Source organism: Megalobrama amblycephala, linkage group LG5 (genome assembly GCF_018812025.1).
Source record: "Megalobrama amblycephala isolate DHTTF-2021 linkage group LG5, ASM1881202v1, whole genome shotgun sequence".
NCBI lineage: Eukaryota > Metazoa > Chordata > Actinopteri > Cypriniformes > Xenocyprididae > Megalobrama > Megalobrama amblycephala.
The window spans coordinates 33,184,948-33,473,305 of NC_063048.1; the positions used below are offsets into that span (position 1 = coordinate 33,184,948).

A 288,358-nucleotide genomic window follows, 5' to 3' on the forward strand; every position below is an offset into this window, starting at 1 on the left:
TTTTTTTGCTTGAGAAACCTTCCCTTTATTAATATAATATTAAGGCTTTGTTGATTGCTCTTCAAAATGAAGATGAATACAACTTAAGTCAGTCAACATATAAAGCATGTTTTTCATTCTGAAGCTTCACTCAGTGGGATGAAAATGGTCTAAAAAACACTTTTTATTTGTGCAGTTGCAATGCATTTCAAAGGAGTAAAAAAATTTAGGATGAGGACAAAAAAAAAAAAAAAAAAAAAAAAAAAAATCACATTAATACATTGTGCTTAGGTTGTGTTTACAAAACATTTCCCCATAGAAAAACTATAAATAAAAAGAAAATTAAATTTCACTTATCCTAAATATCTCATACAGTGAGGACACTGCCTTTAGTCTCCATGGCAACAAGACCCAAGCAGTTCCTACAAGGGTTAGTATATTTGCCCACTTAGATGCTGTGAAAGCAAACAGTCAGCAGCCCCTCCAGACACAATCTCACCGCCGCCTCTGCAGGTCAAACGACCTTCAAAAACTCCATATGACCCGTTACATATGAAGTCTGATGGCTGAATGGAGGAGCAGAGTCGAGATCAGATGCACTAAAGAATACTGGGCAAGATGGACATTAATTTGCTCTGACATAGGAGCGTGATAACTTAAGTCACGCTAAAACAATACATTCGATTCGGCAGTACATGCACTGATTCCTGAGGCTCGCCAGGTTATTACTGGACATTATTTAATGTTCAGAGCCTATTCAAGGGAGAGAGAGAGAGAGAGAGAGAGAGAGAGTGGGAAAAAGGGTCAAATACTTCCAGTTATTGTTGGGTTTTGTAACAAAGTTATGAGCTTTAACTCTACATAGATCTAAATCCCAATTACATCCAGTTCTACAGAAAGCAGCGTTTTTTCCCCCAAACAAAACAAAAAGGAAACACCAGTAGCACCAATAAACTGCGTGAACAGTGAGGCAGACAAGGCATGGCAGCACGCGCTTGGGAAGATTTCTACAGCGACAAAGATGAGAGTGCAGGAGCGGAGTGAAGGACGGACTGCCTCGTGCACATTTACCTGTTAGACTGCGTGGAAGTGAGAGTGTGTGTGTGTGTGTGTGTGTGTGTGTGTGTGTGTGTGTGTGTGTGTGTGTGTGTGTGTGTGTGTGTGTGTGTGTGTGTGTGTGTGTGTGTGTGGTGTAAATGTGTATGGACCTCTGAAAAATGCATTTGAGTGAATGCGTGTGTGTGTGCGTGCGTATCTGTGAGAAATTGTGAGGGTGTTCACACACCAGATTTAATCGTGTTAGTCCGTGAACCAGACCAAGGTAGTAGATTCATTAAACTTGTTAAAAAAAGAACACAACACAAAACAATATCAGCAAGTTAGTAAAATTCTTACTAAGAATGTTTTATTAAAATAAATGCCAAGGAGGTTAATAAGAAAAAAATAACAGCATACACCATAAAAACTAAATGCAAGCATGTAAAAATACCTATGACAAGAGGAACTAATAAGTTGCTAATGAGTTAAACAAGCTAAAGAATCAGCAAGAAAACAAAAACTGTAGGAAAAGGCAACGCTCCCAATGAGAGAGACAGATCTGAGTAAAGAGTGGGCGGGGAGGGAGGGCAGAGGAGGAGAGAGGACATGGGGAAAAAAAAAAAAAAAAAAAAAAAAAAAGGTGTAGTGGGTTTCATCACAAAAGGAGATCAGAAAAAATGACTTGTACATAGAAAATGAAGTTAGAAAAATACATTAGAAACCTGTAACAATGGCTGTAATTTACATTATTACACATGTAGTAGGCAGGCAGGAAGAGATTTCTCCATACACCTGATAGACAAACCCAACTCCAAAACATTAACAGCACGTAGTAACATGGCAGAGGGGATTCGTTTAATACTGTCCATTTCTCTGTAGTCGTCTCTTCTCCTCTCTAATATTGCATTTCATTATTTCAATGATTAAAAAACATGTATTTAACACTGAGAAAAGAGGGGGAAAAAAAAGACATTGACCTTTTTCGTGTAACAAAAGTGAAGAACAAGACTAAACCAGAGCCTGCCAGGGTTACAAGACACAAAGTTGAACGTGATCTTAATAAATCTGACCAACACCTCCAGTTGTTTCAACGATTGAAAACTGCTCGGGGGAGATTTGATCTTTAGATCGTGATTTGATACCGCGGCTCTTGTGTGACTGTTCGGGTTTGGCACTGACGGACATTCTTGTGACCTTCCTCTCAATAATACTTTTAATAAATTGCTATAGTTTCTCTCCCCTTGCATTATTTGTTCTTCTCAGATCAGTGCACTGTAAAGCTACATATATCGGTTGTGAAACACAACACCAAAAAGGCCTTTCCCAAAGAGAGCTAACTACTACTTTTCCTTCTGCCCCCTTCTCTCTCCCGGTCTTCGAAAACAAAATGCAAAAAAAAAAAAAAAAAAAAAAAAAAAAATCACTTCCTTGGCATAAAAATAAGTACGTTTTGGCAAACATGATTGTGAAAATGATCGAAAGTTTCCAGTTTGCAAGTCTTGAAACAAGAGGAGGTTTCAGGTGAAGTCCAATTAAATGATTTCTTTCAGAAATCTCCATTCTAAAACACCTGGCAGACTTCCACATAATGATTGGCAGTTGTTCTTAAAAATCACAGTAAGTAACCAAATACATAGACAGCATTGCTGATTTTGTCCTCATAATATAAGAATAATAATGCAATAAAATAAAGAGAAAACAAAACACTTTGTTCAAATAGGGATTAAAGGAAAAAACAACAAAAAAAAACAAAACAACAAGACTTCAACTTAATTTTGGGAAGACGAATCATGGCACATATTTAGCTGGTCAAATGACTGCTATTCCTTTGCATAGAATAGATTCAGTGGCACAACACTGCAACAGCCTTGTGGTTTAACTCTTGGGGTGTTTCCTCTTCACAAACCCTCCCTCGCTCTGCGCTCTCACTAGTTGGTGCTGGATATTATTGAACAGAATGCAACACTCGGAAAAAGAAACGACCATCTGTAAGGCACTTATCTCTCTAACTGTACTCTTCTCCTCTCACGTCATGCAATTCCTCCAACATTCCAAGGTTTGACTATTTTGGTCTGCTTTTTTTCCCCCTGGCCAATAGTATCCAAAGTCACGCAACATTTCTTTACCACCTTTTGCTGTACTACTCTACAAATGTTTTTATATATATTTTTTTTGTATTACGTTTCATATTTTGTAACTGCAAGTTAAGTATAAAAAGCTAAAATTGCCAAAAATATATATTTCTTCTCCAGCACCCTGTAAAAGTATCTAATTTTGATCTTTCTGTATTATAATATGCAATGACATATCTACATTTGTATACATTTTATATATATATCATGTATGTATAAAGCAATTCGAACAGGCAGACATGGCTTTCACATCCTATGTTTTCTTGAGAGGGTGTATAGAAATGAGAGAGTGGGCTCAGTAGCTGGGGGTGTGCAGGACACATTGTGGATGGGCTATCTGATTCGGGTGTTTGAAACAAATCGAAATAACTCACTCGTGGATTTAAGTTCATAAAGGCATTTACAAGAACACCTGCATCTTGTTTCAGCTCAGCTGACTAATTTTTGAAAGGTGGGTAGGGGGAAAGATTTTTTTTTTTCTTTTTTTTTTTTTAGATAAATCAGCAGAAACAAAAGAAAGAAAAGTGTATACATACAGCAGTGAGGTTATGCCCTCCCCCGTTCTGTCTACCTCATTCATCTTCCTTAGTGTTCTTTATTTTTTGTACATCCAAGGAAATTAGCGTCTTGTGGGACAATAACACCATTTCATCCATTTTTGATTCACTATTATAACAAACAGAGAGGCATGACATCAAACCTTTTCAAACTCTAGACTAAAATGACAGAACCCTTGGCGGTTAGATACATACTCATATATATATGAAATTCATTAAATGGAAACCCTTTGGCTAAATGCACACACATAATACTTCGTTATTTTTTTTTTTTTTTTGTCTTTTTATCTTATCTCACAGCTCATTCAAAGAAAAAAAAAAATTGTAGAAAGTTCAGGCACTGTATGTGGGGAGGGGTTGAGAGTTTTTGGGATGGCATAGTTCGGTAAACTGATTCCGGTTCATATCCCAGCTGTCCAACCCTGAATATCCTAGATTTAAAGACTCCAAAAACACTTCACCCCAAACTCTCCTGCTATTGCCCTGCCTGACTCTGCCTACTGCCCCCTAATGAGCTGGCACAGATACTGCAACGAGCAGCACGTATAAATCTCCAAGTATTGCCAAACGCTAATAAGATACATGGAAACATAAGCAATTAAATAGGGAGAAGTAACAGAACAAAGAAATCAAAACAAGCTTTTTGCAATCTGTCATTGTAGCCATGCTCTAAGTCAGCTGGACAGGCACACCCAGAATGTGTCAGCACAGTAAAACTCATCAACTGAAAAACACAGGATTACATCAGAGAAGGACAGGAAATACACAAGTTGGTGTGAGTGCAGATTTCTTTCCTTCTTTTTCTTTTGTCGATTCATAATGACAGTTTAAATGGGTGGGGTAGCGTATAGACATAATCTGGATCCTGATGCCCCGTTTAGCGTTATGACTGATAAAACTGGGGTCATCATTTATTTATTTATTTTTTATGTTTTTGTTTTTTTTTTTACTGGAGATTTGCAAGTATAAATGCATTTAAGGGCTGAATTAGCAGAAGACTCGTCTTTATTGCTTTTAAACTTCAGTGCAGATTTTTGGGTAACGCAACATCACTGTTAACATCCACCCATTCATTTGAGGTTTAAAAAGAAAAAGAAAGAAATAATAAAAAACAACATAAAATAATAGAGTATCATCGTTGTTATCGCTACACAACGTGTTGGTATGGAGGGTTGGTGTGTTTTATGTTGGTTTGTGTTAGGATCACTGCTCGGACAGGTGCCTCTCTCTCTGCGTCCACCAGGCTAGCAAAAGGCAATTACCAGTTAATCTGATCAGCAGGCAGGCTTGGGCGGCTCATCATTGGGTGAAGAGTTCAGAGTTCAGAGGTCATTTGTTAGTTGCCGGTGGCGGCTAGGTGGTTAGGAACAAAAAAAAAAAAAAAAAAAAAAAAAAAAAGGTAGAAAAGATATTAGTTAGCAAGAAGAGACCGGAATGACATCATTTTAACAGCAAAATGAATGCAATCTTTGTTTAAACCCCCTTAATTCCATGGCCAAGAGACAAACACAGGCTAAACCTCGTTATGATCATGACACACTAACATCATGATCAGAGTTCAATCAGAACGTTATTACATGTAATTAAAGCGCTAAAATGCCCCATGTTCCCACAAACAAAAGCAGAGAGGTATCACGTAGACAAACGAGAAACACATACAAACAAACTAGTAACATTTTAGTGTCGAGTCGAAATGCGTGTTACGAACAGTGTAATTAGTTGTGAGGGGGAATCAGAGAGCTAGTGCTATGTTACGCAAATAAACAGATAAAGGTCGCAAAATATCACTTGGGATTTTTATTTTTATTTTCAGTGAATGTATACACAGGATTCAAAAATACATCTGCTATAAAAAAAAAAATAAAAAAAAAATAGTACCTTCAGTAAAACTAAAAGATAACTAGGTGTGAAGTACATTTTACACTTAGAGATGAACAAACAAAATCCGAACCTGAGACATAAAAAAAAATAGTGAGGTAATAACTTAAGCATTTAGCCAATGGCTTTGCTGGCAATGGAAACTTATTCCAGTCCCTTCTTTGTATTTTAAAACGATTTAAACAAATCAGAAAAACAAAGCAACACAAAACAGAGTACAATCTATTTTTTGGATCTAGACGCAAGTAAGGAATGCACTGATATATAAAGCTATTAAACAAACGGAATTTAATTCAGTTACAGTCATGTGTTTCCGTAAACCTGAGTGTTTTCAGAGGCATTTGATATGTAAACATTTCAACAGTAAATATATGCAGTGTATATAAACATGTACGATACCCCGTTCAGAGATGATGCAATACAAAGATAAAAAAGGTAGAAGTATCTTTTCTAACTAACCTCTGTCTGTGGTCACTATCCTTTGGTAAGGATGGACCCGTGAATCATGTCTCCGCACTTTAGTAGCCATTGCACCTAGATTACAACAGGTCCATAAGGTTAGAAATGTTTCAGCCCAGGCAAAAAAAAACACATGTAAAGCCTGTGGAGCACAGCTACAAACACTGCAGCAGAATTGTACAAACCAGAAATACAGAGCATTTTGACCTTTTATTTAAGAGATCCATTTAAAATGAGGCTCAATTTGAGCAGGCTAGCTGTGAAACAGGCTTTACATGAATTCTCCTCTATATGTTTAAATTTAAATTGTTTCTATATAGAATACATATTCACAATATCAACACATTGGGTAGAAAATTCATAAAAAATACAAGCGTAATAAATGCATACAAAACCCCCCCAGAATTTAATAAATGTATAACTTACAACTTAAAATTACATAGTAATTTGTTTGACTCAAAAGATAATAAAATTGTTTGAGACGGGCGGGCAAGGAATCATGGGTTAAAAAAAATGTGTTTTAGGAAAAAATAAATGACTACAGTGGAGGCAGCGTCATTTGATAGCAAATTGTAAATCGAGTTTTGACACCCTGTGATTACTGTACGACAGCACCTGGCTTATGCTTTCTACATCTCAGCAAACCGGCTAAAATACAAACTCTCTCTGCTCACAAGAATACATAAGTAAAAAGACAAGATGGCAAAAGTGAAAATCAAAATAGATTGTTGATGATACAATTAATTAATTTACATTATCTCCTTGGCCAATCTCAAAGGTAACGCACAGAACTAATTGATCTGAAAACACTGTCAGGAAAAAAAAAAAAAAGGTATGGTACTTGTCACTGGGGCAGTACCCTCAGGTACAAAAGTGAAAATGTACTAATATGTACCTTTTAAGGTACTAATATATACCATTTAGGGGTAAATAAGGTAGAAAGATATACCTTTTCACTTTTGTACCTTAGGGTACTGCCCCAGTGACAGTGCCATACTTTTTTTCTGAGAGTGTAGCTGTTGATAGAGTAGTAACTGCTTCCATGGTGAAGGTCTATTCAATGCCAAGAGCAAAAATGAGTGAAAATGTATATGCAGACATGAATGAACAGTCGTTTTTCTTTTATGCCATGTTAATTGCTCTCTATAATCAATCAGTAAAATATATATTTTTTTAATCTTGTGCCTGGAATGGAATGCCAGATAGATAGAGAGTGGAGCTGGCATTTGTTAATATTGTTGGTCTCAGATTGAAAAGAACAAACAAATAGCGATAACAGAAAAGATGTACATATCAATGCACAAAACTGAATGAGGCTTGCATTATCACTTGTATTATCTGTATTATCAGATTTTAGAATGCAACCCAACTGATAAAACAAATTTCACTTTCACTCAGATTCAAAGGGTTGTATTTTTCATTTAAGCAAGAGAATTTTGTATAATCAGATGAGTTGATGTAACATTAAATTGCCACAGTTATGTTTTGTTTTGCTCTTGGCATGCACAGACTTTGAGACAGATTGGTGAAGGAAGCCTTTTCAGTCTTACAATTATTGAGTGAGACCAGGAGAGGAATGAGTCTGAATCTTCATTATTGATTTAAGCATTAGCAAATGACTCTGTGGAGCTCCATGAGGTGTGACGACTATCAAATCACAATGACATCACAGAATAGTTGCGAAGGACAAATATTTTTACTGCAAAAGTGATTTTTATTACAAAATTCTGGATTCGCTAACCTTTCCCTTTATATGTGTGTGTGCGCGTGTATACGCCCACATGCTATGCTGCAACAGCAGATGTCCAGCAAATCACTTCTGATCGCACAGAAGCCCAGCGAGTGAAAGAGAGAGAGAGAGAGAGAGAGTGTGAGAGAGAACATGGTCTGGTCTGGGGGTGGTTTGATGTTGGATCGATACTATAAGTAAATAAAAGGCTGCTAAGCTTGTGAGTGTTTAAGTTTAAAAGTGGAAACCCAGCACTGTCAGAACAGCAGAAGACCCAAATGTGCCAACTGTACAAGATTCAGTTAACTGAACTCAGAAAGCCCTCCATCGAATCAAAGATTGAAGTTTGAAGCTTTTCAAGCGAAATATTAGGCTGCTGGCACATGTGACTTCATCATGCTATTGATTGCCATGTCCACTTAAACAATTGATTTGTAAATGTTTGCATTGCTTTGATGAAAAGTGTCGAGTCTGTAAAAGAGGTTGTGATGTCGTAGTTATTATCCATCTTTGCGAGTGCTTGCAGAAGCCCCTCGCTAGGCAGGGGAGTATGGGTAATTCTCTCTGAATAGGGTCGAGCACTCAAGTTCACAAGGGTAAAAATAAGACAATTGGATACAGTGAGAATAGTGGAAGAATTTAATGAACATCCCCAACGGGACTCTGGGCTCTTTCTCTCTCTCTGCCGCTCGGCACCGGTACCGAGGCCTGCTACAGCAGGGAAGAGAGAAATGATTTCAAAAGCCAGGAGAAATCCAAGGGGATCCACCAGTAGCCTGCCTGACAAAGCCTCCGGCAAGAAAGAGAGAGACGGGGAAAAAAAGAAAAGAAAAAGATGTGTGCAAGCAAGCATGTCGCCACTGTCTGCGAGAGCGAATGTGTGTGCGTCCTGAGAAAAGACTTCTTACGCAGCAGCAAAAAAAATAAACTTTAGAAAGACTAATATACCTCGTTTTAGACACAGTTAAGTGGTCCCTTTCCCAGCCCGTCTCAGTGGCATAAAACGTTTCTTTTTGTGCCTATGTAGCTATGTCTTTAATCACCTGAATTACCCAGCCCGCTAGCATGAGCTAGTCATTACATATTTACCTTTCATTGAGTCCTGAACGGGGCCGGGTGACGCCCCATCGAACATTCCCCCGTAAAACACCCCAGCAAAGCCCTCTTGCGGGGCACCAAAGGGTGAAGTGCCAAGCCCCCACGCCCGCTTACCTAGGACTCCGCTGTGCTCGATGGGATATTCCAGCAGAGACGTGGGTGCCAAGGCATAAGGGTAATCGTAGGGTGTGGTGTAGATAATGCCCCCGTCAGGTGTCGGGGGCACCAAGGTAGGGGTGCCGTTGGGTAGCACAGTGGCCATCTGAGTGGGCCGGATGATGTTCATGATAGGGGTCCCTGCCGGAGTGGGGGGCCTGAGGGCAGCCGGGGGGAGGACCTGACCCGCAGGGGCTGCGATCAAACGCGGGCCTTGAGCAGCCGCTGCCGCTGCTGCAAGAGAGAACGCAAGGGTGGCTGCCGTAAAACGAAAGAGTGAAAGATAGAAAGAGTGAAAGGGAGAGAAAGAGACAGGATGACACGGAGAGAAAAGTAATGGAAGAGATAGAGCCATAGGAGGAGGTTGGGTGTGTGAACGTGTGTAAAATTTTTAGAGCAGAAGGGGGAAAATAGAAATGGACAGAAGGCACAAAAACAGATGTGAGAAAAGCACAGGCAGGGAAAGGAAAACAGAAGTACATGAAAAGAGGAAAAAAGAGGGTGGGGGGAAAAATAAAGGAAAATTAGTCCATGCGATGGTCAATGAACCACAAAAAAAAGTTACATTCTAAAGCAAACTAAAACAAACCCCACAACCAAAATCATTACAAAAAATTAAATCAAAACTAAAACACAAGGAGAAACTGATGATTGATCATACCAGGGCAAACCGATCATCAAAACACAGGCACTAATACACAACATAGAGTAACTGATTCAAAGCAGCACATCTGATTTTAATGTCCTGTGGCATTTAGAGGACGCACAACTTCACTGGTTTGTGTGCTAAAACATGATGTTATTTCTTATTGTTGTACAATGGACTTTCTAGAATAGATTCAACTAACTTGCCATAAGCTTTCCCACATGAATCAAAACCTCTACATGCCACTGGGACATTTAGTGGAGATGTGGAGAGGAAAGAACCACAACAGGGCTGAAAATTAAAATGCTTGTAAACATTCTGCACTGAAGCGAACAGAATCAGATGTGCTTCTTCCAAAGAAATATCCCCGTCATATATATCCAAATATGCATGCACACAATCATAAATCCATACACTCATATGTATACAATCATGCAAATGTTACATTACAGAGCAGTATACAAGAGCCCAAATCACTCTATGTCAATGTGGATATGCATTGCAGTAATGAATATGTATGACATGGGTGGAGTTGTATGCAAATACCTTTGAGCAATAATACACATTTATGACCTGAAGACAACCTAAAAATCACACAATCATGCAGTAAAATGATTCTGTGTGCCACACCAAGATTACGCAAGCTGTGATTGCATTTGGAACAGCTTTGAAAGGAAGTGGGAGAAAGAGAGAGGGAGAAAGAGAAAAAGAGAGGGAGGGATAAAGAGAGACAGAAATACTAGACTGTGGGCAGATGATTAGATGTTTTCATGAGGAGTCTGCAGTGAAAAGGATTCCTTCTAGAATTAACATGAGCATCTTATGTCTGATGACTCTTAAGTGCTCTGCTTTTTTTAATCGCTCATTTATGGTCAGAAAAAAATGTGTTCTATGTGTCACTGCGTGTGTGTGTGTGTGTGCATTTACACATGGATTAAGGATGGATATAAGATGGATTATGGTTGGTTTTGATTTTATATTTTTGTGCAAACTCTGCACATATGGGTGTGATTGTGTGTGTGCAAGCATTTAAACAAATGTCTTTAGTCACTGTGAACACAATCACAGCTGAACTCATTCTTTAATGGTTGTCTTGTGGGTGTGCTGTCATTTCATTCTGGAGTGTGTGTTTATATAAAGTTCTTAAGTGTCTAGCTGTCGGTGTGTGAATGTCTCCTTACGCGTTTTGATGTTGGTGTCTCTGTATGTTCCGTTCAGAATGGCCAGCTCCATCAGCTGCATCTTTTTTAGATTATCTTCTCCTTCAGCCTAAGAAAAGAAACCGACAAATCAGAGGGACTCTCATTACTTGCACAAACAATCACCAACTGGTAGAAAATGTAGAAATGAGGACAATCTGGTTAAAAAAAAAAAAAGTTTAATAAAATCAACAAATCAAAAAAGGGAATGCAAGTAAAGCATGTAAAAACACATGCAATAAGGTAAAAATAAAGTTTTTCCTCTTTTTAAATGTAAAATCAGATTAGAGAAAATTATTCATAAAAGAACATTACTTTAACAATGAACATTACTTTAACATACTAAGTTTTGGAGTAGAATGCAGTAAACACATTTACTCTCAGCAGGAACTAAAAGTCTAGTGCTTCTAGACAGAGAAAGATGCACACTTTTGATTACTAAGAAAGAGTAAAGAGTAAACCAAACATGAGATCTCTCAACGCAGAGCAGCTAAAATGCAAAAAAAAAAAAATGCAAAGGTACTCGTACTTCCAACTGCAGAGAGGAGGAGGAGAGAGAGAGACAGAGATTTACACATCAAGCAACAGACACACTGGAGGACTGGGGTACCTTTAACTTTTCATGGTGTTTCAGAGTTAACTTGGGAGAGCACACATCAAAGGCTAAACTACTTTGACAGACACCATATTTGAGTGGTATTGTGAGAGTTGCCCTTAAGGGACTTGACTGCAGAATTAATGCTGCTCTAGATGCGTACAAATCTACACATCCACATGATTCAAAGCTGAGCGAGACCCCAAGTAATTTCCTCAATCAGAGAGAGAGGAGAAAAAAAAAAAAAAAAAAAGATTAAAAACTGTGCACTAAAGCTACGGAATGCCCCCGCATGAATGACTCACCCATTCCTAAGCACTTCAGTAATTCAATAGAGACACAAAAACATTCTCTTCTAGAAAGCAAAGCTTTTGTTTGGACCCTTCACATTCAAGGAGCTCATGGAGAGCCAATGAAGATGCATCTATGAGCTTGTTACAATAACGCTACTCATGTGAAGACAGAACAAAGCAAGCAGACTCAGGTTAAACCGAACGCAGCACAGAAAGAGAAAAAAAAAATAAAAAATCTTAAATTGTCCATTTAACTTCTTCTGAGCCTGACAGGTGAAGAGAGTTTCCAGTGCCGTCCTTAACGCGTTTCACCTAGGATTAGTCCTGTGAATTTTAAGACCAGATCAAATCCTCTACCACTAGCCTATCATAAACAGTGAAACTGAACAGACATGCACCCATTGAAAGTTTCCAATGACCGAGCAGCATTCCTGTCACACATCCTTCCTCCGCCTTACAAATGATGTCTGTTCACTCTTATACTGGCCAGCAGATCTCAGTTCCGGCACAGCTGCTCTAATACCGTCTGAACTGACAATGAGTCGGCCATTCAACAAGTGCAAAGATTTTCTCCAGGGTTTCCTGCTCAAGCAAATACACTGGACCTTAGCCAGTAAGGGTGAACCACCACTACAGAGCCACACCGATACAATAAGCCCAAAAGTGTGTCATTTACTTACCCTCATGTCATTCTAGGCCCATGTGATTGGCAGAATATCTTGCCTACTCTTTTTCCAAAATCACAATTTCTGCTTCAAGCTGACTTTAAAGGTGCCCTCGAATGAAAAATTGAATTTATCTTGGCATAGTTAAATAACAAGAGTTCAGTACATGGAAATGACATACAGTGAGTCTTAAACTTCATTGTTTCCTCCTTGTGTAAATCTCATTTGTTTAAAAGACCTCCGAAGAACAGGCGAATCTCAACATAACACCAACTATTACGTAACAGTCGGGCTCATTAATATGTACGCCCCCACTATTTGCATATGCCAGCCCATGTTCAAGGCATTACACAAGGGCAGCCAGTATTAACGTCTGGATCTGTGCACAGCTGAATCATCAGACTAGGTAAGCAAACAAGAACAATAGCGAAAAATGGCAGATGGACCAATAATAACTGACATGATCCATGATTACATGATATTTTTAGTTATATTTGTGAATTGTCTTTCTAAATGTTTCGTTAGCATGTTGTTAAATGTACTGTTAAATGTGGTTAAAGTTACCATCGTTTCTTACTGATTTCACGGAGACAAGAGCCGTTGTTATTTTCATTATTAAACACTCGCAGTCTGTATAATTCATAAACACAACTTCATTCTTTATAAATCTCTCTAACAGTGTGTAATGTTAGCTTTAGCCATGGAGCACTATCAAACTCATTCAGAATCAAATGTAAACATCCAAACGAACATTGTACTTACGCGATTAGACATGCTGCATGACGAACACTTTGTAAATATCCATTTTGAGGGTTATATTAGCTGTGTGAACTTTGTTTATATGCTGTTTAAGGCAAGCGAGAGCTCCGGGTGAGGAGAGCACGAGATTTAAAGGGGCCGCGCAGCCTGAATCGGCGCATATTTAATGATGCCCCAAAATAGGCAATTAAAAAAATGAATAAAAAAAAATCTATGGGGTATTTTGAGCTGAAACTTCACAGACACATTCAGGGGACATGTGACTTATATTACATCTTTTGAAAAGACGTTCTACGGCACATTTAATGAGAAACAAATACGTAAATCACCACATACATCATTATATAAACTTATTATGGAAAAAAACAAAACAAAACTATTACTAAAAACAACTCATACCAAAAAATAGGTAACTCATTATATTATAGCAGATTAAAGCAATGTGGCAGTGCAAGGAGGGAAATCAGAGGCAGGGGCAGCCGGGCCTATTTATCCCTCTAAGAGAGGTGAGGAAGAGGATAAACGAGTCGAAAAAGCCCCAAAACACCATAAACAATCACGCTCTTATTTCTGCTGAAGCAGGACTTTGTGTGGTTGGCTCAGCTCTAAATCCAAATAACAACATCTCAGTGCTGACCGTAAAAGCAGATGGAGTCGATTTTCTCTCGTCCCACAAACTAAGACTGTGTTTCTGGCTCATTCTGCAGGGTATTTAATGAGGCTGCAGTGCCTTTGGTCGGTAAGAGTAACTCCCCACTGGTCTATGATGACACGGGGGTTAGTGGAGCACAGACTTCCTTCGAGTCACTGTAGAGTGGACATTTTCTGTTTGAGGTCAGATTTTTTTCCTTCATTCCTTTTATAACGCCCTCTTTCTTTGATTCTTCCTCTCGAGAGGAGGCATTGTCAGGATGTTTGTAAAAAATTTAGAGATTATTCCAAGTGAGAGAGGAAGGGAGGGAAGAAGTAAAATAAAGAAAGTGTGTGTTTCAGAGAGCTGTGTGTCATCAGATGGTAAGAGGCTCTGGGGCGACATCCCTCTGATTTAAGCAACAAAAGCTGACACAGAGAGAACGTTTCCACACATACTTCTGGGTGTGACACATCAGGAAAGGCTGCTCAATAATCCTGCTCTATCCACAGGAATCAGATTCAATCAGTGGGGTCTATTTGTAAGGGCAACGGAGTGAAGCGGCTCTCATTGGCCGTGGGGGAGGACAGGGGATGGTAGACTGTGAAAGCAAAGCTTTTGAGCACATCAATTTTGTTACACGCACAGAAATACAGCATTTCCTCTACATATTAAAACGTTTACAGCCATTTCTGAGTCCATTTCCTTTTTCAGTGTAGCTCTGTGGGACGGCTGGTGTCCTTCATCAGGTGTCCAGAAGAGAAAATTGCAGGCTTTATCTGAAGACCATTGGAATTAAGTATTACCATACACAGAGCCAAGTCAGCTTTTTATGAGTTTAAATTATAATTGAAGATCATCTTTTACTAAAACACAGACCACCAGATAAGAAAAAAAAAAGTTTTTTTGTAGTGTTTTTGTTCACACTACAAAAAAAAAAAAAAAAAAAAAAGTAGAGAGAAAGCTCTATTTGACATCAGGCAATTTTTCTAGGCTTATGACAGTTACCTTTATCACTTCCAGCACTTCCAAGTTCCCCTTTAATACAAAAATATCTTTCAACTCCACCCTCACCAGCAAATCTCCAACAATCTACATGATTCAGACAGTTTTAGCTCAGAAATGATGTCAAAAACCTTGACTGTGTTGTGAAAGCTTCCGCATGAACTTCAGCAGTCACCCAGTCAGCGGAGAGAGATTACTGTGCATGACAAGCAGTTACACCACCCTTCTTGCTGTCAACTACATGGAGGTAATGCCCTGTATACACTCAGACAGTTGACTTGAGTGGAACTAAACCTGAGCTCAAGACATTTTCAGAGTAAAACTAATGTTATTACTGCTAATGTTTTTTTTCTATTCAGTTTGTGGATGGAACACAGGGTTTCAAGTTTGGTAGAGTAAAGCACAGATGTGTTGCTGGTTTGTAATGGTAATTAAATGGACCTAGTTGGGAAATTTCACCAAAAAGCAGCCTGCAAACAAAGGCATCAATATCCTCAATGTAGTGACAAAAAATAAAATAAATGTATAATTTTTTTGTAAATATATACAGTACAGTCCAAAAGTTTGGAACCACTAAGATTTTTTATGTTTTTAAAAGAAGTTTCGTCTGCTCACCAAGGCTACATTTATTTAATTAAAAATACAGTAAAAAACAGTAATATTGTGAAATATTATTACAATTTAAAATAACTGTTTTCTATTTGAATATATTTCACAAAGTAATTTATTCCTGTGATGGCAAAGCTGAATTTTCAGCATCATTACTCCAGTCTTCAGTGTCACATGATCCTTCAGAAATCATTCTAATATGCTGATCTGCTGCTCAAGAAACATTTAATGTGTACAATTGTACAAAATATTTGTGTACAATATTTTGTTTCAGGATTATTTGATGAATAGAAAGTTCAAAAGAACAGTGTTTATCTGAAATCTAATCTTTTGTAACATTATAAATGTCTTTACTGCCACTTTTGATTGATTTAATGCATCCTTGCTGAATAAAAGTATTCATTTCTTTAATTTCTTTTCAAAAAAATAAAAATAAAAATTCTTACTGACCCCAAACTTTTGAACGGTAGTGTATAATGCTACAGAAGCTTTGTATTTTAGATAAATGCTGTTCTTTTGAACTTTCTATTCATCAAGGAATCCTGAAAAAAAAGTACACAACTGTTTTCAACATTGAAAATAATCATAAATGTTTATTGAGCAGCAAATCAGCATATTAGAATGATTTCTGAAGGATCATGTGACACTGAAGACTGGAGTAACGATGCTGAAAATTCAGCTTTGCATCACAGGAATAAATTACTTTGTCAAATATATTTAAATAGTACACAGTTATTTTAAATTGTAATAATATTTCACAATATTACTGTTTTTTACTGTATTTTTAATTAAATAAATGTAGCCTTGGTGAGCAGACCAAACGTCTTTTAAAAACATAAAAAATCTTAGTGGTTCCAAACTTTTGGACTGTACTGTATATATATATATATATATATAAAAAAAAAAAAAGACCTTTAATTTTTTAACTTTTATGAAGTGACAAATAATGCCTTGCAAATAACTCAGATCCACACATAAAAGTAATAGATGGTGATTAAAATGAGATTACACGCATCAAGCAAGCATTCTCACAGTGAACCTAATTTTACTACATATAGTGACATTCAGGCAGTTACATCTCTAGGCTAAAAATGCAAAAGGTTGCAAATTTGATTTATGAGCGGTCTTTTTCTAAGGCAAGATGCACAATGCGTCATGTACAGTGCTTTGGATAAAAAGATCTGCGAAATGATCACCATATAATATGTAGGCCAGGTTGGAGTGTGATAGCTGTATTTAAAATGCTGCACAGATGTTTACATGCACTGGACAAAGGCACCCGTACGGGATTACGCTGGATTTCACCAAAGCAGGCTGTGAGGACAGAGATCAGAGTGAGCGAACAAACAAAATAAAGCACAACAGAAGATGAGGGAGGGAGGGGTGCAGAAACAGAGGGAACATTAAAGTGATCCATGATTTCCATTGGTGCAACACATTGTAAAACCTTCAGCTGACTCGCCCTCTTCTTTCTCTCTCTTTTTCTAATTTTCCCTCCTCTCTTCCTCTTTCTCTCTCTCTCTCTCTCACAGCCAGACGATGTTTTGTTCTGCTCCTATGATCCTTTAATGCCACCCAATCGAGCCGAGAATATCTTGAAAGGATTTGGGAAGGCTGATCTGGAGGTTTAAATACTGCCGGATTTGCATCAGATTCTGAGATTTGAGAGTCAAAGCTGATCCGCGTGCTCTCTGTGCCGCCTGGGCTGTCAGCTCTGGACTGTGACCCAACCTTGCCCGGTTTACAACCCCCTTAACCCTGTGTTCATCTGGGGCAAATGAGAGGAATGAATCAGCTGGGGAAAAAAGGCCTGAATAAATAAATCTGCAAATCCCAATAAAAGCAGCACTGCCCCTTGAACATGCAGTGGGGACTGATAGACCATATTGAGGCTAATTTGAAAACAGTGCTTCCCCAACAGCCTAGACGTGGTTACTTCACAGTCAAGGATAGCAGCTGCAAAGCAAATACACAAAATGAAAAGTGTTGGCCAGTGCAGTCAAGGTCTCTACTGTGATAGCCAAACTGCTCTGTGGGTCAGGGCCAATATATTAGCAAGCAGAAGGCACAGAGCCTAATATACCAATGCATGCTGCGCGAAAAGATGTTTTGCTTGAGCAAAATTGGAAAACATATTGAATTTGAAAGAGTCCACACACAATCTTGATGACGTGTTCAGTTCTGCTGACTTCAGGAGACACTGTGCACTGGCAATGGGAGATCACAAATGAAGAGTAACGGAGATGTATTGGGCCAAATTGCAACCAAAAACTCCTGGAGAAGGTCAGGATAAACGCATTTAAATTAAATTGGAATAAAAAAAAATTAAAAAAAAATCTTAAATTAGGCTTCTTGGACATTTGTTGCCTATGGACTCTGCTAACTATGGCCTAAGATAGGAGGGATAAAATGCTCTACATGCAAGCAAATTTTGGTATTGTCTACAACTGCTAACGTATGACCTATCAATCTTTTTCTGCCCTCGAAAACAGTGCGAGAAGATGAAAGGAATCATTCCTGGCTCTCTCCGTGAGATTGGTTCGAGAGGATTCTCTAGATGCCAGGACTGATCCTTAGTGGTCCCTGTCCTCATCTGACTCTGAATGAGTGGATAATTAGCCCAGACACCATGTAACAGGGGTGGGAGTGCAGAAAGCCAAAGGGGGGCACAAAAACATCCCTGTAACTAGGCTAGAGTGCAAACACTAGCGTTTCAGTCTGCAGCAATTCTCCCCAAAGTAAAAGGATTAGTAGCCTGTTCAAAGGAAATGCAGTTGGACTGATGTCCGCAGGGGGTCTTTTATTGGAACCAGAAGAGATTGCAGCCAACTGTTTTCAGAAGAGTCAGGGGCTGGACTAACCTCTAGAGGTGGACTGCAAACTAAGAGGTTTATGTTATTTACCCAGATAGCTTGTTACAGGAAGGAGAGCTTGGGGATGGACTCTTTAACTTTTCAAAGTCACAAGTTGACTTTGGGGCTCTTTCTGGAACAAGTTATGGATGTAACCAATACCCAATTCAGAGTCTTTGTCCAGGGCCATCTTAAGATGTCATCTCAGCAGCCAACTTAATAAAATGCAGATGTCATCAAACCTACAGACTGTTATTGCTGAAATATCATCCTTCACTGTCAAAGATCTGTCACACTGTATGTAAATGATAACTTGAAAAAGGTAAGGAAAAAAAAAAAAAAAAAAAAAAAAAAAAAAAAAATATATATATATATATATATATATATATATATATATATATATATATATATATATATATATATATATATATATATATATATATATATATATATATATATATATATATATATATATATGCTGATAACTGATAAATGGTTGATATTAAAATTCTATACTATTTTGTATAAATAAAATTAAAACAGACAAAAAAAAAAAGTATAATCAATGGTGATTTTAGGTATCAAAACGTACATTTGACAGTTATAAATCTGAATGTAAAAGGAAATGAGCATGCACAATTTAATATACAATATATATTAATGCTAGTTAACAAATACGGTACAGATTAATTGAGCATCCCTATTTCAGATCATCACAGAGCCCTGATAATTTTGCAGTGAGTCTTTTTAACATTACAGATTTACTTTCCACCACTCTCTCTGGCAGAAGCATTCCCAGATTTCCAATAAGGGGTCAAGGATTGGAAGGGATTGGAAATTAAAGCAGCTCCATCTCTTTTTATGAAGATTCATCCTTGAGTTTCTGCATAGTTGAATAAATATCATTTTTCCAAAAGCTTTCTGTTGGCAGTTCAGCACAGCTAGAGTCAGAAAAGGAAACTGCAGTAGAAAAATGTTTGCATCACCTTTCACAAAGGGTTGTACAAATAAAATTTCAATTATCAGCATTTCTGCCTTTGCTCTCGCTTTATTCTCTAGGGCCTAACGTTGATATTTTCTGGGTAGTGGGAAGGGTACAGATAATTTGGGCTGACATAAGTGCAGGCTAAACGATGGGGTCACACTAGCTAAAACGGAGTTATTTGGTTCAGCTTATTTGCTTTGATGCAAATAGACTGATCTATTCATTTGAATCTACATTTCTTGCTTAACTAAACCTGGGACAACACTGAAAAGTGTAGCACCACTTCTGTCTCAGCTGAATTATGCTGTTGCACACTGCTATGCAGCACAGTGTACTCTGAAATGTGTAGTTAGCCGATAACTGGAAGGCCCTCAGGGTCACTGTTGGAGCACTTTACAGGGCCACAGCAGTCTGTGAAGAGTGGGCAATTGAAATCCCAGAGAGAACAACAACTTAACGAGACCGCATGTTCACTAGCTGAGATGAGTGGCATTAACCCAAAAGCACAAAATGTTGCCTGTCTTTGTAAATTATGCATCAGTATCATAAAAAGATGGTCTAATAGAACAGTAAAAAAAAACAGTTTACTAAAACGCTCCCTACAGCATCAGTTTATCATTTCCACTTCAGAAAGGCGCTTAACATTAGACCGCAGACAAGAGCATCTAAAATAATGTGATGCGAAATGTGATTTTTAGACAGTAAATAAACACCAGTCTTCTTTCTATGAAACTACTTTCTCATTTGTAGTGACACTTGTTAAGCCAGGAAAATCACTTTAAAGCTGAAAATTAAAAGACAAATCCCACTGCACTGTGTGAAGTGGTACGCTTCGCACATCGCTGCTCGAATTTGTGCCTTAAAAATGGCAGGTGCTCAGGTGAAAATAGGCACACAGTAAATCCCAGTCTATTTTGGGTCTGCTCTTTCCATTCTGTTCAGAGAGTCTGACGAACTGCCAGTCCAATGGAGCGTTTGAAGCAGCTGCCAGCAAAGGACGGATTAGCATACAGACCCCAAGAGAAGCTTTTTCCTGTTGCGGTTCTGGTGGTCAGTAAGCCTGGGGTGCAAACCATGGCTCCAACCAAGAAGACCACGAAAAGTAAAAGAGGACAGCTGCTTTAGGGAAGAAGATAAAGATGGAGAGCATACTATAATGCAGGACATAGCACAGAAGGATAACAATCTCAACCTATTGGGCCTATCAGATGGCCAATGCTTCAAGAAATTGGTAAAGATTACATTTAACAGTGTTAAATCAAATTATTAGTGTTTCTAAACATTACTTTTAAGTGACTGTTAGATGACCCACCTGCAATCTGAATGTGAAAAATAGCTAAATCGGCATACACAAATAAATATCCAATATTGACCAATACAATATTGACTACAACAATAAAATTTAAATTTCTAATATCAGATAACAATTACATAAACATATTCAGTGAATTTCATAGTAACCTTCTAAACAACTTCTCTACATATGCAGAACACAACACTGTGCTTCAAGTATGTCTACAGTATCAAGTCCCTTGACCCTTTCTTCTGCTTGTACCAACACTTATGCAAGGAGGAGAAATGAGCGTTGATGTCTCTCCAGCTATCTACGAGCCACGTCACAGAGGCAGTGCACAGGGCTTTTACAAGCTCACGGCTGAGGATGTTCCCATTACCCATGATCCTATGCTCTAGACCCTGCAGCTGGGGCTTGAGTCTGATCGGATGCGACACATGCTCTGAAAACAGGGACACAAAAGCACTCTCGGACGGGTTGCACTGACCTGCAGGGCAACTTGCATGCATTTCAGGAGGCTGTCGTCACAGGTGGTTGCATTCACCATGATTTTTTTTTCCTCGTCTTTTGTCCTCCAAGATCTCCAATGATCTCAGCCAGTGAAACTCAAGCCGCACTGAATTTGTCCCGTACAATACTGTTACATTCCAGCCATTTTAAAGATAAATGCAGCTGCATGCTTAAAGAGACAGTTCTCTCTCTCAAAAAAAAAAAAAATAAAAAATTAAAAAAATATATATTATATTATAATATATTATATTATATGCTCTCGTGCCCACTGTTGGTGCTTTCAGCGGTGGACAGGGGTCAGCATGGGCACCCTGACTGGTCTGTAGCTATGCTGCCCCATACACAAAAAAAAAAAAAACTGCGATGTACTGTGTATTCTGACACCTTTCTATCAGAACCAGCATTAACTTCTTGAGCAATTTGAGCTACAGTAGCTCGTCTGTTGGATCAGACCAACCGGGCCAGCCGTCGCTCCACACGTGCATCAATGAACCTTGGCCGGCCATGACCCACTGTTCCTTCCTTGGACCACTTTTGATAGATACTGACCACTGCAGACCGGGAACACCCCACAAGAGCTACAGTCTTGGAGATGCTCTGACCCAGTCGTCTAGCCATCACAATTTGGCCCTTGTCAAACTCGCTTAAATCCTTACGCTTCTTTTTTTCTGCTTCTAACACATCAACTTTGAGGACAAAACAGTTCACTTGCTGCCTAATATATCCCACCCACTAACAGGTGCCGTGATGAAGAGATAAGTGTTATCAGTGTTATTCATTTCATCTGTCAGTGGTCAATGTTATGCCTGATGGGTATAATATGGACAGGCATTCTCATACCAAAGCAGCAACTAGATTGCATTTTGTACTTGTTTGTTACATGGGTCTGAAAGGAGGTGAGAGTGATTATGTATGTTCAAGTAAAGGTGTTTATTGATCACGATGAGCTGGCTGCCCAGAACAGTCTTCATTTCAGACAGCGTACTACAAGATACACAGCCCGCGAGCTGACGGCAAGAATTTGGCTGACGAGGACGTTACGCCCCACAGACCATGACGCCTGTCGTATATTATACACCATCTGTCTCTCCCTCGCCTTTCCTCTGAGCCCAAGAGTGAGTGAGAGGTCTATAACCAGGTGTATGGTGTGAAATTAACTGCATTCCTGAATTGGGAAAAGATTACAAATGCAAAGCACCCATGACAACTCAGAGAGGCTTGAAACCTCTCCAGATCGGGGACTCATTGTGCTTGGCACAGGCGCTGAATGTGATGGTTATTGGAGTACACGGGATAAAAGATGTGCCAAGAGAGACCGTGTGAGAGAGAGTGGGTGTGTGTGTGTGTGAGAAAGGAAGAGACAAGAGAAAGGAACAGGGCTCCAGGCTACAGTGCAAACACTGCTAACCCAGTCACTTTGTTACAGGCAAGGACAAGCCCATTCACAGAGATGCTGGGAGCGTTGTGTGAGCAAAGCTCCCCATTCCTCCTCTTCTCTCTCACCTCCCTCCCCCTTCTTTTGTGGCTTTTAAGATATTGGAAGCATCATGGAGGACACAGGGAGCAGCAAGTTGGTTCTCTAGTCGATTTCTGCCTACAAGCACAAGCGGAGCTGAAACAAAATTCAGAAAAAAGGAAAGCCATAAGAAAGGAAGGAATAAAGGAAAGGGCCAGACTGAAGAACTGAGCTCTGGAGGCATAACTGTTACTACAGATGTCACAATCTAGCAGGAAGTTCCTCCCTGACAAACATCGAACAAAAAGAGATGCTACATGCTCCTAATAGCCAGGGGCATCCACAAAAGAAAGTATTAGTAGTACTGAATATAAATAAGTTCTGTCCACCATTATGAATTCAAACCTTTGCTCGCTCCTGTCGACCCAGCACACTAAAATAACCCAGAAAAATATTTTGACATGCCACTTTAATTAGCCGAGGTAAAGGGAATGGACACATAGTGGCCTAGATTCTTAATGAGATGTCATAGGTGTGAGCTTCTATTTCCCATCATTCCCTAGTGCACCAATACCAACTGGGAGCAGACATGCTAAAGAACGTTTGTGTAGATATAGTGCACCGTTCGCAGCGAAGGGGTATTTAGGGTGGATATCTCAGGCTAGCATTTTCCCAGAAGGTCTTTCACTGGGCCTCTGAGAATGTTGGGACACCAGGATTAACACTGACCTCAAATACCAACACAGCTATTGTCAATGATAATAAGTGACTTTCTGCTGTCTGTTAGACAGATTCTCTCTCTCTCAAACACACACCTTGAGGGGAAATGTGCAATGTCACCTTGTAGCACAGAATCACTCATGGCAACTTTGACACATTGCATCTTGTAAAAATCTAAATCCACAACACCCATCACAGGCGGCAGCTCTCCTGGGTTTAGCACCCCTAACGAGAAAACCAATTTGTCAGGTTTTTAACACATTTGAGAGGCTAATTACTTTGTTGGAAGGAATCGTACTGTTTTATTCTCTCTGATCATCTCCAAATAGGTTGGAGTATAAACCAGTAAATTAAATTAACAGGGATCTGATATGTAGACGTGTCCCTGGACTTCAGCGCATCTCTGTTTGTGGCGTCTGCTTGTCATCCAATCTGCTGGAAATTAGAGCTGCTTCGTAAGCGCGCTTGCTATGATCCATGCAGCTTTCTCCGTCTTCAAAAACTGGGCCTCGGCTTTGAGAAACTGGGAAAGCAAGCACCCAAGTCCGCAAATTCAGAGACAAATGATTACAGGACAAATTGGCATACAGGATGGAGTGATGTTGCCTAATCTTGTTGGATACAAGTGCATTAAAAGTACACACATGACTAGATCTACTCAACACAATACAATCAACCCACATCAATGGAAATGAGCAAATGCTGTTTCAGAGATAAGATCACCAATTAGTTTTTAATCAATGCCATTCTTATTCACTGGTGGATTCAGCAAAAACAAGGAGTCTGCACGTTCTAACAGAAAATTATTATTTTTAACACTTCATAATACAGACGTAAGTCATAGTTAATGCATGACCATAAGGATGAGCAAACTATATTTTTACAATTGATTTTAATTTTTAACTTTTCAAAAATAGTTGGACAGAGAACAATGTAAAGGAACAAAACATGATTTCAAAGATGCAATTTATCTGAAGGTTTTACCCTACTAAATACAATCAGTGCTTAATCTGTCCACACTCCACACCTGAATTTGTCTCCAACTTCCTCTATTTCTGTTAAGCAGTAGGGTATTAGCATCACAGCTTACAGAGAGCGATTTGTTCCACAATTCTCACAACATAATACATTTTAACTGTCATCTTAGAAAGATTCATCAGCCCCCCCCCCATGCCTTGTGCTCCCACTGAGTGAACCGCTTGACTTCTAAAGTTACTGATCATTTGCTGAGCTTGAAATGTACAAAACCGGGTAAAACATAATATGACGGTGGGCCAGGGTGTGAAGCTCTGAATCTGAATTTTAACTCAAAAAGATTTAGATTTGTAGACCTGTGTTGCTCAGTGTTTTGTAGGTCACAGTTTTATACATCACCGTGTGTGTCAGCACTTTCACGAACAAAGACAGGATGTCCCTGCAGTGAAGTGGCACACAGAGGACAGGGGTATGGGAAATTGAGAGGGAGAGAAAAACTGTTTGACCAGCATCTGGTAACCCTTTTCCACCTAAATGATGCTGATGCTCATGCCGGGAAAGTTTTGCAAGCATATTTAAATAACCAAAAGTAACTTAATTCCATAACAAGCTGCTTTTGATGCAACAGACATAGATATTTAAATAAATAATAAATGATAGAAATCAATGTACACAAATAATAAGAGATATTCCAATTCTGACAAAAAGTTTAAACACTAACATTTAGGGGCGTAACGGTACACAAAACTCACGGTTCGGTACGTACCTCGGTTTTGAAGTCACGGTTCGGTACAGTTTTCGGTACAGCAGGTGGAGAGAAAACTAAGCATAAAATTGCTTTTTTTTATTATTAAACAGAGGTTTACTGAACAAATTGTGTTTTTGTCTTTAAATATATTAAATTAAATTAAAACTAAAAGTTTCTTAAGGATAAAAAAAATGATCTCTGCTAATGCTATAAACTATGTAGGGAGCCCTTGAAAGAAGCCCAAACTATTAGCCTAAATTCAATTGCTTTTTATTTTTAGATAAAATAATCAACACACAAATAACAAATTGTATGCAAACCTGTAAGCTGCACCTAAGGCAGTTTTTGCATTAACTTCTAAATGTTTTTACTCCAATTCGTTGTTGAAATATAATCATTTCTACACAGTGGCTGTTATTTTAACATCAGATTTATTTAAACATACATTAAATAGCCTAATCAGGATATCACTAAAAGGTTAAGTAAAATAATGAATATATTGGCTAATACAGTGCATATATTAAGCGAAAGAGTTCATTTCTCTAGTGAACTAACAAGCTGTGAACACTGAATGGCTTTTCTGAGGTAAATGCATCATGACATATTGTTGAATACGGAAGCTTTCATTGATGTCTTTCCACCGTTGAAACACTGAATGAGCGATTACATGAGATATGACCGTTTCAGTAAGTTGTACTGAATCTTGCAACATACCTTCAGATGTTCTTTCATGTTTATTCTGTAACTAGTATTAAGGAGGAAGAGATGAACACATTCACTTGCGCTCCGCGCTCGCGCTGCCGGTTGAACTGAGGCGCCTGTACAGTGATCTGTCACCCCACATCAAAGCACGTCAAAATGGCATTTTCTGTTTAAACTTCATGATTTCGTGGACAGAATTTGAAGGATGACACTTTGTTTCTTATCGAAAGTAACAAAACGCAGAGCTTATTGCGGTTATTGGTGGTGAATATTGGTTGCAATGTAATGCTTCGGTACACACGTGCACCGTACCGAAAGCCCTGTACCAAAACGGTTCGGTACAAATACGTGTACCGTTACACCCCTACTAACATTAAATAAATAATTTTAAATGTTGACGATGTAGATATAAAAACAACTCCAACAAAAAAGAAATATCGTACATTTACTGATGTGGACACCAATATGTTATATAAATAATAATAAAAAAAAAAATTATTAAAAAAGCTACTATACGAAATTATATTAGTACCGGTACTTTAAGAATGACTGCATTTCTTAATTTGCGTCGATGTGTGACACCAGAAGTCAGGACGTGTGTGCAGAGCACTGCTTCCTCTCCCTGCAGGGACTAAAATATATTTGTGCAGCGCATTACAAAAAAAGAAACAAAGAAACGTGCATGAATGAGAAAAGGCACGGGACACTCGTAGCCTACCTGAAAAAAGTAAAGCACTGTATCTTTCTTATTTAGAATGTGTCATTGTTTGACTGCATCTTTGCTTATTTTTTTGTAACCAAGATAAAAAAAAAATTAAATAACTATATTGTGATTATTAAATGATAATTAAAAAACAAACATTAAATTACTCATATAATGAAATAAGACTTTGGTCATAATTTTGTTATCATGACAACACTAAGCAGCACTTAGTCAGTGCACGAGGGAAGTAATTTGGTGGGTATCTGAATGACAGCAGAAAGGCTGTGCGCGATACTATGGGTAAGTGAAAAGACAAGTGAGACCGGAGCGGAAGAACTGTGGGAAGCAATCCGCATATAAAAGTGTGGCTCGATCCTTATCTTTTTCCTTCCATTACGTTACTGCCTTAATCCTCTCACTCGCTACTACCTTCATTACCAGCCCACCTTCGACTCAAATCTCTCTGTGTGTCTCTCCCTTCCTCTGTCTCTCGCTGGGAGTTGAAAAGTTCACAGGGCCTTTGAGCCGAATCTCTCAATCACCCCCTTCTACCCTTGGCCTCTGAGGCTGTGTGTGCACATACCCACCGTTCATGCACTCTCTCAGAGTCTGACGATCATTCAAATGCTGTGTGTGGAACTGATTCCTTGAGCAAGGCTGAAAATTTCAATTTGGTCTCTGCGAGCAGGAACCGTTCGGCTGTGGCAACTCTTCAGGGCCCAAGCCAGGATTACAGATTCATGCGGTAATGTGCTAGCTGCCTCTCAAGTTAGGTAAAAATCAATATCGCAGATGTTTATAAAACAGAGAGCTTCTCTCCGAGAGCTCTGAAACGCTACTGCCCTCTTTTTTTTGCTCTACCCAATCAAATCCTTTCTAAAATGACAAAACCAAGAGTCGAGGGGAAACAGACTGTGACCCAGTCTGTTTTATGATGTATTTAATAAGACAATTTCATGCCTCTAAATGAGCCAAAGATATCCTTCATTAAGACTGCATGGGCTGCGATGGACGATTTGTCATTTAATCCAGTTTAGCTTGGCATGATAAAGGGCATTAGAGTCAATCTGCCACACACAGAATTAGCTGAAAAAGCATGTTTAAGAAGAACTTTATCTGTATGGATGGACAGATCAACCAAAAATGAAAGTTCTACTATCATTTACTTAAATTTATTCAATGATCACAGTTGTAACTATTGCAAATCACGGTCATAATGCCACCAACTGGCAGCGGGAAGTGTGTGTCACTTACAAAGGCTTTGAAATCATCCTCTAACATTTACGCAAACTGCTTTAAGCAAACTTGTTAAGAAACGGCTGATATAAAATTGGAAAAAGTATTCTTGATATCATAAATAGTAGGGGTGTAACGATGCGCTCAGGTCACGACACGGTACGGTACGTTTCTCGATACTGAGTTCACGATATGATACATTTCACGATATTTTGAATAAAATGAAACTGAAATTCAAATAAGATTTATTTAAAAAACATTAACAAATTTCAATAATTTTCCTTGTACATAAAAGATCACATTTCAAGGTTTAATAAAAACCTTCTCCATTCAAATTATCAGCTGAATAGGTCTGTCTGTCACTGGAAAAAAAAAAAATGGTGAATTTAACATGAACTTAGAATTAAGAATCCTAAGGGGCGGTTCATATAATCGCGCCTAAAAACGCGTGGAAGGCGCTGCCGCACCGCTTCTCCTTTCCAAAGCACTTGCGCTCCCGTGGCGTCGGCCGTTGCTATGCAACCATGAACTGAGCTCTCCAAGAGGAGTACGCAGTTTCAGCAAAGGATAAATTGATTTCTAGCCCTTGCATTACTTTTACTACTAGATATATTTATGGAGATAAGATATAAAAACCACCCTGTACAGCTATGATCAGCTGTTCGGCTGAGATTTTGATGTTTTGTTACGGAAAGGCCATAGCTGATCGGTTGGTTCTTGTCACATGGCCTGCGGTGCACTTGCAGCATTCTGAAAAGTTGAGAATTTTTCATCTCGATGTGCCTGGAAAACGCACCGCTGCCATTATTCCATTGTGGTGTTTCCATTATGAGCGCGCCTGCCGTGTGGCTACATTTGAAATAACTTGCACACGGAAAAGACGCAATATGTGAACGGCCCCACAGAACTTCTTAAAGCAAAGCATCGCAAGCATCTTTTGCTTTTCTGTGAGCACAGCTGTTGCCACGACTTTTCTCACGCGACCAAGCAAGAGACTGACGCGAGAAAAGTTTAAACCTACTTGCAAGATTCGATGTGTGGGTGAAACACTTACTGAACTAGAGAGCTGATTGAGACACACCCTTAATATGCGGTGACAACCCGGCTTGTCTCACTGCCACCTCCATGTTGCAGAGTAGGTCACGTCAACCAATAAGATTAGACTGCCATCATATCGTAAAAGTATCGCCATCACTCTACGATACATATCGTAACATTTTTGCATCGCGAAATATCGTACTGCGATATATCGTTACACCCCTAATAAATAGTGTTACTAAAGGTAACACCAAGGCTTAATACTCTTTTTGCACATTTGAGGCTTTTAGCATGCTTAGAATTAATTAAAATTCAGCACACACATATTCATACAAAAGATGATATTTAGAATAATGGTTCAAATGGACAAAAACATTTGTGTCCACAAAATGAAAGTCAGCGGGGTCCAAAACAAGACTGAACCACATTGATTGTCATTATGTGGTCAAAAAACTTCAATATTTCTTCTCTTGTGTTCCACCGAAGGAAAAAATTCATACAGGGTTAGAACCACATGAGGCTGAGCAATGATGACAGCTCTCAGTTTTGGTTATACTATCCCTTTAAACAAATTAAAAGATGAGATACAAATATGTACAGTATGTTGGATCTATGCTATAAAAACAATCTGTTCTGAATTTTTTTAGTTTTTAGTTTTGTATAAAATACCAAAAGTGTTGTGTAACATTGAATGAAATACACGAGTAGAGCAAATACAGGCCACCAGAGACCCTAAGCATTTTTTGTGTGTGTGTTTATGGCAATGGAGGGATATACACAGTGAAGATGACTTTGATCTCAGGGGTTCATAGGGTCGGTGCGAAAATTTGGAGAGCATGTAGCCATTTACTCATCTTCCACCCACACACAGTACAGAATGACTCACACACTCTCAGCCGGCCGTGTATGTTTGTTTTCTTTCTGACTAGCGTGTGTGTGTGTGTGTGTGTGTACTCATGTGCATGTGTGTGGAAGGTTTAAGGCCTCCCTGCTCAAATGGAACAAAAGAGAATTGAGCATAAAGGAGGGGGAAAAAAACAATTCCCAAACAAGAGGCAAACTGTGGGATTTCTGGCCAAGAGAGAGATGGGGAAAAAAACCTACAAAAAGAAACAGGAGAAAGCAAGTGCCTGAGAGCAGTCAGAGAACGCCCAGGACACTGTGTCCCGCTCTGAAATGAAGTGAGAGGCACATGGCTGGGCGGAACGGCTGCTTCTGGCCGCGTTTCAGCAGGTCGAAGCCTTTCCACCATGTTGCCTGATAGGGAACAGGCTCTTGCAGCTGTCCAGCCATTCTGTTCGCTGCAGGCAAAACAGCCTGGAGCCAGAGACCCTGACATAAGCGCCCCCACCCCCTGCAGAAACCGACGGAAGAGCGGAGAATAGAAAGGTGGAATGGGGCGGAAATACGTGGGAAGCAGGTTGCAGAGCGCCATTTGTTCTCTGTTGGGAGCCTGAGGTAAAAATATCAAATCTAGCAGAAGACTGAAGCCAGGGGTCAAGGGTGGGATTAAAATCCACCCCATATGCACAAAGGCATCACACCCAGAAAAGGAAGCATGATAGAGAGTTTTACCAAATTCAACACTGTTGCCTTACATCAAAATCACAAGCCTTGGGCAAGTCTGTGGAGATGATCTCAGAGGTCAAAACATTTGTAACATATCACTTTCACTACCACAAGTACGTTCAGGAAGTATAAATGTGTTCGCAACTTACTGCAGGCACCAGTAGCTTCTTGACCTCTTCGACAGCTCTTCTCATCTTGATCTCGGCACGTGTCTGTGTGTCCTCCACTGTGATCAGCACATGCAGGTCTTCATTTAGGTGCTCCCAGTTTGGCTTCCCTCTGTTCTGCTCCTCCTGAGAAACAGAGAGAGAGAGAGAGAGAGAGAGAGAGAGAGAGAGAGAGAGAGAGAGAGAAAGAGAGAGCGAGAGTGAGAGAGAGATGTTAGTAGCAGCAGTGACAGGATTTTTTTTTTTTTTAACAGGGCATCAAACTTTGAGTCAGTGTGAGAGAGTGTGACACTTTCTTGCCATAGATGACAGCCAGCACTATGATGTAGACTCAGTGAGTTAAAGACTGCTGCTCTTCAAACAGCAACAGCAGCTATTACCACAGAACACATTAACACAAGCTGGGAATCTGAGTAGAATATTTACCACCATATTCACAATTAGTCAGTTAGCTGCTGCATGCAATCACACCAACAAAAAAAAAAAAAAAAAAAAAAAAAAAAAAAAGACTAAAAATGTAATAAAAAAAAACCAAAAACAAATTTACTTACATTTATTTATTTATTCCCACAAATTTATTATAATCATGTTGTTTAGAACACACTAAAGTTTCATGGAGCAGCAATACAAGCAAATCAAATAAATAATGAAATCTCACAAAAAAAGGGAAAATGAAAAAACTATTAATTAAAACCTCTGCATATTAGCCAAATGCAAATTGACAGGTTAAAAATAAAAGGCTGCAGTTTATTTGATCAGTGTAAGTCCAATGCATTCTAACACACTGATCGAAGAGGAGGCCAAAAATATTTCAATTTTAAGCAGAACGGGCAAAGCAACAAGCACAATTCTCCTGGTGATCATTTAAAATGCCCTGCAGTTGGTGTGCATGACCGTTTGATTGGCCTGGGTTAACAGCGGGCCATTATGCTACAGTAGAGCTGTCTGAACAGTTGGAGGTGCTAAACTGTAGAAAAAAGAAAAAAAAAAAAAAAAAACGATAAAGGTTTTTCACTCTTGAGGGTGGGCCTTTTCTAAAGCCAACAATTACCCACCACCCAAGCTTTCAACACCTCTCAAGAGCCTGTCAGTTCAGTTCATCCTCACTTGCACTATTTTTTAACCTGCTCAAAAAGATAAGCCCTCTTTGGAGGATTATTGAGAGAAACTGAGTAATATGGGACACCAAGCTCTGGTATACATTTCAATCTTCATCACAAGCAAAGCTACAGTAAGATTCTGTAGGGAGCAATTAATGCTAAAACATTTTATTTTAAAGGCATATCCACTTCCCATCGCACACCTCTTATGCATGAAATGATCAGTAACACAAAGACAGGATTCCAAGGGAAGTCATTTAAAGACCACTTGACCGGCCCTAAACGTTTCTTGTTCACATTGATTACAAGTACATCGTCAGCATCTGTCCCTCCCCCAATGATTCCAGTGATGCTTTCAGATCATTGCTCAGTCAGACACCTCAATTAGCATGCCGCTTCACAAACGAGCACAGAGTGGTGGATCTCAGCGGGAAGGAGGAGAAAGGTCCACCTGACACGCTTACTAATACACTGACTGAGACCCAGTCGAGTGCCTATCACACCGCTTTCCACGCCACTGCCATGGATACTGTTGCTATGACAATGATCAAAGTACAATACACTGTGAATGTGTGCATTAGGGCTGTCACAATATCAGATTTTTACTATACAATTATTATTGCCAAAAGAATTCACGATAAAGATATCATTGTGATATTTTGAAAGAAAAAAAATAATGCTATCAAATTCACCAGTTTTGTGTTGGCAACCAGCATTAAGGTGCAATACCCACTATGCTGGAGTGTCAACCAGATAAAACAATTACAATATTAATCACACATGTAATATTACAATAGTATTACAAAACAATTTCACTTTTTAAAATATAGTGATCGTCAATACCGTGACATAATGTGACATCACTAACATAGGGAATCACAAGAATAATGTACAGATTATCCACACGTTTTAATTCAGCTTCATGTCAACTGACCAGTCAGAAGCTCTCAAACTGTGCACTGATGATCCCATTCATCCTTTATGAATAGAAACACAGGAAAGGATACTTGGATCTGCCAAAAGTACCAATTAGCCTTACCTTTTAAAAACAGACAAACATGGTAACAGTTTATGGCAACACAAATGTTCAGTCCATTTGTAACATTAAGGTTAATAAATGCTGTAGAAGAATTGTTCATTGCTAAATCATGTTCATTTAAACATTTAGGCCTAATAAATTAAAATTTAAATCTCTTATCATTATTTAATGTAGTGTGAACTAACATGAATGATCATGGTATAATTAATTTATTAATATTTATACATTTAATTAAAAATTACAGTACATTTTCATGGTCCAGTACAGGTTTTATATTTTTTATTTATTTATTTAGTAATGAAGTTCAGCACTATTTTACTTGAAATTTTATGTTTGTTTTCATTCAGTATCCATTTTTAAAAAATTATCGGTTGATTAATTGGTTATCTGCCAGTGAGGTCTAACCTAGTTATTGTTATTGGTAAATTCCACTATGGGTCAACCTCTAAACTGTACATAGTACTTTTAAAAGCAAAAGTTACTGCATTATTCTCAAGGTGAACACAAAAAGCTTTGGGATCCATGTATGGAGAGAGGCCTTCAGCTGAGAGCAGAGCAAAGACATGGACTGTAAACACACACCCACCCACCCCTGCCCATCAAGGAGCAAGGTCATTCCATGTCCTCTAAAGGTGGGTGAGGGGCGGGTAGCGCCTGGAAGGGAGAACAACCTGAAAGCCTCTGAAGAGGGCAAAGATTCTGTTTACCGACATACGAAACCAGCGGAGGGGCGACCCGCATGTGACAGGAGACATGTGATGACAGACCTATAAAAGTACAAGAATGAATCCAAAAGCAGCTCGTCAGGAGATGTGATTGGGTCTGTGAACCTTTAGCATGTGCATATGGTCCGAACTGTCACTCTGACTGTATGTGCACCAAAAGCAACAGAGCAAAATAAACCATGCAAAGTTTTCACCCTGCACCGGTTCGATTCCACTGGCAGTCGGCCTGGCTGGAAATAATCCCAGGACCCTATAAATAATGTTCATATCAACCAGAGCAGACTGAACTCAAGCTACATTCTTGAACAGCTGTGCCGGGTGGAGTAGTTTACAGGCACCTGTTTAGCAGGAGTGGAAAATTGACTGGAAAAAAAAAAGCTCAAAATACCAACATGGGCAAGAGAGTGGTTCAAGGAGGCTCTTTTGAATGAACATGAGGAAGATTCTAACATTGTTCACATTCATATTCTTGGCACATACCTACGAAACAACTAAACTAGCACAAGATATTCCTAAGAAGTGGCTCTTCAGACAAATGCGCACACTAAAAGAAAATGGTAATAGCCAAGTTTCAATCTGAGATTTTTTTTTTTTTTTTTTGCAAATAAAAGGTTTAGCACATCAAATGTTAAAGGTGCCCTAGAATCAAAAATTGAATTTACCTTGGCATAGTTGAATAACAAGAGTTCAGTACATGGAAATGACATACAGTGAGTCTCAAAAACCATTGCTTCCTCCTTCTTGTGTAAATCTAATTTGTTTAAAAGACCTCCAAAAAACAGGCGAATCTCAACATAACACCGACTGTTACGTAACAGCCACGTAACAGCCACAGAGCACTATCAAACTCATTCAGAATCAAATGTAAACATCCAAATAAATACTATACTCACATGACCCGACGCATGCATACAGCATGCATGATGAACATCTTGTAAAGATCCATTTGAGGGTTATATTAACTGTGTGAACTTTGTAAATGCACTTATTATAGTCGAGAGCTCGGGGGGCAGGGAGCACGCGATTTAAAGGGGCCACAGCCTGAATCGGTGCATAGTTAATGATGCCCCAAAATAGGCAGTTAAAAAAATTAATTTTAAAAAAATCTATGGGGTATTTTGAGCTGAAACTTCACAGACACATTCAGGGGACACCTTAGACTTATATTACATCTTGTAAAAACTGGCTCTAGGGCACCTTTAATTAATTTAATTAAAGTGTTTTCATTTAACTTTAATCACATGAATGTCAATGCTTTAACTGTCACCATCCCACTAGTGGGATGCTTGGCGCGGTTTATTTATTGCCTTTGTTTGCATCACATTTTTTAGTAATCGTAAATCATAAATTAGGTATCATTCGAAAGCTCAAACTCAAAATTCATCCTGTGAAAACCGTTTTGAAATCGGACACTACATTACCATGGAAACAGTACTTTAAATCTTTAAGCGGGCTCCTCTCCTTAGTGAATGTTGTCGGGTTTCATATTACAAAATTTATTTTAATACTTTATAGTCAAAACTTTTCTAATCTTGACAAAACATTGTCGGAAAGGTCTGAATCTCAAGCTTCCATATTTGGGGGCTGTTTTGTGATAGAAGTGATATTTGGACAAAAATGTATTAATTTGTTACAGGAGAATGCATCAAAAACGTTCAATGGAACATGGATGGCATGTGGCAGACATTTTTGGAACAAAGATGTAAACGTCAATTTTTGTAATATCAACTTTGGAACACTACTTGGTTAGATATGACTTTGATTTTATATCAATTTTAGAGTAAAAATTATTTTGTAAAATACATATTTTATATAAAATAAATTTAGTACAGTACAATTGATTCACAGTCAATTTAACCAGTAAAAATTCTTTTTCATACTTTCATTTTTTAAAATAGCTTAAAAAGGACCAAACTTGTCATTTTTTATTAAAATTTCTCCAAACATTTAGTTCGCATAAATCCCACCGATTCCATACAGTTGACTGCAAACTCGCATTCGCATTTAGTTTGCATAAATCCCACCGATTCCATACAGTTGACTGCAAACTCTCATTCAGATCTGCCTCTATCCAATCAACAATCATTGGATAGACCCACCCTACATCTTTTTTGATAAACCGTTTAACACGGATGCAAGTCAATATGAAAAAATTTTACTATTTCCACAAATGTCACAACACTGCGAATTTAAGGAACTTATTTCCTATTGTGATCTGAGCAGTAATGCAGGTGTAAAGAAAAAAAGGAAGGAGACTCAATTTAACCAAGAACAAAGAGTAAAAACTAAAAAGAGAGGAAGGACAGAAGAGAAAAAAGCTTTAGAGAGACTACTGTGCGTCTCTGGAGAGGTTCTGTGATGCTCCGGTGAGGGTGGCCGTCTGTTACATTTGATCTATGCTGAGAGGTTTCTGAGAGTCCTCAATTTGAACAGTGTTTGATCAGAGGACAAGGCTACACAGAGGGACAGGTTATTATCCAGAGTTTGTCTGTCCTGTCCTCACCCATTACGTCTGCTTGAGATCGGCTTCAGTACGCACACACACACAACAACGTGAGGACGTAGTGTCTCTTGAGGCTGTGTGAACTGGTGTGTATGCAGTTCTTGAGAGGTTAAATGGGGTTAAACCACCTTTAGGGAGCTGTTAAATAAAATGTCAGTCTGATTTAACGAAGAATTTTCGCCTGAGGCTTCAGGTGATCCACGCCTTTACCTTTCATAGCAAACATTTAACACATCACTAACAAACAACTCCTTTTACCGTTGCATCCCTACAAATGACTTGGAACCAAACCTTGTATTACGAGAAAGACTCCCACTGCACCTCGTCTCTAAGTCACTCTTTTCTCTTTCCCTCCATTTCTCTCCATCTCCATTGCTCTCTCAGTCCCCAGAGGCAGCAGCACTTAAATTATTTAGAGGACAAAAACAGCTTTTCTAATGGACGCTAAATAAACAACCCCCTCAGCCCCTCAGCCCTTCTCCTTCTCAAGTCTCTCTATTTAGATAGGTCTAACCATAATCACAACTGTCAGTTTCGGTGTGCGTATCTCTCGTTCACTACTGAAACGTTAAGACACAACAGCATTTTTCTCTTCACCATCAAGGTTTATTAGACAAAAATCACCGTCTGTTATAATTATTCAGCCTCTAAACTGCAAAAGGTCGTCGAATTAAAGTCATGATGGATTGAAGCAGCGACAGATCTTTTCTGTATTGTGATCTACATCTTAGTGAAACAAATTATCAAAAAATAAATGCAGGTAAGGGTTTTTCTATTGGTTCCATTGGTTGATGATTGTATGGAGGCAGATCTGAATGAGATGAATGAGAGCTTGCAGTTGACTGTAAGGAAAGGGCAGGGTTTAGGCAGACCAAATGATTGGAGGAGATTCACAGGTACCCCAGCCAAGGATCAGCCATACTTCGGTGGAAAAGGATATGACAGAGTCAGTCAGGAGAATATTCTGAGAAACTCTGTGAGGAAGCAGGAGAGATCAATCTCTGTGTTGAAGAGTATTATAGCAAGTAAAAGATTAGTCATCCAGACAGTGTATGTTTTGCATTCAGCAGGGCAACTGAAGACATAACCACAAAATACTATATTTCAGGAAAAAAACAAAAAACAAAAATTAAACCATTTCTGCATCAAGCCCTTCAGTTCACACATATGGCTTCTCCAGAGAGAAGCACAGCTGGGGCCCAGGTGTGTGTGTTAATGCTAATGCACAGTGATGGGGATTTCCTGATAAAATAGCTCCACTGGGATGCTGACAGAGATACGAAGAGAAAGACTAGACCAGACAAATGTTGCTGATTCCTGGCAAAAAGGTCTCTGTGGGTTGTTTAAGACTTTAGAATTAAATCAGCTCAGTTGCTTACTACAGAATCAGCCATTTCTTCTGATTTTTCAGCATGTAGTGCTGAGCAGATACACGTACAAATGTCATTTCTCCCAACCCTCCAGAAAGTCTCTGCTAGAGCTGACGGGGCAGTACTGTTATGTCTCTGTGCTACATAACTCACACCTGAAGCCATAATTTCCCATCATTCAGGCTTTAGCTCTTCCTCTGCTGATCATACAGTGGGTCTCTTCTGAGACTGTAAGGGAAGATCTGAGTCCTACTTTCCAGTGCGTCTACCATGTGCTTTTGTTCTCTCTGACACCCACACCACCACAGCCAGGCCTGAAATAGAACTGGGCCTCAGCCGGAGTGCTGCAAGCTAACTGTGAGTGTGCTGAAGAGAGAAAAAAAGACATTGGACAGAACAAATGAGTGAATTGGCTCATTAAGGACAAACTGGTTCCAAATGGCTAACGTCAGCAGAACGCTGTCTGTGAAGGAGGAAGAGGGGTTTGAGGAAGATCCAAATTGTGACTAAGTGGTCACATTTGTCCAAGCTGGTTCGACACATCCTACTGCTGTGTCAATTTTTGTCGTGCTGGTGCCCCATTTTTTTATTATGTGGTGCCATTTTTTCACAAAATGAACCATGCAGACAATGGCCCAATGGACAGTGCAGATCAGAACAACATGCAACAGACCAATTTAAACATTGCTTAAGTAAATTCAGTATTGCTTCATTCCATTGTAAAAATCAGTAGTTATTAGTTTAGTTAATTTATCTATATACAAGCACTGGAGAAAACAGTGATGTCATCGTCCAGCTCAGTTCCGTTCACATACAATATTGCCAATGCAGGCAGATCAAAAACTTTGTTGAATATCAAGTGTCAAGTGTCCCCAACTAAGCAAGCCAAAGGCGACGGCGGCAAGGAACCCAAACTCCAACAGGTTACATCAGGTAACAAACAGGTGATAAAAATGGAGAAAAAAAAAACCTTGGGAGTTCTCTTCTGGCAAACAGCAGACAGTGCTTGATTATGAATCAGGCAGCTTTCATAAGTCCGACTGGGATTGCAACAGTCAAAATATTTAATCCAGTTCCATCTAACTGTGCCGTGTTTGAAGCACGGCTCTGTCCACTTAAATTTGGGCACAGTACTCTATTTAAATTGTCCCTGTATAAATTAGGTGTTAGTTAACTTTACAGATGTTATTGTTGTTAATATCAGTAAATGTAAATCTTTATCATCTCAAAATCAAATGTTTCTGTGTATCTCACCTTCTTTCTGTCTCTCATGGAGCTCCTCCCTCTCACCATGATCTTGCAGCCAGTCTCCGCCTCCAGTTGCTTTGCCGTGAGTCCACGAGGGCCAAGTATTCTCCCGACAAAATTATACTGGAAAAACAAGAGTAAAGGAGAGAGATTAGAATGCATTCAGAAACTATGGATTTTTTTTTTTTTTAAGAAAACAGGATGTTGCATATACACAAATATTGCTGCTAAAGTCACTAAGAGGTTCACACTTGAACTTGAAAATAGTTCATCTATGAATAAATTTATCATTTAATCACCTTTCTGTAGTTTCAAATCTGTATAACTTTAATTGAAAAATATTTAATTGCAACTATTCTATACAATGAAAGTAAATGGCGACAGACTGTCATCCTGCCTAATGTCTCCTTTTGCCATACAGGTTAGGAACGACATGATGGTGGATAAATGATGACAATTTTCATTTTTGGGTGAACTATTCATTTAAGATGCATTTGATGAGTTATATATAATATTTTGACTCCGCAGCAGTCCTGACCACACACACACCACCCAGAATAATTTGAGAGGTGGCATCAAGAATCAGGGAGTACAGATAGCTGTATGTACTGGAATGAAGTTGGGTGAAAGAAGAAAAAAAAAAAAAAAAAAAAAAGACGATATTTTAATTAGCTGCACAATAAAATCTGACACTGAACACAGTGTGCAATTGTGTATTTCAAGAAATAAGCCAAAAAAGGCTCCTCTCTCTCCCACACTAATAATTTAATTAACTCCAATGAAGATTTCTGACCAGTAAACGCCGAGACGCTTTCATTTGTGGGGACTTTCAAATTAAATAAATAAAAAACAACAACAACAACAACAACAACAACAAAACAAAACAAAACAAAAATCAAATGACGCAAATACCACAACTGACCAGGCAGCTAATCACTCCTCCTCCTCTGGCAGCCGCTTATGAGCTATGGCCTCAGCAAATCAGGAAGCCGGATAGAAAAATGAGAGCTTGAAAACATCTTCAAGCTCATGTTTGCCAAACAGAATGCTAAGAAGCGCTGCAAAGCCTCTTTCTTGCTTTTCCTCCTTCCTGCTCTTCATTTTTTATGTGCTTCATAATTCTTTCTTTTGGTTATCGTGCTCCGAGGGATGGAAAAGGGAAAAGCCGGCTGTACGTAATGTAAATAAGAAATGAAACAACGGGAGAGAATTAAAGTAGGGGAGGGGTCTTATCGTGGCCCTTGTCCCTGACGCTGTGCTTCAGGGCTTTGTCTGAGAGCACGCTTTATTTACCTCCGTAATCCTCCCAGCTTTACTGCGCCTCTCGACAGCACAGCTCCAAATAAAAATAATAAAATAAAATCCACTCTTTTTCACTCTTTATCTCTATCAGTTCACTTCTCTGGCTCAGGGTAAAGACAGAAAGTCAGTCGTCTTGTAAGTGCTTAATCCTGTCCTGTACGGATACAGGCCACATACACACTGCAGCTTAATTCGGTTGTCACTCCTCTTCTGAGTGCTTAATCCAGTTCTGCACCCACACAGTTTGGTTATTTTAGTTTGAGAACTAAAACAATTTTCTTACTCCTAAACAGTTCAGGCAGTGACAACCCAAATCTGCAGTGTGCAATACAGAACTCTTATACAGAACTTATACAGAAGTTACTCTTGGCGCAAGTCAGCTTGCGTAGGCCGTCTACCGGAAGCTAGTTATTTTAGTTTATAAAGTTTTAAAACCCATTGCTTCACTTCAGAAGGCCTTTATTAACCACTGGAGTCATTTGGATTTCTTTTATGATTGATGGGTGCACTTTTTTTTTACTTCAAAATCAGGAGACCCATTCATTACCATTAAAAAGCTTGGAAGAGCAATATAAACCTAGGATGGCTTAAAAGGTGAGTAAATCATGGGATAATTTTCATTTTTTTGTAAACTATCCCTTTAAATGAACAACTTATTAATTTCTTTATTTCAACTAAATGTACCAATAATTTAAAAAAAAATCTGCAATTTTATAATAGGACTCAATAACGTACTTAAAAACGGGGGTTAGCCGTGTGAGCATGAGCCGGAATAATATTATGAATTAAATAAAAACAGATGTTTTAAACATTATATGTACAATATGTGGTAGATCTACACTACTGTTGAAAAGTGTGCAGTATGTAAGATTTTTTATTGTGAAAAAAAAAAAAAAAAAAAATTATGCTCACCAAAGCTGCATTTACTTAATCAAAAATACAGTAAAAAAAAAAATACTAATATTGTGAAATATGATTACAATTTAAAATGAATGCTTTCTATTTTAACATATTTTAAAACAATTTATTCCTGTGATGGCAAAGCTGAATTTTCAGTAGCCATTAACAGTCGTCAGTGTCACATGGTTGTTCAGAAGTAATTCTAATATGTTGATTTGGTGCTCAATAAATATTTCTTCTTATCACCAATGTTGAAAATGGTTGTGTTTTTCCTCATATTTGTGGAAACCGTCAGAAACCTGAACAAAGTTTAATTTTTTTTTTTTTTTATTATAAAAGGTCTTCACTGTCACTTTTGATCAATTTAATTCTTCCTTGTTGCATGAAAGAATAATAATAATAATAATAATAATAATAATAATAATATTAAAAAAAGCACTAATCCCAGACTTTTGAATGGTATCTGCATTATGAGAGGCTTTACATGAATGTTTTGTGGAGCTTTGAGCAAAAATTAACCTGCTCTGGTCATGTGAACATTTTTAATTGGCTTATGTAAAGAAAACATTAACAACTAGCCCCCTCAAACTAAACACTAAATTTCATTCACAAAAGTAACCCATGGGATTAAATGGGTTTTAAAGAACAAAAACAAACAAAACTGGACAATTTGTCACCAGTTGTTGCTGTTATCTTGGTAATCTGACAGCTAAAAGGTTAAACTTTTGCCATGTTTCTTTTAACATGGCCATAGATGCCAAAATGTCAACCATCAGGAGTGACTCCTCCACGCCGTACAGGATTCAATACCCACAATTAATCACAGTTGTCACTCCTACAATTTTGCAGAGTGCATTATAAGCCAACAGAAAGAAAACTCAAAAGACAGACTCATGATTAGTCAAACCCAAAGAACAGGCAGCATGACCTGCCTGAATAAATAGATAAACAATGCTGTTTCTCTCTTACGGCTTATTGTTCAAACACAGATGACGCAGCGTAATCCGACAGCTCCGACTGTGTAGGTGGATCAGATCCGCTGGAGTTCTTCACATACATTCCAAAATGCTCTCTCATGAGACGCTGAGCAGGATACACGTGTAAAAATATGTACTAAAGCAGCAGTGCCGCACACCACATCACATTACATCATCTTCATGAGACAGCCAGAAGTGACAAAGCCTTAGGTGAACATGTGCGGTGACTGTCCCTCTCATCACAGTCACGCAATTGTAAACAAACAAGACGGTGATAAAACCGCAGCAAAAATACTTATGCAACAACGCCGCACACACAGAGCAACATCAGGATGATCAGATTTCATCAGAAGTTCATCACTCCCTCTCTTCCACAGGAGCGCACCTGCACGATCCCTCTCTCCATGCAGATGAGAGAGGATTCTCCTCTGTGCGTATGTGTGTTGATGTTGATTGGACATGGCAGAGAGCAGCGGCCTGATGCGGTGAGGGAAATTGCTCACTTTGAATACTGGAACCAGACAGTAATTACAGCCTGGAGGAGATGCCACCATTTTACTTCCTGTAGAGGGAGGAATGGAGGCATGAGGGGAATGATAGAGGAGAAATAGAGAAATACTATAGTTGTTAGACGACAGGATAAGGGAATGTTTTGACTGTGTGGTGGCATGTCATGTTTTTGAGAGAGTCTGAGAGGGGCAGAGAGCAACCGCAAAAAAGCCTGGAAAATTCCACCCTACTGCCACACAAACATCTGCCACAGATAAAAACAGGGTTCTGGGTCACACATCGGCTCATTTAGTGATCTCACCAACAAGGAAAATCAAATAAAATCTAGACACCAGACAGACTGAAAACAACAATTTGACCGCTTATTTATACAAGTTAAAAAATAACCCACAGCAACCAATCCACATATGATCACTCAATTCAAACATTTTATTTCAGAAAGACAAAAGGAAGAATAGCTGACAAGGATAGCTCTACAACCTCAAAAAATAAAGTGCTAAAAGACACTGATAAACCAATACTATTATTATTAAGAGGTCATGACATAAGAAATCAAATTTGCCTTGATCTTTTATAAGAGGTCTTTGTACCATTTAAACATCCTGCCAGTTTCAAAGCTTAAAATGTCCACCTCATTATAAACAAAGCATTTATTTAATTCAAGCTCCACAAACAGCTTGTTTAGATATTGGAGGACTTGTGACGTCACACGTGCTAAGACATTTGCATATGACTGCCTCCTGAGCAAGACATTGACGAATACTTTCACATCGTCGCACCATAGGCCCTGCCACTGGCGTTCAGTCGTTAATGGCTGATACTTGCCTACACCAGAGCGTCGTGTCAAAAGCAAATAGAAACCATGATGATCACCGATGCCGTCTACACTGCATACCTTACATAAATGCATGTTCACTTTACTCAAAACGCTTGAGTCTGCAAACAAGAGGACAAACGGAAAAGTAAACAGAAGCATAAAGAAAAATTTGCTTTGACACATCCCGTTTAAACAACTTTTTTGCATCTCTCTACAGACTTCAGAATGATACCAGTGTCAGAAACAAGTGGATGGTTTATTTTTAATGGTGTCCTGGATCGCGTTGCAGGATATGTTTGTTCAGAGAATTTGACTGCAGATTGTTTGGTAAATGAGGCACAGTGTAATGGAAAGTTTGCAAGGAAACTTTTGACAGATGAAGCAGTCAGCTGTATTGGATCTGACAGCAGCTGCATCACAAACCGCAAGTAAACGATTTCATAATGCTTTGTCTGTAAATGACGGCTTTATAATGTTTTCAAAACACTTGCTCATGTGCAATAGCGAGTGGGCATTAATAATGTTTCCTATGCAATGACGTTAGCCACTCATATCATTGGCATTTTACTGACAAGCCTTAAAGGAGCCACCCCTTAAAAACAGATCATTTCAGATAGAGGGTCAGAATGAGGTTTGAAAATAATTGTTTTAAACATTTGTGTGTGTGTGTGTGTTTGTGTGTGTGTGTGTGTGTGTGCGCAAAAAAAAAAAAAGCTTTATTTACATTATAAGTGAACCTCAGGGAACATTAAAATTTTAGAAAATCCATGTCATGACCTCTTTAATATTAATAATAAATTATTATTTATAACAGAACGTAATTAGTTGCAATTAATAACCTCCATTAAATTAGAGTAATTTATCATAATTATTAAATAATATTGGCTAATCTGTTATTTTTAGCATAATAAACAATAAATAAGGTAACACTTTACAATATGGTTCATTAGTTAACATTAGTTCATGTATTAACTAACAAACTAACCACGAGCAATACATTTGTTACTATATTTATTAATCTTTGTTAATGTTAGTTAATAAAAAAATATAGCTGTTCATAGGTTGTTCATGTTACTTCACAGTGCATTAACTAATGTTAAATACAATTTTAATAATGTATTAGTAAATGTTGAAATTAACATTAACAAAGATTAATAAATGATGTAGAAGTGCAGTTCATTATTAGTTTGTTAATGTACCTTATTGTAAAGTGTTACAATAAATAATAATAACATTTATTTTTTATTATGGGTAGTGAAAACACTGATTAGCCAATATTATTATTATTATTAATAATAATCACTAATTAGCCATTATTATTATTATTTATTATTAACATCATAAAACTTTAGTACCCACCATCATATCTGACAACACTAATTCGAATGATCCTCAATGACTATGAATGATTTGATGAACAGGGGTCCTAATAGAGGGTAAAGAGAATCAATGCCTTTCTGTTGCCATTTCGTTACGTCACCGTGAACCCTGGTAACACGTCTGCATAACTGAAAAATCTATATGCCGTGCACGAGTGTGTGTGTGCGAGGATGTCAGTGTTAAGCTGTAGGGATGTATAACAGAACAGCCTAAATGTGAGAGCAAGTGGAGAGTTGAGCAGTTCAGGGACGCAGCCAAGGGACCTGACAGAGACAAACGAGCAGCAACAATAATGCAACATTATACCTCCTGCCCACCCGCTCCCTTCTCTCTCCTCCTACCTCGCTATCCTCCATCACAATCACTCCACCCTGCTCCTAAGGTCACGCTCCTTTATTGCTGAACATTTAACACACACCGGTAACGGCATCACCAAGAACACACAGAAATTGCGGAGAAAAAAAAAAAATGACGAGGAAAACGGGATTATCAGAAAGTCTGTCACTCATCTGGGATGGAAAAAGCATGGTGTGAGGGAGGGATAGAGGCGAAACTATAACATTAAGATGTGTGAAGGTCAAAGTTTAAAAGCTCAAGTGCTGAAGATCACAGAGGGGGCATCCAGAATAAAATGTGCACCTGCGATCAGTTTGCCTAGTGTAACCATAGGCTGTGCCTCGTCTGGAGTCAGTGTTTCTAAATAAGGCCATGTCTTTTGATAGGGTGCATTCAGACACACTCTCAGCTTCTCCACAGCCAATCAAAATGCAGCAGTCAGCATTCATGCCAATCAGACTGCACCTGTCAGCATTTATTCAAATCAACCAGTAGATGTTGACATGACAAATCAACACACAAGGCCAAAAGGTCAAACAACGCAGCAAATAAGCTTACATGTATAGTCTTAGATGTTAAGCTCCATGCTGACTACTAATAAACATTTCATCTTAGAAGTCCAAAAAAGAAAAATGAGCCACTGATTTGACCCACACACAAACTGAGGGGGCTACAGAGGCATTAAAATGAAATGGAAATTTACACTGTTTTCAAAATGCATATTATAAGATCGTATTGTAAATGATTCATCCATGCATGTTTTATTTATATATTAAAAAAAAGAAAAAAAAGTAATGTCAGACCAAAAATGGCAGACGATATATGTGATATAGTGATATATGCCAGACTTTTCCAATCATTTCGTCCACGTAAACCACATCTCTTTCTTACATTTAACTGCAAGCTCACATTCAAATCAACAAACAATGGAAAGGAACAAGTTCTCACACCACACTTTTTTTTCTTTTCAATAATTTGTTTATAAAGGCTGGGTATCAGTATACATTTTTTTTATTTGATTTGTTTAATTTGATTTCAATTTCAGTATAATTTACAACCTTCTAAATTGGTTAATTACAAAAACATTAATTTAAAAATCTGACAACAGAGATCAAACCATGCAGAAGAGTAAGTAAATCAGAAAATCAGCCCTATTTGCTTAAATACATTTATCAGCTGAGGGCAGAAAGAAAGAAAACAAGTGAGTAAAGTACAGTACTGCATTAAACATACTAGTGGAGGTCCTGATCAGTTGTGGACAGCACAAGAGAAACAGAGGAGGGAGCTCATGTGTAGAGCAGAGCAATAGTGCTGAAAACGGCTAATCCAGAGAGTTGGAAAAGAAAATCTGAGGTAATGCATCCAACTGTGACCTCCCAGTGGAGTGATACAAGACACGCTTTTCACACACACACCGAAATAACAATCTGCTCACCACAGTGTAAGCACATCTGTCACTGGAGTTGTGAAGAAAAGCGTCAGAAAACAGTCTTCTCTCTCACCACATCACTTCTGTATTCTGCCCTGTCCTTTGTTTTTTCAGTTCGTTCTGTAAACAGGTGTCGCACACAGCATCACCTCTGCCTCAACTCCATCCTCCTCTACAGCTTTACACATCCTCTATTCAGCACTTCATTTCTTACCTTAGTCATCCCAGTACACATCTCTCTCTCTGCCCCATATTTGCATTATGTCTTGCTCTCTGCATCACATTTAGTTCAATCCTCCAGAGGGAAAAAGGAAAACATTACAACCCATGATCATTCTGCTGCCATCTCTGCAGTGTCTGCTTGGTTTTCTGTATTATTTTATCATAAAAATGAAATCTCAAAAGTTTCAGCATATAATTAAATTAATCTATATGCCATATATCTAAGAGAGAAATCGAGATAGAGAAACCGAGTGTAAGAGAGTGAGGGAGGGAGAGAGAAGCAGAGATAACCTATTGGATGCCCTTGCTAATTACTAATTAACCTGTGTCAAGCAAGCGTGTGGTGTGGCAGAGCTGAGAAACAGTTTAATCTCCAATGGCAGCTGTGGATCTGAGTCGGGTTAGGAATCGAGATCCAGTTCTTGTTCAGAACTTTTTCTCAGAATTCTTCCACCAATGCAGATGGAAATCTATACTGAAATACAGGGTTTTCTATGTTACTACTGAATCTAGTTGGAGTTGTGAGTTTGCAGTCTGAACTGAATGTGATGATAATACTAGGGTTGCACGATCCGATATTCAGATCAGGTATTGGCTCCGATACTGCCATTTTTATCGGATCGGGTATCAGCAGGACGGGACTGATCCAAATCCGATACTGTGCGTGTCCTATTGTGTGTTATTGTTAAGCTCCACAAAAGGCACAAAAACATTAAAAAGCACCATAAAGGTTCTGTGCACTATATTCCAAGTGTTCTGAAGACATTCCATAGTTTAATTTGAGGTACAGATGAACATTTAAGTCGTTAAATTAAAGTTCACGTAAATGCCTCCCTCCGCGGCGGCTGTCAGTCATTCGGTTACGACAGTCAACACAATGAAACTCTCTCCAAGATGAATCAATGTTTCTATTATTATACTTCATCTGTAGACAACGATACCGATAATACAATACGCATCAATATCTCTTCACTTTGTGCTCTGAACTTTTCACTGCGGAGCGCTGTGACTCCATGATGCTTCAAGCGCATCATTCTGCACATGGGATGCGCATAAGCGCTTTGTGCCGCTCTGTATGGGAGCCGTTCATATTAATACTTTTGCGCAAATTTTTCAAGCATTTTTTTGTTCTATCTTTCATATGTTGCTGCATCATTTTAATTTTAATATTTTAATGATAAGACATTTAATAGCTTGATTTGGTCCACATTTTCATATTTATTCAAAAACTTATAGGATAAACAAAAAGGCCTAGGCTATGCATTTATTTATATTATGAAAAGAAAGTATTATGAAAAAAAAAAAAAGTTAAAAACTGAAAAGTGACGCAGACTTCATCTTGAACGCTTTTTGAGGATCGTGAGTGAACGCGATCATCAATTCCTCTTTACTACTTTACAAAAGAAAATAAACATGAATGAAAATCAAAAAATATGTTGAAAGTTGCAGTAGCTTACCGAAATCTGTATAACGTCAGTTCAATCAGTGTTGTAAAAAATATCACGTATATATACCTCAGAAAAGCCATTCGTTGACCATAAACTTAAAGTCAACAGCAAGAAAAATAAAACAAACTATTTAAAACAAAACGAAATTGGATTAGAAACTGAATTAAGTATTATAATATATAATAAAATGGACAAACTTGGTGCGTGTAATCAAACGCATCGTTTTCATTTTATTCTGGAGACTGAACTCGCTCTGCTGCCACACTGGAGCACACTTACCACCAACTGGACAGGGGTGAGAATTACAGTTACAAGCAAATTCAGCCTCAGTAATGTGTCAAAATGACGGACAGGCTGCAGATTTTTTCCGTCACTGCTAAAAAAAAATTCCATCAATGATGGAAAATTCTCAGTTAATGCGACCTTCGAGATTATATATATTATATACATGCCACACTACCGCCGGTGACACATCACGACCGCGGTGGCGCGGTTGTCATGCCGACCGTTGTCATGCCCGTGAGGCATACAGTTTATTAGGTAATTTAGCACTTTTCTTATTACTTGAATATCGGATCGGTATCGGCCGATACTGAATCCCGGGTATCAGAATCGGTATCGGAAGCAAAAAAGGCGGATCGGTGCATCCCTAAATAATACAAAGGCAATAAATAGACAACATATCTTACGAACTAGTTGTCCTCACTGGCTGCCCACAACAAACATGCAAACTCATAAGTTAAGGCTGGAAGACACTACTTGACTTGTACATGTGGTAAATTTTGTAAATATACTGATGTATTCTCCTGTGTTGGCGTAGGTTTATAAATGATTTACCTTACAAATCTGATGAAATGGTGCACATTGCGTTACCTGATGAATGTTATAAGCAACCCAAACTCACAGCATATGCAGAGATGGAGTTTGAGACACGCTCCATGCAAATAAATGATAAGAGTTCATGTGGAGTAGCATTTACAGTGAACGGAGCCGCTCTGAGATGCACGTAACCTACACGCTTGGAAATAAAGCGCACATATATTAAACCTGTAGGGCATATATTTAATTAAATTGCAGCCTTTGTGAATTCATAATATACCTATGCTAAAGTATGGTTTTTAAATGATTTTAATACATTGTGCAGCCTTAGAAAACAGTATGTGGAATGCACCACTTCCGGTATTTTGAGTACTCCAAATTCAAGTACGAAATTGAGTAATAAAATATATAAGTACTGACTGACAGCTCATATGACAACATAATACTAAACAACAAAAACACTAAAATAATGGAACCATTCCATTTGATTTAATTGTAGCCAGTAATGATTTCTGCCAAACACACAATAACACACCATCATATAGGATGGTTTTATGCATACTGCACACAAACATTTGGCAGTATCTGGCAGGAAAAAAAATAAAATAAAAAATTCTAATCTAATATGGCCTTTCACACACACACACAAAAAAAATGAGGCTACAGCAGTGTTACAGATTAGAGTTTTCTTGGAGATTTCTGTTGAGTTCAACAATCAAATGAGCTATCAAGGGTCAGTTGAGAGTTTCGCTCCTTACACATTTATACACACCAAAAGAAATGCACACTCAAATTCCAAATGATCTCATCCAAACTGAACAACACATAAAACTCGCAAACGACAGTCCTCCAGTCCAAACCTTGAGTAGTTGGTCCAAATTAGACTTCTATTCTCCACTCTTCTATATCCCTCACTCTCCTCTATGTGTGTGTGTGTATGTGTAATAATTTGGAGGGCAGAAAATCCAATCTGAAACATTATGACACAAGTCCTTTGAGAGCAAAGTAATTACTCTCTCTAAAGAGAAAGAGAGATGGATGGATGAGAGAGAGAGAGAGAGAGAGAGAGAGAGAGAGAGAGAGAGAGAGAAAGAGAGAGAGAGAGAGAGTGTAGAGAGAGGCAGCCTGTTATCCCTAATATAAATCATCTTTTTTCATCTAGTTACCTCTCGTTCTCTCTTGTTTAATCCTTTCTAAACACCAGGAGCAAAATCAATCTTTGTAAGCTCCCAGCATTTAGTCCTGACACACAATAACAAAATATAAGCAAACAAAAGCCACATGAGCACAGAGGTGATGTGGTAAACAGGTGGTTTAACAGATGACTAGTGTTACTAAAAGCTACGGTTCCATTAACATTTAATCACTTAGCAGATACTTTTATCCAAAGCGACTTACAAATGAGGAAAAGCATAAGCAATTTATCATTCGAGAGTCAGCAATATTAGTAGTACTGCAATATTGAATATCAAGAGCAAGTACAAACAAACATTACAAAACAGAGCAGAAGTTTAACTGTGGAAAAAGTACCTTTTTTTTTTTTATTAAATGCTAAATACAAACAATTTACATGTATAATATCCAGACAAGGAACAACATATTACTAAAACAGAGGTGAATAGTACTGTTATTATTAAGACAAAGTTACGGACACTGATTTGAGAAGAACTAGTGGATGAAACCTGCATCACTTCTTGCTTTGCCTGTCAGTTCTGCCCTCTTTCTCTCTGAGCCAAATGTAATTTGTGTCTGAATTAACACGAGCATGCTGAACAGGGCAAAGGAGGCAGCGAGGATGTAATCTCTCCCTCTCTCTCTCCGAGTCAGCCTACTGCACTGGACACACACACACACACACACACACACACAAATTTCATATGCATCCCTGAAGATGCTGTTGGCTTCTAGTCCACCTGCCAAGACTGTCTGCAGAGGCCCCCAATTACAGTCTCTGAAATTCATCAGCCACACACAGTGGCTTAGTTTCAAAAACACAGCAAGTTGCCTACATTGACAGTGTTTTTGGGCATCACAGGCATGTCGGAACACACCCATGGCGGGCAAACGTGCCATCTTGGTACAAGACAAGGCAACTAGTCATCCAATAATTTGGTAGGTTGAATACTAATGATTTTTTCGTAGTTTCGTAGTGTCTTTATTATATCCCTACTATGTAGAAAACTCATTAGATTTAAAATGCAGTTTGAGGCCTAAACTGTGCCATGACCATGTGGCTTTTCTGACAATTACAGAACGTTTTCCTCGAGTTCTGCAGGACAACCGACATTAAAAATGTTCCAAATGAGCAGCGCTGCTACAATTTTTAAACTGCACTTCTGAGAGCATGCAGAAAATATGAAACATCTGCATGTACAAATGGCAATTAAGAACGAATGTCAGGGAAATGAAAAGGCGCGCATCTACAGAAAAGCATAAGTGGCAATGAGGGGTCTGTGTGTGCAGGCGGGCCTCCTCTGATGAATCTGTGAGCTTTTCAGAAATGGCTCGATGTCATTTGCGAGGCTCGATTGGAGTCCTTTGGCTTCAAAAGCCCCAGTAATAACCTGCAAATTAAAACTGGAGGCTTTAGTCTGATCTCCAACCTACCAAACCTTAATATTGCCTCACATAAACAGCTTTCCATCCCCCAATAGGCCCACCACCCTGCTTTCCCATCAGACAGGGAAGAAAATCACTTTGAAAACCCTTCAATAACAATCCTAGCATTAGACACCCATAAGTTCTCAGTTCAAGGATGACTCTATTAATAGCATGTTGCTTCGGTGAGCTGATTGCAGCCGAACAGCCGCGTTGCTGCCGTTAAGTGAGCCAGAACCCAGAGGTGACCACTTCCTGAATCTCAGAGAAGAGATCAGATGGTTCAACTGCACACATGTGGCCTGAATAATGCCGTTATGCACCCAAGAGAGAATTTAGCTGGAAAAGAACTGCCAGATCCCAGCACAAATGATATGTTCTTATGCAGATGTGTCTGTGTACAGTCGTACAGGTGTTTGTAGGGCATGTGAACAAAATTACAATATATAACCAGCTAAATGAATCAGAATTTACATAGTCCTGTGCCCATTAGGGGTGGGACAAAATATAGATATGGCAATATATCATCGTCCTTCTCTGTGCAATACAAGAATCGATACGCTGCGGTAAATATCGATATTTTAATTAATAAAATAAGGCGCAATAAATAGATTTCTCTGCTCACAGTGTCGCCACTTCAAGGCGGCGCTCAATATATGAATGAGGGAAACGTGAACATAAGTTAAACAGCCTTAAGCCTTGTACACACCGGATGAATATCGCACGCGCTTATCGCCAGCGTTTTGAGATGTTTTCCGTGTTCCTACCCAAGCGATTTTCACTGGCAATGCGTCAAGTGAACGTGCAAATTCACTCCCTGACAGTATATGGCGCTTGTGCTGAACAGTAGTGCAATTAAAAATGTAAAAATAAAAACGGAATCGCGGAATCCATTCATAAAAACGGAATTTACTATATAACACGGAATGTCACGGAATTTGTCAAATTTTTGATTAATGAATTAAAAGCAGGTCAGTACACTTAAATTAAATCGCGATATAGACTAGTGTCTGTGAATATTAAACCGCAAAAAGACTATTTAAACATGAATCCTGCATGCCTGTGTGACTGAAATGAATGATGCAGAAGCGCGGTTTCATTTACCTCACACCGCCTCACACAGACTTGCGCGGGGGCGCACGCACGCTGAAGCACATGCGACGCTCGCGGTGTTTTCGTCCTCTGTCGCCTCACTATATGAACTCACAAATTCATCTCCAGAGCTGCTCTGAAAGTCACTTCATCAGCATTTAACCGCTTCATTTGAGAAAACTAGTCATAAACAGGGAAACTCAAAGCTCTAGGCAAACCGTCAAAATAAAAGTTTGATTTAACTTGACAGAAACATGTAATATGTTTCTGTCAAGTTAAATCACTGTAATTGTACAGTAGAATTTAGATAAATTAATTTAACAATAAATTATTAAAATATATTTTTAAACAATAATCTCAGTGTTTCTTCCATGTTTTTTTGCCAGAAAAATTTAAATACACAACAGAAATTCTGAAAAAATAATAAAAAAAAAACATAAAAATGTATTTTTTAATTAATAAATATTGTTGTTTTTAAGAATTAAATTAATTAGACATGCTTTTTGATTATTAAAATGGAATTAAACCATTAAAATGGAATCCAGAAAACAGAATTTGGTAAAAAATAAAATTTGAGGGGAAAGAATAAAACGTTTATCATAGCGCCCTAAAAAAAAAAAAAAAAGAAAAAGAAAAAAAGATTTTTTTTTTTTTTTTTTAACTTTTATTAAATTGTTGGTAAATTGGACAAGAAAAAATAAATAAAATGGAAAAAAACGGAATCCAGAAAAATTAAAACGGAAAAAACGGAATTTGGGAAAAAATAAAACTGATTTCATAGGGCCCTATATATGGCATATACATGACATGAGGAGATGGTAGTCAGAAACGGTAGTGCAAATAAGTAAAAATGAGAGTAGTGCAAGTGAACGGTAGTGCAAATAAACAGCCTATTTATGAAACAGACATTCTCAATTATATTTCTTGAATGTAAAAGAAAACAAAAAAAACAATAAAAGTACAGAAATAAAATGGCATATAAATACACATCTATTGGTATTAGTTTGTAGGGGTCTTCCTCGTCTGCTTACTTCCTCTCCGTCGTCTTGGTATCAATGTGTGCTCGGCAAGACCAAGTCCACCAAGTCGTGTTTTACTGTAACTTCAGCAGCAATCAGTTCACAATCAGTGAACAAAAGCGCCAATGTCATTGGTCGGCCAGTTTTTAACGCTGCGCTTCAAACTGAAAAAAAGAACCCCAGGAGTTTTTTTTTTTTTTTTTTAAATGACGCTTTTACGCCTGCTGTTTTTCGCGTCGGGGTGCACACTCACATTGGCGCCCTTTGTTTAGTCACGAGGCGTTAAACGGCAGCGATAATCGCACGCGATATTCATCCCGGTGTGTACAGGCCTTAAGAAAAAGAGGTTTTTAACAGGATGGCATACAGCAGTGTGAGTAAAACAGATGCCCCAGCCACGTTTAAGTTCAAAGTCTTGACACACTTTTATACCATTGATGTGACAAACGTAGACATCTTTGACGTTCTTCACTGAGCGCTTAGATATACACGGGAGCGTTTTAAAGCATATATTAGGGATCCGCTGATAGACACCTGCTTTCGAACGCTCCCGTGTATATCTGTGTAAGCGTTTTGTGAGGAACGTCATAGGGTCTTGTTTGCACCTGGTCACTGTTTAGCAATATATCGATTATACACTAAACCACAGACATCTTCATAACACTGTGTTTGGCCTGCAACACACACAGAGACTGCAATGTTACAGCAGAAAGCAGTTTGCAGAAGACAGGTGATGTAATAGGATTTTGTCCAAGGAGAGAGAGCACTAAACGTCTTGCTGAAACTCACTGGCAGCACTAGAGGAAAGACAAAGATAGAGCGAGAGAGAGGGGGAGGAAAAGTGTCACTTCCAGATAGACCTGGTCTGTCAGCCATCTTTTTTCTTCCCAGACGTACAAGTCAGACTATTCCATCTGAAAAGCTCAGGAGAAAGAGACTGTTACTGTATATAGACAGAGGTTTATAAACAGGGCAGCTACCAGTGCGTTCAGAGATGTTTTGAAGGTTGTGGTTCGACCCCAGTGTTTGGTCTAAGGTTAGATTCTTTGGCTTGGCTGCACAACTGAGCACAAACTCACAGATACAAACACTTGTAAACCAATGGTCACATTCACAGGACAGGCTATTTTTATGAAATGGACACTCTGTGCTAAAGACAGAGGAACAAAGACCTAATTACCCATGAGTGAGAGTTAGATTCCAGTTGATATATATATATATATATATATACACAATGCGAGTAAATCACTGGCATATGCAACTAAATCTTCACTCTGGGTAACTAAATAATGTCTATAATTAGTCATGGGCTAATAAATTCTTAGATTTTACTCACCTGTGTGTGTGTTAGAGGCTAAGTATAAGCTTAGCATAGATATATTTTTACTCACTGAACACTTCTGCTCTCCATCAAGCGATCTGTACCATTTCAATTCAGCTCAATGGATGCACAGCGTATCTGACGTACCACAAACTCTAGTGTGAGGACTAGGACTCGCCGTCGCTTTCTCACATACACGCAAAGACAGAAGGCGAGAACTCTTGCATATCATGCAGAATCGATGCGCTACATGTAAACGATATTCTTTGTTATATCTTCCTGTCAAAATAACAGTTCATTTGGAATTATACAGCTTTTTAGAACAAGCAGAAGATATGCTGGTTTCTCCGATAGTGGGCGAAACTAATATGCAAACGGCAATTTCTATTTCAGTTCCTGTTTTGATTTCAGCAAATCAGTTTGAGCGAAAAAAAGCTATCGTGATTAATATTCATGAACCCAGCAGCTCATCAATCCTTAGTGCGTTATATATTGTTATTAGTAGTAGTATTAGTACCAAGTTTTATTTCTAATTACTAAAGTTCTATCATTAAATAGTGCTTAATTATCATAATATAATGCTTGATTGACTAGTGAGGACATTGCATAAGTTAATGATATTTTCTCATGATATCGCCTAACCCAACCTCTACCCCTAAACCTACCAATCATGTGTGCAAAGCACTAGATTTCAATAAAAACATGTTTTTGCCAATTAATAAGCCTTTTTAACTAGTGAGGACCAGTAAAATGTCCTCACTAGTTGGTTGTCATAATATTTCGCTACATAAGTGAGGACATTTGGACATAGCCAAATCTGTACACACACACACACCCACCCACCCAGAAAAGACCAGGACTCTTAGAGCAGAGTCTGTTTTCTGTTTATCCTCAAAGCAATAAAGCGCGATCAGACGTTTAGTCTGGAATGAGGGGTCTGACCTAGGCGGATGAGCCAACGTGCAGCGCGCTTTTACCTTTTCACTCAACACTTTAAAAAAGACCTCTCTCCTCCATTAGACTTCACTTTAAAATAACCTTTTACAATATAAGTGATAGAATTGTGAATTGAGCTCAAAATATAAAGCAAACTCCCTTTCTTTCTGAGCTGTAACTAGATCAGGTGTCAAACCTCTGTGCGTTTAATATACAGCAAGTTTTAGGGCTGTGACGATATAACCGCATTGCTGCATCACCACGGTAATGAGATGCCTAACGTGGTGTTGAGGTAATCACCGTCATCACTGCACTTTTTTTTTTTGTATTTTATTTATTTATATATTTATTTTTGCTGGTGAAAGTTACAGGAGTGCATATGGTGTGTGATATGGTCTTCTGTTCTATGTTCAAGTGCTTTTGGAGAAATAAACAGCTTCGTGGGAGGGAAGGGACAGTCCAAACATGGGGGATTTATTTTGTGCATGTGTCTGATTATTATTAAATAACTGCTAGGTTCCAGGACTTGTGATTTCTACAGATAATGTTAAACTAAAATATATTGTTAGACCAACAATATCTTATCAATTAATTATGACGTTCACACCCGACGTTCTTGGTTTTCTTCTTATTTATTAAATCCAGGAAATTGGTTGATAAAACATTAATTAAAATTAAGATACAATTTATACAAAACTAAATTCACTTTAAAGAAAGGCTTACTATAAAACAAAACTTAATGAAGCGGTCAAAATCATGTCTGACCCACTGCATGTCTCCCGACATATTGCGCATCTTATTAGCCTATCTTAGTCATGCTGTTCACTTTTCATAATCAACATCAATGAAACTTAAAAACTAATATTAGGCTATAGTCTAATATTCAAACATAAATATTACACAAAAATTCCTCAAAGTACTATTGTATAAACGTAATTTGGGGGTGGGACGTGTCCCCACAACCCTACCACTTTTTGCAACATCTCGCGGCACACACAGATATACCTAAAAGAAAGAAACTCTATACTCTATATCTCAATTCGATATAGCCTAAGAAATTCATTGGTCTGTGTTAAATAAGAGGCGATCTCTCACTGGAATGAGTTGTTTTTGCTCGTTGCCGCTGTTATCAGTTCTTTTGGCGCTCTGTGTACAATGCACAGTCTTTACACAGACGATCAAGCGCTTCGTTCTGGTAAAAGCACACAACAAAATGCAGACAAGCATGTCCTTGTTCTTGATATACAATCACTGATGAAAACCTTTGGTTTTAATGAGAAACCGCCAAACCACGGGATTTGTTGCTTCATCACCGCGGTAAGAAAAAAAACCCATACCGTCGCAGCCCTAGCAAGTTTACATTATAAAACGGCAATAAAATTATTTCCATCTAACTGAGAGGAAACTGAGAAAGAATTATTTAAATATCAACACCTCTGAATCAACAATCATGGACACTTTATCCTCAAATCAAGCTGCAGAATAGATGACCAAGTCAAACTCCTGCCTGAAAAAGCAAATCAGAGAGACCGTGACTGAAGTGAATGCTAGCATTCCCCTGCTCAATAACAAACCAGTAACGGCTACAATTATTCTTCCTTTTTCTGTGTGTTTGGAACATTAGGGTGGAAACGTCTATGTGTGTGTGTTTTGAAACAGTGACTCATGCTAACCACCAGGGGGAAGAATAATGAGGAGAGACATGCAGGGAACACAGTGAGAGAGAAACAGTTTTGAGGGGGTCAGCTGGGGATTCTTTGTACACTTGTGTGTGTGACACTGGAATTACGACATAAACATGAAATATGAGGACATTTCATGAGTCCTCGCATTTAAAATAGGTTTAAAAACATACTAAATGTTTTATTAAAAATGCAGAATGTTTTCTGTGATGGGTAGGTTTAGGGGTAGTGTAAGGGGATAGAATGTACTGTACAGTATAAAAAACATTACGCCTATGGAATGACCTTACTAAGATAGCAAAACAAACCTGCATATATATGTGTGTGTGTGTGTGTGTGTCCTCCCACTTGCATTTGCTCAAACACACAAACAGTTACTCTATATTTTCCATGGCATGACGGAGCTGTGGTGTTCATTCTATATTGGTCAGCCATGTTTCCCAGTAGTTGTTCCTGCTATTCTGAGATGGAAGGTCACATGAACACACTCTTAGACATCTTGTGCATAAGATTCAGGGCACGAATTTTGGGACGGGATTGTGGGTATTGCGCATAATTTTACTCATTCCTGCAGGTTTCGCGCTAATAAAGGCAAGAAATTCCCGCAAAAAGTTATTCAATTAGCTTGTTGGTTGAATAAGCAAATTAACCCACACAGATTATCAGATCAAATCAGTAATTTGAAAACTTTCGGAGAGACATAATTTCACAAACAGCGCGAGTGATTCAGCGCTACCGTGTCTTCTCATCGTCTGTACAATCGAGCTGCACGCTGCGATTCAAGACTTTCTCTTGCACTTCGGGACAGAATTTTAACTTGCCCAGGTGGGCCAGTGTTGCATTGTTACTAAAGTTTATCATAAAGATTAAGATTCCTATTTCAAATAAAATGCTGTTCTTTCGAACTTTTAATTCAAAGAATCCTGAAAAAAAAAAAGGGTACAAATGATTTCCACAAAATTAAGCAGTTATGTTTTCAACATTGATATTAGAATGATTTCTGAAGGGCTGTGTGACACTGAAGAACTGGAGTAAATGCTGTTGAAAATTTAGCTTTGACATAAGGATAAATAGAAAAAAGTTATTTTAAACTTTAATAATATTTCACAATATCATTATTGTACTGTATTTTTAATCAAATAACTGCAGCCTTGGTGAGAGCAAGATACTTCTTTCACTGACCCAAACATACCCCTGCTCAAATTTGGGTATTGTTGACACCTTTATCCATAGTAAAATTACACAGAGCGTTCCAGGTCATACAGAGGTGAATATATTTATCAAGTAAAGCAGCACTCATTACAGGAAGTGCTTAAAAGTAAAAGCCAGTTTAAAAAAGTAACATTCTGCAAAAAATAAAGATAAGCAGAGCAGCAGCCACTAAAATAATTATCTCTGCTTCAAACTAAGAGAAACCTGGGGTTATATGTGTGTGTGTGTGTGTGTGTGTGTGTGTGTGTGTGTGTGTGTGTGTGTGTGTGTGTGTGTGTGTGTGTGCGTGTGTGTGTGGGGTGGACCGCTGGGACAGATGGGGTGGCCTTTATCAGGGCCGTCAGAGGGAAAACGCATTTCATGCTCTGCTGACCCCCTTTTTCTCTCTCCTCCCCTCTTCCTTGTCCACCCAGCAGAAGAATTAGGCAGCAAAATTGCTCCCTGTGTGACATGGCCACCGATGTGTGTGTGTTTGTGTCTGAGAATATGAGAGAAATGTCAAACAAGAGCATCTAAACGTCAAGCTACATTACGTGCACTGGAGGAAACACTTCTCTTAAACTTCTCAAACGCACAACAGACGTTAAAAAGATCCTACTCTACTACTAGAACATGGCCTGTGGCATTCCGGCACTTTCCCAGCTCCCTACAGGGGACTGATACTGGAAAAACTACTATTGCTGAACTAGCTTTTGACAGGGAGTCCTTATTTACTCCCAAACGTCATGTTTTCACCAGGAGTAAACCTTCTCACTCTTGATTTCATCAGACAATATAACTGTCAATCACCTGTCACTATAGCAACAGTCAATCACTGTGATTGATTCTAAAAGAACAGGTAATATCATAAAACAGAAAAATGCACAAAGTGAGTAAAACTCACATCTGGGTACTCTTTGACCGGTACAAAGAGTTTCTCCTGCAGATGTACAATGGGTCCCACTGCCTCGGGTAACTCCAGCGGGTGCTTGTCCACCAGACCGTTCACTGTGTCGTTATACATGTCTTTCCTCACTCTGGTTATCTCTGCAGGTAGACAAAAAAAGACAAACAGATCAGAAATGGCTGAGTGAGAGAGAGAGAGAAAAAACAAAAAAACAAAAAAGGTATCAAATGCAACACTCCTTTTATTAACATGAGATTCTAGAGCAATTTTTTTTTTTACCTAAATTCAGTTGCCAAATCATTTGAGAAAAATCAACAAATACATATTTTTCACAGTAACAGGAACTTGCATACACACATTGAGATCTTTTAAACAGACTTTTTCAAAGCTGGCAGCCCCAGATTGAGGTTAAACTGCTGCTGCCAAAATATGATTAAGCTCAGGATGTCCATTCCTGCCATGCTTACACACACACACACACACACACACACACACACACACACACACACACACACACACACACACACACACACACACACACACACACACACACACGACCTCCCCCTTATGATCATTCCCTTCATCACACACAGAGGCTGTGTTTTAAAAACTAGTGAGCTAAATGAGCTGATAGTTAAGGATTGAAAACCAGATGGTGCAGCAAACACACACCTGCCGGATATCTAGATAAAGAACGATTGCTAAAGACGCACCAATCTGGTATCTGGAAAAGTGGTAGAATGAGAGTGTGACCGTTTGAATTGGATTGAGTATCAGGCATGCAAATCTAATACTAGGTTTAGTCATGGTTGTACAAAAACGTAAAATGAATAGTGTGCTATATTCCTAGTGTTCTGGAGTTATATGATAACCTTGATTGATGAGCATGCAGGAATTCAAGTCTGCTGCTCTCAAATGTCATTCACTTCTTAATCTAAAATACAGTAATATTGCCAAATATAATCATTTAAAATAACTGTTTTCTATTTGTAATTTAATTCTTCAGTCTTCAGCATTACATGGTCCTTCAGAGATGATTCTAACACCAAGGAACATTTCTTAATAATTAGGGATGCACCGATATGATATTTTTGGGGCCGATTTTAACAAACAATTATTGGCCGATACCGATATTTATTATTTGAAATTGTCATCAAAATAGATTTTGATCATGTTTTAAATAAGCAAAGATCAAAAACATGCATTAAAATATACTAGCAGGTTCATTGCTGCATCAAATGATTTTTAATGAACATGGATTGGATCCATTTAACATTCAGCAGGCCTACATAAATACAACTGAACAAAGATATATATGAAATAAACAGTGCTTTTTAGGCCGGTTTAAAAGTTTTCAGGTGCAGAAATAAAGTAAATGTAAAATATTTTGCAGATTTAAAGTTTGTCCGTTTAGTTACAAAAGTTATTTAGTCAAGAATAGTGTGCGATCTTTTGTTATTTGATTAATATTAAAGCACAGACAACAGCGCTAGGATTATGCAACAGTCATTATACAGCTCAATGCCTTCACGCAGTTAATTTATAAACCATCGGTTTGTTATATCGGCCTTTTTCCTGCTTCAGCCGATATGCCGATGGTTGTAAATTGAGCAAAAATCGGCTGATAAATATCGGCAGCCGATACATCGGTGCATCCCTAATAATAATGTTGAAAACAGTTGTGCTACTGACTAAATTATTTGTGGAAACCGTGCTAAATTTTTTTCAGGATTCAGGTTTGAAAGATCAGTATATTAGCAAAAATATAGGAACAACTGAAACCACACATATGCAAAAGCCTTATATAATTGTGTTAAGTTCTCTCATCTAATCACATCTATAATTATATTACAAAATTATATCATGAATTAATAAATTCAATTTAATTTCAACTTAAATATTTCATCATATAGTCTAGTGTGAAAGAAAAAAAAAAGAATTTATAGCTTTTATAGCTAGAGTTATAGCTTCAGCTGCTAGGTTTCTCTGAATAAAGCAGCAGATAGACATGTATGTACAGCTGGCTAATCAGAGGTCTGTAATCTGGGCCTGTATAAAATGTGTTTGAACTGGTTTTAAGAATGGATCACAGCATTACTAGTGCTTACACACACTGACAAGACTGTTCGAAAGCTAGGAAAGTGTAAGATCCATAAAATCAAGCAGAAATCCAGCAAATTGGATTTCCTAAAAGACAACTGGAAACTCCCTGAAATTCTCATTGGTCGATGGATGCCTACACCTAAGAGTGTGTTCAAATTTTTGGTCACATGTTTACTGACGCAAACCCTTGCATTTTTACCTTTACGGCAATCCTTATTTAATTCAATGGATTTGCAGCATTCTCTGATGAAGTGCAAATTAGTGCGTGTAGGTGCCCTGAAGGGGACCGTGGAGAACTGACTCTAAGGAAGCCTATAACACTGACACCATGTGTCGTGTGTGCATGTTTTTTCATGGGGCCCCGGAATCCTGGGAGGGGTTGAAGGGTGACGCAACACCCAGATCCGAACAACAGCAGCTCATGGGCCATGTAAGGATGAAACCTTTAACACAACGTATCTTCACTCACACATGCAATGAGTCCCAGAGGAGGTGACACAACCACTGCAAGTATATTAGTCACATTTACAGAATTCAATCCATCTTCTCTCTCATGACCCGAGAGCAACCTCGTATTCCTCCACCCTCGGTCTCACCATTTCTCTCCCTCCACCTTTCTCACACTAGAGCAAAGGGGTGGGTATCGTTAAGGATTTAACGGTTTTACTACTTTTACCGATACTGCTTATTGATCCGGTACTTAGACGGTATTCTTATCAGTTCTTTTTGTTATATTTTTTATTTAAAAATAAATAAAGAATTAACAGCAATTTATATTCTGAAAAGTAAAAAAATATCTCTAGCAAAAGAAACAGCAATGTTTGAACAAAAATGATTATAAAATATTGATTTGTAAATGCACCAGTTTGCAGGCATAATGGCCCAGTTTCACAGAAAGGGCTTAGACTAAGCCAGGATTAGGTCTTAGTTCAATTAGGGCATTTAAGTAGCTTTTATAAACATTCACTAGAAAAAAAAAAAGCCATTACTGGTGTGCATCTTGAGACAAAACAGTGGCAATGACATATTTTAAGATGCAAAAGTACAAGTTACTTTCAGTTAAAACAGCTCAAACATGCATTTTAGTCTAGGACTAGCTTAAGCCTCGTCTGTGAAACTGGGGGTTTATGTGTTTTATATGCATAAAAACAAGAACAAAGAAACAAAGTGTAAACAAATGGACAAATAAATACAATATAACAAATATAGAAATTAAATGAAGAGAGCTTTAATTTTTTTCAGGAAGGTCTATTAACATTACTGTTCAGGGCAGCGTTTCCCAAAAGCATCGTAAGCTTAAGTTGATCGTAGCTCCATTGAAACCAATGGAGCTACGATCAACTTAGGCTTACGATGCTTTTGGGAAACGCTGCCCAGGTAAGTAGATATAGCTAACAACAACAACAAAAAAAAAATTAAAATACTGCATAGTTTTCACTGCATGAATTGAAAGAGTAATGCTTATTATAGCTAAAGTTATTCAGTCAAGAGCACTAGAGCAGTGAGTGATTTTCTTTGTCTTTTGTTGTTTGATTAACATTAATGGCGGAATCAGCAGCCAAGGTTTATTGGACTATTTATTAAACTGTATCAGTATATAAACTGTATACAGCAAATAATATTTTCTCTCAACAGTTTACCTCGACATAAACGACTGCATTTAAGTGAATACTCCCCAAGCTGGTCATTTTGATGTATATGTGTGTATTTGATCGTTTAGACGTACACCTGAAGCCCAAAGTATAATTTATTTGCGGCCCGTTTCAAAGCGTGCACAAAGAAAGCCACATCGGGAAAGAATCTCTTGCACAGATTATTGTGTTTTTAATAACTTATTATCAAAAACTTCCTGTAATTTGGCAACATTAGACTGCATGCTACAAAAAAAAAAACACCAATTTTGCTGATTCTGACATTAATTTTGGGCTTTTAGGGAGGTACAAATGCGCACCGCTATAAAGGACATTAAAGGAATGTGCACTAGATGGAATGCCGCTAGTTTTAAATAGTTTTACCTCAAATATCTTCTTTTCATAATTCTTGGAAGCCAAAATCAAAATAAAATTAGATAAAATTATACGTTTAGTTCAATGTATAGGTTCCTTCATCATCACTCACTAAGCAGGGGCTTTCGTGGTGTGTGCGTCATAGCTCCGCAAGACAGATCTGTCTTCTGGATTGTGAATATCAAAAAATGCATCATAGACAATTGTCTTAACATTATTGTATAAAGAAATGGCTGGCAAGATAGATTTTGCAAGATAACACCTATATAGCAATAGCAAATATTAAGTGTATTTTCTTAATATCTCCAGTACTGACAGCAGAACCCATAACAGAGTTTATCGATACCGCGGCCTTTCATAATTTAGCCCCGGGACTCACTTAATACCAGGTTTCGGTACCCATCCTTATTAGAGCAGGAAGGATTTATCTCTGGTTCTCGGGAGAAAAAGTGCTGCATGTCTGCATGTTTAATATTCTTGGACTGCAAGAGAGTAGTTAAAGTAAAAGCAGGAATTAAAAAATTTAAATATCCTCGACTGAACAAGAAATGGGTCATGAACAAGAACAAGAACGTGTTCATTTAATCTTCTCCCAGACTACCACAGTATACATCCCTGACCATGTGACCTTTCAATATACATCTGAAATTAACGTCAGTGTAAATGATAATCTACAGTGCACATTACTTCATTTGTAACATTTTATTTTTTATCTTTGTCACACACGCACACACTCTCAACCCTCCCTTTTAAAAGCACTTTTAGTGTGCACTTAAAAAAAAAAAAGAGCCAATGAAAAATAGAAACTAAAGTGTTTCTGTCCTTTGGCTGAAGGAGAGAGGCACAGTGAAATGCCACATTACCATAAAGTAGCAGCAAGAGAGCGAGCAAGCGATAGAGCACATGCCATTAACAGGCACAAACTAAGAGGTGAGTCCTAATTTCAATGTCCAGGCCACTGGTAGTCTAATAGTTAAGTACCTTGTTTGCCAGCACAAAGGTCGCAGTTTAAACTCAACTAAGGGGTGAGGCAGGAATGTGGAGAAGTGGTGACATCAGATCCGGGTCTATTAAGCAGGACAGAGAGACCTACAATCGCTCAGTGTTCAGGCTGCTGGTCTGGGGGTGCAACGGTTTACTTATCTGATCATTAATTTACTCATTTACTTGTTTATTTACTGATTTAATAATTTATTTTGTTTTATTATCACAGGAAATGAGAATCGTTTCTTTTATTTTGCAAGCAAAGATGGAGTTGGTGATGAAGAAAAATGTCACGTCGCATAGAAATATTTCACCCAAAAGGAGAGCCCGTGGATATCACACATGTAATTTGCAAACTTTGCACAAGAGTTATGCCGGTGAAGGACTCTCAAACCACAGTCAATTATTCACTGAAAGTAGTGTTGCCAAGAGTACCGACTTCAATACCAAGTCGTTACTGAAATTTAAAAATGTGACGCTTTGAGCGCTGTTGAGCGGATTCATAATTCCTCTGATTGGCCACTGTGTTCACGCGCACATCAACGCACGGGACAGTTTGAATTTGAGAGCGTTTTGAAAGTCAAGCTGGAGCGTTTGAAAGCATGTGTCTGTCAGTGCCGGTCCACTGATAGATGCCTGCTTTCAAATGCTCTCGTGTGTTTCTGTGTAAGCGCTCAGTGAGGAGTGTCATTGATGTCTATTTACACCATGTTTTTGAAGTGTTGATCATAGTAGCCAATCACAAACATATCTGATGAGCACGTGAACACAATGACCAAACAGAGGTGTTTACGAATCCGCTCAACAGCACTCAAAGCATCACATTTTTAATTTCAGTACTTGGTATCGAAGCTGGTACTTTTGACAACACTACCTGAAATTGAAAGCAAAAACTGACTTTTGGAATCTCACTATTAATTCTCTCAGACACAAGAGCTGAATCTACCTCAATGCTACAGTATAACAACCATCTTATTTTATTGGCTTAATATTTCTCTTTTGGTCCATACATTAATCATAGTGAAAAAAAATGAGAAGATTCAATATTTCTTGTTAAACAAGTTTGGAAAATGAGCATATTATCGTAATATATTGAAATAAGTAACTTATTGAAATATCTTTTTTTAAACAATGAAAGTCTTTACAGTCACTTTTGATAAATTTAATGCATCCTTGTTGAACAAAACAAAAAAACAAATTTTGAACAGTAATGTACGAAGGGCAACCCAGGGTGAAAGTTTTAAGAAACATGAAGGAGGAGAAACTGCATGTAAGAACGAAAGAGAACATTTGCTGATCTAACACTGCACAATATTGGAAAGCAAGGAGGACAGACACACTTAAAAAAAAAAAAAAAAAAAATCCACAAAACTTTTTCGTAGGTAAACAAGGTTAAACATCCTGAGACCCTGAAAAGGAGGAATATCAGAACAGGCTATTCTCTTTTTCTCTCCGGCCCTTTCACTGCCAACCCATCCATCAAAAGAACTATCCTGTCCTTACGTTTGCTAATATAAGCAACATTATCTATAACCATATAAAATGGTTTCTATAAAATGTATATAAATGCTATCCAATGGCATACAAAGACCCGGCTCTCACGTTAGAATCAAATCTGAACAGGTAAACGCTGACAGGATAATGCTGCTTTCAGCACTTCAGCAATCATCAGCATCCATCTGTCTGAGGACTAGTTAGTTGGGAGCCATTAAGCAGATATTTAAAGTAATTAAGCAGAAGTGAAAGGGAGCAACAGTCACAACTTGCTTATGATCAATTAAAGTAATTGTTCACCCAGAAATGAAAATTCTGTCATTTTTTAGGCCTACTTACCCTCACATAATTTCAAACCACTTCAGAAGAACGATATTTTTTTTTTTTAAATATAGGAAAAAAAAAAAAAAAACAGCTGACGTTCTCTTAATGGGAACCTCTTATGCTTTTCTTTAGTGTGTTATGTTCCTTTTTGAGCATGGAAAATGTTAAACCACAAAATCTACTACAAAGGAAGCTATTCTCTATATCCCTGAAACGCCTCGAGTTTTCTTCCAAGAATGTACATGTCACAATATTCCTCATTTAAATGATTTAAATGCCAATCACAACACATTGGTACAGCTAACCAATCAGAGCATATTGCGCGTTTGAAAGGAGGGGTTTCACAGAGACCACAATAATGTAAAATGTGTGAAAAATAGTTTTTTGGACATTCAAACAATAAAACCTATTATAGTAGACCTCAAAAATAAATTCAAGGCTTTGTGAAAAGGCATAATATGGATTCTCTAATATTCCAAAATATTCCCTGCATTATGAAGAAAGGGAAAATGAACCAGAGCGAGCAGCGAGAGTTTAAAGAAACTGATTTCACTGGTACTTTAGTAGATGCTATACAAAAGGATGGAGAGTGCTCAAAGCTCTTTAAGATTAAAATAAAAGAGATAGGTGCTTGAGATGAAAGTCTGCTGATGTACAAGTTTTTCCACTTTGAAGCTATGCACTTTAGCTATCATAAAGCACAGCTAGCCTCTGCAGCCACACGATTCCTGCTTAATGCATTCGCTGCTTTATTCAACCTGTAAACGACTTTATCTCAACAGACAATATAATTCTGCACTTAAAGATTCTGCACCAAAAAGAGAAACAAGAGGATTCTTTTGGGGGAAAATAAAACAGTATGCTCGAGATAGGGCCTTCAGAGAGTGTGTATGTTTCTCAGTCTTATCAAATGCCCACACCTTTTTTTTTTTTTCTAAGTGTAAAATCCTCTGCAATTCAGTATATTTCATTGCTGACAACCAGCAACTAAAACTTCGTTCAGAAAGCTTTGGTTCATGCATGAATTCTGTGAACTCAGCACTGCATTTCATGTATTTTCCCGCAGCATTATTATGGCTCTTCCAGAGAAATATGCTGCAGAGTTTAAACGAGATGCAACAGCTTGTCAAAAACAGGTGATGGGAGCTTGTTTACGCACCTACAACATGCAAGAGATTCTGAATTTTCTTGAAGCAGTCCAAGTTTCCCATGTCATAAATAAAGAATTAAACACTTGACACCGCAAAAAAATCATTACGGAAATATGCTATACAAAATTTGGAGGGTGAATAAGAATATAGTATATATATATAAACAAGGTTCTGTATGTATGTGTCCATCCCTACTAGGAAAAAACTGGAGGGGAAAAAAAAAAAAAAAAACTGTATAGAGAATAATATCCATTCTAATGTTTATTGCAGCTTCTTTGCTTCAAATGATTAGAGTAGAGGCCTAAAGTAAAAACTACTCTGAATCATTTTCAGACTGTCTTCTGTAAATATTAGAGCTGAATTTCATAAATAAACATTCATTATTTTGGGCAGTGGCTCAGCTCCCTGTCAGAAGGAAAAAAAGAAAAAAAATTCTGCTTCTGAGAAAGAGGAAAGGAGTGGTGAATAAGTCAAACAGAGAAGAAAAAAATCTCTGTGTCTCTCTCATTCAGAGCTTACATGGTTGGTGCCGCCACGCACCAAGTCAAATGTAATCAGTTACCAGAGACCGAACTACAACACTCCCACTGAATCCTACAACATCCAGAAAGGAATTTATTGAAAGGAATTTAACAATTCTGGTTCCAGTTCCACTATGATTTATTTCATATTTTTCACTTATTCAAATCGATAACTCATGAGTTTGAAAATGATTGCAATAAATCTTAGAGTTAAGAGTTCACACAAAAATGGAATTTCCGTTATATTCTGCCCTAATACTGTATCAGACCCTTCTATGGAACACAAAAGGAGATATTTTGAAAAATGTTGGTAATGTTTTGTTTGCCTTTGACCAAAAAAACAAAAAAACACAAAAAAACAACAACACACACACACACGACTCAAAATATCTTTTTTTACATTCAACAGAAGAGAGAGATCTGGAATGATGTAAGGTTGATTTTGGGTGAACCGTCCCTTTAAGTATTTATATTAAAGGGATAGTTCACCCAAAAATGAAAATTTGATGTTTATCTGCTTACCCCCAACGCATCCAAGATGTAGGTGACTTTGTTTCTTCAGTAGAACACAAATGATGATTTTTAACTCCAACCATTGCCGTCTGTCAGTCAAATAATGCGAGCGAATGGGAACTCTATCAATAAAAGTCGAAAAAAACTTGTATAGACAAATCCAAATTAAACCCTGCGGCTCGTGACGACACACTGATGTCCTAAGACACGAAACGATCAGTTTGTACGAGAAACCGAACAGTATTTCTATTATTTTTTACCTCTAAAACACCACTATGTCCAACTGCGCTCAGCACTCGGTTAGTGAGGTCTGATCGCGCTCTGACAGAGGCAGTAATGTCTAGCGCTCATTGAAGTATAAGCGCGAGACATCACTTCAGTTGTCAGAGCGCGATCAGACCTCACTAAGCGAATGTCACCTACATCTTGGATGTGCTGGGGGTAAGCAGATAAACATAAAATTTTCATTTTTGGGTGAACTATCCCTTTAAGTGAACCGAACATCATCAGTTAGGTGCAGTGCCGTTGTTGTTTCAAACACTGAAGATGATCCAGTTCTGAATTCCCAACCCTAATGTGACCCCTAGCAGCCAGTACCCGATCTGGTCACATTGCAGGCTATGCAAAGTGTCACATTGTAATTGTTCAGCTCAATTCAGTGGAAGTGCAGGCTGATTCTGAGAGATCCCCCGGATGAGCACCAGCATCGGTTCAGTGTAAAAGGGTAAGTGAAGGCAGTGGTGGGGGCTCTCAAAAAGCACACACACACACACACACACACACACACACACACACACACACACACACACACACACACACACACACACACACACACACACACACTCACACACACACACACACACACACACACACACACACACACACACACACACACACACACACACTCTTCACTAAGTAATAGACCCTTGAACCCTTAAGATTCAAAAGCAGACACACTACAAAACTCAAACAAGTCCCAGAGTCGCAATATGATGGGGAAATGGAGCATTTCAGTTTAGGCCAGATACTGCATGGAACAAAAGATGGTGCGTCCAAGTGTGTCTGCCGTCTTCACAAGCTATGAGGAAACACATCAACTCTATTAGAAACTGCAACACGTCATCAGATGGAGAAGAAGGAGGGAAAAAAAGACATTCCAGAGGGAGAGGATAATTTCAGAGAGCACCAACATGTCCAACAACCAACAGGTCACAAAGATTATTCATGTAGCGATCCCTGCCAACAAAAACAGGTGTTTCTCAGTTATATGATATCAGAAAGACTGAGGATTAAAAGATTAGAATGCTGGACATTTGTACTAGAATGAACCTGATCCCTGACCAACACACACTCCAATCTCTCTATCTTCACCCTGCGCATTCCCAGATTGTCCTGCTGCAGTCCGGGTTTCCGCAGAGCCATTATGAGGAGCTAAATTTAGCAGGGAGGCTTGTCACACTTGATGATATGGTGCAGGGTTATAGAGTAGAGCTGTTAGGGAGGGGGTGGGTTTGGGTTATCATTCAGGACGAGAGCACAACAGTTACTGCGGTGGTTTAATGGCTGCCCAGCAGGGCACAGGGTCTAACCACAGCCTGTAGATTACTCTTACACCCAACCCATGTGCTATACAGGGAACCCAACAGCGTCAAGAAGCCTCTAGTCACAAGAAGAGGCTGGTCACAGCTGGTCTGTTCAGAGGCAGGTGAGTATGGGACACTGGGGAACAAAAGAACCGACACAGCCCAGACGATCCAGCCAAATACACATGAATGCACGAGTGTTTCCTGCATCGCCATTCAGCTACGGTGCTGCTGTTAAATCACCATTGTAAAAAAATTTTTTTATACAGCGATGAGAGATTCTAGACTGAACCGAATGTGATTAAATAGACTGGATGCCATGAAATAATACCAAAAATATAAATAAACATTCATTGTTTATCGATTATATGAACATTGTAGTCTGATTTATGAACAAATAACTCTTATGGGTTTCTTTGAATCTGTGGAAAAAAATTAAAAATAAATAAATAAATAATTACTCAAAAAATAAATAAATAAATATGTGCTCTTGAGGGCTTTTCAGCAGTTTCAAAATTAAAGCCAGTTTGATAAAATTCCAAATAATGGCAAATATATCACCTATGATAATATATTGGTCGACCAATACAAAATAGTAAGGCTGGGACAATAAATCTTTGAATCACAAATCGAGAAAAATGATTCTGGATCGATTCTGAGAATTTCCGAATGCATTGCGATTATCTCGAATCAATTCTGAGCTTAGTTTTTAACAGAAGATGGCACTGTGTGCTACAAAAACAGCTATACTTGAACTTGATACACACCACTTGAACCCTCTATAAAATAATAATTTATAAAGTTCAAAAAGGTTGAAGTGGGTGCTCAACGGTGTTCGCAGTGGGCTGTTTACAATAATCTCATGTCATAAAAGCATTCTGAGGTGCAAGTACTTAGCCGGTCTTCGTCAGCATTTGAGCGTACGGTTAAAAACTAGCCTAGTGCGCCATCTGCTGTTTAAAAACTAAGTTCAGTATCAATTCAAGAGAGAATCATAATGAATTCGGAAAATCTTGATGAATCAATATATTGTCCCAGACCTACAAATTAGTATCATTTTGTTTAGCATATCAGTGCTTCCCACACATAGACTTTACTTGGGCGGGCCGCCCACGTATAATAACGGCCGCCCAAGTATATTATTATTTTTATCCTCTTATACTTTTATATCCGCGCAAGATAATGAAACCATCCGCGATCGATAAACTAGTCGTTTCATACCTGCTCGTTATGTGTGCGTCGGAACTGTTTACTCCCGCTGACATTCCCACAGGCGCTGCATTTTGCAAAGTCACAAGGGGGCGCTGTTGTGCATTCTACAAGCTCGCGCAAAACATCGCTTCAGACTACTTCAAAGTGATTCTCAATCAATGAAAAGCGCAGATTTATGCCAAGCGATTGCTAATGAACTCAAGTTGATGAATTATTACAAAGTCTAATTTATGGCCTTTATATAAAATGTTTTAGACGATTGTAAGAATCTGAAGGATCAGCCTGCAATAGTACAGACATTTCAAAATAAGAGTACCTGTGTATTTCGGACTTGTTTATAATTAAAAGTCACACGCTAAGTTTTTTCTTTTGGGCATTATTGGTATTTTGGTTACACAAATTGTATTTAATTTTATTTCCATTTAATTCATAGTAAATTATTGTAGTCTCCCCCATAGGAAGAAAAGAACATTATTTGACACATAATTATTCATTTTATAAATTTTACTAGTAAAATCTGTGTCCCATTCACTGAGAAAGACACTATATGACAGCAAGGAGAACATAGGAAAATGTGAACCATTTAAATGCTGTAATTTTGCATAATTTACAATGCATAATAATGCATAATATTAGTATGTAATTAAATGTAATATGTTATTTAATTAAAATTAATATCAATAAATAAAAATACTGTTAATAATCACACATTATTTGTTTGTCACATGTAGTAGACCATTTTTGTGCCATGGGTAATAGCAGGATTTTTCGCCCGGCTACCACCGCAAGTATATTTCAAACCTGTGGGAAGCACTGCATATAGTTGAGAATAAACATGCAAGTAGTGTAAAAACAGTAGGAAACCTTAGTGCAGGAAAACGCAGATTTCAACAAAATTGGCAACAACTACAACCAACCTACTAAATTACAACAACTTAACTCTCCAAGAACTGCAAGTAAACCTCGGCCAGCAGGCGGACCGAGACGCTTCAATATCTCTCTCTCTCTCGCGCTCACACAAAGGCAGAGCAGATGTTTCTGGAATTAAACAGGTTGTACTAGTGAGATAAGAAAAACTGATTATACCATTTACAAATTTACAGATAATTCACTCCATTTGCCAAATGACTTGTTGACTGTACTCCATCTGTGCACACACACAAACCAACACATGCATAATCACACAACGACACTTCAGCAGGATGAGGATCGGAGGAATAACAGGAAGTAAACGGAGGATTCTGAACTTGTGCAGAAAGGAAAGCCATCGATGTTTCCACAGACCATCAGTGTGCAAGACTTCCTGAGAGCATGTGACTGCTCAGAAAAGAGGATCCTGTGACATTAGTATGAGATACATGAACCATCTCAGATCAGACATGGGTTACATGCAAAAAAAAAAAAAAAAAAAAAAAAAAACTCAAGGTGAAAATCTACTTGTGATTACTTTGGGCATCTAATTATTTATTCATTTCTGAGAAATGCTTTCACTGACCACACACACACGCGCGCACAGAAAATGCAGTGAACTTGCTGAACAATGACAGGAAGAACTGAATGCTCAAGCAGGAAGGAAGGAACCAGTCAGTAAATGTGCTAAGAGCAGATAACTAAACACCTCCTTCCTCCTGGACAGGACACCCCCCCTTATCCTCCTGAAACATGGTAACAAACTTGCTTAGAATGACAAACCAAAAACAAACAAGAACAAACTGAGCTTCTTTGTTCCCCTTTCCATTCAAAAACAAACTAATTCAAAGCCTCTCTTTAAATAACTTGCTGTGGTGTCAAAAACACCAATATTAGCACTAATCACCAGTGGTGTAAAGGAGGGCAGAACTAATCTGATTTTGTGGTTTCGTCTCTGATGTCATGGTCAAAAGCTAGCACTGGCAAAAACCGCCAGCTTGTACTCTTCCTTTTCATCATCCCTTCTTTTTTCCTGTCCTCTATTAGCAGGAGATGGAGTGGCAGAGCTGCGTTCCTCTGCTTTTAATTAGCAGGAAATGAGGGCAGCCAATGACAAGGACCATTTACACCAGTGAACGAGAGAGAAGAGAGAGTGAGTGAGATCTCAAGGTGCTAGTTTTACTATGTAACCGATCTCATAAGAGATGCCTGGGGACACAGGATGGCAGACAACACAAAGTGTCACCCTTCACGGGAGTAGTAATGACAGCAAAGCACTCTGGGTAACAGCACCACAACAACAGACAAGCCTGAGCACAACCGTGTACGACACGAAGGAGACTGTCTGCCAGTCTTGAAGACACGTTACACCAATTTTATTAAAGAGTCATAGAGGAGTATATTATAGAACTGATTTCTCAATCCGTCACTCTGACAGTTCATTCTAATGTTTAGGTATCCTGGGCCACCCATGTCACAAGACAAAACCTGTAATAAGAGCGATAAGGTAGATATTTATCAAGGAACTTTCCAGTCATGCAGCGCAGATCAGCAGATGTGTAAAACCAGTTCATTGGCATTCTGAAGAGAAACCGATACAAAATCCAAGGACCAATCAAAGAGCAGAGTTACCTGGAGGTTCAGTAATTAAAATTAAGCTGCCTACGGCAACTAAGATAAAAAACAAATATTTACAGAAATACTGTGAATGTGTGTGAGTGAGGGGAAATGTGAACTGATTGAAACTCCAGCATTAGATGGACAACAGTAAGATGCGATTTTGCTCTCCACACACATTCATATATGAAGAAAAACGAAGCGCACAAAAAAAAAAAAACAGATTCGCAATTTCATGACTTAGCAGCCGTCACAATGAGTTTTGTCCACCATGAGCTTTCAGCTGATGGTCTTAAAGACAGGAACAGAAAGATGCAGGGAGAATGGAAAGATAGTGTAACATACTAAAAGCAGCATCCGCATAGGACTCTTGACTAATGCAAACAGACAGACTGTGTTATAGTCTTTAAATGTGAGCAAAAGTCTTTAAAGAGAAGAAATGCAGCCCTCTGGCACAGAAACTGAGAAAACAGGGAGGGAGAAAGAGATAGAAAATGTTTTTGAAACGTCTCGTGCTCAATAAGGCTACATTTATTTGATCAAAAATGCATTAAAAATTACTATAATTTACAATAAGCGTTGTCTATTATAATCCAAATTTAAAATGTCTTAAATGTGGTTTATTACTGTGAGGAAAATTACTTCAGTCTTCAGTGTCACATGATCCTTCAGAAATATATCATATGTTGATTTGGTTCTCATGAAACATTATTAAATGAAAAATGTTGTACTGCTTAATATTTTGTGTGGAAACAGTGATGCTTTTTTTTTTTTATGATTTTTTTGATTAATAGAAAGTTCAGAAGAACAGCATTTATTTGAAGCAGAAATCTATCTTTACATTATAAATGTCATTGCTGTCACATTTGATGCATCCTAGCATTTCTTTAAAAAAGTCATAACCCTAATTTTTTGAACGATAGTGTACTACATGGCAATATCAATAATATTATATTAATCAATTTAATTTTATCATATTAATTTTTGTTTGTGTAATTACTGTGTTCAGACACTTTACATTCAGTGTGAAACCTGGATCCTGAAACAAAACCATTTTGCAAGATGCACTTTTAGGAAACGATCAACAGTTTAAACCAGAGGTTTTAAACATTTTTGAATGCCAAGGACAACCAAATATGATGACCCCTTTGTGAGGGAAGCCCTTCCTAAATATAAAGGCAGCCACATAATTATGCACACAGGCCCATTTACATTGAATATAAAGAGTGAATGTTAATTTACATTCTCAAACCTACCCCCCCGGGCCCAAGTCTGAAAACCCTACCAACAACAACACTTTAAAGAAAATCTTGCAGAGTTACACCGTGTCTACATCAGACGCGACCGTGCCACAACAGCTAGAAGCCGTCTACACTGGACAAAGTGATCGTCGCAAATTAATTTGTCCTTCCTATAGCGAGTGCATGGAGTATGTCATAAATAGAACGAGCTACTAGGGATTTCATGTCGTGTCATGCCACATTCAGTATAGACAACATCACTGATTGTAATGCGTTCTATTGTCTTTTGCCACTTCGCATCGCACCGTTCACATCCGGTGTAGACACAATGTTAGTTAGCTAAACTGAAGCAGTGTTTTTTGTTAGCTACCTGAATAACATCCATTTATTTGTACAGACATCTGAAGGTCTGTGCTTTGTTGCCTCTACATTAATGAAAAAACGCATGTTAACTATATCAGGATGGCACAGAACGCTTTCGTGTCCGTATACACGTTAAATGCGTTTAAGGCTTCCTTTTACTGCAACAAGCTTATCTAAACCACTTCAGTCATAAATCCAAATTAATTTATAGTATCTATCAATGCTTTGTGTGGCTTCTGTTGTGAGGCTTTCTGCACATTGAATGAGAGAAAGAATGCAATGACACAATCAGTCACTGTGACCAGTGCTGGTTATACCGGTGGTGCAAAAAAGACCCAACAAACAGGAAACTGTAACCAAGGTCACGTCCCGTATGCCGAAGCAGTGATTTCATGTGTGTGTGAGAGAGTTGTCGAACATATAATGCTTCATTGTTCGAGTGTAGACGTGTCTGTGAAGCCCCACAGACACTGGCCCACCCCCCTCTATGCAGGCTGACCGCATTTCACAACACATACTATTTGTCTTTCCATGTCTCTTTCTAGCTGTTTTCTGCCACCCGGCTCTGTTCGACCCTGCCATCTCTCTCTCTGTGCACACAATCAATCTGTTTGACCCCACTAGCGCACTAAACCTTCTCACAAAAGCACAGTCATGACATAGTCTTCCTCTCCCATGATGCTCTTTTGTTTTTGACACATTTAAGAGCTAATTGAGTACAAATGCAGCAGTGTAAAGAGGAGCTTGCAGACAAAGAAAAGGCTTTGTGCAGCACGAAGGGACGGCAATGGCTTCTCTGTTGTGTTTGACAGCGGAATTGATGGAGGCCGATATAACATCCACAGTGAAACAGAAATCTCCCTCTCTCTCTCTCTCTCTCTCTCATACACACACACACACACAGTTGGCTGTAGTGGAATGTTAAAATTACAACAGGTGACTAAGCTTCAGTTTAGCCTTTAGAACACACACACAGACAAAACCACAAAGGCTTACACACAAACACACACAGTCATCTGCCCAGAGTAAAACAGCTGTTCATATCTGTTGTTAAGTGCTCTAGAAATAGTCAATGGTTTGTTCTAGACTGTTGGTCTTGGTTTCACAATTGTTCTTTCTCAACATACAAAAGGTTAAAAATTAGGGACGTCGCAGTGAAAGGAATATCCCTTTGCGGTGATTTCGAGTGTCTCAACATTGCGATACATAAGGCAATCCTTAAAAATATTTTGGTTTGCAGTAACAGTAAAAAAAAAAAAAAAAAAAAAAAAAAAAAAAAAAAGGGTCGGTAGGTCGGTCTATATATTTTTTTTCAAGTTTCAATGTAAAAAAAAAAAAGTACAATTTTGGTGATGGTGATTACGTAGGTATGAATTTAAACAAATTAGCATATCGTGACGTCACTGACTGGGTCTTTCAACCCGTGCCTTCGGGCGCAGCCGTGTTTCCACTGTCGGGCCTAAAGTGGGCGTGCTAGTGCGTGCCAGGGCCAGTCGCGTTTCCACTGTCACTTCCGGGGCTTGATCGTGCCTCATCGGGGCTTCCTCGGGGCCAACGGCCCGGGTTTTTCGGCCCGCCGAATACCTTGGTCCAAAGCGGGCCAGCTCGGGCTTGAGGAGGGAGTGGTTACGAACAAAGGCAGAGTTTATCTGTGTGTGGAGACGGAGGCGCCGATGATTACATGTAGGTTACCAGCTAACACCAGCATTAAAGACTTTTAAAATCATTTTAGCTCAAAACTCACTTTCAGACAGCAGCAAGTGTTTTAAATAACTTATGTTTGTGATCCGATGTGGATTCTGATCACCAAGACTATGCCCGCTATTACCACTGTAAACATGGTAAATACGACGGCTTGAAGAAATCAGACAAATATACGTAGGCTATCACAATCATGTAATTATTTTATCTGTCAGCACGTCTCGTCTCTCAACGGGTTGAGACGAAGCGAACGCACCGGCCATAGTGTGACATCCGTTAACCAATAGTGTAAACATAGATGACGGTTTTTATTTAAAAGAAAGAACGTAGCCTTCGTTTGTATGTAGGCCTATGCTATTTATATATTTACAATACTTACTAAAATATAATTAATATTATTTTATTGCTTTTGTATTAGTTGTTTGAAGAGTAAAAAAAAAAAATTGGTCGGTCTTAACGCAAATTTACAACCGGCAAGTCGTCCGGACTTAAAGCAAAAAAAATAAAAATTTGAGTCGGTCCTAAATTGACAGGGTCGGTCGGGTTACGGCAAACAAGAATATTTTTAAGGAAGGCCTAATATCTTTTTTTTTTTTTTGCTATATAAATAAGTGTTATGATGTAGTCAGCAGGCACAAAGATGTGTTTGAAAAAACTGGCTTTATAAATAATCCAAACAAGTGACCAAAAACAACTGAAACAAGAGCTATATAAACAGAGGAAGAACAAAGAAAAGCAAACTAGACATATGTGATACTTATATGTAACTATTGCAACAAACGAGGCCATAATCAGTAACCAAAACTAAACAGAGCAGGGAAACAGGAACTAAAGGAAACAGAACATGTCAAAAATAAGGGTCCACATAACAGAACACCAACCTGAAAATAAGCTTGTTGGGCAACTAAAATATGTTTAACAAGCTGTTTCAATTACCCTTTAACCCTTTCACATGCAAGTTTAAAATATTCTGGCTGAGCCCCCAATGTGAATTTTTCAAGATGAACGTTATTTAGAAAGTATCACTTTGTTTCCATGGTGACGCATCATCGCTTGTCACGTAACACACCACAGCGCTGTATTACTGATGATCTGCTTTTATTCAATTTCTCCTTTTTTATTCAAAATATTGACAACTTTGTTAACTATAGTATGAAATATCTGATATTCCGATTGTCAAATATGTGCAAGTGGATGCGTTTTACTGTTTAAACACCTTTAATGATCACATTAGTTGAGCTATATGCGCGATGGGTGCCGCCATGTTAGTTTGCACCGCGCAGAGAATCGGATCTGTTGGATTTACAACACGCAAATTCATCCACTTTTCCCCAAATACATGAAAGTGAGTCGGTGAACTGGGAGAAGAATAGAGTAAACTTTGAAGTTACTTACACAATGTGTATCTGATATGAATAAAACGTGTCGTCTAATTATAATGGAAAGTATTGTTATTGCCGCTTCTATAGATATCAGTGTATTTTACAGACTCTAAATGTGTTGTTTTGTTAGTAGTCATGTGTATTTAAATGTCTGAAATCTAAAATAAACATTGTAATTGAAAACACTGCATATGTGTGATATAAAAAAAAAAAAAAACGCTGAGCTCGTCTGGCTCTGGCTCAGTGCCAGCCAAAGCGCGTAAGCACATTTGAATTTGGCAGATGATCACATGATGCGCTGAACGTTCTAATCACACCGGTGTGATCCTATTCGTCAAAGGGTTAAATTGCGCAAATTGAAATTGCGAATTGAAAATATGCCCAATGGAAACATGCAAATATCGCAAAAACTCCCATATATTGCAAAAAAGGTTTTTACACTCACGTGAGATGGTTTTTTGGGTAATATGAAAAAGGAATATTTTGCAAAACTACAATAGAAATGTTTTTTTTTTTTTTCGATCATTCTTTAATGATGGCGTGGTATGTTTGGACAGAAGACGAGACAGTTCTTTATTAAACTCATAAAAAGACAAAATAATTACGAGAATAGTGGATTCTAAACAACAAAGAAATGCCACAATTTGTCAAGCCCTCGAAGCAGATAGTTGGGAGAAATGCTCAGAAACACCTCATACATCCCAAGTATAAGGGGCTTTCCTTGCCACTAATGCTTGGAAAACACGCCTATGTCTCCTTTGATTAAAAATAATGGCTAGTGCGGTGGCTGCTTAAACCTACTAACATCCGCTGCCATTAGTTTTGGAACGACTTATCAGGAGAGAGAAGAAAAAAAGCTTTAGTCACATAACATCGGTTAATGTAAATGCAGTCATTTCACAATAGTTTTTTTAATCGACATTTCAAAATTTCACAAGTTTTGTGCAAATCTGTAATGGAAACCCGGCTACAGGTAGTTCTGATCCTCGAATCTGACTAGTCAAGAGTCTTTCTAAGAGTAATGATATTTCCCAATAGTTTCCAGCATCAGCACTGCTTGTCTCTGGCATTCTAGACAGGCTCTCAGTCAGTGCATGTTACATTGTTAAGCCACTAGGTGGGTTACATTGTTAAGCCACTTCTGGAATGCTACTGTGTGTTCAAAGGAATGACGCTGCCCTAACCATGCACAACAAGATTCCAACGGCAGGCAGTTTATCCATCCGCAATGAACCTGAATATGCTGCGTGACGAGACACAATCACACCTGCAATGCACTGTGTAAAACACATATTTCGAATTGTATTACTGCAGAGATGAGGCATACACTACAGTTTAAATGTTTGGGGTCAGTTTTTTGTTGTTGTTGTTGAAAGAAATTAATACTAAATTGATTAAAAGTGACAGTAAAGGCAGTGTGTTTGTGTAATCTGTGTACGTGTGTGTGTGAGAGTGCAAAATATTCTATAAGCAAGTGAGAATTATAACAAAATGGCAACTACAGATGATGTGAACTGAATCAGTCTGATATCATTTACTGTAGAAAAGACAGACAAATAACCCACTTATTTCACAATGACATCTGTGCCCTCCCATGAGGCCTGGTGCGTGGTATGCTCTGATTGGTCCTCTATTAGGCAACACTCAAAACAGACAGAAACACATTTGGTTTGGAGACACCTATTTCTACAGAAAAATAAAAACTGCAGTGATGCCTATCTGCTGCTGAGAGCGAATAGGAGGTGAAGAGTTGAAATCACAGGGTGAGACAGTCAAACAGAACCACCACCGGCCGAGGCTGAGGCCGAGGTCCACGTGGATCAATTGAAGGACCATTTTCCAGCTCAAACAAAATAAGAGCAATCATAATTACGCCTAATTAAAGCATTTAAGGAGACAGAACAAACATTAGATGGATTCAATTGCTTAATGAATGTGTAGATGAGCGCTAAGGAATACTGCCGTCTGATTTAGCCAAACAATTCCTCTGTTGCTCAATTAGTGAGAGCAAGAACTCGAGGAAAAAACAAAGACAAACACGTTGTCTCCAAGCTGCTGGTTTTAAAACAGAGAAAAACAGCACAGAAATGGCATGAAAGAGGAGTGTGAAGGGGTGTGGAGATATTTCAGGCAGCTGTGGAATGTAAAAGGGTGAGGCCCTTCCCCCCACTCTGGAGTGAGGGGATAAACACCAACCGCTCCTGGACAGATTCTCCCGACCACATTAGAACTACTCACAGTAAAACTACAGACACACATGATGCCTCATGCTATAAAAGCATGACTTTTAGTTGAGAAACTTTTTTTTTGGTTCTTATGAAAAGGACTCCTCCACTTCCAAAACCACTGAATCAGCCTCTTCCTGTGTAAGCTGGCCCATGAAAGCCCTGCTGTTCTCCTACAGGAAGCACATGAGCATGAGTGTAGGAATTTAGTGACCGTGTCTGAATCATTGCATCGGCTTTAGCCTATCAGGCTCCCAGCTACGGCGGCCGGAATAGAAGTTAGAATCTGGCTCAACGAGAACAAAAATGTTGCAGCTGTACCATCTAAATAAATTCTTCACTGTACCTGGGTGGAAAAGTTGTTGAAGGGTGTGTGCCAGTATCTGTGCATCAGGCAGACATTGGAGCTGGCAGGGCCGAGTCTGATAAGAAACCCCTGCACTCGTAAGGGAGACCCCCTGATAACGGGGCACAGCCTAACGCACACAGACATGACTTTATCAGGGGCCACACAAGGGCCAAGTCAGGGGCCAGTCCACACACACACACCGCCACTAGGGGGGAAGGGAGAGAGAAAATGAGCGAGACTCCTCTGTTCCCAGCGCTAACCCTGTCAACCTCTTCCTGCTATCCAATTTATCACCGCCCAGCAGGACATAGAAAAAGAGAGAAACAAAGATAGAGAGAATAAAATTATCTGCACACTCACTCTACTGAACCCTGGCTCGAGCCGAGTACCTGAGCTAATGGATCCAGATAGCTAATTAAACTAGATGCTGTAAAGGGGTCCCACGGGTCCCAGCCTATAAGAATCACTTCCTGTTAGCACCTGGAATGACCTCAAACACGAATGTTGCATCTAAAGTACTGTATTTTCAGAGTACTGAATCTAATGAAGAAATGACTTCCTGATCACTAATGAAGTGGAAAATTCTACCTCAGGACATTGAAGATGGTGACACACCAACAAGTGACATTTCATCGGAAGATTTCCAGCTGGCTTATATTATTGTGGAAGTCCTTAAGAATGTTTCGTGCATATGGTAAATTCTCACTGTTAAGATTAAAAGATGTATAATAGGGTTTTGCAGAATAAGGCATTAACATGTGCTTTATAAGTATTAATAAACAGCCAATACACTAGTAATATGCATGCTAATAGGCAACTAGTTAATAGTGAGAACTGGACCCTAAACCAAAGTGTTACCGAAAACAGAGTTATTTTAAAATTACAATAATTTCATAATATTACTTTTTAAAAATGTACTGTATTTTTAATCAAATGAATACAGCCTTGGTGAGCATAAGAGACTTTTCAAAAACACTTATGACCCAGAGACACAAACCACTTCATGACAGGATAATTTCCTAACAACCTGTGTGACCATGAGAAATCAAGATCTTTAACCTTGACTCGTTCCCTCCATCACCGAACACTCCTGCATTGAGCTCTGGCACTGGACGCAGCTGCCACTGCCTTATCAAAGACAGCTCTAAAAACACCCGCAGGGTCACCTCTGAAGATCACAAGCATGCTGCAAACCTGTCTTTCTCTCGTCAGCCTGACACACACTTGCGCAGTGCAGGGAGAGGGAGGGAGAGCAGTTGTCTTGTGTGGGGAACAGAGAGGGTGACGAGGGAGACGTAAGGGTGTTGGTTTTCCTTTGCCATGACAACAGCTGCAAACACACACAATCCATTCGAGTTATGAGCGTTTGTGCGCAGCTGTCACCAGAACTCTTACAAGGAGACAACTCAAGAGAGCGTTCCCACATTTCACCTCCAAACCCCCACACGCCGTCTCTTTCATCCAGCAGGAAAGTGTGAAGCTGCAATGAAATGTTTTAAGTCTATTTACACATTAAACACCCCACAATAACAACAGCAATGCTTAATGAAATACTTAAGATACTATCATCTGTCTAACCTTCTCAGATCAATTTCTGCTGGAAACAACACAACAACCTACGCCTTTAACAACTGATCTGCAACAGACCTCATCCTCTAACAGCACAGATCTAGAGTGAAACATGATCTTGAATCAGTGCAATACAGTCAAGATGAAGCACAAATCCTCCCTAAAACTCGTGACAGACCAACACTTCAGCCAATTTGTCCATTTTGCGATTATTCACATCAATAACTGTGTCTGATTAACAGAAGTAATCATTTCGTCTGGTTTCAGCTCCATAATCTACCGCCAGCTTTGCCAATCAATATTGCACATTCATTTTCTTCAAATATCTTTTTTTTTTTTTGGTTTTAATAAATGTTGTTTACTTAATATGCTATATCACCCTGCTGTCTAGACACCAGTATCAGTCATTTAAAAACCCGTATTGGCTTGATGTAAAGCAGAGGTCACGAGAGATAGCAGACGCTGTGTGTAGCGGTACAAATTTTCCTCCCTACGCATTAAGTCTGAGTATTTACCGTTACAAATACATGACTGGCCCACATCACCCTGAGCTGCTCATTTGCATAGGCAAATCAGTATGCAAATTCAGCAGAGCGCAGCAGAGATTTTACACCTAGTCCAATCCATGTGTGTGTTCAAAGAAATGTGTGTCATAGGGGGGGGAAAAAAACGAAGGATGAAGTTGTCCTCAGCGGTTTTTAGCATTTTTGAGTGGATTGAGGAGAACTGATTACAGCAAGAGAGGAGCAAAGTTCAGGTAAACAGAGCAGAATGAATGCAGATACACAAACATGAGGCTGTATCACTGCAGGAGAAACTAACACCTCGCTGTTTGGTGTCAGAGCACACAGCTTCATGAGAAATCTCTCATGGAGACACTAAGGGACAAAGTGGAAGGCTTCTTACGAAAACACATCTGTGCCATTTACGTAGAGAGAGAGAGAGAAGAAGAAAAAGTCCTGCTGTAGATGTAAAAAGTTTAGTAGTTTGATAGCTCACTGTCCACATACTAAAACATTAAGATATTAAAGAGACAGTACACCTAAAAAAGAAAATGCCGTTTTCTCACTTATATCATTCTAAACCTATTCAAGATTTACTTCTGTGAAAGATAAAAGATGATATTTTGAAAAATGTGTTTTTTTTTTTTTTTTTTTTTTTTTTGGTCCATATATAACGGAAGTCAATGGGCTCTAAAAATGTTTGGTTGCCAACGTTCTTCAAAATATATTCTTGATTGAGTAAATTGACAGATTTTATTTTGGAGAACTTTCCCTTTAAAGCACGTTTACACCTACAATAAAACAAACAAACAAAAAAATCTGAACATTTAAATCTCTGACGACAAGTTCCGTCATGAACTTGGCAGTTAGCACAAGCAGAAAGTTTAGCGGTGCGACTGAATGTCAAAATCAAACAACCAATCCAAAGTGCGGTTTCTGGGGTTGTGTGTCGGTATGTGGAGTTGTGATCCGTCAAACCAAACTAGTTTATCCAGTGACGCACAGGGTGATTTTGCAACACGCCGAGAGAATACTAGCGCAAACAAAGCTGATATTGGATAACATTGCGGCAGATTTTGCGGCGGCTCGTTCCTCTTTGTTACTAGACAAACAGAGCCGCGTGTTTGTATGTCAATAGCGCGAGCATTTGTGCACTTCATGAAACTAATTCCGACGGATACTGTGTGTGTGTGTGAGTTCAAACCTCTCCGTATCGGAACAGAAGGAGATTAAAGCCTGACTATAAACTACATGCATTTCAGACACAAACAGCGCGTGTAAATAAACCAAGAACATGTGTGAAAGTGAATGAGTGACGGTGCAGATATACAAGCTGCAATGAGAGAAACCTGCTGCATATCACAGTCAGGAACAGTCTTTCACCCTTTGCATGGTAAAAATAAAAAGCTTTACAAGCCATGTCTATGTCTAGAATAAACAGTAGTTTATGCTGTGCTATTGACACAGATGTGTCTAAGCATTTAGGCATGCCGCACAGTGCCCCTCTCTCTCTCTCTAGGGCGCATTCATGCAAAACTCAACTGAATGCCTCAGGGAGAAATCTTAATCTGCAAACAAACAGCTAATTGTTCTGATTAAATCCTTTGTGTTCAGTACAGATATTAATATTTCAGTATACCTGGGTAAATACACAGATTTATAGTAAATAATAAGTTTCTTGTGTGCAGCTACCAACTTCGGCTAACCTCACTCACACCCTAAAATAAGTTAGGAACCGTTCAAACGCTTGGTGATGTGCAATTTACAACACGAGACAAACACTTAGAAGAAGACTAAACTCTTAAAGATCTTAAAAATATGATAAAGAAGTGAAAGTTAGCAAATATGACGACGTGAAAGTTTGTTGATTTAGCAGACTGCTAACAGCGCTAGCGACCCACACACGAAATGACGGGGTGGAACTAACGTTACTTTTCAAATTCTAACTGTTAAAAACTGTCAAGAGCGGTTTAAACGTTTCAAACGAGACACAAAATGGTAAGCCTACTTAAAACAGAAACCCCAACCATCGGTTTGAGTCTCTTTCGCTGAAGACGAATAGTTTGTGAAGTTGTGAAACACCACATACACACTCGTGGTTCAAGTTTACACACACGTACCTTCGTCCAAGAGTCTCTCCAGGTGTGTGAAGATGCCGCACAGGTTCGGTAAACTCGTCATGAGCTTCTTCTCGTTTAATAACTGCATGAGATAGTCGGGACTCGGCCTCGGTCTCTCCTTCACCTCCATCTCCCCGACCATCATCTTTGCACACAAACGCTCACAATCCTTCCCCCAGAAAAGAAAAAAAAAAGAAAACACAAAAGAAAAAAATAACGGTGCTGATCAAATCCCTCGTTCCCCCTCCAGGCTGTGGTGACGCTCTCCAGGTATAATGGCTGATTTTAAGGTGCAGTCTTTCTCTCTCTTTCTTTCTTTCCTTTCGATAGAGTCGCGCGATGTAGACTCGTTGGGTCCTCTTCGTTGTACTGAGCTAGCGCTGCCGCTCCGGACTGCCACCAGTACGCGTTCGCTGAGGAACCTCCGAGAGAGCCCGACCCGCCTCGCGCGCATTGCTGTGGCCAATCAGCGCATAGTTTTTGAGAGGCGGGACTAGTGCCTTAACCACATGAATCAGTGCCTGAGATGATGGACAGAGATCAGAGCCAATAGCACACAGGCTCGTGAATGCCAGGAGTAACCAGCGGGGATGATGTATTGTGAAACGTTGTGACAACATGTCTGGGACAACAAGTGTTTTTATTGGGTTTGGCATTACGTGTTGTTTTGCTTTTTTAATTATATCGTTTTTTTTGTGTGTCTTTAATATGCACAGTCAGTTTTGCCATGGAATGTGTGATAAACTGTGTTTAAGCCAGGAACGTACGTTGCTCTACAAAATGTGTCGGCGCGCGACTCATAAACGAACGCGTAAAGTATGTTTCTGGCCTTAAAATGTGGTTTGGTGTTATTCCATACATTATGAAGATACGATGAAATCAGTGGTGTAGTCTACTTTTTTGTAGTGAGTATACTGTGATTTTCTCCACCCAGCCGCATACTCACTCATACTCACCCATCCCAGAGCAAATCCCCATAAGCACCACCACATTCACTAATGCATAATGCATCTACATGTAACAGAACATTCTGAAGAACTTATGTTATCAACATGGCAATTTATTATAAGCATCATTAACATTTAACATGAGAAAAATCTTTTTTTTTTAATTATTATTATTATGCAAACAAAGTATTTACAGGTGAAAAATCAAATACAAAATAACAGAGACCAACAAAACATACATAACAGCCAATATCATTTGTATGTGTGTGTTAGTGGATGCATGTAAATAAAGGAACATGTAGAGAAGTCAGAAATAACAATAGTATATATATATATATATAAAGATCTGAGACAAATAATAATAATTATTATTATAGTAGTAGTACTATAGTAGTAGTAGTAGTACTAATAGCAGTAATAACAACAACAATAATAGTAATAATAATAGTAGTAGTAATAATAGTAGTAGTAGTAGTAATAACAATAATAATAGTAGTAGTAATAGTAGTAGTAATAACAACAACAATAATAGTAATAATAATAGTAATAATAATAGTAGTAGTAATAGTAGTAGTAGTAGTAACAATGATAATAGTAGTAGTAATAACAACAATAATAATAGTAATAGTAGTAGTAATAACAACAACAATAATAGTAATAATAATAGTAGTAGTAATAACAACAACAATAATAGTAATAATAATAGAAATAGTAGTAATAACAACAACAATAATAGTAATAATAATAGTAGTAGTAATAGTAGTAATAACAACAACTATAATAGTAATAATAGTAGTAATAGTAGTAGTAGTAATAGTAAATAGTAATATTAATACAGCTATTGATTATAAGGTATTATAAGGCTGCCTCTAAACCCTCCACTGCCACAGCATAAGTTAGACCCCCACCAACGTCATGCTGCAATGGGCCATCAAGGAGGGGTGCTGCGGGGCACAGGGCCTAGGGCCCAAAGACCCACCCCCCGCCGCCACACACACAACATGCAAGAGCTTCATTTAGCCTTAGATGTTATATGAATATGGTCCCCGTAGCACAGATTTCACCCAAAAATGAAATTCAGTCATTTACTCACCCAAAAGTCATTCCAAACCTGTATGAGTTTCTAACATAAATGAAGATATTTTGAAGAATGTTTGAAAACAAGCAGATATGGGGCAACATTCTCTTCCAAAGGGGAAAAAATAGTGCTATGGAAGTAAATGGGCCCAGATCTGTTTGGATACAAACATTCTTCAAAATATCTTCTTTTGTGTTCAGCAGAACTAAGAAACTCATACAGGTTTAGAACAGCTCAAAGGTGAATAAATGATGACTGAATTTTCATTTTTGGGTGAACTATCCCTTTAAATGTGCATTGAAAATTGCCAGCTGATAAAATCTGTGCCACAGGGACCATATTCATATAACATAAGGCTAAATGACAAATATCCTTTTAAGAGTACAAGTTGCAACTATTAACAACAATAATAGAAAAAATTGGCTTATCAGTAGCACTATTAACAATGAACAGTTGTGCATTTTTTCACCAACAGTCATTCATTACAGAATATTATTGACTGAATTATGAGGACACAAAAAGTTGTCTGGTCCTTATCTTTTCAAGCACACTTATCTTTCAAAACCGTTTTTAGGCAATGCACTGTACCAGCATAAATGCAAAAGTATCCAGGAACTTCTACAAGGCAAATAAGCTTCAAATTAGAAAAAAAATAAACAATTAATACAAACTTCAACTAAATAAATTAAGGCTGAAAAGGGCAAAGGAATAGTTCACCTAAATTGTTCATAATTTACTCAACCTCAAGTTGTTCCAAACCTATATGAATTTCTTAGTTCTGCTGAACACAAAGTAAGATATTTTAAAGAATGTTTGTAACCAAGCAGATATGGGGCACCATTCACTTCCATAGCAGGAAAAAAAAAAATATTATGAAAGTGAATGGTGCCCCATATCTGATTGGTTACAAACATTCTTTAAAATATCTTACTTTGTGTTCAGCAGAACTAAGAAATTTCTACAGGTTTGAAACAACTTGAGGACAAGTAAATGACAGATGACTGAACTGGGTCAACTATCCCTTTAACATTGTCAAAGTACCCATACTGGGTTCCTGGAGTCCACAGGTCCTGGAAAAAAAGACTGGAACACATACAGAAAGCCAAGCTCCTGTTCCATTTAGATTGCTAGCAGTGTCCTTGGAGTGGGGTAAGAAGGGGAGGAGTGGGGTCACTAAGTCACTATGGGGGGTAGGCAGTCTATAATGCTTTCCAAATATGCTTATACTCTGGCAGCTGATGTGTGCACTGCCTCCTTGCCTGTGTGGCAGAGCGATGGCTTTTTAGCCATATTGTGACATACTTTCTTGGTTCAAAAAGTCTTACTGGGGGCCCATTGATGCTGATCATCATTAAATTACTTATGGTGGACAACAACAGTGTAGATCTTTTGTCAGTGCATATATTGTTCATGACACTGAAGCCCCTTTCACACTCAGCAGTGCTGCAAGGGATGGTCTGCATGCATCGTATGAGCGGTTTTAAGCTTTCAGGCTCACTTTCTGGGTGCTCAAGGAAATCTCTCATACCATTAACTGCTTGCTCTTCACAAAGATTGAACCGCCTGCACAATCGTTTCACTTGTGCCTCACCATGCCGTATGCCAGGTGTTGATGGCCAGTTGCCTGTATCCAGAATACTGAGGTCATGAAGCATTTCACCTTCAAATGAGAGGCGCTTCTCCATGTTGTTAATCAGACTTTGCAGGAACTGCTTTGTGTTGATTGGTATGAGCTTTGCATTTGACTCCAGATGAACTGATCCTAAATGTCCCAAAGCTTGTGCTGTCAGTGCCTCCTCTAATTTCTCTCCTGGGGTGTCTTTGAATGATGCCAGCACTCTGAGGGTGCGCTTCAGAAGCTGCTCTGCTCTCAAGAGTGTGACTGAATGGGCCTGGAGTTGCTGAGACAGATTTGAAAGTTCAGACAGTGCATCGTACATTAGTCCTAGGTCACACAGGAATTCCTTGCTTTGCATACGACGTGCCAAGCCTCTGTACGTTTGTCTCTCTTTGCTGCTTCTTGTTTGGTCTCCTGCAGCATTTTCAAAGTGTCTGTTGAGTGCTTCATACGACCTCCACACAGCCTTTACAGAACGGAAGCTGCTGGCCACCCATCGTGTATTTAAAACCCTGCCAATTTTCAGGACTTGTGAGCCCACTTCTTGCGCTGCTTCCAGAAGCTCCCGTGAATTTTTATTTGACTGACTGTAGAGATTGTGGATCTTCTCCATGAACGCTCTGAAGTGGTTGACTGCCTGAACCTCATCCACAGCATCAGATACAGCCAGTTCCAAACGATGGTTCATGCAGTGCCATGTGAAGAGGTTAGGGTATCTTGCCATCAGCCTGGTTGCAACACCAGTGTTCTTGCCCAACATGACACTGGCTCCATCAGAAACAAATGAAACCCAGTTCTTTTGAAGCCAATCTTCACTGAAGCCTGCAGTGTATAAACAGTCAAGGAGAGCTTCTTCTATATCCTCTGCCTTTTGGCTTTCCAGCTCAACCAGCTCCAGAAACACAAATTCAGGAGTAGCTCCATCTACTGAGGCTTTCAAGTTGACAATCATGGCAGATTTGTGGCTGAGAGATGTTGCCTCATCAATGAGAACAGACAACTTGCTTGAAGACGACACAATACTGTGAACTATTTTTTTCTGCATCTCTTTTGCTATGTGTTCCACAATTTTTGTGGAACTGTACCTTGAGTGCAGACTAGTGCCCATGTTGACACCATTTTTTTCCTGAAGATCAACGAGATTGTCATGGTCAGTGAAAGGTCGGTTCATCTTCGCAAGATAGTATGCTGTTCTGAATACAGCATCTGTCTCAGCCAACACAGTCTCGGAGATGGTTCTCACCATATTTCCAAGTACATTCTGCCCACCCTTTTCAGTGAGCTCCTGGGCTATTTCGTGTGCCCTGGATGTCTCATGTCGGTGTATTTTGTTCCTCAAAGAGGTCAGAGCTGTTGATCGGTTTGTGTTTGAGGCCTGGATCTTAAAGTACACCCACTCCTCGGACATTGACACTCTTTTTTCTGTGAGGATTCCTGTTGATTTTGTTGCGCTGCAAACAGCACAACCTGGAAGTAAATAAAACAATGACTAATTAGCATCATCTTACAAGTTTTGTATCTATATCAGCAATAACATCTGCTAAACAGGGACAAAATTTACTCAAAAGTATTTAATAAACCAGTCTTCATACCATGGCTAACAAATGCATGAAAAGCAGGAGAAAATGTTCCACTTTTTCAATAACTAACTATAGTAATTTAATGGTGTAATGTTTTAAATTAATGCACATGTAAGATGACCATGAATTTACTCTCATTTGCATAATCAATGACATTATGAATGTCAGTTGTCTATCAGCTTTGCATGTGTGCTGATATCTACCTAACTTTCTGTCCCTCCATTCTAACCAAGGATGCCTGTTTTTAAATTCCCTAGCCTGACTTTCAGTCCACAATGCTGGCCAGGAGTTCTCATCCCTCTCATCATCTGAAACAAGGAGATATAAACATTTTGTTTATTCCATGTACTACTGCGCACACACACACAGAGAGACACACACACACACACACACACACGCGCGCGCACGCAGACATACACACGCGCGCGCACGCACGCACACACACACACACACACACGCGGTTTACAGGGACTCTCCATAGAAAAAACATGTTTACGTTGTAATACCCATGTTATTATTGTGTCCTCATAACCCATATATACAAGAACACACACACCGCGCGCGCGCGCGCGCACACACACACACACACACACTATCCAAGGTATGCCTCCTTCTCCCGCATTAATTATCAACCACACTAATGTAATTAAGTTCTAGATACAATTCAATATACCAACAATCCCCTGCTGTTACAGTTATGTAAATGTTAACAGAGACTTTTACTTACCAGGTAACGTTGCGATAACATCGGGCTCTTCTGCACCGCGAAGGACAGAAACGGTCTCTTTTTCTGTCGTTTCTTTCAAATTAACGTCTTCTGCGGCGTCACCCGAAGAAGCGGCAGTAGCTTCAGAGGCAGGCTTACGAAAACACTGAAAGAGTGTCATTTGATTTTGTTTTCGTTTCATGTTTTTCGTTTCGTTTTATAGTATAGGTATTCCATTCATAATTTTCTAACTTGCGCGCCGAAAATGACCGCCAATCAATGAAGGTGACGTCAGACCCAGGTGACGTGCCACGGCAGCGGCGCCCCAATGGCAACATAGACGGGGTGAATTTATGAATGAATGGAATTTATGAATGAATGTGTGAAAGTTCTGTCACAAAACGATGTCGTTACGTATCCTCGCGCTTTTTTAAGTGGGTATACGGAAATCCTTGAACATTCCTAGTGGGTATACGGCGTATACCTGCGTATCACGTAGACTACACCACTGGATGAAATAGCCTACTGCACTAAAGAACACATAGACATGTCAAGTTATCTATAAAAAAAAAGACCACATATCATTCTAGACCAGTGGTTCTCCCAAAAATGAAAAGTTGTCATTGTTTACTCACCTTCATGCTATTCCAACCCTACATGATTTTATTTTCTTCCGTGAAAGACTAAAGTAAATATAATCAGTGAATAATGGCACAGAATTTCACGTTTTCCTCACTAGGTATGGATTTATTTATTTATTTTTGGTGTTTTTTGTTCATTAAAGGATTAGTTCACTTTCAAATAAAATTTTCCTGATAATGTCATCCAAGATGTTCATGTCTTTCTTTCTTCAGTCGAAAAGAAATTAAGGTTTTTGATGAAAACATTCCAGGATTTTTCTCCATATAGTGGACTTCAATGGCCTCCAGATGGTTGAAGGTCAAAATTACAGTTTCAGTGCAGCTTCAAAGGGCATTAAACGATAACAGATGAGGAATAAGAGTCTTATCTAGCGAAACGATCGGTCATTTTCGAAAAAAATATAAATGTATATGCTTTATAAACACAAATGATCGCCGTGCAAGTTCATCCGCTTTCCGTATTCTTCGAAAAGCTTACACTCTACGTCCTACGGCTTCCTTATTCAAGTTACGGAACGAACGCGGCACCAGTTCAGTTTTTTTCCGTAAGTAGAAAAGGGAAGGCGTAGGACATATAGCATAAGCTTTTTGAAGAATACAGAAAGCGGAAGCACGTGCAAGGCGATAATTTGTGTTTATAAAGCATATACATTTATATTTTTTTCGAAAATGGCCGATCGTTTCGCTAAATAAGACTCTTATTCCTCGTCTGGTATCGTTTAAAGCCCTTTGAAGCTGCACTGAAACTGAAATTTTGACCTTCAACCGTCTGGAGGCCATTGAAGTCCACTGTAAGGAGAATAATCCTCAAAAACCTTAATTTCTTTTCGACTGAAGAAAGAAAGACATAAACATCTTGGATGACATTGGGTTGAGAAAATTATCAGGAAAATTTTATTTGAAAGTGGACTAATCCTTTAAGTAGATAAAGGTCATTTTGTATGGAAATAAACCTTCAGCAGTTGTTTAGACAGTAGCTTGGTTCTTTTAAACAATCTTCACCATTTATTAAGCATCTGAAAGAAAAAAAAAAAGGATCATCAGTAAGTGAGACATAGGCTATGTGAACAGATGCTATATCAGGTTGTGACTTCATTCTTAGCTGACCTTCTCCAGATGCTCTGTTATCCACATAGTAGATAACAGGACACATTCCTTCAACTAGTGACAACACAGCAGCCAATAATATCATATATTTACCATCAGAAAAGGACATATCATGATGTCCTTTTCCTGTAGTTCCAGAGAGACATGGCTCCATATAATGTATATAACTGGATGCAAATGAGCAAAAAAATAGGTTGCATTTTGAGATGAATGGAAATGATCCACATTATAGACCTTCTCATTTGTTGCCGCAAACAAACATATCCATAGGTGCGTCCCAATTCGCATACTTATGCACTATTCTATGACGTTTTTAAGTATAAATAGTGCGAGTAGTGCGTTCACACTGAAAGTTCCAAAAAGAAAAAGTGCACTTTAAATACCCGGATGATGCACTAAATTAACGGAAAAAACTAAGTGTGGAATGTTGGACACTTCATGCACTCAACTGTCGCAGCTTTAATTACGTAGTGGAGGGGAAGGGAGGATCGGACTCCGTTGTTAAATGACAAAATAACCTTATACAATTCACGCACTACATGGATGAGTGCATAGTGCACAAGCACATAGTGTATAGTGCGTCATTTGGGATGCAACTCATATGATTCACTATGCATCCTCCTATTCACTTGACTCATCATCCTTTCTTCATTGAATCTAATTTTTCAGTTCAGTCACCTTCTTAGTATAACAGACTGAAAAAAAAAAAATCACCAATTTCTCAAGGCAGCACAAAAGATTTAGCATTTATCTCAGTCTGAGATAAGAATCCTTTGCTCTTATCAACACTGCCACATACATTTTCATTTGACTAGGCACCACGTCTAAGACAGGCCACATGTGTCTGCGTGGTGCTAGCGCTGAGTGTGTGTTTTGTAGTGTGAGATATTAATCCCCACCTAAACCCTGTATTTTCCTCCTCTGTTAATAACACGGGTTTCATTCTACAATTAATCCAATTAACGACACTTTAGATAAAAACTGAATGCGAAATCAAATGGTTGTAAAGCAGCAGGGAGCGGAGAGAGAGGAGGGAGAGGGGCTTCAGAAGGGGGCATCAGTCATGATCCTGTGGTCAGCGCCGGCAGCTGATTAGAAAAGCAGTAGGTGGCATGAATGTGTCTGGAATATAACGTGAGCTCCCTCAAAGCACACACACTTGTTATTTTGTCTGAAGAAAGCATTGAGTATGAAAATAAACAATACAAAAGTATAAAACGAGAGAGATTACGTGTGGGTGCAGGAACACCAGAGAGTGAAATCTGGGTCAATTGTGATATCTGAAGAGAGAAATCACACACTGTTGAGGTGAAGAGTGGCACATTCTCACTTCTGCATGAGTGTCATTGAGTATTTATGGGAGACAGAGAGTAAAAGCATGTATAAACTTAAACTAAAAGAAATCAAGAAATAGCTTTCTCTTTCTGTGTAGTATGTGGTCAGATGTTGGGCGCTGACAGCACTGATGGATCCTGTTCTCTCCACCCAGTGCAGTATAATCTCACCGTGGGCTGCCAAGTCATTCATGGCCCTACCGATCCCCAGGGGTCTGCAGCGAAGATTACAGCAAACACACCGTCCTTCATCATTCACTCGAGGACCATGGCCTTTACGCCACACGTGACGACACACAATTTCTTCAAGACATAGCTCAATGAATGCTCACAATTAAAACAAAAGAAAACAAAAAATTACTCTTTTGTATTCATGTTGATTTTATTAAGTTTTGAAAATAATTTTATACCATTTTCAAGAAAAGTTTATATAAAAATAATAAAAATGCCATGTGGCGAACCATTAAGTAAAAGTAAATCATAATTTTTAAAAATGTTTTAAACTATATTTTCAAGATAAATTATTTTGTTTTACAAAAGTCATACATGGGCCATCTACAGAAGTGGTTCAAGTCAGAGTTGGAAACATCTTGAAAAAGATGTTTTTTGTATGTATGCAAATTGTAAAATAAGTACACATTTCTAGTAATTGTGCAGTTAATTCTCTTATTGTATTTTCAAAAAGTTTCGGAATATTTTTTCTCTCCCCAAATTTGTCACTACCAAAACATAATAACAAATTTAATAAGGGTTACCTATTAAGATTTTGTTGACATCTACCTTGTAAATATATTTTTTGCTATTTTATAAAAAAAAAACTTTTCACAGGTAAATCAATAACAATTACAATTTTAATTAAAGCTGCAAGCAGCATTTACCGGGGTTCAAGCATTTAAGACCTTTAAGCACATAAAAAGTTATTACATCTTATTCAGCAAGCATGTACACATTTAGATCATAGACGGAAAAGACCATTTACAGCCAATACAGGCAATTCAGTAAGGAAAAACATGTTTTTTAAAGGTTTTTTGACAGTTATAGCGCCATCTGTTGCCCGATCTCCACCACTTTTTTGGGGTGTCCTCAGAGTGTGCCCATACATATGTGTGCCAAATTTGGTAAAAATATCTCATTTCGTTTTGAAGTTATAGACACATATATATAAGAGAGCATAAAAAATGACCCATGAAAGACTTTGATTGGATTTTTTTGCCACTTCCTATCAAAATTTTGACATTTGGGCTTTAACATATTGTAAAGCAACTTAAGTTCCGTGTTTCCTATGGTGGTTTCGTCTCGATCGGACTAACGGTTTCGAAGATATTCGCAAAAGTTTTTTAAGCGTTAAATTGCAATGTAGCACAAACCATAAGGTGAAACCTACCATATTTGGTATCGTTGGACTCGGCAAGGATTCAGGAGTCTAAGGACATGACTCCCGTGAAAATATGTTAACCACATCCAAAGTTATATATATTTTCATCTAAAACCATTAGAAACATATGTTTTTTTTAAGTTTTTTCACAATTATAGTGCCACCTATTGTCCGATTTACACGAAAATTGGCATGCTTCTTTAGAGTCATATGCTGCATGTGTTCACCTATTTTCGTGAAGTTCTGAGTTTTTGTTTAGGTTTTATAGGCTTTTGGGTATATTTAGCCACCCCCATTTTCTAATGACCCAGTTATAGTGACCCAAAGGGCAAAGTTCAACTTTTTTTTGATAATTATTGATCTAGAGAGTCCATAGAATTGTCCTACACAGGTTTCGTTCCGATCGGGCAAAAAACCTAGGACTAGTTCGCAAAAGTAGGTTTTTCACATATTTGCGAATAATTAATGAACGATTTGATTGACAGCATTGGTTCTTGAGGCAAAGTTGTTCAGAATGAGGAGATCTATCAAATTATATGCATATTATGTGGTTTTATGAAACACCACGTGATTACTGAGGCGTAAAACTCGTTAGCGCCAACTTGTGGCCGATTTCTTTCAAAATTCTTACAGACCTCTAGGTCCATGAGTCGAACATGCCCATCAAGTTTCGTTCCGATCGGCCTCTGTTAACCTTGTCTAATAGGTGCTCAAATTTCATTGGCCGATGGCGGCCATGTTTTTTGAGATACGCCAGTGTCCTCATAGACTATCATGCCTCCTTGGACCAAGACACTGCATGCCAAATTTCAAGTCAATCGGACCAACAGTTGCTTAGTTACAGCCGTTTTTATGTTTTTTTTTTCAAGTTATAGCGCCACCTAGTGTCCAGTCGACTCGATTTTTTTATCGTGACCAAAAATTTAGCCCATACATATACGTACCAAGTTTGGTGCAAATATGTCATTTTGTTCTGGAGTTATAGCCATTTTAGTAAAAGTGGCTCCGCCCTTAACGTACGTTTTGGCGCCTCTTAGCGACCGTGAATCAAAATTTCAACTTTTTTTTGATAATTATTGATATTCATTCTCCAGAGAACATTTCTGCACTGGTTTGGTTCTGATCGGGCGAAAAACCTAGGACTAGTTCGCAAAAGTAGGTTTTTTTACAAAATTCAAAATGGCGGAAAAATTTTCCAGGCGGAAATGAAATCGGAGATATACGTTTTGTCCGGATTGAGCCAAGGATTACAATGATATAAGACACTTGATTCTAGGACAAATGGTATAGGAGTTATTGGCGATTTTCTACTTTTGATCGCTGTAGCGCCACCTATTGGCCGATTTGGGTCATACTTTGTCAACCTCTCCTCGATTTTTGTACTATCATCTGACAAAGTTTCAAGTCTCTAGCACTTACGGTTTGGGCTGCACGATCAGTTTTACGGCACCAGAAAAATAATAAAAATCTGGGCAATTACAATAGGGTTTCAGCACTTTGTGCTTGAACCCCTAACAATATTTTAAGTGTAATTTATTAGATTTGTGGTATTTTGAATCAAATCTTTCTTTGTATAAGGCATAAAGCTAATCATACTGACTTCAAAGTTAAGGATTCATTAGTATGAATATACATTGAACCAAACACTATCATAACATCTTAGTTGATAATTCAATATACTTTATTTTTGACAAAACATCCCATGTTTCAGTCGTGACTGCACATTTTCGGTAGCGACAATAACGTTTTGGTAGCGACCACATCACATTACAGAATTTTAACTCACTTACTAAACACTACTTAAACATACTAAAATACGAATGATTTGTATAACTGTACTTAAAAAAAAAAAATATTTCCCCCAAATAAAGGATTGTTTTCCCTTTTGTCACTACCAAAACAATGACATGTTTCAGTCGTGACTGTTTCGGTAGTGACAATTTTAGATACTTTTGAGCCTAGCTCAAAGATGCTAATCAGCACATGGTTAGCTAGCACAGTTCTGAACAGTTGTACACACATATTAACTAAATTTTATGGAATAACACCCAAAAAGTCTGCTTAATTGCAGAAAAAAGGTTTGGTAGTGATGTTCCTTAAAGTTAGACACAGATTTTCAGACTTTTGAACACATGGGACCTATCTACTCACCATTTAGCTATGAGAAAGAGGGACACAGGAATATTTGTACTTTGCTGTGTATGTTGATGACAATGCAAGGGGGAGAGAGAGTTTATGGATAATATTTTAATACACACTTGCACTGTGTTTTATTAAGCTCTTACAGTGATTTTCTAGAGTGAAAACGGACACTTCATCTTTTGTGTGAAGTACAATAAACATCATAAAACTCAGCTGTAAAATTTTTATATGTAAGCTTTATATAGAATAACAGTACTCGAAAATGAGACCTCAACATTTATTTTGATGCAGAATTGTAATTTAAGTTTAAGGAAATGATTACGTAATAAAATGGAATTAAATTCAAAGGAATTCATAGAAGTGCTGTACAGGAAGTTTTTAAATTTCCAGGTGAATGTGTATGTTTATGGGTGTGTGATTGGTTCTCACGGTGGTCCAAAGGATAAGGATAGTGGTTGTACAGGCATTTGTGTGTGTGTGCAGAGCAACAGCAGATGTGTTTGAGTCTGATAAGAGTGTCTGGCTGAGGAGGAGGAGGAGCGAGGATCAGACAGCAGAACCCCACCGATCTGGAGCACGAGAGAGAAGAAGATCTCTCCAGCCTCCTGCTGAAAAACCATCGGCCTCCTGTGAGCCTTGTTCAAAACACACCACGCGCTCACACTCTACAAACCGGCACTGCTTTAAAGAGACTCTGTTTTCAAAGAGTCCAATATTAGAAAAGACTGCTCAATGAAACAGCTCAATTCTGCTGCTTGGAGAAAGACAAGATGTTTAGACAGAACTTCAGAATTGCTAAAATCCACTGACATAAAGTTAAAACGGAATATGCAACCCATTTTACTGCAATAATCTGATGTATGTCTGAGTAATACAGGATTTTAAATGAAAAAAAAAGTGTGGGACTCCATTTAGTCCAGTGGGAATTGATTTGAGTGTGATTGGATTGTGAAAAGTGGGCGTTATGTACAAGAATGGATCCAGGTGGTTGTTTTGTTTCAAGGGCGGAGGAAGTTATTACATTTTAATAAAATACAACTTTTTATAACATGTGCACAACAAGACCAGGAATGCTATGTTCTTTTAGAGCCGTAGTCAGTATGAAATGGAAGGTGCAATTGTATTTTATACCCTATATTGAGAGGTATATTCGACTGAAACGGGTAATATATGGGTCAAAGACGAGACGTCTAAATTTGGTGTCCAAAGGCCATTAATTAGATAAATATAAAGATAAATATGTGTAAATATAATATTAAATCACTTAAAGGAACACTCCACTTTTTTTGAAAATAAGCTCATTTTCCAACTCCCTTAAAGTTAAACAGTTGAGTTTTACCGTTTTCGAATCCATTCAGCTGATCTCCGGGTCTGGCGGTACCACTTTTAGCATAGCTTAGCATAGTTCATTGAATCTGATTAGACCGTTAGCATCTCGCTCAAAAATGACCAAAGAGTTAAAACTTATTTAAAATTTTACTCTTCTGTAGGTACATCGTGTACTAAGACCGACGGAAAATGAAAAGTTGCGATTTTCTAGGCCGATATGGCTAGGATCTATACTCTCATTCCGGCATAATAATCAAGGAACTTTGCGCAGCGGCTCTCACAAATGTCTCCATGGTTGCAAGGCACGCTCCCTGTATATCATTGCATAATATCATTGCACCTTGTGTGTGTGTGCAGAGCAACAGCAGATGTGTTTGAGTACACGATGTAACTACAGAGTCAAGTTTTAAATAGGAAAAATATTGAAACTTTTTGGTCATTTTTGAGCGAGATGCTAACGGTCTCATCAGATTCAATGAACTACGCTAAGCTATGCTAAAAGTGGTACCACCAGACCCGGAGATCGGCTGAATGGATTCAAAAAACGGTAAAACTCAACTGTTTAACTCTAGGGGAGTTGGAAAATGAGCCTATTTTCAAAAAAAGTGGAGTGTTCCTTTAACTCTTACCCTTCTTTTGACCCAGAAATATTTGTGTTGCAAACTATTAAAGTGAGTTATTGAGCTCTAAAGTGTCAAAATGTCATTCAGTGTAACTGTCCAGATTAAAATTCTAATGACAAAAGTGTTTTTAAAATGTAGAAATTCATCCTAAAAATATAAATGAACACCCATTACATAACTGTGCTAGTGTCTGTAGTAATATATACAACACAACAACACACTGCTAAAAAATATTTTAAAACTTGAATAATATTTATCCAGACTTTTGTGCTTCATGAATGTCATTCAGTATAACAAAGATAAAAAAAAAAAACATTTTAAAGCATATTACATGATGGTAATGTGTGAAATCACAAAGAGGACCCATTGAAGACCCTCTATCTATGGGATAAGGTGAGTAAATCTCTCTGAAATATTTGATGGTTTCACTTTTTCACTCTCTAGTAACCTTTGTAACTAGAGCACATGTCCTTCGATACAACACAGAAAAGATAGTTATAATGTTATTACTTTATAAAAAGCTATATTAAATAGCTATATTAAATATGAGGATAATCTTTATAGGTAAAGGCCATTCCTTTATATAGGTGGCAAAGAAACAGTCTGTTAAATATGTCCATGTATGAAATCTGTCCTTCAGTATGACGCTTTTGTCCTTCAGCACAACAAAAGTTTCATGTTATACCACAACGTCACCCGTTATGCTGAATGTCTGTTACAGTGGCTTTGTTACCCCCATTTTCAGTAGTTTACAACATTTAAATCATGCAATTCATATTTACTTGCTGTATGAAGTATGAATATTATCATATTAAATTATTTTGTGGCATTTTAAGGTATTTCAAGGTACATTATCTTTATACTGTAGATGCCATTGTTTAATAAGGAGAGGACTGCATGGCACTGAAAAAAAAAAAAAAAAAAAAAAAAAAAAAAATCAATGCAGATCCAGCTGCCAGGGAAGAAAGACTAGCCAGAAGAAATGCAAGGTATTGTTTTCATGGTTTCATGGTATATAAATATATAATATATAAAGCTAGGTGGATAACACTTAACATTAATGTGCACTATTGTTTTATTGCACTGCAGTTAAGGTATAACTGATGGATTATATTAGTTAATATAATATTGATATTACTTTGCGAAAGATATCCAATGTTTTGTGATGATTAAGGAAGGGGTTTTTTTTTTGCACAATGTTTCTGAAAATGTTTTGTAATGAATAGCTTTGTTTGAAATGTTTAATGCTGATTTAATCCTACATGAATGAAATTGTACCTCTTGCTTCAGATAAAGTATGTTGCATAATAAAATCCATGTTCTTTATGTGTGTGGCATATGGATCATCTCTCTCACATTTTTAAACATCTCCAGTTTTTTTTTTTTACACAGTTTTAGAACTTAGAAAATATATATATATATACTATTGCTGCTGCTAATATCAGTAATGAAGGACTCACATTTAATCAATATATTTAGGCCGTAGTACGTGTCATTCAGGTTAACAAAATATTGTCATACAACACCAGTATTTTATATTAAAATACAATCATTTTGTTTTATTCTCTCAGAGAGATGAAAATACATCTCAAAGGATGAAGTGAAAGATACTTTTAATAGATTTTAGCTTTTTTTTTTCGTGTAAAGCAGGAAATATTTGTAAAAGAAACTACAAATTTGACGCATCAAATATGTGGTATTCAAAATAAAATAATGTCATTTTTTCTGGGTAGCTATATTTCTACAAGTCTCAGTGTGCAAATGCCTTAAGCATGGACATTTAACCTTGTCATTAAGTGTATTTTTAAAAATAATAATTTTATGCCCATTTTCCATAGTGTTATACCGAATGACATTTTACTAGGATACATTCATATCAGTCACAATAAAAATTAATTATTGGCTTTATTCTTGAATTTAACTAATATAAGGGCATAAGTGACACTCCAATTAACATAAAAAAAAACCTTTTAGGGAATTGTAATTGCTGTTTTATTTTTTGTTATTTTGAAAACCTTATACGTCTTTGAACCATATATATTACCTCCCTCAGAGTCCAAATCAATAACATTTTTAAGTGAAATTTTGGAATAAACATCAGAGCTCTTGTCCGTTCTATGGAGAGGTGGTCTGGGGTTTTGAGGTGTGGGTGACACCTGAAGCATGAAGTCACTCTGAAATAAATCTCCATTGAGCTCAGGGCTTTGCACATGCTTACTGGATGGCGTTGGGTTTCGTGCTGCCCCTGGCAGATGCGCTGAACAAGAAGAATAGGTCCCAGAGGGCTATTTATTCCTGCTGCTACCTTGGTTTCCCTCCCTCCCCTCTGCACTGTTGCTCCTAACAATCTGGCATTCTTACAGTCTAATGTTTTTCCTTCCCTCAGCTCTCACATCAACATCTCCATCCTTGTTTATACTGAACATGCCTGGATTTTTATTCAATTGACTGAATTAAAATACAGAGGAGCCAAATCAGGCAAACGAGAACAGTCATAAAGGAATAGTTCACCCAAAAATTCTGTCATCATTTATTCACTCTCATGCCACTCCAAATCTGCATGACTTTCTTTCTTCTGAGAAACAAGAATGACTGAGTGTATTTTGTCCATTCAATGAAAGTTGTTTTGGACAGCACTGACTTTCACTGTACAGGCAAAAACTGTTAAAAAACTGTGTTCCACAGAAGAAAGTAAGTCATACAAGTGTAAGAATAAAAATTGAGTAAATGATTACTGAAGCTATTCCTCGCACCATCACAGTTTCTAGGACTGAAGCTGGGACTCTCTTTATTGACTCCGATTGTTGCAGTAAAACTGATTTGAGGGCAAAAACCACCTCAATTCCCCCATGTGTGTGTACAGAGCTATAATTTACAGGTGTTGTGATAAAGTCTAGATTGAACCAAGTTCAAATGTTCCAGAAATCTCAGCTCACTGTAAACCTCGGCTCATGGGACTCACATTTAAAAATACAGACCAGCACGGTTTTTGTCCTTGTAGCTGCCAAAGGAAATACTTTGGCAAAACACTGCACATCCTTCCCGCTTTGGTATGTTCATATGACGGCATAATACATCAGTCAGAAAGTAATATACATGTGGTGATTATGGGGGCCTGGTGTCCATAATTCCACAGATTCGTCTGATTATAAAGGCATAAACTAAGAAGACTCTGAGAACATTATATGCTAGAAAATCACTATTCGGTGATAAAAACGAAACTAACACACACTTGAGGCGTCTGATTTCACAGGTAAGAAAAAATAGAAGCTGTTAAGCATGAGGGAAGCCCCCGACTGTGTGTGCGCGTATGTGTATAAATACCCAAAACAAAGAGCTGACCTGAAGAGATGGAAACAAAGAAAATGAAAAAGAAGATAAAGAAAGCAGGAAGCTGGGTTGAAATAATCTGTTAGTAGAAATCATAAGTGGGAAGGCATATTAAAACGCTAAAAAGCCTTTAAAAATGCCTAGTTGCCACGGATACAGATACCATTTGAAAGCATGATAACTACTTCCCAATAATGTCAGTCACTAGTGTGTTTGCCAATAAGGATTGGTATTGTTGTCTCTGAATATAAAACTGCATATTTTTAACCAATATGACTTTTCTTTCTAGTAGGTTCACTTTCTGTCAGTGGCTCAACGCATAAACCATGGTTTATGAATATTATTTAAAGGTTAGTTCACACAAAAATGAAATTTCTGTCATTAATTACTTACCCTCATGTCATTCCACACCCGTGAGACCTTTGTTCATCTTCGGAACACAAATTAAGATATTTTTTGATGAAATCCGAGAGGTTTTTCTTATCCCCCATAGAAAGCAAAGTAAATACCAATTGCACTGTCTATACAATGTAAGCAGCATAGGAGAATGACAGGGTAGAGAAGAAATTAAGTAAGTCTATTTTTGTTTTATTTTTGCGCACAAAAAGTATTCTCGCCACATTAAGTTTGAACCACTGTAGTCATGTTGACTATTTTAAAGGTGCCATCGAATGTTTTTTTACAAGATGTAATATAAGTCTAAGGTGTCCCCTGAATGTGTCTGTGAAGTTTCAGCTCAAAATACCCCATAGATTTTTTTTAATTCATTTTTTTAACTGCCTATTTTGGGGCATAATTAGAAATGCGCCGATTCAGGTTGCGGTCCCTTTAAATCGCGCGCTCTCCGTCCCCGGAGCTCGCGCTTGCCCTAAACAGTGCATAAACAAAGTTTACACAGCTAATATAACCCTCAAAATGGATCTTTACAAAGTGTTCGTCATGCATACTGCATGTATGCGTCAGATTATGTGAGTATTTTTATACTGTTATATTGTTTACATTTGATTCTGAATGAGTTTGAGGCTGTGATCCGTGGCTAACGGCTAATGCTACACTGTTGGAGAGATTTATAAAGAATGAAGTTGTGTTTATGCATTATACAGACTGCAAGTGTTTAATAATGAAAATAGCGATGGCTCTTGTCTCCGAGAATACAGTAAGAAACGATGGTAACTTTAACCACATTTAACAGTACATTAGCAATATGCTAACGAAACATTTAGAAAGACAGTTTACAAATATCACTAAAAATATCATGTTATCATGGATCATGTCAGTTATTATTGCTCCATCTGCCATTTTTCGCTGTTTTCATTGCTTGCTTACCTAGTTTGATGATTCAGCTGTGCACATCCAGGCGTCCTGCCCTTGTGTAATGCCTCGATCATGGGCTGGCATATGCAAATATTGGGGGCGTACATATTAATGATCTCGACTGTTACGTAACAGTCGGTGTTATGTTGAGATTCGCCTGTTCTTCGGAGGTCTTTTAAACAAATTAGATTTATATAAGAAGGAGGAAACAATGGAGTTTGAGACTCACTGTATGTCATTTCCATGTACTGAACTCTTGTTATTTGACTATGCCAAGATAAATTCAATTTTGAATTCTAGGGCACCTTTAACATTGTCTTTACTATTTTTCTGGACCTTGAATGATGGGTTACATTGCTTTCTATGGGGGATTAAAAAAAAAAGCAGCCAAACCAGCCAGGGAGGAAATATGCACTATATGCACTACAAAGCAGTCAGGAGTTAGAAGATTAACCTTGGTGGAGTTAAACTTGAAAAATTGTGTATATTGACGTCTTTCCACGTTTGAAACAACATTCATTCTCATGTTCATTCATGTTTATTTGATGTTATAAATGGACTAGTAGGAAGAGATGATCGGTTTACGAGCCTCTTGAGCTGAGGCGCTACAGCAATCTGTCATGACCACGGTCACGACACATTAAAGAGCCACAAAACGTTTTTTATTGTTTGAATTTCTTAAAAAACTACACAGTTTGAAAGCTGGGACTTTGTTTAATATCCTAAGTAACCTGGGTTGTCTTGTCTGTCGACGTGTTGTCAGTGTCCTCTTTGCTCTGCAATGTATTTTTCACTCTGTGTGGCGTGACAGCGCCACGGCTTGTCGGACAAAGCAACAGTAACTAAGTGGGGCGGGTCTTTGTGAAGGGTCACTTACAATAGGTGGGAATAAACTGGTAGAAAAGAAATATACAGTGGTGTGAATAAGTGTTTGCCCCCTTCCTGATTTTTTATTTTTTTGCATGTTTGTCACACTTTAATGTTTCAGATCATCAAACAAATTTAAATATTAATCAAAGATAACACAAGTAAACACAGCATGCAGTTTTTAAATGAAGGTTTTTATTATGAAAAGAAAACAAAATCCAAACACACATGGACCTGTGTGAAAAAGTGCTTGCCCCCTAAACCCAATAACTGGTTGGGCTACCCTTAGCAGCAACAACTGCAATCAAGTGTTTCCGAAAACTTGCAATAAGTCTGTTACAGTGCTGTGGAGGAATTTTGGCCCACTCATCTTTGCAGAATTGTTGTAATTCAGCCACATTGGAGGGTTTTCGAGCATGAGCCGCCTTTTTAAGGTCATGCCACAGCATCTCAATAGGATTGAGGTCAGGACTTTGACTAGGCCACTCCAAAGTCTTCATTTTGTTTTTCTTCAGCCATTCAGAGGTGGACTTGCTGGTGTGTTTTGGATCATTGTCATGCTGCAGAAACCAAGTTCGCTTCAGCTTGAGGTCACGAACAGATGGCCAGACATTGTCCTTCAGGATTTTTTGGTAGACAGCAGAATTCATGGTTCCATTTATCAAAGCAAGTCTTCCAGGTCCTGAAGCAGCAAAACAGCCCCAGACCATCACACTACCACCACCATATTTTACTGTTGGTATGATGTTCTTTTTCTGAAATGCTGTGTTACTTTTACGCCAGACGTAATGGGACACACACCTTCCAAAAAGTTCAACTTTTGTCTCGTCAGTCCACAGAGTATTTTCCCAAAAGTCTTGGGGATCATCCAGATGTTTTCTGGCAAAACTGAGACAAGCCTTTATGTTCTTTTTGCTCAGCAAAAAGTTTTCGCCTTGGAACTTTACCATGCAGGCCATTTTTGCCCAGTCTCTTACTTATTGTTGGAGTCATGAACACTGACCTTAACTGAAGCAAGTGAGGCCTGCAGTTCTTTGGATGTTGTTGTGGGGTCTTTTGTGACCTCTTGGATGAGTCATCGCTGCGCTCTTGGGGCAATTCTGGTCGGCTGGCCACTCCTGGGAAGGTTCACCACTGTTCCATGTTTTCGTCATTTGTGGATAATGGCTCTCACTGTGGTTCGCTGGAGTCCCAAAGCTTTAGAAATGGCTTTATAACCTTTTCCAGACTGATAGATCTCAATTACTTTCTTTCTCATTTGTTCCTGAATTTCTTTGGATCTCAACATGATGTGTAGCTTTTGAGGATCTTTTGGTCTACTTCACTTTGTCAAGCAGGTCCTATTTAAGTGATTTCTTGATTGCGAACAGGTGTGGCAGTAATCAGGCCTGGGTGTGGTTTTTCACACAGGGCCATGTGGGTTTGGATTTTGTTTTCCCTTCATAATAAAAACCTTAATTTAAAAACTGCATGTTGTGTTTATTTGTGTTATCTTTGTTTTTGTTTGATGATCTGAAAAATAAAAGTGTGACAAACATGCAAAAAAATAAAAAAAACAGGAAGAGGGCAAACACTTTTTCACACCACTTCATGTTAATGTAAGAAGAGAGAGTTGGAAGGTGAAGAGCCAGAGGGAGAGTCTCACTATTTCTTTGTTTACATATACACATGTATATGTAATGATCTTTTTCTTTAATTTTGAGCATCATATTTTATTTTTTTAGAATTTAAGAAGACTGATTTAAGCAAAATTTAAATAAATAATTAAGCAAAAATAAATTATTCTCATACTAATATTAATTCTCCAAGACTGATCAATCAAGTAAAATAACTTCAATTTTGTTACGTTGTTTCCTGTACCTGTGGCCAGCTTGTTTTGGATGTGCATACATTTTCTACATTTCTCTTTGTGTAATTCCCTACAGAATGAAAATTAAATGCAGGTTAGTTGCCACTGAGAGATTTATTGACCCATGCGCTCCTTGTGTCTGTTCATCTTCACAGGAAGCTATGCGTGTGTATGAGTGTTTTCTCCGATACAAACAGCCGTGTCGCACAGACTCATTTCATCTTCAATAAAGTCAGAAATTAGGAATGTAACATAAGGTGTGTGTGTTTACATGTTTGAATAAGAATGCGTATGTCTGTGTGTGTGTTTGCGAGTGAGTTCTCCGCTCTTTTTAGTTGAGGAGGCAGGACTCGTAGGTGGGCACCATGTATTTGATGTTGATGAAGGCATCCTCGCCCCCATAGCGTTCAAACACCTCAAGCGTTTCCTGGATCAGGTCTCCAATGTTCTCCCTCTTCTGCTGACTGTAGTCAATACCGTCACCGGAGTTTTCTGCACACAAGACACACATTGCATTTAATTAGCATACTTTGTCATGTTTAAAAGTTTAAAAGCCCTAATAAAGACACACATATGCACACACTTATATTCTGAATGAAACTGCTCTGATGACTGTTAAAGATGCTCAGAAGGAGTGTGTATACCTCAGATACACTGAATAAATCTGTAATGTTTTATTAGGAGGATGTTCATGTGCATATCTCTGCTGCTCTCTGATATAACATTAGAGAAACCCATCAATCACTGGGTAACCTATTGCACACACACACACACACACACAGAGAAATCAATACATTCACACTTCTCCACCATCACACATACACACATACTCCTCATAAACACACAAGCCCACACGCTACCTACCAAACAAACTTTCTTCTGAGGTCACAGGCCCAATTACACCTGCACAAGAAGTATGAACACACACACACATGCTCCTCTCTGTCTCTCCTGCCTGCTCATTAAAGGGAAGGATGACAGACAGATGAAAAGAGAGAAGTTAAGTAGGGAGTCTCTCTCTTCTAGCGTGTGCGAGCGATTGTTGTCTGACTAAAGTAATTGTATGTCTTCATCTGCTTTTCTTATTTACTGACTTGTGGATGTTCTCTGTACATCAACTCCTCACACACAGGTCTCAAAACCCACAGCCGTCAATAAAATATTAGTACAAAGAAAGTCTTGAGGTGTGTAAATATGCTCATCTGTGTCCTGTTTAAGCAGCTCTGTGTCCATAGTTATATCCGCGGGCAGATGCCCAGCTAACAGGGAACGTTCTGGCTAATGCTCTGGCAAGGTTATGAACAAACATTCTTCCAATAGCTGTATAAAATGGAATGTTCCCTTAATGTTCACACAACCAAGAAAAAAAACAAAAAACATCTTAAAACATTTTTTAAAAAACTGGATGTTTTGAATGTTCAGAAAACTTTCAGAATTACTTTTTCATGAACATTCATGTTCTTTGAACATATTTTTTGTTAGCTGGTTGTTTACCAGGTTGAATGGGAAAAAATGAAATCACCACATATGTGAAAGCTATAAAATCTGACTGGAATGAAATAATATAATTGATTTTATAATTAGCTTTTTAGCTAAAATCAGATAAAAACACAAAAGCAGTAATAATGTAAAATATATTATAATTAAAAACATTTTGTATTTTAATCTATTTTAAAATGTAATTTATTCCTGTGATGGCAAGGCTTAATTTTCAGCATCATTACTCCAGTCTTTAAAGTCACATGATCCTTCAGAAATCATTCTGATATGCTGATTTGGTGCTCAAGAAACATTTATTATTTATTAAAATTCATTATTTATTGTTATTATAAATGTTTAAAACAGCTGTGATGTTTAATGTCTTTGTGGAAACATTATACTTTTTTTTTTATACGTGATACACATTTATTTAAAATAGAAATCTTCTGCAACATTATATCTTTATCATTTTAATGTGTTCTTGATGAATAAAAGACCCCAAACCATTTAATGGGAGTATATTCATAACTAGGTATGTTGGAAGTTACAAATTAAAGGCTGTGTAGACTGTCACACCAAGCGTTTTTGAGTCGGTCTAGTTTTTTTGGTGTGTTCCGCACTGCTGGCTCTAGGTTTTTTTGTTTGTTTGTTTGTTTGTTTGTTTTGGGGGGGATTCAGCATGTTGAATCGGCATCTGGCTGTCGGTGATTGGCTGTTCAGCATAGTGAACGAGTCAGTGCATGAGAATAAAAGCAAAACTGATGAAAGCAAGCAAAGAAGTCAAGACGGTAAAGACAGAAGGTTGTTATAATTTTACGTCATCTTACCTGAACATTCGGATGCAGGAATATTTTCATAATAACATGAGCTGACTGAAATTAAGAAAGTGATCAGTGTGATTGATATTTAAGTCCTAGGGCCCTATCATACACCTGGTGCAATGCGACACAAGTGTTTTTTTTTTTTTTTGCTAGTTTCAGCCCAAGTTATCATTTTCACATCCAGCACCCACGTTGTTTAAATAGCAAATGAACTCGCACCCATCTGTTCGCCCATGGGCGTGCTGGTCTGAAAACTTGGTGTGTTCAGGTGCATTGTTGGCGTGTTGCTATTTTGAGGCTACTGCAAACGACTGCGCCATCGACCAACAAAAACCTAGTCTAAAGTCATTGGCGTAGCATTTTTTTCCCCGTTATTTAAAGGGCGCGTTAGTAATATGCGCCTATAGGCGGGTGCACAACGCACGTACATTCTGCTTGTTACACACACAGGGATGCGCAGCAGCACACAAACCTGCCAAATATTAAAAATAAAAGAATTACAATGCATTAACCTCGCGCACAAGCAGATCTGTTTCCTCTATGGAGAAGTGTTCAGCCTTTCTGCTTGCAAATTCCACCATGTAAATAGCAATCTGCCATGGTTCAATCTTTTAAAGCGAATGGGAGATGACACTCTCATTGGTTTATTGCACGTTACGCCCAGAATATGACTCATTATGAGACTAGGTACAACTATTTTGAACCATTTTTTCCTTCATTAAACTAGCAAAAGTCGATTCAGACATAAGTGCACCTGCGTCATGTGCTTCAAAGCATGAGCTTAGATCATTAAAATAGGGCCCCTAGTTTCAGTTTCCCTTTTTGAATACTTAAAATAGACTGCCGATTTCTGCTGATTTAGACAGATATTTACTTTCACGCAGACACAGAATGCACATGCTATTTGACAGTCACCTTTAGTCCTTTTGGTGCGTTCAAGCGCAGCTTTTTGGCCGAGACGCACCCAACGAGAGGCGACAACACAGTCAGTTTTTGTCGCCACTAGTTCTTTGACGTCAGCTTGGTGTGTTCCGGGCTTAAGGCTTCATGTGGTCCACCTGTTGTCTAGATATTCTCTATATAGTCAACCTGGATCCAAGAATAGATACAATAGATCACTTTACGCTGTCTGGACCACAGACACTTATTTCGATGGTGTGACCAACTGTCTGTTGTGTATCTGTACAGTTGTCTCCAACAAGCTGCACGTATCCCTGTACTAACATGCTCAAGGAACTCGGCTCATGGGCCACACCAGAGAAAACTGCCAATCACACTGCAGGCCCTGCTTCATACACACATCGGTACAGCTCTCAAACACAGGAAAATAAAATCAACTCCCTGCGCTAATCCAGCCTTCAGGCTTCCTTCACTTTCTTTTTCTCATTCAGCATCTTTACACCAGAACAGGAGGAGAGAGAGAGAGAGAGAGAGAGCAAGTAGGGGGTTAGAATGGACAGAGGGTTTAAAAAAAAAAAAAAAAAACTCTTAAAGAAAGAACTCTTTAAAGAAAAGAGGTATATGGAGAATGCTTTGAAGAGGTAGGAGAGCTTCATTTGCCATGTGTGCATGAACCACACAGATATGCTTCTGTTTGGAATCATGTGGAGTCCAGGCTCTGATCTGAGGGGTTTGGGGGTAGTGGGAAGTTCAAGCAGGAAGAAGGATTCAGCAGCTTTCAGAAACAGAAATCATACCAATAACCGCCCGGATAGAGGAAAACACACAAATAAATAAATACACACCTACTACAGTATTTCTGTATCGGTTAAGATTATTCTCAGCCTCAGATGACACATCCACATACATGGATTGCTCAATAACCATCTGATATAGATTTAACACAAAAATGGCAAAAGCTTTCTGAAAATAATTACAATCTGATTCATGCGATTTCTGGGAATCAGAGTGCATAGATTTTTATCCGTCTGCCAGGAACCAAAGCTGTGTTTACAAGCTCCCATACAGTGAGGATCTCTGAAAAATAATTAGTTACTGAAATTGAATTTTACAAGGTTCATGGCATCCAAAAATTTGTCTTTTTTTGTTTCCTCCACAAGATATCCACAATTCATCTTCTGCATATTCCATTTTGCTCTTAGTGTTATATCACATTTTCTTGGAAGCTCTTTCCTGTTTAAAGATTAAAAATAAATACCATTCAAAAGAGTGGGGTTCGTAAGACCTTGTTTTTGAAGGTTCTTAGGGCCTGTTCACTTCATGAGTTTTTACAAATCAGATAGATATCTGATTTATCAAAATGATTCCATTTATACTTGGCCACATAAATGCGTTTCAGCAAACAGATCTTCCGATTTAATGGAGTTCACGTCACCAAAAGCAAGAAATATAAGATGCAATTACAAAATCAAAGACCGCAATAGGAGAGAACGCAGCAACAGCACTAGTAAGATCATGCAGTCTTATAACTTTTAATGAATATGATTGTGTTTTGAGCATCTGAGACATACTTTTTCATTTGCGGCAGTTTGTGTGTCAGCTTGATGAAGAGATACTCAGCTGTGGCGATGCGTGATGCAGTAGCACCGTCATATCTGGCAATAACATGTTATTTAGCCTATAACACACTCTTACATGTTTATTTTTTGCATTTTTGGAACGAGAAAAATTTCCATATGTCATTTCAACAACTAGATGCATTTGGACTTCAATTTTGACTGGAATGCATCTCAGACCACCTTCTGAAGTGGTTTGAGTGATCAGATTTAAATCCATCTCAAATGCATTTCGGAGGGCATTTACACCTGGTCTTTTCACGATCGGATAGCTATCCGATCAGAGAAAATGCATGAAGTGACCAGATGTAAAACAGGCCCTTATGCTCACCAAGGCTGCATTTATTTGACAAAAAAATACAGTTAAAAACAGCAATATGGTGAAATATTACTGTTTTTTTTCCTCCATTTCCTTCTATTCATTCTTTGATGAATAGAAAGTTAAGTTTAGGTTTCGTTTTCACTATGTTCTGTTCCTATTTTGCCTGCCTGAGTTCCTAGTTAGTTTCCTCGGTTGTTAATTAGTTCTACGCACCTGTTTCTGTTCAGTTCATTATATCTTCCTGTTTCCTCAGTTTTTTGTTTAGTCTAGTTAATGTGTAGTGGTTATGTTCCCCTGTATTTCTCTGTAATCTCCTGAGTGTTAATAAAAGTTTTCTGTTTAATTCATCATGCGATCACTGCAGCCCCTCATGACAATAAATGTCTTTACTGTCTCTTTTAATGTGATCAATTTAATGTGTCCTTGCTGCATTTCTTACTGACTCCAAAGTTCTGAATGGCAATGTATTGAAAAAGGAATGAATTGTGGGATAAAGATTAAAATAACAGCTGAAGTCACACTGTGTGATATAGAATTGAAATAGAGCCTCAAGTGTAGGAAAGTTGAAATTGTGAGAAAAAAACTCATACTGTGAAATATCACAATTATATTTTAATGTTCTTTTTCCTTCTGAGGTGGAAACAAGCTTCTATACATTTTATATTTACTCACCTAAACATAAAAAAAAAACAACTTGGCTTAATCACATTAAATGGTCAGACAGTCGCTTCCTGTGTAAGTGGGCCGTTCTTGGCCAGATTAAGTTGCAATATGTACCAAACATTAGTCACAACCTGGCAACGCAACTACATTCAAATTATGAATCTGTGTGAGAACAGAGGATGTTATTTTGTCTTGAACAAATGTCTCTCTTTGAATTATTCTGTAAAACGTCAATCATAAGGAAACCCATCTTTGTGAGTATATCGGTACTCTCTCATCTCTTCATTGTAAGTGTGAGATGAGTTTCAACAGCTGTGTCTTTTTTATCCCCCCTCTTCGACTCTTTTCCACACCTCTATTCTCACCCCTTGCTCCATTCTTTCTCTCTTACTCTTTCCTCTTCAAATCTAGGCAGACAGGTTGGCGTCAAGAGGGTTGTCATGCCAGAGCAACTAATCCTTCTCTCTTTCTCAGTCTCTCTCTGGACATGTTCAGGGCTGGACGTCTGCTTTGGGGCAGCAGCTGGAGAACTGATGGTTCTTGTGTTTGGATTTAAACTGGCCTGATCCACACACAGAATGTTGATATTGGATTACACTCCCGCTAACGGCCGACAGGGTATAAAGAGAGTTGTACAAACAGCAAGACATTTGCTAAAGGACTAAGTAAATCTGTCAAAATAAACACATGATTCAGATGACTGCTCGTCACATAAACAAAAGAAAAAACAAACAAACTGTACTACTAAAAAGAAAAATAGTGCTACTCTGAGTTCACTTGTTGACACTGATCGATATTAGAATATCATATTAATAAATGCTGGATGGCTTGTGTTGATAAATGGCATGCAATTAATTTTAAAACATATTGTATGTCAGTGAAAATGCTGTATTACTGTTACTAAAAATAAAGCTGCATCTGATTATGCTATGTTAGCCACTTGACAAAATAGGCATGGTGAAAACATCCAACCGTGGAAAATCAAGAAAACGAGATTCAAACAATAAGACTAAACGTGTTCAGCTATATAACAATAATTAGTTTTCTGTCTATAATGTAACCAAACAGTTGTTCCCTTGTCTAATAAAACATGTAATATATTAAAGGGTTAGTTCACCCAAAAATGAAAATAATGTCATTTATTACTCACCCTCATGTCGTTCTACACCTGTAAAACCTTTGTTCATCTTCGGAACACAAATTAAGATATTTTTCATCAAATCCAATGGCTCAGCGAGGCCTGCATAGACAGCACCTCCTCTCTCAAGATCCATAAAGGTACTAAAAACATATTTAAATCAGCTCATGTGAGTTCAGTGGTGCTACCTTAATATTAGAAAGTGACGAGAATATTTTTTGTGTGCCATAATAAAACCGCAAATCGAGGGTAACAGGGGTATGATGTCACTGTCCTGGTTAAAATTGCTTATTTCTCTGGATTCAAACATTCTTGGAAACATCTGGGATAGAGTACACAAGTCAACAAAATATATAACACTGTTCTAGTACATATCGTACATATTGTGCCTTTAAATTAAACGAGCTGCCGAGAGAAAGTGTGTCGTACATATGTACGCCTCAACATCACTACCTCAGCACTGCATCATCTCTGTCATCATTGTCACCTTATTAACAGATTATGTATGTAGCTCACACATACAGTTGCAAGAAAAATTATGTGAACCACTTGCAGAATCTGTGAAAATGTAAATAATTTTAACAAAATAAAGGAGATAATACAAAATGCATGTTATTTTGTATTTAGTACTGTCCTGAGTAAGATACTTTACATAAAAGATGTTTACATATAATCCACAAGACAAAAAAAAAAGCTGAATTTATTAAAATAACCCCATTCATAAGTATGTGAACCATTGATTCTCAATACTGTGTGTGGTTACCTGATGATCTATGACTGTTTTATTCTTTTGTGATGTTTATTGTATGTTCATGAGTCTCTTGTTTGTTCTGAGCAGTTAAACTGAGCTCTATTCTTCAGAAAAATCCTCCAGCTTCTGCAGATTCTTCAGTTTTCCAGCTTTTTTTGCATATTTGAACCCTTTCCAGCAGTGACTGTAGGATTTTGAGATCCGTCTTTTCACACTGAGGACAACTGAGGGACTCAAACTCAACTATTAAAAAAGGTTCAAACATTCACTGATGCTCCAGAAGGAAACATGATGCATTAAGAGCCGAAGGATGAAAACATTTGGAATTTGAAGATCAAGGTAAACTGTATTTAATCTGTCTTCCGGGAAACATTAAAGTATCTTCTGTTGCTTCCGAAGGGCAGTACTAAATGAAAAACAATGATATTTAAACAAAATAAGAAAAATTGTGACATCTTCATCCTGTTCAAAAGTTTTCACCCCCCGACTCTTAATGCATCGTGTTTCCTTCTGGAGCATCAGTGAATGTTTGAACCTTTTTTTGATAGTTGTGTTTGAGTCCCTCAATTGTCCTCAGTGTGAAAAGATGGATGTCAAAATCATTCAGTCACTGCTGGAAAGGATTCAAATATGCAAAAATGCTTGAAAACTGATGAATCTACAGGAGCTGGAGACTTTTTCTGAAGAACAGAGCTCAGTTTAACTGCTCAGAAGAAACAAGGAACTCATGAACAACCATCACAAAACAAAAAACAGTGGTAGATCATCAGCTAACCACACACAGTATTGAGAATCAATGGTTCACATACTTATGAATGGGGTTATTTTAATAAATTCAGCTATTTTTTGTCTTGTGGATTATATGCAAACATCTTTTATGTAAAATATCTTACTCAGGACAGTACTAAATAAAAAATAACATGCATTTTGTATTATCTCCTTTATTTTGTTAAAATTATTCACATTTTCACAGATTCTGCAAGTGGTTCACATACTTTTTCTTGCAACTGTACATACATTCTAATAAAAACTTTTTGTCCTGTACATACACTTAAACCCACTACACATGCTTAAAAGTACAGACACGTACACTATAGCTAACTCTGATGGACACATCGCAAACCGCTAAACCTTCCTGTAATTCTCATTCCTCATTCATTCATTCACACACACACACACACTCCAGGTGAGAACAAAGATGTCAAATTAGCAGTTACTCTAAATAATACATAAAAATGTCCTTAATTTTTTCAAACGTTCTCAGCATTTCCTCTCACAGGTCCTGACCTTGTGTGAGCTCTGCTAATGGTGGTAGCATTAATATTCATGTCTAACAGCTTGATGAAATGTACCTTTGCACCGTGAACAGGTGTGCATGTGTGAATAGCTCATTTACACCTCATAATGGTTGTGGGCAATTGTTCATGCAGTAACAGCACAAGATAACAACTTTTTTAATATCATTTATATTATTTTTTTTCTTCAAAACAAAAGATGTGATTCATCTCAGAACTGGTTGGTTTGGTTCATGGCTTTGCATTCTTTGTGTGAAGAATTTGGTAACACTTTACAATAATGTTTAATTTGTTAAAATTAGTTACCTACATCAATTAAGATGAACTAACAATGAACAATATTTTACAGCATCTGTTAATAATCTGTTAATGTTAATTTCTACATTTACTAATAAATTTTTTCAAATTAAAAGTTGACATATGTTGATATATATGTTGACATTACTCAATGCACTCTGAGAAAAGGGGGTTGTGTAACGATGGCATCTGAGTAATCAGTGGTGTTAAGCTCCCCAGAAAAAGAGGCGTTAAGCTGAAATACACAGACACACATACAGACAGAAATGGGGAAATGTTCTGCATGTAACATGAGTGCTGAGTGCTGAGCTGCTGTTTGTGAAAGATGAGCTGGGGGCCCAAGACAGCTGGGAATGAGATGAAGAGTTTTTACACCCAGACTTGACCCATCACACTGACGTATATGTAACGTGTTGGGGAGAAAGGAAGGTTATTTCAGTGTTAGTTTAGTCATTTGCCCTGGCTATAGCTTTAGTAGCTGATACTTCAGTCAAGATCTTAGGGCATTTTCACACCTAGTTTGTTTAAGCACTCCAGGCGGTCTCAGGGCAATATAACATATGTGAACACCTCAAATGATCTCACACCCCTTTTCCACCAGAATGGTTTGCATTCTGGAGCCAGAGCCTGTCCTTGGCCAGGTGAACTGGAACCTGTCGCAAACCGAGGAATGAACGGTGACATAGCGCTATTATGCTTGTTTACATGACTATAACCAGACTAAAAACACATTGCACATCCCGGTGTTTGTGCAGGTAGTTGTCGCTGTTCACATTACCGAGATTGATTCTAGCAAACCGGCAGCTCGCGGGAGTAACTGCCGGTATTCTAATCTGTTGTTTTTGGAGATAAATTAACATTAGCTATGTAACATTAGCCCCAGAGCATGCAGACAAAACGCAATAAACTCTGTCATGTTATCTTGCATTCAGATGCCTGGTGTTTGGGGACGCAATTGTGTGAGGCGCTTCTGGCAGGGAATTATACCGAACCACTTTAACAACTTTGATCAGGCATTACAGGATGACCAAAACAGCATTTCAGATGCTGTGCATTGAGATCTGTCCACTGGTTGATCCAGTTATGACATCCCATTGCAAAGTCACATGTCTTTTTTGATACGCACCAAGGAATTTATTTGGTGAAAGTGTTTCCATCATTGTTTCGTAGCGCATAAAAGTGTATCCGACTCAGTTGAGACCATAAGTTTTTTATGTGCTTTTTTAGAATGTATGTGCATCTTGGCGTTTACTGGCTTGGCTTGGGATATACGCAATATCCCAAAATGCACATAAAAATAGGTGGACGGAAACCATTGAAACTATGGAAACTATTGAAACTGTTATAGCTAATGAAACCGCTGATTCACTTGCTCTCTCACACACTGGGTTTCTCTCGAGCACATAGTTTTATATATTTAGATATAAAGAACATTGCAGTACAACGTCATTACATTGCTCAACGAGACAGCGTCAGCATTTCTCGACCCCCTGCTCTGTTCAAAACCTGCTTTTTTAGGGCCAGAGTTGAACCAATCTTTCTAGCCTGGAACCCCCTTTTCTGCAGTTGAAATGTACGGACACAGACCGGGAACCCGCACCAGTAACATGTTGGTGGAAAAGGGGTATCAGACACTTGCAGCTGGTTCACACGGCTTGGTTAATTTAAAGTGTACTATATGTAAAAAAAAAAAAAAACATTCCTGCTGGTGAATTTCTAACTTAACAGTTCGAAGCCACAGAAAGTGACAAAATACACCATACATTTAAGATGTGGGGGCAAAAATGCCCTTTTTGTAGTGTCTCTTTTTTAAAAATGTTTTTTACTATTCTAATAATATTATATTTAGGTTGTAGTGACCAGTTGCAGTCAGATATGCAAATTATAGTAATGTGGTGGTGCCAATGGTATAGTGATGTGAAACACATTTTAACAGAGTGTTTATTGTGATTTTTTCTCGGTAACATCCATAATTGTAAAGACGGCAAGTTTATTTAAAATAATAAATGAAATTGAAGCATTTTAGATAACTGCATGACATGTTGTATGCTATTTGGTTAGAAAAAAAATGCCTTCAAACGGCAAAATCCTCAAAAAAGGAATCAAATATATTCCCTAAAAATATATTTCAAACACTGCTGCCAACATTCATATATCAGCATTTGTTCAGTGTATCTTGGTCTATCCTAATAATTGATGGCATTACCAATGTGGGTTAGCCAATCATAAAAGAAGGTAGTCACATATACTAGTTTTAAGAGTAGAGCAGCAAAACCAGCCTGAGAAAAGATCAGAGAGAGAGAGAAAAAGGTCATATAAAATGAGATTACGACACTAAGACTCACATTACAACTGAGATTTAGATAAAAATAAGTTAAAAGTGTAGAAAATGGGCCCTTTAAGCCCATTAAGCACTTTCCTATTTTATTGTATCATTTTGCTGAGATGTAATAAACACTAAAATGTCCATCTTTTATTGTCCCTGTGTTTGCTGTGATTGGTATTTCCTTACAGTGATCAGTCAGCTGCATGTCACACTAATGAATTAATGGTCTGTAGCACTTATGAACCTCTCCTCGTGTGTCCATGAGTTAAAATGCTCTCTGCTCCCTCCATTAGTGGGATGAAGAGCCTTTAGACGGAGCGTCTGATCCGTCTCTCCACTCCTTTACCTCCCCTATGGGGCCTATTAGCATTCCAATCCATTCCACTCCAGGGGTTTTCATTGGTGGAGGTTATTCATTTCTTTAATATGATTGGCTGTGGGGGAAAAGGGGAGGCGGGAAAGGAAACCATGGCCTGTCAGTGTGATTAAATGCATAGCCCAACCATGACACCAGAGCTCTGATAAGCTCTCACTTTCTTTCATTCCCTCTTACCAAAATCCAAAGCTATGTGACACAAAACATTCAGAGGGTTTGTGTTCTCTGTCTCTCACTATTACGAGAAGAGGTACAGCTCTCCAGTAAATGAGTGTTTTATGGGTCTTCAGGCAGGAGCTCAGTGTTTATGGACAACACACCTCCTTAACTAGCAGAGTTTAAGAGAGCTACTTACATAAAGCCCAGTGTGTGTGTGTGTGTGGTTCGTGTATAAATGATAATTAGTGTTCTGTAAAAAAAAGTATGGGGAGCAGCAGCTTTCCAGAACCACATAGGAAATCAGAGGAATGAGGTAGCTTCTGAGAGCAAAACAACATACTGTATGACTCAAAGTCAAAACAAACCTGTTACACTGACAGATGCCGTATCACTTGACAGATCAGAGATAAGATGTTTTCGTTCTCATTCAGGCAGACCAGATTCACGAAACCATCAGGCTAAATTCCCAAAGCAAAAACTGCTAAAACAAACATCTTTCGTTCTGTGTGAGCATGTTAGAGAGTTAGTGAACCATGTCAGAGTCTTAAGCGCATATGTTGGTTTATCGCTAGCAGATGTCCTTTATTTAAAAGGAAGAGGAAATTGAGGTTACTCACATTGTGGTTTTCTATAAGCTAAAGTAGTACCAAGTCTTTACAGTCATCATAAATTTAGAACAAGTAAAGTTCATGTCATCATGTCTTTCCAAATCTATATGACTTTCTTCTGTGGAACACAAAAGTAGGTGTTCACGTATGTTCTTATATACATTTTAAAAGAATGTTCATATATACATTTTAAAAATGATAAATATATATATATATATATATATATATATATATATATATATATATATATATATATATTAAAAAATATTATATTATATTATATTATATTATATTATATTATATTATATTATATTATATTATATTATATTATATTATATTATATTATATTATTCCCACTTCATAAACCACTGCAGTCACGTCGACTGTTTTAACAACGTCTTTAGTATCTTTCTGGACCTTGTTAAATTGCTGTCTATGTACAAAATATTTGTGTACAATATTTTTTATCAGGATTCTTTGATGAGAAAGTTCAAAAGAACAGCATTTATTTGAAATATAATCTTTTGTTACATTTTAAATGTCTTTACTGTCACTTTTGATTGATTTAATGCATCCTTGCTGAAAAAAAAAATATAAACATTTCTTTAAATTCTTCTCAAAAAAATATAAATAAAAATTCGTACTGACCCCAAACTTTTGAACGGCACATGAACGGTAATGTTACAAAAGCTTTGTATTTCAGATAAATGCTGTTCTTTTGAACTTTCTATTCATCAAGGAATCCTGAAAAAAACCTGTTTTTAACATTGATAATAATAATAAATGTTTCTTGAGCAGCAAATCATCATATTAAAATGATTTCTGAAGGATCATGTGACACTGAAGACTGGAGAAATGATGCTGAAAATTCAGCTTTTCCAACACAGAAATAAATTACATTTTATATTATATTCCAACAGAAAACAGTTATTTTAAATTGTAATAATATTTCACAATATTACTGTTTTTACTGTATTTTTAATTAAATAAATGCAATCTTGGTGAGCAGACAAAACTTCTTTTAAAAATATTAAAAATCTTACCGATCCCAAACTTTTGAACGGTAGTGTATACCTCACAGATTTAATCAAAAATACCTTAATTTGTGTTCTGAAGATGAACAAAGGTCTTACGGGTGTGGAACGACATGTGGGTGAGTAATTAATGACTAACTTTTAACTAACTTTTTAATTTAAATCATTATTCAATGAATAATAGCTATAACTCTCCAACCTTATTTGTGCTGGCACAACATAAACAGTTCCGAGTCGTGTTCGATGTCAGTGATGTCAAATCTTGCATCGCTGACATAATTTTTAAACTAAAACACAGATTTTCAGTGCTTATTTGACAGTGTGACAGAAAACTCTATTCTCTTGAGCCCAGAAAGAACATTGTGTTGAACCAATACTGTTCACTTTTCAACTCAGTTGAACATCATTACATGCACATTAAATGAGTTCCTTTGCTGAAATATTGCAAAACAAGCGTTATAAATAAATATAGAGAGTGAAAGAGACCACTAGTAAGAAGTAAAAAGGAATTACAGTAAGACAAAGAGAGCTAGAAATACAGGAAGGGAGAGAAAGACCTGCAGCGGGATGTGTTTTTTCACTTCGTCCCACATGACTACCCTCCTCATCAGTGGTGTAGTGGTAAAGGAATAGCCTCTCGCTGCTCACCTCATTACCGTCTGTATACATGACACAGACTCACTTCTTCCTCTCTCTTCTCCCTCAGGGTGGATGCTTAAATGACAGCTATTAGCCAAACACAGGGCTATTTGTTTTCATATTTCCTGGCCCCGTGCTATCTGACATGATTCTATTTGTGCCTGCAGTGTTACACCGTGTGTGTGATGACTGATGGGGCGCCAGGCAGAGCTGGTTTTGCTTGGCTGCTAAACTGGGGCATTCGCGGAGGTGGAGGGGCACAGGACACTGATATAACTCATTCATCATATGGAGAGATGGCCAGAGAGACAATTTATACATTCCATTTTTAGGAAATAGTGTGATTTGCATAGTCAAACTAATAAAACTCTTTGATTTGATTTTGACCCTAAAAGAGAAAGAGATGCATCATATAGCACCAAAAGGGAGCTATAACCATGGTAGACATCGACATCCTTCCAAATATTCAGATAAGTAGTCTAATGATATGAAACAGTATTTTCATTAAAATATCATTAAATATGTTTATACTACAATTCAAAAGTTTGACTTAAGTATGTTTTTTTTTTTTTTTATTCAGCAAAAGTTATTAAACTGATCAAAAATGACCAGGAAAAATATATTTTAAATAAATGTTCTTTTTAACTTTCTATTTATCAAAGAATCCTGAAAAAAATGTGTATTATGGTGTGGAAAATTCAGTTTTTGAATAAAAAAAAAAAAAAAAAAAAAAAAAAAAAAAAAAATAATAATAATAATAATAATAATAATAATAATAATAATAATAATATATATATATATATATATATATATATATATATATATATATATATATATATATATATATATATATATATATACACATATATATATAGCCTCTTTAAAATAAAAGGAATGCAGTGAAATTATATTACAATATGATAATAATGAAATAAAGTGCATCATTACATATTATTTTACTATTTTTATTAGCTTAATGTAATGTCTTAAAGGATTAGTCCACTTTCAAATAAAATTTTCCTGAAATACAAATACAAATGTATATGGTTTATAAACACAAATAAATGCCTTGCACGTGCTTCCGTTTTCCGTATACTTCTAAAAGCTTACGCTGTATGTCCTACACCTTCTCTATTCAACTTACGGAACGAACGCAGCGCTAGTTCCGTTTTTTTTTCCTTAAGTAGAATAGGACATACAGCGTAAGCTTTTTGAAGAATATGGAAAGTGGAAGTACGTGCAAGGCGATCATTTGTGTTTATAAAGCATATACAGTTGTATTTTTGTAGAAAATGACCGATCGTTTCGCTATCGTCTGGTATCGTTTAAAGCCCTTTGAAGCTGCACTGAAACTGTCATTTTGACCTTCAACCATTTGGAGGCCATTGAAGTCCACTATAAGGAGAATAATCCTGGAATGTTTTCATCAAAAACCTTCATTTCTTTTCGACCGAAAAAAGAAAGACATGAACATTTTGGATGACATGGGGGTGAGTAAATTATCAGAAAAATTTTATTTGAAAGTGAACTAATCCTTTAAAGCAAGGAATTTATATTATGTATAAATAACTTCAAAGTTACTGGCCACTGGATTTATTTCCTCACCAAAGCCCCTTTTTAATCACAAACTGCACTTGGCAAGTGTTCATTTTGGCCTCTGTAATTGAGGCACTGCATTCACACTTCACACAGGAACAAAACACACACGTTTAAACTTGAATGCATGTGTTTATGAACATGTTCAGTAAAATGATCTAGTGTTCAGTAAACAGCAGAGCTTCCCTGAGTGAATGCCAGACCTCTGTAACTCTCTTAGGGGGTCACATGACAAATGTTACCTGTCATTTCATGCTTTCTAAACTCAAATATTTTTTTCCCCCTGTATGTTCCTTATGAGAGTAATCAGAGCTGCAACATTAAACAGAAGCCTGAATAAGGAGCAGTCAAGTTTATTACATCAGTGAAAGAATGAGAGTGAGAGAGACAGATGGGCCACCAGAGGCTACCACACGCTTCCTCTCTCTATCTATCTATCTTCAATTACTCACCTCTCTTACTCACACCGTTTATGCCTTTTCTCTTAGATCACATTCCTGCTTTGTCATGTAAGTGTGTGAGAGCAAGTAGTAGTGTGCGCTGGGTAATGTGTAGCATGTTGGTGTTTCTTTAACTATATAGGCACTTTTATGTCACATGGGTTGGTTTTCAAGAAAACTTACAGATTTAGCCCTTTTATTTATTTATTAATTTTGCATATGAAAGTTACATTAAAATGGTCCTGGAATTTTTTTTAGCATAAAACAAATTACAACAGTACCGCAATTGTGGCATCATCTCCACAAGTGAAAAGTTATTGTGTTAAACATGATGTCCTGGCTGAAAAATCCATTGTTGGCTGGATTTTTCAGCAGGAATGTGAAGAAAAAGAAAAATTACAGAAAATATCACCTGTCAGCTGAATCTCAGGCTAAAAGTATAACATTATGCAAAATTGTGAGAATGTTATTTGAATGTGTACTTAAGATACATTAAGTATTAGCGAATTAGCCTCAGCAAGATTAATGAATGTGACATTTTATTACGAAAATGTTTAAATGTCATTATCATTGCTAGTGAATGTAATACAGAATGGAAAGCACTGATGTCTTTGAAAACGAAAAATGAATAATGAAAATAAAGATAATAAAAAGATGAAACTTCACGCTGTTCATAAAATGATCCTGTCCATCAACGCCACTAGACAAGTAAAGTGAAAAAATAGCAGAGGATGCAAGAGACAAAGAATGAAAAACTGTATTGACAGAAAACGAGAGGAACAGAGGGAGGGCCGAAGAAAAGCAATGTTCTTGTGAGTAAACTACACACAATCAAACACTATGACACAACATGCTCTACCAAACACACTTTAAGGGTTAGTTCTCCCAAAAATGAAAATTCTGTCATTAATTACTCACCCTCATGTCGTTCCACACCCGTAAGACCTTCGTTCATCTTCGGAACACAAATTAAGGTATTTTTGATAAAATCCGATGGCTCAGTGAGGCCTCTATTGAGAGCAAGATAATTAACACTTTCAGATGCCCAGAAAGACATATTTAAAACAGTTCATGTGACTACAATGGTTCAACCTGAATGTTATGAAGCAACAAGAATACTTTTTGCGTGCCAAAAAAAAAAAGTAAAAGTACTCACTGCATCAACTGTGTAGGAGACTGACAGGGAAGAGGAAAAACTGTTGAATAAAGTTGCTATTTTTGTTTTGTTTTTGCACACAAAGAGTATTCTCGTCACTTCATAACATTAAGGTTGAACCACTGTATTCACGTTGACTATTTTAATGATGTCTTTACTACATCTCTGGACCTTGAATGTGGTAATTTCATTGCTTTCTATGGGAGATAAAAAAAAAAAAATCTTAATTAAAGATTAAAAATATCTTAAGTTGTGTTCCGAAGATGAATGAAGGTCTTACGGGTTTGGAACAACATGAGGGTGTCCAATGAGTGGCGCTAAAAGCAGTTTTATCTGAAACAAAAATAAATATAAAACATTTTATTAAGTTGGTTGTTATATGTATCGCAGCAGTTTGGAAGTGAAATGTCATGCGAGTATCGCTAAAAGGTTTATCGAGTTTGAACCGCGCACTGAAACCTACCCTATCCCTAACCATTAATGTTAACAAAATCAAAGGAGAGATAAAAACGCATTTGTTGAAAATGCCATGCCATTTCAGCTTGCATCTACAAGTCTTTGGAGCGGTTTTATCGAGGCCCATGTTTCACGGGACTTCAGGGTTTGTCTGGCTATCACCAGACCAAGCTCAATTTAAAATTGAACATTGGTCTGGGGAGTCTGTATGTATTTTCTACTGCACAGGAGGCGTGATCAACGAGCATTATTCACGCAATTGGTTAGTCCTTCAACCAATCAGATCAATGATCCGGGTGACGTACTTTTGCAGAGCGATGCGAAAACTCCAGACAGGCTTAGTTTGTATTGGTTTGTAGCATTGATCAGCGGTTTGCAGAAGCAGCAATCGCATCGAGCGATTTTTGCAGGTTGTGCAAAAAAACATGAAAGTGAGTGGTATTTACACCCAGTCAAGCGATTTGTTTGCTAAACTAAATAAGTCATTTAGCATCATTGAGAGGTTAAAAGGAATTGGATCGACGGTCGTGCGAGAGACGTCATCGTGTTATACCCGCCCAGAGCCATAGAAAGAGCTCTGTACCCGCCAATAGCGAGCAAGGTGGATAAGCCAGTCTGTGATTGGTTCCCGCAAAAGTGTAACAGATGCAGCAGAAATGAATGTATGGGTTTCCAGACTGAGTTGCCGGGCGAAATCAGGCTGGGTTTACCCAGTCTAGGTATCGGTATCCTACCCAGGTGCTCCACATCCCAAGTGTTGTTTGTGTTTTACTGCCCCAGTGTTTATTTCAGCTGGAAACTGCAGTGAATTGTAGGTATAGGTACGTTTTTTGGAGTTTTTGCAAAAATGATTGCATGTTTTTCCAAAGAGCCTAGGTTGCAGATCTTCCTAAAATCGGTGTTGTGAGACATCAAAGCTCTCTGTGAGCTCAGAATGCTTTTATTTATCCATTTAGAAGAATCTGAGGTGCTCTTTACCTGTCAGTCATTTTGTGTTTGTGTTTGGTTTTGAGAGAGGAAGTTAGCGAAATGGCTAACACCACTAAAAGCACCTGCAAGCAAGACGACAGAAGGTCAAAACATGTTTGTACATGTGAGCATGTGACTGTGCCAACTAATCGTGTAAAACAGCCTAAACTGACATACACAGGTGTAAAACAAGAATTTTTGAGTTCATTTCACTGGGTGTAAAACAAGACATTTGACTCGACATGATCATGAACACAACTGAAATTCAGTTTCATCAACCGTAAAACCTGTTTGAGAAGCTCATGAAATCTGTGCCAGTCTACATGTTCACACATGCACACAATTGATGGGGAATGTTGATTAAAGAGCAAAGATAAACACACACTCACTACTCATGCTTCAGAGTCATTAGTATTCAGCTCTAACCATCTACTCCCCAGTGTATGTCTCAGCAATGGCTGCAGGTAACAGTTTTATGAAAGCGAAGGACGAGAGAGGCAGAGAGGGAGGGAGGGAGGTAGAGAGGGAAATGCTTGCCTCTTTTTCTCCAAGAGAGAGAGAACAGATTAATCCTGTGATTTCAGCTGCCTGTATCTGCTCAATAGGGGAAATTACGGCTGGCACAAGGCTCCATTTTCATTAGAGTCCAGACTACATATATATTCAGGCTCTAATTGAGGCCAGGGCCCTCCTGCTCTATAATCGGGCCCTCCATAACTGTCTGTTTAGTTCTTTCTGCTCCTTTCCCTGCGTTTTAATGATTTCTGTGTGTAGCGGCCCATGGCTGTTTAACGGATCACTTCCTGCTCGGTTTGCCTGTTCGTTCCAAACAAAGTTCAGCGGAATGGAGACGATTCATCACTTCTGGGTTCGTCTTTGAGAGACTGAAAAAAGAAAATGCGGATAGCTTGCACATCCTCCGTATGCCAGATTTAATGAGTAATGTTTAGCGGAATGGGAGAGATGCATGCTGGGAAAATTTTCAAAAGGCATGTTTTTGTGCTTCCAAGACCGAGTGTGGATGTCAAAATGATTAGTTCTAGTTAAGCTAAAAACTCAACATACACTAAAATCACACATCACATATACACACTGTACGGAAATAACAAGGAAAGAGCTGAAAACGAACTGAAGCTGTGCATAGACAGCTCAGGAACTCAAGTGAGGAAGTGTATGTGTCTTTGTTAAATGTGTACATGAGTGTAGGTCTAAGTGCAGTGGTCATAGTTTGAGCTGTGTGTTCAGAGCTTGGGGGTTTGGGTAGGAGTAGGCTGTACCACCAAAACCTCTGTGTTTTATTACCACATACTGAGTATACACAACTGTTCAAAAGATCGGTGAGGCTCTTATGCTCACCAAGGCTGCATTTATTTGTTTAAAAATACAGTAAAAACAGTAATACTGTGAAATACTATTACAATTGAAAAGAAATGTTTTCTTTTGTCTATTTAACTGTAATTTAAATGGAATTTAGTTCTGTGATGGCCATTAGTAAACAGCCATCACAATCCTTTAGAAATAATACTAATATGCTGATTTGGTTTTATAGTGTTGTCTAGCTGATAAAGTGTTCACAGGCTTTGCTTGATGTATTTTCCCGGCATCGAAATCAGGTACATATAAATGTCAGGAAACCCTATTCCTGGCCTCATGTTAATGTCCATAGGCCACTAGTTCTTTGGCAAGTTGTAAAGAACAATTCAACTGCCTTTAATTTAAGAAGACAATTGCTTGTTTTACTCCCATTTTCAGTTTCCCCTATTAAATCTAGTCATATTGCAGGATGTTTTGCCACTTAGTCCAAAAGTGACGTCAATGCATACCCTCTATACTAGCAACAGCACATGTTAGCATGCTAAATATGACTTTTTGTTACATGTAGATAAAGCAAGAAGAGACTGGACTGGCATGGTCTAACTAATATTAACTCTCACAAAATAGACCCATACAAAACATGCTGGGAACTAGAAACCCACTGTCCATTTTTTAGTTTGTCAGACAAAATTATTAAAGTGCCCCTTTATGCTATTTTAAAGGTTCCTACAATAGGTTTGTATGCATCCAAGGTCAAAAACACTTTAATTTTCTCATAATATACACTGCAGCATCACCTCTTTTATCACAGTGGCTGAAACGCCTTGATAAAGGATTTTCCTTTAAAGGTCTCCCTTTAAACCCCTCCTTTCTGAGAGCCTACCCTGCTCTGATTGGTCAGCCGGCCCACTGTGTTGTGATTGCCATTCCGCTTACAGCACATGTCGGAAACGAAACAGCTATTCCCATATATGAATTTCACCAGTGTTGGGCACGTTACTTATTAGTTTTAGTTACTAGTTACTTCTCACAAATAGTAACTGAGTTACATCATTATAAAAGTAACTAATTACCAGGGAAAGTAACTAGTGTGTTACTTTAAAAAAATCAAATATGTCAAATAACTTGGATGCCCCCAATATTAAATATAAGTCTAAAAATAAATTATTCTTGAACCGACTCGTAACTCATGATCTGCTCTTGCTCACGACATGAAATTTCTCTGTACTGTACTACGTGTTGTAGCCATTAAGGAAAACATAGTTTCATATTTATGTTTAAATAGGCCGATGTTATGTTTTAAATTCATCTATTTGATTATGAAAAGTGAACAGCATGAGTAAAATACATCATAAGATGCGCAATATATCGGGAGACATGGAGTGAGTCAGACATGATTTTGACCACTTCATAATTTTTTTGTAGAAAGTGAATTTCGTTTTGTAAAAATTGTATCTTAATTTGAATCAATGTTTCATCAACCAATTGCCTGGATTTAATAAATAAGAAGCAAATATAGCAGACAATATAATCATGACAGGGAAGCGCTGGCACGATCACTTGCACGTGAACTGGAGTGCGTCTTATAGGCTAAATGACCCGAAACTCAGTGTATAGGCTGCTTGCCTCGTAGACATAAGAAATATATCTACAGAAAGCTCGAAATGTCTACTTTTAAATGAAATAATTCAAAACGAAAAGAAACAGGCTACTCTGATTATGTAATCCGAATGAAATGTGCGAGGCGCGTCCATGCGGAGATGAGTCAGCAATGTCAACTTCATCTTTGCAGCCAACACTGATTCAGAAAACATTACTTTATTAATAAACAATTAAAATGTCCCCTTGCTGTCACATTTATAATCATTACTTTTGCAGGTTCTTTATGGCAAGCTTTATGCGTGCAATTGAGTGCTACATCTAGCCTATATTACATAAACGCTCATTTTTATGGTTTATTCTCTCCAGTATTTAAGAAATTAAATGAATATAAATGTGATTAAGCTGATTAATAATGCTCCGAAGCTTCCTGAAGCAGCGTTTTGAAATCGGCCATCACTATATAAGTTGTTATTTTGTTTTTTTTGGCGCACCAAAAATATTTTCGTCGTTTTATAATATTAATATTGAACCACTGTACTCACACGAACTGATTTAGATGTGTTTTTAGTACCTTTATGGATCTTGAGAGAGGAAGTGTCATTGCTGGCTATGCAGGCCTCACTGAGCCATCGGATTTCAACAAAAATATCTTAATTTGCGTTTCGAAGATTAACAAAGGTCTTACGGGTGTGGAATGACATGAGGGTGAGTAATAAATGACAGAATTTTCATTTTTGGGTGAACTAACCCTTTAAGTACACTTAAAATGACAAATTTAAGTGGATTGACCGTGATGAAATTAAGTTGTAATAAAATGTAGTTTTAGCTAATTTTAATTAAGCAAACTGTACTAGCAGTGGGCTATTAATTTTTTGGTGCATTGTAAAACCACAGAGAACCCATAAGAGGACTGTGGGAGATGTAGTTTTTGGGCTTAAGTGATGCGAGTGCTGAGCTGAAACAGAATGGAAGAGAAAAGAACAGTAGCGTCTGCAGAGGAAAACAGAAGAGGAGAAAATGTGTCACAAATTGTTCGAGGCTCTAACAAGTCCAGTCTGGCCAAAGATGCAAACCATACACCACCCTGTTCACAGTAGGGTGCAGCTTCACGAGTGTGTGTGTGTTTGTGTGCGTGTGCGTGTGCATGTGCGTGCAGACGAGAGGCTGAGGGATTGGTTGCCACGGAGATTCTGACACATTGGACCCCACTCCCTGCTGCCCTCAGTTTAGCCTTGACAAGGCAGAGAAAATGCTTGGAGGCGGGTAGGCTAATTTACCATCCCTTTCTCCCTTTTTTTCTCCATCTCTCTTTTTCCCCTGCCTTTCTCGTTTCGTTCTCTCTTTCTCTCGCTCTTGCTGTGAGGTCTCGTTACAGAGTTAGAGGGTACTTGAGTAATTAATGTGGAATTCAAATGAGCTTATCAGGTCAAAAGCAGCTTTGCTCCTTTAGGATACTCTCCACTCATGAAAAACAGCTCTGACAAGCTTACAGTACAATACCACATTGTGAATACTGATGACAGCCCCAGATTCATTACAAAACAAAACTTACACACATTCTTTCTTCTTCTCAGGGAAAAGGGGATTAGCCAGCTTAACTTTATAGTGTAACAAAAATGCATTATTAACTGACACGGGAAGAACAACAGCTGAAAATAACACTCGAGGACTCTCGCACAAGCCTCTGGGACAACTTCAGGTTCATCATTTTATCGTGTTTGTTCCTTTGAAAGATTTATGGTATGACAGCAGGGATGGGCAAAATTCTCTTTCAATTCATGAGCTGGAATTTGAATCGGCTACATTACACAGGATTCTGAATTGGAATGAATGGAAGAATTTACTGAATTGCCACTTACAGACATTCGACACAAGTAACAAATCAGAGGTATTTGATAAGCGCAACACAAGCTGCAACAAAGCACTGATGAATGCACATATTGACTGATTAGCTAATTGATTCACTGAACATTTTTTTCTGTTATTGCAGATATTTACATTACAATTCAAATGTTCGGAAAGGGTTGGAAAGATTTGAATACTTTTATGCTCACAAAGGCAAAACTGTGATAACAAATGTTAAGTTTGTGAAATATTATTACAATTTAAAAGAACTCTTTTTTATTTTAATACATTTTAAAATGTAACTGAGTTTTCAGAAGCCATTACTACAGTCTTCAGTGTCACATGATCCTTCAGAAGTTTGGTTAATATGCTTGTGGAAACCTTTAAGGATTTTTTGTTGAACAGAAAGTTCAAATGAACTGCATTTATTTGAGGCAGTAATCTCTTGTAATATTATAAATGTGTTTACTGTCAATTTTGATAACTGAATGCATCACTGCTGAATTGAAGCATTCATTTCTTTTAAAAACAAACTTTTAAACAGTACTGTATATTGAAACATTTATATATTTGAGGAAATGAAACAGACACATATATACTTAATATGTCAATAATTAACACATTAACATAGACATCTATTTACATTTTTCCATACAGCACTGCAAAATGTCCACCACATTATTTCCATGTAACTTTATCCCCCGGTTTCACAGACAAGGCTTTAGCTAGTCCTAGACTAAAATGCATGTTTGAGCTGTTTTAACTAAAAGCAACTTGTATTGACATATCTTAAAATATGTCAGTGCCATTGTTTTGTCTCAAGATGCACACCAGTAATGTTTTTTTTCTAAGGCATGTTTATAAAAGCTACTTAAATGCCCTAATTGAACTAAGGCTTCATCCTGACTTAGGCTAAGCCCTGTCTATGAAACTGGGCCTATATATATTTCAAATATTGAATACATTCTTAAACCATAAGAATCCCCCATTTGTTAACTCAATTCAAATTATAAACTGAATCTGAATTCAAAAGGCATTCTAAATTAAATTCTGCATGGTACACAACCCAAAGCCAGTGAAGGAGATGGTAGAGGAGATGGTACAGACAAGGCCTCTATACTGTTTATCACACTAACTCTTGACAAAACTATTGGTTCTTCCATTCTGGGGAAGCTCAGGCTGTCCAGAAAATGCAACAGCTGCAGAAATAGGATATTTCATTACAGCATGAGAATGTGTGTAATAGTGGAAACCGGTGATGGGATAAGAGAGGAAAATGGGAGTTGTGAAGGAGGCAGAAAATGAGAGAATGACAGAGAGGGTGGGAGACAGACCCCCTCAAACCCTCTGCTGCATGCATTTCATGTTTCATTGAGGCTTTCCATCTGTTTCACTGCTTCATTTGAAAAGCCGTCAAATAACTTGATTTAAATCCAATCGGTTAGAGTGGCCTCAGTGTGTGTGTTGTGCTTTCCTAAACAAAATACATTTACCGTCATTCACAGATCCCAAGAAAAACTGGAAGCCAATATTCCTTACAGTGAGATGACACACACAAACACAAGCAGATGTTTTATAAATGAGGACCTATTTTAATATAAAGCCTATTATAATCACTATATAAATCTAAATACAAATCCTAAAACATCAATTATATTTTTCAAATAAGGACATTCTTGGATGTCCCTAAAAAGGAATGATTTGGGACAAATTTGTAAACAAACAACACACATACATGTTGGATTTTCATGTTTAATGGGGAATTTCCATAGACATAATGATTTTTATATTGTACAAACTGTATATTCTATCCCCCGACCCTAACCCTAAAACTAAACCTACCCATCACAGAAAACTTTCTGCATTTTTACATTTTCAAAAAAACATCACTTGTTTGTTGTATGATTTATAAGCTGTTTTCCTCATGGGGACCAAAAATGTCCCCACAAGGACAAGGATTTCTGATGCTGCTATCTTTCTGGGGACATTTTGTCTGACTAACGTAGGGTTTACCAGGACCACACACACACAGAAACATTCCTCAAGGCAAACACATACATGGCACCTTTTACAGAAAAATAAAGTTTGCAAAACAGAAAGTCAGCCATACCCATCTTGGCATGGAATTGTGGGACTTGTATTCTTTCTCTTCTGACTGTATTGCATTTTCTCATTTCAGCTCTCATTAACTGCTGGTGTCATATCAGATGAGATCTGTTTACTCTAATCGGAGCTGAGGTTCAGCCCTATTACTCACCGAAATCAAATCAGCCTGTAAACACATCAGTACAGTACCTCACAAATGGCAGTGTGTTTAATTACGTTACTTTGTTTGTGAACGTACAGATGCTGTCTCAACTTTCATGCAGGCACATATGGCATTGATTAATTAATCTCTCCCTCTCCCGTTCTCTGTAATTTCCTCATTCTTCCTGTGCTTAACACCTGTCAAAATAATCTGAACCCTCATCTGACAACTTCAATACAAGATGGCACACGGACACGGATGGCATCCTCAGCGAGCGCGGGCAAAGTTGGGCACGCACGCAAACAAACACACCGTATGCTCGCGCTCCCTGCCAGAACCAGATTTTCTGTAGTTCCCCTTCGAAGTTTGAGTGCAGAAATGCAGAATACCCAAAACTACAACAGATGTCCAGCAAAAGGAAAGACGGCCAGAACGGACCGTCTTTGTAATTGATCCATTTATCATGAAAATGATCAGTTCAGTGGAAAGCTCAGATGGAAGTTGTCGGTGGAGCGCACGCACCAGAGAGCCTAAGGGGGTGCGGCCGTTTGGCTGGTTATTGAGAGTCATTAGAGTGTCTGAGACAGCAGGAGTTCCCCCTCCCTCGCTCCTCTCCCTACAAGGGTTTCCCGTCAAACTGGGATTGTGAGCCAGAGGAGTTTAACCAAATCTCCATTCATGTCCACATCTGGAATCATGAGTAGTTCTGCATTTCATTTTCTCAGTCTCACCCCTAAAAAGTCTAATCTTGTTCTCTCTTATATTACCCGACGCAAAACTCTCCATTTTCTCCATTTTTGGTAACTTTTAAAAATTCATATGATTTTCGTTTGGCAATAAAAGTCCCATGGACTTACTTTAAAATGAGGCCTAGTTCATATCTTGAGATCATAATAGCAGAGTGACTTGGAAGTGGTCTCTTTCCTATTGGGCCAGCAAGCAACCACCTGGCAACCTCATAGCAAACTCAACACTTCGCACACCTTAGCAACCACGAACACCCTGACAACCTTACTTTACAGACAGGACTTAACAGCAAGGATTGGTCAGGCCAGTAGTTTAGATTTCTATTTACCCTGCCAATGGTTTCAATGGTCTCAACATATTTTTTAAAAAATGTTATTTTTTCATATTTTTTATGAATTTTAAATTCATAATGTTACATTTATAATTTTAAATACACTGTTTTTTAATATTTATAATATACTTTAAAAATCTTATGCTCACCAAGGCTGCATTTATCTTTATCAAAAATACAGTAAAACCAATAATATTGTACAATATTATTACAATTTAACATTTTTGTTTGTTTGTTTTTTTCAGTATTTTTAAAATGCAATTTATTCAATTTATTTTCAAAGCAGCCATTACTCAAGTCTTCACTGTCATATGATCCTTCTGATATCACCTGATTTAGTTATTTTGAACAGTACTGAATTTTTTTAAATTATTTCAAAAATATACTATGCTTAAAAATGTATTAGACCACCTGTCATAATAAAGAGAAGACACAAATATTTTAGGAATCTGTCAAAAACTTGTTTAAAACTAAAATTTTTGTCATTTACTAGGCAAACTGAAACAACTAAATAGTCTTTATTCACAGTGGGTACGGAAAGTATTCAGACCCCCTTAAATTTTTCACTCTTTGTTATATTGCAGCCATTTGCTAACATCATTTAAGTTCATTTTTTTCCTCATTAATGTACACACAGCACCCCATATTGACAGAAAAACACAGAATTGTTGACATTTTTGCAGATTTATTAAAAAAGAAAAACTGAAATATCACATGGTCCTAAGTATTCAGACCCTTTGCTCAGTATTTAGTAGAAGCACCCTTTTGATCTAATACAGCCATGAGTCTTTTTGGGAAAGATGCAACAAGTTTTTCACACCTGGATTTGGGGATCCTCTGCCATTCCTCCTTGCAGATCCTCTCCAGTTCTGTTAGGTTGGATGGTAAACGTTGGTGGACAGCCATTTTTAGGTCTCTCCAGAGATGCTCAATTGGGTTTAAGTCAGGGCTCTGGCTGGGCCATTCAAGAACAGTCACAGAGTTGTTGTGAAGCCACTCCTTCATTTTAGCTGTGTGCTTAGGGTCATTGTCTTGTTGGAAGGTAAACCTTCGGCCCAGTCTGAGGTCCTGAGCACTCTGGAGAAGGTTTTCATGCAGGATATCCCTGTACTTGGCCGCATTCATCTTTCCCTCGATTGCAGCCAGTCGTCCTGTCCCTGCAGCTGAAAAACACCCCCACAGCATGATCCTGCTACCACCATGTTTCACTGTTGGGACTGTATTGGACAGGTGATGAGCAGTGCCTGGTTTTTTCCACACATACCGCTTAGAATTAAGGCCAAAAAGTTCTATCTTGGTCTCATCAGACCAGAGAATCTTATTTCTCACCATCTTATCAAACTTCATGCGGGCTTTCATGTGTCTTGCACTGAGGAGAGGCTTCCATCGGGCCACTCTGCCATAAAGCCCCGACTGGTGGAGGGCTGCAGTGATGGTTGACTTTCTACAACTTTCTCCCATCTCCCTACTGCATCTCTGGAACTCAGTCACAGTGATCTTTGGGTTTTTCTTTACCTCTCTCACCAAGGCTCTTCTCCCCCGATAGCTCAGTTTGGCCGGACGGCCAGCTCTAGGAAGGGTTCTGGTCGTCCCAAACGTCTTCCATTTAAGGATTATGGAGGCCACTGTGCTCTTAGGAACCTTAAGTGCAGCAGAATTTTTTTTGTAACCTTGGCCAGATCTGTGCCTTGCCACAATTCTGTCTCTGAGCTCTTCAGGCAGTTCCTTTGACCTCATGATTCTCATTTGCTCTGACATGCACTGTGAGCTGTAAGGTCTTATATAGACAGGTGTGTGGCTTTCCTAATCAAGTACATTTAGTATAATCAAACACAGATGGACTCAAATGAAGGTGTAGAACCATCTCAAGGATGATCAGAAGAAATGGACAGCACCTGAGTTAAATATATGAGTGTCACAGCAAAGGGTCTGAATACTTAGGACCATGTGATATTTCAGTTGAGGAAAAAAAACTTAAACTTAAACTTAAATGATTTTAGCAAATGGCTGCAATATAACAAAGAGTGAAAAATTTAAGGGGGTCTGAATACTTTCCGTACCCACTGTGTGTGTATGTGTGTGTGTGTATATATATATATACTTGCAAATAGTTTCTAATTGTTCCAAAAGACTTGTTTTTGATGAAACTTTTGTGCAATCTATCTTTGATCTATCCATAAAATCCCAACAATAATTATATTTTAGCATTAAAAAGACTACTGTGACTATATACTGGTGTGGATTAACCATTACATAAACATAAAAAATGTCATTCTTGCTATTTGAAAAAAGTTCAACTGTTAGCCAGTTAGATCATTTTAGCTGACAAGTTAAAAAAGTTGACAAGCAGAATTCACAATAGTTCTGTCAAGGTATAGCATAGGTAGGAGATATTTGTCACCCTCTGTTACTCAAAACAGCATAGTTACCTGCTGATAATATTTACAGTAAAGCCATAAATATCTCACAGTGCATCATAACTGCACACCAGTTCGCTACACCTTATTTCAGCAAAAGTGTCTGTACATTAAAAATAAACGCTCTCCCTCTCTCTTTCACAATTTGTCATAATCCAGATACATTTAATAAGCTCACATTAGTTTCTGATTACAAACGTCTCCCGCATGTTCAAACCTCAGTCATGCACTGTAGAGAGAAAAAGAGTGTGTGTGATGACTTAATTTTTAATAGAATCATGATTGAAGAAATATCAAGTGAAAAAAAAAAATCAATGGTGATATTCCCTGAAAGATGTGAGGCGGAGTGGGAAAATGTCACAGGCGACAGCTAATGAAGGGAAATAAGTTAGATAAATTATTTAAAGGTTGTCATTAAAAAATGTCCAGAAAGAACAGAGGGTTGATACTGGAAAGGTCAGAACGATGAAGAAGAGATTCATTAACCTCAGTCCACCTGAACCATGCAATTATCACTGCGACTGATCTCTCTCTCTCCTTTTCTCTTTCTATATATGGTGTTAAAGCAAAAAAATGCAGCTCAGATTGCTTCTCAAAGAGAAACCTCAGCTACATGGTTTCTTCATGACATCAGAAACAAACCAGTCCTGACCATTCCATATTGGTCTTTTAAGCAGTGAGGTCCTCCATCCTGAGGTCCTTCATCAAAACTAGCTAGTTTAGAATGAGAAAATGGGATGAGAGTCTTTTATTTGCCCTTTAACCTGCTTTCTCTCATTTTCTTTACTCTCTGAGTTAGTCTTGCATGCATGTAAGAGTGTTTTATGTCTGGATCAAATTGGAAAGCTTTAGGAAGGCGTTCCCACTGAAGGAATGTTCTCTGGCATTCACGCTCAGCCCATGGATTTTGGGCTGTAATTGCCAGGCCGTTCTGCTAATTCTTCATTTGTGGGTCATGGGCCAACTGTTGGCCTCAGGGCTCTGAGCTCCGGTCAGCTCTCACCAGGCCAGACGCACAGTCTGAGGAAATTCTTGTTTTTATTATATTCTTTTTCTTTGCCCAGTCTCTCTTTCACTCTTTCTCTCTCTCTCTTTCTCAGAGAAAACAGGAAATGAAAGTGAAACACAGGATGGGTGGGCAGTGGTACACGTTTGAGTCATGTTTGTATTGTTTTTGTTAAAATAGGATCCAGTCTCAACAAACATTACCAGAAACATTTTTTTTCCTGCATCTTCCCTTAAAATCATTCATTCATTCTTTCTCTCTCAATTGGCAAAGCACAAACAAAAGTACATAAATAAATAAAGAAACAAAAAAGAACAAAAAAACTGCAATGTGTAAACCTGGCTTAAAGTTAGTAACAGAGACACAGACATGGCAAATGTCTTTCTCTCCACTTCGTATATGAAGGAAGATTAATACTCAACCACAAACCTAATTTGCCTCGTTTTTCTGCTTTTATGCCACGTGAGTCAGAACTCTTGATACAAACCTCACTGCTGTGTGACAGATGAAGGATCCATGCTGATATCAAATGAGATCTTACACGACTCCACCAGAGGTCTGGTCATCAAAGCACACTCTGAGACTCAGCCTTTTGAAGACTATCCTTACTATACACTCAGATTAAAAACTCATCTTGATATATTTAGGTCAGATTCCTGTGGGAGTGGCACAAAGGTGGGAGATTAATTGGCTGTAATCTGTGTGATTGAGGATACAAGATGAGAACAAGAACTCTGGAGTGAAGCGGTGCTTTAGAACATTAAACTGCTCTAGTATAATCTCCTCTGTTCCAAAACCTGTGCTGCCTACAAAGGCAGGATTTTAAGGCATTCCTGACATCAAGGCTGTTCCTGACACAGAGACAGCTTAATTTTGCTGCCCCTTAAAGGGTTAGTTCACACAGAAATGAAATTTCTGTCATTAATTGCTCACCCTCATATCGCTCCAAAGCCATAAGAACTTCATCTTCAGAACACAAATTAAGATATTTTTGATGAAATCAGAGAGGTTTCTGATCTCCCTACACAGCAATGTCATAACAAATTTCAAGGCCCAGAATGGTAGTAAAGACATCGTTAAAATAGTCCATGTGACTACAGAGAACACTTTTGTGCGCAAAAAACAAAACAAAAATAATGACTTTATTTAACCATTTATTCTCTTCCCTGTCAGACTCCAACGCTGTTCATGTTGAAAACACAGTGCAGCACCTCTGGGCTTATGCTAGAACGTGGCTCAGTATTGGCCGAAGCTGTACACGTGAGCACCACAACGCATGTGTGTGCTGCAGACAGCCGGCATTCTGACATAGAACCCAGGCTGAGGCTCTGCCTTCACTCGCATGGAGCGCGTCTCTGACTCATTTGATCTGTAGAGTTTGTTGAGGTAAGAGCTTCACGGGTGAAAACATGAACAGACTAGATAGCTGCTTTATAGTACAAAATGAAGTTGTGCTTGTAAAAAAAATGAGGCACTAACACTGTTTTTCATGTTTGATACTGTAAAGCTGCTTGATTTTAAGCAATCCATTGAATAAAGTGCTTTATGAAGACGTGACGTGACTGGAGTGCTACTTTTGCAGAGCTCGTGCTAACATACCCATGTTGTTATGATCAGACGCTTTTCTTATGCTTTCTATAATAAATGCTTATTGTTTTCTCATTTTTGTTGTGTTTATTTTGTTACTGAGAAGAAAGTCCACGGCACATATTTACATATTCATCTAAACGTCGCTCTTAGCAGTGTGGGCGGCGTCAGATGTTCGTTTACAGTATATCGCTGGTCACACATTTCGAACTTCGTTTTACCCCTAAACGGAGAACGAAAAAGAAGTTCATTTGAAGTATACCGGAGCCTTTAGTTGACTAAAATTTTATTAGTCTCTCAGTCCACAGGAAAATCCACAGGAAATGGCAAAGTCACTCGGTCTGTGGCAGACAGATCGTTAACAACTGGTCTATGTGGTAATTACAGTACATCAGGTAGGACATCCGAACACTCTAATGTCATTCATCAACCTCAAATATGGCTTATCATCTGAAACATGTTAGTAGCAACTTTACATTGCTGCTCAAGGTGCCCTAGATCCTGTTTTTAAAAGATGTAATATAAGTCTAAGGTGTCCCCTGAATGTGTCTGTGAAGTTTCAGCTCAAAATACCCCATAGATTTTTTTTAATGAATTTTTTTAACTGCCTATTTTGGGGCATCATTATAAACGCGCCGATTTATGCTGCGGCCCCTTTAAATCCCATGCTCTCTGCCCACAGAGCTCGCGCTTGCCTTAAACAGTGCCATAACAAAGTTTACACAGCTAATATAACCCTGAAAATGGATCTTTACAAAGTGTTCGTCATGCATGCAGCATGCATGCGTCGGATTATGTGAGTATTGCATACTGTTATATTCAGAGATGTATAGTAACGAAGTAGAACTACTTCACTACTGTACTTAAGTACTAAAAGGCGGTATCTGTACTTTACTAGAGTATTATTTTTTTCTCCTACTTCCACTTTTACTTCAGTACATATTTTCAAAGAGTTTAATACTTTTACTCCGATATTTTTTTATGTGCTGCATCGTTACTCGTTACTATTTTAAAAATGTTACGAATCATTCCATTCCAAATCCACATTACCACTGCCAGAACGGTGGATGGCAGGTTTGATGAAGCTGGCACATCATTGAGCGAATGAAGCGATTAAGAAGACTGCGCGTGCTCCCGTTCTGCCTTTTGATCAGCGAAAAAGATGGACGAACCAAAAACACCACCTTCATCCCATCAGTAAGTTAAGCCCTTTTGCTAACTAGCGACATGCTGCGGTGTTCACTTAACGTTAACTAGCTGGCTATCATAAAGGCTGTCACGCAGCGCGTTGAATGGTATTTTTGACCCATCACTAATGTCAACTTTCTCTTATTTTATGAGAGCCTACTGTTGCCAAAAATAAATCGTAGAGCATGTCTCCTTTGGTGCTGCTTAATCACACGCCCGTTTTTATAGTGTAGTAGTGTTTTATAGGTTAATAGTAGTATAGATTTACACTGACATAACTAATGCAGGAGTTTTCCTGCACCTGCGGCTGCCAAAGCCTTATTTGTTTGGTGAGTGATGTAGAATAGAATGCACTTGTCAGGGCGCATATAAGAACGAGCAGCGAGAGAGAGAGCGCCCCGGCCGCGCGCGCGCATTCACCGTCTTAAAACAACACGAGCGCTGTCTTGCTCTCAAAATGCTCTCTATTTGTTTACATAGTTAATGTGCACTGTGAAGTAACATATACAAACAATGAACAGCTGTATTTTTATTAACTAAGATTAACAAAGATTAATAAATACAGTAACGAATGTATTGACCATGGTTAGTTCATGTTGGTTATTAGTCTAATACATTAACTACTGTAATGTTAACAAATCAAACCATATTTTAAAGTGTTACAAACAAAACATTTACTCAGAACACCTCTTGAAATGAGAATATAAGTGTGCTTACCCCATTTTTTTAGTAAGAGTGGTTAGTAAGATTTAATCTTAATGAATTACAGTATTTTCAGGTTATTTATATGACAATGTGTAGAAAAATTACCTAAAAAAATAATTTAGCCTAGTTTAGACTGGAGTGAGGTGAAAACAGAAAAAAAGTGCAAAGCAAGTTGTTGTTAGCTAGCTGTTAATTTTATTCAATTGTATATGGTAGAAAATTACACTATTAGTCAAAATAAACATTTTGGTAATGAAATCAAAGTGCTGACAACAAACAAAGCATCTCAACTTGTCTGCATCTCAAGTGGTACTTAATCACACTTAATCTGTTTGTTTACAAAAAGTTACAGCCAAAGGAATTGTGATTGTCCTTTAGGTTTATCATTTGAAATAATAAAAACAATATTGATGTTCAAACTTTTGACTACTTTCTTTAATAACTACATAACACAATACTTGTACTTTTACTTTCAGTACTTGAGTAGTAAATTTTAAAATAAACTACTTGCAATACTTAAGTACAAAAAATGTTGAATACTTTAGTACTTCTACTTAAGTGTGGTGCTTAAAGAGCACTTCAACTTCTACTCAAGTCACTTTTTTGATAGAGCACTTGTACTTTTACTCAAGTCTCAGTCTCTAGTACTTTATACATCTCTGGTTATATTGTTTACATTGATTCTGAATGAGTTTGAGGCTATGCTGCATGGCTAAAGCTAACATTACACACTGTTGGAGAGATTTATAAAGATTGAAGTTGTGTTTATGAATTATACAGACTGCAAGTGTTTAATAATGAAAATAGCGACGGCTCTCTTGTCTCCGTGAATACATTAAGAAACTATGGTAACTTTAACCACATTTAACAGTACATTAGCAACATGCTAACGAAACATTTAGAAAGACAATTTACAAATATCACTAAAAATATCATGATATCATGGATCATGTCAGCATTATTGCTCCATCTGCCATTTTTCGCTATTGTTCTTGCTTGCTTACCTAGTCTGTTGATTCAGCTGTGCACATCCAGACGTTCTGCCCTTGTCTAATGCCTTACATAATGATAATGTTGGGAACGTGGGCTGGCATATGCAAATATTGGGGGCGTACACCCCGACTGTTACGTAACAGTCGGTGTTATGTTGAGATTCGCCTGTTTTCCGGAGGTCTTTTAAACAAATGAGATTTATATAAGAAGGAGGAAACAATGGAGTTTGAGACTCACTGTGTGTCATTTCCATGTACTGAACTCTTATTTAACTATGCCAAGATAAATTCAACTTTTCATTCGAGGGCACCTTTAAAATACTCTGTCATTTTTTGTCATACAGATAAGAGTAATACATCTTTTGAATCTGTGAAGAGTCTACTTTTATCTGTGTGCACTCACAATAACAACAAAATGTGACTCTGTAAAATACTGAAAGCAAACAGGGTGCACTTTCTACTGCCTCTCTGTGAACTTGAGCGTGCCAAATAGAAAAAGAAAAAGAAAAAAAAAGAACTGAAACTCCATGTAAACTTGCCTCATAGACATGAAAAATATATCTATAGGAAGCAAAATGTCTACTTTAAAAAAACAAAACAAAAAAAAACAATTCAAATAGAAAACCTATATTCTCAGGTTACGTAATCCGTATAGGTGCATCCACTACTGCGGAGATGACGAGTCAGCATTGTCAACATCATCACTGCAGCTAAAAATACAGAAAATGCTAGTTTATCAATTAATTATTAAAATGTTAAAGCAGTCCCCAACACATTCATAATCATTACTACTGTTGGAGTGCTGTGGCAAGCTTTATGTGTGCGCTTGAACGCTGATTAGGCTATGTAGGCGTTAAAGGCTCTATTGTGATTTATATGGTTTATTAATTAACAAACTTAAAATGAACGACTATTAGTCAACCAGAAAAATCTTTAGTTGAGGGCAGCCCTTGTAAACAGTGTAGGAGACTGGCAGGGAAGAGAAGAAATTGTTGAATAAAGTCATTATTTATATTTTGTTTTTGTGTTCAAAAAAGTATAGATAGAGCATAGATAAAAATAAATAAATAAATAGGTTTTAAAACAGAGATATGTATTGTGAAAAGTGACATACAGAAAACATGAAAATACAGTGATGTCATAAGAGATGTACTGTACGTACTCTCACTGTTACCATTTATTCAAGGAATATTTGAAAACATACAGTTCCTACTGGCACTCTAAAGCAAAAGATATGCATAAGTATCTTAAAGCAAATGGTAGTAACATTTTCTTTAAGGATCAAATATGCCTAAGACTTTTGCACAGTACTAAATACACCAGGTTTAAACAGTGATCTGTCTTGGCTGTCCATTTGCTATGGGATATACAGGGCCTATCTTCTCCAGTCATTTTTGCAGAGTCAAGCTCAGCTCTCAGTGAGAGTGTTTTGCTTTCAGCAGGACTGGCGAGAGATCGGTAGTCTATTAAACCAAATTTTGCTCAACTCAGAAACAGAAACCACAGCATGAAGAAGTCAATCCAGCCGATTAACAGAGTCCCTGCTGCAGAGTACGGCTAGACGGAAAACTCACAAATCTAATCTAGAGACCTCAGCCCTGTGGATGAGATGCTATTTGCATTGAAATAGAAACATCTTCAGCTGCCTGGTGTCAGGGGTGTGTGTGTATACGTCTGAATGTGTGTGTCTGGGTCTCAGGTGGCAGGAAGCATTCGACTGGAGGGCTAAAACTGAATTAAGGATACACACAGGTGCTGTAGAGTGGAAATGGAGTCTGGATAGTAGCAGCACAGATTTAAGAGTTTTGTCACACAAGCCACAGTGTGTGTGTGTGTGTGTGTGTGTGTGTGTGTGTGTGTGTGTGTGTGTGTGTGTGTGTGTGTGTGTGTGTGTGTGTGTATGTGTGTATGTGTGTGTGTGTGTATGTGTGCACGTGTGTGTGGTTTGTGTGATTGTGTACGAATGATAGCATAGGCACAGATGGAGTTGTCAGTGGTGACCGATGAGTTCACTAGCTAAGCACAAGTACAGCAGTCATCTATCATGAAGTATATGTTTTTGTCTGGTTGTGTGTGTTTCTCTAGTGTGCTCATGCATATGCTGCATCATGAGACTTAACATAACTCTTTAGTAAAGACACTATAGGCATTTACCCTACACCCTAAACACTGCACATTAACTACTGCACCAGCCAGGAAGGAAATACTCATGTAAGTAAATCATGTGACAATGCCATTTGATGATTTATATGGGGTTTTGTTTGTTTGAAAAAAAAAAAATATATATGAAGAGTTTGGTTCCAAAACGCAATAACTCCATTTTGATTATTTTGAGTAAAAAGGTGTTTTCTTTTCCAAAACATTGGCAAGATTAAAACCACTATTTTCTGTTTCAAACTTTCACATAGCATCTTTTGGATATAAAAACATAAAAAAATTCAAATCTACATTTTGATTTTAAAAAGTTTATTATAAAAACATATTATTTTTTCCCCAAAATGCAATAAATCCATGACACTTTTTTTTTCAAAATGCAATTAATCCATCAATATAAAAGTTATTTTTCAAATTGAAAATACACAACAAAGTAAGTTGATTCACATGTATGACAGAGTCTAAACTTTGCCAATATTTATCTTATATTCAGCCAATTTACTAAAAATACATTCAGCTGTCGCTCCAATGGTCATCTTGTTAATGTTATGAATTATTTGTCATTACCGATTAAAGAGTATCTGGCGCCAACGCACGGTTAAATAAACACATTTGCCGAGTACATTGGTATTAAAAACGGCTTTTAAAAAAGCCTTTAATGTTTACAGTGTGTGGAATGGTGCGCTGTGATTGGTGGAGAGCGGATATATCGCGTTCTGCAGAAAAAGGAGACTGGTGTTTGTCGCGTTTTGGGAAGAAATGGAGAAAACATGACAGAATAACACGACGGATATCGCATTTTGCGCAAAATTAATACATGACTTTTCAATACCGACCAGATACAATACTGATTTTGGCGGAAACTCATTTTTTTTTAAATGGCGTTTATCGCGTTTTGGAACCAAACTCTTCATATGTTCATGAAAACATGACAAACATGATTTAAACTCAAAAGATGTCTATTTCTGAAGGATCATGTGACACCGAAGACTGGAGTAATGACAGCTGAAAATTCAGCATTGTCATCACAAGAATAAATTACATTTTACAGTTACTTTATATTGTATTAATATTTTACAATAGTACTGTTTTTTGTGTGTGTGTGTATATTTGGATCAAATAAATGGAGTCGAGCAGAATAATAAAAACTTTACCGACCCACAACTTTTGCATGGTAGTGTAAATTCAAAGAGTTTATATGCATACAGGCATATTGAGTCAGTTCAGGTGTGGAACATTTGCCCTCTAGAACAGATGGTTTTAGTTCTGACCACATACTGTATGGGAGGCAGGTCTGGTCAGGCGTCTGTTCTCTCTCTCTCTTTCTCAGTAAGAGTGTGATGGTGTGATTAGCTGTTCTGGGTCACAAAAGAACTCATTGTTTTACTGTGTCTGCATCAGTGAATATAAACTGCTGCCATCCTACCTCTCCCTCACTCATGGAAAAATCTTTCACAAACATTCACGCAGTTGTTTTTGTATTATCATGGGAATTTTGCATCGATATAGTATGTGTGTGGGTCAGTCACTGATATATATGGGTCATTGACGAATAAGGTTTTTAAAAGTGTAAAAAATATAATTAATTTTGAAGTTTTATTGTTAACAATGAGATTATGTGGTTTTTATAATCAGTTAACACTGTTTTTGTCATTTTTTACAAAATTTGTCACCAAAAAAGTCATTCGGTTTAACCAAAATTTTGGTTTTACCGAATGACACTTTTGGTTATACCGAATGACAATATTTTCAAACAATGCTAACAGGTTGATATATAACTAGCGAGCTAGTTAGATTGCTAGCTAGCTAGCAAAAAGACAATCAAACATTTTATATTTAGTACAAGTTTTTAAAATATTACAACATTTTCCATGTTTTACAGCAGTTGTTCCGAATGACCTGATGTTTCGGGACATGCGTATGAGCAACTGAAAACATGAATTTTTCAAATAGTTAAGAAAGAGTTAGTTACTTTGCTTCACAACCATATGGTCGTTTGCAGGTGTCTGAATGATGTCACATCCTGTCACATGATATTGAACGCATGACTTGATACAAAATGGTCCCTTTATATTGGTTACTCTGAGCAACAACTTCTACACATAATTTTAATACCATTTTGCACTATGTTGATATATGATGTAATAAAATCATGCCAGAATAAAAAATATATACATTTATTACATTTTAAGATATTTTAATCACAAATGAAATGACTGTATTGGCCTTTGGACGGTTAAACTGAATGAACTTTTGACACTTCAAAATCTTTAAAATAACTTTATATGTAGCAAAATATAATTAAAACCTTTTGGATTCAATAAATGAGATCTAGTTGTACTACCTTGCATACTTTGGATGTCATATAATTGTTTTTTATTATTATTAAGGCCTTTGGACAAAAAAATGACCCTTCACGTCATTGTCCTATATATAAATGAATGGATTGCTCATGACATCATAAAAAGTGAAGCCAACACACCGCCATATTAGTATTCCCTCACATTATTTTGAAATGATAGAAAATCATCTGAAAATTAATGAGAAAACATTGCCTAATAAGTCAGCGTTTTAATATCTGAAGTCTCCCTGTACATTCTTCTCTCTCTCTCTCTCGCTCTTTATTTCAAAAAGAAAAAAAGAAGAAAATCCCAAGATTACAGAGATAAATAAGGCTTTAAATAATAGTAGTGCATGGCCTCTGTGGGCCTCGATATGTGCCATTATGAACTAAGTCTTTGTACTGTTCTAGGATGTGGACTTTATCTTGCAAATTAATCAGCCCTATTTCCACACTAGATTTCTCACAGCCTCTGCTCCATGCTGAAAATCAATGGACATGCAGATAGTCTACAGTTAAAATACTTGCTGTTCATTTCACTCTAATTCATGAAAGCACTAGCTATTTCCCCACATATGTTTAAGTCTGAATGGGAGCAACATCAGAAGTATGCGGTCATGCATAGGCGTAGCTTAGATGGAACGCAAGATGTAGATATGAGTAAAATGGAAAAAAAAGAAAAGAAAGAAAAGCTTTTTGAATTATCTGTGAGAAGATCAGATGATGGCATAAACAGCAGTGTTGGTCTACTGAACAAGGAAGCCCAGCTCAAGAGAAGCCTGAAAAAAAGAGCTGCATTAACATAGTTACAAACATTAGGGTTAAAGCACAACAGATGAAGGCAGCTCACTGTTTCTACTGATTAATACACAGACAGATCACAAGTCATAAAGACTGGAGAGATCAATAGAGAGAGCGAGAGAAAGTGAATTAGGCCATCTGTCATTTCAAAGACAGCAGAATGTCTAATACAGAGTATGGTTAATGCATACTCTCAGACTTGTAACTAATTGTCCAGATCCATACATAATTCCTGTCAGAGCATCGGACAACTGAGAGCCCTAAAGTTCAACACTCAAGAACAATTGTAGAATATTGACTAGATGAATTTAACTTAGGCTAGCACAGCTAACTTAGAGAGAGCAATTAGCACCAGGCATTAACACAGTTCTAATGATGCAGAGATATTAAAATTCAGGCCATTAGCTAATTCATTTCTTATTATGGCCAATATTAAAATGACATACTATCAAAGTAAAAAAATTCCAGTCGATATATATCATGATAACATGATACGATAAATATATATATATGTATAAATCAATAATTAAAAAAAAAAAGTATTAGTCACATGCCAAAAAAACACACACTTAAAGGAACACTCCACTTTTTTAAAAAAAAATAGGCTCATTTTCCAACTCCCTTAGAGTTAAACAGTTGAGTTTTACCGTTTTCTAATCCATTCAGCCACTCTCCGGGTCTGGCGGTACCACTTTTAGCATAGCTTAGCATAGTTCATTGAATCTGATTAGACCGTTAGCATCTCGCTCAAAAACGACCAAAGAGTTGAAATATTTTTAATATCAAGGAATAATCAAGACACTTTGCTGCCATACCATGGGTGCAGCAGGCGCAAAGATATTTTTGAGCGAGATGCTAACGGTCTAATCAGATTCAATGAACTATGCTAAGCTATGCTAAAAGTGGTACCGCCAGACTTGGAGATCGGCTGAATGGATTCGAAAACGGTAAAACTCAACTGTTTAACTCTATGGGAGTTGGAAAATGAGCCTATTTTAAAAAACAGTGGAGTGTTCCTTTAAGATTACTATGACCACTAGTGTGACTTCTACTGTACCTTTGCTGTCCTATGAAAAACACTTTCTGCAAAGGCTTTCATGGACAATGGCTTACAAAAGAGTGAGAAAAAAAAAAAAAAAAAATTAATTAAATTCAGAGAGACCATGCAGAGACTAAAAGGATAGTCTGGAGGAGAGAGAGAAATAAAGATAGAAATACAGGTGCACAAGGTTATGTGTGTGTATGCGAGTGATAGCCAGACGTATGGAGAGACAGGCAGGTGGGAGAATGTTTTAGGGTATTCATGAGTCTGGGCCGTTATCAGTTGACCTTTAAATTGGAGCCGCTGCTCGGCAGGAAACCCGAGGGGCCCGTCTCAAATTTGACTGCCTCTGAGCCCCCAACCTGCTAAATGATAAACACTGCGGCAGCCGGCGGGCAAATCCACACCGTATGCTTCTATGGATACATACATATGCATATATATACACACACACATACACACACACAATAGAATATATAAACTGTCTGTCTGTGAAAGCAGCGTCATTAAGGGCTATGAAGCATGTTGAGATGGGACGGGAGGAGGCAAAGAGAGCCGTATGTACGAGGGTGGGCTTGGCAGAGCTGTTCTCTTCTCTCTGGGGGCAACAGTGGCTGAGGTGATGACTGCTTTAAGAGTCCTGCAGGAGGCCAGATTGGCTCAAATCCCCCATGAGAGTAAGACATGTGACATCAACAGGAAAATGACGTGCCCACTGGGAACAGGGTATGAAACTTACATTGCATTGTATTGTGTTTGTGCGAGCATGTTCTTATGAATATACTTTTACAAGAGAAGAGGGTCTTGTATCAGCAGTGATCAACCAAATTTATTAAGAAATCTCTCAAAAACATGGACTAGCACTAGATACGGTAGAAATGTGTTCTCCAGTATATCCATACACACAAGCGAGTCAACGTAATAGAAGGTAAAATTTTCCAGATAATATTTCACAGATATTTATAAGTATAAATGGCTCTTAATACAGGAAATTATACACTTCCAAATTATTATGCAGTGGGATTTCAGTAAAATAAAATTCAGATTGTAGTTTTTCAAAGAAAATATTTATTTGTTTTATTTCTCATATCTTTTCAGATAACTGGTCTCGATATCTGACAGGTTTGTTAAACAGTTTGTCAGGTCTTCTTAGGTAAATGGAAAACTTAATTAAAGAGGTTGTACATTATTAACCAAGTCACAGTTCTCATGCAATACGGGGAGGAAGAAAGATCTTTCTGAAGATGAAAAGCATGACATGGTGCAATGTTATGCAAAAGGTATAAAAACTAATATTTAATATAGTATTAAATATATAATACTAAAACTGAATGGAGATTTTTGAACTATCATAAGATTTGTGAGTGATTTAGAGCATAGCAGAAATCAGTCTGATAAAGGCTTATTAAGGAAAGTTTCTGTCAAACAAGTTAATTGTTTTAAAAGGGCAGCTATAAAAAAAAAAAAAAACTAATTGTTGAGCAGCAGACAGTTATTTGAAGCTACTAGTGTCTCTGGAATCTCAAAAACCTCTCCATGCAGGCTAACAGTTGTCTATAAAGTTGGATTTCAGCCACTTCTAACAGCTATACAGTGAGTCTGTGGCATTAAAAACCCCTGGTCTACTGTATAAAAATTGAAGCCATGGCAGTTTAAGCGACATTATCCATACACATCCCGTTCTACACTTCCCTGGTCCCTTTTGTGCTTGTTTTTTAAATGTTTTGACTAATTTGAATACACTATTAGTTCACAAGAAAAAAGTATTACACACTCAATTGCATTTAACATATTTTACCATGTTTAAATCCAGTTCCCACAGGTCCACAGATTATGTCTGGACCTTCTAATCACTTATGAATATGTGAGTATTTGCCACATTCACACAGCAGTAGAATAGGGTTGTCTGTCCTGTATTTGAGTCCTTAATACGGTTACGTTCACACACAGTACAGTTATTTACGAGAGTAACAACCGCATTCTATAACCCAGTGGTTCCCAAACTGGGGGTACATGAGATGACACAAGGGGTATGCGAACAAAATGCTGTTCATTTAATTCTACCCTACCTTAAAATAACATTAAAGGGATAGTTCACCCAAAAATGAAAATCATTTACTCACCCTCAAGTAGTTCCAAACCTGTATGAATTTATTTGTTCTGCTGAACACAAAGGAAGATTGACTACCCCCCCATTGACTACCATAATATTTATGATAGTCAATGGGGGGTGAGATCTGTTTGGATACTGACATTCTTCCAAATATCTTCCTTTGTGTTCAGCAGAACAAAGAAATTCATCAAGTTTGGAACTAATTCAGGGTGAGTAAATGATGACGACAGAGTTTTCATTTTTGGGCAAACTATCCCTTTAAAACCAAGCATGTATTTCTAACTGGCAAAATGCTGTAAATACATGACATCCAATCAAAGTACCTCAACATAAAAAAAAACATACCCTGTCTGTGTGAGTTCTTATATTTAATGTTGATAACGAGCAAAAATGCAATTATTCCCAAATATCCACATAATTGCAAACGTGACATTGATTATTATACAACAGGTCAACAAACAAAATGTGCATTTTAAACACAGTACTGTCAGTATTTACTTTAGTATTTGCAACGAAATAATAGTTCAAATGAAAGCCACAGCAGAGCATCAGAATTGCAGCCACAGCAGAATTGTTTTGTGAACAATTCTACAGCTTTGAACGAATCATGTGTCAATCAGTAAATCATAAATACAGTAGTTGCTTCATCACTGAATTAAAGGGTTAGTTCACCCAAAAATGAAAATTCTGTCATTTATTACTTACCCTCATGCCGTTCCACACCCGTAAGACCTTTGTTAATCTTCAGAACACAAATTAAGATATTTTAGTTGAAATCCGATAGCTCCGTGAGGCCTCCATAGGGAGCAATGGACACTTCCTCTCTCAAAATCCATAAAGGTACTAAAAACATATTTAAATCGGTTCATGTGAGTACAGTGGTTCAATATTAATATTATAAAGCGACGAGAATATTTTTGGATTGACAAAAAAATAACGACTTATTTAGTGATGGCCGATTTCAAAACACTGCTTCAGGAAGCATCGGAGCACAGATGAATCAGTGTGTCGAATCTGCTGTTTGGAGCGCCAAAGTCACGTGATTTCAGCAGTTTGGCAGTTTGACGCGCGATCTGAATCATGATTCGATACACTGATTCATTTATGCGCCGATGCTTCCTGAAGCAGTGTTTTGAAATCGGCCATCACTTTATAAGTCGTTATTTTGTTTTTTTGGCGTTCCAAAAATATTCTCGTCGCTTTATAATATTAATATTGAACCACTGTACTCACATGAACCAATTTAAATATGCTTTTAGTAACTTTATGGATCTTGAGAGAGGAAATATCCATTGCTCCCTATGGAGGCCTCACGGAGCCATCGGATTTCAACTAAAATATCTTAATTTGTGTTCTGAAGATTAACGAAGGTCTTACGGATGTGGAACAGCATGAGGGTGAGTAATAAATGACAGAATTTTCATTTTTGGGTGAACTAACCCTTTAATAGTGACTCGCTCATTAAGACAGTGACTTACCACCACCTACTTGCGGTTTTAGTTTAATATTTAAAAACTTATCATTGCATATTTTTTCTATTGAACAATTTTTTATTTAAAACATTATTTATTTTATAAAGTTATTCATAGGGGTACAAAAAAATACACTGGAAAATCTATTTAGGGGGCAAATATTGTACTTTAATGGAAAAGGTATGACTGCAGTCTAAGTAGAAGAGGGGCGTACGCAGAAGGATGGTAAACCCCTTGGGGGTATGCCTCGCTAAAAAATTTTGGGAACCACTGCTATAACCAAACTCACATCCATACATTTTCAGGACTCACAACTGGACAACTAGTTGTCTGTCATGTCGTATGATGTGGGTTTTTATGTGCAGTATCGGTAAGTAACAGCAATGGAGATAAGAGCTGTGTGTCATCTGAAGGTTTCAGATCCAGTTCTGCTCTCCACCAGATATAAAAGCTGCTATCAGTTAATGAAGATTTGACGGATGAACTCAAGGCTCGATTGAACAAAAGTGTCAAAAGTGGTATTATTTTGGTCTTTGATTTTACTTTAGTCATTGTCGCTATGGTTTGAATATGGGCCTGACTCCCACTGCACAGTATTCAAGATGCTAGTGTCATTGTCTAGTGTTATCAAGATTGCCTAGGGTCATTGTTGCCCTACAGAGCCAATCTCACAACAGGAGGAGGTCGCTAAGTGGAGGTTCAAAGCACTACTGGCAACGTGTGATAAGGAACACCTGAGGCTAATAGCACCTCTGCCATGGACACACAATGAACAACATAGCCAGATCGCCACCAAGACAATCACCTGACCTTGCACCTCTGGAACTACCACCCTATGGACACAAATAGTACTTTTGTTTCAAATAAAATGCTTAAAATTTTCTCCATCTGCCTCGGGTATATATGTTTCTGTGTGTGTGTTAGCGCTTATCAGACTTGTCGGATTTCCCATCAGGAAGATTCATAGGACCAAAAGGAGTGTATCACAGCAGGTCGGTGCAGATTAATGTGGAAAGCAGACTAACAGCAGAAAGATAATGCAGGCCAATAAAAAGACTCATAGACGCACGCAGAGCACAGGAGTGAAGCAGAGGCTAACGGCAGAACAGCTCGGGGTCGTTAAGCATCATTAGGGGGACATTTGTTCACACACATTTGTCAGAAAGCGTCCTGCTAAGCGAGGAGTGTTTTCTCCTCAAGGACTGTGTACTGGACAGAGGCAAGCAGGCAGGAAATGAAGTTACTGCCATGCATGTGTAATCTACTGCATGATGGAGCAGATCTGTACCTCGTAAGAGATGTCACCGTGTTTGATTAACAACAGGACTCATCCCAGTCGGAAAACAAGAGAAGCGTGTAAACTGCATCTGTGATTCGCATGCATTTACAGTTCCAGCATATTCAGTAGTTTCAAGTATAGCAGCACACAAACACACACTCACACAAGTGTTCACACAAGCGAAATTGCAGCATGGCTACAATCCGGAAAAAGTTTTTTTGAAGCTCAAGTGACCACAAAAAACTTCCAGACTCTTAATGCTTTAAACAGACTGAAATAACATGCACACAGAAACAGTTCATTTATGACTAACCAGGGGTTAAAGAGTTCTGCCTAGAACACATTTACCACATTTTTTTTTTTTTTAAAGAAATAGTCTATCCAAAAATAGTAAGGTTTGTGTGGCTCACAATGCCATTATAATTGGTTTGATTCCCAGGGAACATAAAATGATACAATGTATACTTTAAAGGGGACATGACATGAGGAATCAAATTTTCCTTGGCATATAAGAGGTTTTTTATTCATTATTACATCCCTGCAAGTTCCATAATTTAAAACGTCCCCATCATTAATAAAAAAGCATTTATGTATACCAATAGTATCTAGCTTTAGGGACCAAGGCATTGAGATTTTCTCGTCTTTACACAATAGCTTTAAAAAAAATTCAAGGTATATATAACCATATAGCTATGGACTTTACTTATTGGTCAGTGCTACCATTATCTCTTCAAGCCTGTATCTCTACAATCAAAACGGATGTTGATACAGTATATAGCAATGTGGATATATTTGCACCAGCTCTGCAATTCACCGGCATCATTTCTATAGATGAGATAATTAAAATTACACTGTTATGATAGTTTGATTATAGTATAATTTGAGACTACAGACTATATAGATCTGATAATGTGAGACTATACAGTTTGAATTAAACCCTTTTCTTAGCATACACACAGTGTAGTTCTTTGGGCATTATTCTGATCATTGTATAAGCATTCATTTCATGTGTCATTGAACAGAGGCTCTCATCCTTTTTGATTTTCCTGGCAAAAACATGGCCTTCACACAAAAATGAGTCTAGAGGCGTTCATAGACAACCTAGGAAATTAAGAAAGGTCTCATTTTTAAGTTTCATTACAAGCTGTTCACACATTGGCAGGCAAAAAGTGAGTAATACAATTCTTGCACATAGCTTCTTTAAGAAACATTTCTTCTTCTTATGTTTCAGGATTCATTGATGAATAGAAAGTTCAAAAGAAAAGCATTTATTTGAAACAGAATTTGTTTGTAAGAATATCAAAGTTCTTACTGTCAGTTTTGATCAATTTAATGCATCCCAGCTGAATAAATATAAATGTATTAAAAAATTAAATAAATAAATGTATTTAAAAAAGGAAGAAAACTTACTGCCCCCAAACTTTTAAACAGTATATTAAATATTTAACAGCACTATAATCACTTTACTTGTTGGCAGTGAACAAAATATACAAACGATCCAAATTACACACAACAGCCCTCTTTGCTTGTGTAATTGCTTAATTCATGCAAAAGTGCTGGACAAATGTGACAAATGTGGAAAAAAAAAAAGTTTTGAAAAGCACAGAAAGCAGGACAACACACACGGACACACAACACCACAGTGCCAACAGCTGCATCCTGGGGAACAAAAGACCATTATGTAGACACAATTTCCCTCGGCCACACTGCCACAAGGCATGAAAATACACACACACATACACATTCTCACATAGTGGCCCATGACATACTCTAAGAGTGATCCGGTTTAGCACATCCAGGATATTCACAACCACCATCTACCCCCAGAGGAATCCAAAGGAGAAAGGCAGATTTGGTTTAGCTCAACGTCAGTTATCTACAAGTCTCCAAACATCTCTCTTTCTCTCTCTCTCTTTACTTAACTATGCCTTAACTATGCAGACTAAAATAGCAGCTGCTCATTTCTCAAGCTGACAAGATGCACAGTGATGTCTGATAGGCAAAGAAAACTGATATTTGGATCTAACCAGTCCTGATCTAGGCTTGTAAACCAGGCATTAAACACTTAAGAGTCTTTACCTACTGGTAATTCACAGAGGAGATTAGCATGGGGCCTGGAGCTAATGAGAGAAGCTTTTTTCTGTTCCTCCAGTGCTCCTTCTTTTGCTCAAACAAAACATTAGCAGATAATGTAACGGAATTAAGAAGACAAAAGATTCAAATTGGATATTGATCAGAGGAGTGAGGTGGCAGCATTTCGGCTGGTTAAGCCTGTGATGAGGTGATTGATCCACAATGCTTGTCCTCACGTCTGAAGATGTCTGGCAGGCCTATAGTCTGCCTGACAAAGGCAGAGAATGGAACCATGAAGTGGTCTGACTCCAGGACACAATGAATACAGAACGCTCAGGTCAGTACGCAGAACCATGTTTGAAAGAACGGCAGACATCAGATGAAAAAGAGACACAAATAAAACTACACAATCAATGCAAATACCGGCATCAGTAGACTTGTATTGGCATGTAGAAAGTCGGCATAAGCATTCAGTAATGATGTAGAATGTTCAATAAGAGTGACCCAGAGCAGTGCTGATCTCTAGCAAGACAAGGGCCTCAGAGATCAATGTAAAATCAATGTTAAGGATCAGTGTTTTTCTATATGGCCAAAAAACAGTAAAACATGTAAAACCAAAGCAGCAGAAAAAAGTATAGAATGTAGTCAATAATAAACATAATTTGCAATGGACATGAGATTGGATGAGTCATGTTCACAACTGCCAATACACATACCTGTAACCGCAAAGCTGAAATCTATACCACACAATCTATATCACTGTGCATTCAAGTCATGTTGGAATTATCTTAGTTTTGACTTTCAGACTTGTAAAAACATTTACATCAGAAAGATCTGTTGTGAAATCATGTGAAAATAAATTATTTTCTTTCAAAAGTTTGGGGTCAGTAAGTTTTAAAAAAATTTTTTATTAAAAGTAGGGGTGTGACGAGATTTCTCGTCAAGGCGAAAAGTAGTCTCCTGATGCTGCCATGACAAAGTGTTAGGATGATTAGGAAAGAATATGCCACCGCGCTACGTTTACATTACGCCTCCACTGTCGTTTTGCTTTGTATTCAAATAAAAAACATTTAATTCAGTTGGATAAAGGTCGCCGCCGCTCCATATTTACAGAGTTTTACACGCGATCGTGAAAGTGAAAGTAAACGCGAGCGCGCATTCAAACGCGATTTCAATACTCCGCATTTTGAAAGCGGCTCCCTGATGAATGCAAATATCTCTCAATATGAAAGCTATTTTAGGCTGGGCAGTGTAGTTGTAACCATCTCTTAGCTCTGTATCAAAGAAAAATTTGGTCTTATTTGCACTTTGAATATTGAGAGAGTGGGTTGCACTTATTGTAAAGTGTTGCCATAAAAAATGAATAACAGTTTTCTCTTAATCTTACTAAGCACAAACAGTAAGGTTTCATTTATTAACATTAGTTAATGCACTGTGAACTATCATGAACTAACAATGAATGACTATTTGTATTAACTAACATAAACAAAGATTAATAAATACTGTAGCAAATATATTGCTCATTGTTGATGTTGGTTAATACATTAATGATAATAAATGAGAACTTATTGTAAAGTGTTACCATGTTTATTTATACTGTTTTTATTTCTATGATCTGTTTGTGGAAAGGAGTTCAGTTAGGAGGTCAAAAGTTGTAGAAGCTCATAAATCATGTACAGTAAGGTCTGAAGAGACTGAAATCATACAGAAGAGAAGTCAGTCAGTGGCAAAACCTTTTACAGTGCTTGAGTATTGTTGTCTTTTACTGCATATGATAATTCATACTCAGAAAGTAGAACTGAAATAACATTCATTACAAGATGATTAGTTAAAACATTTCAAATACACCTGCAGAATATTTTTCTAGTCATGTATTTCGCCATTGAGGATTTCTTAAAAATAGTGTGTAAAAATCTTGTCTCGTCTCGTTCTCGTGAACTCAATCTCAAGTCTCGTCCCGTCTCGCGAGATACCCGTCTCGTCACACCCCTAATTAAAAGTCACCAAGGCTGTGATTATTTGATCAAAAATACAGTAAAATCAGTAATATTGGGAAATATTATTACAATTTTTTTTAAGGTTTTTTAAGGTTTCTATTTGAATGCTTTAAATGTAATTAGTTACTGTAATGGTAAAGCTATATTTCCAGCAGTCTTCATAATGGCACAACTTAATGTGAAATATTTGTGATATTTGACCTTTTTTCTGGGTTATATAATTAAAAGGAAATTCAAAAGAACAGCATTTATTTAAAATTGAAATCTTTTGGAACTTTATGTATGTCTTCACTCTCACTTTTGATCAACATCAGTGCAATCTTGCTAAATAAAAGTATTCATTTCTTTAAAAAAAAAAAAAAAAAAAAAAATCTTACAGACCCCAAACTAGAATGGTGTACATATTTTATTTATATGTTTTATAACAACCCAAAGTTGTTTTAGATGTGTATGAATTGCTTACTGTTCATGTTCTTGAAGATGTTTAGGATGGGGAGGATCTGTCTGTAGTATGGGACCAGCGCCTCACCCACCATATCTGCTGATACAACCAGGTGCTGCAGAACCTTCAGCGTGGTGCAGATGACCTGCCTGTTCCTCGTGTTGAGGGCGTCTGTAGACAAACACAGACAGATGTAGAGACCAAAAACACTTTGAGGTCATGAATATTTTGACAATGTGTGAAAAATGTTGCTATTTGTTATAACCCTTACTGAGGTGTTATATTTGCACATGTCCAAAACCTAAAAAAATGCTTCCTTCACAGGATCTATATAGAAGATATCAATTCAGTTCTTCTAAAAAGCCTTTAATTGCATCTTGCATGATATCCCACAATCCTGTGGTTCAGTGGTTAGTGGAAAGAATAACAAAGTATTGAATTTAAAGGGGTCATGAATTGAGAAATCAAATTTTCCTTGATCTTTTGACATATTCGCTTCATTTTACTGCTGATTTGTTTTTAAAAAAGACACAGTTCGACACAGGCCTTTTAGAGAGACTGAAAATAAACATTAATGCAGTGCCAACTATATTGGATCCGACAGTAATGTCGCAACACACAAGTGTAAGTAACAGTGTTTTTACCATGTCTCACTATTGCTTTGTCTGTTACAGATCATTTGATATTTACTTAGTATTTACACTGTAGCACTGCAGTCAAACTGTGAATAGTTGTGGTTTGCTATTCTTTCCTTTGCTTCAAAATTTATGTGATTAATGCGTTGGATTATAGGATAGAAAGAAGAAAGCACGTATTGTTTTGATTTAGCCCATTCACTGAAATCTGGAATAAAAGCTTCAGTGAGCGACATTTTCTATTTTGTAATCAGTAAGACATTACAACATGTTTCATTTTATTTAAAAAACGACACTGCAAATGACTATATATATATATATATATATATATATATATATATATATACACACGTTTTTCACTTTATCAAAAAGAATGAACTTTTAATAGCCTTTAAGAATGACAGTGCAACAAATGATGGTAGGTTCATTCATAATTGTTTTTACACTAAACATCATAGTCATCTTTTGTCAATTATAACTGTGGTAACTCTAAGTATTTAAACTTTATTTTTTCCACAACCAAAACTTATAAAGCATAATACGTATAAATGTTTCAGACTGTTGGCAAATGTTTCAACTATACAACAAGATATTTTTCAAAAACGGAAGTTTTCAAAATATAATGGAGCGGCAGTTGAAAACTATTTTACTCAAACAGCAGTGGGCCTTTACTTTCAAGTCTTGAATGCAACACATCCATCAAAAACAGTGTGCTTCAAAGAGAGGGTCAAAAACAGGATAGAAAATAGCCTATTACATCTAAATTAGGATGTTTTTAGATGTAAAAACCTTGATAACGTTATAAGTGGACCACAGAGAACATTATAAAATAAAAGAAAATTGCAGTTAATGACCCCTTTAATTCATAATTATACTTTTTTCAATGTATGATTTGATTTCTACAGAGAAATAAGCTTTTGTAGTTATTAAATCTATTTTTGGTTATGTCTTGAATTAACTTACATGAATTTGTTCAAGATCATTAGACATGATGTTATGATGTATCTCAAGCCTTTCTGAACAAGGTTTTTAGGAGGTACTTTCATATAAAAAAAAAAAACTGGGACACTTCACCCAAAAATGAATTCATTTACACTCGTTCACATCATATCAAGCCTGTGCGACTTTCTTTCTTCTGTGGAACATAAAAGAAGATATTCTGAAAACATGTCTCAGTTTTTTTCCCCATTGAATGAAATGGGCACCAAAACTATTTACTTACCAACATTCTTTGAAAAAAAAAAAAACTTTGCAGAAGAAAGACATTTATTTTGAGTGGCAGCTGTGCGCTGTACTTTAACAATCATTTCCATTTACTTCCTGCTCTCCTATATCTGAACAGCACACTATGAAATTCTAATTACCAAACAAACACAGCAAACTGTTTTCCTGCCGTGTGACATTTGCACCGAAGGAGTGTTCAATAATTCATGGTGTGTGACGCGTCTGGAGGAGTGAAGATCTGTTTCTAAATCTCTCTAAATAAGGGAACCATTAATTCCTTCCTCATATTAGGCTCTAAAAATGAACGACCTCATATACCTTTTCCTTCTCTAAATACCACAGGAGCATGACATTTAGACACTTCAGTAATTGCGTTAGTTTAACTCCTGATACAAACGTATCTGCAGCCGTTCCTGAGAGAGAGGGAAGAAGTTGTTCTATCTATCTATCTATCTATCTTGTCTGTCTGTCTATCTATCTTGTTCAAACTGCAATCAAGCAGGAGGAGGATTGTTTTATTTAATCATCCCACAGAAGCTCATTTATTCTTGATTCTGGGCTTTGATTGGACCAGTGCAGAACACCGACCTTCTGGTTTTCACTCTCTTCAGTGTGACCTTTGCTGTGTGTGTAAGGTCAGTTTTTTTCTCTCTCTCTCTCTTTTTTTTTGGAAATTAGCTTAATCCTTTCCTTTTTTTATCCATGATTTTCTAGTGTCTCCAAAGTCACAGTCTCATCCAAAGAAAAGCTTATTTTGTCTTATTTTGTTGTGCTGACAATAGGGCTAGTTGTGCTCTTAAATGCATTATATAATAATACCATTTATTAAGCAATACCATTTATGAACAGGAAGACAAGCAAAAATTAACCAAAAAAATTGATATTGTAAAAAATAATTAAATAGAATTAATAGTAAGTTATACTATAATTTAAACAGCTTCACAACAACCCCTGGCTAACAATAAAGCATTAATGGCCAATATTGCTCTCACCACACTGGATTCTTCTTTAAAATTGTTGAAACCTTCACATGGCCTTGGCCAAACTCCAGCTGTGACGTGCATTTTCAGCATTTCATTTAATTTCATTTGCTTCTAACCACCATAAACCAGATTTATGTTAATATATGATAATATATATATATTTCTTGCTTTGGAATGCTTCTTATATTCTTCCTCCAAGCTGTTTGGTTTCATGTACCCTATGCAGATGAAGTGCATACTACTGTATGTACCAGGGACAGATTGACCATAACTTTTGTGACTTACAAAAAAAGAATTAGTTACTTTGGACAGAAATAAGCAGAAAGTAAGAGGTGAAGGGAGCAGAACTCATCTTAATGCCACTCACTCTTGATTGGTATGATGAGCTGTGGAATAACAGGCAGGACCTTGCTGCCACCGTGCTCCAGCATGTCATGGATGCCCTGTCGAGCGAAGAACTCATAGGGGTGAACTGTCTCGCACAGACCATCAAAGAACAGGGGGAGGTAGTGATGGTAGTCCAGTTTTTCAATCTCCACCTGTTTAAAACACACACACGCACACAGGGTATGTGTTATTCTAAGTGTGTCTGTTAACCATGGAAGGCCAAAGGGTTTGTGTGTTTTTAAATAACCCTTTTGCTTCCGTCCTTAAACAGTCACAAGCTTCAAGCCACATAAAGACCAGCCCCCGTTTTAGTGCCCCCAAGCATACCAGCACACATTCTGGAGGGGAGACTGGGGGGACAGCTGTTCAGGGGCTTTAGAACACTCAAACATGTGACTTCCTGTTGGATCACACGTTCGCACCTGTTCTCCTTGGGATATGAGCATGGAAACACACGTGAATAGACAAGCCTTGTTTCCTGTACTGGAGTATTTGACATACAGTCACACACACTGCTGTCTTTTTCAATCTTTTCTTCTTTCGGTCACAAGTCTCAGTCAATAGGTTTCATGATGTTGTGTTCACGCTCAAACTAAATTTTAAATCAGTACTTTTTTTTCTAGTAAAATACCTGAGAACTCCTAAAAAAATAATTTCTCTTTATGTATTATATTAGAGAAGTATATATTAAAGATGCATATCTATTACATATATTTTAAACAAATTCTTAATAGCATACATTTTTAAAAATTTCAAATATTTTTATTGGGTAAAAATATATATTAAGAACCTAACGCATGTATATTTTTTTCAATGCATTTTTCCTCCTTCTTCTGTTGGTTGATTTTATAATGGGGTAGTTGGTTGAAGTGTGCGTGTGTCATATGACTCCTTTACAACTGTTCTTTGTAGTCGCAGTGTCACTGATACCTGGAGCTGTGAGCTTGAAAGTGCCCAGACCTCATCAAACCCCTCCTCAGACATGAAAGAACACACACAAACACACACACACACACACACACACACACACAGAGAGAGAGAGAGAGCATCATAAGCTTAGCAAGAGGGCTGATTGCTTAGAGCCAATTTACTGGCTAACCTTGACCTTTTCTGACTTGGTCAAGATCATCTTGGTGAGTCATACAGCAAAACTCAAGTACAAAAGCAAATATGTGCAGTTCGCTGGTAGAGAGATGATACTCACACAAACACACACACAGAGAGAGAGAGAGAGAGAGAGAGAGAGAGAGAGAGAGAGAGAGGTATTCAGAACATGAAGAGCAAGAGGAGACACATGCAGCTAACCACAGACAGATGTCTCGCATCACTGGGGTGATGTCTGTGGGACACAATCTCTGCCTGTAGCATTAATCACTGGAACACTGTGAGTGAATGTGTGGGTGGATAACCCAACATGGATATTAAAACACCAACATTGTGGGGACCAGCAGGGCCTGACATTAACACCCACCAAATGCGAGTAGATTTCAGCAATGGTGTGTAACACAGTCACTCCTACTAGCCACTTTGGCGGGTTGAATTGTATATATAATATACATTTTTCAATTGTAGTTTTTTACAACTGCATCTGAAATAATAAACTAAGTGCAATGTAGTGTTGTTAAAAATATACATTTTTCGATACATATCGATACTGAAATATCCGAAACGCTTCCAATACTCATTTTCCGCAGAATAGATACACAATACCAGCTGCGCTTTCTCACTCTCTCATCTCTCCAACAGCGAGTTGATACACAAACCTGCCTCGCTTCACTCACTTGTTTCATTTGCTACGGATGAATATTGTTGGTTTTACAGTGCTTGAATTTCGATGTGGGATTGTGCATATTGTGCATAATTTAACTTTTATTATTTTACTCATTCCTGCAGATTTTGTGCTCACACCCAAAGGTTTGAGGGTTAGGTTTAAGTTTAGGGCATATAATTAACTCAGTATGAAAACAATAGCAGTCATTAATAAAAAGTCCCTGCCATGATAGAAAAACAAACATGTATTTTTGAGCAGATCTCCAATTAAGTTTAAAAGGTCATGTTGAACATGAATGCACATACACCTGGTGTGGGTCCTGAAGGGATATTATTATTAGTTATTGTGAATTCAGTGCCAACACATATAGCCCGGGGTGCCGAGTCGCCTTTACAAAACTCATACCCCTGCAGAGAAAGACCGACGTACAACACTGCTATAGAATACATTTTATGTGTCCAGTAGTGTCACTTGAAACTCAGATTTTTTTAATACAGACGGCAGAGTGTGTAAAATATTAAAGGGTTAGTTCTCCCAAAAATGAAAATAATGTCATTTATTACTCACCCTCATGCCGTTCCACACCCGTAAGACCTTCGTTCATCTTCAGAACACAAATTAAGATATTTTGTTGAAATCCGATGGCTCAGTGAGGCCTCCATAGCCAGCAATGACATTTCCTCTCTCAAGATCCATTAATGTACTAAAAACATATTTAAATCAGTTCATGTGAGTACAGTGGTTCAATTTTAATATTATAAAGCGATGAGAATATGTCATTGCAATGTCATTGCTATGCAGGCCTCACTGAACCATCGCATTTCAACAAAAATATCTTAATTTGCGTTCCGAACTTTAACAAAGGTCTTACAGGTGTGGAATGGCATGAGGGTGAGTAATAAATGACATTATTTTCATTTTTGGGTGAACTAACCCTTTAAGCCACGATTGCAAAGATGTACCTTAATTTAAATAATTTTATTTTATCACCATTTCAATTTCATGATTACATTAAACATTATATATATATATATATATATATATATATATATATATATATATATATATATATATATATATATATAGTACACTACTGTTCAAAATTTGGGTGTTGGTCTCAAATGCTCACTAAGGCTGCACTTATTATACAGTAAAAAAAGTATTATTGTGAAATATTATTTAAATTTAAAATAAATGTTTTAGATTTTAATATATTTTGAAATGTAATTTATTGCTGTGATGACAGCTGTGTTTTCAGCAGCCATGACTCCAGTCTTCAGTGTAACAAATCATTTTAATATTGTAATTTGGAGATAAGAAACATTTCTTGTTATTAAATTATTAATTTCTTTATTTAAAAAAAATCAAATGGTAGTGTATGACTAAATTTCCAAGCCAAAATTGCAAAAGTTGTACCTTAAATTTTAATTGTTTTATTTTTTCATCTTTTAATTAAATATGTCTGTATAATATTTAAATTTTTGAAAAAGTAATGCATAAAGTTATAAAAATAGAATCTTTGTGTTATGTCAGGGACTATATCTTCCAGCAGAACATACTTAATAAATTTGCCTAATAAAATAAAGTTTTATTAAAATAATATATGTTTTCTTATTATGTAATATGTCTAAACATTTTATAAAATGAATAATGCACTGAAGGCCAACATATTCTGTGTATGCATCCCTAACAATAACCTTCAGGCTTGTTTCACAACACACACAATAGTAGTGTGTTTTCATTTCACCAAACATATACATTTAAAAAAAAAAAATTACAGAATTCACACAACCTGTGTTCACTAATCCAACAAATTCCACTTGCTGTCATTCATTTTGCATTCCAATATCCTGTGGGGTGTGGTGAATTGAATTCATATTCCTATTTGTTAAGTAAAAGAGAGCCAATTCTAAAATTATGAATTCGCTCACTCCTGGTGTGTGAGTGCTTATCTTTTAGACGAATTTTGATAGCTCTCACGTCTGTCAAACTATTTGTGCAAAATATTGATTTAGGGCTGCCGGAGATGTTAAAGGGAAGACAAATGATTTGTCACCAGTGCAAAAACAAAGAAATATGAGAAGTGTCATAAGTGTACATGCTGCGTCTGTGACATACATAAACCACAGAAGGATACTTAACGGCAGAATGCCTCAGAAGAGACACCGTTGTGCGTTTCGAATGCAACGTAAGATTTATTTCTGACCCGTTCTTTACTATTTACACATTATTTAATTTGCTGTCTGTTCAACAGACATGAGTAAAATGTCAAGTGGGATTTGAAGAAAGTGAGTCTGATCATAATGGGTCAGTCAGACAGAGGCCAGGGTCATCCCATAGCAGTCGCTATGACGACAGCAATGATTTCAGTGGCAAATAAGTGAGCGCTGAAAGTACAGGTGCAGGGAAAAAAATATGGGAGTCAGTGAAACATGTAAAGTGCTGGTCTCTCTGAAAGAGTTTCTGTTGAATGGTTGCAATTATGATCCTTTTGGAAGCCATTAAAACTGTATCTGCCCATGAGCAGGGCTGTTGAAAGCTCTTAATGCTTGACAGATTGGGCAGAAAGACAGGCAGGTGCGGTTTGAGCTTGTATAGCAGCAGTGGAACGGATGAGGCAGAGCCGAAACTAACTGTCAGCGGTCCAGATTCGCTCTGGCATTGAGGTGAGACATAAGGCTTGATGTGAGCGCCAGCAGCACATTTCTCCCAGCGTGCCGAGCACAAAGACACCTGTAGGGGAAAATGGCCAACCCGTGGTGACTATCATGAAGATGAATGACCAAACTGGCCACTTGATTTTATACCATCACATGAAGAGGAAGAAGCACTCACTGTAGAACTCAAGGACACTTTCTGAGTACCCTATACCACAGGCGACGAGTGAGATTGTATTAAATGCAATACAGACATGTTCTCAACAAATACTACAGGAATTTCAAGTTGGACAGCCAGCCTGACACACATTATGACAGTTTGAAATTTGCCCTCCATGTGTGAGAGGAGGTACATGCTCAAAGCAATGTCCTGGCTATGAGAGTGTGACCTGTGCAAGTGAAATATGTCATTGCATTTCAGAGAGAGGAAAATAACTTGGCATTTTCTCTTTCCCAGACTGTGGCTGTAAGATAGAGGAGTGTTTTTTTTAGAGGCTTATTCTGAAAGGAAATCATTCTGTTTTTCTGAGATGGTTGTGATGAAATCACCAGCTGACATGCAGAAGCACATGTGACACTGGAAGGGCTATCAAGTCACCTTTATATTTATAGCGCTTTAGACAATACAGATAATTTCAAAGCAGCTCTAAAAAAGCTGTGTCAGTCAGTCAAGATGTTCGTATTTCTCACACCAGTGCTGTTTACTATAAATGTCATGTACAGGGCTTGACATTACCACCCGCCAACCCACCAAATGTGGGTGGATCTTAGCAGTGGCGTATAACGCAGTTAATCCTACAAGCCACTTTGGCAGGCTAAATTTTATACATCATATATACATTTTTAAGAAGTCTTTTGAAACAGCATCTGAAACAATATACTAAGTGCAATGTAGTGTTGTCAAAAATATAGATTTTTGATACACATCTACTGAAATATCTGAAACGTTTCCAATACTCACTTTCCGAAAAATAGACAATACCAACTGTGCTTTCACGCTCTCTCATCTCTTCGACAGCGAGTTGACACACAACAACCTGCCTCCTCTCACTCAGTCGTTTCATTTGCTACGGATAACTCTACGGGCATGGGATTGTGTGTATTGCGCATAATTTTGCATTCTAAAAGTTAACTTCTTCTTGAGTCTTTCCATCAGTGACGACTCCGGTTTGAACAATGTAAGGCTGAACACCGTTACTGACGATCTTCATTTTGGCTGAGTGAGATTCTCCATTTTTGTTGTTGTTGAGGAACCGAAGCACGAGCTATTAAAGCTCCGCCCTCTTCTGGAAAGATGGCCGGGAGCAGCAGCTCATTTGCATTTAAAGGGACACACACAAAAATGGTGTGTTTTTTCTCACACCCAAATAGGGGCAAATTTGACAAGCTATAATAAATTATCTGTCAGGTATTTTGAGCTGAAACTTCACATTCTGGGGACACCAGAGACTTATTTTACATCTTGTAAAATAGGTCTCCTTTAAATCAATCAAAACATCAACAAAATAATAATTCAATTTAATAATTCATTTAAAAAAAAAAAAAAACATCATCTGAAAGCTGAATAAATAAGGTTTCCACTGATGTATGGTTTGTTAGGATAGGACAATATTTAGAAAATTTGGAATCGCCTTTAAAGTTGTTCAAATAAAGTCCTTAGCAATGCATATTACTTACAAAAATAAATTTTTGATATATTTACATTAGGACATTTACAAAATATTTTCATGGAACATGATCTTTACTTAATATCCTAATTATTTTTGGCATAAATGAAAATTTTGACCCATACAATGTATTGTTGGCTATTGCTACAAATATACCCACGTAATTTATGACTGGTTTTGTGGTCCAGGGTCACACATAACAAAAGGTTTCTCTACATTACTACTGAAGCTATCTGCTCTGAGCACACATGAGCAGGACAAGGACTAGGACATAAAAGAAAAAGAAAATCGTAAACAGAAGAGGCAAGCCTTTCTGTTTCTCCAGTCACCTAAGATAAAGGAATCCAAAGCCTGTGATAATGTGCGTATTGTACAGTTGGCCTGGATAACTGTAATACTGTGTGACTCACTCCCAGCTTTCCATCACCAAACAAAAACATGTCTTCATGCACTTAAGCTAATGTCAAGAGAGACCATCGGCACACATCAGCTCTAATGCCAGCAGTCCTGAAGAGCTCTAGGATGGTGACGGCTTGTAACGGCAGCGCTCCAGAGCAGACAGGCTGGAGCTGCAGCCATGAGGCTGTGAGAGGTGGGAGAGAGCTGACAGGTATTGTCAGGAAACTCAGTCAGTGGCCAGCAGACAGAGACGAGTTTGTCTCTGACGGGTTTACTGAAAAAGCTGCGGGCAAAAACAGCTTGAGCCAACACGACTCTACAACACACACACACACAATACATAGATGTTCTTATTTCTCATTCTGTTTCTAAGAGTCTCTTTTTTTCCTCTCATTTCTTCAGGCACTAAATACATTGAGCAGGAGGAAGATCACACGTACACAGAGAGAGAGAGAGAGAGAGAAAGAGAGAGAAATATATATATATATATATATATATATATATATATATATATATATATATATATATATATATATATATATATATATATTAAAAAAAAAACTGTAAATATTAAAGAAATTTAAATACTGACTGAGCTATGTGGTCTAGTGGTTAGTAGTGCTCCAACATATTGAACTGGTCAGTATAAAGGGCTTGAGTCACATTGTGTCCTAAATCAGACATTAGGTACTCTGATAAAAAACTGGCATAGAGAAACTATTTTCATTAAGAAATTGCTTATAATTTTCACAAATATTATAAAGAATCGGTAAGTAACAATGCATTAAAGTGAAATTTTGAAGTAGAAATACTGAAATGGTCCAGTATTTGTACTCCAGTATTTGTATGATTTACAACTTCGATTAATATTTTTTTAAAATGTGTATCCCCCACCTAGAAGAAACAATTACCTATGACCTGTACACCTAAAACAAAACAAAAAGACTAAATGAAATGAATTTTGAAAAATAAAATATAAACAAAAATAAGAATTCAAGTTTCAAACATGGAGTAATACAATTAAATACAATTACATTCATTTATAAACATAAAAAGTGTCACTAATAAAAATCTTGAGCTCAAATCTGAGGAATATACTTTTTAATAAAGCAAGGAAAAAAATCTCAACTTTCAACCAGAGGGGCAGGCAGAACGGAGAGCATAAAACTGCTGCGGATGAGCGATAGGGAAGTGAAGTGCATGCTTGAGAGCTGTGTGCGAAACACTTCTGCCCTAGGCAACTGCCAATATTACCTATGCCAGGATCCAGCTCTTGAACTAGTACTCATAAGGGCCATGTGAGTTTGAATATGGCTCAACATTTTTTCAGCCCCGTTCCTCCTCTTTCTCCATCATTTCCAGTCACTTCTTTGTGTCTGTCCTCATAAGTGGAGCTTCTCTAGCTGAAATTTTCACTGAAACATGGTTAGCAATGATTGGTAAAACCAAAACCCAAACTTTTTCTCTTCTAGTAACTCAGAACAGTGCCAATCCTATCTACAGTCAGGAGGAAGATGAAGAGAATAAGAAGGGTGCGGAGAGAGGTGGAAGTGGAATTCACTTTTGGGCTTTGCTAATCACTTTTGGGCTTAGGGAAAGATTGGCAGAAATGGAAAAGGAGTGAGTTAATGAGAAAATATGAGGATTCTTGTGAGGCCTTTGAATGAAATATGGCTGATATTCTCTCTGTGTGTGGTGGAGACAGGGCTGTCTGTCATTAGCACGCTGAGGGCAGAGAATCTAGGCTAAGTGTTCAGGCCATTTCTGTTGCCTTTCCAACCGACTGCGTAGATATGAGGATTTCACAGCCTATTACACATGATAATTGGAGAACATATTGAATTGGAGGCAATTTTCTCTTCTTCTTTGTATGCATAAATGTTTACAGTATTCACAGTAAAGCCTTTTCTGGAAGCATGTGACAGAGCATGCTAGATGACGGATCCAGTCACGTATCCAATATTTGTTTCTATAAATGCGCTTGGCACTCTGTCAAATAATAAATAATAAAAAACCCTAGCATAATAGAGAAGGCTATTTAAATGATGAATGTTTTGTTTACACGGTTTATTAGTAATTCCCGGCACGTAGGGCTATTCAATAACAGCACTTTACTAAAAGCGTACCTTTATCTCATTTCATTGTTGTAACTTCTCCGAAATCAATCAACAGAGTGAAAAAGAATGAGTGAAAGAGAAAAGTTATCCCTGGACAATAATTAGAGAGTATGCTTGCATTAGCTGACATAAAAGTGTGGTTACATTAGTGAAATTTTGCAGGAAATTTAAGGTCTATTGTCAATAGTGTGTTGATGTATGAAGCACAGCTCACAAAGAAGTCAATTCAAAAGCAAGCAGCTTTCTCTTGGTCAACGCAGCGATTCCGCATAACAAATCTGAGGAAATCTTTCATTCTCGTCGTAAAATTCCCAATCGCATGGATACCTATTGAAATGACTGCCCGTCAAAATTCACAGAACAACGGTAAATGTTAAGACATTTAACTAGACTTTCTGAACATCTAGTTCTAAGTTTAACGCTGCTCTGTGCTGAACATGGTACATCACTCGGTTTAAAGGCTCTAAATCAGTGTCCGGTGCAGACGGGGGACATTGATCCCTGGCTGAGGTGGCAAAGTCATAAAACAGAAGAAATAAAAAGAAAGATGGGAAGACATGAAAGTGTTTATAAAATATTAAGTGCTGACTAAATGTCATCATCACATCCATATGTCATTATAATCAGACGTAATCATAGTTGTCAGTCTGCTGACACACACATCCGTACAACTGACAGCACTCTGATCACTTCTAAGAAGTCTTGATATGAGAGAGACAGAGAGATAGGCTGCATTTACACTGCAAGTCTTAATGCACAGATCCGATCTTTTGACCATATCCGATTTTTTGGCCAGTGTATTTACATTCACTTTAGACGTTACTGTATCGGATATCTGTGTTTACATTAATTCCCGCCCAAAATGATTGTCATTGATTGTCTTTGCATGCACATGGTAGACCCTCGGGTTTTGAACGGCCGTGCTATTAAAATTATTTATATATTTCAAGTCGGGTGGTCATGATTACCTGCCAGAATGGATAAGTTAACAGCTGTCAGTGTCATGGATGTTTTGCAGCGCAAATTCTGACTGAATGAATATAGACTGAAAAATAAAGGTAATTTGCATTTGTTATTTTATCTACAGTCGTTAAATCTAGAATTCTGAAGGGAAATAAAGTAGCAGGTAAGATTACATTCATTTGAATGAATGATAACGAGAGAGCGAGTGAAGGAGAGAGCGCACACGAAAGAGAGAGTAGCCTACCCGGTGAAGCTTTTGGTTTTTAAAATTTAAAAAAACACACTGCGGTCTCTTTTAAATTAACCGGGCAGAGGTTGAAATTTAGCTGCTGAATGTGTGTGTGCGTGTGCGCAATTTCTTCCAAGGAAAAAATAGATAGACGTATAACGTTTCAACCTCAATAATTAAGCTGCAAATTTTTAGTGTGAGTGCATACAGGCACGCCTGCTTCATAAAACAACATTAAAGCTACCTTTTAGTAAGCAAACGTGTCGCCTTCGCCTTGTGGTGGTTTGGAATTCCAATGGGAATCGGATATGCGTGTTTAGACATAGGTCGCATGTCCAGAGATTGGATATGTATCTGATTTAAAACCATATTTGGAAGTGGCTCAGATCGGATGTGAAAAAATTGGATGTCGTGCGGATTTTTGCATTTACACGTGTGCAACAAATTCCGATCTGTGTCCGATGTGAGCAAAAATCTGATTTTTTGTGCCAGTGTAAACGCAGCCATAGAGACAGTCAGGGAGATCAAAGAGACATAAACCTGGTTACCAAAAGATTTAAAGCACTGAGATTTCACCAGCACAAAAGCTATATCTTCTTTAACATGACTTGTATAGTGAACTAACTGCTAATGTAACTCATATAAACAAATTATGATGGTTATAATGCTGCATATATAGGCAGCAGGTTTACTAGGTTTTAAAATAGTTATTTGTTTGTATGAGTTACATTAGCAATCTAGCAATCGTCTGCCATCTAGAATTTGAAACAAATATATGCTCTTTTAGTTGCCATGGTTGCCAAAGCAAGCAACTGCCCCATGTATAAATGTAAATGCAATTATCACTTTCTTCCTGATTAGGTCTGAGTTCATTAGCAACACTCTCTTTAACAAAAAATAGCTTTTGCCTGAGCATTAGCAATGAGGAGCATTAAGACGTCTAGACTTGATTCCCTCAGTGGCTGGTTTAACGCTTAAAGGCAAATAGGTATACTGAGTTATCAGTTCTGTTCTCTCCCAGTGAGGATGTTCTTAATAAGTCCCGGACCAGGAGGGCCTGGAGACTCTAGCCAAACCCATTACACATGCTGATCTGATTGCCTTCATTCATTATTAAATCAAAATGCTGTGTGGCCTTCATGTTGGCCACTTTATGAGACTTTAAAATTTAAACACTTGGAAACTGACGGGTAATTTTGACTAAACCATCCAGTAAAAGGAGCAGTAAGTGCTACACCCATTCCACTCCCAGATGCTATTGGTGATGCTAATGCTTCAAACACAAACTGCTCGCGTCAATGATAGCTCAGAGACTAATTAAACTGAGCATGATGCTGACCAATTATACACAAAACAAGCTCGTTAGAGCACTGTAAGCCTGTTTTATTAATAACCCCATTTATTTATGTAATCAGCTCACTTTTATCTGTAAACATCAAAGAAATAAAACTGACATCTCTAATAGATTATGATTTCCTACATTTATTTTTATCCACATTATATATACATATATATATATATATGTATATTATATATACATACACTCCTGCAGATAGACAAGTGGATGGATGGATGGATGGATGGATGGATGGATGGATGGATGGATGGATGGATGGATGGATGGATGGATGGATGGATGGGACACACCTGCAGATAGACAGGTGGATGGATGGATGGATGGATGGATGGATGGATGGATGGATGGATGGAACACTCCTGCAGATAGACAGATGGATGGATGGATGGATGGATGGATGGATGGATGGATGGATGGATGGATGGATGGATGGATGGATGGATGGATGGATGGATGGATGGGACACACCTGCAGATAGACAGGCGGATGGATGGATGGATGGATGGATGGAACACTCCTGCAGATAGACAGATGGATGGATGGATGGATGGATGGATGGATGGATGGATGGATGGATGGATGGATGGATGGATGGAACACGCCTGCAGATAGACAGGCGGATGGATGGATGGATGGATGGAACATGCCTGCAGATAGACAGGTGGATGGATGGATGGATGGATGGATGGTGGATGGATGGATGGATGGATGGATGGATGGATGGGACACACCTGCAGATAGACAGGTGGATGGATGGATGGATGGATGGATGGATGGATGGATGGATGGATGGATGGATGGATGGATGGATGGGACACGCCTGCAGATAGACAGGCGGATGGATGGATGGATGGATGGATGGATGGATGGATGGATGGGACACGCCTGCAGATAGACAGGAGGATGGATGGATGGATGGATGGATGGGACACTCCTGCAGATAGGCAGATGGATGGATGGATGGATGGATGGATGGATATAGTATTATGTACATAAAAAATGCAATACATGCCATCCTGGACAAGGTTTATCTCACAGGAGACAGATCGCATGTGCTCCACATAGTTTAATTTTTCGTAACTTTGTTTACACGGCCACATTGCATCTGCAGCTCTCACTCTAAATGAATGACTTCTGATTGCTTCATCACTGCAAATGGCTATCAGTGTGACCACCTTCTTAGTCTGACCACTTTAAATAGGCCTCAATTATGTGTAGCAGTTTTAATGAGCAGATGAGTGAGAGTGCAGCTGCAGGCAGAGCCTCAGAGAGACCTGCTCTCCACCACCCCAGATTGGCCAGACGGTGGCTGGCAGCAGCCGGGTGACCACTGCTGTGCCCGGGGCCCAATCTGCACACTCAGCTGCTCTTAATACCCCTTTATTAGATGCTCCATTTTTGTCTGTCTGTCTCTATCCCTCCTCCTAATCTCTCCAGGCTCTTTTGCAAGGTTTTAATTAAATCATAATCAGAGGAGAAGTTTTCTGACAGATGTTTGTTTGTGCTAATGTGTAAGAAGAGCTCTCTGAGGTTGCGCACTGAGGTCACACCTCAGCTGTTCGCAGATCATACAGACACAAACAAACAAGAAATCTTCTAAAAAACATCTAATATCCTAAAACAAATACATCCTACAAGCACAACGGTTTCTCAATATGAATGATTCAAAGAATATCTAATTCTGCAGAAAAATATGGCATACATAATTTTTGTATTATGAGAGCTATTCTTTTTATAATGCTATATAAAAACTGAAATGACAGCATGGAGAGCAACATTGTGCCTTTTTTCACAGTCTGTGGATCCACTGATGTCATTACCTTTTTTCCCTCTTTCTATGTTTTTCTCAGTTTTTTTTTTTTTTTATTGCACATGTAAAACAAAGCAAAGAGAATTAAGGTGATAGGATGTGAATCAGGTTTATATACTGTACTGTCATATATCAGATGTGTAAAGGAGACCAGAGGACTTTTATTTATTTATTTATTTTTACATTTTCCTTCATAACTCACAGGCTACTACAAAGCTACCCAATATCATTTGGTATATGAAATGTATGTGTGACCAGTCAATATTTACATTAGGAAAGACTAGAAAATAATAATGTATTATAATACAATCACCCACTTACAAAAGAATGATACAATTGCTTTTATAATCATTAAAATGCAAGTTTGATACAGTATGGTTGTTTTGGCTGTAAGGAATATTTATGCATTTAAAGCAAAAGCAATCCATTTTACTAACATATATTGATCAGCTGAGCTGAAAACTCTTTATTTTGATGATTACGATCTCACTGAAGATTACGAAGGCACACTAATCGAAAAAAAAAATTATGTGCAGGGATAAATCGTTATTATACTACAGGGCTGTTGAATGCTTGAATCTGATTGGTTGACGAACGTTCTAAGGTGTGCAATTATTTTCAGGGAAATGGATGACTAAAGTAGGTCTTAAAGTAGGTACAGGCAGGTCTTGAACGCATTGCAGTTCCATATCACTTTGCCAAATGATTTCAGTTATTTCAAAAGGTCCTTCCAGCCTACAATAGCAAAAGAACCAACACCAGACGCGACTTTTTTCACGTTGCGTCGCACCGCGCCGCAACAGCTAAAAGCTGTCTACAATGAACGCGACAAACCAACCGTTGCAAAGCACTTGGACTACGTCAAAAATAGAACGGGGAATCCGTTTACTGTCGGAAATTGTCGCCGCATCCAGTGTAGACAATATCACTGATTATAATGGGTTCTATTATCTTTTGACGCATAGCGCCGCTCACGTTTGGTGTAGACACGGTGTTACAGTTTGTCATCTGCTGCTTTAAATGTTCATGCTCTTTAAAGTCGGGTGGATTCTGATTGGCTGTCAAGGTTTTTATTGTTTATCAGCTGTAAAAATAAATAAATAAAGTTCTATGAACAAGCTTTTACATTTCGGATGCATCAGAAGCTCAATTCAAAATGAAGACTGTGGCCCATACAAAAAGAACAATATTACAAGTCAGACATGCCATACATGCATTCATTTATTATCTCTGGTTCACCGACAGTTTATTCTCTGACATGTGGACAGGGGACACTGAACACACATGAACGAGCCGTGATGGATCCAAATATCTCTACAGCACAAGACATGAAGATCATTCCTCATAAAATCGCTGTCTTGCGCTCACAATGTGTGTCTATGTGTGTGTATGCTCCAGTGATCCATAGATGGCTGTGATTGTAAAAGACTACCATTCCGCACACTGTCAGTTTACTAATAGCTGCCACAACCTTGATTCATTATTATCAAAGATCTGTTTCCAGAGTGCTGGTAGGGGAAAAATTATCACTTAAAAGTGCAAACAAATGCAAAAGCCGAGAGAACATGAGCGACATCTGGGAGACAAAGGCATCAACACGAATAAAACAACAGCTATGGATGTGTGAAATTATTAGTAACTTTATGCAAATCGGGAGAATGTGAAGGATAAATGCACAGTTTGAGATGCCACACGCGGTACTGCCAAGAAAGAGCAATAACTAAGCAACACTGCCTACATCACACGCGTGCTAAAGTGCCGGCGTGTAAAAAACACCCAACAGGGAGCAATTCCTGCGTCTTCAACCATAAAATGGTGGTTTTGATAAGCTGCATGGTCAGGCAAGCTTTGATGATTTGGTCATTTGGATATGATTAGTCCACTATCAGCAATAAACAAGCTAAAACCACACAGCTGACGGCAGCAGAGCCGTAAAAACAACTTGACGGGAAGACTTTACGATCTAAATGCTTTTGTATCCTCGTAAATCTGAGCCTGTTCAATCCAGAGCATAGGACGTACATAAAACATGGACCTGCATATTGCGCACACATACTGCAGACTTCTATTGTTTTAAGTAAAGCTATCTACATGTACACAGGAGTCTTAAATGGATAGTTTACCCAAAAACAAAAATGGTATCATCATTTACTCACCATCATGTCATTCTAAACATGTATGGCTTTCTTTCTACTGTGGAAAACAGTATGTCAACAGATTGGTATGGCCGAATACATAGTATTCGAAAAACAGTAGGCGAAAAGTAACTGGAAGACATTCGATGGAGATGTGAATGGTGGTGAAGTGACGCCAACATGACAGTGACAACATGACGGATGTAGTCTGTTCACATTTCGCACTGCACAACTTCAGAACATACTGTTTTAACGGCTGCGGAATAAATTTCAAACCATATGTATACCTATACAGTATGTGATTTCCAACGCAATGACTGAAACATTTTCCAAAATATCTTCAATTGTGTTCCACATAAGAACCAAAGCCATAGGGTTTGGAACAATGAGGGTAAATAAATGATCACAGAAATTTCATTTTTGGATGCTACCTTGCTTTCCACAGTAGGCATACTGCCTATAGAGACAGCATCCTAACTAAAATGGCAGATTTGGGGCGCACTACATTGGCAGTAACTTGTGTATCATATAAATACCACCTCAACTCACAATCAATTCCAGAGTTTACAGTTAGAATGTTGTTAAGCTAAAAACACTGTACTCTTTTTAGCTTAATTCATAGCACACATAAATTGGGTAAAACTGTCCAACTATAATATTTAACTACTTTTATTGACACTTTCTGGAATTCAATGAATTATGAGCTTACTTATAATCAACATTTCTCCCACATTGTCCATCATCTTTTTTAATGAGCTCTTTGACATGCATTATAGCATTGTCTTTTCCACAAAAGATACAACGGCCGATATACAGCCTTAAAGATGCCTTAATATGCTGACTACATCAGCTCACTACATTTTGGAATGGAGCCACTGTTGTGGCTTGGGAGCTAGTAGTCTTTTTGTAGTGACACACTCCTCAAGGCCTTTGGCTAGGAGGCACTGTATGTTGTGGCAGCCATTTCTCAGGCCCGTGGTTGGAAGGATAACGCAGATAGCGCTTTAGCACACAGATAGACAAAAAAAAATAAAAAAAAAATTGAAGAGAAAGACCCAAATCAGCAGTTTAAAATCAGTATTTGTATGGGAAGTAAGAGGAAGGTCTAATAAGTTTGCATCTCACTCCAGGTGAAGCTCATCTTCTCTCATGTACAGCTTTCACATGAAAGTATTAGCAGGTAGCCTGAGGCCATACATGCCGGCTCTGAAACCTTAATGTACCCCAAACGCCTCTCCTACAGCTTCCTTATCTTCATTTTCTTGCATACCCTCTCTCTCTCTCTCTGAGACATACAGAGACTTCTCTTTGTACTGATCTGTAATGGTACTGCTATATTGCTCACAGGGAGTCATACACATTTGAAGTTATTACGGCTGCTGATGATATATGTGTGTGTGTGTGTGTGTGTGTGTGTGTGTGTGTGTGTGTGTGTGTGTGTGTGTGTGTGTGTGTGTGTGTGTGTGTGTGTGTGTGTGTGTGTTTGTGAGAGAATGCCCACACCTCATTTCACAGGAGAGCTTGACTCTTTCACCCCTCCAGCAGATATGAGGCGTGTCATGTTCTGTTTGAGACTGTTTGAGGACATAGAGTGGTTTGTATCGTTGAGATTCAACCCTGTGTTTCATTATACTGCACTCTATCTCACACACATACTTGTTAAACTGATCTTACACATGTAATCGGTTCTGTTCTGTTTCATCTTTCATACAACACAATGAGAGCAAGTACTTGTTCACTACAAAAGTACAAATTTTCTCTTATTCTCACATGGCTGTATTTATTCAATCAAAAATGCAGTAAATGAGTAATATAATGAAATATTATTACAATGTACAATAACTGTTTTCTATTTAATTACCCTCATGTCATGCCAAACCCATAAGATTACATCGTCGGAACGCAAATGAAGATCTTTTTGATGAAATCTGTGAGCATTTTGTCCGTCCATAGACAGCCTACATAATTGCAGCTTTGACGCTTCAAAGAGTTCATAAAGAAATCGGGAAAAAAAATCCATATGAATCGAGTGGTTTAGTCCAAATTTTCACGACAACAAACCTCTTCCGGAAGCTCAAACATGCAGCTTCCGCAAGACATTTGATCTCATGCGTCATTCAGGTTTGGTTGAGCTTCTGTTTATGTTCGCTGATCAATGTTTATGTGCTAGTAAAAGCAATTAAATCTGTTCATCATAAAAGCGATCAAGTCTCTTCAGAAAATTTGAAATAAACCACTCAATTCATATGGATTAATGAAAAATGAACAAAAGTCTTACGGGTTTCAAACGACAAGAGGGTGAGTAATTAATGATAGAATTTTCATTTTTGGGTCAACTAACTCTTTAATATTTTTATGGAAACTGTGATACATTTTTTTCTTCAGGTTTCTTTGATGAATAGAAAGTTGACAAGAAAAGCATATTTGAAATAGAAATATTTTTTTACATTATAAATGTCCGAAAAATCTGCCAGATTTACTTTGAAAAAGGAACCCAATGCATATCATGGCATATGGCATTTAAGCCAATAAGAAACCACCTAAAACACCCTTTCAATTTCTTAGCAAAACCTAAAAATCACACAGAACACCTTAGCAACTGCATAGTAACACCTTGCTAACCATCTACAATAGGACTGTGGTGAGAAGTGCCACAAAAACTCTAATTTGGCTTGCAAATCTTGCTATAATGACAGCTTTGCATAATCATTGCATAATTTACACCAATCTCTGTCTTTCTCTCTCAAGAGCGTTCTGTGGCCAGACAGCTATCTATGTTCAGTGGTCAATGTGGTGCGTGTGTTTGTGATGCCCCTTACTGCATTCCGAGACCCAGTGACAGTACTACGCTCGTTTGCATTAGTACTAACTGTCGTTTGAGGACTTAAAAGTGGCAGAAAAGATTACAGCCATTTGTGGAGCCCTGATGGTGTGTGGAGAGGGGTGAAGTTTAGTTTAGTTAAAAAGCTTTTCAGTAGGAAACAGGGCTGGCAGACCAAAAGCATGAAATTAAAAATGTCCTCAGCAATAACAAACACAGCTTATGAGCAGACTCAGAGTTCGCAGTTTACAGTAAAAAAGCATCGAAAAAGAACAGCACACATGAATATTTATGAAGCGTTTTCAATGCCGAGCCTTGACTCTTTACCCTCAGACATGTGCATGAGAAATACAGAAATGATTATCTCGCCAGGCTGTGTTAAACTGTCAGAAGCGTACAGACAGACAAACAATAGCAATAAGAACAGCAATAAAGACACCAATAACACTAACGGTCTGTATTCGGGGGAATCGCTGGAAGGGTTAATAAACCACCTGGATAAAGGGTTCAAAAATTGGGAGGTTTTGCAAAAAGTTAATTTTGGACCCTGCCTGGGTGTATTCATCCAGAAATGTGTCTGAAAGCACTAAAGGTCGTCTAATCCAGCTCTGGGATTCCTGATTTCCGTAAGTACATTCCTCTCATGCAGGCTGCTGCCTCAGAGGGAAAGGTTATCCTCGTTAGCCAGATTAAACCTTTAAATGCCCTGTCATGGGCTTAATCGATGGGCCACTTCATTGCTGTGCTGTATCGATCCATGTCGTCAGGGGGTCGGCCTCAGCACGGGGTTATAACACAGCAGGCAGGGATGCTGTCAGGCCCCTCTGGAGACCAAACACCCACACATCTACACAGGACGCAGGATCTGTCTGAGCTATCCAGCCAAGGGAGAGAGGCCGAGAATGTAAAGAGAAGAGAAAACCAAACTCAGCAGAAACCTCTCACCTTTGGCCAGAATGTTGGATGCTGAGATCTCTGCCAGTGTAGCTGATGAAGCACAGAAACAAACTACCTTAAAGCAGAGACAGTACTGTAGATAGGGATTCAGACTGTCTTATATGTTTTAAACACAAGAAAAATCCAATAATACAGTTTGTAATCTAAAACAGCATTTGTCAAAGAGATCAGCATCCCAGCGGGGGCCTGTACACACCGTTTTCTCTCTGCTGCAAGAGATCTGAAAGATCAAGAAAAACTTTCTCGATTCTTATTCACTGACATAGCTTAACTACAGTAGTCAACATTTGAAGTGGGTCAAAAAAGTTAATCAAAGTTGTCCTAAGAACTACAGGTGCTGGTCAAATGATTAGAATATCGTGAAAAAGTTCATTTTTTTATTGTAAATTATTTTAAAAAATGAAACTTTCATATATTCTAGATTCCCTACATGTAAAGTAAAACATTTCAAATGTTTTTTTTTTTTTTAATTTGTTGATTAGAGCGTTCAGCTAATGAAAGTCCAAATTCCAGTATCTCAAAATTTTAGAATATTTACATTTGAGTTTCGTTAAATGACCACCCCTACAGTATAAATTCCGGGTATCTCTTGTTCTTTGAAACCACACTAATGGGGAAGACTGCTGACTTGACAATGGTCCAGGAGACAATCATTGACACCCTCCACAAAGAGCGTAAGTCACAGAAGGTCATTACTAATGGGGTGGTTGTTTACAGAGTGATGTATCAAAGCATATTAAATGCAAAGTTGACTGGAAGGAAGAAATTGGGTAGGCAAAGGTGCACAAGCAACAGAGATGACCGCAAGCTTGAGAATACTGTCAAGTAAAGCCGATTCAAACACTTGGGAGAGCTTCACAATGAGTCGAATGAAGCCGGAGTCAGCGCATCAAGAGCCACCACACTCAGACATCTTCAGGAAAAGGACTACCAAGCCACTTCTGAAACAGAAACAACGTCAGAAGCATCTTACCTGGACTAAGGAGAAAAAGAACTGGACAGTGAACAGTGGTCAAAAGTCCTCTTTTCAGATAAAAGTAAATTTTGCATTTCATGTTGAAATCATGGTCCCAGAGTCTGAAGGAACACTGGAGAGGCACAGAATCCAAGCTGCTTGAAGTCTAGTGGGAAGTTTCTGAAGTCAGTAATGATTTGGGGGGCCGTGACATCTGCTGGTGTTGGTCCATTGTGTTTTATCAAGTGCAAAGTCAATGCAGCCATCTTCCAGTAGATTTTGGAGCACTTTATGCTTCCATCTTTTGACAAGCTTTACGGAGATGCTGATTTCCTTTTCCAGCAGGACTTTAGCACCTGCCCACAGTGCAAAAACCACTTCCAAGTGGTTTGCTGACCATGATATTACTGTGTTTTATTGGCCAGCCAACATGCCTGACCCCTGAATCTATGGGATATTTTCAAGAGAAAGATGAGAAACAGTCGATCCAACAATATACAGATGATCAGAAGGCTCAATAGTGCCTCAGCAGTGCCACAGGCTGATCACTTCCATGCCACACTTCAGTGATGCTGTAATTTGTGCTAGGAGCAAGTAATTTGCTGTAATATGCGCTACCGACCAAGTATTGAGTGTACAAATGAACATACTTTAAAGAACTTGAACTTTTCTGTTTTGAAAATCCATTTTTTGATTGATCTTAGGAAATATTCTAATATTTTGAGATACTGGATTTTGGACTTTCATGAGCTGTACGCTCTAATCATCAAAATTAAAAAAAAAAAAAAAAAAACTTTTGAAATGTTTTACTTTACATGTAGGGAATCTAGAATATATGAAAGTTTCATTTTTAAAAATAATTTACAATAAAAAAATGAACTTTTCACGATATTCTAATTATATGACCAGCACCTGTATATTGTCCTAAGAAGAAGGTTTTAGGACAACTTTGATGAAAGGTTTTGATCCAACTACAGACTACTGTAGTTACCTACTGCTGTCATGATCACCAGTGAGAGTGCCCTATCAGCCACTAGAGGGCACTCCATCTTGGACTCTTGTTTTCACCCCTTGGACTACAATACCCATACTCACTCTTGGACTCATTATCCCACTCATTGCACTCAGCTGTTTTGTGTTTGTTATCAGTGTCTGTCTATTTAGTCTCAGTTGTTTCTGTCCTTGGTTGTGGTTTGTTGTATTTTGTTACGTGCACTTTGTTTCTCTGGCTTTTTGTATTGGACTGTTTTTGTGGAGTTTAACCTTTGCCTGTGTTCTGGATTACATGCTTGGAGTCTCCTGTAATAAACATCGCTGCACTTGGATCTTACCATCTTGTTCTTGTGTGCACCGTGACAGAACAAACCACCGCTATGCAAGGATCCAGCAGCAGGAGACTCCGGTCATCCGTGGGGCTGAGGAGGCTCAGGCCCTTTTGGCAACTCTCCGCCAGAGGAGAATGGGAGTGCGGGCATTCGTCCAGAAGTTCTGGTCACGGGCGGAGGGGTATGGTCTCTCTGATACGGTCCTCAAAGACACAATTAATAACTGTCTGGATAAACCTCTGCCGCAGTGGGAGATGGAGCTGGTAAGGGGGTTAAACTTTTGGAATTTCTCCAATTACCTGCATCTGCGTGGGAATGGGCCGCTTCGACTACCTCCAGCACCCGCTCCAGCCCGTGTGCCCGCTCCAGCCCGTGTGTCCTTTCCAAGGCCTGCTCCAGCCCATGAGTGCGTCCCAGCCCGTGAATCCGCTTCAGAGGCCTCAGAGGAGGTTGGCACTGAGTCTCCGCTTCCCACATCTAAAAGGAGGAAGAGGAGGAGGAAAGCTTCCATCCCCCAAGACCCGGAGGCCTCTCCAGAGCTCGCTCCAGTCAGTGAATCCACTCCAGAGCCCGCTTCAGTTAGTGAGTCCACTCCAGAGCCTGCTCCAGTCAGTGAGTCCGCTCCAGTCAGTGAGTCCGCTCCAGTCAGTGAGTCCGCTCCAGTCAAGGAGTCCGCTCCAGTCAGTGAGGCCGCTCCAGTCAGTGAGTCTACTACAGAGCTCGCTCCAGCCAGTGAGTCAACTACAGAGCCCGCTCCAGTCAGTGAGTCCGCTCCAGCCAGTGAGTCCCCTACAGAGCCCGCTCCAGCCAGTGAGCCCACTACAGAGCCCGCTCCAGCCAGTGAGTCCACTACAGAGCCCGCTCCAGCCTGTGAGCCCGTTCCAGCCAGTGAGTCCACTCCAGAGCCCGCTCCAGCCAGTGAGTCCGCTCCGGCCGGTGGGTCCGCTCCAGCCGGTGAGTCCACTCCAGAGCCCGCTCTAGCCAGTGAGTCCACTCCAGAGCCCGCTCCAGCCAGTGAGCCCACTACAGAGCCCGCTCCAGCCAGTGAGTCCACTACAGAGCCCGCTCCAGCCTGTGAGCCCGTTCCGGCCAGTGAGTCCACTCCAGAGCCCGCTCCAGCCAGTGAGTCCGCTCCAGCCAGTGGGTCCGCTCCAGCCGGTGAGTCCACTCCAGAGCCCGCTCTAGCCAGTGAGTCCACTCCAGAGCCCGCTCCAGCCAGTGAGTCCACTCCAGAGCCCGCTCCGGCCAGTGAGTCCGCTCCGGAGCCCGCTCCAGCCGGTGGGTCCACTCCAGAGCCCGCTCTAGCCAGTGAGTCCACTCCAGTCCCGCATGCTCTCCCTGTCAGTCCCGTGATGGCCAGGAGGTCTGTCTTCACTTTTTATATTTTGGCTGTCTTACGTGCCTGGAGGATGCACTCAGAACAGCCCGAGCCCGCTCCAGCCAGTGAGTCCGCTCCGGGGCCCGCTCCAGCCGGTGAGTCCACTCCAGAGCCCGCTCCAGCCAGTGAGTCCGTTCCAGAGCCCGCTCCAGCCAGTGAGTCCACTCCAGAGCCCGCTCCAGTCAGTGAATCCACTCCAGAGCCCGCTTCAGTTAGTGAGTCCACTCCAGAGCCTGCTTCAGTCAGTGAGTCCGCTCCAGTCAGTGAGTCCGCTCCAGTCAGTGAGTCCGCTCCAGTCAGTGAGTCCGCTCCAGTCAGTGAGCCCGCTCCGGCCAGTGAGCCCGCTCCGGCCAGTGAGCCCGCTCCGGCCAGTGAGCCCGCTCCGGCCAGTGAGTCCGCTCCGGCCAGTGAGTCCGCTCCGGCCAGTGAGTCCGCTCCAGTACGGCATGCTCTCCCTATCAGTCCGGTGATGGCTAAGAGGGCTGTCCTCACGTTCTATGTTTTGGCGGTCTTGCGTGCCTGGAGGATGCTCTCAGAGCAGCCCCAGCCTGAGCACGCTGCCGTCCCAGAGCAGCCCCAGCCTGAGCACGCTGCCGTCCCAGAGCAGCCCCAGCCTGAGCACGCTGCCGTCCCAGAGCAGCCCCAGCCTGAGCACGCTGCCGTCCCAGAGCAGCCCCAGCCTGAGCATGCTGCCGTCCCAGAGCAGCCCCAGCCTGAGCACGCTGCCGTCCCAGAGCAGCCCCAGCCTGAGCACGCTGCCGTCCCAGAGCAGCCCCAGTCTGAGCACGTTGCCGTCCCTGAGCAGTTCCAGTCTGAACTTGTTGCCGTCCCAGAGCAGTTCCAGTCTGAGCCCGCTGCCGTCCTTGAGTCCTCCGCTCTCCCTGATACGGCCACGGAGGCCGTCATCGAGCTGTCCGCTCTCCCTGATACGGCCACGGAGGCCGTCACCGAGCTGCCCGCTCTCCCTGATATGGCCACGAAGCACCCTTGGCCAGCCCTGCCGCCGCCGTCCAAGCCTACTGCCCTGCCGCCGTCCAAGCCTTCTGCCCTGCCGCCACCGCCCAGATCTTCTGTCCTGCCGCCGTCATCCAAGCCCTCTGCCCTACCGCCGCCGCCCAGGCTTTCTGCCCTGCCGCCACTGCCCAGGCCGTCTGAACCGTTGGAACCAGCCTGGTCAGTTCCTCCAGCGCCACCCTGGCAATCAGCCAGGATTCCAGACCCTCTGGAACCAGCCTGGTCAGTTCCTCCAGCGCCACCCTGGCAATCAGCCAGGATTCCAGACCCTCTGGAACCAGCCTGGTCAGTTCCTCCAGCGCCACCCTGGCACTCAGCCAGGACTCCAGAACCACTGGAACCAGCCTGGTCAGTTCCTCCAGCACCACCCTGGCTATCAGTTGGGCACCCTGGAGCTGGCCCACCATCCCTCCCCCTGATCCTCCTCCTGTCCACCTCCCTCCTGAGTTTTTGTTTTGTCTGGTGGAGCGTCTGGTAGCCGCTCCTTTGAGGGGGGGTAATGTCATGATCACCAGTGAGAGTGCCCTATCAGCCACTAGAGGGCACTCCATCTTGGACTCTTGTTTTCACCCCTTGGACTACAATACCCATACTCACTCTTGGACTCATTATCCCACTCATTGCACTCAGCTGTTTTGTGTTTGTTATCAGTGTCTGTCTATTTAGTCTCAGTTGTTTCTGTCCTTGGTTGTGGTTTGTTGTATTTTGTTACGTGCACTTTGTTTCTCTGGCTTTTTGTATTGGACTGTTTTTGTGGAGTTTAACCTTTGCCTGTGTTCTGGATTACATGCTTGGAGTCTCCTGTAATAAACATCGCTGCACTTGGATCTTACCATCTTGTTCTTGTGTGCACCGTGACAACTGCATCCTCCATAAACAGTACCTGTCAAAAGTTTGGCAACATTATAACTTTACATTTATTTGGAAGAATTCTCTTATGCTCATGCTCACCAAGGCTGCATTTATTTGATCAAACAGTAATTGTTTCATGTTTGGTTTATTTGTTCAGGTTTAGAGTTTATTTTGTCATCTGTTTCTCTGTTCAGTTCTGGTCCTAGAGTTTCTTAAGTCGGGTGCACACTGTGCAATTTTAACCACGATTCGGTCGTCTGAGACAAATTTTGAGAATCCTAAAAGATTCCTGTAAACCTAGACTAAAATCTGTAGTCTTTGAACGCTAATTTGACAGGTTCACCAACAGACGATTAATGATTGTTGCGATCAAATTTTTCCTCCAACGAAATTCTGGCAGTGTCAGAAGATTTGGCGCACAGTCCTGCAGTGTGACTTCTCCTACAACAAATGTCAAGTTGTCTTCGTTTTTCAAAACAAGCCGTAATTAAAATTAATCCTAGAGATGTCTTTGTTAGCCACCATTTCAGTCTCGTGTGTAATGCAGCTCACAGTCACTGAACTTGTGTGGGCTGATGATATAAAACTCCGGATGAGTTTTCATACGTGCGTCCGTTTTTAACGCGTCTTGACTGTCGTACAGTCTGACATAAATGATGGCTGAGATCCCACAGTGTGACATGAGGATCATGTTCGCACAGTTTGACAAGCAACAATCGTAAAGGACTGTTATAAATCGCACAGTGTGCACCCGGCTTTAGTTAATCTTCTAGTTTGTTAATTAGTTCAGTCACCCTCTGTTCCCTGCCTGTTTGTCTCCCTAGTAACAGTTTGATTAGAGTCCTTGTTTCAGGTGTTTGCCATGTATACAGTATATACCCTTTGTTCTCCCTCAGTCTTGGTCGGTTCTCGTATATTGTACATGTGGTTTTCTTCTATGTTATTCCTGGTTCCTGAGTATTTTGTCATTAAAGTCTGCCTTCCAGTATTCTTCCTTGAGGTGAGAGTTTATATAACACATTACGTTACAGAAGAACCGAGCGAACAATGATCCTGGCTGAGGACTCTCTTTGGAGCCTGCGGCGAAATGGTCGGCCATTGGAGAGGTATGTGGAGGATTTTCTCAAGCTTTCCCCACAGGTGAGCTGGACTGACGCCTCCCTCAGTGTTTTCGGATGGAACTGGATGAGGATACAATTCATTATAGTGAGCCAGCTTGTTATTTCTCTTTAGTCGAGTCGATAAATATTGTTCTCTATTTAAATGGTTCAAATTTTGAAAAGGAGTGTCTTCCTCATCCAGCCCCCTCTGAAACACACTTGGCCTCACCAGCTCACCCAACGCCGGTGCCCTCTACATACCGCTCCAATGGTTCCATCCATTCCTGCTCTCCTGTGTTTCCCTGTATCCAAAAAGGAGCTAAAGTCCACCTCCCTTCCTCCGTCTACAGCTCCTAAGGCCATCCCAGTCCTCAGTCCAGTGAAAACGCAAGCCGCAGTATTGTCATTAAAGTCTACCTTCCAGTATTCCTTGTCGTGAGAGTTTATATACCATGTTGCGTTACTGTGATCATTCAGAAATAATTCTAATATGCTGATTTGCTGCTCAAGAAATCAATGTTGAAAACAGGTTTTGCTGCTTAACATTTTTATGGAAACCATGATACCATTCAAACATTTGTGGTAAGTTTAAAAAAGAGAGAGAAACTTGAACTTTCTTTGAACTTTCATCAAAGAATCCTGAAAAAAGTATCACCATTACCTCAAAAATGTTAAGCAGCTCAACTGTTTTCAACACTGATAAAAATAATAAATGTTTCTTGAGCACCAAATCAGCATATTAGAATGGTTTCTGAAGATGCTTTGGAGGGGAAAAATGAGTTTCTCCAAAAGTGTAGCTAATATAAATATAGATTTTGGGGGAAAAAAAATCAGGAGTACTTGACATAAATGGACAATATTGTATGTATATAACAGAGGTGCCCAATCCTATTCCCAGAGATCAAAGCTTCAACCCTGATCAAACACTAATGAAGCAGCTAATTAAGATCTTCAGGAGCACTTGATAATTACATACAGGTGTGTTGGATCAGCGTTAAATCTGAACTCTGCAGGTAGGTAGATCTCCAGGAACAGGATTGGGCACCCCTGGTATATACATTTTTTTTAATTTGCTGTTCTTTTTTTCTACACTCTAAAAAATTCTGGGTTGTTTCAGCCCAAATTTGTGTCAAATACGGACAAATTGAACTGTTGGGTTAAAAATGTATTCAAAAAATTTAACCCATCCATTAAGTTTGTCCACTTTGGACCCAAATCTGGGTTTAAACAACCCAACATTTTTTAGAGTGTATTCATCAATAAATCCTGAAAAAATAGTATCACATACTGTATTCTACAAATTGTTAACTAGCACAACGTTAATAATAATAATAAGAGTAATGGAGTAATGGCTGTTGAAAATTCTGCATTTTTTATGTATATTTTTATGCATGTACAAAAATGTGCCAAAATCAATCAATTTCAGGGGCAATAACACACACAAAGCTCAGATCATTGAACAAATGCATTTCCTCTAGACCGCATCTAACTGCAGCAGAGCTCTTTACACAGCCAAACCCAGACTAGAGGGGCAGTGCAGTGAAGAGGAACCAGGCGGTGAAGAAAAAAATTTCACTGATGTGTCATTTTGCTCTTAATCAGAATATAAATGAGGAGGAGGAAGAAAAGGCTCCTGTGTGTGTCTGCTCCAGTCCAGACACCTGCTCGGCTCTTCAGGAGAAAGGGATTGTGGAGGAAGTGTAAAGGAATGTGAGCACATTAAATGATGTGAATGGAGCACTTTTCCTCCCTGAATAGACTAAAAAGCTCACTTGTGCTCTTTTCCCCTCTCTCTCTATCACTCATTCAACATTTCTCTCACCTCTGATGAAAGAACTGCAATATCATAGAACTAATGCAGGCATTCATTTACAAAGCTCTGAAATTTGACCTTATGTATACAGATATTTCTAGCAGTTCCCAGCATAGCATTTAGTTTACTTTAATATCAACCTTTCTTGCTTTAGGAGAATGAACAGCAATCACACACGCACACACACACACAAGGTGTACATGTCCTTGCGCTCCAGAAAGAAAAATCACAAAATCACTGATCTCACGAAAAGTGACATAATATAAGTAATCTGATCTGATTTGATCACTATCACATTACACACAAATACAGGAGAAAAACAAAATGATTTTGACTTTAAGGAATGGCTCAAAACGTATAACTTTCTCATTGTTCCAAACACGTATGCAGACACTTATGAAACAAAGGAAGAATATTTACGCAGTTCTTTTCCATACAACAAAAAATTGCTTAGATTAAAACATTTAAAGATATAATATAAAAACATGAAAGCGCTCCATACTAAAAAAAAAAAAAATCCTGCATAAATATTCTGCAAAAAAATCTCCTTTTGTGTTCCAAAAAAAAAATTAAATAAAAAAAAATTAAACACACAAAGGTAAGGTAAATAATGACAGAACTGATGTGCAAGCTATCACATTAATCATACAAAAGAAATGTCCTTGTCATTTCAAGGTACTGTGTAGAAAAACAGCCATGTTAAAGTGCATTTGACCTAACTGCTAGCAACAAATAAAAACATCTCAACGTGTAGAGATTTACAGAAGTCAGGACAAAATTTATCAGGAACTGTGACTGATTTGACTGAAGCTGATATGTTCAGTCTATTTGTGGGACACTGGTTTGAACTTTTCTCTGGAATTCCACCTTTTCTTTATTACTTCCATTTGCATTTGTCCTCGTCCTGCCCTCTGACGGTAAATGAGCTGAGCCATGTCCTCAGCCCCAGTGCCTTTAATAAAATCACATCTGCATGAAAACATGAGGAGGGGACGGCAGACACGACCGTCAGGTGGACGGGCTGTCAGAGTCGGGCGTAAGAAGGGTCAACCTGTCTTCATTTAGCACGCGACTCAAAATAATACAGCACTTCATCTCACCTCCAACTGTCAGGGGAGAGAATGGGAAAAAGATGCTAAGCAGTATGGCGGAACAGCCATGGCTCAGGACCAGAACATTTCTGTCCACTTAAGAAGTGATTTAGCGTTGCTTGAGCACTGGAGCTGCTGCAGACCCGGCCTTTGGGGAGGATGGGTAACAACAAGCGTCCTAACGTGAGACTCAAACCCTGCAATGCGTACTCTTGTCTGGGCCAAGGGTCATTTATTGTGAAAGCCATTACGGTTATTAAAGTGCTCAGACAGGAAGATAAAAGGGCTGCTTGTGACTCAGAGGTGGCACAGGAGATGCTGGACTATGGCACTGACGTTCATTGAAACAAAGCAGTAGACTATAAGATGGTAAACACACTCAATCCTCTACCAACCAATCAAATGCAGCTCTGATTGCCCACCACTTCCAATAAACATCTTAATAAAGCCCTACTCAATTCCATCCTACTTTGATTCTCTCTGAAATGAACCATTTGGCTCCAGCTTAATTTCATTAAAGCTCAAATTTACTCATAGGTTGTTTTATTGTTATTATTTCGAGACGGAAAGCAATGCTACAATGTTTCTCCTAATGGAGTCTCCCTTAGTGTGCCCATTTCTTATAAACGCCATCACCCCCCAGACTGACAGATTGCACTGAATTTTGTCATAAATAAAAGCCCTGACAAAGAGCCATTATGAAAGGTCATTAAGATTGTGGAAAATGGAGGCCATTTCTCCAAGCGGGGGAGAAGGCGGGCCGGCTCTGTGGACTGAATGAACACTTTGCTTCTAATTTTCTTCGAACAAATTCGAGCTCCAGGGTTTCCTGTCATCCCATCTGTGAAAAATGATTTCGTCTATAGGCTCTGAAGCCGTTGCGCATCTGAAAAGTAAACCGAATCAGGTGTGACATCAAGTAACTGCTCTTTAACTAGTCACCCCTGCTCTAAAGGACCTGATCAAAGATGAAGAAATCGAGGATGACCAACGGATGCATTTGAGCACTTCAAAGTCTCGGATGCAACATCAAAGTGCGTGCTTCACCAAGATACACAATTTTACATAAATACTGTGTCACACAGAGAGTCTAACTAAAAAATGCTGAGAGTTCACAGCAGGGGGTTGTAGATTCAAATAAAAAGTTGAAAAATGAAAAAGAGAAAATGTGGAGTGCAGAATGGTTAATAAAGTAAAGCTTAACTATGGTGTGTGAAGCCTTGCGGGTTGTCGGATGCCACAAGGCCCCCTTGAACGAGACCGTGACAGCGAGCCGGTGGAAAACATTTGCAGTGCTGATGAACTGAAGTCAGAAAAAGCATCAAGTATGTTCAGTCATCGAAAAAGGCCATTTAATATGGATCAATCTAACATTTCGCTTCACAAATGGTTTACAATAGCTGCACATTCACAAAAGCACAAAATATCTCTGTGTCTTTGTAGAGATACTTCAGATATCTGAAATAATCAGACATCTGAATGGACGGTACTGGTGTTCACTGTGAATTAGGGTTGAGCCGATAAACAATGCCATTGTCCTTCGCCGATGGTTGACAGACACCACGATGTTGAGCCGGCATCGTGATTCCGGGTAATGATATTTCGCTATATCCTCTAGTAGCTTTATCTAAAGCCAAACGTGCTTTATTCAAGCCCTTTCATTCTCTCTTTCTCCAGATGCACGCTACATTAATAGTGCGTGCCCACTGGCATGGGGCAGAGCGAGCGTTTTTAATTCATTCCAATGGAAGTTGAGCTTATCGATCAAGTGCAAACTCCTCGTTGCCATCGTAATGTTTCACTGTAGACATTGTCTGATGCGAATTTGGTAGACATCGCGCAACCTACTGCGAATATGGATTGACAGATTGTTGTGTGAACAGTTCTCAGAGCTGCCCAGCACTAGAGAAAAAACAGACCGCCTGCACAGAGCCTAATTGTCCCTTATTAGGGCCGAACCGTGCTTTGTTTAACACCATGCAGAAACACATGCTACACCTTTTTTATTTCTAAAAAGGCTCCCTTTCTCCCTATCATTTAGCCTTATAATGGTTGTTAAAACATACCATCCCCAAAATTAAGGTTTGCCATTTGTGTACACATCCAGCAGACTAAAGGGGCAAATCATACTAGACTTTTCTATTCATACACATGCAAATTCGGCAGACCAGAAACAATATCATGCAAAGAAGCTTTGCATTTCGCTGCGTTCTAAAGTTCCAAGTTTTGTGAACTCTGCCCAAAACATAGTTTATTCGTCCGCCATGACACTCACTGTGAGAAATGCTGCAAGCGGAATGATACAAAACTGTGAAACGGTTCCCGTGGTGATACTGGTAGAATATCACATGGCTGGAAAAGGCTCTCAGCCAATCAGAATCGAGAACCAGAATGAACTGTTGCATAAAAAACTTCAATGTAATGAAAAATTAATCAATTTACCCAATATGTGTGTGCTGTACATTTTAAAGTTTATGCAAACGCTATTAAAGGGTTATTTCACCCAAAAAACAATCTCAGCAATCATTAGTCATTAAAGGTGCTCTAAGTGATGTCATGCATTTTTAGGCCAAAACATTTTTTGTCACATACAGCAAACATCTCCTCACTATCCGCTAGCTGCCTGTCCCCTGAACACATTGTAAAAAAACGCAGTCTCTGTAGTCGCCACAAGCTCCAAAAACGGCAATAAAAACAAACTGGTGCAGCCTGGACCACGAAACATAATAAACATGCTCCAGCCAATAACCGACAAGAATGATTTTAAATGCGCGTTCATGACTGTTTCAGGACGCACGGAGGGGAGGGGGAGGAGGAGGAGGAGGAGGAGGAGGAGGGAGGGTCTAGCTAGCCTCTGTTTTGTTTGACAACACTTCGAACGTCAACAGGAAGTTACTCGTCCCAGGATCGCTTAGAGCACCTTTAATTACTCACCCTCATGTCGTTCCACACCTTAAAGGGATAGTTCACCCAAAAATGAAAATTTGATGTTTATCTACTTACCCCCAGCGCATCCAAGATGTAGGTGTCTTTGTTTCTTCAGTAGAACACAAATGATGATTTTTAACTGCAACCGCTGCCGTCTGTCAGTGGTATAATGCAAGTCAGCGGGAACTTGGAATATAAGAGTAAATAAAACACGTCAGACAAATCCAAATTAAACCCTGCGGCTCGTGACGACACATTGATGTCTTAAGAAACGAAACGATCGGTTTGTGTGAGAAACCGAACAGTATTTACATCATTTTTTACCTCTAATACACCACTATGTCCAACTGCATTCATCACTCGATTCGTTTGGTCTGATCGCGCTCTGACAGCGGCAGTGATGTCTCGCGCATATACTTCAATGAGAGCGAGACATCACTGCCGTTGTCAGAGCGCGATCAGACCAAACGAATCGAGTGATGAATGCCGTTGGACATAGTGGTGTATCAGAGGTAAAAAATGATATAAATACTGTTCGGTTTCTCGCACAAACCGATCGTTTCTTGTCTTAGGACATCAATGTGTCGTCACGAGCTGCAGGGTTTAATTTGGACTTGTCTAAGCAAGTTTTATTTACTGTTATTGTAGAAGTTCCCATCCACTAGCATTATTTGACTGACAGACAGCAACGGTTGGAGTTAAAAATCATAATTTGTGTTCTACTGAAGAAACAAAGACACCTACATCTTGGATGCTCTGGGGGTAAGCAGATAAACATCAAATTTTCATTTTTGGGTGAACTATCCCTTTAATACCTGTATGCTTTACTAGATTACCATTGCACCAAAACATACAGATAAAAAGCCTCAGTCATCAGGGCTAAAGTACAGAGAACAAAGATGCAGTTAGGAAGTTTTATTCATCCACATTCTGCACAACTTCCTATTCTTGTCTCCTCTTATCGCTTGTAAAGCAGTAAAGACTTGCATCGCTTCTCTTGTGGCTCATCGACTGAAAATTACAACCAAAAGCTGCACAATGTGGCATCGTATATTACATTCCGAGTTGTGTTGCGTTAAAAATAGCAATAGGGCAGTGTCAGTAGAGCAGTGAGTGCAACCATTTGTAGTCACCGACAGAATGCAAACAAAATGGCATCGCCCATTGTCCAAATCGGTCCAAATGTGTCATGGATTTTTTTAAATAACGTAAATCTTTCATGGGTTTTCTACTACATATTTCAGTAAGAGACATCATTTACGTTATATTAAGCCATACAAGTCTTAACAACAGGGATTCCCTTTAACAATGTCTTTAGTACCTTTCTGGACCTTGAAAGTGGTGTTTAAATTGCTGTATATTGAGGAGTCAGAGAACAAAAATATCTTAATTTGTGTTCAGAAGATGAACGAAGGTCTTACGGGTGTGCAGTAATTAATGCCAGAATTTTAATTTCTGGGTGAACTAACCGTCTAAATTAACTGCGTTTTTCTGAGTTCCTGCCTATGTAGAGCATTTCATATCAGTCACTAATGAGTTTCCATTTCAGTTATGATGCTGCCTATGTAATGTAGGTAGTAGCCAACAAGGCAGTTCACTCGGTTTGGAAAAGAGCTTGGTACTTGGTGCAGAAATAATGGAAACCCAAACAGAGCCTGTTCAAACCTCCTGTGAACAGGTCTGTGGGGGGTCTGAGTCTCTCACACATGCCGTAAGCAGTGTTGAGGGGGTCTTACACAGACACACATGCACACTGTAAACAGTGTGTGTGTGTGTGTAGGGGGAGGGGGGGTCTGTGTCTCAGAGGACCTCTGTGACAAAGAGAAAAATATGCTGATTTGTGGAATTTAAGGGAGGAGACAAATACAACAGCTCAGCACTTTCAGGAACCTGCCTACTTCTCTGCCTCATGCTAGTGACAACAAAACACACACACACCTACATTATGAGACACAAAACAAACACTTACTGTACAGCCACACATTGTGATACAAACTCACACATACGCTGGCCATAGTCGGAGGTGCTCTGGGGCTGTAATAAGATTTAGTCACAGTGCTGGGTCAGTTCTTAGCCATATTGGGGTCAGAGATGTGGTTGTCACCTTGGCCCCTCATAAATAATTCAACGTTTTAATATAGCGCCACCTCCTCTGCCCCTCTCTTGCGGGCTTACAAGCCACCATTCACGTCTCTCCCTCAACCTTGCTTTCCTTTTGTTTTGCCCTTTTTTCTGTGACACAGACTGACAGTAGCTGTCCGTTTGTTGAGAGCAGTTGGTGTGAAAGGAGGTGTTTGATACAGCCGGCAGGACGTCACGTCATTCTGTGGCCTACCCAGTCGTTCTGCCTTTTATGTGCGACGAGAACAAAGCAAGGTGACACTTTGACAGTATCCCTCGCTCGTCTCCTCCATCACTCTCACATTATCACAAAAGAAAGGAATGGAAAGACGAACGCAGTCAGCAACTCCTCCCCTCTCTCTTCTATCCCCTCTCTATATCCATCTCTATTTCTCCTCTATCCTGCATGTTTGTGTGTGTTAGGTGGGGAGATAAGGACTCAGGGGCAGGATCATCAGTTCTGATGTAATGACTGAGAGCCACATCCATCAGGACACAAAGGCCGTCAGACCCCATAATGGAAGATAGCATGACAAATTCACTAATGAGCTTTACAATGTGACCTAGACAGAAATTCAGTAGCATCCACTCAGGATGAGACAGATCTATACAGCTGCTAATGTAGGTAATCATGGGTAGGGTGTTGCAGTGGACAGATCTGGGCTGGAAAGCTAAAGGTTGAAGGTTCATGGCCATCCCTGTGCTTCTAATGATCTAGAACAAATTCAAATGGGTTGAAAGTTGAAATAGGTTATAGTCACAAAATGAAATGGTCACAAAAATATCTATTTAAAAAATTAAAAGGGATTGTGTTATTGATGTTATTTAAAGGGACCCAAATAACCTAAATTTTACAATTCTGTCATCCTTTACTTAGCCACACACCTGCATGGATTTCTTTCTTATGCAAAACACAAATGAAGATATTTTGAAGAATGTTTCAACACACACAATAAAGGCATCTTGTCCAAACAGCAGGTTCGGGCATGCCTCAATGCCTTCCCACCTCTGTATATTCCATATGGCATTTTTCAGGTTTCAGACATAGCCTGAACCTCAGTCTGAACCAACCCTACAATCACATCCCACACACAATAGCTAAAGAGACTGAAGATCAGTCACTGTTCTGCAAATGTCTGGGGGTTCTCAGAGCTCCCCAGAGCACCAGAAATAGGCTGGTGATTGTGCCTAATCTCACCTACCCTTAAATGTCATTTGAGTCAGAGAGGGAGAGAGAGAGAAAGAGAAAGAAAGAGAGAGTGGTGGGACTACAACCTACCTCCTCACACTGCCATCAGAAATTAGTGTCATGTGGGAGTGGGACCTACTGAGCCTGGAGAGATAAAATGATATTTCGCTTTTTCATTCAGTATGTGGTGTTGCCGTAGCTTTAGTTATCTTCATAAATATATTGACGATATTGGTGTGCTACATACTCTAAGTGTCAGATACTGGATGGATGGATGGATGGATGGATGGATGGATGGATGGATGGATGGATGGATGGATGGATGGATGGATGGATGGATGGATGGATGGGACACTCCTGCAGATAGACAGGCAGACAGACAGATGGATGGATGGACACATGCAAGTAGATGGAAAGATGCATGGAGACAGACAGGCCGGACAGAATGACAGATGGGTGGATGGAGACATGCACGTAGATAGACAGAAAGGCAGGCAGTTGGATGGAGACATGCAGGTAGACAGAGAGACAGACAGATAGACAGGCAGACGGACAGCCAGATGGATGGATGAAGACAGAGAGGAAATGGATGGCTAAATGGATGCAGACCAGCAGGAAGATGGACAGACAGGCAAAAGAGAAAGATGGACAGATGGAAACAGTCAGACTGTCAGTCCAACAGTTCAGTATTCTTGGTTCAGTTTGAGAGTACAGACGGAACAGTGAGTAGAGGGTGCATGTGAGGACAGACACCGTCAAGGCAGTTAGAGAGAGAGAAAGACAATCAGAGAGACTGTAGACAGAGAAAACAGCTGTAAGGTGACTGCAGAACAGTTGGAAGACAGGAACCGCTGGAGAGACAGTCAGTGAGACAGGCAGTCATCATCTGAGCAGCTGCAGGGAGAGAGAAGGTCAGATCAGTCGCAGAGTTACAGAGCAGCCATTTGGGAGACAGACAGGGAAAGAAGCCAGATAGAGATGCGCCCAGGGAAGAGGTGTCGCTACACCTGGGAGACATGAATAGCCCTGTGGGTGTCTGAATTTGAATATGAATGTCTTTCCTGATTCACAACAAGGGCAGCGACAGGGGCACTTTCATCTGCGGCGAGCGCATATGTGCGTGAGCGTCGTACAGTGCATTAATCACAGGGACGCCAATCCAAACACACCGACCTTGAGGTTACAAGAAAGACATTAGGGCCGTCTATCCTCTCAAAAGAGGGGGGAGAAAAAGCTTTCAAGGTAATGAAATTCTGCCATAAGTTAAATAAAATACTTGTGGGCACAGGCCTGGGTGAAAATATACTTAAAAAAATTAGATTAAATTGGATTTCTTTCTCTCCTCCACCCCCCACCCATCCTTTCTTTTAAATTAGGCTTAAGTGCATGTGTGGCGTATTTCTTCTTTCTCAGGATAACTGCATTACTGTCCAGAATGAATAGAATCATTTCCAAACCAATTAACCTCTGACAGAACGGATGAGTGGACAGGAATGAGAGCGAGTAGGGAGAGAGCGAGTGCGGTGGAGAAAGAAGCTGATATCTTTGAGAAAAAAAAGAAGAAAAAGGTGAAAAGCTTTGCGCAAAGGGATGGAGTGAGTGACAAGGGTCTACGATAGTGACGAGACCAGCATGACAGCGACAGTTAGACTGCGGAATGAGGCAGATGGAGATGGAACACCAAATGGCCACCTCTCCCCAGTCAGCTTCCCCTACGCCAGCCCCGGTGCACTGCTAGCATTAGTATTTGACATTAGTGTGCACCCTGCTCATTCTCTATGCCGAGGAGTGTTTGGCATCCAGCTGCTATGCCTCCATTTAGTTAATTAAAGGCTCCATTTATATCTGCAGCCTGCTGGCTATGAGCATGTCAATCAATTGCAGCTCTGTGGCTCAACGTGGGGCAGAACGACTGATCCGACACCCGCTCCTCCGGCCAAAGTCTGGGTTCTCAAAGGCGCCCAGATACATCAAAGACCGCAGCTCACCCAGCTTCCATGTTTCTTCCTATAAATGGCATGGACAGACTCTCTTTATTCAGGGCTGGAAGACAGAGAGTGCTGGAAAGAGCATCATCAGTGATTCAGAAAATGTTAAACTTCCCAGCATTTCAGATTCTTTTGCCTTCGCTTTAAACCCCAGTAGATCTGGACGCTGTTGCCTAACAAACATTGAAGATCCTGACATCCAAATCTTCAAATGCCCTTCCATAAATTGCCCACAATGCCTTTCTGGAGTTATTCCAGGTCATTACATTAGGTAGGACTACGAGAAAATGTACAGTAGTTGATCGATAAAACACATTTCTACTAGCAGCCCATAAGTAAAATTAATTAAGCACTTACTCTCCATTCCCGAGAGAGTGGTCTTTCATTTTTATTCCCCTCTTTTTTTATTTTTTGCTCTCTTTGATGATTGCGGTTGGGTTACGTAATTAGTTACAGGCCCCAGCAGAAGGGTAAGTGTTAAGCAGGGGGGTCAAGGTTTGGTTGGTTAGCATGGGTAGTTAGCCCCTGAATAACTTCATTATTATGCGGGCAAAAAGCATGTTTCTCCTCTGATAGCCATTCAAACATTAGAATATAAATTATAAAATATACAGAACCAACATCCATCATAAAATAATGAAAAAATCTTTTCTTTTCTTTTTTTTAACTGTCATAAAAAAGCAGCAGTGGTGAAAATGTTTTAGACATTATGGGATGGCATGTTGGTGCCGGTATATTTATATATTCATTTTTTTGTATTGTCATTTTACTGTTTTTATATGGTTTTTATACCATTTCTATACCAAGTTTTCCCTTACAAAAAAAAAAAAAATTGACAATATTTTACAGTAAAAGTACATAAACTGCAACGTTAAAACATATACAGTCGGGTCGGGTCAACATACATTATATGATAAAGTAACTTACAATTGACAAATTAACAGTTTTTTTACTGTTAAAAGTGTTTCTGTAATAATTGCTCATTTTACAGAAAAGAAAAAAATATATATTCAAAAAATTCAATTTCAGGTTTAGAATAACATAAGCATGAGTAAATGAGGACTATATTCCCTGTCTGCTTCCTTTGACAATCACAGCCCAGAACAGTCACTAGTTCTGCCATCAACTAATAAAAATGCAATTTTCATGCAGAGTGATTAATCACATGGCATTTACGGCTCAGGTGATCGACTCAAAACTTAGTGCCCATGCAAAATATGGCATTAGCAGTTGAAAACGGCACTGGAAATATGCTTTCGCCTTTTTCCATATCAACTCTCTATCTCCCTTTGAAGTGCAAGAATATATCATTGGACTACCTGATCTCTCTCCAGCTCAGAATTTAAATAAAAATGTACAAAAATCTATGCAGGCAACTCAGTGACAGGGTGTTTTTGCAAAAAGATTGAAGGCATCCAGAAGGAGCAGGTCTTGTCTTCTCTCTGTATTTAAACAGGTGTACGCCCTGCCAGGTCTATAATGAGGCTGCTCTCGGATTCCAAAGTGGACCATGGGATTAACTCCTGAGAGAAATGCTTCTCCTTGGACGGGTCATATAGCTGTCAGGAGAGGGTCTGTGCTCACATAAGGTACCGCCCATTAAAATGCTAATGTGCAGATGGAGATAAAATAGAGGGGAAATAAAAACACCCCACCTCAGCGCTGTGTCTGCAGTGTTACGCACACTAATACACTTACGCATAGAGGTCTTCTCCAACCCCCCCTCCTCCTGGCATAATTCAATCAGGGGATTGAATGGATGAGATCGCTTACCCTCTCCATTTCCTAAAGCACTTGATCAGATTAATTGATTGCCCCCACCCCCCTTCACTCCCCCCTCCGCAGTCAGCAGCATGATAGCAGGAATCAAGTTTATATTGATGTTTGCTATGAAATGTTTTTACACCCATGTCACAACTCTTAGCAAAAAAAAAGACAACATAGGGCAAAATAAGGATGGATGGGACACTACTGCAGAGAGACAGGTGGATGGATGGATGGATGGATGGATGGGACACTCCTGCAGATGGATGGATGGATGGATGGATGGATGGATGGATGGATGGATGGATGGATGGATGGAATGTACACTCCTGCAGACAGACAGGTGGATGGCTGGATGGATGGATGGATGGATGCTAGTTAATTTTAATGAACCCCCTAAAAAGGCTCAAAAACTCAAATGTACAATTTACTGATTTGAATCAGTATAATGACTCAATCATTGACTGAATTGGTCCTTGACTTGTACACCGTGCTGCAAGTCATTAGCTGCGTTTCCACTTTCGGGCCGAATGGTTCTCATCGCGTAACTGTTACATTTCGTGCCGATCCGGACCAGCTGGTACGGTTACGATTTTATTTTCCACTGTGGGGATGATAACGGCCACTCTTTGGAATGTAATGTGTAATGCAATGTAATGCGTCTGTCGTTGTCTTGGTAACGCAATGGTTTTCTTATGATATGAGATGTAAATAATAACCGCGTTATGGAGGATGATTAGATATTTCTTTTAATTGTATTATTAATTTGCGTTTACGTCGCTCAAATAGAGCACTTAGCCAGCTACGGAGAAACTAGCCGCGTTTCCATTACAGAGTTGCGCAAAACGTTTGCGATATTTTCGAAATGACGATAAAAAACTATAGCGACATGACGGCGTTTCCATTAACCAATGTTATGCGACTAAAACTCACGCGATGAGTCATTTTCCTCTCGCGATGAGTCATTTTCCTCTCGCGATTAGTCATTTTCCAAAAGATATTTCTATCTGAGAGCTTTATTTTGAGTTTAATATTTGCCACAGCTTCTGTAAGCCCTTCATCCTCATATATGCTTTCCTGGGTGCTTCTCAATACAGCAATTGCATATACAGATTGCATATACAGACTGTCTCCGGGGAGCGGGGTTAGACTAGTCGACTAGTCGGTTGAAAAAAATTCAGTTTAAACGGTTATGAAATTAGTCGTTGTACACATCCCTACTATTAACAAAACGAATCATACGGAACCAGACTTAAGTGGAATCAGAAACAGATTCATTAAATAACAAAAGCATGTTCACAACACAACACAAATGTTCAGCACAGAAAATAAATGCCAGTTCAGCCACAAATCCTATTGGCTGGCCAGTATTCTTCACAAGTTCAATGGAAAAGAGATAAGAACACCTCTTCGTAATAAATTGTCACATTCACAGCATGTGAATGTTCATGTTGATCTGAACAAATGCATTAACAGCCATTCATTCAAATTAAAATGTATGGTACCAAATTTTTCACACTGAATATTCATCTTAGTGTGAACGGGCATTAAAGCTTTTTTTGAATCAGTATGTTAACTGTCTTGCATTTTGTTGCTGTCTGTTTTAACATGTACATCTGTTGTTTGTTGAGTTTTGGGAAGATTGAGAAGTCTGGTGGAATTTTCCAAAAATTCTGAGGTAACCTGACTTCATTGCTAATTGTTGCCATGGCGATGAGGTAAGCGTCCTTGTCAACTCCGTAGAAACAAAAGAACAGAAGTACTATTTGTTTGTGCTGAATGTTTTTATAGTGAATGGATTAAAGCATTTAGTTTAGTACTAAGTACAGAAAACAAAATATGTGCTAATGTATTTAGCATTAAACATTTAATCACTAAAGTGCACATTTAAACACATGCAGAAACTCTTTTGTTGGGGGGGTTTGCAGTGTGTGCGCGTGTTCACTGTTCACTATTCCTGATGCGTGTGCACTAACTTGGATGGGTAAAATGCAGAGGACAAATTCCAAGTATTGGTTACCATATTTGGGCTTCACGTCTCACTGTCACACTGACTGGCCAGATTCTCATCCCTATCAGTGACCAGGTCATCAGATACCTCTTTCTCTCCTCCTTCTCTCTCTTTCAATGGAAATCCCTGGACAACACTTTGGAACACCATAAAATTGATGGACTGTTCTGATAGCAACAGGGCCAAATGTGAGAGATGCACAAACACGCAGAGCGAGAAAAAGAGTGAGAGAAAAAGAGAGAGACCTCCTGCTTACTCTTATCAGTCTACCGCACATGTTCTTAACACACCACATGTCAAAACTTCAACTGTGGAGACAGCACGAGAGAGAATTGTGAGGACTAAAAATATCAGTTCTCTACTTCACATCCCTGTGCATTCAAACACTGCCCTTGACATTTAAACAGCGTCTGTTCTCATACATCAACACACACGTACATCTCCTGCCTGAATACACACATCTGAAGGCTCACATATGAGCAAAAGTTTCAAACTCAATGTTTAAAGATGCAAACGCACACAGTAATAACCAACTCGAAGAGGCCTTCTAAAGGACTATGTTTACCATGAAGTAGAAAGACAGGGAGGTACATAGGAGAGGAGAAGGGGAAACACTTTGAAACGCCTGCAGGAATGCACTGCTGCTCCCTGCTGCACAGAAAGGGGGATACACACTCAACAAAGGACATGAGACGAGATGAGACAACATAAGATGAGAGGAGATACAGATGTTAAAAGTCATTAGACACATCATCTTTGGTCATCACAAAGGTCAATCCTTACAAATGCACTCTTTATGTTTGCTGGTTTTGAAAAACTTTTATACAATTTTCAAGAAAAGTTCAAAATTAATAAATGTCATGTGGTGTAACCATAAAAAGTAACATTTTCCAACTCTGAAAACATTTGAGAGCACACATCTTAACTTTGTTTTTTTTTGTTTTTTTAATTTTTAAATATATTTTCCAAGGTTAAATGTTTTTTTTTTTTTTCATTAATCATTAATTAATAAATATCATTATTTAGATATCAAGTCACACCACATGACATTTTACATCTTGAACATACCTTGCTTTGTCAAAAGAAGTCCAATTACCTAATATTTTAAGAAAATTTTTGACCTTGACACACTGTCATGAAGGTCTGGGCTGGGCTAATTACATCTATAATATAATTTATCATTTTTCTTTATGTTGGTTACATCACATGGTGTTGCTTCTGTAGGGATAAGTTTTAGCAAATAATAAGCAGAGAAGCATTTTTGTTCAAATATTATGACTAAGCAGTTAGACAAGTAGTATAGTTATTACAAGTAGATAGTTACAATATCCCAAATGTTTCCAAGAATGTTTAAATCCAAAGAAATAAGCAATTTTAACCAGGACACGGACCATGTCCGTGCGTCACCAATCACTGACATCATATCCGCATTACCCTGGATTTTGTAGAAACCATGGAAACACCAAAGACCCTTTAATATATTATGTGTTTTATTAGACAGGTGAGCAACCGTTTGTATGGAAACATTCATCGATAGAAAACTAATCATGTTATATAGCTCAACACAGTAAGTCCTATTGTTTAAATCTCATTTTCTTGATTTACAGCAAGTGGCATGTTTTACCAAGCTCTAGCTTACTGCAGTGTGCAACAAGTGTCTTCTAGAAGCTGCAGAGCGAACGCAGAGTAGCACTTTCAACATACAAATGTATCTAATATGATAAAACAGCGCTGCTTTATCCCACATACACTTGACCAGAAGAAGCGGAAGCAGCTACTGTGGCATAATAAAAGTTCTGCTGCCCTCGAGCCCTGTGTCGCACATGTCTCTCATTAGCAATCGCTCCAGCGGCCTCGTTTCTGCTCGCACAGCACTCAGCCCTACTCTGCTTCATACTACAGTAACATTAATAATCTCATCCATGAACATGATTTCTGCTCGAGTCCCATCCCGATTCTTTTCCACCGGCTGTAGACGCGAAGACAACACCCCCCATGATTCTGCAAAATCAAGGCGTCATGAAGCTATGTCTTTGTTTTAAATAAGCGACCTCTAGAGGCGAAAATTTACATATTGTGCCTTTAATAAGGCTTTTTTCTTTATGATATCAGGACAATTGTATAACCCTGATATGTATGCCCCCCAAAAAATATCAAACTGAATTCATAAATTAAACACATGCTCATATAGAATCGGGTGTATTGAAGCCAATTGTTTTTTTTTTTTGTGGTTTTTTTTTTTGAATGAATATATCCGGATTGTCATATCAATGACAGACCTGCAGCGTGTTGGTCTGAAATCCCATGATTAAACCAGCTAGATGGAAACAAGACTCTATTACTGCTTTCTTTCCCTCTATTTTAGACAGATTGATCTGGTCACCTCATCTTGAACTATTGCCCTAAGGGTTCCTTTGTGCTAACACAGCTGTTCCCACACACTTCACATAATAAACCAGCCTTTCATAAGCACAGGCAATGCTGCCACTTACACTAACATAAACCTAATGAAACACTTACAAATGCTCTCAGCCTGAGCATGACCTCTAGGTGACCTGGTACCCCTCATATCACAGGGGTCGATGGGGGCATGATTTTACTCACAGGTACGTGTATTATATTTATGGAGCGAAGGTGTGTAAATACTGTGTGTGAAAAGCAGAATCAAATCAACGGCAGCATGCGAAGGGAAATCAATAAGCATTACAGATGCATTAGACGTGACAGCTACAATTTCATACACCACTTCCTGTCGGCTCCCAGCAATTTCATAACAACACAAAGAAAAAGAGACATTATTTTTTCAAAACGTAGGAAAATTCATTTTGAAATTTGCTTTTAATAATTCATGCCGAGGCTTTCAGAGTTTTTTAACCTGGAAAAAGAGAAATGCTCATGAAGGAGAGAGAGGTAAATGTGTGTTTTTGTAAGTTGTCAGGGGCTGTTCTGATACCTCTGAATTAGTGCGCACACTGATAATACTACTGCTGACCTTCATGAAATAAATGTCTAACCTGCAGGCACAAACAGGGACTAGTAACAGCTCACTATTAGGTCAACCAAGCTGTACAACTGCAGTACAATGAGGACAATGAGCATCACTCTGATTGATCAGAGCTCTTTCATATGTTTGTTTTCCTATCAAGGTGGGGATCGTTCAAAGGTTTGGGGTCAGTTAATTTTTTTTATTCAAACACTCCTGAGTGTATCTGTGTAACCGCTCGGTGAAGAGTATCAAAGATGTCCATTTAAAACATGTCTGAAGTCTGTACTTTTGACAACCCTAGTCTCTAATGCTTGCCAAGACTAAAAATAGTAAAATTGTGAAATATTAAAGGTCCCGTTTTTCGTGTTTTTTTGAAGCTTTGATTGTGTTTATAGTGTGCAATATAACATGTGTTCATGTTTCGCGTGTAAAAAAACACAGTATTTTTCACATAATTTACTTATCTGTATACCGCTGTTTCCACTGTCATAAAAACGGGCTGATGACTTCCTTGTTCTATGAAGTCCCTCCTTCAGAAATACGTAACGAGTTCTGATTGTGCCAGCGGTTCCTGTGTTGTGATTCGACAGCTCTGAGCACACCGTGCCCGGAAAAGTCACGCCTCTTACCATAACGTGGAGATGCACGCGCTCAGTGTTACTGTAAACATGTCTTTAATTTTACCCTATCAATTTGAGCCGGAATCAGACCCGGTGATTGGACTGCGGGATGAAAATAACAGCGTTTCGACGACATGGCGACAAACACACTCTACAAACGCAACTCTTGTGTATTCCTGTGGGCGGAGGTTAGTCAAAAAACTGTTTTAGTGACGTCATTAAAGAAGGAAGTAGAGGGATGTAGTCCAAACTGGCCGTTTGATGTAGGCGACTTCTGTTAAATAAAATATCTCGCTTGGCATTGAACTTTGAGCTTTAAAATTTTACAGATTTTATTTATACTCTAACAACAACATTACACACTAACTAAAGTTTGAAACATGGGATCACGAAGAACGGGACCTTTAATACAATTCTAAATTTTCTATTTTTATATATTTTAAAATGTAATTTATTCCTTTGATGACAAAGCTGTGAAGACAACACCCCCCATGATTTTAAAATCAAGGCGTCATCAAGCTATGCCTTTGTTTTAAATAAGCAACCTCTAGTGGCGAAAATTTACATATTGTGCCTTTAATAAGGCTTTTTTCTTTATGATATCAGGACAATTGTATAACCCTGATATGTATGCTCTAGTCTCAAAGCTGAGACTAGGGCATACAAAGCTGTATTTTTAGCATCAACTCCATTATAAATGTCTTTACTCTCACTTTTGATCAATTTAATGCATCCTTGCTGAATAAAAGTATTAACTTCTTTCAAAAAAAAAAAAATCCTACTGACCCCAGACTTTTGAACAGTAGTGTATATTAAATCTTCTAATTCCTGACTGCTTTGTCGGACAAAATGGCGGATTCTGCGTTATGATTGGTTATATCGCTTGTCAATCAAACTCCCGGCGAAGGGTCAACTGAATCATAGCTTACTGCCAAGAACAGTCTACTTCAGAAAATTGCCATTTAAAAAACATGTAATGCAATCAGCTCCAGATTGTTTTATATGTGAATTTTAGATGTCTGAATATCTGAAATTGATGTGTAAGGACAGTAGAGATACACTATGTGCTAGAAAGACAACAGAAGCACAAGTTATGTTTTATATACCTTCCATGCAATGCGGTTGCCTTTAGAATCATGTTCTAGGGCGATGGGAAAGTCTCCACGCTCGTAGAACTTACGGAAGGCTGTGGGTTTAGCTGGCCTCTCTTTGAAAGCCCCTGCAGCTGGAGGGCCCACCACCTATAGAACACAGAGCGAAAGAAAAGCCTGTCAGATACGGTGTCATCAGAGGGAATGGCAGTCCTAAAACTATCACAGAAAATGAAATGTGTTTGATCCTCTTTCATCCCAATGTAAATTTGCTCTCTTTCTGATGTCGGAGGAAGCATCTATCTGTTTTATAGTGACACAGAACAAACCATAAATTATTCACAATGTCTGCCTCATAAAATACAATCTACCAGATCACACAAAGTATGTATTAGCAGCATAAATAAACTGATGCATTCGCCACAACATACGAGATACTGAGTATGTGACAAGCTAAAGAAAATGAAATGAGAGTTGTTTATTCAGGAACACAGTTAAACTCATGAAGGCCCCTGCAGTGAGAATGTGGCAGCCCGGGGCTTTGCTCCAGGCCTTAGCATTAAACTCTGACTTCATCTGAAGAAAATCATGCAGCAAGTCACACACTGGTGCTATTTTGTTTAATTGCTATGGTTTTCAAATTTAAATGAATGCATAAAGCTAAGTTAACAATGCAGCGATACTAATGTGTTTATATGAGAATCATGCTCTTGGCACATTTACGCATCTCAAGATGCATCACATAGGGTGAGGGTTTTATGAGGGTTATAATTTTCATTATTTTCACCCTTTAACCAGTTTGGCTTTACCTGATTGAGCTCATTGAATCAGTGAGTTGAACTCAAAAGTGAACTGGATCAGTCCAATTACTGAACAAATCACATTAGCGACCACATTAACAAAATTTTGGCAAGCAAAAAATGTCAACTGTCAATAGTGTAGACTCTAGAGATATATATAGAACAACTCACATACAGTCAATTTTTTTCAAAGTTGTAAATAAAACATTAACGGAGTACATTTTACAAGAAAATGCTATTTCAGTCTTTCTACTTTAAAATTTCACTTTTAATTTAATGTGGTGCTTGGCAATTTTTTTATTATTATTTATGAAATTTACAAGCACTTTCAGAGTGAAAATTGTTTCTATATCTTTTTTTTTTCAGTGCAGAACTCACTTTCAAACCAAGTATCCTTCTGTTGGAGAGTTCATTGCGAAATCTGCAGGGGAAATCTTTTGCTCACCCAAAATCCCAGATTGAATGGACTCTCATTTAAATGACTGGATTTCACCAACAAAAATTCAGCAAATTACCATAACTGACCTCATCTATAGGGGCCATTCACACAGAATGCAATATTCCATTTCCACTGTCCTGATTTTTCATTGTTTTTCTATGTAAACATCTTGCATAAAAGCAAAATTATATTCTACAGAATGTGAATGGCCCTTTAAACTGTTCTTTGTGTACTGGATCAAGTGATTCACTGAAAAGATCAGACTCAAAAGAACAATTCATTTACTGTACTTCTCTCAGGAACCTTTATGAATGCTTCATGAAATTCCAGACTGCATGGAATTCTATTGAAATGACTGGATTTCCGCTGTGAAAATTCAGTGAACAACAGTAAATATGACTGTACCTTTAGGGACCATTCCCAAAGAGATTTTTTTTTTTTTTTTTTTGCATTCCACTATGCTAACTTTCCATTGTTTTTCTATGTAAACATGACATTTATATATATATACCATATGCACCAATGCCTCTGAGAAGATTCAATTGGGTACATGAGACTCACTATATCAAAGTTAAAATAATTTATTTACAAGGCAGCAGAATGTTAACAGCCTGTGATGAATAGGCAGGAAGTAAATGTTCACACAGTGAGGGTCAAATGAGCACTTCCTGTAAGTGAAGGAAGATGTTAACAGCACAGTCCATTCTATCTGCCGTTGACCTGAGAACACACACACTCATCTAAGAAGTGAGTTGTGAGTCCTCAGCCATCTCTTTCTATGAAAGCTGTGTTTCAATCACTGGAAACCGCTCTACCTCAGGGAGAGAGAGCAGCTCATTAATCCTCGGGCTGACTTCGCATTGGAGATGGTGTAATTCCACAAAGGTGATCAATCGCCTGCCCAAGCTGAGGCCACATCTCTCTAGCTCTCACTGGGCTCCTAAACTGCTTCTGAGAGCATCTGATGGATGCTTGGTGAGGGGCTGCAGCTCTTCGCTTGGGCAGGTGAAACCCGCATTAACATTTCCACTGCTCTCTCTCGCCTCCTTCTCCCACAGGACACATTCCCCTGACAATATCATTCAATTTCTGATTATGTGTGTGTGTGTGTGTGTGTGTGTGTGTGTGTGTGTGTGGCTGGTGACTCACCAGGTTTAGCAGAAAAAACAGAGGCTGCTCTGATAAGGTCAGACTGCACATAACCGCTGCAGGAAACTAAATTACCTCTCTTTATTCATGGAGCATTCACCTCCACACTCCACACACATACTCACCGATCCACCCACTAATACACATGCACACACAACCTAAAGGGAAGGTTCCCAAAAGTCAACCAGCACCAAACTAATCAATCATTCTATCTATGTATCTATCTATGTATCTATGTATCTATCTATGTATTTATCTATATATCTATGTATCTATCTATGTATTTATCTATGTATCTATCTATGTATCTATGTATCTATCTATGTATCTATCTATCTATCTATCTATCTATCTATCTGTCTGTCTGTCTGTCTGTCTGTCTGTCTGTCTGTCTGTCTGTGTAATCTGGAATGAAAATATGAGCGTCAGCTGTTTGATATGGTGTTAATGTCCATAAAATCATAGAGGCTTTTCTCTCATTTTGTAACTTTCCTAAATAATGATCCAATTTATACGAGACAGACAGATATTATATAACGTTTACACTGCAAGTGTGAGATTTTAAATGAACAGCCTTCTGTGATAGTGATAAAACTCTGATATAATATCACTGTCTGGTTTGTTCGGATACAATGTCTGATTTCGACTTTCTTCAGTGACATGCTAAACATACACTATCGTTCAAAAGTTTGGGGTCAGTAAGATTTTTTTAAAGAAATTAATACTTTTATTCAGCAATGATGCATTAATTGACCAAAAGTGACAGTAAAGATTTATAGTGTTACAAGATTTCTATTTCAAATAAATGCTGTTCTTTTGAACTTTCTATTTATCAAAGAATCCATAAAAAGTGTCGCAAATCCATAAAAAAAAAAAGTCACAAAATTATACATTAAAAACACTGATAATGAGAAATGTTGATCACCAAATCAGCAAATCAGAATGATTTCTGAAGGATCATGTGACACTGACAATTGGAATAATGGCTGCTGAAAATTCATTGTATTAACATTCCACAATATTATTTTAACTTTTTTTTTTTTTTTTTTTTATCGAATAAATGGTCATGGTGAGCTTAAGAGACTTCTTTCAAAAATATTAGAAAATCATACCCACCCCAAACTTTTGAACAGTAGTATATAAAAAAAAAAATATATATATATATATATAATACATTTACATTTCTGCACAGTGCCAAAGCTACCAGTACCTGGTTTAAGGACCATGGTATCCCTGTTCTTAATTGGCCAGCAAACTCGCCTGACCTTAACCCCATAGAAAATCTATGGGGTATTGTGAAGAGGAAGATGCGATATGCCAGACCCAACAATGCAGAAGAGCTGAAGGCCACTATCAGAGCAACCTGGGCTCTCATAACACCTGAGCAGTGCAACAGACTGATCGACTCCATGCCACGCCACATTGCTGCAGTAATTCAGGCAAAAGGAGCCCCAACTAAGTATTGTACATGCTCATACTTTTCATGTTCATACTTTTCAGTTGGCCAAGATTTCCAAAAATCCTTTCTTTGTATTGGTCTTAAGTAATATTCTAATTTTCTGAGATACTGAATTTGGGATTTTCCTTAGTTGTCAGTTATAATCATCAAAATTAAAAGAAATAAACATATGAAATATATCAGTCTGTGTGTAATGAATGAATATAATATACAAGTTTCACTTTTTGAAGGGAATTAGTGAAATAAATCAACTTTTTGATGATATTCTAATTATATGACCAGCACCTGTATATTATCAAGTTTGTGTAAGCAAAATCTGACATTTGATATTTCCTTCTCTCCCTATCATTCCTTTTCTGAGTAGAATAGGAAATATGCAAGTAAGAGAAATGGAATTCTTTGCCATCAGCGGAACTGGAGCCTAAAGTCGTGTTTAGAGCTTGATTTAACACTCATCCCCGCTGGTAGCCTGCTGAATTTTAGTCAGTGTGTTGCCCCTGCGAGGAGACAACTGAGTCACTCCTGAATCTGATGAAAAATGACAACACACAGGCAAAGACGCCAACGCTCACTGCGGAGAACAAAAGACAACGAGGGATGAAACATCATGATTTCAATTATGAAAAAGAGTCAGAGATAAAAAGGTTGAAAATGGTCACATAATTCTGATTTTCTTTAGACAGTAGCTCTACACTTTTACATTTTACTAAATAAATGCATTTGACTTCAGTTCGGCTCAGTAAGGCAATACTGTACAAGAAGGCAAACAGCTTTCAGCCTTAATGTAGCTGATCATACAGTACATAAAGATCACAAACATTTCCACAGCTCAACAAAAACACAAATACAACAAAGCAGAGAAAAATTTCCTCCTTTAATAACCCTCATCTGCATTTTTCAGCTTTCCCAGTAAAACTCTCCTCCATAATCTTATAATCCTATAAGCATCACCTTCACTCAGTTACGGCACAAAAGTTCGCTGAGAATGAAGATGTTGTTTAGAGTTTAATAGTTTTAATTTAAACCTGCTGCTAGAAAAGAGATAAAGCTTTTTAAAAATCTGTCTTTCATTCCAATTTGTATCAGAAAGAGTATTTTCTATCCCTACACTTACCACCAGCATCAGAAATTAAGTGCTCAAGGCAAAAATGTTACTGTAAGTGATAATGTTGCCCCAGATATTTCAAATGTGGAAGTAAAAAGTGCAAAAATATTTATCTAGGCTATTATCTAATAATTGATATATTTTATAATATTTGGCCTTTTCTATTACATCTGTTTCAGCATTTAATGCCTTCACACACACACAGTAGTGATCTGTAGCTTTCAAATGATTCAGTTGAAGCATTTGATATAACTGAATGCCATAGTGTGTTTTATATGGTTAGAAGAATTCCAGAGGGCAAATATTTCTCCTTTATAAAACTTAATTTATAATATTGCTGTACACTAAACCATGGGGTAATGTGGAAGACTCGTACAGCTACTGCACATTCAGTCAATGAAAATGTGTCTTCTGTTGTGTCCCACTGCACTTGAATTTAATAGTGAACACTAAATGAATTAGAGAACATTACTGTGGTTCACATTCTAAAAGCAGTGCTGGTATGTGGATAAAGAACATCTGCTCTCTGTGTCACACACATGCATCTGGTCACCGGTGCTGAATTTTTGCTGAGCCAGCTCAATGAATCAAGCACATTGATCAGTCTTGCCATGCTTTACATTTACTGCCATGACCAGTAATCAGACTACATCTATTCAGGCCGTTTAACAGCACGCCGAAGAATAACACTCATGATCGTGAACCATCGAACACGTTCCATCAGCACACTCACTGCAATCTACAAAGGCATCCTGACACCTTTATGAATGTCTATTCCATCCAGATGTGTGAAATCTGAGAGTTTTTTTGACTACTGGTTAGCAGTTCTGTTCAGATTGTTCCTGTACAATACACTCTAGGACTGGATAAGGAGAATACATTTTTAAATTGTTAATTTATTTGTTTTTAGTTAAGGGAAAGGCCTGTTAGTGTTTAAATGCTGTTTTTGTGGTTACCGTTGTGCTGAAGAATATGCAGTTTAACACTACATTGACTCTATAAGCATGCCTGTGCTAATGCCAGTGACAAGTAATATCTTACTTTTTCATTAAATATACGTTAAATAAGTTATGTCAGCATGTGCTATGATAGCTGTTGATTTGAACTAAAATAGTTTGAGTGACTTTTTTTTTTTTTTTGAGTAAACAACAATTTGTAGAATAAACTTTGTGTTTATGTTACAAATTAAGTTACTCTAACTAAATGTAACTTGTTGGTTAAACGTAATTTTACTCAAAGTTGTCATAACTGTTGCAAACTGTTTTGCTATTTTTTTATTTTTTTGTAGAGCCAACACATTATTTTTAGAGTGCTGTCAAGAAGCAGACTTGGAGACCCATGCTATGCTGCCAGTATCTAGACATTTTAAACAAGACTATTTTGTAATGATTCATATTTCCAGTTATGCTTCTAGTTTCTTTGTAAGAAAATGTTCTTATAACACCATGAGACTATCAAACTACAGCTGCATTCATAATGACAATAAGCTCATCTTCAGCAAAGATGACAAATTACTAAATTTTTTGGCTGACAAACACTTAGGCAACATCCCACTGCCGATTTCAAGCTTGACAGCCACCACAATGTTGTCTATAAGCACACACAAGTTACATTAGTACTGGCTCAGACACAGTGATGGTAGAGAGATGGGTAAGATAAAACATGCAAGTTTTTTGTTAGTGAATTGGCAGGAACACGTTCTTTCAACAGGTAGTCTCTGACTCAGACTGACGTCTGATGACTGACTATAGCTTTCACTGGCCAAGGACCGCCCAAAGGGACGTTTGACTGACATGTAACGCCACCAATCACAGTTCTTTTTGTTCCACGTCATGTTTAGGGGTGTAAAAATGTAAAGTCGATGCCCCAACAATAACAGACCGGCGTTCATCTAATAAATTTTTCATTGAAGAATGTTGTGCAAGTTTACTGCAACGATGGAGCCGCGAACTTCACATACGTTTAAAAATCCTACACTCGTTGTCAGTGTTGTAAACACAATGCCGTTCTTCTTCCAGGACAGGGTTTGGCGTCACAGCATTTGTTTCCAGGCGGACCATTAAAGAACGTGACGCACATGTCTCCTGGACATTCTGTAGAATTCAACCAACAAGATGATGACTTCAAAAATCCAGTTAAGTGTGCCATATGCATCTGGGGTCATATTCACAAAACATCTTAAGGCTTAAATTACAAACCTGATTCCAAAAAAGTTGGGACACTGTACAAATTGTGAATAAAAAAGAATGCAATCATTTACAAATCTCATAAACTTATATTTTATTCACAATAGAATATAGATAACATATCAAATGTTGAAAGTGAGACATTCTGAAATGTCATGCCAAATATTGGCTCATTTTGGATTTCATGAGAGCTACAAAGTTGGGACAAAAAAGTTGGGACAGGTAGCAATAAGAGGCCAGAAAAGTTAAATGTACATATAAAAAACCAATTTGCAACTTATTAGGTCAATAGGCAACATGATTGGGTATAAAAAGAGCCTCTCAGAGTGGCAGTGTCTCTCAGAAGTCAAGATGGGCAGAGGATCACCAATTCCCCCAATGCTCCGGCGAAAAATAGTGGAGCAATATCAGAAAGGAGTTTCTCAGAGAAAAATTGCAAAGAGTTTGAAGTTATCATCATCTACAGTGCATAATATCATCCAAAGATTCAGAGAATCTAGAACAATCTCTGTGCGTAAGGGTCCTTGCATTTTCCAACATGACAATGCCAGACCACATACTGCATCAATTACAACATCATGGCTGCGTAGAAGAAGGATCCAGGTACTGAAATGGCCAGCCTGCAGTCCAGATCTTTCACCCATAGAAAACATTTGGCGCATCATAAAGAGGAAGATGCAACAAAGAAGACCTAAGACAGTTGAGCAACTAGAAGCCTGTATTAGACAAGAATGGGACAACATTCCTATTCCTAAACTTGAGCAACTTGTCTCCTCAGTCCCCAGATGTTTGCAGACTGTTATAAAAAGAAGAGGGGATGCCACACAGTGGTAAACATGGCCTTGTCCCAACTTTTTTGAGATGTGTTGATGCCATGAAATTTAAAATCAACTTATTTTTCCCTTAAAATGATACATTTTCTCAGTTTAAACATTTGATATGTCATCTATGTTGTATTCTGAATAAAATATTGAAATTTGAAACTTCCACATCATTGCATTCTGTTTTTATTCACAATTTGTACAGTGTCCCAACTTTTTTGGAATTGGGTTTGTAGCTCCTAACGTGCCAATTGAGGAGAAACTCTTAAAAATAATGGCCGTGTCAGTCCTAAATTTTTGCTCTAAGAGTATTTCACAAAGCAATTTAGCGCTAAATCTGTGAAGCGTTAGGAGTAGTCAAGAGGACTCCTAAGTCACTAAGACCAAATCACAAACAATCCTAATGGCCGTTGCTGCCAATCCACCTCAGCAATCCACCCAAAGACACTGTACACTATTGAGGCAATAGCGATAGAGGCTTTGGTGCTGAACCTTCTTCATAAATGCAATACATATTTTGATTTATAGATTTGAATCTACCATAAAACGGCAAAAATAAATATTTAATAAATAAATAAATAAAAAAAACAATGTCCGATTACCTGTGGCAGTAGTTTTCACTCGTTCACACTTACAACAAACGACTGAATAGAATAAAAAATATATAATAAGCATATTTGGCGTGCGGTCCAAGAGGATCGAGGGCTCCGAGCTTGGAATTTAGCGCAAATCCAGAGTTCTCCCCATATCCCCAGCCAAGAGTGAGTAACGGGGTAGTGGCGGGATTTAGAAAACTATCGAGGAAACTATAGGTGTGTCAGCTCTCATCTGTGTATATACAGTATAACTCCACTCAAGCTGATTGAATGCGCACCTCCCTAACTTTGTTTATAAAACATCATTTGTCGCTTGAATTCTGCATTCTCTCGAGATGCAGACATGTAAGAGGCTGAAAATTAGCTGAACATATACTAGTTTAATTAATTAATGACACTTAGCCTACATTTTAAAACCTTTACTTGAAAATGGCAAGATTTTTAATTTTAAAATCTTTATTTGAATATGGCAACATTTGTATTTTAAAACCTTTATTTAAATATGGCAACATATTTCTATGATTATATCGCTGACAGAGACTCCTCCCCCATCAGCCAATCATTGTGTACATAGTCCATAGCAACGAGGTCAACCCCTGCCCTTACTCTTAGCTTAAGACTTCTCTCTATCCCTTAGTAAAAGTTGGTCTCAGCAGCTTTGTGAATAGGTTTTAAGAGAAAACTCTTAGCTAAAAACTTTTACTGCCATTTAGGTGAACTCTTAGTGGTAAGATAAAACGTTTTGCGAATACGGCCCCAGATGTTGAGCCAATGGTCCATGGGTAAGATCATCAATGGGGAGATACTTGAATTGCAGGATTGCTTGATAGTAACAATGGGTTTGACTTACAGATTTCCAGAACGCACACATACAGGTGATCAGACAAAGAGACGAGGGATGATGACTTGGAAGACAACTTGATAGAAGTAACGACCAGGGCCACGCACAGGGGGGTGGCCCAGTGGCTAGAGCCTCTGCCCTCATCGGCTGATGGCTCTGCCTCATGATACTGCCTCAGTCAGCTCAAAAGAATCAAAGTGAAAGTCTAGCATGTGTTGTCTTCTCTTTTAATTGGATATTTGCAACAACTGGATAATTTGTATTAACAAGCATCTTCAAGCATCATCAAAACATCTGGAATATTTATTACACAGACACACACCTGAAACCCCTTGCTGCTAGGGCATATCTAAAGTAGCTGAGGGGGATTTCATTTACTGAATTAAAAAAATAATAAATTCAATAAATTAAGTATAGCATATTTTTTGACATAAGTAGGCTTGAATATAAATTTGTCACTACAATGTGGTAATCTATAATTACAAGAAAAGATTATTATATTCTTTAGACAATGGTTTAACATCATTAAAAAAAGCTAACAAGTCTGTTCATTATTTCATTAAGCTACCTAAATGCTCTATAGCTAATTCCATTGAATTGCTGACCTGTGGTTTTTACTTGAGTAATCAGAACAATTAATTGCCGAGGACCAACATCTGAAAAAGCCTAATCATCAAATCCACTCTATCTGCAATTGTTTTAGACCTGCCAGCCTTTGTGATTCACACATCATTGGTGTTTTCTCAGGAGAGAATGGAAGCAATGGCTCCCTGAAAAAAAGAAAGAAAAGAAAAAAGAATAACAAAATAATTGATTGTAAAAAAAAAAGAAAGAAAAATAATCAAATATATTAAATATTTTTTTCATGCATCATATTTCACTGAAGTAACACTATATAAAATCATCACCGGATAAATGCAGGGAGATATAAGAAAACTATATTTCATAATTCCCACTTCAGAAGTCGTGATTACGAGATTACTTTCCAGTGGTAAACATGACATCAGAGGGCATTCATGTGCAATTTTTACCAAGGAAATTCATATTTATAATAATTCCGATAGCACGTAAAGGCAGCATAACTACTGTTAGTCCTCAGGTTTTAAAGACAACCCTCCTTTTCAGCAAAAGAGGAACCAAACAGTTAAGTGACTTTGCAACAGAAGCTCTTTAAAAAAAAAAAAAACCTAATCAAAGGAATTCCTAATCAAAGTAGACAATATTATAAGAGAGAAGTGGGACAATTCCTTATAAATGCACTCAAAGACTGCTCTTCAGAAGAGAAAGCCTTCACTGCAGTTGTGTTTAAAGTCTTATAGATAACACACATGTAAAAAGACTCAAAGAAACAAAAACATTAAGTGAAAGGTTAGAAACATTTATTCAAAGAAGAGATTAAGCAACAGAAGTTGTTTTTTTAATTTTTTTGGCTGCCTTGTACAGTAGTTTCCACTGATTTAAGTTATTTTCAAATGTGAAGTTTCAAAATGCTGCAGCAGAAAAGCCACATTCAGTAATCTTTTTAAAAAGAAATGAATACTTTTATTTAGCAACGAAGTATTAAATTAATCAAAAGTGACAGTAAAAACATTTATAATGTTACAAAATGTTTCTATTTAAAATAAATGCTGTTCTTTTGAACTTTCAAGTCAAATAATCCTGGGGGGAAAAAAAAGATTTTCACAAAAATATTAAGCAGCACAACTGTTTTCAGTATTGATAATAAGAAATTGTTCTGTCCAAAATACAGATCCAAAATCTTCATATGGGTACTCTACTAACTTCAGTTCTATCATGGCAACTCTCTGAGTGTCTGGCATGGTCATGGGTATGACAATGTTGATATATTTGGTCTTGGCAGAATAGATCTGCTACGCTGCTGCTGCTGATGGTTATTGCTGCTGCAGAGCAAGTACAGGACTTGCTACTGCCAATACATACAAGACGCTGCTGTGAGCAAGTAAGGCCAGTTCACAGAGAACGAGTTTTTGCTGTTGAAAACGTAAAAACTCTGGTCAAAGGAATTTAAAAAAGAGCAAGGTCTAGAGACGTGTTTTTTAAAAGTTGAACTTCGTTTAACTTGAATGTCACGTTTTTATAATGCGGTGTTGTGCACGAGACTCTGCAAAAGATGCTGCAAAAAAGACCTAAGCACAACGGTTAAAGACATCCGTCTAGCGCGTGCTTACATTGTAAAACAATGGAAAGATAGCGTAGTGGAATGGAAAAACTCATTCTGTGTGAATGGCCCCTAAGACATGCTGCTGCTGTACAATATAGTATACATACAGCATACATTACCCATAGCAGATCAACACAGGTGGAGCAGGGGAAGGTGGAGAGTTTCTGAAAGCGCACTGCACTGCTACAGCAAATGTTAACCAACTATTTGAAGGTTGAGCATCTGAGCTCATTGCAGCAGAAACCAATTAGCTGTTCCCTATAGAGAATTATGTGATTGCAAACAGGTTGAGTTTAGGACCTGTTAGCTTGCACCTCCTAGAGTTTCATGACACAACTTTGTATTTGTTACAGTTGGTTGGAAACCAAAGAGTCTGAACCCCACACAAGATGATCTATGAGCCAGTGCACCCTCGAGCAAGACATTTAACCTCAGGTTGCTCCACAAGGACTATCCCTGTAATAAGTGTACCTTAAGTCAATTTGGATGAACAAGCGCCGGCTAAAGGAGAGAAACAGGCTTAGTTTGAGTAATCACAATGTATCACATTACATCATTTTGTTATTTGGATAACCAACCACTTCTTTACCTGATCCAATTCATTCACTACTATCAATAGCCCACCCATTACAAAAGGTCAGGTCAACATAATGGCAATGTGCTTCTTATGGATTTTTAAAGAAGAATGTCAGAGAAGGGACATTGTGCAGCATATTGGCACGATGTGACTTTTCCAGAGTGTATTGATTTTACAACCGTATCTCGTCATGTGCTAACAGCATGAGGTGGTCACAAGGCCTTGAGCTAAATAACAGTCCACGACACCTGGTTCATCCTTTGGCTGTGACCCTGAGCCAAGGACACTCTCTGTCTTCTCGAAACGATTTCACTGTCTGCTAAATCCTCACATATCCATCTTCAGCAACAGGCTCATCAAATTCTAACTCTGCATTTCCTTTTGCTCATTATTGTTTTATTAGCCTTTTACTCGTAGTTCTACTTCCAATTTTTTTTCCCTCCAGGATCCCATTTGCTGTCAAACCTACCTAAAACAAATTGGTTAGTTTTATTTTGTCAACTGAGAATTTATTTTCTAATTTTTATTCTGAAAAGCTGATATTGATGTTTTCCCTTCCTGCCAAATGGTTGTAAGTCGTCTTATCTCCAGAACGGCTAGCATATGTTACGTATTGATTGTCTTTTGTCTGCCTTGCGCTAACCGCTATTGACAAACACATCCAATCATACTTTCCTAAGCCTGCCATCCATAAAGACACAGAATCGAACCCCAATCATGGGTCACAGATGCTATCTAACAGCTTTATCTGAGTCGTGCTAACTCTCACCATTTCCTTTCTATGCTGCTGTCACTTATGTCGGCCCCATCTTGGGCTTCACCATCATGCTCACAGAGACACCAAACCTGTTTCTTCTGCCTACATTTTGAGGAACGTCCCAGTTGCTCTTTCCCAAACAACAGAACAACATTAAAGAGAACAAGAAGAGAATCATGATGGACAGCAAGGTTTTTGCTGTATAATTATTTGTGGCAACAGACCTTATCTTCAATGTTTTCATGTATACCCGAGTTTACCCGGATCCCAGATTATCAAAAAAGAATTTTTTTTTTAAATCCATCCATGTTGATTGGATGGAGGCAGATCTGAATGTGAGACTAGTCAATTAAAAGAAAGGGACAGGGTTTAAGCATAATAAATGATTGGAGAAGTTTGGCATACACCACCAGAGAGAAGTAGTTTGACACAATTATTTTTTTTTTTTTTAAATGAGATATGCACGGATGAATTGTTCACAGTCAGACCAATAACATGCATTTAGAAGATAGATAGAATTAATTTCCATTACATGTGGACTTGAAATGTCCCTAACTTATGTCTTGTTCCTCACCAAAACCTATTGTACAGCTTTAAAAAACGAGTCACACTGATTAATTTTATGATATTATTTTAGCTTTTTAAAACAATACCCATCCACTGCCACTATGGGAAAAATGCGACCTGCACATTCACATAAATTTCTCTTTATATTCTACAGAAGAATTTTAACAGAGAACCTAATTTAAAAGGGCAACTGTCTTCCAGAGTTCCACTTTTTCTCAACACCAAGGAAAAGGTCACAGAGAGCCAGAAAGTGACACACGCAAACATTCTTCTGAGTTCTGCCCATTATCCATTTATCTTTAAAGCAGCTTTTTTCATAACAAGGCGCTTTTGGAGATAAACTATAAAGTGCAGAAGAATCCACAGTTATCTAATTTTAAAGAAAGAAAGCATTTAGAAGTTAGCGTGCATATGCAGTCTCAACAGTCTTAATCCACAGTTTCATGTTGCTGTTTGAAATGTGAAATGCACAAAAAAAGTTCCCAGGGAAAGGGGAGAAAGGTGAAAAATTATGCAGGCAATAACATTTCCAGATGCTATGTGTTCAGTCAAGGACCTTCAGAGCAGTGAGTGTGTTTGATCAATAGAGCGCTAGAGCTGAAATGCAGCCCTGCGACTGACATTCACACTTTTGTCTCCCATATACTGTACATCTCTCCATCAGACATGACAAGCAGACCGACGGACGGATGGAGATAGACGGACGGACGGAGACAGACGGACGAACGGATGGATGGAGATAGACGGATGAATGGATGAATGAATAGACGGACAGACTGACAGACAGACGGATGGATGAAGAGACTTGAAGAGAGACACTGTGGCCTCGCTCCACTCCCACGGCTCTCGGCCCCACCCTGCTTCACACCTCAGACACATGTTAGATTGCTGGTTTTTGGGCTTGGGCATCTGGGGCCGGAATCATGAAACATTCTTATTTTATTTTTATTTTCTAACTTAGGGAAAAAAAGATATGAATATTTTGTTTTCCCAAAAAAACTTTTCTTAAGAATGTTCTTAAAAGTGCAGAAAACAATTTCTAAGAAACACTGTTGAAAGTGGATTGGACCAAGCACCACTGCACACTTGTAGCCAATCAGCAGTATGGGGCATATATACTCATGATGGAGGAGAGAAAGTGAACAAGAGGTTGATTTGAAGAAAAACTGAAGAAAGAGAGATGGCTGTCTTAAATCCCCAAAGATAAAATATTTAATGAATTTATTGGTTTGTTTCAAATAACAAGCATTACAACATAACACTAGCTATAATACATCACTAATACCAGGAACTTGGACGAGTACTCTGAAGTGACACTGATCAATCATAAAAACAGTGATCAATAGAGTGAACGCATATTCATGATGTGTTCACTCTAGCTACAACTAGCGAGGCAAAACACAAAGAGTCAGGACCCATTCACCCACTTCGAAAGAGCGCAAGAAAGACAGAGCACAAATGAATGGGAAAGACCGTTACATCCTGAGACAGGTTCTTTTAAAATAACTATTTTAACTTGACATGGCGCATTAAAAACACAACACTGAGTGATTAACTCCCATCAAGTTTTTGTGCTTATTATGAAAACAACAGTAATCTGCAGGCAGCGCAGAAAGCAAGTAGATATAGCTGCAGACAGAAGATCTCCAAAAGTGGGCGGTACAAAAATGGGGCCGAGTTTCACTTCCAGCAAGTGTTGTTGATTTACATTTCAAAATTAATGTTCGCAAATTAAACATGGAGGCATATGTTAAATAAAGTTATAAAACATTCTAAGTATAAATACATATGGCTGGCTGAATATATATATATATATAAATATGTCCACGAGATATAGCCTATCAAACTTTCATCTTTGGGAGACGATAGCTCCATAAGAGGGGGGTCTCGGAGCTTGTGGATTTTAGCAAGTCTTTTTGCAATACCCGCCTTTCAATCAAATAACACCAAAGCATGTATTTAAAAAAAAAAAAAAAAAAAAAAAAAATTAAGATGTGCTTAAAGCTGCTTTCCATACACATACAACTCAAAACATTAGATTCATCTGCGCTGATGAGCCATGCCGATGCACAACCCATGGAAAAGAAGATAATTATGCAAATAACTGCAATTGCTTGTTTCAAACAGAGATGGCGACAAAGAGGCAAAACTTACGGACGGCAGCTTTAAGAACATTTCTGAGAGCTTTGTTTAAAAAAAAAAAAAAATTCAAGAATTTCACTTTTAACTTAATTTAACTTATTTCTTAAGAAGACTTTTCTTGAATTCAGCCCCTTGCCTCTCCAGCTCTAGAATAAACTGCAAACAAAAAGCTTGTCAATGAATGCACCTGTAGGAACATCTACTCCTCCCCTCTAGAGATTTTTATTGTGTTTCTACCGTCCCCCCAGAAACATCTTCACGCTGTCTACCCCCAGGCATGGAAAGGATGATACGTTTCCCACTCTAAAGGGAGGTGAAGACACAAAATGCTCTTCCACGCATTCTCTGTGGCAGGATAAATGGGAGAGAAGAGGGTGATATGAGGCCTTGTATTGATTCAGTTTCTATAGCCACAAATATCTGCCAGCATAATAAGACTGTGTGTTTCAAGATTCACAGCTTTAAAGGCATCAAATGGCCTTGCTGTTATCAGCAAATCATGCTGCTCACCACACTGGCTGGCTATACATCAGCAACTGCATGAACAGACCAGAAAGAGAGGAAAATATTAATAGCTTTAGAGGCAGGTCAGTGGTGTGTTGAAGTGATGCTAAATGTCCAGGAATGTAAGTAGCTGGATTATGGAGGGCCCTTGATGGGGGCTTTGTTTATGACCTGCAGAAAGTAATAAAATCACTGGCTGTGTCCAAGAGCGAAGGCACCTGCCCTGCTGCCCAGTCAGCCAATGACTTAATAGACAGCAATTTTTTTATGAAAGACATTTCAGACAGGCTTCCAAGACACCTAATGATGTCATGTCTAATGATCTAATAACTACAATGCTTATTTCTAAGTAGAAATGAAATCACACTTGGAAAAATAAATAAAAATTAAAGATACAAAAAATATTAGATATGAATTAATCAATATTAATATTATATTGATGATTAGCATTGAGTTTAATAATACTTAGCAGACTGATAATGAAAAGATATGGAAAGCATTTTCTCTGCCCGTTTAAATGTTGATAAGCCCATTTTTTCCCATCCTAACTATGCGTCATTACAGTATATGGCTAGCTGCATATCACTGTTTTTTCCTTCTGTCTGCGACCTTATCCAAGTAGATACAGCTTCAGCCTGGAGATCTCCAAAGGGAGAGCAGGCCCCCTTTTGGAGCTCCCAGCCACAGCTATGGCCCTCTCATCCTATAAGAACACATCTGTGACAGAATCAGTCACGACCCACTAGTTGAGAACCACTTCACTTGATCTGACAAACAAGGCTCTTGAAATAAAAGTAGGTTGTGCTGGTAAATTTATACTCTCCTCTTTGAGATCCATAGAACATAACACTCTTGACACTGTACAGTAAACCTCATGCCTACCTGCAGGCAAAATACCAAAAAGCACTTCTCTACCAAACCCTCCTATTCAAAACAATTTACACAGCGAACAAACATAAAACAAATGAAGGAGAATACAGGATGATATGGAAAAAATATTCTAGTCTGCCTACCTCTCCTTCTCTTTCTTGTGCAATCACAAATAATAATGAAAGGCAGTGTGTTATCAAAAAGACAACACTCAAAGATTAACTGCTGGTGAGTTTGACAGGAGATGTACGTGTATGTAGATCTTACATTTTTTGAAAATCTGCGTGCACACGGAAGTGCATGCGGCACAGACTGGATGACACGCTTTGTTGTATAACGAACTTAGCAGAGCGTTCCCCCGCCTTGCATTTTTAAGCAGACAGAGCGGCATGGGAGATATTAATCGTCTCCCGGTGATGAGCTTGCCATCAGATGTGACTGTTGGATGAATCAGCCTCTCACTCTTCTACCTCTTACACACATAATGAGCAACACACCTCTAAATGTTTAATGCAGCCAGTAGGATATGTGGGCTGCTGTGTCAATATGATGTAGATTAGCAGCTTTGAAAGCAGAACTGTGTCGATGTGCAGATGACGATAATCTCCACACAATTTACAGACAGCAAGTTATTTCTGCCATGTCCCACATTCCACAAACAGAGCTGGTCCATCAACCATCCAATTTGAACAGATTTATAACCAAGAATCTTTGCAAAAAAATAAAAAATAAAGAGATAAAGGGATAGTGCACCAAAAAACACTGTCACCATTTGGGGGCCATTTTACTTTTAATTTGATGCTTCTTCACTAATGGAACTTCCATGTCCCACATTTGTTAAACAGAGCTGGTCCAATCAGACAATTTGTCCAATTTGAACAGATTTAAAATCAAGCATCTTTGTAAAAGAATTCTCAGTACAAAGAAATAGTTTGGCAAAAAAAAAAAAAAAAAAATCATTATTGGATCATAAATCATTTAGGGGGCAGTTTACATAGAAAAACAATAGAAAAGCAATGCAGTAGAATGCAAAAATCCTTTCTGTGTGAACTGTGCGTTCTTACTCAACCTCGTTCCAAATCCATACTATCTTGTTCCATGGAACACAATACTGGTACTGGATGAGTTTTTCCCATGCAATTAAAATTAACGGGGAGCTTTCATGCTTCAAAAAGGACACAAAAGGACCATAAAATATCTTAAATTAATCCCAAAAGTATTCCAAAAAAGTCTGTGCACTACAAGAAGAAAAGGAATAGTTCACCCAAAAATAAAAATTCTATCATTATTTATTCCCTCAGAACAGAACACATTGTCACGTGAGCTACTTTTATGAATCTTATATGGTGTAATTGTTTTTTTGTTTTTTGTTTTTTGTTTTGGCGCTTAAAGGTGCTCTAGAATTAAAAATTGAATTTATCTTGGCATAGTTAAATAACAAGAGTTCAGAACATGGAAATGACATACATTGAGTGTCAAACACCATTGTTTTCTCCTACTTGTGTAAATCTCATTTGTTTAAAAGACCTCAGAAGAACAGGCGAATCTGTACGCCCCCAATATTTGCATATGCCAGCCCATGTTCAAGGCATTAGACAAGGGCAGCCAGTATTAACGGCTGGATCTGTGCACAGCTGAATCATCAGACTAGGTAAGCAAGCAAGAACAATAGCGAAAAATGGCAGATGGAGCAATAATAACTGACATGATCCATGATATCATAATATTTTTTGTGATATTTGTAAATTGTCTTTCTAAATGTTTGGTTAGCATGTTGCTAATGTACTGTTAAATGTGGTTAAAGTTATCATCGTTTATTACTGTGTTCACAGAGACAAGACTGTCGTTATTTTCATTTTTTAAACACTTGCAGTCTGTATAATCCATAAACACAACTTCATTCTTTATAAATCTCTACATCAGTGTGTAATGCTAGCTTTAGCCACGGAGCATACTATCAAACTCATTCAGAATCAAATGTAAACATCCAAATAAATACTATACTTAAGTGATTAGACAGACATGCTGCATGACGAACATTTGTAAAGATCCATTTTGAGGGTTATATTAGCTGTGTGAACTTTGTTTATCCTGTTTAAGGCAAGCGCGAGCTCCGGGGGAAGGGAGCACGAGATTTAAAGGGGCTGCGCAGCCTGAATCGGCGCATATTTAATGATGCCCCAAAATAGGCAATTAAAGAAATGAATAAAAAAAAATCTATGGGGTATTTTGAGATGAAACTTCACAAACACATTCAGGGGACACCTTAGACTTATATTACATCTTTTAAAAGACGTTCTACGGCACCTTTAAAAAAGCCACTGGTCACCATCTAAAGGCTAATACTGGTCTTTTTTTTATAGTATTGAGTAGGGGTGACCCTAAATAGTCGACGATTCGACGCTTCGATAGGAGGAGCCTGATTAGGCTACCAATCTCACAGTCGAATCTTCGCAGAGGTGTTATAAAATGAGGATCATGCCATTTTGGCTATATGGGGGTGCTTCAATGTCTGATTCCACATAGAACTAGCGGTTTTCTCCCAGTAAGCTAATATACAGCCTATTATGATAATGCTGTAAATGAAAATGTGAAAGGAAAGAAGCTTTTAATAAATATTTTTAACGTGTGTGAATAAATCCAACACTTTCCTTGATTCGTGACCAACAGAGGACCATCTTGGTGGCAGGGATTTAAATCATTAACAATGGCTGGCGTAAGAAAATCTACAGTGTGGATGCACTTTGAAAAGGTAAAAGGTGATGCAACAAAAGTGAGATGCAAATTGTGCCTACAGCTGTTGTCCTACCACTCAACAACATCGAACATGGCCTTACACTTAAAACGGGTAAGTTTCTTACCAATAAGATTCTGGGCAAGCACAGGACTGTCCATTCTTTTATTTATAATATGGCTCTATTAATTAATTTACGAACAGCATACGACGTTGGAACTTATAAGATATATATTTCTCTCTCTAGATCCACCCCAAGTATCAGATTGATGACCACAGTTCATCATCTAGTAGTTCTGGAGCAGCGCCAAAGCTCACTCAAAAAAAGTTAGATTTGAGACCGCCACTGTCCGAGAAGAGGAAAAGAGAAATCACAGACAAAATTGCAGAGTTTGTTGCGTTTGACATGAGGTCAGTGAACATTGTGGAAGGCGAAGGTTTTAAAGAATTAATGCGCACACTTGAGCCAGGATACACCATTCCCAAAAGAGTTATGCATGCGGTGGATGCGAAATACACATCCATACGGGCGGAGGTTTCCAGGTTAATAAACCATTGCGAAGCAATCAGCCTCACCACAGATATTTGGACCTCACTGCAAATGGAGGCATATCTGACAGCTATCGCCCACTTTATTACTGAAGACTGGTGACTGGAAAATTTTGTGTTAGAAACAAAAAAAATGGAGGAAAGTCATACAGCAGAACACATTACACAAACACTGAAAGAGGTCATTTCTGATTGGGACATTCCAGGTACTAAAATAGTTTCTGTTGTCCATGACAATACAACAAATATGGTTGCATGCACCAATCAACTGGCCCAGGACCCATCGTGGGGAACTGTAAAGGGAGTCCGCTGCGCAGGGCAAACACTACAATTGTGCATAAACAGCGCATTCAAGAAAGATCCCGTGTGTCGCACTGTTGCTGCTGCGCCTTGTTTCACACTTCAAAAAAAAGGCAAAGGCCACCACAGCACTTGCAGAAAAACAAAGAGAACAGAATGTCGCTGAGCATAAACTTTCTTTTTTCACGGATGAGCAAAGGAATGAGGCGTATACTGTAGTGGAAAATCTGGCTGAGAGTCTAGCTGACAGGCCTGTACAGGAGGTAGGCGAGGACAATGACTTGGTGGAAGAGTGTGACCTGCAGGCCCTTCAAAACAAAGAGAGTGGTGTCGATGCTGTTGTCCAGTGATGAAGAGGAGCAACAGTCAGAGGACAGTGAGATGAGGGCTTATTTAAAGGACACCACAAAAAGCAATACAGGACCGCTGCAATGGTGGAAAAAGAACGAGGAGAGATACCCAAAGCTGTCCAGAGCCGCAAAAAGGATCCACAGCATCCCATCTACCTTACACCATCAGAAAGGATGGATTTATCATCAGTAAAACCAGGAGCACACTTCTGCCTGCCAACGTTAACAAGTTGGTTTTCCTCGCACACAATTTGAAAAGACTCAAACGGACACAGGCTAAGTGAAAGACTGGATTTTTCTTTTTCTTTCCATCAGGTAGGATTTGGTTTTTCGTTCAAGTAGTGATTTCAAAACGTTTCAGCCGACAATTCTGATTTTTCGATGCTGTGATTACGTTTAGCTAAAAAGATTGCCACTCCAGTTTAGCGTTTATTGTTGTCTCTGCAGATAAAAATACAGAGTTGGCAATTCTGGCTATACTTTCATTATTTTAATAATTTCTTTATATTTATTTTATGTATTGATCACTCAGGGTTATCTAATTTAACTATTTGTGGCTTATGTTTTGAATATATATTCCCCTGCACTTTAGGCATTTGCACACCTTTGTTTAGCAACTTGTGACTTGGCGATTTGATTTGCCAACATGTGAAATGCAAATCCTTATTTATTTGTTATTTTTTAGGTGTATATATACCCAAGATGTTGGAATCGTTTTCCGAGTTGTTTCTGTGTGCGAAGGGAAATAAAAGTTGTCTTAAGCCCTGGGTACACTGCACGATTTTTGGCTGTCCCAGACAAAAGATTGCTATCGTGAAACAATCGTGGCGATTTCTGTGATTGTGGCTCTTAATCGGTGGTCCTATGTCGTACAGTCAGAGAGGTTCAAAGACAGCCTTTTTCTCTGTCTTGCGACCAAAGATAGCCTATGATACTTTTCTGACAGTGTCAGAAATTCAGCATGATCAACGCACAGTGTGCTTGCTGCTACAACCCACGTCTACTGACCAGCCAATAAAAATGCGACATGAAATCAAAGCGACATGGCTCTAAAACTTAAAACTGCTTACCTCAAGCTCTTTACCCTTCTTCTTTCGTCGTTTCTTTTTTATTTTCAGCACGCATAAAAACTACAACTGCCAAAGTGTGATTCAACATGGTATTTTTGTTAACCACTAGCGCATGCTGATGACGTTTTATTCTTCTATAGAAACTTGCATCGTAGCCTACGAGTCAATAGGTTTCATCATCATACAGTTTACATGCATGTCGTGCCCGAGTTCAATGGATCCACGTCGCAGTGTGATTTGTAATGATCTTAAAGGATTTACCCACTTGTTACAGAATGTGTCTGTGAAGTTTCAGCTCAAAATACAGCACAGATCATTTATTATACCATGTTGTAAATGCCAATTTTTGAGTGGAAGGAAAAGCATGCTGTTTTCGTGCATGTATCTTTAAATGTAAATGAGCTGCTGCTCCTCATCCTAATTTCCAGAAGAGGGCGGAGCCTGTACAGTTAATGCCTTAAATACTCTGCCAAAGACTAACAAAACATATTTGGTTTTGATTATCATTTCTATAGCGGCCAAGCTTTGACACTGCAGTGCTTCGTCATCCTGAGAGTTATTATTTGCATGAGTTTTAAAGCCATAACAGTTTAAAGTTCTTATAGTTTTCTGAGCACACACATCCAAAGTTCATGCACAGAAAGCTGCCTGTCAGATGACACGTCCTGTGAGTATTAAACTGATTTCTCTTTCACGTCTTATTGCACTTAAACTGTCAAATACACACAAGCTTATGACAAAAACACACCAAGTTCACAGACACAGTCGGTTATGTCTATGAATGTAAACAGCAGGGAAAGAAATTGCATGTGTATATTAGATCCGTGTATTAAAGTGAAAGCAGCATAATATACCTACCACTGTATATGCTGTTAATATGAACCAAACAACAAAAGAAAATCAGAAAATCACTCACTGCTCTTGATTAAATAACTTTAGTAGCTTTAATAATAATATATTTCATACTTGAGCTCTGTTGTTAAATGCTATGGTGAGGAGATAGACCAAAGACTATAGAATAACACAAGACGTGTCACTCGTATTGTTTTGAATGGGAGAAAGTGTAACGCGCAATATGGCGGAATAAGTCCCGCCTTCTAAATAAGAGCCAATCGCCGACTGGTAAAGTCATCGCGTCACTTCAGCGGCCGTTAGAATCATAGTTAGAATCACCGGTTTCTATAGAAACAGTCAGACGCGTGCCTCCGAAGAGACGCGCATTTAGGTCTGCGCATGCGCATTAGCTTGATCCAACCTGAAAAATAGTTTTTTTTGTCATGATTCGAGCGTTTAGAAACTAAATTTATGAGAATGAAATTTATATTGATTGATGTTTCCCCATTCAAAGAGATTGCATGATGCCCAAGATGCCCGAGAGGCGTTTCAAAGATGGCCGCCGAGTGAAATGACTTGTCTTAAAAGGACTTTGGATAAACATGGCGGACTGTGTACAGCTCACTCAGGGGAGGAGCTAAGCTAACAGAGCAGATTCCCTCACCAGTCATGGACGGGGCTTCCCCCATTGGCCTTAACATAGGAAAGAAAATCATTCAGGTTTGGACTGAAGTGAGGTTGAGCAAATGCTATCAGAATTTTAGTTTTTGGTCAAACTATCCCTTTAATATTTTGACGTCAACTTTAACACACAATAGTTTACTGTCAAAACTTTTTTCATGACAACTCTGTGCCCTTAGAGATTAAGTCTGCGGAAAACTGTATGGTCCAAAATATATCTGCATATTCTGAGCAGAACAATGAGCAAACAAAACAGTTGTTTGGCTCCAGGAAAGACTTATAATTTAAATTTAGGGTAAGCTGGTTGTCATACTGATGTGAGTTGATGGCTATAATGAAGAACATTCATAAATTAACAGACATGCCCTCATCAACACTCAGCATCTCCTGTGAGGGACTACAGTTTAGATCAGAACCTTAATTAGCACATGGGGGGAATTTAGGTCAGTTTAAGCACAGGAGTGAGGGTTTAGCCATGAGTTAAGGAGGGTAATTAATTAGTCACATACAGATGTTAAACAGGCTCATTAGTGAAGTGACTGTGGGCTTAAGGACATGTGTGTGTCTGTGCATGTGTTAGTTGAGAACATAAATACACATAGCGTAATAAATGAACACAATCCATGTTGTGAAATAGTTCATTTCATGGTGTGTGGCTGTAACAAATGCAGCTCTAGTAGAACACAAAACCAGGGCCTCCATGAATGTAATTTTTATATAATCTATCAGATTATTTCTTTAATACATCCTTTTGTCCTCCTTATGTTTGAAAATGCTAACTATTGCACAGGTTCAGTCCAAAATAAGAAAATACTATCTTTCAACAGGGCGATAAGAGCTGCCAGTTTAAACTGATGGGCTTTTATACTTGTTACGGGTATCTAATATATCTTCATCTCTGGCCAACTAGTAGACGCTATCAAGAGATGAGCCCATTTTAGGCAATTATACCCCAGCCTGCACTGATGGAGGTGATGTCGTGGGGCATGAGAATGATGGGTAACTGTCAGCTGTGTGGTGAATAATGGGATCCACATTGTAATGAAATATGTATAAAACAAGCAGAAAGTCAATTTTGAAGTGACTGATTGTTATGTGGATGCTAGTAAAGGAAAAGAAAAGAAGAGAAACAAAAGAAGAACAAAGTGCATACAGGACAATTCTGCAAATAATGACCAACCTGGTCAAATTAACAAATTAAATTAACGACTTCGTAGATTACAAAATTAAAATGGTGACATCAACTATTGTGATTAAAGCTAAATGACTTGATACCCAGTCTGAGGGCTTTTCATAATGAACTTAAATATTTTTTGCCCATTTTCTGACTAAAGCAGTTAATAGCATCCCATGATTCCCATCTGACTCTAAAGAGAATAATTCTGATAACTGCTAATTGTTTTATTAAAACTGCTAATGACTGATGTTAAAATTATATCACACACAAGTCTGAATCAGTTTATAAATGTGACCTGTGACTGTACGAAACAATTAATGGTCTCATACGAATGGTGAGTGACATTAACCCAGTCACAAACAGGCACTAAACCATTAACACATAGTCACATTAATAGAAGCAGAAGAACATTAATACAGAACATTAGTACTAAGCCATTAACACAACGAATCATTCTATTTTTATAATCGTTACATGAGAGACTGACTGACAATAGTGTAAGCAAAGGGAAGGAAGTAAGGAACATTTTATTTCAAACATCTCTTCACAACCATTAAAGGATTAGTTCACCCAAAAATGAAAATATTGTCATTAATTACTCACCCTCATGCCGTTCCACACCCGTAAGACCTTCGTTCGTCTTCGGAACACAAATGAAGATATTTTAGATGAAATCCGATGGCTCAGTGAGGCCTGCATAGCCAGCAGCAATGACATTTCCTCTCTCAAGATCCATTACTGTACTAAAAACATATTTAAATCAGTTCATGTGAGTACAGTGGTTCAATATTAATATTATAAAGCGACGAGAATATTTTTGGTGCGCCAAAAAACAAGATTTAAAAACACTGCTTCATTAAGCTTCATAGCGTTATGAATCTTTTGTGTCGAATCATGATTCGGTTCGTGTGTCAAACCGCCAAAACGCTGAAATCATGTGACTTTGGCGCTCCGAACCGCTGATTCGACACAAAAGATTCATTTCATAATGCTCCGAAGCTTCCTGAAGCAGTGTTTTGAAGTCAGCCATCATTATATAAGTTGTTATTTTGTTTTTTTGGACCACCAAAAATATTCTCGTCGCTTTATAATATTAATATTGAACCACTGTACTCACATGAACTGATTTAAATATGTTTTTAGTATATTAATGGATCTTGAGAGAGAAAATGTCATTGCTAGCAACTGAGCCATCGGACTTCACTGAGCCATCGAACAAAAATATCTTAATTTGTGTTTCAAAGATTAACGAAGGTCTTACGGGTGTGGAACGGCATGAGGGTGAATAATAAATGACAGAATTTTTGACATTTTTGGGTGAACTAACCCTTTAAAATGAGAGGATCATTCATGTAAAACTAGTTCACAACAAGGACAGCTAATGATTCGATGACTCATTGGTGTGTTCGACTTGAAGCTGTAAACACACCTATCAATACACACCTATGAAGTCAAACACACCGATCAATAACAAGATTCACTGAATTCAGAACGGCATACTAGCATACTCTCGTAGTCTTACCATTTCTGCCATAGAAAGATGGTATAAGTAGTAAGAGTAGCATACTAGTCAGGGGTGGAAAGAGTACTGAAAAAATATATTTAATGGTATTAAATGATTAGTTAATTGCAGGTGATAGATTATATTTTCCATAAAACATTTGCAATGGGCTGTTTTTATGCGTGTTTGGCCTGAAGTTTTATTGCATTTACATTGTTCTGAAGCAGGCGTCACCAGCATGTGGTGATTCAAACGCTTCCAAACAGTGAATCATTTTGCGAAGCAATTGGTTCAATAGATTCAAAGCTTTGAAAAGCTTTTCTCCCATCACAAGTTATGTAACGTTATGCAATATACCCGCAAACTCGCGCCAAATTTCACAATGTAGATATACACAGATCATCTAGTTAGCAGAAATCAGATATTTACCTTAAACAAATTAGAGGAAGAATTAATTAGAGGAAATGGTAATAATTGATGCTTGAAGGAAGCTCTTCCACAACAGCCATGATTAACAGCAGTTGGCGACAAGTCACAAGACGACTCTTCTGAAGCCAATCATGTTGATGGATAAAAATAAAAACATGTAACGACTTGAGTAGGCCTACTCAAGTAAATCTAAACCACTTTTAAACTACTTAAAACAGTATTTGTGATTCGTTAAGAGGTTCCGAAATCAGTGATCCACTTGTCAAAAGACAAGATTCACTTGTCGTGAACCGAGTCACTAAGATGAATCAAAATCCCTTGCAGCGTTTGAATCGTTTGAATTACATTGCTGTTGTTGTGAATTCATCTGCGTTCATTATCACAAGTGACCTGTCTATGTTTAGCGTTAGTTTAAATAAAATAAAATACTTTAAAAGAAGAATAACAAATCAACCATGTACTTACCACTGAATTCTTCATGGTGGATTTCACCGTAAATCCTTCAGTTTTCAGTTGTCTTTTAACCAAAGGTTCAAAGGCTCTCATTTTCGTACACATCACAGCACAGTTTCCGTTTAAAAAGATCAATACATTTAATAGAATAAAACTGCGAGTAGAACACCTGCTAACTCATTGGTGTCGCATTAGTGCTCATCTGTTTGGGTTGCCAAGGACTCACTTGTGGACGCGCTGCGGTTGCTATGGAGGGTAAAAAAACCCCGGATGTTCATCTTGCTATGGAAACAACACGCGCTCCGTTGTCGTTTATCAAACGTCATTAAAAATGAAAGGGAGATGGGAAATTATAGTGTAGCAAAATGATAATCAATACTGGAAAGCGTTATTATGTTCCAGTGATATATTTGAGTGCATACGGCATAGATTTCCTCAGTTCATCCATCTTTTATTCAGTCTAATTAGATTTTTGTTTTTCCAATAAATATTTTAAGGGTTATTGGTTTGCCTCACATTTGTATTTTTAAAAGTAAATATGTGAGACCAGTAGCATGTAACATCCTTATATATCTGCACAGGACATTTTTAAAAGGTCTAATGAGTTTACACCCTAGAGTTGTGGTTCTCAAGTAAGTTTTGTTATTTAACTTAAATATAATTGCAGCCAGTCACCCACATGTTTTGAAAAATAAAGAATGAAATGTAATGTAAAGTAAAGATTATTGTATATTACAGTCTTTTGACATTATACTGAAAAAATTAAACCGCTTTTTGTACACTAAATAAATATTATAATAAAGTCTCTTAGGCTTACAACATTGCATTTATTTAATAAAAATAAAGCAAAAACAGTAATATTGTGAAATATTATTACAAATTAAAAGAACTTTTCTATTTGAAAATGTAATTTATGCATATGATGGCAAAGCTGAGCATCATTACTCCAGTCTTCCGTGTCACATGATCCTTCAGAAATAATTCTTATATGCTGATTTGCTGCTCAGGTAACATTTCTTCTTATTATTATCAATTTTGAAAACAGTTTTGCTGGTTAACATTTTTGTGAAAATGGTGATACTTTTTTCAGGATTCTTTGATGAATAGAAATTTCAATGAACAGCATTTATTTGCATTTATTAAACTGATTTATTAAAGTCACCCAGGGGTGAAAATCAAGTTTTTAATGTTGTTTGTCTGTCTGGTGTTTTTTACATGGTTTAAGACAAACCATGTGCAAATTCAAAGTCAACATCATTGCTGAGTATTTTCTCTTTAAAACTGCAGTAAACCAAAGACGGGTGTTTCGGGCATCACAAACTTCTAACCAATCACATCAATGTGCCTGTGGGCTTTAGCATATTAACTGACAAGGAGTCTCAAAAGAAGGTTATCCCGGTATAGCTATTTTTCTGTTGATATGAAAAATCAGGTATATTTAGCAATATGGCGGGTGTATGGTGCATATTATCAAAGACTAGAATAACACAAGACGTGTCACTCGTATTGTTTTGAATGGGAGAAAGTGTAACGCGCAATATGGCGGAATAAGTCCCGCCTTCTAAATAAGAGCCAATCGCCTACTGGTAAAGTCATCGCGTCACTGCAAACATGGCAGAAGAGACGCGCATTTATGTCTGCGCATGCGCATTAGCTTGATCCAACCTAAAAAATACAGTTGTTTTTTTTGTCATGATTCGAGCGTTTGGATAAAACATTTATAAGACAGCTGTTTTCAGATTTCATTGGTGATTTCAAATATGAAATGTAATCGTGAGGTTGGCGAACAGTTTTGGAGAATTTTATGTTTCCCCATTCAAAGAGATAGGGCATGATGCCCAGGATGCCCGAAAGGCGTTTCAAAGATGGCCGCCGAGTGAAATGCATAGACTGTAAAAAAAGAAATGACTTGTCTTAAAGGGACGTTGATATTATGATGTTATGATGAACTATAGCCTATGCCTTTCTCCACATTCTGGAGAAAGTTTGTGTAACATTGGAAACATGGTTTCAAGCAAACGCTAATAATATTAATTACCGTTATGTGTCCGCTGAGTAAAAAGCGTTACCAGTGTGTAGCGTTTACCTCAGTAAGTTGACGAGTGGATCTCATGGTCTGAGCTCGTTCGAGTGAGTGGAGGAGGGACTAATTAGCATATTCATAGATCCACGTATATTAAATGAGGCGAGGGTGTAGTTACATTCAAGCCGTTTTAAGGCATTAAGATTTTTTTTCACTGGAAAAAAACACATTTTTAAATATGTAATTTTGGTTATCAAATATGAGTTTTAAGGGATCAAATTACTGACTACAGGGGGGCTTTAAATTGATTAAATAGAAATATTTTGTAACATTATAAATGCATTAACTGATCAATTTAATGTATCCTTGATGAATAAAAGTATTTCTACCTCTTTTTTAATCTTATTACAAATGTTTGAATGATATCAAAAGCAGCAAAAACTGTTTTTATCATTGATATGTTTCTTGAGCAGTGAATCCGCATATTAGAAGGATTTCTGAAGGATCATTTAAATGAATCTTTTGGCCCATTTAAAAGTTTCCTCATGCCTCTAGTTGATCTCACCCCCCTGAGGTTGAGAACCCCTGTTGTAGTTCACCTTAGGGCCTCCCTCTTCACAGTGCCTGGGAAGGAAAGATTCCCAGTTGCCCTGCCTCGATGATGGCACCGTGTCCACACTGCATCATGCGCTTAAGCAGTGATGCTGCATCCTACAGGTTTACTAGCACATTGTCTGCTAAATCTAGAGAGAATTCCACTGTACTAAATCATTCCACTATAAGAGTTTGGCACTTTTAATCTCTGGTGTGTCTTTGCCTCTGGACTCTTCGCAGCAGTAGGCTACAGTAATTAATCTTCAGTATGGTGTGCAAGCAGTTTCTCTGAAAACTCCTATTTGGTTTTTATGACTCCACTGAGGAAGAAAATACTGTGTGTGTGTGTGTGTTTGAGGGGAAATATTTGCAATGTTATACCATTAGAGCCATTTGTGATCATTTTAATGCATTGGAAATCTTTTACGATGCAAAAATGTTAACGGTCCCTAGTAACCAAATCATCTAGCCATGGTATTATCTACCATCTTGGTTTGCCTGTCCAATCAAAACGACACATAGTGGACAGTTTCACATAGTTTTACTGTTATCATGCTGTTTTTCCATATGACATCGCTAAAAGAATTGCCCCCAGAAACAAACCATTAGATGCTGAGTGCGTGGGCCTCATTTATGCCATTCTCATGGCACTAATGATGTGTGTGTGCATGAGCCCCGTTTTGATGTGCCAAGGTCTCAGTCCCACTGCTTCCACCGCACACACATGATATGTGTGTAATGAGTAAACAGCCGACCTTCATCTTCATCATCACGGCCTCCGCTCGCGTTTGATGTGTGTCTCATTTGGCCATTTCTCTCTGGGCTGATGCAGCATCCACTGACACAGGCAGCAATTAGACAGCGATCACCAGAAAGTTTGGTGCTGCAGGACCATTAACGGAGGAAAATGCACGACTCAGACTAACAGAAAGCAGGAGCCGGGCTGGACACACAGAAAACAACCGACAGGACTCATCGGATATGCCAATCAGCATCCCCCAAACGGCCCATTAGGGCTGCGGGTTCGAGTTTCTCTGCAGGACAGCCGCAGATATGACACATCAGCATCTTGACTCTGTCAGGAAGTGAAACTGTGCAAATGTAACGAAGAGAAAACAGAATAGTAAACAATGCATCTGAAGGCACATTTCTATACAGCATCATGAAAATTCATCAGCACAAGTGTTTACTTCAGATTCACAGAGCACGTAGCAATATTCTCTCATGTTCGGTTTTATTGTTTACTTGTCTTCTCCCTTCCGCCCACTTGCATTTGCTGTTTTGTGAGAGTATGCTAATAATTCAGAAGCTCAAAAGCAGTTGCAGTCACCTTACGCATCATATTCTGGTGAATATCTGCACTAGTGCAAGATCAAATGCCACAGAGTTAAAGGGTTAGTTCACCCAGAAATGAAAATTCTGTCATTTATTACTCACCCTCATGCCGTTCCACACCCGTAAGTCCTTCGTTAATCTTCGGAACACAAATTAAGATATTTTAGTTGAAATCCGATGGCTCCGTGAGGCCTCCATAGGGAGCAATGACATTTCCTCTCTCAAAATCCATAAAGGTACTAAAAACACATCTAAATCAGTTCATGTGAGTACAGTGGTTCAATATTATAAAGTGACAAGAATATTTTGGTGGGCCAAAAAAACAAAAGAACGACTTATATAGTGATGGTCGATTTCAAAACACTGCTTCAGGAAGCTTCGGAGCATAAATGAATCAGCGTATCGAATCATGATTCGGATCGTGTGTCAAACCGCCAAACTGCTGAAATCACGTGACTTTGGCGCTCCGAACAGCTAATTCGACACGCTGATTCATAACACTCCGATGCTTATATTACACACACCACCTTCCGAAAGTTTGGGATCTGTAAGGTTTTTTTTTTATGTTTTGAAAAGAAGTATCTTATCCTCATTAATTGCATTTATTTGATCAAAAATTCAGTAAAACTGTAATATTGTGAAATCTGTTTATATAAAAAATATTTTTGTGGAAACTGATACATTTTCTTCAGGATTTTTCATGAATAGAAAGTTCAAACGAACAGCATTTATTTGAAAAATATTTTTTTGTAACAATGTAAAAGTCTCTCTCTTTCTCTTTATACATTTACACAACAACAATGTACTAGAAACAGAAAGCGTTTTTTCTTTGCACTTTTCGTGCACAGACAAAACCATTGTCAAAACGATCACCGTTCACAAGGATCCAAGAAAACGACTAAAAACGCTGTGTAATGCATGCCAGGCCAGTAGATGGCGATGTCACTTTGTAAAAAAAAAAACCCATGTGTCTATAGACTGAACAATGTAATACGCACGCACATGATGTCACCGTTTTCACAAACCCATTTTTAAAAGTTTGCATTTTCAGGCCCCAAAATTGTTGTCTTGTAAATAAACAAGCAAAATGCATAAATGGTTTTACGTTTTTAGTTGAAAATGGTGTTGTGTAAACGGCCCCTAAATCAGAACAGAATCCTTTTGATTTATAAAAGCTGTTTTAAGTCAGTCTCCTCTTTAAGGAAATGAAAAACAACACACTCTTAGCCAATATTCCAAAGATCAGATCCATTCAGCAATCAATACTCTGCAGGGATATATTGAGGCCCTCTAATTTGTTTTGTTTTCTGTTGTTGTCATCCATGGTTGGCCTGTTTTAATCTTTTCTGGTGATTATTTGCTCATTCTGTCCAAATCCAGTCTCTGATCCGACTGACTGCCCCTTTTGACTTTTTATCATTTGCCTGAGAATTATTAACTGAGCTTAATCTCAATGCCATAGAATAAAACTCTAATTTAGACAGGATCTTTAATCAGATGGGGCTACTTTATTTAATCAGTGAATCCCAGGGAAAAACAGCACATGAAATCTATTTTAGTCTATGCAGTTTCATTATTTTGATTCCTTTTTCTATATCTAAAGTCAATATGAAATGCCATTTGCAACCCATTTTTCTTCCATAAAGCAATGAATGAAAGAAACTGGATATTCAATGAGAAATAAAGTAGGATAGGACTTGATGTTATCCATCTGGAATTGATTAGATTGTGAAATATGTTACATATGCCAAAACGATGACTAAGCAGCTGGCTGTTGATTTACAATAGCCAATAGCCTCAATGGCCTAAATGATGTCAGCATAAAAGGAAAGTTTTTTCAGAGAAAGAATGAGTTATTGCATTTTGATGAAGATTACAAACACATTTTTTCTTAGGAATAACATGCACTAAATAATCATTCACAATAAGACCAGAAACATTTAAGTAAATAAATATTGTTAATTTTGATTCGTATCGACTTTAAAGAGTAATATTACCTGCTGAATCTCATTCTCTGACAGTTTGAGGAGATCTTCATGGGGTCCACTATTATTTCATTAATCTCCATGGTAACTGGCACCTGTGTTCTCCAGGTCAATCTTCAGGAGATCTAAGGGGCCTCCACATATACGGTGCGTCCAAACGGGATATTTCGCCCTCTAAAGGGCACTTCTGAGTGAAAACAACCATGGCCGCCATATTGAAGGGTCGTTCCAAACTGAAGTGCTCTAATCTGGCCGCTTCAAAGGGCCCTTCGGAATGAAGGATTTTGAAGCGTACAACTAATGGACACTTCGGGCCCCCATGATCCTTTGCACAGGGAAGTTGTTTGGCATCACAGAATGGGTACAGTTCAATTTTACCTAAATGTATGTATAGTATTTGTCTATACTACTGTAATATTTATACGAGTTAGATTTGGTACATTATTATGTCAAAACCTCAGTGTACACAATATAATATGGTGCGATAAATCAATAATAAATAAACTAACGTTAAACAAAAGGCGCAGCTTGCACAATCTACTCATCATTCAGAGCGTGTTTTTTGGGTGTCAACCAGTGCGATGAAGGCGCCTCATTGATTGTCTCTTTAAGATGATGCAGAAGTGCGTTCCAAAAAAAAAGAGGGTTTTTTTTACCCCTACACCCTTCATCCCTTCGGAGCTCTCACTACAGAGGGTAAACCCTTTGAAGGGATTAGGGCATAGGGATGAGCCCTTCCGAATTGGAAAGCAGAGATTATATTCCCTTGCATGATACCTGAAAGTTCAGTAGCAACAGACAGTGGACTTTACACACTTCAGTAGTACCTGTGTATGTTTACTCTCTTGGAACACTATGGGAATTTTTACTGTTGTAAAAACCCACACATATTTTCGAAACAACTAGCTTTAAATTAAGGCAAAAATGTGATGCAAAACTTTCAGATACTTACATACAGTAAGTTTTCCCATTTGAATAATGTTTGACTAGTGTCTTATTCTTACTTTCTCTCTCTCTCTCTCGCTCTCATTCTTTTCTTGCTGTCTTTCTCTCTTCCCTCTCTCTCCGCCTCAGCAGTCTGAGCAGATGGCGTTTAAGTAAAATATTATTAGCACCTCCTTGCAATCACACACAGCAGCAGACTCTCTTTGCCCAGCACACAGGTGAGAATGATTAACATAATGAAATCAAAGACTTACACAAGACGAGGCAGCTCATAGCAGCACTTTCAAGCAGTAGCTTTCATTTGCGCAGTTTTAGCACAACAGTTTAAAACAACATTTTTATCACATTTTTTTTCTTATTGCCAAGCATGCACATACACATCTGGCTAAAACTAAATTCATACTGTCCCTGCTCATAGCGAACATGCCTGAGGGGCCGTTTACATTACACCATTTTCATGCGTTTCGGCTGTTTATTTACACGAGCACATATTTCATAATGAAGTTAGCTACAGAACTGCATGATAAACAAAAAAATATAAGAATTCTAAACATGACATCATAGTGATTTTGTTAATAAATACCAGCTTATTTGTGATGCACAACCTCACAATCACATCACAGTAAAATTGTTCAGTAGATCAAAGTCCTTGCTAGTGCCTGAATTCATGTTCACAATCTACTAATTCACATAGGGAACTAGGGAGCAGAATGACACAGCCAGAGAGATGCAGCTGGACAGCAGATGAATATGAAGAGAGAGGGTGGAGTGAGAAGAAAAAAAAAAGGGCTGTGCTACATTCTGAGCTGATATTTCAGCATGTCAGTGTGGGTGTGTGAGACAAACACCCAAAGAGAGAGAGAAAAGCTTTAATATAAAGGGAATAAAGCAATACTTTTGTAGGTCACATGCAGATATAGGAATGCCCAGAGTCTCCCACTATTCTGACCTCTGACCTTCACTATCCTATCTCATCTGGAAAAAAATAAAGCATTTAACCTTTGTTCTCCACATGAATGCACCAGAAAAGAAAAAAAAGACTGCCTCTATGAACTCCATATCTCAGCTAACACACACAGGAAATGAGATTATGAAAAATCAAGTCATGACTTTGGTATCGTACACATACAAAACACAGAGATACACATACAGTAGGTCATTAAAAGGTTGAATATTTGCAGTGAGTGCAAGAGAGTCATGAAATAAACTAATGCAGCCCCTCACACAAGCCCCAAGAGAACGTTCAGTAAAAGACAAACTGAAGTATGTTTCAATCGTTTTTATGACAAAACCTCATAGAGCCAAGAGCCTGTGTCAGATCATACTGGGATTCTCATTTAAATCCCAGGCAGGAGAAATAAAGAGGAAAAGCATTTCAGGATTCAGCGACTGTATCAGCTTTCCCAGCGTAAAGTGCTTAGAGGGGAAACGGTGTTGCCCGGGAAACCACAGGGGAAAATATTTTTCTCTTTTTTATTTTTCTATCCCCACACTGTTTACCATAGTGACAGAAAGGTCTCACTCTAGATCTGTCTTATCTTTGGCCAAGAGGTCACAGGGTCAAGTTCATAATGTGGTGATGTAAGTCATACTCATAGTTTGTGTGTGGAACGAAATGCTCGGTGAGACTTGAAATATCACATCTGTGCGTGTCTAGGTGTTTATGTGTGTTTAATGTGTGTGTCAGGGCAGGCTGCTGTGTGTGTTTTAGCTGTTGTTCCTGGGCTCTCAGCCAGCTCACTCTGAGATAGCTCCCCAGGCTCAGTCTTTCTCCCAGGAGAATGTGTATTTCTGTCCCTCTTTGCAGGATGGACAGTTTTCCCCTATATACTCACACAGGAGAATTCTGTCATTTGTGTTTTTTTCCTTCCTTCTGAGGCAAGGTTTGTGATGAGATGTATAGCTGAGAATAAGGGGAATTGTCTGAACAATGGAAAAGAGGTCAGAAGGGGTAGTAGAACAGATAATATTTCCCATATATAAAAATAAAAGCTCATTCAAAATATTAATAAATACTGTATAACATTAACATAACACTTTTAAGATAGGCTGTGAGTCGGTTTTATTAGTGTTGAGGATTTTTCGGTGAATTTTGCTGTAAGTTATATCATTACACCAGTAGGTGGCGACAATTGACTATATCTAGAATGAGTAATTGAATCAAATGATTTAAACGATTCATTCAAACAATCTGGTTCATTCAGGAACAAAACATGTGACTCTAGGGCTGCATTTAAGTCAATTTTTTTCTCTTCCCTCGCTAACTTCCCTCCGCTTCATTCACTCAGATGTACGTCATTGCTTACGTTGACAAGTGCCCACTACTTGTGGAACCCTTGAAATTTGTTTAAATAGAACAACCTGGAATCTGCCATGGAGCTGATTTATTATTAAAAATTTAGTATAGGCCTTTATGTAGGCTGAAAATGAAAATGATAACAATACAATAAACTACGCATGCGCCCATTTGTCAGCCACATATGTCATCAAGGATGTCTAATATCAGAAATGTAGCCATTATAAAATGGACTGTTATTCCATGTGTTGCTTTAATTGCTGTAATATCTTTAATACTTTGAAATGTAATGGTTGCTTTTCTGAAATGAGGCAGCTTCAATTCCATATGCAGCCAAAAAATGTGCATCCCAGGAGAGCGCAGCCTTTGAAATGAGACACAGCATGTATAAAGAATTACTCATTGAATCATGTTGTTCAAAAGCTGATTCATTCAGTAACAAAACATGTGACTGTTTTATGAGCGCTTCATTGAATCATTCACTCAGCTGATTCATTTAAATTCAAGAACGAAACAGATGCGCAACAATGAATTTGCTTTTTTTTTTTTTGAACAACTATTTTATCAAAAATTATCACACGTTTAAACAACATTTTAAATGTTCCATTATAACTGGATAAAAGAAAAAAGAAAATAAATAAAACTACTACTAATAATAATAGTTAAAAAATAAATAAAAACAGTGACATATTTGTCTATATACTCTCAATGTCCTTCAATTCCAAAAAGTCATAGAACACTTTCCAGATGGACCAAAAGGTATAAAATTAGTTTTTCAGAAAATAGGTAATCTTTTCTAAGGCAAGGTATGAGGTCATCCCCTTTATCCATTGAGACACGCCAGGACTTTCTTCTTTTTTCCAAGTACATGCTATTACATGTTTAGCTTCTAGCAAACAGAGAGTTAGCAATAATCTTTCATGTTTGAGTGATTTTAAAATTCAGAGGGCAGACATGAAATATACACAGCTTTGGATCAAGAGGAATTCTGATTTGGCTTATGATATTGACTCTGCTTTAAATCGTAATTAAAAATAGTTAACTATTTTCAATTGCGAAGCAAAAACAGATAAACGAACTGGCAATATTGTATCTATTCGTCAGAAAATCTGCCATGATTGCCTGCTGTAAATTGTGCTCCTTTAACAAATGAATTCTTGCTCTATTTGTTTTCCCTCTATGACTATTTATCTATAATACTGACTAAACAGCAAATGCCAAGAATTCACTGACAGTCTGGATCAGGATGCATAAGACCAAATAATGGATCTCGACAGGATTTTCTCCAGCAAACTGCATAAGAAGACAGAAGAAGAGAGAGTGAGAGAGAGAGAGAGAGAGAGAGAGAGAAAAAAAAGAGCTCCTTGCATATTTGTCTGCCTTTTTACTGAATGCTTGAATGATAACTGGCATTACCCTCACCAGTGAGGATGAACAAACTGTATTAGACCCGTGCTACAAACACCCACACACAACAGTCCATCTAGTCTCAGACAGTATGTTTTGTCAAAGATCTGGTTACACAAGACTAGAATGGATTAGACTGTATTTAAGTAAAGTGGTCAGGCAAATAGAGAAAAACAACCAGAAAAATACAAATTGAAAGAATCAGACAAGATATCTCTAGAACTGATACCAAGATGATCAGATAATGTGTTCAGATGGCGTGTTGAGCACCGGTCTAACATACGCTTTGTGCTGGAGAGAGCAGAAATTGTTCTCCTGGTGTCAATAATGGAATGTTCAAGCGATGCATTCAACACTGCCATTATAGACTTGGCTACAACAAGACAACAGGCAGACTGAACATATGATGGGTAAACGCATGATATGACTCTTTGTGCCATAATTGCGAGCCATGTATCCATTTGCAGGAACATTTAGTGAGTACCAACTGTGGCATCATTTGAATGAGCTTTCAGTCATCTAAATTGGACAACAGGTATCCAGCACTGTATAAATACTCACACATTCTTTAAAGTTTAGGCTATATATCCAGTATATAACATATCTAATGTTTCATAAATCAGATTACTTTTTTTTTTTTTGGATATGTTTTATTTTCTAGTGTATCCTTAACCCTTAAATGGATGACTGTTTCGCCAATCATTCTTACATATTCGGGTCTTTATCGACCCGGATCTTTATCTAACACGGAAGGATCTCTACCTGTCGTAATAATATAAAACTCCTCTGATATTAGAGTAACAATTACAGAAGAATAAAATAAATCGTATTTTATTACCTTTTGGAGCTTGAAAGGGCTCCGTTTGAGCAGATGTTTTATGCCATCATCACTGTCCTCGTCAGAGCTCATTTCCCAGTAAATTCAGCAAATAATAGGCTAGTTTTATGTTTGAGGTGAAGAATATGAGCCCATTCGCGATCTCAAACATATATGAACTATATAATTTCTCTCAGAACTATATAATTTTCAACATCTTCAAAATCAATATTTCGATCGCTAACAGCTTCACCAGATCCATCCTGTAACAGTTACAGTCATATTTGATTGCGTTCAGTAAATCACTGAGCCATTTCATGTTTCTCTTATTATTTCATTTTCTGTCTAAATGAGTCGTCACTTCAGCATTGTGTATCAGACATTGACACCTTGTGGAATAAAGGTGAATTGCACTTATTCCGTCATCTAAGATTCAATTATTGTTGTGCAGAAAAATATATATGTACACTCATACACACCTCGTTTTGTTTCTTTACAAAAAATGAATACAAAAATAGGCATTCTTTTATAATTTTATGATTTTTTTCTTGTTATATTCTTTATAATGAATTGATTGAGGAATACCAAGAAGGTTGATGTCTAATTTTAAAAAATGAACGAGGAGGAGGGTAGTGAATGACGTCCCGGGTCACTAAAGACCCGAGGTATGCATTTAAGGGTTAAACAATACCAAATATCATTTTAGCAGATTTTAGCACTTTTAAACAAGCCAAAAATACTGATGACTCATCCTGTACTAGATTTTTGAGCAATCAAATCCAATTTTGCCAGTTCTCTTTAAAGCTCATCTTTCTTTTTAGCAGTTTGCTCAGCACAAACTCTCGTACATCTGCCTGTGACTCATAACCTTCCAGTGTTTACATATTAAAAACCAATGTGCATTTTCCTCTTTGCACCCTCTATCATAGAGCCCAAAGACTAAACCTTTGTGACGCCCTACGGACTAGTGCTTTTATTGTGTTTTCCTTATAAAATGAAAGTGCTGACAGGGATTTAAAAACATGGCTCTTATTGTTCTCGCTTGAGATGCACAGCTTTAATATTTGTCCTCCAGAAGGTTTTAGAGGCTGCAGAATGAGCTAAATAATATTTATTCTCTTTAAATAAGGAGAATGTCAGCATGCATAAGTCAAGGTCAGAATGACTTCTCTGAACAAAACATGTTGAGTGTTTCGATGGAGAAATGAGGTTTGTTTCTTTTTCTGTCATGTTTCAAAATTTCATCACAGTCTCAGAAACTCCAGCCAAAAGGTTTTAGGCGAAAACTCACTCAAGCAAACCTTGATGATATTTCCAACTTTCTCACAGTGGAATGGACATGGTCTTAGTGCTCCTTAGGCAGTTTCAGATTATCTGGGGATGTTGTTAGTTTGCAGTGCTGGTCTAACAATTCTGGGTTTGCTGACCATAACTTCACCTGTGGGAGGCAAAACTAATCTGAAAAACTTCTTGAAGTAGTAACAACACTGTTCACAACGACAGCGAGGATGATTCTCTCTTTCATCTTTGCGCTGTGTACACAAAATACACCTGCCAGAACGGTCGTGATGTACGCTCTATTTGATTTAAGTTCTACTGAACCCACATCAGAGCAGTTTAATATTTTCATTCAGCAATTTCCCAGTAAACAGCATTTTAATAAATCTTGCCGAGATCAGCTGTTATGAAGAGTCAGCTAGGTTTTCCTCAGGGGGATAAATTGTCTGCGAGCAACACAGAGCTCTTATTCAAAGTCCAAGCAGAATTCACATTGAGAGTTTCTGCACTGCCTGTGGAATCATTATCTCTGTCAAAAATCATTTCTACTCTCTATTCATAAGGTACGCAATGTTTTTTCATGTATTAAGGTTATTAAGTGCACTGATGTTTTTCACGGTTTGAGCAGAATTTTAAATTTCATGGTCAACACACAAAGCAGTCTTTGAGTTAACATAGATGCAGGTAGAGCGGTGGTTTTAACCCAAAATTTTTGCACTCTCTCTCAAATATTCTCAGTAAGAAAACAGATGTTTGTGAGAAAACAATACTTTGAGACACTTTTCCAGTGACTTTCTCCATGAGTACTGTCCAGAAAAGGCCCAAAGACCTCAATAAAAAAATATCATAGTCTATAGTGTTCAAGGTACTAAGTCTTTTTTTTACTCTGGGATTTGAAGCTTCTGCCAACGTATTTGTTGTGGGTATTCACCTGAAAGTTTGTCTGTCAAAGCTTTTAGCAAAAAAAACATTTTAATGTGTGCAATGTTTGTAACAAAATGTTGTCGTTTACATCAGATTTAATTTAATATGCATTTTTAATAATGCATTGTAGTCATATTTGTCATTACATCATTTAGGTGTGTATGTATTTAATCTGAGATAAAAATGAACAAATATAAAGATTAGAAAGATACTGAAAGTTGAAGATTAGTTCAAAACATACTTTTGATGAGATGTGTTTGCTTTGGGCCACCCAGGGCATTTATCCACTGAAGCAAAGCAATGAAGAGTGTGCACACTTCATAATGAAAATGATTATTAAAACTTTAAAGAGTTCCCCTCAGGTGGCTGTGTTTCAAAATTGAACAGCTAAACCCTGCAGCTGTTCTTTAAAATTGGAAGGTTAATTGCTCCCGTTGGAACTCTCTTCTTAAAGAGATTTGATAAATTTGTCCATTTGTTGAAGCTTTGTACAAACCATGTTTGCGTCTTCATCGCTTCACTCAGTAAACATCCTTCACGAGCGATTACACAGATAAAAGGGCTCAAATTAATAGACACTCACTTTTCATTCGGCTGCTTTTCTTTGCCTTGGCATGAACTCAACGCAGGGTTTCCTGTGTTCTCTCTTTCTCTTTCAATTCCTGCCCAATACAATCCCAGAATGCTCTGCTTCCTCTGTTTTTATTTATTTATTTGCTTCTCTCTGCATCATGAAGCCTTTAAAATATTAATTATCATTTCCACAAAAGACTCTTGCGAGGCTGGGACTGACTCCATTATAATAGCTTATTTGCTGAGATAGAACCTCTTGGGTCTAGACGCATAAAATTTACAAAAGTTCAGCACACTTTCTATGGGCTTAAATGATTATGGTTTGTTTTGTCTAAAAGACAATCATAAAAGACAATAAACTAGACTATGACATACAATGCTGTGTGAAATATTGCACATGGTTCAACTGACCACTTTACTTTTTTTATTAGTAAAATATTTTACACACATTTCATGCATTTGATTTGTTTGTTATCCTTTGCAACGCCAGGGATACCAACTGAAATGTTTTATTATGAAATTCAAACAATAAATACCATTTTGGCGCTCTTAATATGGTGTGACAGTTCGCTATAGCGTCTCAGTTTAAGTGAAGTGGTAACGCATGTGAACTTATCTCTTCCTCCTTACTACTAGTTACACTAAACAAACATGGATGAACATCAGAACATTGAAAGAACCAGTACAACTTACTGAAATGTATCATGTCTCATGTAATTGCTTAAACAGTGTTTCAACCATGGATAAAACAGCTTGCAAACAATGTGTCAGGTAACAATTATCTCAGAATAGCCATTCATTGTCCATCATTGTCCACTGTATAGCGAGAAAAATGTATTCTAGGGAAATTGATGACTGTCTTTGTGAAGGAGTCCTTCAATAATTCACTTAAACAATTAATTCAAACACACTTCAGGAATGAAAGTGACTCGTTTGCATCATAATTTGTATACTATCCACCCTAAAAACTATTTTTACAATATTACTAATCTCAAATACTATGGATATGATGCAAACTATGATGCAGGTGACAGTTGTTCAAGGTTACTATTCTCAAATACTATTTCGGATGGATAGAATGCGAGACGCAGGACTGACTTTGTGAACAAGTCATTGAATCATTCACTCAAACCGGTTGAAACACTCCGGAACTAAACACTGCTGCGCTTGTTGCTCAGAGGCGCACAGCAGCTCTTCTATGGCATTGTTTGGAAATATTTTCATTTGCAGAGCAAAAATAGACAAACTGCAAATACTGTGTATAAAATGTAAGACTTAATATTAACAACTTCTTGTTTGTTAAACTGTAAAAGCCGTCTCACACTAGCAATGCTGTTGGTCCTTTCCTCTCTTGTAAACCATGGGATTTCATTAGCCCCGGTGAAAGGCTGTAGCTACGCCTGTTTTATTCAGAACATCTGTTAAATAATTCGCAGTCAGACCTCAGGCATATTCCCTTCTGTCGGTTCTTTAGATAGAGATAATGGGTCACACCCATTTGAGACTTGTTAGAGCTGCTGGATGGGAGTGCTATTCCAATCACATACACTTTCATTTGTAGTGTTTTCTTTTGCAGATTTCATTTGGTTGATCTATCATGACACCATTAAAAACATCATTCTACTGTTGGCTAGCCTTTTACTGCAGCAAACATTTTAATTGTTCAGTGTAATGGATGCATTTTTTTGTTATGCTTGTTTCATTTCATTTGCTTTTGTTGGCTTTGGTTAATGGCTTAAATCATCCATTTCCATTAGCTTTCCAACATCAACATTATAATTGGGGAACTCAAAAGTAGCTTCTGTACATCTCTCTGCCTTTGTAAAAAACTGGCAGCTGTGGTTGCCAGAATAATTCTGTAAAAATACAGTAAAAATGTAAACATATTTACATAAAAAAATACTATTTAAAACTGTAATTTACAAAATAAATACATTTTAAATCAAACAGCCCTTTTCTGCTTAAAGGGTTAGTTCACCTAAACATCCAGCGTTAGCGTCAGTTCTGGCAGGTCACGTCAGTCAAGCTGGCATCAGCTGACTCCCAGGTGACTTACGACGAGGAATACGACGCCTATCACAGCATCCATATATAAGCTCCTCAGTATTATCAGCAGCTATTGCATTTCTCAGGAGCTAATGGCGCGTTCCAGGCAACCCGTAACCCGTGTTTTTCCAACCTTCTAACCGTGAAAGTGCACTGGAACAGCAGTCAAAGCCGTGACTTCCCACCCGTGAACTCGTACCAGATCAATGTACTCCGAGTTACGAGTTCTGACGTCACATAGCCCGTGAAACAACAATGGCAGCCCTTACGGATGCCGTGTTTATGCAAGTGCACGGTAAAATAAAAGGTTTAACAGCTTCTCTTGCCTTATGCGCCGTTTTCCTCCTCTGTTTCCCTTAAATAAGCAAGGAGTAAGCACCTTTGACGACAGAAATAATTAATGAGCATAAGCCCCGTACGGTCCGCCATGTTGGTTTGTTTACACTTTTACGCAGTTTGGCGTGACCTTCCTGGAACGCTACAAAGTCGTGAGTCGTGATTTGAAATCGTGACTTACGGGCTCAAAAACCTGCCTGGAACGCAGCATAATTACCCTCCTCCATCCCAAGCTCCTCCTCTCTTTAGTCAGGATTGGCCTTATGATTCCCCTGAATCAGATTAATTCTTAAAATATGTGTACATGTTAAATTATTGACATTAATTATATCTGCATATGTTGGTTCTGTTCTGTTTACCCTAGGGGGGGGTTATTGCTGCTCTCCCTGCTCTTATCCATGCTAGGCTGCGCAGGGAGTTCTTGCCCAGAACAGAACCATGCCGCCAATACAAACTCTATGCATTATCAATCATATTTGACGATAGTGGTCCTGACAGAAATGAAATTTCTGTCATTACATACTCACCCTCATGTCGTCCCAAACCCGTAAAACCTTTGTTCATCTTCGGAACGCACATTCGGATGTAAACATGGAAGCCTGCATTGCGTTCACTACGTCAACTGTGTATGACAACAGTTCAAACTGTTAAATAAAGTCATTATTTTTGTTTTGTTTTTGTGCACAAAAAATATTCTCGTCACTTCATAACATTAAGGTTGAACCACTGTAGTCACATGAACTGTTTTAACGATGTCTTTAATACATTTCTGGACCTCAAAAGGTGCAATGACGTTGATGCCTATATGTGTGGTTCAGATAGCCTTGGATTTCATCCAAAATATCTTCATTTGTGTTGCAAAGATGAACGAAGGTCTTATGGGTTTGGGACGACATGAGGGCGATTACTTAATTTTTGGGTGAACTAACCCTTTAATTAGCAAATGGTACATTTAACAAAAATTTATTGTAAAATTGCATGGTTAGATCTATTACAGTTTTTATTTAGTAAGGAAACTTACTGTTAACCAATTACTATAGCATTTTCCAGTTAAAATTAAAATCATTTTTTATATTGCACACACAAATGGCTGGAAGTCCAACTTACAGTGTTTTTCCAGTCCTTCAACTACCCTTATGTCTAACCCTCTAAGTTTTCAGTAGCTATTGTGGTTTCGTCTCTGATCTACACCTCACGGGGCTCAGGGCCACGGGCCTGATAAGACAGCATCTTACCTGCCGCTGCTGTTTTTCTGTTCCAGGACCCTCCAGCCCAATGCCACTCCCAGCGATTAATCTCCTTTCTCTGCTTTGTTTACAGCGGCCCGTAAGTCAGACCACCGCCTGACAGGGTCATCCCTCTCCCTCTACGAGATAAAACTTTTACAGGGCTGCAAAGATAACAAACTGCAGCTACTGCCATGGGAGGACAGAGTGAGCGAGAGAGGGAGAGAAGGAGGATAGAAAAGGATAAATAGCTGCTTGTAAATTTGTCCTGGCAGCATGTCTTTTCTTAGAGCTCCAGCTAGCTTGATACTAACTGATCTGAATATGGTTCACAGTTATATGAAATGCTGCATATGCTTAATAGTTTTATAAAAAAGATAAACATGCATGTTTTTCTACTGTATCATACATGCTTTCCAGTGACATCTTTTGTTTTTAAACTGAACTAATGCTATTTTATATCCCCTGACCTAAATGTAACCTCACAGAAAACTTTTTACATTTTTATGAACTCATTATTTAATGTGTTTATTAAGCCATTCTCCCACAACATGTATGATTTGAGGCTTTACTATATTTGTGCAGGCACAGTATAAGCAAAACCCAAACACACACTTCATCCCTTTGAGATCACTCACATCAGTAAAGTGCATTAATATGCAAAGTAATGAGTGGTTTTGGGTTGCTCTAAAACCAGACATTTGGGGGTGATTATCTTTTTCATGACCCAATAAAAGAATCGGCATTCCGGCGCTTCTTGTTTCCATCTGCTAAAATGGCATCTCAAATCTTCAGCACTGCGTTGTACTATAATAAAGCTCAATAAATACCCATAAAGCTAGTTTTGCCCCCCCAACAGTCTTGCACTAAATGTGTACCCACAAGGCAAAATACAAAAACAACAGCTGAGCTTGTGTTGTAATTAAAATGTATTATCATAACTGCACCATTATGAGATTTGTTCAAGGGAGTTTTGGGAGTTTGTTCTCAATCTCTTTGTACTTTCTGTCTTGCAGATCTTTTATTGGTGCCACTATGCAGAGAAATTATTGTTGAGCCTGTCTAATATGCTGTTGGTCTTCGGTGTGCTTCCAGAACAGTGTCGACCCGCAGAGGCATGGACTCTACAAGACCTCTGAAGGTGTCCTGTGGTATCTGGCACCAAGACATTAGCTGCAGATCCTTCAAGTCATGTAGATTGTGAGGTGGAGCCACAGTGGATCGAACATGTTGGTCCAGCACATCCCACAGATTCTCAATTAGATTGAGATCTGGTAAATTTGGATGCCAGGGAAACACCTTGAACTCTTCATGTTCCTCAAACCATTCCTGAACAATGCGCGCAGTGTGGCAGGGTGCATTATCCTGATGAATGAGGCTACTTCCACCAAGGAACACCTTTGTCATGAAGGGGTGTACCTGGTCTGCAACAATGTTTAGGTAGGTGGCATGTGTCCAATTTACGTCCACATGAATGGCCGGACCAAGGGTTTCCCAGCAGAACATTGCCCAGAGCTTTACGCTTTCTCCACCGGCTTGCCATCATCCCATAGTGCATCCTGGCGCCATCACTTCACCGTACATGGCCGTCCACGTGATGTAAAAGAAAACAGGATTTATTGGAACTGACGAACTGACCTTCTTCCACTGCTCCAAGGTCCAGTTCCAATGCTCATGTGCCCATTTTAGGCACTTTCGACGTTGAACAGGGGTCACCATGGGCGCTCTGATTGGCATAGGCAGTAGATTGCGATGCACTGTGTGTTGAGACACATCCCTTCCAAAACCATCATTAAAACTTTGTGTGACTTGTGCCACAGTAGACCTTCTGTGGGTTTGGACTAGGCGGGATAGCCTTCATTGCCCACGTGCATCAATGAGGCTTGGCCGCCCAACACCCTGTCAGTGGTTTGTCTCTCCTCGGGCCACTGTCGGTAAATTCTCAGCACTGCTGACCGGGAAAAACCAACAAGCCTTGCCGTTTCAGAGATACTCTGATCCAGTCGCCTTGCCATAACAACTTGGCCCTTGTCAAAGTCACTTAGATCTTTATTCTTGCCCATTTCTCCTGCCTCCAACACTTTTCTCAAGCTTTAATTTTTATTTATTTATTTATATTTTATTAAAATATTATATTTAAATGTATTTATTTTGTTTTGTTTCTCTTTTCTCTGTTGTGTAGCGGTAATTCCATGATGTCCAATCGATTGATCCAGGGAAATCATATTTTCCCCCTCTCCACTTTCCTTTAGCAAATTAAATTTGCTCCTAACTATCCCACTGCAGTTAATTAGCTGCCTGTGGTAGCAAATTGCAAATTTACATTTTTATAGTTTTTCAAGTTAATTAGCTTGCTCACTCAGCCAGACATTTCCTGTTTATGTGTCTTCCGTTTTGGACCGTCTGTTTCGAAACTATTCCGACAAAACAATGTCTCTTGGTGACAAATCTGCGACAAACCCTCAGCATTTACAAAATTCCTCAAAGTGATATCATGAATGATATAATAACATAAAACAAAGTTTCTCTAGAACGTTGATTAATGGATGGAAATTATACAAACTCTTTTTTCAAAACTTTATCTTCACTCTCCTTATCACTCACTTTTTTTTCTTTTTCTTTTTTTTGCAGACTCTGATGGATTTGCAAGGTGACTCGGCTCACTGTTGCATCTCCTGTTGCTCAGCAGGATAAACCTATCGGGGAGAGTAAAGGGAAACCTTGATTCTGAAGCTGTTCGTCAAATATGTTGAATATATGCCCATTCTGCAAGTCAGAATACAATTATAGCATCAAATACCAAACAGAATCACAAAAATTATTGTTTTGAACTGCTCAAACCAACAGAACAGTGTGGGATCACCGCTCAGTGACCCCATTGCAGTCAGAATATGTCTGTTTATCACAGAGGAAAGAGACAAATCCTTCTGCTGAGTCACATGACCTGTCAACCCAGAGCACAGTGAGCAATGCGCTTTAACAAGATTCCTCTGGGTGACAGAAGCTTCACACTCATTTTACACTCATTTCACAGTGCTGTCATTATTAATTAAACATTCAGATTGACTTGACAGTGTGTCTATATCTCCTATTGTTTTTTAATCTATGGATGGTTTAATATGCAGTACTGGCCAAAAGTGATGTTCGGCCAAGGCCTAGGAAAACTGACGCCTTTTATTTAAATATTAAAAAGTTGTTAAATACTTTGTAAGCATATAGTTGTGCTTGGAGTGAATTATTTGATTTGTGATAACGCAATGAAACATGTCAAATTGTGCGGACATATGCCCAGGCTATCATAAAGAAATTATGAACATAAGAGAACCAACAAAATATTAGTAACTGCTGTAGTCGGTGTATGCTTTTTCCTGTCAGCTTTTTGTGTTTCTTTGCATTTTTTATGCATAGTAAAATAAAACCAGCCTTTTTTGTTATATAATTTTGTTTATGTGTGTGTGTGTGTGCGTGTAAACAAAATGTTTACCACTGTAAAGCTCAAAGCATCTGTCTGTCAAATGCGTGCCTCCTGCTTTCTCACGGGCCTTGCTATGGGGTGGGGGAGGGTCTGTCTTGGACCTGCTGTTCCCCTCATCTTACTTTCTCTTAGTTACTGGCATTCTAAGCCAGCTGTTTATAATTAAATTTATACGCAGTGGTGAATAGCCAGATAAAGGGAACATATAGTTCTGTGTGCTTTAACTAAAATGCAGAAGGTTGACAATTATATACAATACCACTAATTAAGGGTTGCAGGGTTGTTATAAGAAGGAAAGGGAAAGCTTTAGGTGAACCTGCTGTAATGTAAAGCCTCTTATTTCTTCCCATTTTTGCTGCGTCCTTACTTTATTATTCAATGTTCACATGTGTGCGTCTGTATGTGTCTCAGTGCTTTTGTAAAATGATCAGAAACCCCTGGAGAGGATCTGGGCAGATTGAACATGCTTGTTTTTTGGTGTACTTTTATTATTTGTTGGCTCTTTGCCTCTTTTCGAGAGCATGAAAGATAGAGAGAGTAAATTTTCCTAGCGTACTGTTGTTGTAAGCTTCTTTTCCAGTATGGGTATAATGAATCCTCAGTGGGTAAACGAATAAGAAATATTAATTTTTTTAAATGTAGAGCAAGAAGGAAAAAATGGGGGAGAATTGACTTGCTACACAGATAATTACAGCTAATTAAAAATATGAATATCATTAACATTAAAATCATCATGTCAACATATAGGGAGCAAAGATTCAGCCAAGTGCAGAGCCCTGAAATCAGCAAAAGTGAGCAAGCAATTATGGATGGATCAACTAATAAAAGACACACAGCACAATAACATCCTGTGTCTAATAGTTATAATTACATTAATTTTCTTTTTTCTCAGAAAGCCATACGTTTTGAAATGGATCAGTTTGTTAGTGAATGTGCAAGTGCATCACAGAATTGCTTTAATGCTTTATCTCTGAGGACAGAGATCAGCAAAAATAAGCATCAAAGGATTGCCATGGCTACCATGGGGATGGTCTTCCATATGGTTTGATCACACTATGGTGTATTCAAGCAGAAATATACTTAACAGCTTTAATTAAACTCCGAATGACAGATTGAGACTTGATCATATACAGTGGCCCCAAAACAGCATCTGAGAATATAAAATTAATATAATTGCATTAATTACAAAATATCAAACAAGTGCCATCTGCAAACAGACTGCGCTCTCTTTTTTTAAAGAACTTTTCTGAAACATTTTTACAATGACTTTTGTCCATCTGTTGTGTTTTTAGTGAATGTATTCTAGTTACTCAAGTTCAAAGATGTCCTAGAAGAATAATCACAGGTGTAGTTCATCACAATGTTCCACTAACATTTGACAACCAAAAACACTGTATATAAAAGGTTCTATAATATGAAATCTTGTTTTTGTGGCATTATTTTTGCGATATTTCTTTGAAGTACTATACGTTCAGTCACAACGTACAGCGATGCAGATGTGAAGTCAGTGCTGTGAAGAGACGAAATGAGAATCTGGCACGGTCACTTTTCCTGCTTGTTACTCATCAGACACAGATGTCAGCACTCCTTTTGTCCTTGTCGTTGATGAGCATCAAGTGACTGCAGCTGTGGTGCTGTCCATGGTGCTGTAGCACAAGAGACAAAGAACCAAGGGCTTAGGGATTTTATTTCTCTTTTGCTAATCTGGTCATATCTGCTCTGATTGCAGTTTTTATTGGATGAATACAATATAACATCCTTTATCAATCCTCCTATTCCACTTACTATTTAAAGTCCTTAAAAAAAGGTTTCTGGAGATGAGTCTACTGTTCAATAAAAGTTGTATTGTGTCATATTGTATATCACATGATGAAACATGTTTATATTTAATTTAAAAATATACCGCTCTCTTTATAGAAAATGGGCACTTAAAAACAGGTTATATTACATTACAAATTATCAAATATAATCAACACTAATTAGTGATTCAGTAAGGTCAATTCATTATTTATGAAAAACAATTTTGACAGAAATTATTATTGTAAGGGTATGTTTAGGGTTTTCATTTCATTTGGATTTTTATTAAATTTATAGTAATTTTATGGCCAGATTTTGTGTCACTTCCGGTCGTAGCTGTAGGCTATCCCTTCTAGTACCAACTATCCCTGCGTTCCATTCAGAAGGGCTCATCCCTATGCCCTAATCCCTTCAAAGGGTTTACCCTCCGGAGTGAGAGCTTCGAAGGGATGAAGGGTGTAGGGGTCAAAAAAAACGTTTTTTTTTTTTTTTTTTTTTTGGAACGCACTTCAGCGTCATCTTAATGCCTTCGTCCTTTCCCCCCTGGTTTACTCTTTGTATTAATACACATTCATTTACTGTAGTAACATTATAAGCTACTGCCGGTCTTTTACGGTAAATATATTGTGTCTATGTAGGCCTATTTGAAACATTTGAATGGACTGATAAAGGGAGCTGTAAAGTATTTTTGTTTAAGTACATTATCATTTTGACCATAATAATGTAGCTACCAAATCTAACTCGTATAAATATTGCAGTATTATAGAAAAATACTATATAGGTAAAATCGAACTCCTAACCTCCTGTACCCATTCTGTGACATCAAACAACTTCCCTGTGCAAAGGATCATGGGGGCCCGAAGTGTCCATCAGTTGTAGCCTACCCTTCGAAATCCTTCATTCCGAAGGGCGGTTTGAAGTGGCCAGTTATGAGGACTTCGGTTTGGAACGACCCTTCAATATGGCGGCCATGATTGTTTTCACTCCGCAGTGCCCTTCAGAGGGCGATATATCCCGTTTGGACGCACCGTATTAGTCATAATGGTGTCGACTTGTGTTGTTCCCGGGTGCAAGAATTCAAAAGTTTAGCGTGAGTGAGTTACTTTCGGTTTCCAGTGAAGGAGCGCGTTGTAGGCAGTGGCTAAATTTTAGGCTGCAAAGAATACGGAATACACACGGAGAGAATGCCGCGAACTGGATGACCACGAACACCATGTTTTAGGCCAAAAGGAGGGGGAAACTAAAAGAAACTGCCGTTCTATCAGTTCCGCCCAATCCCTCGAAGCAAAACTCCGTCACGTAACGTTACAGGTAAGACAGCTGTTGCCATAGTGCTTTATTTTTACCAGAGTCCTGAGTAGGCAAAGTTTTGATGACAAATTCCTACAGAATTCATTCTAATATGCTGATTTGGGGCTCAAGAAACATTTCTTATTATTATCAATGTTGAAAATGGTTGTGCTGCTTAAAGGGATAGTTCACCCAAAAATGAAAATTTGATGTTTATCTGCTTACCCCCAGCGCATCCAAGATGTAGGTGACTTTGTTTCTTCAGTAGAACACAAATGATGATTTTTAACTCCAACTGTTGCCGTCTGTCAGTCAAATAATGCTAGTGGATGGGAACTTCTACTATAAGAGTAAATAAAACTTGCATAGACAAGTCCAAATTAAACCCTGCAGCTCGTGACAACACACTGATGTCCTAAGACACGAAATGATCAGTTTGTGCGAGAAACCGAACAGTATTTATATCATTTTTTAACTCTAATACACCACTATGTCCAACTGCATTCAGCATTCGCTTAGTGAGGTCTGATCGCGCTCTGACAGCGGCAGTGATGTCTCGAGCATATACTTCAATGAGCATATACTTCAATATACTTCACTTGATATACTTCAATTTAATTTGGACTTGTCTATGCAAGTTTTATTTACTCTTATAGTAGAAGTTCCCATCCACTCGCATTATTTGGCTGACAGACCGCAACGGTTGGAGTTAAAAATCATCATTTGTGTTCTACTGAAGAAACAAAGTCACCTAAATCTTGTATGCGCTGGGGGTAAGCAGATAAACATCAAATTTTCATTTTTGGGTGAACTATCCCTTTAATGTTTTCGTGAAAACCGTGATAGGCTACACGTTTTTCAGGATTCTTTAGCATTAATTCTTTATCATTCAGGATTCTTTATCATTAATTTGAAATAGTAATCTTCTGTGACATTATAAATGTCTTTAATGTCAATTTTGATTGATTAAATGCGTCCTTGCTGAAGGAAACTATTCATTTCTTAATGACTGCAAACTTTTGAATGGTGGTGGTGCACATATAATTTATTTTTCACCTTATATGGTAAGGTAGCTAACATTAAATCCATTTTGTACTGTATCATTTTTACTTTCTTTTTCAGTTAAGATTAAGAATATTTTTACAGTGTATATATGTGTTTTGCTATAAAGGTTTGTGAGGCAAGGAAAGACAGACTCCTCCCCTTCCACACACGAATTAAGTATTGACCAACCAATAACAGCACACCAAAGAGGAGATTAAAAATCCCATTTCAAAGGTTGATGTGCAGGAATGTGAACGGTCTCTTTAAAGGTGCCCTCGAATGAAAAATTGAATTTATCTTGGCATAGTTAAATAACAAGAGTTCAGTACATGGAAATGACATAAAGTGAGTTTCAAACTCCATTGTTTCCTCCTTCTTATATAAATCTCATTTGTTTAAAAGACCTCCGGAAAACAGGCGAATCTCAACATAACACCGACTGTTACGTAACAGTCGGGGTGTACGCCCCAATATTTGCATATGCCAGCCCATGATTGAGGCATTACACAAGGGCAGTTAGTATTACACAAGGGCAGAACGTCTGGATGTCCACTGCTGAATAATCAGACTAGGTAAGCAAGCAAGGAAAACAGTGAAAAATGGCAGATGGAGCAATAATAACTGACATGATCCATGATAACATGATATTTTTAGTGATATTTGTGAATTGTCTTTCTAAATGTTTCGTTAGCATGTTGCTAATGTACTGTTAAATGTGGTTAAAGTTACCATCGTTTCTTACTGTATTCACGGAGACAAGAGCCGTCGCTATTTTCATTTTTAAACACTTGCAGTCTGTATAATTCATAAACACAACTTCATTCTTTATAAATCTCTCCAACAGTGTAGTGTTAGCCGTTAGCCACAGAGCATAGCCTCAAACTCATTCAATATCAAATGTAAACACCCAAATAAATACAATACTCACATAATCCGACGCATGCATTCAGTATGCATGACGAACACTTGTAAAGATCCATTTTGAGGGTTATATTAGCTGTGTAAACTTTGTTTATGCTGTGATAGAGTCGAGAGCTTGGGAGGGGGCGGAGAGCGTGCGATTTAAAGGGGCCGCAACCTGAAATCGGCTCGTTTCTAATTATGCCCCAAAATAGGCAGTTAAAAAAATTAATTTAAAAAAATCTATGGGGTATTTTGAGCTGAAACTTCACAGACACATTCAGGGGACACCTTAGACTTATATTACATCTTTTAAAAAAAAGTTCTAGGGCACCTTTAAGACCTGTTGACTAATGACAGTTTCAGACTGTTTGTAGTCAACTCATTGGCTGTGTCTGAAATCGCCCCCTATATCCTTAAATAGGGCACTATTTGAGGGGACAGCCATTTGTAGTGGTGTTCGAAACTATAGTAGACGATGTTGAGTGCACTCATTCAATCCCAAAATGCACCACAATAATGAGTGTACAACCGATGCACGCTCAACGGCTCAGTTTTTTCATTCATTGCTTCAAGTGGACTATATTAGTGGAGTAATGTAGGGAATAGTGAATGAGAGTATAGGGGACGATTTCACACACATCAGTTTTAAGTACAAACTGATGAACTATCATACATACACGGCACACCAGTGACACCTCAAAAGTAAAGCACTCCATAACTGACATACAGTGTTGGCCAAATAGGCATCAAGACGGGGCTTGGGGCGGCTTAACCCCCCCATGATGATCTCAAGCCCCCCTGCAATGATCTACACCTTCCAATTACATCATTTGAGATCTACATTTGTATGTATATTGCACATTGATAGACACAGTCAGACTGAACTGCTGACCAGCAGGAGTGGCCGTGTAACTGGAGTGGCCCCCAGGTTACAGTATGAACTGCTTATAAATTCATTGGCCTTCCCCCCCATCTGATAGAACAAACAGAGCCAGACCTATAAGCTGAGCTTATGGGCCCATTAACTCCTCTCCAGGTCCATGTTTATCACAATACTGGTAGTGCAGGATAGTCCCCACGGACACAAAACAGCAGCATAAATCCACTCTTGAAAACCTCTGCGATATTTTACAGCTCATTCTCATGCACTAAACAGCTTTCAAATAGGCGTGTAGGAATTAGTGCACCGGTGAACGGGACACTCCCACGGCCCCCCACGGTATAGAGCAGTCTCAACCCATCTCACAATATGAGCCAATTACATTATGGTTAATTTGCCTATTTAGAGCAATTTTACTTCACATAGATGGCACATTAAAATGACAAATATACAGGAATCACAATCAAGGAAAGCAATGTCTAACTTGCCTGAATGCTCATTATTGATTTGCATGCAGAGTGAAAATAACACTTTGTGTCTTTTTAAAATTAGCATAAATGTCATTGAATAACAATTCAATGCAAAAAAAAAAATGGTAACATATTTCATTTTTGTGTTTTTGCCAAAAAAAAAAAGTCCTGCAGGCATCCATAATTCATGTTGTACGTCATATTAAAAAAAATGTGAGCATTTGACTTACTGTCTGTACACATTTCAGTCGTGATTTAATCTCTAAAGGAACATGCCCTCAATCTCACACAATCATATCAAGCATTCACGCTCCCTTCTTGTGCATTTAAATTACACACGACAGCTCAAAATCCTCATTTCCTGTCAGTTATCAACGCACACAAACTGCAGTGTCACAGGTGCTGGTGGTGGGTTGAAGTGCTAATGTGGGTGAGTTATTTGAGCCTGATAGTGTGTGTGTGTGTGTGTGTGTGTGTGTGTGTGTGTGTGTGTGTGTGTGTGTGTGTGTCAAGGGGATTTATATATCCTCACGTCTGGATTTTCATTTGGGAAAGAATAATAACAGATCAGATATGGGAGTTAATCACAGCTTTTCTTCTTTATATCACCCCTGAGAATTAGACAGTGCTCTCTCTCCGTTTCTGTTTCACTTTGTCTCTATCTCTTTCTCCTTCACCTTCTCTATTGTCATCTCTCCTTTTTTTCCTGAGTAAATGCCTCATAAATCAGGTTCATATAAAGCAGCCGTCATATTGGGGCAGCTGTTGTCCCCCAGAAACTCATTAAAGAAAGAAGAGAAGCACTCTTCCTTAATGAAAGTGAAGTGATGTCTAGGTTTTAACACACATTATTCTACAAGGGCTTATTGGGACAGAGAGAAGGAAGGGGACGAATATGATAAAGAGGCATGGAAAGAATAAGAAGAAAGGAGAGGAGACATAGATATTGGAATGTTATGATGATTAATAAGATTCTGTGTGGGGTAGAGAAAAATCAAGCTCAAAGTTACTGATACAAAGCCGTCAGATAACTCAGAGGGGAAATGCGCAGCGTCTCTCTACTTACATGGGCTATAAATACTAACACAATAAAACAGATGGAATAAAAAATAAAAGCAACTTGGGTTGTGTGTTTAGGGATATATTAACATGAATATTTTTGCTTTGTTTGGCTAGTCAGATGTTTAGGCCTTTTGTAGTAGAAGTTTCATGTGCAGATGTTTTTAATTGCTCCTTTGGGAAAAGTCTAGGAGTGCACATGCACGTTGGCTGGCCTAGCCAGAAAAATAAGCTTTTTTAATGCTATTTGAGCATAAGAAACAACATTTATGGGACAGTTCATGTCAGATTTTGTTGCTGATTTGAAATATGTTATCTAAATGTGACTTCGGCAAGCAGATTTTGAGGTTTCAGGATTTACCCATTCAAGAAGATAGGACTTGGTCTTGGATGCCCGAAATAGTGGCAAGGCCAGAAATTTTAAAGTGAGTGGACATAGGGTGGACCTCATGCTAAATCTCAAATTACATTTTACAGTAGGCCTACATGGGCTAAAAATAATTTGACAATTAAGACTAGTTTAATTAGCCAACTGTTTATTGAAAATAACAAAATCCATTAATTAATAAAATAACCAATGTAATAATAACAGAATAAGAACAATAAATGAAGTTAATAATATGCAGAGCGTCAAAGGTTTCTTTTGCAGCGTTGAGAAATGTAGTCAATCACAGACATGGCCAATCAGAGTTGTTTAAGTTAGAATCCGCTCAAAGCCAGAGTTTTTGTCCAGTGCTGAGTTCTGCATGCTCGTAAACGCTCTCTTTATAACAAAAAAGTGTAGACATTATGTAAATGGGAGAGATTCATTGTGCAGCGTAGACAGATTCATTGATTATAACAGCTGTTTAGTGATAAAGTGAGCACACTTTGCACGCTTTCTAAGCAATATATCAGAATTTAAATAAATCTTTTGTTTTATTTGCAGCGGCAGTGGCTACATACACATGCTGCAAAGTTTGGGGAGTGACATCCACTAAATTCATGTTGGGCAATTATTACTGTCATTTTGTTAATGTCCCCAGAAGACTAGACCTCCAAACAAGGAAAATACTTACAAGGGACTAAATAATATCTTAATTCATATCTAAATACAGTACAGTCCAAAAGTTTGGAACCACTAAGATTTTTAATGTTTTTAAAAGAAGTTTCGTCTGCTCACCAAGGCTACATTTATTTAATTAAAAATACAGTAAAAACAGTAATATTGTGAAATATTATTACAATTTAAAATAACTGTTTTCTATTTGAATATATTTCACAAAGTAATTTATTCCTGTGATGGCAAAGCTGAATTTTCAGCATCATTACTCCAGTCTTCAGTGTCACATGATCCTTCAGAAATCATTCTAATATGCTGATCTGCTGCTCAAGAAACATTTAATGTGTACAATTGTACAAAATATTTGTGTACAATATTTTTTTTTCAGGATTATTTGATGAATAGAAAGTTCAAAAGAACAGTGTTTATCTGAAATCTAATCTTTTGTAACATTATAAATGTCTTTACTGCCACTTTTGGTTGATTTAATGCATCCTTGCTGAATAAAAGTATTCATTTCTTTAATTTCTTTTCAAAAAAATAAAAATAAAAATTCTTACTGACCCCAAACTTTTGAACGGTAGTGTATAATGCTACAGAAGCTTTGTATTTCAGATAAATGCTGTTCTTTTGAACTTTCTATTCATCAAGGAATCCTGAAAAAAAAAGTACACAACTGTTTTCAACATTGAAAATAATCATAAATGTTTATTGAGCAGCAAATCAGCATATTAGAATGATTTCTGAAGGATCATGTGACACTGAAGACTGGAGTAACGATGCTGAAAATTCAGCTTTGCATCACAGGAATAAATTACTTTGTCAAATATATTTAAATAGTACACAGTTATTTTAAATTGTAATAATATTTCACAATATTACTGTTTTTTACTGTATTTTTAATTAAATAAATGTAGCCTTGGTGAGCAGACGAAACTTCTTTTAAAAACATTAAAAATCTTAGTGGTTCCAAACTTTTGGACTGTACTGTATGCTCAAATTTGGTAATACTGTATGTGTCCTATACTTTTGTGTCCATTTGTATCTGTGAGTGTGTAAACGACTACGCTTCACTGTTCTTATTTTATTTTATATTGTTCTGATTTTTGTGTAGCTGATAAAAGTCATGGTCAGTGCTTTGAAAACCCATGCCTGTAACCAAGAGGGAAGAGGTGTACTACTACCTTCAATAAAAATGTTGTGTGTGTCAGAGAGAAAGAGAGATATAAGAAGCGGCCTTCTGGCACAAATGTGTTAGACTCTTGAGTGATGCCCTGTCAGGCTTCTGTTTTGACACTTGTCAGTTCCACACCTCTGTGGACATGTTTTTGTGTGTGTGTTTGTAAGTGCACATGAGTGGGCCATTCTGACAGCGTCATCTGAGCCTCTGTGGACCCTGTTGGAGATAAAGTGACAGGCTGGTCAGTGTATGAGTGAACTGAAACATTTAACAAGCTGACAGGTTAATCAAACTCCGATGACCAAGCAGAAGGAACATCCATCTGTCTCTTTCCCTTCATTAACATGGAACAATCACACTAAAACACTCTGGTTATAGAATTTGAATTTGAATTTTTGAGTTGGAAATTGAGCTTGGAAGTCTGTGAATGTGATGCAAAAAAAGAAGAAAAAAAAGAAAATAAGAAATGAGAAACACCTTTTTATTGAGTTGTCCTCATGGGCTATAAAAACAATTACAACTCAACCAATGAGCTGAGTTAAAGTTAGCTAAAAATAAAACATATATATATATATAATCAATATAATCAAAAAATCATATATAATCAAAAAGAGTGTAGCCTGATTCCCAAAACGAATGACTGTTATGATCCAGTTTGTTAAATAAATAGCTCACAAAGATGGATGGTTACTGTCTTTATAAATTATAAATTCAGCATAGCGGTGACTGAATCAACATCCAACTCACAATTTTAGTTCTGACTCTGATTCTGAATGAGTCAATCCATATGCAGTGCAATCTCTTTGCTGTTTTGGCTGTGCAAAGTGCGTGTTTTAAATGACTTGAATAAACCAATGTTTACTGAGTGGAAAATCATAGTGCATGGGAAGATAGGAGAGAGAGAAATAATGAAATAATGATGGAACAGGTAGAGGGAAGAAGTAAAAGGGAGGGAAGGTTGGGAAATGAGCGTGAGACTGATGTTCAGCACCCTAGAGGACTGACGCCGCTGGCATGCAAATATAGATAAAACAGGTTTCCCATATTTAATACCAAATTAATCATCCATGTGAGATTTATTATGCAAGACAGTTTGGATAACGTAAGAAAATTAGCACAAATTGAAACCTGGTGCTTTGAAACGCATACAGAAAGACAGTCACAAACTGAAATGTAATCTATATCGTTGTATTATTTTATTATTAAGATAATGACAGAAAGACATTGTTACAAAAAAATCTTTTACATAAATGCTTTCTATTCAAAGAATTCTGAAAAATTATATATATATATATATATCATGTTTCAACAAAACATATTAAGCAGCAAAACATTTGTTTTATTAATAATAATAATTACTTTTTCTTGAGCACCAAATCAGCATATTAGAATGATTTCATGAATTCTGCTTTGCCATCACCGGAATTACATTTTAAAATATATTAAAATAGACAATAGTTATTTTAAATTGTAACATTTCACAATATTACTGTTTTTACTGTATTTTTAATCAAATAAATGCAACCTTCTTTTAAAAACATTTTTTTTTTAATTCTCAAAATTGTAAGGTAGAATTAGAATATCTTCCATGTGACTTTACCCCAGAAACCATGTAGGCCTAAACACTGAATAAAACAAAAAACAAAATGAGGACTTGATCAGCCTACCAGTAACTCATTGACATTCATCTGCTGGCGAGATACTGTAAGAGCATTGTAACACATCTCCCCCTCTACACTCCTGTCTGTTGACACATCAGTTTATGATCTCATTACACAGTCCATTAATTAGCAGTGAATTAGTAAGAGAGAGCAGCCAACAGTGAACACCTGTCCACACACACTCATGGGTCCTCTCCTCCTCTCTTTAGTGTGGCATGTTTGCTCTGCTCATGTTTTACCTGTAGTGCCATTCTTTTCATCTTAACGTCTGCCTGATGCCATGCATGTTCAGGCCCCTGTGCCACACCACAGCACCTCTGAGTGATGCTGAGCAGCATTTTGCTCAGGCACCCAAGAGGCCACCTAATCACACTGGCAATACAGCACAGCCTATCACTTAACTACCATGTCATTCATCACCATGGCAGTTAATTGACAGGTTCTGCTGTAACCGGAAGAGCTGTGTCAGCACAGATAAATGCAAGGTGTGCAGGCAAATGAAAGCCATTGTTTCGGTTCAGATGTTTATCGATGCCAGGCGCACTAGAGGTCTACTTTACTGTAAATCGTTTTAGATATAAAATTGTAAATGTAAATATTGTGTCTTACTCATCATGACCTTCTCACGCTCTATAATATTAATAATACTGTAGAGTGTGAGAAGGTCATAATGAGTAAGACACAATATGGAGAATAGTCAAATATATACATATAATATATAAAATATAATATATAATATATAAATATATTACAAGTGCACATAGAATACAATTAAGCACAATTCTTTTCACAAGGGTCCCAAAACTGTTTTGCTTTTCCTCCCAAAAGGGTCACCTCTAACTCAGGGGCGTTTCCCCTGTGGAGGCAAGGGAGGCAGTGCCTCCTCAAAAAAAACTGGATAAGAAAATAATCCATATTAGAATAATAAAACAATGCAAATATTACAAAATGTGACATTAAAAAAAGTATAAATCATTCATTTTTCTAAAGTAACACTGTCCAACAGTCACACCCACAGGTGCCTCCTCTGATCCCATTGACTTAAAGGTCCCGTTCTTTGTGATCCCATGTTTCAAACTTTAGTTAGTGTGTAATGTTGTTGTTAGAGTATAAATAAAATCTGTAAAATTTTAAAGCTCAAAGTTCAATGCCAAGCGAGATATTTTATTTAACAGAAGTCGCCTACATCGAACGGCCAGTTTGGACTACATCCCTCTACTTCCTTCTTTAATGACGTCACTAAAACAGTTTTTTGACTAACCTCCGGCCACAGGAATACACAAGAGTTGCATTTGTAGAGTGTGTTTGTCGCCATGTCGTCGAAACGCTGTTATTTTCATCCCGCAGTCCAATCACCGGGTCTGATTCCGGCTCAAATTGATAGGGTAAAATTAAAGACATGTTTACAATAACACTGAGCGTGTGCATCTCCACGTTATGGTAAGAGGCGTGACCTTTCCGGGCAAGATGCGCTAAACTGCTGTCGAATCACAACACAGGAACCGCTGGCACAATCAGAACTCGTTACGTATTTCTGAAGGAGGGACTTCATAGAGCAAGGAAGTCATCAGCCTGTTTTTATGACAGTGGAAACAGCGGTATACAGATAAGTAAATTATGTGAAAAATACTGTTTTTTTTACACGCGAAACATGAACACATGTTATATTGCACACTATAAACACAATCAAAGCTTCAAAAAACCACGAAAACACCTTTAAAACAGACACCCTAAAGCCGTGGTAACACTAGACTTTTGAGCATGATAAATTTCTTCAGACACTGCAACAGTCGTCACGCTCTGCTGCGTCTTTTTTATAAACATGAGTTCAACATATCAAATAGTACTACACTCAAAATGTAATGTAAAAAAAATATACAATCTACTGGACTTTACTGCAAAAATATCATTCTTTTAATTAAGCCAAGAGGTCACGCCGTGACGTATCGATCTTCTACTGGTCACACGTCTTCATGTGATGTGAATTCATAGGTCAGAGTTCACCAAACTTGAACTTTGGAACACAGCGAAATGCGATTTTTTTTTTTTTTTTTTTTTTCTTCGCATGAGCTTGGTCTGGCACATTTGCATGCATTATAATGGAAGGCAATGGAACGAAAAGTGCAGTGTGACCACCTCTTAAAGTGTGCGGTGGGTTTGTTGGGGGGTACCTGAGAATGAATGTGGGAAGTCACGTGAAAGGAGGCAATGCCTCCTTCACTGGATATGATTGGTTATGGTTGGATATGATTGGTTCGTGCGATAATCCCACCTCTTGTTTTCGTGTGCGTTCAGAGTTCGCGGATCAACCTGAATGAAGAAAATGATGCGTTTAATGGGAAGACTAAGTAAACAACTCAGCCATTTAGAAATTACTGCTTTATGTCATGTCATAATCAAACTTGAAATGGACTGGAAACATGACTGTAGGGATTTTTTTTAATAGTTTTTTTTTTTTTTTTTTAAGTTTGCCTATATCTTTGTCTGTGATCAGTGTCTACAGAGCTTGATGACTGATGAAAATAGGTTGACTATTGAAACATACAGCTGAACATTAGTTCACAAATAAAATACATTGTTTAAATTGTTAAATTGTGGAATACAATTTGAATAAATGTAAAAATGCTTAAAAAGCTAACTTGATGAGATTTATACTTGGTTTTAATGAATAGAACATATTTATTGTAAAATACAAAATAGAATTGTATTTGGTTTCTCTATTTTATGTAATGTTTATTTAACCAGGTAGATGTAAAAACATAAAGTGTAAATGGGTCATGAATTTACATTTGATTTATGTATATATAACATTAAAAAACAAAACTAAGGACTTTGCCTCCTCATTTCAGAACACCAGTGCACACCACTGCTCTAACCTCATTAAAAAAAAAAAAAATTTAAAATAAAGAACAACTTTGTTACTATAAACCAGGAGCTGAATTTGGCAGTGTGGTCAGGTTTTAAATTATTGCTTTCCAAAGGTCACTGAATCCAAGATGTGACTCAGATAGATTAGTCCCAATGTCAGATCAATAAGTGGTCAATAGCCGTACCTGCTGGAACAAACCAGGCGGGCTTGTCTGAGGATGAGACAGGCAGAGGTGACGCTGAGACATCAGACACAGTGCTAGGCTGAGACCCTTCATTAGCAGCCAAAGGCCACAAGGTCAAGTCCTGCCTGAGGGAGTTCTGTGACACAAGCCTGAAGAAACGAGGGGAGGATTTGGTGAATCTCTCTGTCTGTTTGAAGCACAAAGGTCTGAATAAGAACAGGCGCCGAGGGAAAAGGCAGAAAGAAAAAGAGACGGGTCAGAGCGGGTTCATGGAAGAGGGAGAGAACAGGGTACTCGGATTGTCTGGGTGAATTAGAAACAGTAGCAGTAGAATCTGCCTGCTTCTCTCACAGTGTCAGACACTCTGAGAATACCAATAACATGATTTCAAAAAAACACTTACAATTAGGCTCGTGACAACAGCTAACAGACCTGATCACATTCACACATTCACCCCTCATGTCATGAAACATTGCTGAAAATTTTGAATATGTTGTTTGCATCTTTCTTTTTCCACACCATTAATAGCTTTCTTGTCCAATACTGTGACATATGAGGCATAAATCATTTGCATATAATAACCAATTTCACTTCAGCCAGACTTTGTGTACCCTTTTCATTTCTTCCTGTTAATAAGTTGAGCGTGTGCTGAAGACCTCTTCCTCTCTAACTAAAAGTCTCCTCTTTGTGCTCTCAGTAGTTAATTTCATTTAAGTGCTTTAATTAAATGCTGTTTTGACGAGGCTGGCATGGAGAGACGTGCACCGAAAAAGGATCAAAGCGTATTATGGAATCTCCCTGCTTCTCGGGAGGTTAATATTTCATTTTCAGCCTAATTTGCGCCAAATCAAAAAGACATCGGAAAGCCGGGCGACAGCACGCAGCAGCTGTGAGCTTGGACCAAGCATGTCTCATTCCTTCTTATGTAGCAGAGGAAATTATATTTACTATCTATTTGAGGGGAAAATGACCATTAACTAGCCATGGCTACATGAGTGGTAAACATTTGCTAGGTGTACAGTGTGTGTGTGTGTGTGTGTGTATATATATATATATATATATATATATATATATATTCGAATCAAATCCTCAAATAAATATGAAAATAAGAAATAAGAAATAATATAATTAGAAAAAAAAACAATGCAGATAAGAAATTACAAATAAGAAATATATATGCAAGCATTGTGGAATTGGAGCAGAGATGATTTTGCCTGGAGCAAAAGAGCACATGTTTTGAAAGTCTGATGGTCTGTCTGAATCTTCTCTCGCTTCTGGATTGTTTCTCTTATCGGTGGAAAAACTCAAGAGTGGACCTGGAGCAGATTTACAGTACAGAATTGCAGTCCACTCACATACTTTGTTCCAGTCTGCATTACTTGGCAACGCACAACATTTGATGATTTGTTGGCAAAGAAAAAGATAACTGATTTTATTTTAAAACATAAGTTACTTCATATTAACTTCTGTGTTATAAAGCAACAGGGCCGGATTGGGACTCATTTTCAGCCCTGGAGTTTCATGCCTTAGACCGGCCCACTTTAATTCACAACTGACTATATTAAAATAATGTAATTAAAACCTCAGTATATAAGTCTGCAATAGTGCACTGTTCTCTACAGCCTTGTAAATAATTGTATTTTTCAAAAATATCTTCAAATACCCATGATAGTACAAATGATAGTACAAAAAATGCTAAAATTTGATATAGAGTTATTTTTATAGTTATAATAATGATTTTATAATGTGAACCATTGATTAATTCTCTAGCCATCTAGTGGCTGTAGTTAAAAATTCATGTTATTTTAATTTTAATTTAATTAAGTGTTTGCTTTCCAGTAGATGGCAGTAATTGTCCACTAAACCCAGGCACATTTTTCATGTCTATCACTATGAATGAAATTTAGAAATGTAGATCTTTATTAAAGATGATTTTATATAAATGTATATACTTAAATTATTACAAATTGAGGCAAATAAATAACACAAAATAAGCATAAATCCTACAAATTGCAAAACTTTACAGTAAAATATTAAAGTAGGCTATTACATTTGTTAAAAAAAAGTTACATGTTACAAAATCACATTTTACTGCACAGTAAAATCCACAGAGTTAAATCAACTCTGCTCAGAGTACATTTGGTCCCTCTCTAAATAGTGTTAAAGTAACACTGAAACAGAGTTAAAGTTAATGAGATAATTAAGCAATTAATAAGGCTGTTCTTGTGTTTCTCTTTTCTTTAGTGATTCTGCTTGTTAACAGCAGGTGTTCATCACTAATGCACAATCATCACTTAATTAATTGCTTAGTTATCTCATTAACTTTAACTCTGCTTCAGTGTTACTTTAACACTATTTAGAGAGGGACCATATGTACTCTGAGCAGAGTTGATTTAACTCTGGAGATTTTGCTGTGTGTCTGGTTAAGCTAGTTGGACAGAAAAATGAATATTGTTGGCCAATGTGTAATAGCATAGCAAGCAATATAACATAAGTGATAGGCCATATTTTATTATTTGCCTACTATTATTACGTTATGAGTAAGCTGCATACATGCCTTTATCTTTTGCATGTTTTCCCCTCTTCCTTTTTATTTATTTACGTTACTTAAATCGGCTTCCGGTGGTTTAGACCTTTTGCCTTACCATAATTTAGCGTTGATTTAGAACTTAGAATTTAGAACCCTCCCGACCAGGTTAATTGACTCATAGAGTGACATGATATAATTGACGTTACGTGCAAATGAGCGGTAAAAACCCGATCGCACATTCGTTAGTTTGATTGTTTGTTAGTTTTTTCTTGCGCGGGTGCCCCGTGCTGCCCTGGGCCGTCCAGGCCTAAATCCGTCACTGAATGGTTTTTAGGAAAAAGTTAGGCTACTCAGCTTAGTACATTTGTCCACAGTTTCTAGAGCATCCATATTTCAACCCAGTGCCATGACAACATCGGCCCTCGCGGCCAAATAAACAGACCGGCCCACCAGGAATTCTCCCGGTGCTCCCGATTAGCCAATCCAGGCCTGTAAAGCAATACTGACCATACATCGAACATCCCTCCACCTCTCCAACTCCATAAATGAACTCTATACCCCGAAATCAAACCCATGATTTTGGCATCGCAAGCTCCATGCTCTACTACTGTTTGAGCTACAGGAAATGCCATCTATTTTTCTATTCATTTTTTGTTACATATTAATATTTTAGTCTTTATGAATTCTGTAGTCCATGGGGGTATTTAGCCCTAGACCTTCATCTCACACACAAGTATTAAATAAAAATGTGAACTCATGAATAAGAAAAACGGCCCTCAAAATTCTCGAGACCAAGACCAGCCATTGAATTGAACTTTTTAAGGCAAGTCAGTTAATTTTATACTTATACTATTTGCTATTTCTATTCATTCAGTACATCTCTTATCTACTTGAATGGGTAAACACCAAAATCTCTAAATTTTTAACATTTTAAAACATAATATCTGACAACAATGACATCATAACTTGTTTCACAATTTTTAAACTGTAAACTGATATTGCATACAGTATTTAACAGATGCCATATTTAACATCATGATTTCTCTCATATAATGTATTTATCCTCCTAAAATGTCTCTAATCTTGTCACAATGTTAGATTCTCCAAAACATCTGGTTTGTAGCACCCCCTAGAGGAGTGTGTGTGTTTGCGTGTGTATTTGAAAGAGGCAGATGATGGTATTCAGATTAAAACTCTTACTTTATGTTGGGTAATCTGGATTAAATCCCAGAGGGACAGCATTAAACAACACTGGCTGAGAATCTGTATGTGTGTGGGGAGGAATGAGTAATAGTTTTGATTGGATTGAGGCTAGGGATTTGTGTATTTAAACTGAGATTACCAATGCGATCCTGCCTTTGAGAGCTCTCTACACACTGACGCGGGGGAGAGAGGTTGCTGTCTCTGACCCTGTTGGCTATAACCTTCTTTCTGAAACGCGCTTGCTAGGATAATCTGCCTTGTGTCTCACAGTGCTCTAAAACGTGGCAGTTATAGAAGAGTGACATTTTAACAACCTGACTACAGGGATGTGAATGCGTGTGTATGTGTGCGTTTATATGTGTGTGAGAACGTCTGTCTGGATTAAATGCCTGAGTGTTTTAACAGTGCCCTCTGCTGTCTGTTAATAACATGCCTATACACAACTCTCATTCACTCACTCCATTAAAAGAATTGAATAGAAAAAAATACATCTCGCTGATTAGATACAGCAACTAAAGAAATGAAGAAGTCCTTGAGAAATGTTTGTGGTGTAGACCGGTAACTGTAGCACTGTGGTGAGTTCAGTATTCAGCATCAGCCAAGTGTGTGTGGTTATACTCATTGATTATATGTCAGTCTGATCTCCACTGAAGGCCCATTACAGCAGACAAAGCCAGATGAATGCACACACACTACCAAAAACACACACGTAGCCTAACAGTTACACTGATGTTAATCCATATTGTTTTTCTAGTTTGTATGTGTGTGTGTTCTTATGACAAATGACATGGGTATTCCCTTACGGAACAAAAATATATGGGAATATACTGCAAAATACGATGCGATATATTACATAATACATTTCCATATATGGGAAACTAGTGTTTATATTTTTCAATATACTGCAATATATGCATTGACCATGTATGGCTATATATTGATACATATTATAAAATCTTTATAAATGAAGACAAAAATAGCATTACATTCATAAAGTTTTATCCTTTATTGTGTACATATATTACACTTACATGTTCCCATATAAATGCAAATGTATGTATGAGTTACAATTAGTGGTTACAACAGACTTCTAGTTCCCAGCATGCTTTGCTTCTGATTGTTAAAGGAGAGTAAATGTTAAAATTAAGTGCTATTTCGTGTGTTTTGCTCAATATTGATATAGGGGGAGATCTGTTAGTGTTTAAAGTTGTATTATTTTGGAATTTAAAAGGTTTTCTGGTATGAGTGAGTTGTGCTGAAGAGTGTGCTGAAGAGTAGAGCCTGTGGTTAGGTTTATGATTGGCCGAACACCTTTAAGACTATACTAACTTTATTTAAAAAGTAAAGGCTGTGCAGGCTATAGCACAGTGATAGTCTCTTTGGTAGAAACTTTAGTACATGCAGGTGAGATAAATATGAAACATTTAAAATGTAAATAATTATAAAATATAAGAAATGTGGTACACAATATATTTTACCATATATGTATCTGCAATATATTTACTATATATTTACAATATATTTTATACTGCATGCAGTACCATATCTGATCATATATAAATCTATATATTATTAAGTATATTACTGAATATAAAATTACATACATTATGATATATTAGTAAATATCACATATTTTTCAATATATGAAAAGCGGCAATTCCTTATGTATTATTCAATAAATTGTAATATATTTACGTAATATATTTTCAAATATACTGTTAAATCATCTAATATATTGATCATTCATATATAGGGAAATATATTTTCTTTCCATAAGGGTTACAACACTTCCTGTGTCCTTGTAACCCAAATGGCTCAAAAAACATACTAAATGGTAAGTATGCGTGTGTGTGTTTCAGCATACTTAACCAAATGACGTTATTTAGCATTTAGTATTCATATTAGTGTTGGGGAGTAGCTAAATAAATTAGAAAAACTTTACGCTAATAAAGTTTAATGCTAACTTTGGGCATAAATTCCAAAGTATACTTCGGTTTTTATGCATATATCAGCAAAGTAAGTGCATACTAAAGTATATTTTGAGCTTAAGCTACTATATAGTGACTATATCATGTTTTCAAAATGGTGTAGCTTTTACAACAAGCTAGTGTGCTAAAATGCTACAGTGACCTGCACAGAAGTTAATATTCAGCAAAATGTGTGGTTGTTCCTAACTATAGTTCTACATATTTTATAATAATAATAATAATTATTATTATTATTATTATTATTAGTTTAAGTAGTTTTAACTACTTTTTATTAGTAGTTTAATATTATTGTATTGTAACTACTTTTTCTAAAGGCTAGCTTGACTGTATATCTGATGCTTCACACACACACACACACACACACACACACACACACACACACACACAATGGGGGCATCTGCAGTTTGGATAAAAAATAAAATGTGGCTGACATTAAAAAATAAATAAAAATATGATTTGAGAAAAATAAAAGCTTGATGACAAAATTCCACATGACAGCCTGAAGAATTAAAGGAGCGGAGAGGATGTATTTTCTTGGCTCTTGTTTTAATCCTTTTTGTTTAATCTTTCATAAAAGATGATCAAAACGAATCATAACGGAGCTTGTCATCAACAACTGAATTAAACTGCCCAACAATGTTGAGTTTGTGTGTGATGTGCTCAAATGACTTTGAAGTCTAGCTAACAGCTTGAAGGAAACTCTTTATTTCAGCATTACTAAATTTTTAGAATTTTTTTTTCAAGTGTTATATTCTGAGTTAAATATGCAACCAAACAAACTGGAAATTAGCATGAAAACAGAGTGCTTTGTGTCAAAGTATATCACACCTTAAAGTTGGCAGGAAATGAAACTTTTTCTAAGTGCATGTTATGTGATCAGTTTGTCCATGCATGTTTCATTTTGCACATTTTTTACCCCATTTTTTTAATCAAAATGTCATTACTCAATATTCCACTGAACAACAGACTTCTCTCTAGTGACGTATCCAAGACTTCTCCAAACATTTAGTCTGCTTAAACCTCCATCTAATCAACTGATGGATTGAACCGAACGACTTTAAGATGTGTCACTTTTCCATCTGAACTGATGCTGGATATAAATTTGTGTTTGACAGAGAATGACATCTGTTCTGACTGACACTTTTTTTTTTTTTTTTTTGCACTCAAGAAACATGCTGTGATGCTTTTGTTCTGATTGTCACATGCTCCATTGATCTTCATTCTCTTCAGCTCTATTTGAGAACAATGCAAAGTCTTTGCTAATTCAAATATAACTCGGTCTTTAAGACATGTGGGCAGAGCTTCACACATGTGCCCAGTAATTAACCATGTGGGTCGTCAGGCAACTCTGACAGTCTGTGGGCACAGCAGGGATGGGTCTTTTTCTGACTAACAGCTGGAGGCAGCTGTGTGTGTGTGTGTGTGTTTGCCTGTTTAGAAAGAGGTATAATTGGGATTACAAGCTGTAATCAGGAGTCGTGCTGACTGCCCTAGTTTTTGCTGTTTATCTGATTCACTTACTAAGTGAAAAAGCCTTATGGTTTTGGTCTCAGCCAAGATTACTGTCTTCACTGCCCTTTCTTCATTATTTACATTACATTGACTTTTTTCCCACTTCAAACTCCTACTTTGTTGTGAACCTTGTCAGTTTACATTCACACAGCCCCCCAGTCTAGTCTGCCTCAGCAGTCTAACAGCACTTGTCAATGTCAAAATGATTGAGATGACCAATTAAAGTAGGCGGAGTTTACTGTTCACAGACGCAGAGCATGAATTCCAGCGTGAAGCGTCACTTTAATGTTGAAAGAGAGTGAGGTATGATGTAAATGGCGAAACATTTAATACATGTCAACTGTTTTGCGATAGAAATGTTAAACGGCCAACAGTAACATCCAGTAATGCATGTGATTCATGTAATTCCTAATTAAGTGTGATGAGACGAGAAGTGTTTTATGTTTTTGACATATTAGGCATACAAATAAAAGTACATGTGTGCAAATTTTTATGCAAATATTATTTGCAAATAGTTCAAAATGATTATATCCCAACTAGAACTAGACCTAGAATTTTTTCATTGTTTGTTTCTTTATGCTTTATAAAAAAAATAGTTCTATAAAAAAAATTCTTCTTTCTAAAGACTGGCTGCAATCATATTACACAGCACTCTGGAATACAACATTTTTATTGGTCAATCATGGCATTCACTGTTGTTGAGTGGAAAAGTGGTTCCAGAAGTAAAATCCCATTCATTGTCTCCATAGGGGTATTGATGATAGCCTAACTTTTAAATCTTTTAACACAGACCTTCTGTGAGCTACGCGTAGGTTCTTAATAAATGGTATACGCTTTTGTTGAAGCTTTTATGGTTTAATTCGGCTTTTTTTTTTTTTCAATAATGTTTTCAACAGTGTAATTCTTGGTGAAAAACTACTTTAATATATAAAAATAAACATTTTAAATCAAGTTTTCTCCAATGATTTTAATTCAGTTGTGTTATTTGCAGTGCTTCATTGGAAGTTTTTACATTTTTGTCTGTTTTTCAAATACTTTTCCAATCAAAGATTGTAAATCTGTGATTCACCTCATAGCTGATTGGGTTTTGTTCATGGTTTATAACTCTTAAATGGTTTTGAAATCCCTATGGTGAAAAAAAAAAAAAAAAAAAACTATTTTCAGTACTAAGGCCTCTGTTGCTTTTATAATATATAAAGTTTTATTTTTCATAGAATAAATATTTTTGAATGTACATGACAATATATAATTCCCTATGCACATGGAATCATCATATTAGGGATCCTTGGCATCAAAAAGTTCTAAACTCACATAAAGCGGAAAGAGCACTTTCAGTTTTTGACTTATGTCTCTGTGTTGCTACAAGCACAGAAAATCATTCTTGCCAACCAACATTAGTTTGGGTAATTAATCTTTTCTTCTTTCACTTGCCACAACTATTGCTCAGTATTTTTGGAGAGCAGAAAAATCATTTTCATCACAACAACCACAGAAAATGAGAGCTGAGAGTCTCATTAACCAACAGCTGTGTGGTGATGATGAGATTCACAGAGAGGAAAAGAGGAAGGAAGGAAAGAGAAATGATGGAAGATGAATGGAGTAAATTAAAGCTGTGTAAACTGTACTATATGTGCATGTGTTCATGATGTTGATTTTTCATCATTCAGAGATTTATTTAGCATTACAAAGGCTCCTAATCAACATGCTGCAATTTCAATATATTTGTTATTAAATGCCCAATAATTCTGTAATTTAAATTTAAACTAATAACTAATAATTAAATATCGATGCTACCACATGCGCATGATGCAAATGAAGAAGCTGTGGAACAAATAAACTATGACACCACCCTCCTCCTAAGTAAATATCGCTCCTGCTTGCTGGTTGCTAATGCCATCCTTGATTTTTGTCTGTATCATTATCATTAGCTCAATATAAAATAAAGGAAGTCAATGGTGAGTCCCACCATGACAGAAAAACAAATGTATGTGCATGATTTTGATCTAAAAATGAGTCAGTGGGTGTTGATCCCACATTAATCTTGGCTAGGATGCTGCAGCTTTTCATTCTCGCACCAATATTAAGACCACAAGTATGAGACTGAATGGCTCTGAACTAGTAAATCAAGAAGAGCTGAATTACAGAAAGTTGTTTATTCTCTTCTATGTTCAATCCATCGCCGCCTCCTATGGTTATCAACAGGAGAGGGAGGATCATTATCATTATTATTTCATGTGACACTCTAACGAAATGCCATCATCAATCTTGTTACTGCTTCTCAGTAGCTCCAGTTTATAGCATTTGAATGTTGTTTGTCAAATGTTGGACTAAACCAGATAATCATGGCAAAAGTCAATGCAAAACAGATGTTTTACCTGGATAGAAATCCATCATTTCTTCCACTTGCAGAAAATATTGTGAAGGGACTCATTTTCAAATCATAAAAATGAAAACATGAGATTATACAGAAGTAAAAGTTTACCATAATTCCACATAGTAGCATAGAAGCTATTAGCAAGAGCACGTTACAAAGGTACTGCAAGTTTAGGACTGTCTCGCCATCCAGTGGTTAAAAGCATGAACTGCATTTCAGTTTTTTATTCAGTTGGAGCACTTTTCTTTTCAGAAATAAATAATATGTGACATAAAATAAACAAAACAAGACTGTATAAAGGCAAAAATACAACTACAACAGAAATATAAAATGACCAAAGAGAACAATCTCTTCTTATTGTTTATGGTTTTGGGCCTTGTGTCGAGTGTATACTGATGAGCCAAAACATTATGACCACCTGCCTAATATGCTGTTGGTCCTCCTTGTCTGACAAAACAGCGTCGACTGAAGGTGTCCTTTGGTATCTGGCACCAAAACATTAGCAGAAGATCCTTCTAGTCCTGCGGGTTGCTAGGTGGAGCCGGCGTGGATCGAACTTGTTGGTCCAGCACATCCCACAGATGCTCATTTAGATTGAGATCTGATGAATTTGGAGGCCACTCTTCTTCATGTTCCTCAAACAATTTCTGTTCCTCATACAGTTCCTGAACAATGTGTGCTTTGTGGAAGGGTTCATTATCCTGCTGAAAGAGGCCAATTCCACCAGGGAACACCAACTCTTCTGGTCTGCACCACGTCAAAAAAGGTGTCATGTCAAATTTACGTCCACATGAATGGCCGGACCCAGAGATTCCCAGCAGAACATTGCCCAGAGCATCACACTTCTCCACCGGCTTGTCGCCATCTCACAGTTCTTCCTGGTGCCATCACTTCCCCAGGTAAACAGTGCACGTCTACATGGCCGTCCACTTGATGTAAAAGAAAATGATACCCATATCACCAAGCCACCTTCTTCCACTGCTCTAAGGTCCAGTTCCAACACTTGCGTGCCCATTATAGATGCTTTCTATGGTGGCTAGGCATCAGGCACTCTGATTGGCATAGGCAGTAGAGTGTGATGCACTGTCTTGTGGCACATTCCTCCCAAAACCATCATTTAAAGTTTGTGTGACTTGTGCCACAGTAGACCTTCTATTGGTTCAGACCAGGCAGGATAGCCTTCATTGCCCTCATGCATCGATGAGCCTTGGCCAATCAACACCCTGTCGCCATTTTGTGTTTGTCCCTCATCAGACCTCTGTTGGTAAATTCTCACTACTGTCGCCCAGGAGTGACTCACAAGCCTTGCCGTTTCAGAGATACTCTGATCCAGTTGTCTTGCCATAACAACTTGGCCCTTGTCAAAGTCGATCAGATCAATATTCCTGCATTTCTCCTGTATCCAACACCTCATGGCCTAATGGTAGCGACGTTAACCCAAAGGTTGCTGGTTTGATTCCAGCACTGGCAGGAAATGACTGAGGTGCCCTTGAGCAAGGCATCTAACCCCCACTCACTTCCGGGCTCCACAGCATAATGGCTGCCCACTTCTCTGGGTGTGTATCACGGTTTGCAGTGTGTGTGTGTGTGTGTGTGTGTGTGTGTGTGTGTGTGTTCACTACTCACTATACCCTGGTCCTAATGTGTGTGCACTAAATTGGATGGGTTAAATGCAGAGGACAAATTCTGAGCGTGGTTTACTATACTTGACCTTCACATGTCACTTTCACTTGTTTACGAGAACTGATTGTTTGCTTACCATCTAATCCACCAAGACCTTAATATGCGGCCTTGTTAGGAGCTGATCAATGGCATTCGCTTCCCCTGTGACTGGTCGGAATGTTTTGGCTCATCAGTGTATGTTTATTGCAACAAGAATGCTTTCAAATAGATTTCTTAGTGCAATAGTCTTTTAACAAGAACATACATGTCTCCATTACGCTTTTGGAGAAGTTAACATTTGGTCACAATTTAGCTTTATCTATGTATATATATATATATATATATATATTTATTTTTATTTTTTTTTTAATTGAGACATTGACAATTAAGTTCTCTAAGCCATAATAATTATTATTGTAATGCAAAAAAAGGTAATTCTCTGTACTGTCATGTGGATTAAATAAATGTATTATTTTTATTATTACGTACTTGCATGCATGGTATATTTTCAATATTTCTGAAACTGTCTAAAGAATTATATATTTTTATTACTCTTTTACTAATGAGAATCTATTGAAATTAATGCAAAGTAAAACGTGCATATATATTTTTTATATATATATATATTTTATATATATAATTTTTTTTTATTTTATTTTTTTAGGTAAAATGTGACCAGGAAATTGTAAGATGTTTCTTTCACTCAGTTTACAACGTTTGCACATAACACTGATAGATGTACATGTATAGAGCTGTGGCAATATACTTGGAATGCAACAAAAAAGTCATTTTCTGCAAAGTCATTTTGACTATATGTATAGAATCAGGAAATCACTGTGGAATTAATAATAAAAATAAACTATTCTAAAATGTAAAAAATTTCACACATTCAAAAGCATATATAATTACTTTTAACAGACCGCAGTAGTTAATGGCATCAAATAAATATTAAAGTCAAGCAATTCATGTCATAAAAATATCCACAAATAATTCTCTAAAACCTATAGCAAAATGTATTTAAAATACATATTCTACAAAGCCATTAACATATTGACATATGTGCTGATATAAATATTATAATTAAACTTTATTTGGAGTAGTACTTTATTTTTTAATATTAAGCCTAAAATGTGTTTTAAAGGTTAGTTCACCCAAAAATGAAAATTCTGTCATTAATTACTCACCCTCATGCCGTTCCACACCCGTAAGACCTTCATTCATCTTCGGAACACAAATTAAGATATTTTTGATGAAATCCAAGAGATATATGACTCATCCATAGACAGTAATATAATCAACACTTTCAAGGTTCAGAAAGTACTAAAGACATTGTTACTGTTTAAAAAAGTTGACGTGACTGTTGAATAAAGTCGTTATTTTTGTTTTGTTTTTGCACACAAAAAGTATTCTCGTCACTTCATAAAATTAAGGTTGAACTACCGTAGTCACGTCGACAGTTTTAATGATGTCTATACCTTTCTGGACCTTGAAAATGTCTGTTAAATTGCTGTCTATGGACGAGTCATATACGTCTGATTTCCTAAAAAATATCTTAATTTGTGTTCTGAAGATGAACCAAGGTCTTACAGGTATGGAATGACATGAGGGTGAGTAATTAATGACAGAAATTACTAACCCTTTAATATCACTATTAGTAAGGATTGGTCACTGTAAAATATCAGTCTTTAAATGCAAGATATTTAAAGTCAACCTAAAGTATACTTGATAAAGTTATATTACAGCACAATCAAATATACTACTCTTTACATCTTTAGTTGGACTTCAACACTACTTCTGGATAACTAAAGTACTTTAAGTACAAAATTTGTTAGCAGACTTTAAGTATATCAATTTAGTATACAATTGTGGGTATTTAAAACATATAAAAATGCACATTTTGGTATATTTATTTTTCACTAGGGAGGTTCTATTTTAACATAGTTTATTTCAATAAAAAAAAAAAAAAAAAAAAAAAACAGCACCTGTTCCTTTAAAACAAACCAGGCAGGAGAGGAGAGACTTTCTTGTTAAAAAAAAAAAAAATACTGAATCACCCTCTCGTGACCTTAAGCTCTTTTAAACTGTAGTAATGTTTTCTCTTCAGTTATCATATTTTCATGAATTCTTTCAATCACTGACAGATGGGAAAGAACGGAGGTCCATGCGAAATTCTCACTTTTGAAAGTAAAAGAGTTTATGTGATCCAATTATCTCAAGCTTTAAAGTAGAAGCTTCCAGCAGATTCCCAGGCATCTCACAATGGAGACTTGGTTCTATGATTTATGAAAATGCTTATGATTTGAATTCCTGGATATTATAAAGAACTGTTAAATTAATACAAGTTAAACACTTAGTTATCTAATTTTTAATGATACTGTGTATACTAGTATACATTGTGCTGATTGTGAATTATTGATAAAGAAACAACTAAACCACATAAAATATACACCACATTATGTTCATTTTTTATTATGTATTTCATTTTAACATAGTGTTTCAGAGGGTTTGAAAATAAACAATAGCTAAAGCCAGTTAGTTAATATATTTGAATTTTCATTAAAATAAAAGTACAATTATGAGGTATTACTGTAGAATCAGTTCACATTCCTTTTTCTCCCATCAGCTCCAGGTCGGTTGCCCTTTCCTGCAGAACATAAGAAAAATATTTTATTCCTACTGCAAAGTAAAACTTATCTAAAAATTTAAACCTATGTTAGAAATGTTTACATAAGCCTGCTTTCTATAAGTAATTGAAGGTAAATTAACTTGCCCCAATTCTGTGAACTAAAGCTATAAAATCATATTAGTTGAACTCACCCATTAGACCAGAGGGTAACTGGCTGCAGTAGCAATGCCACATTGGTTATTCTTGTTCCTGGACATCAAGATGTAGCCATTTTGACCCCAGCCCAGACCCCAGCTAAAATCACAGCAGAGTGTTTAGTTGTTTTGTGTCTATAATTTTTTTTTAATTAATTTTTGTTTCATTGTCTTTTTATTTTCTTAACCTGTTCTTAACAAGCCAGTAGTCCTCTCCATTGTTAGTTCCATAGCCAACAGCCAGGACGCCATGATCTAAATCAGAGCTGCTGCAATCAGGCTCATCGTAGACACCTAGAAACATTAATATTTAAATTAACTTGTCAATTAAATTTATAATTAAAAGCTGTATATATAATGAAAAAGTGTTCAAAAAATACACCTAAAAAATAGGTCATGACAATTACCAGATGCGTAGAGCTGAAAGCTGCTGTGTCCAGCATCAATGGCAACAGACACAGGGCCGATTGTAGCAACAGCCTCCTGTAGTGCACTTTCATCCCCACTGGCGACGTCGACATATCCTGTGCAAGTGGCGCCTACAGTGCTCGGGTTGAAACGGCACTGACCATCCTGTGTGGAGAATATTGAATCAAATCAAAAATTATTAAAAAGCCTCAGCTGAAGCTTTAGGGTCGAGTTTTTTTCTCACAAACTTTAAGACTCACCACAGCCTCATACGGGTAGGACTCCTCTGTATCCAGACCTTTATTGGCTTCAATGTACTGGAAGGCCTGGTCCATTAGTCCCCCACCACAGCCCATGTTCCCATAATCACCAGAACAGTCCACCAGTTGCTGCTCACTCAAGGACACCAGTTTCCCTGTCTTCTTGAATGTCTGACCCTCTAGGGAACCAGTCTGAGAGACAAAAGAGTAAAGTAAGAAGTAAGAATGTTGAACTGGTATGGCAAGCCGATTTAGCTTAAATCGTCATTTTTACTAGTAAGAATTCCAATTAGAGAGCTCTCTAATTCAATTACAGAGCTCTGCAATTAAACATCTTGGTAATACTTTACAATAAGGTTTCATTAGTTATTAGTTAACTACATTAGTTAACATTAGAATTAACAATACTTCTACAGCATGTATTAATCTTAGTTAATGTTAATTTCAACATTTACTAATACTACATTATTAAAATCAAATGTTGCATTTGTTAACATTAGTTCATGCACTGTGAACTAACATGAACAAACAATGAACAGCTGGACTAACTAACATTAACAAAGATTAATAAATACTGCAACAAATGCATTGCTCATTGTTAGTTCGTGTTAGTTAATACATTAACTAATGTTAAAAAATGAGACCTTATTGTAAAGTGTTACCAACATCTTTAACGTGCTTTACTTGTAAGAATTCATTCTCTAATTTAATTGGTACTTGTAAGAATTCAATTGCAGAGCTCTAACTGAAATTCTTACAAGTAAAAATTCAATTGTTGAGCTCTGTATTTAAAATGAATGGAAGTCAATGGAGACATATGACTGGTAAAAATTCATTTGTAGAGCTCTCTAATTGTAAATGTTAGTAACAACTGAATGGCAAAGCTCTCTAATCATAATTCTTAATAATAAGGATTGAATTAGAGAGCTCTCTAATGTAATTGTTACTAGTAAAAATGCAATTACAATCTGTTTGTAAAGGCAAAAATGTGGGTCTTACTGCACTGAAGGCCCAGCATGATCCACAATCCTTCTGGTCTTTAACATCGGTCACATAGCCCTTGTCCCTCCAGTCAACGGTATCAGGCAGCACAGCGCTATCTCTCAGCCGGAAGAATGTGGAACCACCACGGGCCTTAGTGTTGTTCATGGAGCCCAGGCATCCATGGAAAGCCACCTGTCTGTATTCCTCATTGCTCTGAGAGAGGATATGATAAAAATTTGATAAATTAGTAAAACAGAAAAACATTTCAATATTAAAATATTGTTTGTATATATATATATATATGTGTGTGTGTATATGTATATATATATATATATATATATATATATATATATATATATATATATATATATATATATATATATATATATATATATATAATTTTATGTTTTATTTTTTTTTCCCTTACCATGTCAGCAAAGTATGTCATGCCAAGCCGGTAGGATTTGATGCCCTGATCTGCCATCATGTTGTGGACCAAAACCAGTTTGCGATTGGACAACCAGGTCATCTTACGGTGTGACTCTTCCTCAGTAGAACGGTAGATCTTGCCTGATGCACATGTGAAAAGTTGACGATGCATTGTGTTTTAAACAGCGTTAACTTGTATTTTCTGCAAAGTTTTTGTTTCAATAGTTTTAAGACATTTTTAAGTAAAAAAAAAATATTAATTTAGAAATAAATTGTGTATAATGTGTAAAGTAAATCAAATCTAAAAATGTGATTTTTGACAGACTAAATGGTTCTAAAACTGTTCACTGAAAGGGTTTTTTAGGCAAGCAAAAAATGGTCCTATGGCATCACGGCAAAAAAAAACTTTTATTTCCAAGAGTGCAGGTTTAGGCGTTTATCATAAATGTTTATGAGACATTGAAAGAAATGAGAAAGGACACAATGAACAATTGTGTGAGATTCAAAAAATACTCTTGTTTTTGCTCACTGTCTGAATCTCAATGACTTCAGTTTTCATCTGTTTTGTCTAGTTTGGTCATTCATTCAATGAGAAGAACCTTATCAATCTCTTTCCCATTTTAATAAAACTAAAGAAGAAGACTTTCTTACCAAATTTCATTTTCCATGCGTGGAACTCCATGTCCTCAAGAGAAAGACTGGCAGCACTGGCAACAGCCAGAAAAGCAGCGGTGACAACCAAAAGCCTCATCCTGCAGAGAGAAAGAGATAACACAAGTGAGAGGTCGGACTACTGTGCACAAGTTAAAAAGAACTGAGTGCCTAATGTCACTGTTTCCTTTCTTCTGTTACACTCCCACACATTTTTTCAGTATAGTTCCATATGATTGAAATGTGGTTAAACCTGAGTTTGAGAATACTTACTTGTGATGGTATGAATAGATTTCCTTGATGTCAGTCACCTGTGTGTCAGTGTTTGTGAGAATGAAGGTCTGGGTTTTTATAGGAATCTTTAGTGTCTTTGATCAGGTGCCTCTCATAAACCCATAAAAGAGAAAATGATGCTGAGTGCAGAGAAAATTAGAGAGGAAATTACGTAACAACAGTGGTGTGGCAAATATGGGTGTTATTCTGGGGAAGACCATGTATGAAGGGAAGTTTCCTGTAAACACCAATCAGTGGATCATTTCTTCTTTCTTATATTTTTTTTTCTTTTTTTTTTTTTTTCTTACTTTAGCTAATTTGTCTCAGTGCAGTGGTATATGAGTTAATTTGTTCCCTGCATATAAAAAAACCCTCAGCTGTCATACCAGTGACAACACCCCATAAGATATATCATAAATATTTTGCTGAAGTTGCAAATTTTACTACACTTCCAGTTACAAACTGCATGTGACACATACTTTCAGAGCTGGTACACGTGTTGAGGTGTGTGCGTGACTTAGCTATTGCTCTGGCTTAATCTGAAAACACCATGCAAAAAAAACACATAAATATAAATAGTGATATATAGATGTAAATAAAGCAACAATTTATTTTTTTAATCTAAAAGTGTTAGAAAATGTTTAAAAATCTTTAAAGATGCCATGAAAAGGAAGTTGCAATAGTCTTTTCTTCCCTGCACTGTAAAAATGAAAAGATCCTGGAGGATCCTTTTGGGGTTCTTCACTTTGCCACACTGGCGGAACCCTCTGTAGAACCTCTAGGCACCCTGTCCAAAGTGGCGGAACTCTGAGGAGCCACCCAGGTTTCCTGAGGGACTCTTATATGAAGCGTTGCGTGGAACTGCTTTGGGTGCCTCTAGGAACTGAATTTGAAGTTTTATTTATTCTTGTTGGTACTACGGTTACCATTAACTTCTATTATAATAAACAAACTGAACCGAACACAAAATAAGAATTGTTTATTGCATATTATAGATCAATTCTGATACATACACTTAAATGCACATGCTTTTGTTATATCAAGCACACATATCAAGCACAATGTTCTCTCACCATTCCTGATTTCTAATAAGCACTCACAGCGATCGGTGTGGTCTTGCAGCTCTCCGTATGTTTTTCTGTTGTCTCCAGTCAAGTTCATATGTAAATTGCGTGAGTTTATTTTGTCCATTAAATAGAAAGATCTGAAAAAAACCATACATTTACCCACCCATAAACCCTTCCCTTGAAGAAATCAGGACAGAAGTAGTTGAAAGTGGACAAAAGAGACTGGAATGTATCTCCGTCGTCTACTGATCCGATCGACCAAAACGTATCTTAAAGGGTTAGTTCACCCAAAAATGAAAATTCTGTCATTAATTACTCACCCTCATGTCTCTCCAAACCCGTAAGACCTTCGTTCATGTTCGGAACACAGAATAAGATATTTTTTGATGAAATCCATGAGCTAAAAGTTCTATCAGATGCCAAAGGCAAACAACAAATTGTGCAAGAGAGTTTCATTCCTGTTCAAACTTGTATTTCAGCACTATTCCAAGATTCCTGCAAAGTACTACATTTACTGTAAGGTAAAGTGATAGTTTCCCCATCCTTGTGACATTTCAAACCTGTTTGACATTTTGTCTATGGAACCCAAAAGCAGACCTCAGGCATAATGCAACCTCAGTCATCGTTCACTTGTGATTGTGTAAATCATTCATAAATCCATTTTTACCTACACTTACCTTGTTCAGTATTCTGTTGACCTCCAAAATATCCAAGAAAATATCAAAAAAGGATCATATGAGTCCACATCTCATGTTATGAGTTGTGTTATAAGTCTTCTGAAGCCATATAACAGCTTTTAGTGATAAAAAAAGAAAAAAATTAAGTTATAAGTCATTAATTATTTTACCCTCTGACAGAGATGTCTTATATTCAAATTGGTCACAATGCTAATGATTAAGGCATAAGAAAAAGCATCATTGCTTCTCGAACAAGTAATATATAGTAAATAAAATGTTTACGTTGATTCAAGAACACAAAGAAAAAGGTCAACAAAAGGTCATCAAAATTCATTTTAAGAAGCTTGAGGCAAAGTTTATCAGCTTCCCTGTCAACTCATTCTTACGTGCAATTTTTCACATGGATTTTATTACACATACTGTGATGATTTCTGTTTTTTTTTTAAACTCATTCTCTTCTCTGCCTGTAAACATTGTGATTAATGTAGCACTTGATTTCCTGTTAATGTGAAATGTCATTTGAGTGGGAAGATGTGAACTATTTTGAAACGCATAGCTTGTCTCTATTTCTTTGAAAGCTTTTACCAAACCCCAGACATCCTGTTTACCTCAGTCAAAGTTTTGCCCCATTAACATATCCTCCCTGTTTCTCTATCACCCCCACCCATGCACACGCACACACACACATACACTTTTTCTCTCTTTCTCATTGTATCATAACATTTTTTTCACTCTCTCAGATGATGAATTCTGTGGACTCAATGCCATG

The 288,358-nt window shown here is 38.0% G+C and overlaps 4 protein-coding genes across 9 annotated transcripts; all 4 read right to left on the bottom strand.

Moving 5' to 3' along the window:
• Positions 1–1,350: 1,350 nt before the first annotated feature.
• Positions 1,351–85,569, bottom strand: qkia (QKI, KH domain containing, RNA binding a). Of its 4 annotated transcripts, none has more exons than XM_048191897.1 (8): positions 85,125–85,569; positions 59,252–59,394; positions 38,375–38,491; positions 30,366–30,509; positions 10,854–10,941; positions 8,862–9,260; positions 6,044–6,118; positions 1,351–5,059 (listed from the first exon to the last, which is right to left on the bottom strand). In XM_048191897.1, the coding sequence occupies exons 1-8, from the start codon at positions 85,267–85,269 to the stop codon at positions 5,043–5,045; spliced, it is 1,128 nt and encodes a 375-aa protein (XP_048047854.1). In that variant the 5' UTR covers positions 85,270–85,569; the 3' UTR covers positions 1,351–5,042. The 4 variants fall into 4 exon arrangements, with proteins under 4 accessions (XP_048047854.1, XP_048047853.1, XP_048047857.1 ...); XM_048191896.1 differs by having other exon boundaries at positions 8,862–9,284; positions 85,125–85,568; XM_048191900.1 differs by having other exon boundaries at positions 8,985–9,260; positions 85,125–85,567.
• A 2,472-nt stretch (positions 85,570–88,041) lies between these two features.
• Positions 88,042–91,562, bottom strand: LOC125269132 (E3 SUMO-protein ligase KIAA1586-like). Its single transcript, XM_048191901.1, has 3 exons — positions 91,075–91,562; positions 90,551–90,655; positions 88,042–90,234 (listed from the first exon to the last, which is right to left on the bottom strand). Exons 1-3 carry the CDS (start codon positions 91,253–91,255, stop codon positions 88,349–88,351), a joined length of 2,172 nt encoding a protein of 723 aa, XP_048047858.1. The 5' UTR covers positions 91,256–91,562; the 3' UTR covers positions 88,042–88,348.
• Positions 91,563–107,059: 15,497 nt separating this feature from the next.
• On the bottom strand, positions 107,060–235,251 carry pacrg (PARK2 co-regulated). 3 transcript variants are annotated; one of them, XM_048191903.1, is made up of 5 exons: positions 235,199–235,251; positions 206,055–206,189; positions 160,911–161,082; positions 157,723–157,872; positions 107,060–107,456 (listed from the first exon to the last, which is right to left on the bottom strand). In XM_048191903.1, exons 1-5 carry the CDS (start codon positions 235,223–235,225, stop codon positions 107,296–107,298), a joined length of 645 nt encoding a protein of 214 aa, XP_048047860.1. In that variant the 5' UTR covers positions 235,226–235,251; the 3' UTR covers positions 107,060–107,295. The 3 variants fall into 3 exon arrangements, with proteins under 3 accessions (XP_048047860.1, XP_048047859.1, XP_048047861.1); XM_048191902.1 differs by lacking the exon at positions 235,199–235,251 and adding an exon at positions 233,125–233,353; XM_048191904.1 differs by lacking the exons at positions 206,055–206,189; positions 235,199–235,251 and adding an exon at positions 233,125–233,355.
• Positions 235,252–282,462: 47,211 nt separating this feature from the next.
• ctsl.1 (cathepsin L.1) lies at positions 282,463–286,036 on the bottom strand. Its single transcript, XM_048191905.1, has 9 exons — positions 285,846–286,036; positions 285,573–285,673; positions 284,920–285,062; positions 284,508–284,705; positions 283,509–283,700; positions 283,248–283,413; positions 283,029–283,134; positions 282,838–282,940; positions 282,463–282,664 (listed from the first exon to the last, which is right to left on the bottom strand). Exons 2-8 carry the CDS (start codon positions 285,670–285,672, stop codon positions 282,841–282,843), a joined length of 1,005 nt encoding a protein of 334 aa, XP_048047862.1. The 5' UTR covers position 285,673; positions 285,846–286,036; the 3' UTR covers positions 282,463–282,664; positions 282,838–282,840.
• Positions 286,037–288,358: the final 2,322 nt, after the last annotated feature.

What these genes read in the sequence shown, in the direction of transcription:
- qkia (XM_048191896.1), bottom strand. Translation starts at nt 85,269, where the DNA reads ATGATGGTCGGGGAGATGGAGGTGAAGGAGAGACCGAGGCCGAGTCCC. An exon ending in CGGTCAAAGAGTACCCAGAT is followed by an intron (nt 38,492 to 59,251) that starts GTGAGTTTTACT and finishes TTGTTTTTCCAG; the next exon opens with TATAATTTTGTCGGGAGAAT. An exon ending in AGACACCAACATCAAAACGC is followed by an intron (nt 9,285 to 10,853) that starts GTAAGGAGACAT and finishes GTTTTACGGCAG; the next exon opens with CCACCCTTGCGTTCTCTCTT.
- LOC125269132 (XM_048191901.1), bottom strand. Translation starts at nt 91,255, where the DNA reads ATGAAACGAAAACAAAATCAAATGACACTCTTTCAGTGTTTTCGTAAG. An exon ending in TGTTATCGCAACGTTACCTG is followed by an intron (nt 90,656 to 91,074) that starts GTAAGTAAAAGT and finishes TCCTTGTTTCAG; the next exon opens with ATGATGAGAGGGATGAGAAC. An exon ending in ATGGAGGGACAGAAAGTTAG is followed by an intron (nt 90,235 to 90,550) that starts GTAGATATCAGC and finishes ATTTACTTCCAG; the next exon opens with GTTGTGCTGTTTGCAGCGCA.
- pacrg (XM_048191902.1), bottom strand. Translation starts at nt 233,217, where the DNA reads ATGTGTACGAAAATGAGAGCCTTTGAACCTTTGGTTAAAAGACAACTG. An exon ending in GCAACCGCATTGCATGGAAG is followed by an intron (nt 161,083 to 206,054) that starts GTATATAAAACA and finishes TGTTTTAAACAG; the next exon opens with GTGGAGATTGAAAAACTGGA. An exon ending in GCTCATCATACCAATCAAGA is followed by an intron (nt 157,873 to 160,910) that starts GTGAGTGGCATT and finishes GTTTGTCTACAG; the next exon opens with ACGCCCTCAACACGAGGAAC.
- ctsl.1 (XM_048191905.1), bottom strand. Translation starts at nt 285,672, where the DNA reads ATGAGGCTTTTGGTTGTCACCGCTGCTTTTCTGGCTGTTGCCAGTGCT. An exon ending in CCTACCCGTATGAGGCTGTG is followed by an intron (nt 283,414 to 283,508) that starts GTGAGTCTTAAA and finishes TTCTCCACACAG; the next exon opens with GATGGTCAGTGCCGTTTCAA. An exon ending in TACTGGCTTGTTAAGAACAG is followed by an intron (nt 282,941 to 283,028) that starts GTTAAGAAAATA and finishes CTGTGATTTTAG; the next exon opens with CTGGGGTCTGGGCTGGGGTC.